The 288,358-nt window shown below is 38.0% G+C and overlaps 3 protein-coding genes, 2 long non-coding RNA genes and 1 pseudogene across 9 annotated transcripts in view; 4 read left to right on the forward strand and 2 right to left on the reverse strand.

Annotated features, from left to right (window-relative positions):
• Positions 1 to 1,376: 1,376 nt before the first annotated feature.
• Positions 1,377 to 8,839, forward strand: LOC122119857 (annotated as a pseudogene).
• A 15,283-nt stretch (positions 8,840 to 24,122) lies between these two features.
• Positions 24,123 to 31,490, forward strand: LOC122115731 (sodium-dependent glucose transporter 1C-like). The gene is made up of 4 exons (XM_042689252.1): positions 24,123 to 24,330; positions 26,512 to 26,680; positions 27,324 to 27,440; positions 28,685 to 31,490. The coding sequence occupies exons 1-4, from the start codon at positions 24,223 to 24,225 to the stop codon at positions 29,905 to 29,907; spliced, it is 1,617 nt and encodes a 538-aa protein (XP_042545186.1). The 5' UTR covers positions 24,123 to 24,222; the 3' UTR covers positions 29,908 to 31,490.
• A 2,996-nt stretch (positions 31,491 to 34,486) lies between these two features.
• Positions 34,487 to 186,066, reverse strand: Rev3l (REV3 like, DNA directed polymerase zeta catalytic subunit). 4 transcript variants are annotated; one of them, XM_042689028.1, is made up of 32 exons: positions 185,871 to 186,066; positions 143,894 to 144,083; positions 136,980 to 137,054; positions 130,219 to 130,379; positions 125,113 to 125,209; positions 118,037 to 118,131; positions 116,902 to 117,006; positions 115,858 to 115,942; positions 115,626 to 115,774; positions 111,292 to 111,411; positions 106,108 to 106,345; positions 103,862 to 104,004; positions 98,924 to 103,085; positions 94,216 to 95,120; positions 92,445 to 92,527; positions 91,180 to 91,305; positions 85,219 to 85,411; positions 83,901 to 84,012; positions 80,491 to 80,606; positions 75,520 to 75,638; positions 69,226 to 69,344; positions 63,958 to 64,099; positions 62,595 to 62,839; positions 61,539 to 61,647; positions 57,540 to 57,746; positions 56,543 to 56,652; positions 50,202 to 50,316; positions 48,667 to 48,804; positions 46,449 to 46,639; positions 45,795 to 46,041; positions 43,367 to 43,576; positions 34,487 to 35,646 (listed from the first exon to the last, which is right to left on the reverse strand). In XM_042689028.1, exons 1-32 carry the CDS (start codon positions 186,007 to 186,009, stop codon positions 35,506 to 35,508), a joined length of 9,387 nt encoding a protein of 3,128 aa, XP_042544962.1. In that variant the 5' UTR covers positions 186,010 to 186,066; the 3' UTR covers positions 34,487 to 35,505. The 4 variants fall into 4 exon arrangements, with proteins under 4 accessions (XP_042544962.1, XP_042544905.1, XP_042544980.1 ...); XM_042688971.1 differs by having other exon boundaries at positions 115,626 to 115,777; XM_042689046.1 differs by lacking the exon at positions 185,871 to 186,066 and adding an exon at positions 175,154 to 175,275 and having other exon boundaries at positions 115,626 to 115,777.
• Positions 186,067 to 206,013: 19,947 nt separating this feature from the next.
• On the forward strand, positions 206,014 to 272,508 carry LOC122123256. Its single transcript, XR_006150375.1, has 3 exons — positions 206,014 to 206,168; positions 269,968 to 270,144; positions 271,672 to 272,508. It is a non-coding gene; the product is annotated as an uncharacterized LOC122123256 (long non-coding RNA).
• The window catches only part of Traf3ip2 (TRAF3 interacting protein 2), a 43,070-nt gene continuing 4,797 nt past the window's right edge, over positions 250,086 to 288,358 (reverse strand). Inside the window, exons 2-9 of one of the 2 annotated variants that reach the window (XM_042697581.1) lie at positions 278,123 to 278,956; positions 268,258 to 268,444; positions 264,369 to 264,547; positions 262,254 to 262,342; positions 258,363 to 258,431; positions 257,040 to 257,156; positions 253,631 to 253,705; positions 250,086 to 250,638 (exon numbers count right to left, since the gene is read on the reverse strand). In XM_042697581.1, coding sequence (XP_042553515.1) covers positions 250,492 to 250,638; positions 253,631 to 253,705; positions 257,040 to 257,156; positions 258,363 to 258,431; positions 262,254 to 262,342; positions 264,369 to 264,547; positions 268,258 to 268,444; positions 278,123 to 278,948 — 1,689 coding nt within the window. In that variant the 5' untranslated portion in view covers positions 278,949 to 278,956 and the 3' untranslated portion in view covers positions 250,086 to 250,491. Of the gene's footprint in view, positions 250,639 to 253,630; positions 253,706 to 257,039; positions 257,157 to 258,362; positions 258,432 to 262,253; positions 262,343 to 264,368; positions 264,548 to 268,251; positions 268,445 to 278,122; positions 278,957 to 288,358 lie in introns of both variants that reach the window. The other variant, XM_042697520.1, reaches the window with a different exon arrangement.
• Positions 272,625 to 284,342, forward strand: LOC122123331. The gene is made up of 3 exons (XR_006150386.1): positions 272,625 to 272,653; positions 280,444 to 280,473; positions 283,774 to 284,342. It is a non-coding gene; the product is annotated as an uncharacterized LOC122123331 (long non-coding RNA).

Genomic DNA, 288,358 nt, shown 5'->3' on the forward strand with positions numbered 1-288,358 from the left:
TTCTGCCTCAGCCTTTGTAGTAGCTGGTACTACAGGTGTAGACCACTAAGTCCAGCTCCTGAATCTAATTTTTAAAGTCCTATTATCTGTCATGACTTTAATGTTTAAGAGGTTCCACTGAAATTGTCCAGTCTTAGACCCTGGAAATCCACCAGAAAGCTTCACAATAGTCTAAGCAAGAAATCAGGAGGACAAGAGCTAAGGTGGCAGGGATGGTGTGTTGGAAGCTGATTGAAGATATTTCTGCTGCAAACTGGGAAGGATTTAATTACCACAGAGATGAAGCTGGAGTCATGAGTTACAGGATGATGATGATGATGATGATGATAAAGTTTGTAAGGGAAGAAGGAGGGGAGGAGAGACAGAGATAGACCACACTAGAAATAGATAGATGATAGGTAGGTAGATAGGCAACAATTAGGTAAAAATGAACATTCAGATAGATAATAAGGAAACAATGCAAAGGATGGAAAGGGTGACATTGATCAGATGACACTGATCATAATCTGACTGATGGGATTGGAACCCATAACTACAACTACTGTATAACTACTTAATTTAAAAAAAAGAAACAAATCTACTCTAGAGGCTAGGCAGGAGAATTATGAGTTCAAATCCAGCTTGTTCTATATATGTAATTCCAGGCTAGCCTGGGCTACATAGCTAGACCCTGTCACAAACAAACAAAACAAAACAAACCAATGATCAAGGCCTCTTCTCACCTGGCATAACTTCACTGAGCAGTCCCACAAAGTCAAGCCTTGCCTGAATAATCTGTTGCAATTGTGGCAGCGGAGCCCAGGTTTGTTTCTTGAATTACTGTTACCTTATTGGTGTAAGGCCAGCAATTGGTTGACTGACTTGAGCCAAGTTGATACTTGCTCTGTGTACCTTCACCCTCCTGGTTGTGTTTGGAGGATATTAATTGAGATAGCACATGCCAGAGTTCATGAGTGAGATTCAGCAAATGTGTGGGCAGATGAACTTCAGTTGTGAAAGGCGCAACGTTTGTAAGGGCAAGGCCTGCCAAGCCGTCTCTGCACCCCAGGTGACCAATTTTCACTCTTGCAGTTCTGGGTCTCAGCTCCAGCTTGGCCACTGGGCTCCGTTCCAGGGGGCCTGCATGCATCAAGCTAGGTACGATCTGGAAGAGTGTACAGCACCTGCCGGATCCAAAGTCCGACTACCAGGGCCTAGTCTGGCTCTGGGAGATCCATGGGTGTGGGAAGTGGGGGGGGGGGCGCCCAAGGGGCGGCGCCTTTGGGGACAAGCAGGCCTCCAGGGACAGGGCAGGGCAGGGCAGGGTAGGACTCCGCTCCCCATATCTGACTTGATTGAAAAGATGACAGTGTCAAAGCCACTTGAGAGCCACCAAGATGGAGCTGGAACTGGAATTCCGAGGAGCCGGGGCTGGTGCCTGGCCTACTGGGAAGTGGCTCCTCGGGACCGAGGTCCCCACGGGGAATGAGGAGCAGGAGGAAGTGGAAGTCACCAAAGGGAAAGGCCAAGCCGGAAGCCTGCTGCGCTGGTTCTCCACCGTGATCCTGTATCTGGCCTTCCTCGGGCTGGTGAGAGCTGGGGCTGCGACCGCCCGAGCGCGGGGCGTCTTGTCAGGGAATGAGAAGCTCCAGCTTGGACTCTCCTATTTCACACCTACCTACACAGTGTGATCTTGGGCACTTTGCTTTCATCGTCTGCAAAATGGGCACACTTGTAATCGTGAAGGGTGACTGTCATGTGTGAAAGTTATTTTCCTGACATTTTCTGAGTGCCTGGGTGTGTTGAGGAGATCCAAGAAGACAGGCCGGGTTTGCAGATGCTTTTCTCCACACCCACCTGTTCAAGCTCTAAATGATAGCACAGAAAAGCTGCTGCTTGGGGATTTTTCTCTTCCTAGTGGCTTGACCATGTTCAGCTGAGCTTGGTAGATAGGACCCAGAGAGGCTGGGATCTGTTTCCAGATCATACAGCTAGCTGGTTAAGTGGTAGAGTCAGGAATATCTTCACCCTGCCATCACTCGATTGGAAATCACCCTGCCGATCTGCTAAGCAAAGTGCAGGGATAGAAACGCCCAACTTGATCATTTTTGACTCTGGAGTGTCTGGAGGGTGAGTCCTTCAAAGGCAATCATTTCTAATCAGTTAGCATCTTAGAGTGAACCACGCCTATTTATTAGAACCAAGTTGCTTTAATTTATTTTGAGATAAGAGTTTTGCTATGCAGATCAGGTTATCCTTGAACTGGCAATCTTCCTGCCTCTAACTCCCAAGTGTTGGCTTATACTGGGTGGGCCATATGCCACACCAGAATCTTTTCATGGGGGAGGCGATGAGAGAACTCACTGCAGATGCTTGCTGAGCCCTCTGTATACCAGGCCTTCTTGGGCCTTTGAAGACATGAAGCACTTTGAGTAGAGTCAGTTCTCAGCCTCTTTGTAACTGATGCTGGGGCTTTTGTATCTGATGTCAGTGGCTTTTCAGTCCTGGACTACTGGTGTTTGAATAGGAAATCCACTCTTCATTTGGAACTAAACAGTGTAATCAGAATCAAAGATTTTTGAAGTATGGATAATTTAAGTTTTCTTAAAGGGTTTTGCACATTTTCTAAAACTGAACTGTAATCCTCAGTTCTTGCTAACAAATTGTGCAAACAAAACCTTGTTAAAATCATTCTGCACATGTGTAAATCCTATTTGGAAATGCCATGAAGATGGTGCTCTTTCCTGATGCCTTTGGAATGTCACTGAAGATTAAGAAATATTCAGAGTGCTTATCTTCTGTTTGTTGGACATGTGTATTTGAGAGGTAGATCCCCATATATATCAGAAATTTTAATTTTAACTTATTTTTAAATTAAATAGAGTAAGTTTATTTGAAAGTGAAAGAAATGACAGAAAGTAACTCCATCTGGAGAGGAGTCTAAAGAGGAATCCCAGAAATTTCCATTTTAATGTAAAAAAACTAGGAATAAAAATTTTGATGTTTGAAAATTTCAAATTTTACCATCAATATTCCTCTGTTAGTCATGCAAATAGTAAGCATATTTTAAAAAAGAGAATTCTGAGAATAAATTTGTTTCATCTTTATAAGAATAAATGCAGATGGGCTGGGAAGGTGGCTCAGTGGTAGAGTGCTTGCCTTGCATGCCTGAGGCCCTGGGTTCGATTCCTCAGCACCACATAAGCAAAAAGAAAAAAGCCAGAAGTGGTGCTGTGGCTCAAGTGGTAGAGCACTAGCCTTGAGCTGAAGAGCTGAGGGACAGCGCCCAGGCCCAGAGTTCAGGCCCCACGACCAGATCCAAAAAGAACAAAACAAAACAAAAAAAAGAATAAATGCAGAACAGTGTTTTAAGGTATTGTTCAAAAACTAAACACAACTGCAACAGAAAACATTTTTTTTTAATTTATAATTTTAAGTAAAGGAAAAAAGCCATACCTTATAATAGCTCTACAGATAATAATGTTGTGCATTTTCTTAACTTGTTTGATTTGGTAATTCTTCTCATTCCACTGTAATCATCCTCCCACTTTTTTGTTGTTGGTGGTGGTGGTCATGGGGCCTGAACTCTGGGCCTGGCTACTGTCCCTCAACTCTTCAGCTCAAGGCTAGCACTCTACCACTTGAGCCACAATGCCACTTCCGGCTGTTTCTACTTATGTGGTGTTGAAGAATCAAACCCGGGGCCTCATGCTTGCAAGGCAAGCACTCTACCACTGAGCCACCTTCCCAGCCCCCCTTCAATTTTTTATCGTGGAAAAGGCTATTATTTAATAGCCATCAATTAATGTTCATTGTTAGCACAAAGCTTTTTGTCTTTTTCCATTTTAGGGACTGGGTGCTGGCATATTGGGACCCACATTTCAAGATCTGGCCACTAATGTGAACCGCAATATCAGCAGCCTTTCTCTAATATTTGTGAGCCGGGCCTCTGGATTTTTGTGTGGCTCCATGATTGGGGGAGTTCTTCTGGACCATGTAAATCATTTTGTACTTATGGGTAAGGAAGTACTGACTTTCACTTCTTTGAAATTGTCAGTGAGTTCACAAGCGTGTGAGAAATAACAGCCTGCTGATGGTGTTTCGGGGTCCTCTAGAGAAGCTGCGTCTCCAGGGCTCCTACTCTCACTCAGCAGCTACAGACTGGGCCACCTGGAATCTTGATTAGCCCTCAGGTGTGCTGATGGCAGTCATGAGCCTCCAACCTCCTGAGGCACCAGTCCATGTCACACACTTGTCCCAAAGCTCTGCATATCAGCTGTAGGACAGGTCTCTAGGGCCACCTGGAGCCAGATGAACTCTGGGAATGTGGCCAGGCTCTCTAGACTCTGGATTAGCAGTGTGGGACAGAGGATGGTGATGAACTGATCCAGGCTACACATTTGTCCCTGTTGCTGCCCCAGGTCAGTGATGAGCCCAGATGGCTCTGCAGCATTGGAGAGACATGGCTACGCGTTTAACATTCTGCTTTGGATTCACTAACATATTTAAAGAAAATTTGGATCAATGTGATGAAACTCTTTTGGAGGCAAGGAGAATGACTTATTGCTAATGAATAAGTAAAGAAAAAAAATCCCTCTTCCAAAATGGGTTAAAATAATGTTTTTCCTGACCTATTCCACAAACCAACTTATTTAGCAAAGTTTTATCACAAGCTGATATATTGATTACATTGTATTATTTCCCCTTTACTTTTTATATATATATATATATATATATATAAATTCCTTTAGATTTAATCACTGTTGTTAGATCTTATTTGCTGTGAAACTTTAAAGTTTTATTCACATTATAGCAAATTATATTTATAATCCATGAATACTATTAAGTCTTGGGTAAAATAATAACTTGTAGAAACTGCAACTCTTATCTCAAGATTACCTACCTTTCACTTGACCTTGTTTGCATCTTTGTAAAGTTTTTAGGATATGGACTTGCCCTATGATCCTTTGACTATTGGTACAGTTTTCATAGCTAGATTCTTCTTCTTTTTTTTTTAACCTTTCTGTTCAGGGATATCAATGCTGGTTACCACAGCTAGTCTTTACCTTACTCCTTTCTGCAAGACCGCAGAACTTCTGATTGGCATGATGCCTGTCTTTGGTGCTTCCATTGGCGTTCTTGATACAGGTCAGTTAGTCTTTCATTGTCTTCTTGGTGGGGAGTGGGACATGGCTGGTAGGAAAAGTAGAGCAGATGAAATACTAACATCATTTTCATTGCTCGTGAAATGACATGAACTCTGGGGACATCCTACCAAAACTACCTCCTAGCAACTACCCCTCTTGCTAGTCAAGTCACCATTTTTAACAACCTACTAGGAAGTGATCTTTGAGGGTTTTGGTTATGAGAGGTGTCGATTTACTATATCCCAACAAGGAAAAGACACCCAAACTAAAGCTAATCACAGTGCAGTTGAATGGGCTCACATTTTAGGATAGAATCTGGTAATTTTAGATCAAGAGGAAATGGCTTTGCCAGACTGCCAACAATGGACTACCACCACTGACACCAGGAACGGTGTACAGAGGTGGTATGGAAATTGTGGATGACAGCATTTTTGTCATCAGAAAGGTGAAAGGCCTTGCTCATACCCACAACGTGCTCACCCTGTTGGAGTCCTGGATAGCTATACCATTTACCTGTGGGATGGCTGTTAAAGAAAACATTTGTATTATTATTTTGTGTGCATGTGTGTGTGCACGGGGGGGCGGGGGGGGGGGGGGTCGTCGCACGAGTGCGCATGCGCACCAGTGCTGGGGCTTGAACTCAAGGCTTGAGCGCTGTCCCTGAGCTTTTTTACTCAAGGCTTCATGCTCTACCACTTGAGCCACAGCTCTGTTTCTGGCTTAAAAAAAAAAGTTAATTGGAGATAAGAGTTTCATGAACTTTGCTGCCCAGGCTGGCTTTGAACCTTCAGCCTTGGTCTCCTGAGTAGGTAGGAATACAGGTGTGAGCCACCAGTGCACAACTGTGAAAATATTTGAATACAAAAGAGACAACCAGATCTAAAGAAGCTAGATCTAAAATACAACTAGTTGTAATAACATATACAGGGTTCAAAGCATTTATAGACAAACAACAAACAGATCAAAGGAGAGGAGAAATACTTAGGATAGGAATCTAAAAGCTTAACTCCTCTGAACAACTAAAATACTGTTTACTAAAATGAATTCCATAGCTGGGCGCCAGTGGCTCATGCCTGTAATCCTAGCTACTCAGGAGGCTGAGATCTGAGGATCACAGTTCAAAGCCAGCCTGGATAGGAAAGTTTGTGAGACTCTCATCTCCAAATAAACCACCAGAAAACTGGAAGTGGTGTTGTGGCTCAGGTGGTAGAGCACTAGCCTTTAGCTGAAGAGCTGAAGGACAGCACCCAGGCCCAGAGTTCAAGCCCCACAATCCCCCCTCCCCGCCCTCCACCACACACACACACACAAAGAATTCCAGGAAATAAAAACATATTTTATTTTTAAATTTTGGAGGGACAATGGAAGAACAGGAATGGAGGGGGAAGGGTAAACAAATGTAGTCGTTGTATTTAATATACATTATGTAAAAACTCAACTATGTAACTGGTGAGGAGGGAGAAGAGGGGGAAATAAGGGAGAACAAGGAAAGGGGAGACATTGTAAAGAAGCATTATACTCGAACCTGACTGGAATTGTAACCTCTTTTGAACAATTCCTTAATAACAACTAAAAAAAAAAGAGAGTGACAGCCAAAGACACAGGTGGCTCACCACCTGCCTTAGCTATTCCAGAGATTGAGATCTGTTTTGGAACCAGGCCAGGCAGACATATCTCAGAGACTTCTGTCTCCAATAACAAGCAAAAAGCTGAAAGTGGGCTAGGTGCTGGTGGCTCACTCCTGTAATCCTAGCTACTCAGGAGGCTGAGATCTGAGGATTGCAATTCAAAGCCAGCCCAGGCAAGAAAGTCCATGAGAGTTCTCTCCAACTAACCATCAAAAACCTGAAATGGTGCTGTGATTCAAACTGGTAGAGTGCTAGCCTTGAGTAAAAGAGCTCAGGGACAGTGCCCAGGCCCCAAGCCCTACAACCAGAAAACAACAACAACAACAATAACCAACTTGGAAGTGGAGGTGTAGCTCAAGTGTAGGGTGACAGCTTTGAGTTGAAAAAGCCAAGTAAGAGCATGAAGCTTTGAATTCTAAATATAGTTAAGAAAAATAAAACAAACCAAAAAACCTAGATAGCCAAAGCCATGATGCTCTTGGCTATCAGCTTCCAGGTATTCAGACAGTGTAGGTTTACGTTAGGAAACGTGTTCTTGTCTTGTACTTTGGACATACTGGGATTTTGGAGCATTCAGGTCTTGAATGGGTATCTTGCCTCTAATTTATACACAAGTAAAATTTTCCTCAATTGCAATTGAGTACCAATTGCAAGTATGGAAGCCACAATCACAAGTATTTGGCCACAATCCGATAAAATTTTGTCTAGTCAGTGTGTGTATGTGTGTGTGTGTGTGTGTGTGTGTGTGTCTGCATATGTATATATGTATATATCTTTTGGAAATATATAGACATTTATGTACAATATATATCTTTTGTAAATATACATAAAATTAATAAATATATGTGTAATGTGTCTGCCCTGAGGTGGTAGTTGTTTTCAAGCATATGGAATTCCATGTATAACATTGAAACATTCTAGTAAGCTAGAATTTTTTACCTACACAATGGACTCAGGGCCAGTCTTTGATCATTTAGAACATGGCAAAGAGATTTCCATGTAATATTGAGTCATTCTCTTTCAGATGAAACTGAACCATGTTTTTCCTGTTATCCTGAATAATTTAATTTTCTCTGTGTCTCTTTGCTAGGTGGGAACGTGCTCATCTTGGCTCTTTGGGGGGACAAGAGCCCCCCCCACATGCAGGCCTTACACTTCAGTTTTGCCCTGGGCGCCTTCCTGGCTCCCCTGCTGGCTAAACTGGCGCTGGGCCCCACAGTGTCAGCTGACAACCACACAGAGCCCGACTTTCTCCCTGCAGCCCTCAATGCCTCTTCTGAAGCCGCCTCAGACCCTCTACTCGCAGCTCCCCATGACATGAACTTATTGTGGGCTTATGCTTCCATAGGCACCTACATTCTGATAGTTTCTCTCCTTTTCTTTGCTCTGTTCTTCATGAGAAGCTCAAGGCAGGGAAAAACAACAGCCTCTGCTCAGCAATCTCGAAGAGCTCAATACCACAAGGCCCTTCTCTGTCTGCTTTTTCTGTTCTTTTTCTTCTACGTGGGGGCTGAGGTGACATACGGCTCTTATATTTTCTCCTTTGCCACCACCCATGTTGGCATGGACGAGAGAGAGGCAGCTGGTTTGAACTCCATCTTCTGGGGGACCTTCGCAGCCTGCAGGGGCCTGGCAATCTTCTTTGCCGCGTGTTTACGTCCTGCCACCATGATTGTGTTGAGCAACATTGGCAGCCTGGTCTCCTCTTTGTTTCTGGTGCTTTTTGACAGGAGCCCTCTTTGTCTCTGGATAGCAACCTCCGTGTATGGGGCCTCCATGGCCACCACGTTTCCCAGTGGTGTTTCTTGGATTGAACAGTATACCACCATCAGTGGCAAATCTGCTGCATTTTTTGTGATTGGTGCTTCTTTGGGAGACATGGCTATTCCTGCAGTAATTGGAATTCTTCAAGGGCAATACCCAGATTTACCAGTACTTATGTATACCTGCTTGGGGTCAGCAATATTCACTGCTATTTTATTTCCTGTGATGTATAAAGTAGCAACTTGGCCTCTGAATCACCAGAGAAAATAAAACAGAAAGAACAAAGAACAGAAAGCTTTGCTACCTACTTTTGGGCAATGAAAAATAAAAGACTGGGCTTGGTGCAGAAAATGAACTGAATCATATTTTAAAATGGCTGAAATGAATGGAACAATGTCTTTATGTAATAGATAACATATAGAAACATTTTGATGGAGGCCATGGTTGAAATTTCCAACCAATTCCTCTCTAGTGCGTTGATGGTAAAAGGCTATCTTAGTTAATGCTGGAGATGCTGCCATGCAGCTGCAGGACAAAAGGGACCAACATAACATTCAGAACAGACGGATAATTCTTGGCTTCTTTGAAAAAAAAAACCACCACTTCTGAAGAGAACAGAGCACAGCATGGGCAGATTTTGAGCATGCTTGGGGATCAGAATTTCTAGGTCTACTTTGAACTCATGCTAAAATGGTTTGAAATGCTCTATGAGTCCCAGAGTCTTTCCTAACCTACCATATTTACATGCAATAGGATCTTGTTGAGACTTGTATTTAGCATGAGGCTGGGTAGGTCTGTTAGCATGCCCTCATCTCAGATCCTCAGCCCCTCCAACAAAACCAGTTGATATGGCCAGGCCTAACTGCAGCTGGCCTTCAGACCTACCCATTCCTCCCACTCCACATCCTGTCTGTACCTTTGAACAAAGGACAGGCACCATTTCTCCCTCCCAAGTTGGCTTTGTCAACCTCAGCTGGCAATACACTGCTTTTCCTGTCCATGACTCTGTCCATATGGTCTGTGTGGTCTTCTGGGATGGATGATTTCAAAGTCATCTTGTATGGTCTCCAGAATTTAGAGCATTGAATGAAGGCATTCATGTTTGAGAAACTGGGTGGTTATATTGGAAGAGAACCACAAAGCAGTGAAATCGATTTTCTAAATACATGATCAGGCACCTTTGTTCAGCCAGAGAACTGAGGAGAGCAGTTTCATGAAAAAGTTTCCTTGGAAGGGAACCAAAATTTTTAATTGCTTTGCCTTCACAAGGTAAAGCAAAGTTTGATTAAATGCTAAGGGGCCATATGGATTCTTAGTTTTATAAAAATGATTAGCAAGCTGGGTGCTGGTGACTCATGCTTGTAATCCTAGCTATGCAGGAGGCTGACATCTGAGGACCGCAGTTCAAAGCCAGCCTAGGCAGAAAAGTCCATGAGATGCCTGACTCCAGTTAATCACCAGGAAATCAGAATGGCACTGTGGCCCAAAGTGGTAGAGCTCTAACTAGTCCTGAGCAAAAGAGCTCAGGGATAGCACTCAGGCCCTGAGTTTAAGCCCCACAACCCCAAACAAACAAATAACAAGAAAACCAAAACTCTTAGCAGGGTCTAAGAGACCGCTTTTAAGATGGGACTCTTGTCTTTGGTTCTACACTGAGTCACTTAACAGGTTCTATCTCACTCATGTCCTGAGCTTTGATTCTGTGAGTTAAAATGAAATGATTTCCCAATTGATAAAGCTATATAGGTTTTAACAGGTTCTATCTCACTCATGTCCTGAGCTTTGATTCTGTGAGTTAAAATGAAATGATTTCCCAATTGATAAAGCTATATAGGTTTTAATGTTTTTTGAAGATGTCTTCCAGAACAATCTCTTCTCTATTTTAAACAGGTTCACAAATATACTACTGAGTTAGAAATATATTTCAATTTAAAATATTTAATGCTTATACTTACCTGGAGTAAGTATCTCTAGAATACAGTTTTATTGAGGCATTTTCTTTCTGCTTCTGTTCTCTTTTGAGACAGGGTGTTACTATGTAGCATAGCCCTTAAAGTTGGTCCTCTTAACTTAGTCTCCAACTTGTTGGGATTTCTGGTGGATGCCAACACATCAGGCTAGTGCCATGTTTGTTCCATCCATAGATACAAAAATTTCTATAATTTTTACAGACCTGAAACAAGATATTTCTTACAATTAATGATCATTTAACACTTTTGATAACTTTTATACTTTTTTCCATGCAAATATAAATATTGCATTTTATTTTATTTGCTGATTATGGAGTTTGAAGTCTGGGCTTGAGTGCTGGTCTCTGAGCTCTTTTGTTCAAGGCTACTGCTCTGCCACTTTGAGCCACCTTACCATTTCCAGTTTTATGGTGGCTAATTGGAGATAAGAGTTTCATGGACTTTCCTGCCCCGGCTGGCTTTGAACTGGGATCCTCAGATCTCAGCCTCCTGAGTAGCTAGGATTACAGGCATGAGCCACCAGTGCCCAGCCCTAATGTTGCATTTTATAATCAATGAAATATAGTGGAAATCAAGCCTGTACTTCCCTGTTATGGTTGATTTCTCCACTGAAATTATTGAAATACAATAATTCATTATGGAAATTATACTATTATAATAGGTATTAAACTATATTACACTATGTATATATTATATATAATAATTAGTGAAAACTAGTTAAATTAGTAAAATATAATAATTCATTATAGAGAGTCTACTATTTTTACAGACAATTTTAAGGTAAAAGTTACTAATTTTTCTAGGAAGGATTCATTATGTTTTCCAGGCTGACTTCAAATCCATAGTGATCCACTTTCTTTAGCATTCTTTATATATAAGACTCCATGCCAATACCACCACACCAGATGGAAAAGATATTTCCAAAAGATATTTCCTCCAGTTATGTTCAAATTTGGTGTTTGGAGACACTGTGGTCTAATTTTAGAGGCAATTAGAGTTGCTACATTAATAGCAGAACTGTAGTAACTGTAGTTGGGTCTTTTGAGGTTCTTGGAATTCAGTAACAGGCTGGGTCCCAGCTTTGTTTCAAGATTTGATCCTTCCTGTGATTGGGTGCCAATCACATTAAAAGCACTTTGAAACCAGGCTAACATTCCACACTGGAATGCCTGTGTCAGTCATTTAGGTTCTTCTTTCTTGAATTTGAAATACCAGAGACATAAAAATCTAGAGGAGAAAGTGGCCTCCAGGCCACATTCTAGGCCTCCACTTGGAGGCCTAGAAGTAAGAGATGAGTAAGAATGTTTCATATGACTGAACTGTTGTGGCCATCCTTAGATAAATGATCAGAACTGATGACAGATTTTATTTCTTTCCAAGTTTTATGCTGAATGACAATTGATTTCTACCAGCTTGCATTTTTTCTTATCTAATTCCTGTAAACTTGCTTGCTGGAAAAAAATTTGCCTTAGTTCCCCTTAAGTAAAACAGGGCACCTTTCTTCCTCCTCCTCCTCCTCCTCCTCCTCCTCCTCCCTCCGCTCCCCCCTCCCCCTCCCCCTCCTCCTTTCTTCTTTGTGCTGGTCCTGGGGTTTGAACTCCAGGTCTTAGCACTGTTCCCGAGCTTTACTGCTCAAGGCTAGAGCTCTACCACATTGAGTGAGCTCCACGTCCAGTTTTCTGGTGGTTATTCAGAGATAAGAGTCTAATGGACATTCTTACTTGGGCTGGTGTGATCCTCAGATCTCACCCTCCTGAGTAGCTAGGATTACAGGTGTGAGCTACCAGAACCTGTTGCACAGCATCTTTCTTGGTCACTAAAATTTACTTCATATGACAGCCACCTCATTGGTTCATGTGAGAAACCTGTTGACTTCAGAAAGAGCTGGGGGAGAATTGGCATTAAAGTCTGTGCTCTTTTTATACCTTTCCCCTACCTAGAGATTGCACACTACCTCTGCTCCATTTACTCCCTTCTTTCAGACATTGGGCCTAGGCAATAGCAGCAACTTGACCACTTGAAAGTTAATAAATGAGATTCTACCATCAGCATCTGCTTCTAGAGGGAATGGGAAGAGAGTCAGAGAGAACAGCATGATGCTAAACACATGGTATGCACTGAGAAATCCACATGAGAAAATTCTCAGATTCCACAAACTACTATGTAAGTGGCCATTACATCATGTTTGTAATAAATTTCTGGATGATGCAGTGTTGCTGATCCATAGGCCACATTTTGGCTAGGGAGTCCACTTTTGGAGACTGTAGGATATTTTGTGAGTGATACAGAATACTTCACTATGCATGGGAGTTCTCTTTTAACATTTTAAAATCTGACTCTAGCCAAATGAATTCCCAGAAATGAAAAAAATCTGACTCTCTTATATCCTTGGGCATCTGTAGTCCTTATGAAATTTCTTCAAACATACACATACATGAACATGCATGTGCACACATGCTCACACATACTCTATACAAAATACCATGAAGAAAGTGGTGTTGTAGCTCAAGTGGTAGAGCGCTCTCTTGAGCTGAAGAGTGTGGGGATAGTGCCCAAGCCCAGAGTTCAAGCCCCACGACTGACCAAAAAGAAATACCATGAAGAAACATGCTTCATGGCTATACAATAGTTATCTTTGTCCTCTCTAATTGTCCAACTCACTCAATGTGTCCTCTTTGGCAGTTTCTTGGAGGAGTCAAGCAGATGCTGCTGAAAAAAATCTGAGCGTTCCTTCTTCTATTTTCTACAATAGAATTTTCTGGAATGATGGATATATTCTACATCTATACTATCTAGTAGTGCTGCTGGCCATATTTAAGGTGAGAGTGGTCCAATGCATTTGAAAATAGATTTTGAAAGTAGTATCAGCCAGACACTGGTGGTTCATGCCTGTAATCCTAGCTACTCCAGGATTGTGAGATCTGAGGATTGTGATCAAAGCTAGCCCAGGCAGAAAGTCCATGAGACTCTTAAACTCCAATTAACCAACACAAAACTAGAAAAGGTGCTGTGGCTCAAAGTGGTAGAACATTAGCCTTGAACAAAAGAGCTCAGGGACAGCACCCAAGTTCAAACCCCATGACCACCACCACCACCACCACCACCACCACCAACAACAACAACAAAAAGTAATATCTTCCTTCCAAGTGTTTGCTATCTTACCAAGAACGTAGGCAGATCATTCTTGGATGAGGCTTATACATTCCAGTGATAATATCCTGTTTCAAATAAGATCTCTGTGTTTAAGCACTAGAACTAGTTTGTACCTGTGATATCTCACCCCAGTTTTCAAAAGTGTCTTTAAATAGTGTGTGAAAATCAAGCATTTCTCTCCAGTTGGCATAAAAAAGAAATATTTGTTTCTAAAACAAAACAGAAGATCTCACTTGGATGAAGTCTTAAACACAGATTACTTTCAAGTAAGATACTCAACTCTTGCTTAACTACAGATCAATAAATGGAAGCAGCCATGACAAAACTAGAAGGAAGATATTCAATATAACTTTTCTTTGAGTTCATTACCTCATTATGTGAGTGCCACTGAGGTAAATATAATGGACAAATAGACTGCCTTGAGCTTAAAGCAGTATAAGTTTTTCTAATATGTGTGTTCTACTTCCAAAAGCTAGATAAAATAGGACTAACCAAAATAATCAAGACAAATAATGAAAAAGGCTCAACTTTTTGCTGAAATGGGGGTGGGAGGAGTCTTGTTAACTTTTTGCCTGAGCTGGCCTCCAATCAAAATCCTTGTGGCTCCACTTCTGTAGTAAATGAGATCACAGGTATAAGCTACTCTGACCAGCCAGCTGCAGTGCTTTCTGTCATACTTTCTATGGAGTCCCAGTAAAGTAGATGAGCTCACAGTTGCTTGAGGTTTGTATTTGCAAATTGTCTGGTGTCAGACATCTATTGTAATTTTGCAAATATACGTAGCACAGTGCATGTGACGTTAAAAGAGCTAAAATCTGCTGGAGAAGACTCCAGAAAAGGAGATGGACACCAACATGGGTTAGTTCAGTACAACCATAGGTTGTACAACCTAATGGCTGATCTGGACCTTAAGTTTCAGCACCAAGCCCCTGGGGTAAGCAGATTCTTGGCTCTCAGGTCAGTCTCTTATCACTTATAGAAACTCTACCCTTACAGGACAGCTGTTCTCAGTCCACACACAGCCCTTGAGTTTTTACTTTGTTGAAGAATGGCTCAGATTAATCCTTTTTTTCTAGGAAACTTGATTTGCAAAGACAGCCAGAAAAGGCTTGGCTTGCTGAGTAAAATGTAAAAGTATTTAAAAAAACCACACACTGTTTGTTTTATTGTGCTCATGAGGAAAACCAGCAACTGTCTTCATGATTATGAGGTTCACAAAGGCCAGGAGAGCAAGAATCATGTACAGAACTACTCTTGGCAAAGAGTTCTGTTTATGGGAAGCTCTCACCGTTTTATTGTTTTTCTTCTTCTTCTTAGATTACAATTCTGAGAACCAGTGGGGAGGGAAGGCCCGCCCCATGTTGATGTCAGAACCCCATGGGCCCTGCTGCTGGAGGGGGGCGGGAAGTCCTGCCCGCACTGACATCACCATCGGGTCCCCCAACTAGGGTGGCAGGGTGTCAAAGGGTCAGGCAGTGGGAAGCTTAGGGACGGGACACTGGATATAGATAGGCTGGGGGTTATGAGGAAAGGGAGGAAGAGAGAGGAATATTCAGAGAAGGAAGCAGCAAGAGGCGCCTCCTGGAGTGGATCAGAGAGTCCTTCAAGACGCACACTAGCCTACAGAGAGGCCTGCAAGAGGCATGTGAGGTGTATGGAGAGGCCTACAAGGCCTGCCCATAGGCCTGTGGAGGGGTCCTTGAGAGGCCCAGGGAGAGGTACTCACCTCTGCGGAGAGGCCTGTGGTGGGGCCTGTCAGCGGCCTGTGAGAGGCACATGAGGCCCACAGAGAGGCCTGTGAGAGTTGGAGAGGCCTGCGGGGACTCCTGAGAGGCCTATGAGAGGAGAATGCCCAGAGGCCTGCAGAGAGGACTGTGGACAGACCTGCAGAGAGTGGACAGGCTTGTGGCCCATAGTGGAGAGGCCTACAGAGAGGCTGCAGAGAGGTGAGACCTGTGTAAAGGATAAAAGAAGGAAAGAAATGAAAAAACTCACCCCCTTGGAGGATGCAGCTGCTCCTGGTTCCAAGGTAACTCAGGACAGGGCAGTTGCAGACTGACTAATAAAACTCCTTTGTCACCTTTAACCATGCCTCTGTGGATTTTCTCACTCCCAGATCATTACATTTGGAGGCCCCAGTGAGATAATCCATCTGGTGGGGATTGGGCCTTGGCCCCCAGGAAACTCCCTAACAGGTGAGTGTCTTGGCCCTCAGGGGAGAGAGACTCCCTCGAGTGTCTGTTTCCTAAGGACCAATGTGGATAGAAATCATTTGGAAACCCTCCGGGAGTGACTCTGGGTAGGCTTGAATCTGGGGAGACTCAGTGGAAGGCTGGACACAGGGTTACTTCCTGAGTCTGAGGCTGGGACGAGACCATTGCCCATGCCTCCTGGGGGGTTCCTTGAGAAGCCATCTAGGGCTTCCTCAAGAGGCTGGTTGAGGCTTCCTTGAGAAGCCATCTGGGACCTCCTGGAGAGGTCATCTGGGACATGTGGGTTAAGTATCTGTGGCTACTTGTCTATGTTTATTTTTTACTAGTTCTGTTTGTGTCCTGTATACTCCTCCACTTTTCTCAGATGGGACAAGGAGCCTTTGTGTGTTCATGCCTGGCACGTATGATTAGTAACTTTTTTCTTTTAAACCAAAGGCTTACCAGCTTGTATATTCCTGTAATCCTTATCATCTTAAGACTCTCTGTGAATTAGAGTGGCCTTCTTTTGATGTTGGATGGCCATCTGAAGGAACTTTTGACCTCCCCACAGCATACAGGGCTCAGTGAGTCATCTTTGGAAATCCTGGACATCCTGATCAGGTTCCCTATATTATGGTGTGGATTGACTTGATAACTAACAAGCCTCCTTGGTAATGTCAGGTACCAACCTCTGATGGAGACTGTGGACAAACCCCCTTTCTAGTGTGTGTTTCCTTTACAACTAGAGACCTGTATAACTGGAAACAACAAAATCTATCTTTTTTGGAACAACTCCAGGGGCTCATGTCATTATTGGAGACAGTATTTTTCACACACCAGCCCACCTGGGATGATGGGCAGCAACTTCTACAGGTCTTTTTCATCTCAGAAGAAAGACAGTTCATCTGATGTGGTACCTTGAAGGCAGTCCTTGGACCAGATGCTTTCCCTACTGATGACCCAGTCCATTTGGAGTGAGTCTTTCCCCAACTCACCCAAGCTGGGACTACAACAGCAATCAAGGTAAGGAGATACTTACCAATTATTGCCAGACTCTGTTACCAGGGTATAGGCAGCAGCTAGGAAGTTCCTTGAGACTGGAATGGTTCTTGAAGGCCTATAGGACCTCTATGTCTATAGATCCTGAGGCCCCAGAGAAAGAGCCCTAAATATGCCTTCATTACCCAGTTGGCCCTAGATATTAGAAAAAGGCTTCAAAGATTAGAAGGTTTTGAGGGAAAGGTGTAATCTGAGCTGGTAGTGGTTGCTCAGAGGGTGTTTGGTAATAGAGATACCCTGGAAGAAAAAGTATTAAAAGGAAATTTGAGTCTTAGTAGTAGCACTAGGACAAGGATCAAGAATCAGCATAACTCATTTGCAAATGGCATTAGTGAACCTTTAGGACAAGACCAATGTGCTTATTGCAAGCAAAATGGGTATTGGGAAAAGGAATGTCCAAGGAGGAGAAAGATAGAAAATGACAGGTTGAGTAAGCTGTGTTCATATCTCCTGAGAAAAATGAAAAAGGAGCTTGAGGTTCTGAAATACAACCTTATTGAATTTAAAAATCAGCTCTCTGAATTTAACAAAAAATGACAAAGACCAAGAAAAAATTCACACACTTCTGTCTAAAAACACTGGCTTGAAAAAGACTCTGAATCTCCAGTATGTGCTAGTCAAAGCCTATGAAGAGGTTGAAAGTGCGTTGAACAGCATGCTGGAGAGAACTAAGAGAAAATTATCGGATGTGAAGAAGCCTCTTCCCCTTCACTCTCCTCTGAGCAGGATGTACCCCTTAGGTTAGAGGATTCACTCCCTTTGAAATAATGTATGGCAGACCACCTCCTTTGGTTCCTGAACTTGGAGAAGCTATATTAACAGACATGTCTAGCCACAATCTTGTACAATCACTGCAGGCTTTGCAACATGTTCTTTCATGTGCCTAGCCTTTGGTGGCCAACACCTACTAGCCTCCTGAGAAAAGCCCCATCTACTCTTTCTCACGTGGACAGCTGGTGCGGGTAAAAAGGCATCATGCTCCTGAACTGGAGCCCAAGTGGCAAGGGCCTTACTTGGTCGTGCTAACTATACCATTGGCTCTTAAAGTTTCAGGAAAACAGCATTGGATCCATCACTCTCAAGTGAGACTGGCAGTGGAACAATATCCAGAGATGGCTGCAAGATGGACTATTCAGAGATATTAAGAGATATTATTCAGAGATACTATTAAGACCTACCGAGTCTTAATGTGTTTAACAGGGACATGGTTCTTTGCTATGATTATACCTCCTTGTTCTTAATGTGTTACTATGGGGAGAACTTTTCTGCCCACACCTTTGTACAGGCGGCCTGTTATTATCTGTTGGATTTTCCACACTCTAAAGCCTGTTTGATGAGGGGCTAGGGGGGAATGTAGGATTCTGGCCAAAAAGAGGAGGTAAAAATCAATGATTTGATTGGAGATAAAAACTAACAGGGAATGTGAGAGCCAGCCGGAAGGCCCGCTCCATGCTGATGTCATTGCCCCGTGTGCCCAGCTGCTGGAGGGGGCGGCAAGTCCTGTCCCACACATTGATTTGGGGGAGCAGGGCATCAAAGGGGGTCAGGCAGTGGGTGGCTTGAGGGGAGGGCCACTGGATATAGATGGGCAGGGGGTTCTGAGGAGAGGGAGGGTAAGAGGGACTTGATCAAGGTGGGCAACACAACCCCCTCACTGAACATCCACCCACTGCAATCAGGCTTCAGCCCCCACCCATCTGTAGAACCGCCGTAACTCCAGTGAAACTGGCCATTAAGTGGTCATTTTTGTATCAATAATTAGAGTGACCTCCACACGGCAGGCCTTATATTTGGCTAATGGTATTCTTGGTGAGCTATTTTAAGAGCAAATAAGACATGTCTGACCTCATGATCTTAACATAACGATAACTCAGAACACAGTAGCCATCCAAAGGGGCCCAGTTTACCTGAGCAAGCACAGTAAGAAGTCTCTCTCTCTCACCGTACTCTGGGACTTGAACTCACAACTTCACAGGTGTTTATTATTTTTGTTAAATGCTCTACTACTTTATTCATATCTCCAGCTCTTCTTGCTTTCTTGTGTGTTGTCTAGGACTAGTCTCAGATGGTGATTGTCCTATATAGCGTCCTCCACAGCTCTTCCAGGCCTGGCCCAGGAAGCCTCCCTTTTAACCCCCCTCAGAAAAGTAACTTTTTCTTTTTGCTTACACTTTTTCAGGCTTTTCTGCATATACACCTAAGTGCTTCTGCTCACCTCACCCAAATACTCGTCTCACAGAGTAAGCCGGTGTCTAACCCTCGAATCATTAAAAATCGATTCAGTCTTCAGCCTAAATTTGTCATTTAGCCTTTTGACAAGGACAAGGCTCACGTTTCAAAATATCTACAGAAGTAATATCAGAAGTTGGTAGTAAAGTGAGTAGCTGACAGGAAGAACCATCAAGGCAGGGCCTCGGAGCTCCACACAGATGAGCTGGTGGTTCATGGCTGTAGCCTGGGCTAATGAGAGCTGGTTTTGATTTGTTACAATAGGATTATTGTAGTCAAACCCAATTGCTTTTATGGCATTGCAAGTTCTTTACCCCGAGGGCCTACCCATCCTCTCCCATATCATATTCCATTCTCTTTCATATGCATTTTATTTCAACCACTTCAAACTTTTCTCAAAGACACTTTCCTAGGTTACCTTTTCATGTCTGTGACAAAAATATCTGAGATAATGAAACTTACCAGAGGAAACATTTATTTTGTCCATAATTTCAGAAGTTCTTGTCCATGTTGCTAGGTCCCATAGGTCAGCAGACTCCATTCCTGGTGGTGGAACCATGCTGTTCACTGTAAGGTGAACAGGAAGCAAAGATATTGACTACTGGTTTCAAGGAAGCAAAAAGAATACGTTTTATAACATCCTCTACCAAGTTAATTAAACTATGAGCCCATAAATGGTGATTCTATTTGCAAAGTCAGAATCTTCATGAGTCTAGTACCTCCCAGAAGCCTTACTTCTGAACACTGCTGTACTGAAGACAAAGCCTTTAACACATAAGCTTTGCGGGGAGACATTGAACATCCAAACTATAACATCCCAGCCACAGATCCCTAGGGTTCACGGCTAGCTCATAATACATGATGCGTTCAGTCCATCTCTAAGAGTTTCGAAGTCTTCACAGCTCCAGTTACTCAAAAGTCCAAGTTCAAAGTCTACTGTGAGATTGAAAACAAATTGTTTGCTATTAGCCCCTATTTAAAAAAATTACATGCTTCCAAGAGACAATGGTATGGGCTAAACATGCTCATCTCCAAAGGGTGGAGAAGATAGTAAGTGAAACCAGGCTCACCAAGGTAAGCATTAAACACTGTAGCTCTGGATCTGGTTTTCTAGGCTTCACAAGTTTGGGGGCAGCCAAACCATGATGCCCTTATCAGATACAGCCCATGGGGCTTGTCTTGGGCTGGGAAAGGAACTCTGACCCGCCCCCCCCTGCTGTCTAGTCTCCTAGATTTTCCTTTATAATCTCAGTGGAAGGCTCATGGCCCCCATAAGTTTGTATTCTTCATGCATACAAATCCAGCATCATGGGAATCATACCAATGGCTAGCAAAGGAAAGGGTGGGGGTGGAATGGTGGGGATAAAAGGGAGTTTCCTGTGTGCGCAGTCCTGTGTGAGCAGACTGCAAGGAATTCACGCTTTTACACTCTTGAGAGTGTAGTGGCTGTTGCCATTTCCTGAGATACCCTCAAAGCATCTGTGCTATTCCTGGGCAAAGGTCTTCGCTTCCTCTAAAGGGTCCAAGGCTCTTTAACAACCTCATCCTCCTTAGCTGCAACTTAAAGCTGACTCTTTTTCTTGTCAAACTGGAAGCTTCTCAAGTGTGCTCATTTTGTTCCCAATTCTCACTGTAAATATAACTAAAAGCAGCCAGCAACACACAACATGCCTCTGTCTAAATGCTGTGTTATGAAATTTCCCCCACCAGATAGTCTCTCACCTTTAAACAGCCTCCTACAAAGTATCAGAGCAAGGACAAAATATAGACATGCTCTTTGCCAGAATGCAATATGAATGCTCCCCAGTGAAATTCCCAGCACTGCCCTCATTTCCATCTCGAACCTCATCTGCAGAGCCTTTACCTTCCACATTCTTGTAAGCATTCTGGTCTTCTGAGGTCCCATCAGAATCAGCTGATAAGCTCTATTTACAGCATTACAGGGCTTCCGTAGCCCACAGCTTTCCAATTTTCCAAATTCCCTCTGCATACCAATTTCAAAGGCTTCTGAGCCACATATTCAGATATTGTCACAGCTAAACCTATGGTACAACTGTTAGGAGGTGGCTTTATTTTGACTCACAATTGCAGAGGTTTTAGTCCCTGGTTGCTTGGCTCCATTGTTCCCTGCGCCCCTGTCCCCCCATACACACACACACACACATCATCATCATCATCATCATCATCATCATCATCATCATCATCATCATGGCAGGGTGCATAAGAGCATAAGAGCTGCTCACTTCATGGCAGCAGGGGAAGCTAGGAGGGAACTTGTTTTTCTAACTGAGTGGATCGGTCGCATCCATCCCAGGGGACCATGCAGAGGCAGGCAGGCACAGGAGAAAGATTGTTACAAGATGTATTAGAGGAGCCATATCACCCCCCCCCCCCCCCCCCCCCCCCCCCCCCCCCCCCCCCCCCCCCGCCCCGAGATAGCACATGGCGGCCTCCACTGTCTAGGTAGCAGCAGGGTCTGGGGGTAGGAAGTGAGGTAGATGGGAGCTCAGATGGGTCTGGGTGAAGAGAGGGAGGGAGCCCTGGAAACTCCAGGGCTGGGAGAAGCTCCTGGCTTGGTGGAGCTGAGGACCAAAGATGGGCATAATGCTTACACTAACAAAGCTTCTCACTGAGTGGATTTATCCATTCATAGTCATAACCTATATTATCCAATCACTTCTCAAAGGCACCACCTCTGTACATTGCTGTATTCTGCTTCAACACCATGAGCTTCAGAGGGACATTTAACATCCATAGCACTTTCCCATAAGTTCTTACATTGTACAATTGTTATACTATGTAACAATACATTTCAAAACAGTTTCCCATACTTATATATACTTTATGAAGGTAAGAACTATCTCTCATCTGTGTACACTGTTTTCTGGACAGTTGGCATAGCCTAACACTCCATATTCTTTGATCTCTCTGTACATTTGCATTAACAGTTGTTTTTTACTTCAGATACCCCTTTCCCAACAGCAAATTCCACTTCCCCTCTATGCAAGGTGTTCTCTGTGACAAATTCTATAACTCTAAGTGATATTAGTTCTTTCCTTGTGCATTACCCTATAACCATTTGTTCTTATTGTTTTTCTTCTAATGTTACACAAATGCTATAGCTAATAATACACTTACATGAAGCACACACCTACCATGAGTGAGGTGTTGAGTTCCATTCTCAGCAGTGCAAAAAATAACACATTTACAAATATTAGTTCAACTAAAATTAAAGATCTCATAGTACTAACTTCTGAGGATCCTGACTCTAATTTTTAAGGTTTTGTTTGTTGTTTGTAACATCTTAGTGAGACCTCTCTAAAATTTTGAGACACAAACACTTTGGAAATCAGCATAATAATCTTATAATAGTTTAAGCAGGCAATGAGGGCAAGAACTAAGGTAATTGGAATTGACAATTGGAAGCAGATATGGATGAAGCTGGAGAGCTGAAATATTTACACTAAGTTTTCTTTTTCCTTTATCTGTTGGTCATTTTGTTGTTGTTGTTGAACTCAAGGCCTGGGGTACTGTCCCTGAGCTTTTTTGTTCAAGGCTAAGCATTCTACCACTTTGAGTCACAGCACTTCTTCTGGTTTTCTGATGGTTAATTGGAGATAAGAGTTTCACAGACTTTCCTGCCCAGGCTGGGTTTGAACTGTGATCCTCAGATCTCAGCCACCTGAGTAGCTAGAATTATAAGTGTGAGCTACCAATGCCAGGATTAGACTAAATTTTGTATTCTGGCAGCCAGTGTGTGTGTGTGTGTGTGTAAGATAGAGAAGGGGGGGATGGTGGGAATGCTATCAAGAGCTAGCCCAGTGCCCAATCAAGTAAGAATGTTATTTCAATAGAAATAAGGAACATTTTCATCTCATTTTGAGACTTTTTCCATGTGGTAAAAGAGCAAAGGGAAACAAACTAAGGTTTCATAAAAATGTAGTCTTTCTCACCCTGCACAACTATTCTCAGCAATCCAGAAAATCTATGGGCTAATCTATTTCTGCACAAAGATTCTATTATCTGAGGAGTTCGGGCCAGTGAGGGCTTGTAACCCAGATTCTTTTCTCGAGCTAAAGTTACAGTGTTTTGGAAGGCCAGTGATCAGGACTGATCTTGGCGAGTTGTTACTTTCTATGTTTCATCTTCCTAACTGTAAGCAGAGCACAGAACTATGGTGGAAAATTGAGATATTACACTTAAGAGCTCACAATGCAATTAAATAAGTGGAGACATTTCATACGCAAAGAAAGTTTTTAAACATTTTATTTCTAAAAGTAGGTCTCTTGAGATCCCTCCCCCTCTCCCCCTCCCCCTTTCCCTCCCCCTCGCCCCTGCCGCCACAGCAAACCCGGGCGAGGTCTCATCTCGCAGTTTTAGGCCCAAGTGTCTTTTTTTTTTTTTGTCGGTCGTGGGGCTTGAACTCTGGGCCTGGGCGCTGTCCCTCTGCTCTTCAGCTCAAGGCGAGCGCTCTACCACTTGAGCTACAGCACCACTTCCGGTTTTCTGGTGGTTTATTGGAGACAGGAGTCTCACGGTCTCTCCTGCCCGGGCTGGCTTTGAACCGCGACCCTCAGATCTCAGCCTCCTGAGTAGCTAGGATTACAGGCGTGAGCCACCAGCGCCCGGCTCCAAGTGTCTTTATAGCTTCTGAGCTGCACCCGACCCTGAGATTCCATTCTGTTCCAAGGGTACAGCTCCAGGTCTGTCCGCCAAGGGGCGCCGTCCGCAGGCTCCCAGAACTCTGCTTAGAGTAAATACCCTGCAAAGGCAAAGTTCTAGTCCTTCAGAGAACCGCGTCAACTTCCGGTTTGAGGGTCACACCTGGTTGGCCAATGCACTTCTCCTTCCCTCCAACCCCAAAATGTGCGCGCAGGCGCACTGCACCGCGGAGGGCCGGCACCCGGGCCACGCTCCAAGCTGTAGCTGCGGAGGTGGTGGCTGGGGGCGCTGTGGGCGCGAGGCCGGAGCTCCGTTCCGAGCCCGAGGTTTGGTTGCATCGAGAACCCGCGTGTTCTCCGGGGCCGCCAGGCTGGAACTACAAGTGGACTTCCGTGGGCCCGGGGCTGCCGGGCAGCGGCTGCTCCTGGCCGAGGCCCCGATGGAGAATGAGCCGGAGACGGCGGCGGGCGCCCGGCGGAACGGCCGCGGCGAGCGCCTGCTGCTCTGGTTCTCCACCGTGACGCTGTACGCCGGCTTCCTGGGGCTGGTGAGAGCCGGGGCTGGGACCGCTTTCCCCGGGGGAGGCGCGTCCCGCCTCCCGGCCGCAGGTGTGGCCGTGGCTGCGTTAGCCGGCCTGGGCCTCGCTCTTGCCTTCGGGGACGTGGGCGCAGCAGCCACGGCTCCTTGTAACCGGGAAGCTAGCCGTCCGGATCATGGTGTCCAGCGCCGGCCGGGGTTAAGTCTCCTGGGTCCGAGGGAGAGAGAGCCGGGGCGTCGCGGCGCGGGCCGCAGCCCGCTCCCTCCAAGCCCTTACCTTAGCCATGGTTTACGCAGAAAAGCGGCTGTTGCTTTTCTCTTCCGAGTCACCTAACCATAGCCCCTGCTGACCCCTGGGGGGTCAGGGGGCGTGGGAAGTGACTTTCCAGAGTGCACGGCAGGTTCAGAGGTCGTCTCTTAACCATGCCTCCACGCGATTGAAATCCAGCCTGCAGATCCCGAGAGCCAAGGAACAGAAATGCTCGGTTGGATCATTGGGGACTCCGGAGTGTTGGGAGGGGGAGACGATCCCTTCGGAGCAGTTCACATCCCAGAGAGTGGGGTTTGTGGCCCAGAATCTTTTCACGGCCGAAGCGAGGCTAGAACTCGCGGCAGATGCCTGCTGAGGTCTCCGTGTACCGGCTTTTCTCTGGCCTTTGAAGACATGGAGTACTCCCAGTAGAGCAGTTCGCAGGCTCCTTGTCCCCGAGGCCGGCTGGGGCCTGTGCTCAGCAGGTCCTTCGTTTTGACTTGTTCCTGCTTGGATAGAAAGTCCATTCTTCACTTGGAGTAGAACAGTGCAATTAGAATCCTTGAAGGGTTTTGTGTGTGTGTGTGTGTGCGAGTTTTCTGAAATGAAAATCTCAGTTCTTGCTAATAAATAGTACAAATTTTTTGTTAAAATTCTATGCATGTATTTGTCCTATTTGCTGGGAAAGTCTTTCAGACCACTCCTTGACGATCATGGATTGTCATTGATGAACAATGTAGATTAGGAAGTATGCAAATGATTTCCTGCACGTTGGACATGTGTATTTCAGAGGAAGGAACCTCAAGTCGACCAGAAATTGCCATTTGATGTGTCATAATTTCAAACTTAGTTTTTACATTTTAAAATTGTTAATATTAAGGTGATGTACAGAGGAGTTTATGTTGCATAAGTCAGATAATGAGTACATTTCTTTTGGGGCACTGTCATGTAATTTCATGTAGTATTCAGAGTAAGAATGTATTTTAGGATTTTTTTTTTTTGCTACACCTTATTACTTATTAGTTAATAATGTAGTTAAGGCGTTGTCCAAACTAAAGGGAGTTGTAACAGAAGATTTACCTTTTTTGGGTGGGCATGGTGATATACATCTGTAATTCTAGTACTCAGGATCACGAGTTTAAAGCCAGCCTGGATTACATAGAAAGACTCTGCGAGAAAAAAAAATAAAACAGAATCCACTTTCTTAAAACTAAGAATCATGAGAAGAAAAATGTGGGAATTTATACCTCTACAAATAATAATACTAGCTGGGCACTGGTGGCTCACACCTGTAAACCTAGCTGAGGTCTGAGGATCATGGTTCAAAGCCAGCCTTGTCAAGAAACTCCATGAGACTCTTCTCCAATAAACCACTAGAAAACAGGACATTGTGCTGTGGCTCAAGCGGTAGAGTGCTCGCCTTGAGCTGAAGAGCGCAGGGACAGCACCCAAGCCCAGAGTTCAAGCCCCATAACCAAAAAAAACCCCAAAAAACTGTACATTTTTCCTGACTACGGAACTAAAGTCATTCCCTCCATTACATCAGTATCCTTCCTCCCAGTTTTTTTTGCAAGTCTTGGGGCTTGAACTCAGGACCTGGGTGTGTCCTTGAGCTTTTATGCTCAAGGCTGGTGCTCTACCACTTGAGACACAATTCCATTTCTTGCTTTTTTAGTGTTTAATTGGAGATAAGAATCTCATAGACGTTCCTGGCCTGGCTGGCTTCCAATCATGATTCTCAGATCTCAGCCTCCTGAGTAGCTAGGATTATAGGTGTGAATCACCCATCCCTGGCTTTTTCACAGTTGTAACTCTTCAGTTACACACACACACACACACACACACATACACACACACGTATGTCTCTATACACATAGACATATATGTATTAGATATACATAACTTTAATGATTATAATTAAAACCTCTTTTTAAATTTTAGGGATTGAGTATTGCTATCCTGGGACCTACATTTCAAGATCTGGCCACTAATGTGAACCGCAATATCAGCAGCCTTTCTCTGATTTTCGTGAGCCGTGCCTCTGGGTATTTGTGTGGCTCTATGATTGGAGGAGTTCTTTTTGACTGTATGAATCATTTTTTGCTTTTGGGTAAGTGAATAGTAATTTTTAATTCTTTGTGCCTGTCAGTGAATTTACAACTGGGTTCTAAGGATGAAAACTTGTTGGTAACTGAAATGAATAGTGTTTCAGGGTCCTCCACAGAAGCTAGGTCTCCATAGGTCTCACCTTGGCAGCCACAGGGCATCTGGGCTGGGCCACCCGGAGCCTTGATTAGCCTTCAGGTGTGCTGATGGCAGTCCTGAGCCTCCCGACCTCCACTGGAACTGAGGCAGCAGTTCATGTCACACACCTGTCCCAAAGCTCTGCCCATCAGCTAGGGCAGGTCTGTAGGTGTGTCTGGAGTCAGATGACCTCTGGGAATGTGACCAGGCTCTCTGGACTCTGGGTTGACAGTGCAGGGCAGGGGATGGTGATGGACTGACACAGGCTGCACATTTGTCCTTCTGTTGGTGATGAGCCCAGACTGGTGTGCTATAGCCTGGAGGTGACTGGCCACACTTTTAATGAGCTGTTGTTTTAATAGAATGACAGGTTTCATGAAAATTAAATGACATAAGGAAGGCCTTTGGAAAAAGGAGAAAAAGCTATTGGTAATGAATAAGTAAATAGTCCCTCTTATTTTCAGAGTGGAATGCATTTCTTATAGCTTACTTTAAACTTTTTTGTCCAGGAATATCAATGCTGGCTACCACAGTTGGTCTTTATCTTATCCCTTTCTGCAAGACTGCAGTACTGGTGATTGTCATGATGTCTGTTTTTGGAGCTTCAATTGGCATTCTGGATACAGGTCAGTAAAACCTTCAGTATCACCTCTGGGATCAGGACAGATGAAGTTACACTGTCATTCATAATACTCTTCACAGGACAGGGAGTACTGAATTGGTTTTAGTGACATTCAGAACTACTGTTCTATCTGCTACATTTCTGATAATTAGGGCCTCCATTTTTGCACATCATTTGTGACATAAATGATTGTAAAGCATTTTGTTCCATAAGAGATTATAGATTTACAGGATGAAATCGAAAGAATCCCGTAAGAGTAATTATAGTAAAGCAGGCTATCATTTTGTGATGGAATTTCATCATTTTACCATAAAAGAATGAATGCTTTCATGGATGGATGGGTTTAACCATAGTTTGGTGTCATTACTTGGTTGCAGAAGCAAAAAGCTATGTCCATTTTCAATGTCCCCCACATTTGGGGCAGAGAAGAGCCTGCATGCCGTACTGCCTTCCCATGTTCCTCTTCTGTTGTGCCTCTGCAGTTTCTGAAATAAATGTTCTCCGTGTGTCATCATGTGTTTGAAAACTGAAAAGCATGTGATACCCATCCCCCCCAGCTTCCAGTTTTCTATGCTTCTCTACCCAGTTTAACATTATTAGGTAGATGGTGGGAATATTTTATAACTCAGGCTTAGTTTGCTTGTAAAATGCAATCTGATTTAAAAACATCTGACTTTTTTTTTTTTTTTAAAGGACAGGCAGAGTGTTAGTATTCTTAACTTTCAGCTTGCAGGTGTTCAGACAGTATTGGTTCAGGTTAACAAATGGGCTTTTGTTTTCTCTAATGGGCACAGCAGGATGCTGGAGTTTTTAAGTCCCAAGTTGGTATTTTGAATCTATTTATATTTTGAATCTATTTATATATACATAAAACAATCTTCCTCAGAAAATCTTTCAATAGCAAGTATGGGACGTTTTGGTAACCAGGTCAGTATCGATGATCAACTTTTATCTGGTAAATATATATTGTAAACACTTGTAAATATGTATTAATAATTCATGAAGTTAATACTGTTTTATAACCATGGTGTATGAATAAAAGGTTGTAGTTCTCTAGTGATGGTGGCTTAGAGTTCTCAAATCACAGAATTGACTCAGAGCCTGTCTTTGAAGAATGTAGACCATTACAGTGCTTAACTGATGTAATACATTTTCATTTTTTACATAGTGGGGAGCAGGGTTTGGTGTTGTGTTTTTGAAACTAAGTTCTGTGGATAACTTAAAACTTTCTCTGTGTCTCTTTGCTAGGTGGGAACGTGCTCATCTTGGCTCTTTGGGGGAACAAGAGCCCCCCCCACATGCAGGCCTTACACTTCAGTTTTGCCCTGGGCGCCTTCCTGGCTCCCCTGCTGGCTAAACTGGCACTGGGCCCCACAGTGTCTGCTGACAACCACACAGAGCCCGACTTTCTCCCTGCAGCCCTCAATGCCTCTTCTGAAGCCGCCTCAGACCCTCTACTCGCAGCTCCCCATGACATGAACTTACTGTGGGCTTATGCTTCCACAGGCACTTACATTCTCATAGTTTCTCTCCTTTTCTTTGCTCAGTTCTTCATGAAAAGCTCAAGGCAGGGAAAATCAACAGCATCTGCTCAGCAATCTCGAAGAGCTCAATACCACAAGGCCCTTCTCTGTCTGCTTTTTCTGTTCTTCTTCTTCTACATTGGGGCTGAGGTGACATATGGCTCTTACATTGTCTCCTTTGCCACCACTCATGTTGGCATGGACGAGAGAGAAGCAGCTGGCTTGAACTCCATCTTCTGGGGGACCTTCGCAGCCTGCAGGGGCCTGGCAATCTTCTTTGCCGCGTGTTTACGTCCTGCCACCATGATTGTGTTGAGCAACATTGGCAGCCTGGTCTCCTCTTTGTTTCTGGTACTTTTTGACAGGAGCCCCCTTTGTCTCTGGATAGCATCCTCCGTGTATGGGGCCTCCATGGCCACCACATTTCCCAGTGGTGTTTCTTGGATTGAACAGTACACCACCATCAGTGGCAAATCTGCTGCATTTTTTGTGATTGGTGCTGCCTTGGGAGAAATGGCTATTCCTGCAGTAATTGGAATTCTTCAAGGAGAGTACCCAGATTTACCAGTAGTTCTGTACACCTGCTTGGGGTCAGCGATCTTCACTTCCATTTTATTTCCTATGATGTATAAATTAGCTACATTGCCTCTGAGTCATCATCGAGTAGGACACAGAAAAAGTGAGGATCAGAAAGCTTTGCTTTCTAGCAGTGAGCTAAACGACTATGAGGAAGAGAATGAAGGTGAGGATGCAGAAAAATGGAATGAAATGGATTTTGAAGTGGTTGAGATGAATGATACTGTGAGTCCTTGCACAATAGAGATGTCTAGAAATATTTTGATGGAGACCACAGCTGACTTTTCCAACCAGTTTCTCTCTAGTCCATTGCTAGTTGAGTCATCTGTCAATACTGGTGATTTCTTTGAAAAAACCACTTGCAACACATAAGTATAAAGGGCTAATTTTTACAGAATATGCATTACCACTGACATCATTGAATAATCGCCATGTCTAAAGAGGCTCTTGAGAGCAGAGCATTGGATTATCAGCATGCTTGGAAATCAGAATTTCTAGATCCATTTATAGCATCTGCTAAATGGTTTGAAATGCTCTGTGATTGTGAGTGACTTTGTATGGTATTATCTTGTTAGGAGACTTGTGCTTGGTTTGTGGCTGATTATAGTGGTGGTGTGTTATAGTCCCCACCTTGTAGAGAGAAGGAAGGGACATTTGTGTTTGAGAATTTGGATAGAGAAAAGTTGGGTACAAAATTGTAATAGAGAAAAACTACAGTGTAGGGAGTGGAATGGATTTGCTGAGCAAATAATCAGGCATCCTTGTTTTGTCAAGGTTGTTTTCTTCCTCCTACTGTCCTTTCTCCTTTTTCTCCCTTCCGTTCTGAGATTCTAGAAATAAGAAAGAGGACTTACATTTGTTCAGGATGTCTGCTAGGATAGTCTGTTCTTCATTTCAAAGGTAAAACAAAAATGATAGCTTTAAAAAAGTGCTGCTTTCTATGGTATGGATAGAGACAGGGAGATTGTGGTTTGAGAGTTTGGTCAAGTTTGTAAACCCTATCTCAAAAACCAACAGGACATGGTTGCACATGCCTGTGATCCTAGCTACTCAGGAGGTGTAGGTGGGAAAATTGCATTTGGCTAGTAGGGGAAAGATGAGCTCCAGACCCTGTCCAAAAAACAATCTAGAAATAAAAGGACTGTGGTTGTGGCTCAAGCAGAGGCCCTGGGTTCAATCCTCAGCCAAAAAGCCCCCTCAAACCCAAAAACCAGAAAAGAAATTACTGCTTATGACTTCTCACTGATTCTAAGGTACACCATTTTTAATGTAATAGAGTATGCATTGTACTCAATGATTGTTTAGTATTTGACATTTTAGTGAATTATGTATGTAGTCACATATATTTAGAATTTTGTTTTACAATCAATGTCTCAGATTCAGTGAAATGTCACAATTTGTTCAATTATGGAGAAGATACTATTTTTGCAGACATTCTACAGAGAAGTTATTTTTATATGCTTTCTAGTTGTGCTCAGATGGGATATGTTAGATGTCACTGAAATACTACTGTACTAGTAGAACTATAAATAGGCCTTTTGTGGTCCTTGGTCTACCTCAGGAACAGAGGCTGGGTCTGGTCCTTGCTGTTTTACAATTTGATTCTCATTAGCTATGGATGATAATCACTGATAAGTACTATATACCAGGCTAATAGCTTACGTTAAGGCACTGACTGTCAGGTATTGGGAAACCTATGTCACTCTTCCAGGAATTCTACTCTCTGAGTTTTGAAATACCTGGGAAATCAGGTGGTTTATTGGTATAGGAGACAGGGAAGGGACTTCAGATGACTTTTGATGTGAGTAGAATTGGTGACTCGTGTTTCTTATTTCTTCTCAAATTATGCTAAATGACATTGCATTTTTTTTTTTTTCTGGTCCTGAGGCGTGAACTAGAGTTTTGCCCAAGGTGAATGCTTTACCACTTGAGCCACAGAGCAACTTCCGTTTTGTTTGTTTGAGTTTATGGAGATAGGAGTCTCATGGAGTTTCCTGCCTGGCCTGGCTTTGACCTGTGATCCTCAGATCTCAGCCTCCTGAGTAGCTAGGATTACAGGTGTGAGCCACCAACACCTAGCTGACATTAAATTTTATCTGTTGTGATGTTTGCTTTCTCTTATCAAATTTCTATTACTTTGCTTTTGTAAAAAAAAAAAAAAGGTTTAAGTGAAATACAGTGTTTTTCTTAACCACTGCTTATTCATCTTATAGGCTGCTACATTAGTTCATGTTAGTAAGAACAACTTTTTTTTGAAGATTTTTAACCTGACAGAAAACACAAAAGAAAAACAACCTGTTGTTCTTTTTCTACTGTCTTTCTCTCAGGTAGGGACTGAATCTACCTCTGTACCGCTTACTGCTTTTTTCTAGGCACCTTTGGTATACCTCATCATGCCTCCATCATTGCCTGGCATCCTCACACTTAGTTCAAGTGTTTTCTAAGGGTCAGTTGTGTCTTGTGTGTTTGTGAACATAATGTGATCTCTTCAATTGAAGTAGAGGTGTACTGTGAGGTCTGAATTGTTTCTTAAGTCTTATATTTCAAAGATTTTCCTGAGAGTTTTCTAATAATGATGCTTTGGCTTTCTAGTTTTTATTTTGAGGTTCTTCCAAAAGGAGGTAAAATCTTTACTGCATCAGCTTGAGCCTGGGTGCTGTCCGTGAGCTTTTTTGCTCAATACTAGCACTCTGTAAGTTGAGGCACAGCTCCATTTCTAGCTTTGTGGTGGTTAACTGCAAATAATCTCATGGATTTTTCTGCCTGGGCTGGCTTCATACCATGATTCTTAGAACTCAGCCTCCTGAGTAGCTAGGATTACGGGTGTAAGCCACTGGCACCTGGCTTAAATATCTTAGTATCTGTGTACAAATGATCTTTTCAAAGGGCTGCATTTCTATTGAACATAGAGGCTCTTTATTTCTAATTATTATTTTCTGAAACCTGTGGTTCCTCCTTCCAGCAAAAGGCAGTACCATTAGTAAGACAGGCAATTAAGATGATTTTCCAGTTTTTTTTAAAAAAGCCTTTGTCTGCCTTCTGGGTATTCTCTTTGCCTAATACACAGAAACCTCATTGTGAGGATGTGACAATGCCTCTGCAGCAGTTTTGCTTTGCAAGCCACACTCTGCCACGTCTTCAAGGAAGCAATGGGTAAGGTGAGAAAATACGACAAGCAATGGATTAGGTGGTGTGTGTTGTCTTATGACTTCCTCCTTGGAACCCAAATGTTAGATGTAACTCCCAACTATTTTTCTATATAAAATTAAGAACTGTGGCATTACTGGTGCAGGATCTTACTTTTTATTATAAAACCCACATTGTTAAAGCTAACAATATTCATTGAATCAGGGAAAAAGAACAGGCATTATGTGGATAAAAACAAGTCAAGTGTGCATGCTGTCTTCCAAGATGTGAACAGGACTAAGAGAGATCTGAAATACCTAGCTTAAAAATAGCTACATATACAGTCACCTTGTCTTCCCCTTATCTCTGTTGATGGCAGAGCACTAATTGTTTATAGCTAGGTTTGTTTTATTCCATAGTTAAATACTTAAGGAATACTATTCTGCAATTAAGTTCAATTTAAAAGTTTAGTAGGCCTTAACAATATTCCTTTGCTTCAGCTGTTAGGAATGAAAATCACAGATGTTAAGATCAAAACCATACAGCTAGAAGACTTTACTATAGTTTATGGAGAGTTCAGGTCACCATGATAGTGCATCTGATGGCAGGTAACGTATGTCATCTCAGACTAACGTGTTATCAGCTGTGGACTATGGCAGTCAGTTGGGCTCTATAGTCCTCAGGATTTCCGGATGGTCAGCCCTAGCTCCAGATGACCTCCTAGGACCAATCTTCTCTAAAAATTCTTAACTGCTCACTATTCATATTTTTGTCAGATTCCAACTTTCCCAGGGAAGTTTGAAAACGGGATCCTCACTGACTGGCAGTTTTAAAAGGCTGAGGGCAGTTACAAAGGAGCTATTTCCTTGAGGAAGGGGCAACCAAATCAATGTGCTAAATACCTAAGACTAGGCAAGTTTAGGTGAGTCATGCTGAGTAAACCATTATGGAGTCAAAATTGTAAAGTGAATGAATATTGCTAAATTACATGTCTTTTTTAAAAAAACATGTCTTGATAAAAGGAAAACACACTAATGCTCTTTCTTTGTTCTTCCATGGGGGAAGTAATTCATAAAGTGGTTATTCTTTTGAAATACTGTGTTACTATGAGATGTTATGAGCTACAGTTCCTGACAGCAACTAAGTTAGAAGTGTGTCCACCCACAGAAAAACTAGTAAAACTCATATTCTCAGGACTAGTCCCAGCCTTTTCCCACAACTGCAAAAAGATGGCCAAAAGTAAGGACTATGTCAACAGGACTTACATTACATAAATAATAATGCATCCATTATATACAAATAGGATTATATATGTTTATGAACATATATATGTATATTAATATTTATAAAGATATAGTTTATATTTGATATTAACCATATAATTTTCATAAAATGATCTGCCAACTATTTGTGTGTGTGTGTAAACCTGGTGAATGGTCAGATCAGCAATATATGTATGGAAGCTTTTTAAAATATTGAAATTAATACATATATGAAAGACATTTAAACCTTTTTTTAAGTAGTAATGTACTTTTTGCTTTCCTTCTGGAAAGTCCTGGCCTCAAGATTAATTGTATCTACACAAAAACAATGAACATTGACAATATGCCAAAAAAAAGTATATTCTTCTCTAAAGGGATGAAGGCAAAATTTTTCTTAAAACTGTTTTTGTTGTTTTTTAATCCTAAACTTTGATAAGGGAAAGTTAATATGAGTCATGAAATAAGATGAGCTAAATTTAAGAAAGCAGAATAAGATGTAACCAAGGTTGGTTTAGAAAACAGATGAAGGTAATTATTGAGCAAGACTAAATGACATTGCCATATTTCATTTTTTATATTTCATATTTTATTCAATTTTAATATGGTTTTCATTATTAACTCTTAAAACAAAATGATTTCCAGTTTAAAAAACAATGCGCTGACCACATAATCCTTTTAAATTTTATACAGTTATACAAATATTCTAAACACACATTCTGTGTCCAAGATGGCGGCAAACGAGATTAACTGTACAATACATAACTGTACAATACTTAAGGAGAGAAAGTATTTTGAGCATATTTAGAAGCAATAGAAATGTCTATACAAAACAAGCAAAGATGGAATAAAATTTTTTATTTTTAAAGTATTGCAACAGGCCCACAGGTTTGTAACAAAAATGTCTTTGCACAGTTCCTCACAACGCCCCATTAATAGCTAATAAAGCAAGACAGCATTTTTTTGTTTTTGTTTTTTAGAAAATAATGTTTCAAAATGCTACACATGGTACTATTTGTTTCCACAGTCTGATCAAAATAACAAATCTACTTTTGAGTCAAGCAAAACCTAGAGGAAATATACCAAACAACTTGAAAATCATTTGTATAAAAATTCATTGCACATTATTTTACTCAGTTGTTTGAAAAGTAAAAAAGTATATTTACAAAATATTTTGCAGTCAAAATTATAAACTGAATGGATATTTCTAAGTAACACATCTTGATACAGAAGTTCAAGGAAAACACACAAATGGTATTTCTTTAAGAGGTTTTCAAAGTGTTCCTTCCACAGGGAAGTAAACATGATCTGTTCAAATGGATTTACAAGGTGGTACACATACTGGAGGCAAACCAACACCTGCTTTATAAAACAATGTGAAAGAATGAGGAATTTGTACATTGTAAGAAGTGAGTTACTCCGAGATCAATGAGTATAACTTCTAATTCAGTTAACATAAAAGTCTTCATAGTCTTCAGATAACAGACAATGAACATCCTTGATGAAAGTTGAGGAAGCACCATGCATGACAGCTTAGTGGTAAACACTGAACAAATAGCACCTGGAATTCTGAGATATTAATAATTTAAAACTGGTCTAGTAATTGCCGGAGATATGGTGCCTTGGATAATTCTCTATTTACTCGAGAGAGTTTGTAAAGTACTGGGCAGTTCAGAGAAACACATGGGATATGTCGGTCAAAGGAACTTGTACAGTTCTTGCATATCTGTAAGCATAAGAGAAATACATAAAACAACAGGAAAACTAGTATTTGTGTAAATAATGAAATTTTAAAATAATTCATCCTAACCTACTACAAGATTACTGGCAAACACACAACACAATGCATTAAAGAAAATTTCTTTAGTTTTTATCTTTCAGAAGCCTAGCCTACCCTATGGGCAAAACGTTGCTAAAGGATGTTATTTCACATAGCAGTACAAAATTTTCTAAAGAGCCATTTCATTTGAGAGATTAACTTTCATTTACAATAGAACTCTTTAAATTCACACAGAATGGTAACTTTCCAGCAAGATAATCACTAGAGATATCTGACACATTTTCCTTTCCACAAAGAATAAACAACAGTTCAATTAGAGTATCTGATGGGAGCACTGGTGTATGCTAGGGAAAGGGCAAAGAGGCTGAGCAACACGGAGATTCAAGAAGGCCTTATATAAAGAGAACAAAGCATCCTTCATTTTCTAAGTTGTCTTCCTAGTTGGAACCAGTTTAGATTTCTCACCATGGGAAAAAGTTTAAGGAGGCCCACAGAAACTCCCATAGTCCCTGACCCTAGTTCTGGGAGCTGCAGGGAGTTTACATGACTGCACTGTCTTAGAAAAGTTTATTTAGGCCATAATGGACCTGGGCTGATGCAGCACAGAAAGCAGCTCGGCAACCAGCCCCATAGATGTGTACAACTCCACTCAACTGGACCTGAATTAGAGACATGCCTCTGTGTGTTCTGAGGTTCCTTGAAACAGGCTTGCCCTGAGGCTACAGAACTGCCCAGCTAAGCCAGCATATCTGGGAAAGCTCTGGTCAAATGGGAGGCCCAGCCCCATAAAACCTGCTGCTTTAGCCACTGAGACACTCATTGCTGATACTGAGTATAGCTGAGGAAACTACAGAGAGGCTAGAATATTCAGAATCATGAATTAGGACACATCTCCAAGAGAAGGTCTTTCACTATGAAAAACATAAAACTGATAGAAATAACTTTTATCAGATGTTACTGTAAAGACAATAAAAGGCATAAAAACAGCAAGCATATGATTTCTTTAAGGGAATACATGAATTCTCTAACAGACCCTAAAGCAAAGTAAATCTATGAAAGGCCTGAAAAGGAATTTGAAGTATTATTTTAAGTTTAATTTTATTTTTTAAGTACTGAGGTTTTGAATCAGAGCTTCCCACTTGTTAGGCAGGACTTTACCACTTGAACATGTCGTCAATTCATTCTGTTTCTGTAATTTTGGACTAGGATCTTGACTGGACTGGTCTGAGCCAAGATTCTCCCTTTTATGCTTTCTGCTGGAATGACAGAAATGCACTAAATGGGGATGGCAGTTATGAACACATGACACTAATTTAAAGATTTCAAGTAAAACTTAAAGATGCAAATCAAGCAAAACAGATCAAGTCTAAAATTAGGAAAGGATAGTAAGGATCAGAGTGTAAGTAAATAAACTAGACACCAATAACAACAGCACCACAAAGATAACAAAGAGAAAAGCTTTTGTTTTTCTTTAATAATAAGGGTTTATAAGCTTTTAGCTGGACTTGTAAAAAGAAGATCCAAATAAACCCAAGAACAACAACAACAAAACATTTGTCACAGATAGCTCAGAAATACAAACACTAGGGAATACTATAAACAAATACCAACAAACTGGAAATTAGAAGAGATGTACAACCACAAAGACAAGGAAATCTGAATAATGCAGCAATAATAAAAAATAGAGAGGGATCTCAAAAAAAAAACTATAACACTACCTTATGGACCAGTAATTCTACTACTACTGGGTATATATTCAAAATAAATGAAATTGTTGTATCAAAGTAATACCTGTACCTCATGTTTATTGCAGCTGTAATGGGGAAAATAGGAAATAGGAATAGCCAAAATAGGTAATCAATAGATGAATGGAAAAAATGTGGTTTATATACAAAAAGCCTTATAAGAAGGAAATTCTACTATGGCAATATGAATGAGACTGGAGGACATTTGTGGTAAGGCACAGAAAGAAAAAAATACCACATGTTCTCACTCATCTGAGAAAGGTCAAAAAGTTGATCTCATATAAGTATAGAAGCCTTGTAAAAATTTTGGGATGGTAATGCACAGGGAGGAGGTAAAGAGAGGTTGGATAAAGGTACCAAAATGTGGTTAGATAGGAAGAATAAGTTCCAGTGTTCTTTAGCATATAACGGTGATGATAATCTACAAGTTTCAAAATAGCTAGAAGAGAGTCATCTGAAAGTTCCTAACACAAAGAAATACAAGTATTCTTTTGGTCATTACACACTATATATGAGTATTGAATTGTCACACTGTATGTATATATATATATATATATAAATATATATATATATAATTAATATGTATTGATTAGGGAAAAAAATCACATAATGTATTACCCAATTACCAGACTATTTCTTTTTTGGGGCAGCATTAGGGTTTGAACTCAGAGCCTTATACTTGTTCTGCTTGCTTGCTTGGCTGGTGCTATATCATTTGAGCCAAGCCTTTAGCTGTTTTATCTTGGTTAGTTTGGAGACAGTGTCTCACAGACTTTTCTGCCCAGGCTGGCTTAAACATAAGATCTTCTGGCTTCCAGTCTCCTGAGTAGCTAGAATTACAAACATAAGCCACTGATACCTGGCTCAAAGAATGTATCTTAACTATAAACACTATTTTTCAAATTACATATACTTGTCTTTTAAAAATGCCAATAGTGAGAAAATTATTTTCTTATTTCAGAAGAAAAATGCCAGTTTGAAAATTAAATCATGTTAATTGGACAGTAGTAGTCTAGAGCAGTAGTTTGCAGCTGGCTAACAATGAGCTTAAAAATAAATTAGTCTGAGCCTTATCCCATGCCAATGAATCAGAATCTCTGTGCATGAAAAGCTTAAGAATCTACAGTTTATAGAACTCCTAGGTCTTATGTACATTATGAACCAATAGAAAGAATAGTAGTGTGAGTCTAAGGACCAAGAAAATACAGTGTAACCAAGTTAAAAAAAAGAGAGAGAGAAACCTGGATGGGGGTGGGCATGTGCTGGTGGCTCACATCTATAATCCTAACTACTCACTCAGGAGGCTGAGATTTGAGGATAGAGGTTAGAAGCAAGCCCATGCAGGAAAGTCCATGACAAGTGGTAGAGCACTAGCCTTGAGCAAAAAAAGCTCAGGGACAGTGCCCAGGCCCTGAGTTCAAGCCCCAGGACCAGTACAACAGAGAGAGAGAGAGAGAGACAGACAGAGAGAGAGAGAGAACCTACAGTGGTATCAGTATTCTCATCTACCATGGAGGCTGAGGAAGGAGGAAAACCCAAACCTAGGAATTCTAGGTCCAAGTGGGAATAGTGAGTCAACTGCTTACAAACATATGCTTTAGTTTAATCAAGCATGCTGTTCTTTTAGAAAGCCTTTCAGTAATTATATCTTTGTCAAGAGACAAATCACTTCCCCACAACAGAATTTCTGTATTACAGCTGTATGTACTAAAGTTATACTCAAGTGCCAAGACAAACTGATAAATATTTAAGAACTCTGTGTGTCTGCTAAATAATCCACAATGGAGCTAGCTGACTTACTAAATTTAACTAAAAGGTTTAGTTTCAAGATCTTTTTACTGATTTATATCCTGAGTATTCTGCATTTAAAATTTTGAGCAACCCCAACTTGGAAACCTTTTTATTTCATAATGGGACATTTAAAAACAATCTCCTTTAATCTTTATGGATCCTTTCTTTTTGCTTTCTTTTTTTTTTTTTTTTTGGGTCCGGTCATGGGCCTGAACTCTGGGCCTGGGCACTGTCCCTCAGCTCTTCAGCTCAAGGCTAGTGCTCTACCACTTGAGCCACAGCGCCACTTCCGGCTTTTTTCTTTTTGCTTATGTGGTGCTGAGAATCGAACCCAGGGCCTCATGCATGCAAGGCAAGCACGCTACCACTGAGCCACCTTCCCAGCCCTCTTTTTGCTTTCTTATAAAAACTTCATTCAGATGTTTAATACATTTACTTTCATTCTTTTATGTTAAAGTCAGTGTTTAAGGTGATACTTTCTTTTCTGAGATTTGCTATAGCTAAGCTATAATCTCTTATGCAGTTTTTAAATTTTGTTTTAAGAGGAACTACTGAAGTTCACAAATGAAGGGATCATTTGGTTTCATGTTTTTAGAATTCATTATTACTTTATACCACTGTATTGATAAAAATGTCATTGGTGGGGCTGGGAATGTGGCTTAGTGGAAGAGTGCCTGCCTAGCATGCATGAAGCTCTGGGTTCCATTCCTCAGTACCACATACACAGAAGTGGTGCTGTGGCTCAAGTGGTAGAGTACTAGCCTTGAGCAGGAAGAAGCTCATGGACAGTGCCAGGTCCTGAGTTCAAGCCCCAGGACTGGCAAAAAAGAAAAAAGAAAAAAAAGTCATTGATAATATTTCCACTTTTTGAAATTTGTTGATTTTTACAAATTAAGATATGATCAAAATTTATTAACACTTAAGAAGTGTGTCATTTAATTTTGGATTACAGAAGTTGATACAGTCATAGGACTACTTTATGAGTTGTTTAAATATTCCATCACTTGATTGGTATTGGGTTAAGAAATGTATTAACATTACTTATTGAGAGAGAGAGAGAGAGAGAGAGGGAGAGTGTGTATGTGTGTGTGTGTGTGTGTCCTGAGGCATGAATTCAGGCCACAAGTGGCTAACTGGAGATTAAGGATCTTACAGATTCTCTGGCCCAGCTGGCTTTGGACTGAGATTCTCTTGAGTAACTAGGACTATAGATAGGCATGAATCACTGGGTCCTGGCTTACTATGTTCTTCTTACTTCCTGTTCTGTAATTCCTAATTTATGAAAGTTTTTACAATAAGAGGGAGCACAGAAATGAGGGGACAAAGGTGAACAAAAATGCAGCAGTGGTACTTGCTAGACACTATGTTGAAAATGAACTATATGGGCTGGGAAGGTGGTTCAGTGGTAGAGTGCTGCCTTGTATGTATGAGGCTCTGGATTTAATTTCTCAGTACCACATAAGCAGAAAAAGCCAGAAGTGTGCTGTGGCTCAAGTGGTAGAGTGCTAGCCTTGAGCTGAAGAGCTGAGAGGCAGCGCCCAGGCCCACAGTTCAGGCCCATGACCAACAGAAAAAAAAAAAAAAGAAAAAAGAAAAAAAAAAGAAAATGAACTATACAACTTGTGGGTGGAGATGGGAGGAAAAACAAGGGAAGAGGTGAAACTACCACCAAAGAAATGTCCTCATTACTTGACTTAAGAAACGGTAACCCCTCTGAACATCACCTTAACAATAACAATTAAAAAAAATTTCTACAGATTAGAATATGGAAAACATGTTTTAACCAAGTTTGAAAAAAACCCTGTAGTTTAAATATCTCTTGAAAGCTAAGTCTTTTAAACTTTCTTTTAAACTTTTATTTCTTTTAAAGTTTATTTATTTGAAAGTACATTCAAGCAAGAAGAAATGGAGCTTTTGCCAAGCAAAAGGGTTACTTAATCTATATTTTATAAAAAGGCCTATTGTCCCAAGAGAAGGTTGCCCAAGCTGCATTTCATAAAAGGCCTATTGTAAGAATGCCCATCAAGAAGGAAGGTGCTGGTTAAATTGATAGCACCAATTAGTATGGTATTTTGGTCACTGTGGGCAGAAGATAACAAAGGTCTCAGAAGAGACCACTCAGTGGCCTAAAGTTTCTGCTCCTGTCAGTATGCTATACTAGGGACCAACAAAAGAATTTTCTGTGAGTTGATGATTGTAATTGTGACACACCTATAGAATAAGACAAGCTAAGAGGGGCGGGGAAGGTGGCTCAGTGGTACAGCACTTGCCTTGCATGCATGAGGCCCTGGGTTTGATTCCTCAGCACCACATAAGCAAAAAGAAAAAAGCCGGAAGTGGTGCTGTGGTTCAAGTGGTAGAGCGCTAGCCTTGAGCTGAAGAGCTGAGGGACAGTGCCCAGACCGAGTTCAGGCCCCACGACCGGATGCCCCTCCCCACCAATAAAAGAATAAGACAAGCTAAGATACTCAGTAAGTTCAACGGTTATACTGATTAGGACCACAAAACTAATACAAAATGGCTGAAGGTTGGTTGGTAATATTCTAGCTAAGTATTGTTTCTTTAGTCATATATTGAGCAGGAAATCATTCATTCCTAAGTATTTACATACCACCACTGTGACTGGAATCTATGCTAAGTACAGCTGATAGAACAGGGAGAAGGGCAGCATGATTCTGCTTTCACCTGCTCACTTGATGTTATTGGTGAAGATACAAGAATAAGCAAAGGAAAGCAGAGGAGGTTATGGCAGGAGTTCACTCTAGAGAAAGCTTCATTATGTGTTTAATTGGTTCCTCGCAGATGATTAGATGGAGGTGAGGAAAGCATTCCTGATAGACAGAAAAGGGTGCTTAAAGATCAGAAGATGAAGAGTTTATAGTATGTGCACAGAAAAGTTCTGGATAGTAGTGTGGAGGGTAAAGTGAAGCAACAAAAAGGGCAAGAAAGCCGGGTGCAGGTGGCTCACGCCTGTCATCCTAGCTACTTAGGAGAGTGAGATCTGAGGATCACAGTTCAAAGTCAGCTTGGGCAGGAAAGTCCGTGAGACTCTTATCTCCAATAAACTGCTAGAAAACCGGAAGGTGGCGCTGTGGCTCAAGCGGTAGGACTCTCTCCTTGAGCTGAAGGGCGCAGGGATGGTGCCCAAGCAGAGTTCAAGCCACACGACCGACAAAAAGACAAAAAAAAAAAAAAGGAAAAAAAGGGCAAGAAATGATGACAAAAGTATAGCATTACAGTTTGAAAAAAACTTAAAAACCTTGTTAATGAGTGTGAACTTGGGAGGTGTTTTGTTTAGATTTCCTAACTTCAACAAATGTTGAAATAAACACAGCTGTTTATTTCTGCTGTAATTCCCACATTTGAAAAATTATCTTTGCCTTTATGTCTACATCACAGCTCAGTCACTTATTAGGAATATAATATGCAAACTGCTTAACTTCTATACTAGTTTATTTAGCTGAAAGAGTATCTAAAGAAGTCTCAATCATGTTAGACTCAAGCTGAGGGACAGCGCCCAGGCCCAGAGTTCAGGCCCCATGACTGGACCCCCCCCCCAAAAAAGTAACTGGAATGTTTCTTATTATTTAAAAAATGCTATTATAAAAGAAACTGAAGCTGGGCACTGATGGTGGTTCACATCTAAATCCTAGCTACTTAGGAGGCTGACATCTAAGGACTGAGATTTAAAGCCAGCCAGGGCAGGAAAGTCTTTAAAACTTATCTCCAATAAACTACTCAAAGAAAACTAGAAGTAGAGCTGTGGCTCAAATGGTAGTGTTAGCCTTGAGCAAAAAAGCTTAGGGACAGCCCCTAGGCCCAGTTTAAGCTTGCGAGTGTATCTGTATATACACACGCACACACACACAAAATTGAGAAGATGGCCATTCTATCTTTTAATATATACAATATATATTATTCCATAAGAACAAAAACTAAAGCATAAAAGAACTTAAACCATTTTTAATCCTTAAATTCAGTTACAATAATTTTAGCCTTTAGGAAGTTTGTTTAAATCTTCATTTTCCACATCAGTTTCACATCTCATACTATAATTCATCAAGAATTAACTGCACCTCTCTGAATAGTATGAGTACTTGGGATCCTGGGTCTACTGAACAAGGCCATACCTTTACAAGTTGCTCCTGTTTTCGTTCCAATTCTCGAATTTCTTGGTTGAGAATGATTGCAACATGTTGAGGCTGGCTCCGACATTTACTACAGATGCCATGCTGAGTCAGGTCATCGCATACAGGACAGTGTAAAGTAGTGAAATACTGTGAAATAGTGCCTTTTCGTCCTTCAGGTTCACTGTGAGAGGAGTTGGTAGTTTTCTGGATCTACAAAAACATCAATTCAGAAATGAATCTTAACCACACAGCAGACCCACTAATCTCATGCTAATTAGTCATTATCCTGCTTTCCTTACCTCTCCTTTCTCCTCCCCTTTTCTTCCTCCTTTCCATAGCTAACTATATGCCACATTTGATACTGGGTCTACAGAATGAACCAAATATTTGGTTTAACGGAGCCTACATCTGATAATATCATCAGATATAACAACTTCTTAGACAGTAGGGTGAAAAATTCCAGCAAAAGTAAATCTAGGAATTCTTCGAATTCTTCAGTTGAAATTAGTAAGGGCTTTCTTTTAGTAGTCTAGATTTTGGTAGTACTGGGGTTTGCCAGTACAAGTGCTATACTCTTAGCTCTTTGGGAATTATTTTTTTTACATTGAAATATTATTATTATATGCTTCAAATATTCTTCTGGTATCTCATAAATCACTGCCTGAAAGTTGTTTAGTTAGTCTCTTACAAATGCTATTGGTACTATGTGCCAGTGGCCCATATCTGTAACTCTAGGTCAGGAGGAAAATCATAGTTTAACACCCTGAGCAGAAAAGTCTAAAGACTATCTTCAATTAATCAACAAAATGCCAATTGGAGGCATATGTAGCTCAAGTAGTAGAGTACCAGCCATAAGGAAGAAAGCTGAATAAGAATATGAGGCTCTGATTTCAAGCCCAAGTACCAGCTTCTGAACAAACAACCAAAATGCCATTAGCTTAACATTCTTGCTGAAATGAAAAACAGTAACTTTACAACTTTGGTGGTGGTGGTGGGGGGGGGCGGGGCGGGGAGAATAAGGTGGGGAGGGTGAAAGGGAAGGGATGGGAAGGGGAAACAAAGGAGGAGGCTACAATGCTTGATAAGAAATGTACTCATTATCTTGCCCATGTTAATTGTAACCCCTCTGTACGATATTTTCACAATAAAAAATAAATAAAAATTAAAAAAAAGAAAAACAGTAACTAAATAAAAAATCTGAGTTTCCCAGCACGGATACAGCATTATAGGTGTCAATCAGTACAAATTCTCTAAAACATAACTAAGAATTCAAGCAAAGTTCCTTGTTTCCACACTCCATTTTTTTGGGGGGGAGGGATAGAGGGCTACCCAGGGCTTGAACTCATCTCCTCACATGTTCTGTCAGCTTGTTTGCTCATGGCTGGCATTCTATCACTTGAGCCATGCCTCCAGTTCTTTTTTCTTTGGTTATTTTTGTGATAGGCTCAAGCTTTTTAGTGTATGTGCCATTCCTGGGGCTGGAACTCAGGACTTGGGCGCTGTTCCTAAGCTTTTTTTTTTTGTTCAAGGCTCACTCTACCTACCTCTTGAGCCACAACTCCACTTCTGGCTTTCTGGTGGTTGACTCAAGGACTTTCCTGCCCATGGTGACTTTGAATGATCCACAGATCTCAGCATACTGAGTAGGTAGGATTAAAAGCATGAGCTATCAGTGCCTAGCTAGGGTTATGCTGTTATGCTTGGGCCATATAGTTTTCTTCCTGTTTGTTTACCAGGATGATGAGATGAGAAGTTCATGCCACTGTATCTAGCTTTTATTGGTTGAGACAAAGTCTCATATAGTTTTTGCCTGGGCTGGCTCAAATTTTTGATCTTGTTTGATACTTCCTAGGTACGTATGATTACACATATGAAGTCACCATACCTAGTTCTTTATATTTCCTAAACATCCACTTTGAAGAAATATTTGTTCTTCATTAATTTTCTAATAACTGGTTTACTCTGAATTATTTTCTGGCTATTTACCATGGAAATTCTTGTTTGTATTTTTGAAATTTGGGCAACCTAATAGAAGCTAAGAAGGTGTTTATAAAAAACAAAAACAACACTGTGTTGAAAATGAACTTTACAATGTCGGGGTGGGGTGGGGGTGGGAGGAGTTGGGGAGGTGGAGATGGAAGTGATGTTAGGGGGAAAACAGAGGAGGAGGTGACAATGCTCGCTATGAAATGTACTCATTACCCTACTCATGTAACTGTAACCCCTCTGTACAACATTTTTACAATAAATATATATATATATATAAAACAAATTTTTTTTAAGGAATCAGAGAAGGGTGGCATCTTTGTAAAGTTACAATAATAGAAGACCATTTTCCTGTCTCACAGCATAGAAATAATAATTTTTAGTTGTACTAGAAATCTTAAGTGAAACAGATACAAGCACAGGTACTGTTTAGTAAACTTACCCTCGGTAACTCATGATACCAGCTGAAGACATCAATACCAATAAGTGAGAAGACTCTTGCCAGGGGTGGGAGGATCTGCTTAGTGATATAGTAAGTGGCATTCAGCCTCAGAGTTGGATCCTGAAGAACTTCTGCTGGGCGCCTTACCAGCTGGATAAGTGGAACTCCAGGAGTTCCATAAATAATGACATATGGCACTCGTTCCCCAACACGAGGTTCAGAACGCCGGTCATAAGCAAGCATTTTCCTATGCAAACCCAGATAAAAATCACAATCAAAGACTGTTATAGATGGCACCTTTCCAATACATTTAAGTCAGAATTAACAAAACCATGAGAAATCTACTAGGATCTAAATTCTTGAATCAGTATTAGGGACTTCCTGGTTATTTTGATATAGGAGAAACAAATACATCAGAGGTCATAATTTCGCTGTTTTTGGTTTTCCAAGGAAAGCTAAGAGGAGGAATACCCACAAAGTATAAGGAACATTCATCTTTAGAAAGAGTTCATGTGGGCGAATGGGAGAAAAACAACTTTTGTAATGTCTATTGATGGTGGACTGGGTCTCTTTTTCATTTACCTAAAGTCTTTGCAGATTACTGGGACTACCCCATCTAGGTACTAAGGGCTGTGCTGTTGCCTACATCATTACCTTGTAAGTTCTAGAGCTGGAACACAAGCTCCAGGTTTGTAAGAAAAACTTCCTCTGTATTCCTTGGCAAAGATAAAATCTTGTATGCTGGCCTTTCCTTCTAGAAGTTTCATACATTGTCGCTGAACATACTGCTTAATTAGACTTATATCTCTCGTTTCAAACAGCAGCTTTAGAGAACGTTCAAGTATCTTAAAACAAAACAGATTTGCACATAGATAAAATATTTTGTGGCATCACTGTCTCAAGACATATACATGTAGGCATGCATACATACATACATGTACACATTCATATTGTAACTAGTAGATAATTTGCTGATCTATCTAAGCACTTGAAAGTATTTTTGAGACTATACAGCTTGGCATTTCTAAAGACAGATTATATAGTTTGAGAAAAAGCATGTTGGAATCATAGTCAGATAAACATTTGTTATAAAAAGCAATATAAAACATTAAGTTTTTCTCAGTCAAAGTGCTCTAGACATCAAAAATAAGATGTGATTTCATTCATTGTTTTTGGCAGTACTCAAGTTTGAACTCAGGGCCTTGTGCTTGGTAAGGCTATTGCTATACTGTTGAGAGATGCCTCCAGTTCTGTTTTCTGTTGACCTCTTTTCTTAGCATAGTGGTTTACTTCCTTCCCAAGTATATGCTGGAGGTGGGATCAGTCTACTTTTACGCTTCTAGTCATCTCTGGGATCATAGGCATATTCTACCAGGTCCAGCTTTCTTCTCCTTGGAGATGTAGTCTTATAGACTTCTCTGCTCTGGCTGGCCTCAAACTTCAATCCTCCTATTCCTCAGCTTTCCAAGTAATTAGGATTACAGGTAGGAGGCACCAGCACCCAGTGACTTTTTTTTTAATTAAAGGACCCAAGTCAGCTATAGAACCATAAAGCAGTTTAAATAACATGAGTCAAATGAAAAAATGACACTTTGCCTTTATTTAGTATTGATGAATAATTATGGCAGAATTTTGTTAGAAATAAATCTAGGAAATAAACATATAGTATATGTAGCAGCCTGAATTTAAATTAATTCTAGGTGAAAATTCTATATCTTATTTTGATAATGAAATTTATATATACTTATACATACACTTATTTATTTTTAGTTATAATTCTGGCCACAAGGGTAGAAGGTACTAGATATTCCTTCCAGAAACTACTACTGAATAATACTCCCAATTTATTTACTATATCCACAAAAATCAAATTATGTTTTTAAGTGTCCTCATAAAACTCAGTAGTACTATTTTCATTTATATCATATATTTTTGGTTTGTCTAAGTTTTAAAAAAAGAGAAATACTAAAGTGAAAATTACTAAGATGGGAAAAATTTAGGGGACTTATATACCAGTGTTCAGAAATTTTCCCAATTTGTATCTAAATGAAATTTTATTTCATTTAATTTGACTGTGTTACTTATGAAATTAGTTTGTGAATTTCTCTTCTTTATCCTTTCTATATTTTGGAAATAGTCTAGTATGTCCTATTTTAACCATCTAAGTGATAGAAAAACTCTTACCAGTTCATGTATACATTTTTAACACTTTTTTTTTTTACAACAAGCCAGAAACTAATGACTAAAATAAAATTGTTTTATTAGAAAAAAATTCTCAAAATTCATACAGTTCCACCTATATAGTTACCTGTAGGATATATTTCCTTCACCTAGATGTGTGGTTAAAGATAAGTTACATTTACACAAGATTCATTTTTGTATATGTGCTAGTACTAGGGCTTGAACTCAGGCCTGGGCACTGTCCCTATGGTTTTCTTTCTTAAGACTAATGCTCTGCATTAGTCAACTTCCGTTTTTGGGTGATTAGAGATAAAGAGTCTCATGGATTTTCTTGTTTGGGCTTGCTCTGAACCTTGATCCTCAGATCTCAGCTCAAGTAGCTAGGATTACAGGTGTGAGCCACTGGTGCCTGGTTATAAAAATTTTTTTTACTCACTTCTTATGCACAAAAGGTATATAGAGGGCTGGGAAGGTGGCTCAGTGGTAGAGCGCTTGCCTTGCATGCCTGAGGCCCTGGGTTCGATTCCCCAGCACCACATAAGCAAAAAGAAAAAAGCCGGAAGTGGCGCTGTGGCTCAAATGGTAGAGCGCTAGCCTTGAGCTGAAGAGCTGAGGGACAGCGCCCAGGCCCAGAGTTCAGGCCCCACGACCGGACCAAAAAAAAAAAAAAAAAAAGGTACATAGAACTTACCTTAGAAACAGCAGGGCAAGAATCTCTTCTAACAGTTTCTATTCCTTTTGCATCGAATACTGGTTCCTTTTGGTCCAGTGTTTCATACATATAACCCACATACCTCTTTTTTGTTTGTAACACACAGGGCAAATATACCTGTGGTAAAAGTAACATAAAGGCTCTCAACAGTCATTTCTCCCACATGACTACTTTGTCTTTTTTTAGTCTTTACTCAGATGATAATTATAAAAACATTCAAAATATGACTTAGGATACAATGAATGCACATCTCTACCTGGATATGAAAATGCACAAAATGATCTACTATCTTTACTTCTTTACCACTCACTACAAAATTTTCTGCACCTCAAATGATACTGTTGTCTCCCACCATCCACTTTCTTTTTTTGCATGCAATATTATTTTTTAATTCACCTTTATTGTCAAGGTGATGTACAGAGGGGTTACAGTTACATAGTAAAGTAGTGAATATGTTTCTTGTTGAACTTGTTACCCCATCCATCTTCATTTTTAGTTTTTTTTTTTTTTTTGCCAGATGCAGAGTTTGAACTCAGGACCTCATATACTTGGCTCAGCTTTTAACACAGCTGGCACTCTATTTCAGCAATTATGCCTGGGCTGGCTTTGAAACTGTGATCCCCCAGGTCTGATTTTCGTGAGTAGCTAGGATTACAAGTATGAGTAATTGGCTTCTTAATTTAGTTTACATCTAGATATGGCATAAAACTGAAATGTTATGAGAATATACACCAAGAAGTCCTTTAGTCTCTAGTTTCTCTCTCCTAGTGGCATCCTATTATTCATTTCCTGTATATTCTTTCAGAGATACTCTGATATATTTCAGAGATATTTTTCTCCTTATACAGCATCACTATACAGCATTTTGCACCATGAGTATTCAGTTAATATTTAATTGTAGAGAACATTCTATCCTATACAAAAACTCAGTTTGTTTTGTAGTTACATCACAGCCAATGTATGAAGATACCATAATTTATGTAGTCAGTACCTACTATGTGTTATTTAGGATCATTTTAATATTTAGGAATTGAAGTGTTTTAGTACACAATTGCATGTAGGATAAATTCCTTAAGATGGAATTCCTGGAGCAATGATTTTTGATAAATTCTTTTTAGGGGGATGTGGGGAGGGTGTGCAAGTCCTGAGGCTTAATTCAGGGCCTGGGCTCTGTCCCTGAGCTTTTTTTTTTTTGGTCATGGGGCTTGACCTCTAAGCCTGGGTGCTGTCCCTCAGCTCTTCAGCTCAAGGCTAGCACTCTACCACTTGAGCCACAGCACTACTTCCGGCTTTTTCTGTTTATGTGGTACTGAGGAATTAAACCCAGGGCCTCATGCATGCGAGGCAAGCACTCTACTGCTGGCTGAGCCACCTTCCCAGCCCTCCCTGAGCTTTTTTTGCTCAAGGCTTGCACTCTACCAACTTGAACCACAGCTCTACTACTGGCTAGTTTATTCGAGTTAAGTCCCATGGACTTTTCTGCTGGAGCTGGCTTCGAAACTCGATCCTCTTACCTTTTCAAACTTCAATTTCACTGGTTTAGGATTGGTAGCAGTTACAGCTTCAGCAATTTCTTGACCAATCTTAAAAGACTGCTCCTTAGTGGCTCCTTTCAGTAGCACGAACATACTAAAGTGGATTAAAAATATAGCATAGTAATGAGGAAGTCATTATAACAAAAAATTTCCTAATACTGTAAGCCATGAAAGTTAAGTTGCTTCTAACTTTCCTGGGTATCCATGGATATTACACTTTCCTTGGGTATTCATGGTATACATTATTATAGCTCTTTAAGATACCTAATATTTCTAGCTTAACTATAAGTAGCTTAGATATCACAGGAGCCAAAAAGGTCATGGATCATCCCTAGATATTTAAGGCTGTGTATTTGACATAGTTAAGTCCATCATAAAATAACAGAACCTGTGAAATAAAATGAAAATTTCACTTGTGATATAGGGGAAAAATTCTTTCCAGAACTACAAAAACAATAAAAAAGGCTTATATATTTTGTAAACTGTGTTCACTGAAGAGTAATTAGTAAGCACAAAAAGACACAAGAAATCCTACCAAAGACACTATAAGCATTTTATGTAAATGTTTAGATAGGTTTTCCTTTTTTCATTTATTATAATAGATTGTATTGTATAGTAACTTTCTTCCAGCATTTAATGATATATTGTGAGCACTTTCCCATGTCATCTAGTTCTTTTACACTATTTTTACCATTACAATGTGTTACTCTTTTTTACATTGGTTATTTTTGAGCTAGGATCTTGCTTTATGCCTCAGACACTGGGCTTCCCTATAGCTGGGATATCAGGCACAGGCCACCTGAATGAGACAGAATCTCACGAAGTTCTTTTTGCCTAGCCTGACCTTGACCCTTGATCTCTGCTTTCCAAGTAGCTAGGATTATATATATAAGCCATGGTACCCAGTCAGTTGCACTGTATTTAATGTATGGCTATATTATAATTTAAGCTTTTACTTTCAAACATTTGGTTTCACTGTTTTGGTTTTTGGCTAAGATTTCATATAATAATTGCCTGACACAATTCCATATCCTTATTAAAATTTTTTTAAATGGTACTATCAAACTGAATTCCAGAAAGATATTTCTGAGATGTATTTCCACAAACAACATAAGCAAGTCGGTAAAGGAAAATTTCTAATACAGATTTTAAAAATACCAATATAGAAAACACTTAAAAATAATTAATAGCTGGGTGCTGGTGGCTCATGCCTAACATCTTAGTTACTCAAAAGTCTTAACTCTGCAAGCGGAAAAGGTCAGATAATGTGATGTCAGGAAAATGAACCCTTAGATATGTATTTTAATGTTTTTTTCTTTCATGCATGTGTTTCTAACGCATTTATAAGATTATCTCTTTGTTGCTTTGTATGTCCCTCCCCCACAGTATAACCCCTGCTTTCACTATATTTGATGTCAGTATAACTTGTGGAGGAGATGGGGAAAAACCAGTTGTTTAAGGATACAGGTGGACCTGTTGCAACAATGAGAAGTACAAGTTGTCATGTCCAAAACGAGCTTTACAATGTCGGGGGGGGGGGGGGGGGGGGGAAGGGAGAAGGATTGGGATTGGGGGGGAGGGGGGAGGCTGGGAAGAGATGTGAAGGGTAAACCAAAGGAGGAGGCTGCAATGCTCGGTAAGAAATGTACGCATTATCCTGCCCATGTAATTGTAACCCCTCTGTACAGTATGTTCACAAATAAAATTAAATTAAATTAAAAAAAAAAGTCTTAACTCTGAAGATTGTAGTTCCAAGCCAGCTTGGTTAGAAAAGTCTCTGAGACTCTTAACTCCAAGCAGCAAAAAGCTGGAAATAGGGAAGTAGCTCAAGTGTTGAAGCACCACTTGAGAAAGAATGAGACCCTGGTTTCAAGCTCCAGTAATGGGGAAAAAAGAAAAAAAAAAAACCGATAAAACTGAAGTACAGTATTTTTTTTTCTGACTTAATTCAGTTAACTTCCCATTTTGGTATATACTACAATCTAAAAACCAACAGCACCAATAAAAGCTAAGCACACATTGACTAATAAATATTTGTTCAGCTGGGCACCAGTGGCTCACACTGGTGTGTGAGCTACTCAGGAGGCTAAGATCTGAAAATGGAAGTTCAAAGACAGCCTGGGCAGGGAAGTCTGTGTGACTCTTATCTCCAATAAACCACTCAGAAAACCTGAAGTGGCGCTGTGGTTCAAGTGGTAGAGCGCTAGCCTTGAGCTGAAAAGCTGAGGGACAGCATCCAAGCCCAGCATTCAAGCCCCATAACCGACAAAAAAATAAAAGTAATAATAAATAAATATTAGTTCACTTTTAGTGACTAAGATTCTTATTTCTAACCACAAAGAAGACAATCTTACATTTCTTCATTTTTTTTTTTTTAAAGATGTGTTGGACTGGACTTAAACTCCATGTGAAATATGAACCCCAAAAAGCATGAGGCCCCTGAATTCAAGCTTTCATACCGGCAAAACTCTTTCCCTGTCTATACTGGAGATAGTACTTTCTTTAGGGCTTAATATGAAAGTTTTAAAAAAGAAAAAGAAGTAATTTATTGTTTTACTTAAGGCTATTTATTTATTTATTTAGGGTGCTGATCCTGGGCTTGATCAGGGTTTGGGTGCTGTTCCTGAGCTTTTTTGCTCAAGTCTAGCACTCTACCACTTGAATCACAGCTCCATTTCCAGCTTTTTGGGTTAATTGGAGATAGATTGTCCTGAATTTTCCAACCTGTAGTCCTCAGATTTCATCCTCTTGAGTAGCTAGGACTACAAGTGTTAAGCTTCTGATACCCAGCTACTTAACTTTAAAACTTACTAAGGTAGGAAAAATAGCCTTAGATAGCTAAGTTATAAAATTAAATGGACCTGTGTGTGCAAACATTGTATATTCTCTCTCTCTCACCATGGTCTTCACTTTATCACATTGGAACAGGGCAATAGCATAACTCACATACTTCTAGAATTGTAGAATAGCACTCACATCTATATTCTCTAATCTTTCTTTACCAATTAGAATAATTACACACACTTACACACACACACACACACACAAACACTCACCCATGTATTGTATCTTAAAAAGTTATTACAAGGTACATATTTTGAGATTTTTTTAACCAATAGAAAATTTGTTTTTATTATTATCTTTAAGTAGTTGTACAAAGGGGTTGCCTTAACAAAGCAGTTTATAAATATATCTTGATCATTGTAACCCCTTCCATCATTCTTACTCCCTTACTCCCCCCAGCTTCCCTTCCTCTCCTTAATTTTGTAGAATTGGAATTGTCTGCACATTCTTCTTTTCCTCTTCATTTGTCTACCCCTTCCCCCTTAACTCCACCCTACCCATTTCCAGTATCAGCTTCCTGCTGTTAATTTGCTTTTCTAAAGAATTATAATATTTGAGTTCTTCCTTGAACCTACTGTATTTTAGTTCATACATTTGTATACACTTGCATACCACCCAGTGTATTTACTTATGAGTTTGTAAGTTAAATCCAGCTTTCACATATAAGGGAAAACATGCATCCTCTGTTTCTCTGTGCCTGACTTGTTTAATTAACAGTTTTCTTCCAAGTCTTTCCATTTCTTTACAAATGGTACAATTTTCTAACAGATGCTGGAGAGGTTGTAGCCAAAGGGGATCTTAGTACATGTTGATGGGACTTGTTTGACCATTCTGGAGAGCATTGTGGAGGGGCCTCAAAAAAATTAACCATAGAACTATCCTATGACCTGGCAATCCACATGTGTGATGATGAAATTTTAGATTTTATCCATTGTTAGTGAGTTTGTTTGCTAGTGCCTATGCTATTTTGACCAATTTGACTGGGAACTAAGCTTTAAAAGAACTGGCCAGGATTACCCTAAGTTTTTGATCACTTAACAGAAACATGGCTAGATCAAAAAGAATCTCTGAAAATGAATTTTTATTTTTCATTGGTGTTTTTAGTCCATTTTAAATAGCATTAACTTTTGGGTAAGAAGGTCAAATACCCATTTAAGAGCTTTGATTTTCATGTAGAAGGGCATGAGTGGGGATATGACAACTGCCTAGAAGGCTTTTTAAAATCTTTGCGTTAACATATATTTGTAATATAAGAGGGTTTCATTGAGCTTTTTTAACTATACTCAGGTGAATTTTCCCAAGCAATTTTGATTCTAGTTCCCTAGCTTCATAGTATGTATCTTGTCCAAGTCCTTTCCTATCTTGCCTGAGAGTCACTATAATAAAAGGTCCAATCACTGATCAAAATAGGTCATATCCCAATGGGTTGGATAAATATGACTGAAAACCACTACATATGAAATAACTATTTTGTACATAACAACACTCACAATATGTTTATTATACTTTGTAAATGGACAATACTGAGAAGAAAATCACTCTTCTGAGTTTTTTTTTTTTGGTCGGTCATGGGGCTTGAACTCTGGGCTTAGGAGCTTTCTCTGTGCTCTTCAGCTGAAGGTGAGCGCTTTACCATTGGAGCCACAGCGCCACCTCTGGTTTTCTGGTGGTTAGTTGGAGAAAAGAGTCTTATGGACTTTCCTGCCTGGGCTGGTTTTGAACCACGATCCTCAGATGCCAGCCTCCTGAGTAGTAAGGATTACAGGCATGAGCTACCAGCGTCCAGTTCTTCTGAGTTCTTTTGATGCTTAAGCAGCTGACTGCCCTTAAGCTAGGCCTTAAGATTTCTTTTTAATGAATCATGATTTTTTTTTTTTTGCCAGTATGGAAGGTTGAACTCAGGAGCCTCAAGCTTGTTGGAGGTGGTGGTGTTTCTATTGAGAATGCATGCTTAAATGAACTGCCTTTACATTGATTTCAGAATCATGGCAACTTCTGATTCTGTGTATTGATACCCTGATTTAAAAATTAACATTTTAAATGGTTAACTTTCTTCTCTTCTCCAAGTATTTCTGAAGAATTCTGCTAGCAAATACAAAGTTTTGCTTTACAGTCACACTCACTTTGTTAGAATACCTAGCCAGAAGTAGTTTTATTGAGCAGAGAAATAACAAAAGCCAAACTAATCAGAATATGAACAATTAAGAGTTAGGATAGTTTGAAACTATCCCCATCTGCTGGTAATAAAAAAAATGTTGTCTATTGTAACAAGTTTGTATTCAGCATTAATACGATAATGTTCATTGTACATTTTAAAGGACTGAAAGAGATGCAATGGTATTTCAAGATTTTATACAAGCTATTTTTATTTTTATTTTTTGTCGGTCGTGGGGCTTGAACTCTGGGCCTGGGCGCTTTCCCTGTGCTCTTCATCTCAAGGCGAGCGCTCTACCACTTGAGCTACAGCGCCACTTCCGGTTTTCTGGTGGTTTATTGGAGATAGGAGTCTCAGGGTCTCTCCTGCCTGGGCTGGCTTTGAACCGCGATCCTCAGATCTCAGCCTCCTAAGTAGCTAGGATTACAGGCGTGAGCCACCAGCGCCCGGCTACAAGCTATTTTTAATGATTAAGAAGTTATCTTTTATTGCTCTGCTGTACTGCAAAGTGAGTGATCAGAGGTTCCAAGACACACACTTTTGTCATGATTACACTGTTTAAACCCTCATCACGAAAATAAATTTCAGACTATAAGCAATATATGTAATATTTATATTTTAGAGGATTTTCAATTAAGTGATATAAGTAAAATATTCAGCCTGGCCCTGAAAAATATTAGAGGAAATAAGCAAGTAAGCAGTAATTTAGGATTTAAAAATCTGTACCTGTTCTATTCTTTGACAGTAACAATGGACAATGGACCACAGAAGTCTGCAGACTTTCTGGTATCAAATGGTGACCTGTACTTGCTTATGTGTACTTCCCTTAGAAAAAGACCAATAGATTCTAGGGCCCAATACAAGGCTAATGCTACACAGTTTGGGGTAACTTTTTCAAAAGTAATTTAATTGTTTGCACAGTTTGGGGTAACTTTTTCAAAAGTAATTTAATTGTTTGAAGAGACACTTAAATTCAGAGTTTTGGAGGAATTATTCACATTAAAAGCAGTTTCTCTAAATAAACTAGACTCCTAGTGCATATGGTTTGTTTACAGATCACTATATGCTTGGCTAAGAACTGTCTGGGGGGGAATGACATGGAAACTTTGACAGTCTGTGGTTCATACCATTTCTGTTTCTTAAAATCCTATCTTGTAAATCAGGCTTATGTTGTTAACTCTGCTCATAAGATCCTAAAGACCGGAAAACACTTAAGTAAAACTCTATTTTAGGAAGGAATGTCTTTAAGGCAGTCAAATGCTAAGAAGATCTCAAGAGATGCACATGAAGACAAGTACAAAAACCTAAGAGCATTCATTACCTGTCAGTATCACCATATACAACTCTAGCACCCCATTTCTTGGTATCATTCACCAGTTTAATTGCTCGTTCCAAAGTTTCTCTGGCTTTGTGAACAATACTGTCACCAATCTGTTGATAGAAATACATTGGAAATATTATCTTAGCGTACTTAGTATAAGTCAATATACTTAACATAGCTACTATAAACAAAACCGTATTATTGAAAGATTCAAGCTAACAGTATTATATTTTTCATTATACATGGTATTTTGCTGCTCTCAATATACATATGCCACAGACTGCCTTGAACAGGTTTGTGGAGTTTACTTTTCATATTATAAACTGCATAGGGACTTTATTCTTCCCTACTTTTCTCGTATTGAACTATACAAATTCAATATACTACCATGTCCTCTGGCCTTAATTTGGTATGAATAATTTATATAACAAGTCTATTCTGTTCTTTCCTCAGTCACTAATAAATTATTACAGCACTCTGTAGCACTGTGTTATATTCATGTCAAATAAGTACCTTCAGAAATCAGTCTTATGAATAGTGTTTTCTAATCGTCACTGATCCTGTACTGTGTATGGTCTTTGCTTTACTTATTTACTGGTACTTTAGCAAATAAGAAATGATTTTTATTTATACTGACATTTGGACAAACCAGCCTAATTATAATCACATCTCCAACAATAAATAAGAAGGAATTACTTAGCATTAAATTTGTTAACACAATATAAAATCAACCCTGAAATGTCATATTAACAGATATGTCAGATTATGTAGAAATAGGCTCATTTTTCCAATTATCACTGAAAGTCATCAAGTGTTGATACAGAAAATATTCTCTCCTGCAACCAAAACTTATGTTTATAGACCTAGTTTGAGAAAAACCTAACCTATGTTATGAAAATGAAACCATCTAAAGTTTCAAAACAATATGAAATATCTTAATGGACATTCAATGCTGTTTTAGTCTCTTCTGCAAAAACTACTGACAGGTATCACTCACCTCAATGCAAGGCATTCTTCCAGAAAAATTAGCAGATGTATAGCCAAATGTGACATTTGCTATCAGCTTTAGTCCTAGTTGACGTGCATTGAGCATTCGTGACAGGGCCCTGTCTTGCTTGTAAGCCTTCATTGACTGTTTCACCATGAATCTAGTCTTCAAAATTTCTTCAAGCATTCTTGGTAGGACACCCTTTCTTACTGAAGGCTATCATAAAGGGGGAAAAAAATCAATAATGTGTAAGATCCCTTTAAGAAAGAAGCACAAAGCATAATAATGGCTAACTGTCAAGAATTACAACATACTAGTAGTAGAATGGCCAGAAGACCAGTGGTTGTTAATACAAAATCATTACATTTTAGTTATTTGAAGAGGATTTTTCTCCTAAAACATTCCTATAACGTTTATAAAACAGCACTTCCATGTTAGCTCAGAGACCTCCAGGGAGGGGAATGTCAGCTACAACAAGATCAGAAGGAAATGCTGTTAAAAACTTTTGATCAAAACCCCCATCCTTCCAATAAAGACACATGGAATGTGTATCACTCATAACCAACCTCAGTTTTTAAAGATCTCATCCTAATGACCCCACACAGTAATCTGCATGGAACTCCATTTATCTACCTTGGAAGAATGATGAGCTGGGTTGATTCTGCTGACATTCAAACCTGCAGTTCCAGAGATTCTAGGTATTTCAAATCTGATGCTTAGATCACTAAGCCATCCCCTCCGGCCTATATTTATTAGCAATCTGGAAGAGGGGATGAATAGTGAAGTGATAAAATTTGTTGCCAAAAAAAAATCAATTGTATTAATAAAGACTAGGGGGAATTTATGAGAACTCCAGTAGGAATGAAAATGACAAAACAGTATTAACTTTGATGATTCACAGACACGTGCAAGATAATGCATGTTGAACTGAACAGTAGGTATGTGATACTCACACTCTTGAATATGGAAAAAAATCTTACTTTCAAATAAGCTTTACATATGGGGTCAAAATGTAGACGTAGTCTTTAAAATGAGACTTAGGAAGATAACAAAATAAGTGGCTGTATATGTGACAATGAGAATTCATTCTAACCTCTACTTCATTTGGCGTACTATAATTTTTACTTTTGTTCTACCATTTTCTTTTTTAAAACTGTAATTATTAATATACATTAGTTGTGCAAATGGTTTCACTGTGATTATTTCCACATGCATTTAGAACAATTAAAATTGTATAACTTCCTGTATTACCTTCTCTTATATTCTCCTTTCTTTTGTCTTTTCTAACAGTACCTGTTCTACTTTCACATTGTCTTTCTTTTGTTGTTCTTAGTTTCCACATATTCAAGGAAATATATAATACGTGCTGTGATTGGTTTATTTCATATAGGTGATTTTTAAATGACATGATTTTGTTCTTTATAGCCAAGTAATGCTCCATAATGTGTACATGTCACATGTTCTTTATTCTGTCATTTGTTGTTGGGCACTAAGGCCGATTCTATAATTTGGCTATTGTGAATAGGGACATAATAAACATGAATATACAGGTATCTCTCACATGTGTTGATTTCCTTTATTGAGTATTCAGGAGTGGGATAGCTACATTAAACATTAAGTTCTATTTTTTTTTTTTTTTTTTAGTTTTTGAGGACTAGCCATACTGTTTTCCATGGTGGTGGTATTAATTTATATTCTGAGCCACAATTTAATAGGGTTCTTTCCTCCCCCTATTTTTGTCAGCAATTGTTAATTTTGGTATTTTTGATAGCTATTCCATCAACTGGGGTAAAATGGAATCTCAATGTAGTTTGCATTTTGCTGACACCTTAAAAATATTTTCTTCCACTTGGAAAGTCATCTCTTCATTCTGCTCTGTAGAACCCATTTCAATTTTATGTAGTCCTATTTCTTATTTATTTACTTATTTTTATTTTTTATTTTTTTGATACCACTACTGGGGCTTGAACTCAGGGCCTGGGTGCTGTTCCTGAACTCTTATGCTCAAGACTAGCACTATACCACCTGAGCCACATCTCCTTTTCTGGCTTTTTGGTGGCTAGAGATAGAGTCTCATGGACTTTCAAGCCCAGGCTGGTTTCGAACTGCTCAGATCTCAGCCTCCTGAGTCTGTAGGCCAACAGGTGTGAACCACGAGCACCTGGCTCATTTTTCACTTCTTGCTCTTACCTCCTGAGCTACTATTGAAGTCTTGTTTAGGAAATGTTACCAGTGCCAATAATTTCCCCTGTGTTTTTCTCTAGTAGCTTCAAAGTTTTAGGTCTTACCTACTAAGGTCTTAAATCCATTTCAAACTCATTTTTACATAATGCATGAAACAGGGATCTAATTTCAATCTTCAGCATGGATATCAATTCAGTTTTGCTAGTACCACTTCTAGACTCCCTTCTCCATATATTTTTGGTACCTTTGCTGAGAATCAAACAGATGTAGAGGCTATCGATTTATTTCGGGAGTCTCCACTACATTCCATTAGTCTACATATATATGTATGTATGTAAATGTCAATAACATGCTGTTTTTGTTATTATGGCACTGTAGTTATTTTGAAACCAAGCACTGTGATATCTCTAGCATTATTCTCTTTGCTTAGGACTGCTTTGGCTATTCAGTGTCTTTTGTGACTTCATGTATATTTCAGGATTATATGAAGAATGTCATTGGTATTTTGATGGGTATTTAACAGAATCTATATATTACTTTCAGTAATATGGCCATTTCAACAATATTAATTCTCTCAATCATAGACATTGGAAGTCTATCTTCCAGTGTCTTCTTCAATTTCTTTCTTCAATGTTTTGTAATTTTCCTTGTAGGAATCTTTCACATCATTGGTTTTTCCCTAAGTACTTTTTAGGGGATTATTGTGAATGGAACTGTTTTCTTGATTTCTTTCTCAGTCAAAATAAAATTTAATGTAAGAAGAAAAATATGTAGATTAATATGTAGAAATGTGCATGATGTAAAAACTTATTATTTTTCTTTTTGGCTGGTCCTGGGGCTTGAACTCAGAGCCTGGCCCTAAGCCTCTTTATGCTCAAAGTTAGCACTCTACCACTTGAGACACAGTGCCACTTTTGGCTTTTTCTGAGTAGTTTATTTGAGATAAGAGTTTCATGGACTTTCCTACCTGGTCTGGCTTTGAATTGTGATCCTCAGTTCTCAACCTGAGTTGCTAAGAATTACAGGTGTGAACCACCAGTGCTGGCTTGATTTTTCTTTAAATCATGAACTCTGGCAAATTTTCCTCATATTTAAGTTGCTAATTATAGTTTAGCATTACCTCTTACTGGTAGAGAATGATACTTTTGATAAGTACACCAGAATGAATTTGAGGGCTGCTGGGGTCCATTCTACTATATGACTCTAGTACATACATGCTAAGGAATTAGAAAAGAAAAGAATGAAGTTGGCATATAAGAGGCAATATAATGTTCTAGATCTTGCCTGTTTCTTTGTATTGACTCATTACGCGGGTTTTCCTTAGTCTCTTTTTGAGGGGACATCAGGGAGAGAAAAGGGGACTTTACTATTAGTGTGGTTATTTAAAAAATACAATCAATAAACATTAGACTATAATTATGTTTAAGATGGTCTCAATTAAGTTTAAAATAATATATAAGAATAAATAGTGGAGTGTATGCATTAAAGCAATTTTCAATTTTGTAGGTTATTTTGTAACATATTTTGGTTATCAAATTGCTATTTATGTCTACAGATTCTAACACAGTAAGGCATTACACATGTACATTTATTTCTTTCAATATTGCACTAATTACAATTTAAGAATATGTTTAAACCTAAATTCAACCAACACAAAGATGATTATTCCCCTTAAGTGACTTCTTAAAAGATTTTTGTATCTTTCACTTTATTCAAGTAAACAAAATGTTTTCTCCCCCTTTTTAGTGCCAATATAACCTAAACCAGTATATCTCTCCAAAGTTAAGCTACAGTTGATTCCTTTCACTTACAAGAGATTATTACCTTGACAAAAGCTACTCCATTGGGGGATACTGTGATATCATGTCTAATTTGATAAAGTAAATCTGGAGGTACTTTTAGAGAGGTACAGCCAAATTTGAACTCATCATACCTGTTAAGAAAGAAAACAATAAGCAAATACTTTAAGACATAGACCACAGTTTGTAGGCAGTCTTATTAAGAATCTTCCTAATTTCACTAAGAAATTCATTTTAAAATATCAAACCACAAATTCATGTACTTAATGTTCACCTGTCTCATTAGCAAAAGCTATTCAAATTTATTAAAAGAAATGCTTCTTAAATGACATCATCCTAAAATGTATGGCTGAAGCTATATTGCAATAATAAATTTCAACTCCATATATGAACACTTTATATTAAGTTCCTTAAAGAAAAATTTAAAAAGTAGTAAATTACAAATTACTTTTTTACTTAAAAGGATTACAAATAGAATTTCTGTAAGTGCACACAATGAAAAAGTGTATCAGAGAATAAACAAAATATATTATATCAAATGTACAATTATCTTTGTAATGGAAGAATCAGAATTTCCTGCAATTCAAGAAGAAAGGTGTCCAATACCCTAAAAACTTAAAATGATAACTCTCATTCAGTTTATAAAATTCAGTTTATATGATTTAACAAACTTAACAGTTCATTTGTGTAAAAATCATAGCTTATTTCCGAGAAAATAAGAAGATGGTAGCTACAATTATAAATCATAATCCTCAATCTGTTTCGTAAAAGGTGACATATCAAGTTAAAAATTTTAAGAGAGATCATCAGCATTCACGGAGAAACAAAAAATTACAAAGTTCATCTATTTATTCAAGATCCTCTTCACTTGAGTCATCACTTATAAAATTAAATTAATATCATGATCTATGTTAATTAGTAAGAAAACTTATTCGTTGTAATGAGTTGCCCATGCCATACTTCAATTCATCTTATTCATAACAGTGTAAAGTACACAGACATGAAGAAAATCTGTGTAATGTTACTAAGAGATATAAATCATAACATTGTAACTGTAAATATAAAAAAAAAAAAACCTTACTTTCCCAAGTTTTCCACATGGCCAAGGCAAGTGGAAAAACAGTAGTTGTATGCAATCACAATAGAAGGATATAATGACTGAAAGTCCAAAACCAGAACAGAATTGCTATAGAAGCGAGATTCAGGCTCCATAATTAGGGGAACACACTGTGGGGCTCTCATTTGAGAACGCTGTTGAACACTGGGTGTCACAGGAATATAGTTCATTGGTTTAGCAATACGCAACATCATTGATTCCACACGGTACTGCAAAGAAGGGAGGGATAAGAAGAGATGCAATTTAAACATAAAAAATTCATCATTTGAATATATGATTGTTTATGGGATGTTTTTCTCTTTAGAATAAATTCAAGTGACTTTTTACCATTAGAATTATACCTTATAATTTAATCAGCTTTCAAGAGGATTGAGGTATAACTCTTCTGAACGTTTAAAATACTATCACTGAACTTTAAAATTCTTTTCCTATTCCTGTAAATCTCTAAGATTCTGAGGTTTAAACTTTGGGGTTTAAACTTTGGGGCTCTTACTTGCTAGATAGAAAGACAGTTGTATAGTTTGACAATTTCATTCAACTGGTCAATAATCCCTGAAAAATTTATTTGGACAAAATAGAGGAAAAAGAAGTTGCTAAGAGACCTGAGATAAATACTTTTCCAATTTTTCAAGGAGGCAACACAAACATTCCTGAACTGAAGTATAATCAGACTATTGGTTCCTAGCAATTACTGAGTTAAGTGATTATTGTTTCTAATAACCATTATTCACTAGATTGTTTGGGGTATTAATAAAAAAACTCAAAAGAACCAGCATAGATTCACTAAAATATTCTCAGGTGGACTTTTATTAAAAATCAGTTACCATTCCATTTTTGCTATGTTTATTGAATTAGTAGGTATATTAGAATAAGGATTTTATGAAATTAAGGAATCTTAGTAATTTAAAGTAGTCCTGTTAACAAGCTACAGGTCTTCAAATAAATATTGAAGTGAAAGTATATACTCATTTTCAGTAGGTTGTTTGGTAAAATCATTATGTCCTTTAGGAAATCAACTTCAAAGATGAATTAAATTACTTCTAAGATAATATTTTCCCTTAAACTTAAAAAGCTATGTAGGTCACCTGTATTTTCCAATCCTTCATATTTGTATTAAAATTATTGAAACTTGTAAGACACCACATTAGAAATGTAACCCAAAAGGAGGTAGTTTCTTATTGGTTCCTCAACAAAGGGCTTTGATTGATTATACAGCTATTGATTAGTTGGTATTAGACAGATTTTTTTAAATGAAATAATTTCAAACATCTGAAAACTAAGTATATCACTTATAAATTTAAAGTGTGCAAGAAAATAGATTTCCTACCTGTGAACCCCTTGTCAGTACATGTAAAAATTGAATGCCAAAAAGTCTAGCCAATTCACTGGTTTTCCCAATTAGGTCCAGTTGTTCTAACATTTGGAGATTTCCACGGACACGGCTAACATAATGATCAACCATTTTCCATCTATTAAAAAAGATTCCATGGTATGAATTTCAGAGAAAAAGATGGGAAGTTGAAATACAATAACAATTAATTCTCACTTCATTACATGAGGCAAAATGTTTAATGGATAGGGAAACTTCATGATAACCTAAACAGAGCTCTAGGAATTCATACACAAACAGATGAAAAGAGGTACCTACCCATAGGTGTAACTCCTCTGAACATTTAAAGTACTATTTTATTGAAATGAATTCCAGGGAATGGAAACATGTTTTTTTTGGTGGTGGTGGTGTTTTGCTTTTTTGTTCTTTTAAGGAAGCAAAAGGGGGCACAGAAAGGGAGGAAAGGTGAACAAATACAGTTGTACTATGCAGTACACAGTATGTGGAAAATGAACTATGTAACTTTTGGGCAGGGACAAGGAAGGTGTGACACTGTCCAATAAAAAAAATGTATTCATTACCTGCCCTAAGACATGGTAACTTCTCTGTATAACACCTTAATAATAATAAAATTGTATTTTAAAAAAATATATAAGGAAACTGAAGACTGCTAAGAGGTTAATTTGTCTAAGGTTACAAGCCTACCATATCAGAACCTAGCTGTTACCCAAATAAACTATGAGAAATAGATTAAGCAGAAGTAATATGATTGAAAACAAAATTATAGACTACAAATTATTGTCTTGTTGGATTTCTACTATTACAGCAAATTGTCTCATCACGCTAAGCAAACTTAATGTGTATTTATTTCACATGATAATATACATTCCATTCCACTGATTTGTAACTAGGTAATACAACCAAATTAAACAAAGTTTATCTTTCATAACTAAGGGTAAACTTTGCAAGTACATTTTAGCTTGTATAATTCATCTAGCAAAAACCAAATGTTTTTTCACCTAGACTTATATACAGGTTAAGTATGAATGTGCTAAACACTTTTACCTATCATTATTTTTGAAGTGATTTTTCTGAAATAAGATCTTTGCTGGCAAGTCACGCACGCGCACGCACACACACACACACACACACACACACACACACACACACACACACACACAACTAAGTTGAATTGTTACTTTTTATTTATCCTCCTAGCATTTTTCAAAGTGAACATATTAGGCAAATACAAGTTTTAATTCCGAGAACAGGAAGGAAAATATAAAGCATGATGTACTCAGGATACTATCGAAATGGCAATACTTAAAAGCATTTCAAAGGCACAGGGAATTTTTATTTATTTTTATTTTATTTTTTTGGATAGAGCATCTAGGAAGGTGACAAAGGAGACAGAAACATTTTAAATGGAAAACTCAGTTATTTTGAACTTTTTTGGGGGGTGGTGGGGGTGGTGGTTGGTTGTGGGGCTTGAGTGCTGTCCTTGAGCTCTTCAGTTCAAAGCAAGTGCTCTACCACTTGAGCAACAACGCCACTTCTGGTTCTCTGGAGATTATAGGAGATAAGAGTCTCGTGGACTTTCCTTGCCTGGGTGACTTTGAACTGTGATCCTCAGATCTCAGCCTTCTGAGTAGCTAGGATTACAGGTGTGAGCCACTGGCACCCGGTTTATTCTGCACTTTTTGTTGTTGTTGTTGTTCGTGGGGCCTGAACTCTGGACCTGGGCACGGTCCCTCAGGTCTTCAGTTCAAGGCTAGCGCTCTACCACTTGAGCCACAGTGCCACTTCTGGCTTTTTCTGCTTATGTGGTGCTGAGGAATCGAACTGAGGGCCTCATGCATGCAAGGAAAGCACTCTACCACTGAGCCTCCTTCCCAGCCCAATTCTGAACTTTTTAAGGAACAAATTATACACCTAGGAAATAGATAAGAAAATTTATATTGGAAGTGGTGCTGTGACTCAAGTGGTAGAGTGCTCACCTTGCGCACAAATTGGCTCAGGGACAGCACCCAGGTCATGAGTTCTAAGTCTTACAACCAACAAAAAAATTATTACATTATCTTCTTGAGCTATATGATCCTCAACTCCTATGACATTACTTCTAGCTCAGAAACTGGTATAGTAATTACTACCTAGTTCTTGGATGACAGATGAAATCACACTGGTATGAAGTTCTATAGTTCTCAGTAATATTAGGGATTACAAAAGGTATTATCGGCTGATTTTGGAATCCTAACACTTTTTTTTAAAGTGTTCTCAGTCCCCAGCAACAAAATTTTGGAAATATAACTCATGTCAGACCATTTGAGAAGATTGGGCTTACAAAATTAATAATTAGGGCACCTCTGTGGTTTATAAATGTATTTACTACAAGTAATCTGTGAAGAGCAACTTTTCATCTAAATCAACTTATTAGAAGTATTTTTAATTAAAAAATTACAGAAAAGCCGAGCGCCAGTGGCTCATGCCTGTAATCCTAGCTACTCAGGAGGCTGAGATCGGAGGATCGCAGTTCAAAGCCAGCCTGGACAGGAAAGTCTGTGAGACTTTTAACTCCAATTAACCACCAGAAAACCAGAAGTGGCTCTATGGCAAGCACTAACCTTGAACTGAAGTGCTCAGGGGCAGCACTCAAGCCCAGAGTTCAAGCCCACGACCGACAATAAATAAATAAATAACAGAAAATAAAATTCTTGAAAAAGTATGACATATTTTTTGGTAAAATTTCATTTATATTTAAAAATAAAATTCTTTGACCTCTTTATGAGTCTCCAAAATAAAAAACCTGTATAGTTTCTCCATATAAAATTCCCCATTTAACATAAATGGTCTAATACTTAGTCCAATTCCTTTATGTAGCATATAAGGTCCAATTTTCTTCATCACTTGAGAAAACAAAAATTACTTGATCTAGACAATACCAAGAAGTAGTAAAACATGCGTTTAGAGCTTCCTATGTCATACAAATAAACCCCTTAAGTTTAATATAAATGTTTTACTTCTTTATATATACCATTACTCTGAAGCTTCTATTTTTATATTTTTGTCTTTCTATATTGAGGACTGAACTAGTTTATACTAGTATCTTGTATACTAGTAGGTATACTCTACTACTAAGCTATATTCCCACCATTCTACAAGGTTTCCATCATAATCCTTATACTTACTAGGATTTCACTTCACGTTCCTCAGATTCCTCAAAAAAGAATGGACTAGTCATGCTCAGCAATGTATATTTACCTCTTTTAAATAGTATGCTTACCTGTTTGACAACTATTTTTTCCTGTCTTTACTACCACAAACCCTTATATTTCAATAAGCCAAAGTATACCCATTTTAAATATCAGTATCAGTATAATGTCAGTATAAGTATCAGTAATTTCTGGATTTTATTCTTCATATATCTATTTTATCAGCTTTCTTTTTTGTCTTTTCTTTTTTGGTATTGGGGATTGAATCTAGAATGTTGTTGCGCTTGCTAGGCAAGTGCTTTGCCACTAAGCTACATCCCAGCCCTATCAGCTTTTTATTGTCAATTTATCTTAAAGAGAAAAGAACTTTTGCTTTTAATTATGTTGGTGTAACTGGTCCTAGATTAGCTTTCCTAGCTGGGTAAGAGTCAGGGTAATTGTTTTGGGCAATAAACAAGAAGAAATATAAGACTGCTTTCTGAGAGAAGGGAAACTCATGAATCTGTTCAGTTGGGAGAAAATTTTCTAAACATAGTACAGTATGGTACAGTCTAAGCAGAACATGGTTGTCCATGTAAGCAAAATAGTCAGAACTTAAAGAGTTCAAGCAATCTCTAGCTAGGAACTGAGAGTTGGGGCACCAGAGATAAGAGAGGTATGCAAATGGCAAGAGTTGGGATAAAACAATTCAGATGAAGTTTTTTGTGAGTGATTGAGGTGAAAATAAGCCTGATGAAACAACACATTACTACAGAGTAGCTAGTTTGGAACTGAGTTTGGGAAGAAATTATCAGCTAGTACTGGAGGGTTGGAGGGTTACCAATACTAGATCTTCTTGTTAATATTGGCATCAAGCTAAAGAACCTCCCAAATCATGCATTAGGAGGTTTTTACTCTACAATTAGTCATACTTAAGACAAAACTAAACAACTAAAAAAAAGACAGTTTAGAGACTGAGTCCTGTCAAACTTGGGGGCTTTGGAAACAACTGGGGCCTGATACAGTCCCATTTCCAATCACAAATATTAAGTAACAAACAAGTGTCACCAGGAAAGGGCAGGAAGTCTTCCTGTCATAGATCCTAAACAAAGGAACACTGTTGCTGAGGAAGAACTAGAAGGCAAAACTTGTCTGCCTCAGGAAAATGGTTAGGAAACTTGCCTATGCCTAGACCTTGGCAGTAGTAATAAAGCAAAGATCGACTGAAATTTGTGAGAAGATCAGGAAATGCCCATTCCTGATCCCCAAGTGAACAACAAAGCAAACTTCCTTTGTCTTCACAGTCTTACAGAATAACCAATAGTAGTTACCTGCTCATAAAATCTTAGAAATGAAAATAAACTCTCTATACTGGAAAATTGAGTGTTGACTTCTCATTAGAAACAGTAGAGTCCAGAAGGAAATGAAATGATTTTTTTTTTTTTGTCAGTCATAGTGCTTGAACTCAGGGCCTGGGTGCTGTGTCCCTGAGTTCTTTTGTTCAAGGCTAGCATTCTACCACTAAGTGACAAAACTCCACTTCCCATTTTTTGGTGATTAATAGAAGATAAGAATCTCATAGACTTTCCTGGCCTGGCTAGCTTTGAACCTCGATTCTTAGATCTCAGCCTCCTGAGTAGCTAGGATTACAGGTATGAGCCACTAGTACCTGTCTGGGAATAAAATCTTTAGTGGTAAAAAACAAACAAAAAACCCCCAACCCCAGAATGAGATAAGACAGTAACAATATTATTCAAAATCAAGAATGAAATAAAGTTATGAATGAAATATGGATGGAATAAGGAAGCAAACACAAAGGGACAGATTGTTAACATTTCCATTTATATTAAGTTCTAGAACTGGCAAAAGTAATCTAATTATAGTACTTACCTGGATGGTTAGGTTATGGCAAGGCTAAAACTTTGTTCAAGTGGATTTTCTTTGTGTTAAGATATATTCCTTGTTACGATTATTGTAGTGGTTAAGAGAGTAAACACGTTTTTCAGTCATAAAACAATTTAAGTCTATACATTTTCACTGTAGAAAATATATACTTCCATGAATTGTAAAACATTACCTGTATAGATCTGTCTTGTTATCAAACCAATCTGACAAGACGCGAAAGGTAAATAGGGGAAAACGCTGGTGAAGAACATGAAAGCTCACATTTTCAAAGGTGTAGTTAGTTAGAGCCACCTTAAGAACAACAACAAAAAAGCAAGAGTAAGACACCATTATAATAATGTTTATATTTATGTAGAAAATTTGGTTTTAAAAGATTCAAATACCATTTAAAACATTTCATAGTAGATATGAAAGATTATTGTAAAGATTATTGTGTTACAACAGAATAATTAGTTTAAAACTATGTATAGCCTACGGGACAGAAATATTCACTACTTATTTTCCTTTTTCCTCACTCACATCCCTCCCTCCCTCCCTTACTGGAGATTAAAAGCACAGCCTCTCATTTGCTTTCAAGTTTGAGATACACTCTGAGTCCTTCAGATTTCTAAAGTTTGTTTTTCAGATAGTTTCAGGATAAACTTGTCCAGGTTGGCCTCAATTTTTCAATCTACCTCTGTTTCCTGAAAAACTAAGTTTACAGGTATGAGTCATGATGTTCTGCTTGGCATTCTAACGTCTTAGGCTTGGGCTGGAGTTAAGCTTCAGTCCTCCTGTCTTTCTCCCAAAAAGTTGGGTAAGATACCAGCTTTTATTACCTCTTTTTATACTTGTTGTCAATACAAATGGTGGTAGAGAAGCATTAATAGGCAAGTTAATTTTTTGTTTTGTGGTCCATTTTGTGGTGCTGGAGGTTCAAGTTTGGGTCTCATGCATATGAGGTAGGTAAGCATTATACCATTGGAGTTATGTTCCTAACTCCATGCACTTACTTTTTAATTCTTCATAATACACTGATGAATGGGACTGCAGATTCAAGGGTAAGTTATTACTTCGGAGAACTCATTGGAGGACTACAAACATTCATCTTTCTCTAAAAAAATCACATCAGTACTAGTGCATGGGCATTGTAGGGCCACTTAAATGAATTTAAAAAACAAAAGATTAAAAGATGATAAAAATGTCTCCCATCTCCAAAATACATAGGTTAAATAAAACCTGTTTTGATAAGAAAAATAAAAAGAGCCCAGGGTAATACAGTATACCTCAAGATTAGCTCATTTCTCAGAAATAACTGTAATTCAGATAATGACAGTTATTTCAATACAAAATGGAAATTAAGGAACTACTAGTCCCCATTTCTAGGTAACCTTGGTATTGTGAGGAATATATAAAACAGTACTTTACATTATAATTTTGAAATATTTATTTTTCTCAATCCAGGAAGATAGGAGTTGAAAATTAATCTTAGTGCAGTGACTCCCCCAATTGTTTTATCTATAATCTTTAATCTGTTAAATAACAAAACCTGTATTTTGTTGAAATGAAGCATATGCCACAATATATAAGTATTCACACATACACACATCTGTAAAAGGGTAGATAAGGCAACAAAATGAGGTAAAAAGTTAATATATTTTGATGAGGAAGAATTGTAAAATTACTAATAACTAATGAAAACAGTAAAGAACCACATAAGTGTTTTACTAAAAATCAAGTTAGTGATGAGCAGAATAAACCTCAATGGCTTTCTCAGGATGACAAGAGAAAAGACAGGAGAGGTAATACAAGGAAAAATGTACACAAAATAGAAAGGTAACCATTAATGTTTCTAAAGGAAATGGAAATATTTAAATAGTAAAATGGTGAAATCTAACCCTTTGTCACTTTCTACATCCATCTGTCAATCTGAACATAGATGGCAGGTACCACTTAATTTCCTGATACAAATCTTAAGTAGGCCTTTAATGCTGCCCAGCATTTGGACTTTTCCCCCTTAATTACTAATCTTAAATTCCCATAGACAACCATTTTACACTCTTCAAAAGGTCTTGCCATAACTCTCGTTCTCAGCTGATAGCAGTGATCCTTAATTTACTGAGAAAAGTGAATCAATTTTAAGAGAACTTCCACAGATTCGTATTGTCACATCTGTCCATCTACCAACTTATTTTTTATTTTTTTGGTGCTAGTACTGGGGATTAACTCAGGGCCTGGGTACTGTCCCTCGGCCTTTCTGCTCAAGGGTAGTGCTCTACTACTTGAGCTACAACTCTACTTCTGGCTTTTTGGTTCACCTACCAACCTTTTATATTATATAGTCTGTCTCCCAGCTTATTACAACAAAGAAACCAGCTATACTCCTATTTTATCTCAAACTAGGACCCCCATTTGTAGGCTAGAGATGGCATTCAATATTTGCTGAGTTGAGTCAAGGTGTCCAATCAACCTAGTAAATTCTTAAAATGCCTAGATTAAGTTCACCATCCAGAGGTCTCTGTTAGGTTCGCCCCAGAAAAATGTCCCCTTTCTTGTTCTTCCTCTGTGCACATGTAGCCCTTTCCCTAGAAGTCCCAGCCCAGCACCAGTAACCCAGGAAATGATGCACCTGGGGGACAGTGGGAGGTCTCCAGGCTCTGAGGTCATTGCTGTAGCCGTACACGCTTCCGCTGCCCTCTCCCTATATAGTCAATTTCCACTATTAATCCTGCCCCTTTCTCCTTCCTCCCCCTTTCCCTTCCTGGTATCCCTTGCACCCCCTGCACCCTCCATCTTGTACGGGCCAGCAGTATGCTCTACCCACAATAAACTTTTCTACCTGAACCATGTGGTCTCCTTTTGGTGAACCTTACAGTTTCTTTCTTTTTTTTAAAATTTTTTTATTTTGGGGTCCGGTCGTGGGGTCTGAACTCTGGGCCTGGGCGCTGTCCCTCAGTTCTTCAGCTCAAGGCTAGCGCTCTACCACTTGAGCCACAGCACCACTTTCGGCTTTTTTTCTTTTTGCTTATGTGGTGCTGGGGAATCGAACCCAGGGCCTCATGGATGCAAGGCAAGCGCTCTACCATTGAGTCACCTTCCCAGCCCACCTTACAGTTTCTATATGTACTTTTCTGGGAATGAGTCATATATTTATTTTTCAATTAAGTAGTTAATAAATAACTATTAAACATTACTAATTAAGAGGCAGTCTGGGGGCTGGAAAGGTGGCTTAGTGGTAGAATGCTTGCTTTGCATGCACGAGGCCCCGGGTTTAATTCCTCAGCACCACATAAGCGGAAAAAGCAGGAAGTGGTACTGTGGCTCAAATGGTAGAGCACCAGCATTGAGCTGAAGAACTGAGGGACGTGCCCAGGCCCAGAGTTCAGGTCCCACGACCGACCCACAAAAAAAAAAAAAAAAAAAGAGGCAGTCTGGTCGGGTGCTGATGGCTCACACCTATAATCCTAGCTACGTAGGAGGCTGAGATCTGAGAATTGCTGTTCAAAGCCAGCCTGTACAGGAACATCCTGAAACTCTTATCTCCAATTAAACACCAGAAAACCGGAAGTGGCGCTGTGGCTTAAGTGGTAGAGCACTTGCCTTGAGCTGAAGAGATCAGGGACAGCGCCCAGGCCCAGAGTTCAAGCCCCACGACCACAGATTTTAAAAAAAAAGGAGGCAGTCTGTCAATTATGATTAAAAGCAAGTCCAGTGGAAACAGTGAGAATTTTACTAGTGTATATAAATTAAACAAAAAGCCAAGCTTTATTTTATATACATATGTAACGTACATTGATCATATGTAGACCCCCCCCCCCCCCATTACCCTTTGTCTTTCCTTTTGGCTCCCTATGGTTTTCTTCCTTTCAAACAGTACCTCATCTACTTTCACATCTTAAAAACAAACTACTATATTCTAGATGAGAAAAAACACATAGTATTTGTCTGAATATGGCTTATTTTGCTTAATATGAGGATATCCACTTCTATCCATTTTCCTGAAAATGAAATAATTTCAATTATCTTTATGCCTAAGGGTCCATTTTGTGTGTGTGTGTGTGTGTGTGTGTGTAATTTGTCCATTGGTTGAATGGCAAAAATTTTATGGTGAACGTTAAGAAAGTGAAAACCAGTCTTTAAAAAATACACCTCAAACTAGGCACAGGAAAAAAAAAAAATAAAAGCTATCCTTCAAGTATATACTAGATCTGAGGAGTTCAACAGTGTCTTAGAAGGATTTCATTTCTATTTCCTTTTTGTGGGGGGAGAAAGAGGGCAGTACTGGGGATGAACTCAGGGCCTTATGCATGCTAGGCAGGTGCTATGCTTCTTGAGACATGGCCATAGCCCTTGTTTGTTATGGTTATCTTTCAAATTGGGTTTCATGCTTTTGCCTATGGACATGCTTTTAGCCTTGGACTGTGGTCGTTCTATGACTTTTTTTTTTTTTTTTGCCAGTCCTAGGGCTTGTTCTCATGGCCTGAGCACAGACTCTGGGTTTCTTTTTGCTCAAGGCTAACACTCATCACTTAAGCCACAGTGCCACTTCCCGCATTTTCTGTTTATGTGGTGCTGAGGAATCAAACCAGGGCTTTGTGCATGCTATGCAAGTACTCTACCACTAGGCCATATTTCCAGCCCCTAAAGTCTTAATAACTGTGATTTTAAGTTTGTCCACTATGTCAAGCTTGCTTTTGAGATTTGGATATCATATTTATTTATTTAGCCGGAGCAATCATCTTCTAAAGTATCTGAAATTCCCCTAAAGTTCATTCAAGATTTCATGGATTGTCAAATGGTAGGAATACTCATATTAGGCAAAATAACCCCAAGAGGATGTAATTTGGTCCAACTAGGCAGGAGGGTAAATTAGCCAATTTACAACTTTCTCAATTCTAATTTACAAGTAAACATCAGAAATGCTCAATAATCACACCAAAATGAGAGAAAATCTTTCACTTTGAACTGTCAATAAGAACTACAGAAGGTCCCAAACTTTGAAAAAAATACTAATTTGTTACTTTAAGTTCACAGCAGATTTGCTATTGCTAACTTTCAGATACTAAAGGATAAAAAGATCCCTGAAACTAATATTCAATAAATTATTTATATGTATATATTTGTTCATATACATATTTTATTTTGTTTTTTTTGTCGGTTGTGGGGGCTTGAACTCTGAGCCTGGGTGCTGTCCCTAAGTTCTTCAGCTCAAGGCAAGCACTCTACTACTTGAGCCACAGTGCCACTTCCTATATACATATTGACATACATACACTTGTGTTCATTTCAGACAATATCAGATTCCAGTTTGAAATATATAATGGAATATATATGCTAAATACATTATAATTTCTGTGTCTTCTATAGCCTTTGCTATAATTAGGAATATAATAGGAATATAATTAGGAATTATTTTGAAGTAATTGGGGACTTGTGATCTGAGAATACTTTAAGAACAATGCAAATAGTAAAAGTATCCTCAAGCAAATTTATATAGTGGACAGTTTCAAATGAGATAAAACATGAGCATAACTTTAGGCTCACTGTACAAGGAGGAAATAAAAATAAAAATGAGGACATATTTCCTTATCTATGTGATCATGTCCCTAAACAAATGTATAAGGGCATGCTTTTATAGTCAAATGTTTAAGAAAATTTTTAGAAAAATCATAGTGAATAATGACTGAGAAGTAGAAAGTATATAAGAAACTAGTTTGAGTAAGAAGTGCTTGAAGAATGAACTTTCTTCCAAATATAAACATTTTAATGGATATTATTCAGTCCTAAATCTAAACATAGACTAAATTCCAGTAGGTATCTTTTTATGTTTTACTCAGAAAAAGAAGATAACATATTTTATTTAAAAACCATTTCTCTAAGTGATTCAAAGTAACAGAATAGTAACAGAAATTATTTAGCCAAAAATCTTTATCTGGGCCCACATACCCTCAGATGCTCTTATTTTCGGTAACTAATCTGTCTTAGGTCCAGTATTTAAATGTACTTAGCATGAGAATATCCTTCCTTAGTCTAAATTTTTCCTATATAGCCAATCAAAAAAGGCTACGTAAAAATGCATCCAACTTTAAGTGCAGACATTGATAAAATTGTGTAATACTGGACACAAATATAACAATCATTTAATACTGCTATAGATTTTTTTTTTTTTTTGGTGAGATGGGTTCTATATCGATAAATAAAATCTCAGGATGGCGTTGAACTTGCAAGCACTCCTGATTCAGCCTACTAATTGTAGGGATTACAGGCATGAACTACATTACAACTTTTAGACACATGGGGAAAGTCATTAATAATATTAAAGTCAAATTTCTCCATAGTTTTCCATTGTAGAAAATGGTATTTTGCAATATAAGTATAACTAAAATAATTTACAAAAGATTAAGTTACACAATAAGCTATACATAATCTCTCTAATGATTAAATTATCATACCGAGTTACTCAATGATTTTAAATAAAATACCTTACCTCATTTCTCATGATTCTCCAAAGATTTAGTGTGATTCGACCAACAATATTTATTTCACTCATTGTATCTGATCCATAGTCATCTCTTTCAGCTGCAAATCTGTTCTCAATTTTGTCATCTATAGAAATGAATGTCGATTACACAAAGACTCACAGAAAACAAAATTTTTAGCAAATTATGCTAAGTGAGAAAGGCAAACATTAAAGATAAAGATTAAAAGTGAAATGCGTATTTTATGTTAGAATAAGAGTATACTCATTATTTTGACTAATAAAAGCATACAAAGTTTCTTTCTTAAATATGAAGGAACTCTGAAAACACACTCTCTCTTTTCCACTTTGTATATACTATATATTGTTGTCCTTTCGTATCTATAGGAGATTGGTTCCAGGATCTCCTGCAGACAAAACAGAACTCAAATCCCTTATGGAAATTGGCTTAATATTTGCACAAAATCTATGCATAGCCATAATTTCAAATATTTTTTAGATTACTTATAACACCAAATACATTACTAATAGTTGTTGTATTACTTAAAGTATTATAGAAAGAAGAGTTTGCACAAATTTATTTTTGAAAATATTTCAGATCCATAGTTGGCTGAATCCATGGATGCACACTTGATCAACACAGAGGAATAACTATATATTTAAGTAATAAACTCTTTTCTCTTTCAATTTGGCAAAGTCTGCTACTTTTATTAACATCCAACATGCTATCATTTCTTTGGTTTTAGCATGAAAATGTACATTGTTAAAATGGTCTTTTCTTGGAATGAACTGAGAGCCTGGGCACTGTCCCTGACATTTTGTGCTCAAAACTACACATTACCACTGGAGCCACAACTCCACTTCCAGCTAACCGAAGGTCAGAGTCTCATGGACTTTCCTGCCCATGGTGGCTCTGAACAATGATCCATAGTTCTTAGCCTCCTGAGTAGCTAGAATTATAAACATGAGCCACTAGCGGCTATCTAAGTGATACTTCTTAATCTAAACAATTCTATGAATATTTGTTGATGGAAAATACCTAGCTTTAAGAAATTTAGACCAGAATTCCTCATAACAGAGTTTCCTATAAGTGATTTAATATACAAATTAAAATGTTTCTTCTATATAACACTAGATACAGGTGAGTGTAGTTCATTAGAGACCGGAATAATAAAAATGTCATGTATTTTATATCTACTATATCCTAAAAACTTTTATCAAAATTATTTATTTTAACACATCAACAGAAAGTTTAATTTTATATTGTAGAAAATTCTACTAATAAATATGTTCTAGTCATCCCTTGCTATACTGTGGTTCACTTATTGTGGCTTCACTGTGCTGCAGATTAAAAAAATGTATTTCATTCTGTATTGCAGATTTTTGCTTTATTGTGAGATTTTTCAGTAGGTATTTATGTAATATTTATGATTTTAATTATTTTTGCTTAAAATTTTTTAAAGGCAGGCAAAAGCCACATGGTTGTAGGTCGCCATTACAGGATCAAAGAATCTACTGTTCACTACATAAAGACGAGAAGAATATTAGGTCTTTTAACAAGACTGGAAAAGGGGTGGTCACTTGCTGCATTAAGGCCATCGTGAGGATGGAGTATGCATTGGCCCTGTGACTGCAGGAAGAAGAGTATGTCACTGGATACCAACACCATCTGGTTGAAAGCCAAGAAACTTTATATGATAGTTTTGCAGAAAGTGCAGACGTTCATGATGGTAATAAGGATGATGACACGGAAGCAAACAAGGGCTTCTCCCACCAGACCAACCCCATTAAGTGCCAGCACAGGCTGGCTGGTTTGACAAATTTCAAAGATGCTTTGGACTCAAGAGCGTTTGTCTGTATGGAGAAGCTGCCTCTGTGGATAAAGTCAGAGCCAAAGAGCACGTGAAAGACATGTTCAAATCCATCATGATGGAGGAAGGAGGCTAAAAGCACAAGTTTTTAACATGGATGAGACAAAGTCAGCAAGAGAAGAAGAGAATAAGGAACAAGATGAACTACGAATTGGAGAAGAAGAGGCTAGCCTAACACTCGATTGTCTTGCAATTATGGCCAAAGAACTTAAGCGAATGGCTGATGAATGGGATCCCCAGATGCTTCATTCATTGCACTTCATAAATACAATTGAGAGCGGCATTATAAAAACTTCCCACTCAGAAGAAAAAGCAGTATCAGTAACTCCATGTAACTGTTGTCATCACTCAGACAAAGAAATCAGTTATGCCTATGCCTTTAGTGAAAATAGAAGTTATGGCCCAGGGTGAAGATATGCACGCACCACCTGATGGAACTGGTCCCTTTTTGAAAAGCTGTAATGTTCTTCTTGGTTGTGAAGTACAATCATCTCATTGTCATCACCTTCACTGCCATCAGTACTGCACATCTACATAATTCATGATCTTCATCATTCAAGTTGTAGTATACTTGACTGGTGAGTATGCATAGAGAATTTTCTATGTTGTTAAAATTATATAGGTTTAAGAGTGTAAAAAGCCAGGCGCCGGTGGTTCACACCTGTAATCCTAGCTACTCAGGAGGCTGATATCTGAGGATCACAGTTCAAAGCCAGCCTGGGCAGGAAAGTCCATGAGACTCTTATCTCCAATACACCACTAGAAAAATCAGAAGTGGCGCTGTCGCTCAAGTGGTAGAGTGCTTGCCTTGAGCTGAAGAGCTGAGGAATAGCACCCAAGCCCACGATCAACAACTACAACAAAAAGAGGGTAGAAAGTATTTAAAAGCATATGAATTGTTAAGTGTGGGAAAGGCTTGTAGGAGAGTGGGAAGGGTTTATAAAGCCCTAAAATATATAAATAATAAAATAAATATAATTCTGCTACTTTGTGAATTTTCACCTATTATGGATTGGTCTCTGGAACATAACTCCCAGATGAGGGGGATCATGTATTCTATTTTAAAGCAGGATTACTTTCCCTTGAAGACACTGTTACTAACACTACTCTCTTTATGTTAAAGACACAGTTTAAAAATTGACTTTTGTTCCTCCAAAACATAATGTTTTTAACAAAACAATATATAACGTTACTCTGTTCTCAGGCAGAGTTTTATAAACAGAGTTTATAAACAGAGTATATAAACGGAGGCATGGATCACTAACATAACTTGCTTGACATTACATAGGTATATAATGGCATAGCCAGAATTAGAACTCAGGAAGTACTGTACTTTATTCTTCATAAAAATGGTTTCAGCAGTGATTCTGAAACGATTTTGTTCATTTTTGCAGTACTAACAATCCTAACCAGGATCGTAAGAATGCCAAGCAAGTGCTGTATCACTGAACTACATCACAGACTACAATTTGAGCTTTAAATCACACTTTCAATCTAAGCCACCTGCCTTACCTGCTATAACTAAAGTAACAATTGAACCTGAACACTACTGTTGCCCTTTCTGAATATTCCTAAACCTATCTAAAAGTCATTTTAAAAAACTGTGATACTTCCTGTCACACAAAAAAAGACAGAAGCTACAAGATAAAAGTCAAACTTAAAAAACTATTTCTAGGGGTTGTGGAGGCATGGCTCAGTTGACAAAGCGCTAGCCAATGAACGAAAGTTTCAGGTACCAAGTTCAGTCCTGGTCTCAGACCTAAAAGAAAAAAAAAGAAAGAAAGAAAGAAAAAACTTTCTGCCTTTTTCTTTCAAGCTTCTGCAAAGCTCAAAGTATGTATTGTCCTTTGGATCTTCTAATTTCAACCTTTCCACTTAAATTTACAAACATTGAAGGCATTTTATTAATTATAACTTCTCAAAGGTTGTCTTTCTGATTAATTTTTTCAAATTTTCTTTCAGCCACCCAAAGTATGTTAACTTTGTTCTACACAGAACCTTTCCATTTAAATTTACTAACATTTAAGACATCATATTGAAGTCATAACGTCTCTAGGGTGGTCTTCTGATTTTTTTTTAAATTTTGTACTTTTCTTTCAGTCTCAAAGTATTCAGGCTTTCAAGAAAGCCTGTGAAACAAACTTATCAAGACTTTTGTAGTATACACTTAAAAATATAATTTTTGGGGTCAGACATAGTGGCATAAACCTGTAATCCCAGGTAGCAGGATCAAGGTTTGAAGCCAGCCATGGGCAAAAAGCATTAAGGCATTAAGGATTGGAGGCATCACTGAAGTGGTCAAGCACTTGCCTAGCCAAGTATAAGGCCCTGAGTTTAAATACCAGTTACTAAGAAAAAAGAATACATAATTTTTAAAAAGTGATTTATACACTGTAAGTAATTTTGGTATGCTGTTACCCCCTTTCAACCAGAATAAACCCTGTCAAAATACCCTTCAAAATTCAGATATTTTTTTTTTTTTGCCTAGTACTCAAAAATCAATAGTTTATTAGTGTTCTACCTTTCTTGTCCTTCCTTACTAATCAAATAGATAAAAATGGAGCCAGAGAAAAAGAGTAAAATTATGGTATGTGAAGTCAAATATTATTTCACAACTTTGTAATGATTATGAAGACTATCTTGTATGATCAGAAAATACTTATGATGAAGGAAGCATAATAAAAATGAAGTATGTAGTATGACTGAAGTTCTTTTAAAAAAGGCTTATATGTATCGCAAAGCTCATAGAACTCATAAATGTTATAGACCGTGATAGACAATTTGCTCCAGGAAAGTTAGAATGTGTTTGTGACTTTAACTGAGCATCACTACCCCACAATACTGTGAAATTTGGGAAATTATGTAATCACTTAATCACAATAAAAAAGGCTTATATGTGCAAAATGAATGAATATATAAATAGTATACATAGCAGTAAGATGAGAATTTTTCCTTTCCCTTTATATTTTTAAATTTTCCTGGAGTTATATATAGGACTTAACACAATTTAATATTAAAACTGAGATAGAGCAACAGTACTTATTAACAAATTGTCTTGACTTTATAATTTGTGTTGTCACTGAACCACAAAACTCTAGACTTTACATACCTGGTACTCGAGAGATCATCTGACATAAGTCAACACTTAAAGCAGCGGCTCTTTGTAAAAGGTAGCCCCAGGAATGCATTTGAATCTCATATCCTAAGAGAATATCAGGATCATACCTAAAGGAAAAAAAGAAATTAAATGTGGACTACACAACATTTGCAACCTTTAACTAGGGAGAACTGTTCATAATAGAGATGCTAAACTAAAATTCTATGCTCCATATTGGTTCTAAGAGGATGATATAATGGCTCCTACAGAATTTTTATATAAGCGCAGTTTCTTTTGTGAAATGAGCAGTTTTGCTAAGAATGTCTATTTGTTTGACCGGACTTAAGAAAGAGGCTTATGGGGGTAGTGAAATGTGAGGACATGTATAGTAATCCTTTAGGTCATTCGGTTGCCACTTCTCTATTAAATATACTTAATGCTGAGAAAGAATATTAAAACTTGCCTTCTCTCACTTAATTTTATTGATTTGGTTCTCACACAAAGTAGTGTCTAAGTAATGACAGACCTGTCTTTTCAACTTAAGTGGAAGGTGATTCTATTTAATGGGGATGAAAGTAGAGAAGGTAAACATCAAAACCTAGGAGAAAAATGTAATCATATGGTTACAGAGTTTCACTAGTAAAGTTGAACTGGCAAACTGCATTCAACTCAGGAGATATTTTGTGGCTCCTCTCAGGATAATCTTAAGTTTTGACTATCATGAACAAATGTTTGGTTCTGCTGTAAAGGAAAATAAAAAAACTGTATGGCTGGAGGAGAACTTGTAAGTTTGAGAGCTTGTACATTTAATATGTTTTGAGAACAAAAACTACATAAACACAATCAAGAATCAACCTCAAAATTACTGTGATTATTTTATTCTTTGGAATTATTCTTTTATATTGTTTTGAGACAGGGTCTCACTATGTAGTTAGTTTAGGCTGGCATTGATTTCATGATATACCTTAGCCTGCCTCTCAGGTGTTGGGATAACAAATGTGTGCCACCACACCTAGCTAATTATTGTATTCTTTATAAAAACCAAATAGCAAGGGTATAGTGTCTCACTGTAATCACAGCTACCTGGGAGATAGAGGCTGGGAGGACCATTGAAGACAGATCAGGCAAAGTTACTGAGATCTCATCAAAATCAAGCCTGTCACAGGTATTTGCTTGTGACCACAGGGAAATGGGTAGTTGTAGGTAGAAGGATTTCAGTCTAAAAATGCTTCTGGGTAAAAAAAATTACAAGTCCCTATCTAAAAAATATCTAAAGCAAAAAAAGCACTGGGAGTGTGGCTCAAATAGTAGAGTGCCTACCTAGCAAGCACAAGGTCCTGAGTTCAAACCATAGTACTTCAAAAAAGGGGAGGGGCAGAATGAATCAGAAACATTGAGCTGGCTTTTACATAATGACTTACAATGTTATTCTTAATTGAGGCTGTATGGCTTTTTCAAATATATCACTTAATACCCTAAATATCTCAGTCAGTATCTTGAGTATTGGAGTATTATATTAATTTACTGCTACAAACTATCTCTGGTATAAAAATGGATCATAAAGAGATCATTAAGCCTGTATTTAGAACCAGTGTGCCAATCTTTGATCATACTTCTACAAGTATTTTCTCTTTCTTTTTTGCCAGTCCTGAGGCTTGAACTCTGGGCCTGGGCACTGTCCCTGAACTCTTCAGCTCAAGGCAAGTGCTCTACCACTTGAGCCACAGCACCACTTCTGGTTTTCTGGTGGTTAAATAGAGATAAGAGTCTCAGGGATGTTCCTGCCTGGGCTGGCTTTGAACTGTAATTCTCAGATCTTAGCCTCCTGACTAGCTAGGATTATAGGCATGAGTCACTGGCACCCAGCTCAATTTTTTAAATATGAATTTTTTATTTTAAAGATAATGTACAGAGGGGTTACAGTTACATAAGTAAGGTCATGAGTACATTTCCTATTGAGCCTTGTTACCTCCTCCTTTGTTTTTCCCCTACCATCATTTTTAAACTTGGATACAGCCTAGTCTTAATAGAATAACATATGAGATTAGAGTAGTAGCAATGAGGAAAAAAAGGAAGAAACTTGAAATGGAGACAGTTATATTATTTTTAAATTAATATGGTTTAAAAATACCATTTTCCAAATCATATTCAATGAAGTAAGCCAGATGCAAAGAAACATAGGTCCCATGGTTTCCCTTATTTGCAATAATAAGTATACATCTAGGATAATCTTAGCAGAAAAGCAGAATAGCTCAATTGCTATGTACATATGACCACATAAGATGACGCTAAGCAAAATGAACTCCAAGACATGGACACAAGAGGTTTTTCTTTGTTACTGTTGTTTTTAATGTACTATGTGATTTTTTTTTTGTTTCTTTTGTATGTTCTTTCCCCTATGGTATATTTCATTATCATTGTATTTGATTCTGGTACCCTGGTATACATATTTATTTGAATTAGGGAAGGGAAGGAAACAACAGAATGGTGAGACAAAAGACAAAGGGGGAACCAATGCAACAGTGATGTTCACAAGACAATATGTTGGAAATTATCTGTACAACTTGAAGGAAATTGTAGGGGAGAGAGAAAGTAGGAGAAAAATGAAGGAAGGGGTAAGAAGTTTGACAAGAAATATACTTATTACCCTACTTATGTAACTGTAACCCCTCTAGATCACCTTGACAATAAAAAAATTTAAATACCATTTTCCAGTACCAAAGTTAAACATTCCATATGTTTTTTTTTTGCATTAATAAGTGTGAGCACTGAAAACATCTGACACATTGATGTAATCTCTGTGAGAAGATAAAAGGTAGAACTGACAATGGCAAGACAGACATCTTATCTAGTCACCAGTGTATAAATAGCAAAAATGATTTCTTTTTTCCTCTCTAGAATAAAGTACATTTCTCTCTTATAGAAATGAAAAGGAAACATTTATTTTATTTTAAAATTAATATAGATTAAAAACACCATTTTCATAAATTTTGTCAAGATTTCATTATCAACCAATATCAAATGGTCTCAAACAAAATACTCAAAATAGTACTGAATAGTAGCTGGCTCCAGGGTAGCAGTTTATTTAATAAGTTATACTATTTGATTTTCATACAGTTCTCTATTATTCCAGAACCATAGAAAAATCCAGCCTAATATGCACCTAAGAAATCAGAAGCTAAGCAAGCTTCTTCTCCTGCTCAATTGTGAAAATAGTTTTTCATATGAAAATTATTTTTCATATCCCTTATATATTGATGGTGGTCTGAGGTTGAGTGCATAAACTTTGCAGGGCTAATTCTCTACTTTCAAAGCTCACAGAGGATTCTCTTCCTCTTTCAAATATTTACCCATATATCTACAACAACATGAAAAGATTGAAGAAACAAAGACTAGAAAAATTAGAAAATACAAGTTAATACCTCTTCATTATATTTGCAATTTCTTGAAAGAGTGCCTTCTCATCAGCAGCATATGTAACTTCTAGTCCTGTAATTCCAGATCTGATAAGCAATGGGGTCTGATATCTGATATCTAAGAAATAAACAAGATGGGTATTGTTAATATTATTTTATGTAATTCTACATAAAATATTAGGACTTGCTTTAAGTGCACGACTAAAATATTTCAAATCAAGCATTCGTTAAGGTATAACAAACCCAACTTCTGGAAAAACTTCTAAACAATTCCTTCTTTAAGAAATAAAAAAGATCCCATTTGTAGTGCTTGCCTATTTCCATGACATGAAGACTTCTATGGCTCACTTAAAGTGATATGTTAGTTATTTATTTGTGGGGAAGGGGGATGAGATGCCATACTAGAGTTTCACCAAGAACCTTCATGAGCCAAGCCCCTAACTCTTTTTGCTAGGATGGATCTCAAACTTCAATTCTCCTATCTCACTTTGTGGAGCAGCTGTAAACCACCACACCTAGCTCAACATCAACTACACAGTAATTAACTCATGAACTGGTATGAGTCACCTCAAAGGCACAAATAATTAAACTTCAATGGTTATATGGTTTTGTTCTATATTAACACTTCCACAATGGACCAAATTCATTTTTATTATTATTTAAAATTGCAGAGAAATTTGTATTTTATAAAATCCTTCTATATTACTTGAGGAATCCATGCACTTTCAAAAATATAAGTATTTAGAAGATACAAATACCTTGAAAATTACTTATAAATCATTAACTTCTAAGGTAAATAGAAATTCTACGCTTGTAACAAAATACATCTATTTGTGGAAAATTATCTAGCCAATTATGGGTCTATGTATCCCAAGGTCTATTAGCTATGTATACCCATCTAGAGATACATAGTCATTTGGATTCTGTATGAACAAATTATAGATATCCTAATTAGAATTTTACTAAGATCTTTATGTTATGTTGCTTCTGATTGCCATCTCTTCCTTATATTGGTACTAAAATAAAATAGAAATCTAAGATAATAAAAATCTAAGATAAATCTGGGTCTTACATATTAGGCTAGTGCTCTAACACGAAGCCACAACCCTAGTCTACTTCTCATACTTGGAAATAATTCAAACAAAAATAATGAATGTAGGACAAAGTTCATACAACTTCCTATCCCCATTTCAGCAAACATTTTAGAAAGAAGTAATTGGCTTCCCTGGATTATATCTCCAACACAGAATTTCTCCTCAAATTCCCTGTTAAAAGACTCATCCTAAAACAGGCAGTTAATATCATTAATAAACATCAATATTACCTTGACCAAAGACTGTTTTGTCTTTATCAATCACTATTACACCAGTGAGTTCTGTTTTTTCTGTATCTGGGAGTGGACTGTCTGATGAAATACAGTAGAACAAGGCACAGATTGGATCAAACTCAGGATCTGGTTCCAAATCTCTTCTAGTTCGAGCATGTAACTCCACACTGATTAGGGTAAGATTTTGTGTCTATAAAAGGATTGAAAGATTGAAACATTGTTTTTCAGATATGCATTTTCAAAAAAATGTTTCACTAAGACTCTTAGGAAGTATGTGTGCATACTGAAAAGTGGCCATAAGTCAGAATACCACACAAATTTATTAAACTACAAAGTTTTACTTACAGGGTGCTATTAAATCAGATTATGTTTTATTCTATAAAATGAGCTATAATCCCTTAATGACAATACCTATATTTCTCTAAAATATATATAATACCTCTCAATTATCTTAATTTCTGTTTAGAAAGAAAATGAGTAGTCCAAGTGGTTATGTTCATGTAAGCTAGTCGGTCATTATTTACTCTTTATACAGTTAACTAAACTATAACTGTACTTGTCATTAAACCAAAAAGGTGATTTTTTAAAGTTTAATCTGTTACTATTTGAGGGGTAAATTTAAGACTTTTGTACACACTAGGGAAAAATTTTAAACTACAGTTTTTCCTATAACTACAAACTGCATAACCATATTTTACCAATGTAAATATTATGCCATTTAATAAAAAGCTTTTTATACTGCTAATAAAAACTTAACTATACTCAGTTCTTCCTAAAATCATGTACTTAAGACTCTAGTTATTCAGTAACCTGCAGTAGGATGATGGCTTGAATCCAGGAGTTTAAAGTCAAATGTGAGCAACAAAGCAAGATCCTGTCTATAAATAATTAATTAATTAATTTAAAAAATCAAAATATCAAAAACTCATGTTGGCCCTTAAGAACTCTGAGTAAGAAAAACAAAACACAGCCTGGCTTCATCAGCATATGGTATATTTACTACGTATATAAGCACCAATGGCTTATGCCTGTTGCAGGAGGTTGAGATCTAAGGATCACAGTTCAAAGCCAGCCTAGACAGGAAAATCTATGAGACTCTTATTTCCAACTAATCACCAAAAAGCTAGAAGTAGAGCTGTGGGCTCAAGTAGTAGAGGGCTAGCATTGAAAGAAAAAGCTTAGGGACAGAGTTCAGGCCTGAATTCAAGCCCCAGGGCTGGCACAAAACAAAAAAACAAAAACAAAACCCATATAAATGCTACTAGTATAATCTTGTTAATTAATCATATCATATAAGTGTACCAAAGGATTTGCATTTAGTATTTATCTTGCATGTAAACTAATGAAGAAAGGTAAATGATAGGTGTAGGATTTGGCAAATCTTTTTGAAGGACAATTTAGAAGTATCTATCATAATTGAAAATAGGGATATCCTTTGATCTAGAAATTTTATTCCTGAAAACTTATCTTATACTCTGAATGTAGTAAAAATATATGCATAAAGATGGTTATCCAAGGTTATATAATAGCAAAGGACTCAAAAAACCCTAAATAGGGCCAGATGTTGAGACTCACAGACATACTTCTGGTCACTCTGGAGACCGAGCTCTGAGAACTAAGGCTTTGAGCTAGGTGAGCAAAACAAACAAACAAAAATCCAAAAGACTGTTATTCCCAAGTATTAGCAAAAAGCCAGAAATGAAGGTATGGCTCAAGTGGTAGATAGAGCACCGAAGAAGCCAAGCAAGAGTTTAAGACACTAAGTTCAAATACCAGTACCGAAATATTAAATCTTTTCCCTCTCTGGTTATGAAATTTGCTTTTTAATTATGTAAGAATCATATTAGTCATAAGGGCTACATGTGATAGAATACACTGTAACCTTTACAATTTTCAAAAGAATGAGCCAGGTCTAAATGTCTTAATATGGAAATATCACTGTAATTCATTGGTAAATGAAGAATTGGGAATATAGTACAAAGTAAATACATAGAAAAGTTCTGTGGAGGCACAAAATGTAAAACTTATTGCCCTGACAGAAGAAAACTGGTGACCTGAAGCAAGATGAGGAAAGCTTACTTCTTGTTGTAAATTTTCTGTCCTCCTTTTTACCATATACATGTGCATATTAGTAAATTGGTTGAATGCTTTTTACGTTATTATATATGTCTATATATATATATATGGTTTTTTGTTGTTGTTTTTTGTCGGTCGTGGGGCTTGAACTCTAGGCTTGGGCACTGTCCCTGTGCTCTTCACCTCAAGACAAGTGCTATACCACTCGAGCACAGCGCCACTTCCAGTTTTCTAGTGGTTTATTGGAGATAAGAGTCTCATGGACCTCCTGCCTGGGCTGACTTTGAACCGTAATCCTCAGATCTCAGCCTCCTGAGTAGCTAGCATTACAGACATGAGCCACCGGTGCCCGGCTTACTTTATATATACTATATATATATACCTTACATTCACAGTTTTCCATTTATCAATGTATTATAGTGATATATCGATATTAAGACCATTCGCTTAATCTCTTCTTTCCTTCATTCATTCACTTATTCTACTGGTAGTGGCTTGAACTAACTTATTCTTTTAAGGCTGGCACTACCACTTGAGCCACACCTCCACTTCTGGCCTTGGGTAAGTCTCCAATTTATCTGTCTGCCTGAGCTGGCTTCAAACTAATCCTCAGGTCTCAGCCTCCTGAGTAGCTAGGATTACAGGTGTGAGCCACCAGTGTCAGGTCTGTAACTTTTACTTTTAAATATACATTGTATTATTAAGTTGTTATACAAAGGGTTAACATTCTATAAGTCACATCATGAGTACAATGTCACCCCTTCCTTCATTCTCCCCCACTTTCTCCTTCCAATCTCTACATTCAAGTTACATAGGTCATTTTTTAACATAATATACATTGAATGTAATGACATTTGTTCACTTTTTAAAACATTTTAAACATAAAACTTTTAAAAAACTCTTACGAAATTAGAAACCCACAATGGAAATAATAAAACAAATAATCACAAACCCAATACTTTCCCAAAATTGCCACTGTTGTTTCTATTTTAAAATTTTTTTAATTTAAGTAAGTACAATGGAGAGTGAAGGAAAAGAACTTTCACATATATGTATATATATATAAGAGGTATGCAGTGCTGTAGTTTGAACCTAGAACTCCACACATAGTAGGCAACTGCTCTGCTACTGAGTCATACCTAGATCCTAGGAATGTCCATTTATTCATTAACTCACTTATTCTGCTGGTACTGAGACTTGAATTAGATTATTCCCTTAAGGCTGGCACTACCACTTGAGCTACACCGCCACTTCCAGCTTTGGCTAAGTCTCAGATTTATTTGTCTGTCTGAGCTGGCTTCAAACTGTGATCCTCAGATTTCAGCATCCTGAGTAGCTAAGATTACAGGTATGAGTCACCAGTGCCTAGTCTAGTACTTTTACTTTTAAATGTAATTCTTCAGGATTTTAACTTGACAAGTAGAATGTACTAATTTAGTAAATGCCAAATTTTGACTGGAAAAAATCTCTTTCCCAGAGCCAAACAGAACAAGACAAACAGTTCAATTAGGAAATGATAATGATGTGGAAAAGAGTATAGAGAAGAGTCTTAAAGGTGGATTTCGTTAGTAGAATTTTATGTTCAAATGTTTTCTCTCTAGTCCCTGATATAAAAAATGGATACTATTCTTAGGGGCATTATTTCAAGCAAACATATAATGAGATGGCTAGAAAAGCTTAATAAATGTTGCTAAGCAAAAGGAGAACAAGGATTGCTCTTAGGCACTGAGTGCTGATAATGCAGAGAAAGTTAAGTCCAGAGTCATGGAAACAAGATATCAAGAGACACAGGTCCCTAGACAATGGGAGAGAATACTGTCATTTTAGGTTCACTTCCTCTTTTGACCACAAGGTGGCTATTAAGAATGTATACTGAGAAAACGAAGTCTTGTCAGTAATCAACCAGATATTTTCAGTGATTTTAACCTCAGAAGGACCATGATCCTGAAATTAGATTATGTAGAACAAATACATAGAAAATTATGTTTTTCAAATAATGCAAATGCAAACAACAGAATAAGTCTTTAAGGCATATATATTTTGCTTTAATAAATATTGGTATATTCCAAGTATTAATTTAACTAGGGTTTAGAGAGCTAGTACAGGGCCAGGTACAAAAATAGGAAGTACATAAATGCTGTTAAATAAAAAGTTTACAAATGAATAAATCAGTGAGTAAACTATGTCCTAACTGAATTCTAATAAAATTGAACTTAACTTTCAGGTGGTTACTAATTCTTTGCTACATATGCGAGAAGATATAGCAATGATAAAATTAATACTTTCCAAAAGAAATATAAACCAAAAATAATCTAAAATTTTCTAGTAGCAACATTTTAAAAAGTAAAAATAAAGTTAACTTAATCTTAAAACATTACAAAAATTTAATCCAATACAGCTTGAGAATTCCTTATCCAAAATACATGGATCCAGATGTCTGGACTTTGGGAAATTTACACATACATAATGAGATATCTCACGGATGGTACCTAAGTCAAAGCACAAAATTCATTTATTTTCGTGTGTGTGTGTGTGTGTCCTGGGGTTGGGGCTTGAGCCCAGGGGTGTGTGTGGGGGGAGGGGGGGGGGGAGAGGGTCCTGGGCTTGGGCTTGAGCCCAGGGCCCAGGTATATCCTTGAGCTTTTTGCTCAAGGATGGTATTCTACTACTTGAGCCACAGAGCCACTTCAGGCTTTTTTTTTTTTTCCTGGAGATAAGAGTTGCATGGCCTTTCTTGCCTGGGCTGCAACCCTCAGATTTCAGCCTGCTGGTAGTTAGGATTACAGGCATGAACCACAAGCAGCTAGCTGATTTACTATTCTTATGCAACTCATAAATTCAACTTGTAGGTAATTTTGTACAATATTTTGAGTGTATCTCTGCTTTGACTATAACTTGTCATGTGAGGTTAGACATGGAGTTTTCCATGTGTGGCATCATATCAGTACTCAAGAAGTTTTGGATCCTGGACTTTGGATTAAGAATGCTTAACCTGTACTTTTAAAATACCATACTTTCAACAAGTAACTAATATAAAAGTTACTGTTACATTCTTTAACTTATTGAATATTTGAAATCAATACGCCATTTTATATTTACAGTGGATCTCTGTGAATGCTAAATTTTCTATGGCAAAACTTCATCTATAGTTAGAGTTCATAGAATTTACAGTGGACACGGTTATATTACATACTTATGTTGTTCAAAGCATACTTTAAAGAAACTAATGTATAAGTTGAATATCAGTATTTAAACCCAAAATAATTACAATTAAATAAAATTTAAAATTTCATTCTTCAGCTGTCTACTCTGAATTTTAAGCTCTCAATTGTTAGTGGCTAACCAGAATAAAAGCACATACATAATGAAAATAATGGAAACTGATTTCCATTGTATTGCTAGCCAGTATGTTTTGAGATTTAAACATCTAAATTTATAGTGACTCATTTACAAATTTTTTCAATTCCATATTATGATATGTACTTTTTGGTAAGATAATGTCCTAGTATTTGGCATGTAAGTTGTACTGTGAAAATAAATAGCTATCAAGATTATGTGAATAAATTAATGTGTCCTCTTTTGTAGCAAGCTCTAACATTCTCAACCAAACAGAAAATGTAAATAGAAGTCACACTGAAGATGTGACATTTGATGTGATTAGTTATACATATTTTATCAATGTAATTCTAATATTTAAAATTATTTAACGTCTATAAACTAAACTTCAGTTACTAGATGTGAAAACTGTGAAACTAAACTGATCATGCTTTAAGTTTACTTTATATAAATGAAAATAACAAAGACAGAATTCACTGTATCCTTCCCTCACTGAATTATTTTCAAACTTGTTCTATAGAATAAATATAAACATTGCAATTTTACCTCATGTAAAGCTTTTGCCTCCTGTAAGTTTTGTATGCTGACTTTGAAACCGTAAGTATTGTTCAAAGATGGTCCATCAATCTGAGACGTTTCTTTCTTGGGGGAATTTACTGCTGCAAACTGATTCTATTAAAAAGACACATAGCCAGAAAAGATAAATGAATAATAATTTTCTTTTGTTTCCTTATCACCACTTAGAAAATATATTTTATGTGTTTAAACATATCATGTCTTTTAAAGTCCAAGAAAAAAATTCCATTCTAGTAACTGGATATATACACACATATCAGATACAACCTATAACCAAACCATATGCTGATCTTTGTTTTTGCTAGTCCCAAACACTACAAACAACATTGGTACAGAGCTGGCATTTATGTGACCTGGACCTTTATGCTGAGTATTTTTTTAGAAGACAAGCAGTAATTAATATATTATAAAGTTTTATAAATTGAATTTGTATTTTACCCTAGTATTACATGTACCTGAAAGACGAATTACAAAACTCAAATATTCAGATAAAAGGTCATTTTTTTTTTCTGCTTACAAATCCATTTACCATTCTCCTTAAAATGTTGATTTGTTTTATAACTCACTGGCAGTAGCTATTAATAAATAACAAACAATTTTATAAATAAAAGTCTAAAAAGAATAGGTATAAATACTGAAATATTTTATATAATATTCACAAGAAGCTGTCAATATGTGATTTCCAATTAATATTTTTCCAAGAATAGATGTGCAATGTTCTCCACATAACCATAAATATTTCTAAGTATTATATTTTAGTATCTAAATATTGTTACAAACTTCTCAGTTTCAGTAGTATAAAATGTTGCTTTCCTTCTCTACTTAGTGAAGTAAAATGAAAAAATTAATAGTTATATTTGAGAAAAAATAAACCAAGGAAAAGGATATATTTTTGGTGGGATCAAAAATCACTTACTTGAGCTCTGCTGTCATTGGATTGTTCTGATTTTGCCAGTAATCAGTTAATGTATTTGTATCCTCATAATCCACATTTTGGCTATCATATTCACTTTCTCTGTAATATTTGTATTTACATATAAGAATCTTTTAGATCCCAGCATTTTTAAAAAACTTAAAAAATAGGCAATTTGTTCTCTCAAAGATATGTAAATAATGATGAAAAATATAAGCAATGAAAAAATTTAATTGAGACACAGCTTTTATCAATTATCTAACTGAAATCTAACAGTAAGACTGGATCTTCCATTGACTGTAAATTTGTTTAGTGTAATTACCTTCGTCTGAGTTGTTAAGAGTACTCTTCTAAAAGTGTCAGTATTACTTCCTTTCTTATTACTCAACTTCTGTGTTTTTGGTTCTGTAAAAAGAAATTTTATTTTTACTCATACATCAAAATTACCTGCTTCTGTTTTAAAGAAAAATTCTGTTTTGACAAACAATTGTAAGTATTGTTCTAGAATTCCCCAAGTACTTCATAATGTTTAAGTAAAACTAATCCTTCCACATAGCTTGGTGGGCAGGTACATTTTACTGCACTCAATTTCTTTATGGTTGAGATAGAATTATAAATACCTAAATGGTCACATGCAGAAAAAAGATTTCCCATCCCTGATTGTATACCAATACCCTAAGTAGATACCTTAGCTATGAATAATATTGAACCCCATACATACATATTTTTACATATGCATACCTATGATCAAGTTCAACTTAGAAATTAGGTACAGTAAAAAGTAAAAAGAATAGCTAATAATAACAAACATACAATAACATACTGTAATGTAATAAGTTATGGAAACCAAAGAGTAGTTATTGAAGGATTCAGGTAGGTGTTAGAAAGAAAAGTGAAGGATGATTAGGTTTCTATGAGGGACACATATATGAGTATGTGTGTTTGAGAAGGCAGTAGTGAATGTGTGCAGATTGAGAATAAGTGTTAAAAAATACTGATCTTGTGGTCCCTTTGAGTAATCAAGTAGAAATGATAAACAGGCAGCATCATAAGCTGTTCTGAAAACAGAATACTGAACTAGAGACATAAATTTGTGTGACCTGTATTAATCTTAGGGAAAAAATATGAAGAAGGCCTTAATAAGCTCTAACATTCAGATAATTGAGAAGAGGGAGCTGTTTTAAGGGAAGACACTGAAGAATAAGGGTAACAGAAGAAAACTTAGAGTGGACTAAGAAAAAGGACTAAATAAATACAATGTTAAACTAGAGAAGTGTTTTTTAAAAAACTGGCTTTGAAGGGGAGGAGAAAGTAGATACAAGCTGGCTGGAGATAGAAAATCATAGGAAATTTTGGTTTTGTTTCTATTACATTTCTTTTTTTCTTTTTCAGCAGTACTACTAGGGTTTGAACTCAGGGCTCATACTTGCTAGAGAGTTGCTCTGTCACTTGAAACATACTTCAAGCCCTTTTGGCTCTAGTTATTGTTCAGATAGGGTTTCAAGCTAAATTTTGCTTGGGCTAGTTTCAGACTACAATCCTCCTACTTTTGCCTCCTGCATAGTTGGGATTACTAATATGATCCACCATCCTTAGTTTGTTGAGATAGGGTCTTGTAAATTTTTTGCCCTAGCTGGCCTCAAACAGTGAACCTCTCATCTCTACCTCCTGAGTAGTTAAGATTACAAGTGTGCACTACCACAAAGAGGGGTCAAGAGTATAGCTCAGTGGTCTAGTGTTTGTGTGAGGCCCTGGATTTGATCCCCAGAACCATGAAAGTAAATGGGTAAGTAGATAGGTAAATAAATGGATGATGGGAAACATTTGGCTATATGTAAAAAAGCCAATGGGGAAAATTAAGCTAAGAAAGTAAGGATTCTTTTTTTTTTAGAGGGTTGTTGTATTTTACCTAAAAGGTAGTAAGATAGGATGGAAATATTTTACAGCAGAAAGATTGTTTCCACATGTTGATTTTCTAAAACATAAAGTAGTAACTATCTCTCATTCCTTGGCTAAAATTTCATTTTAAAAGCTATGATTTTGCTACAGTCTGATGCCTTTACACTACAAGGGTATTTACCTTAAACACTTACCTGTTGATAAAGGGCTAAGGTCAGTTGCTTCAGGAAGCCTTTCCAGAAGTTTTCTCTGTATAATTGGTGTACTATGAAGGCAAAATGATTCACATTTCTCAGTTCTTGCCATAGCATTAATTGGAGAGATCATTAGTGGCTGCTGAGGCTCACTACAAGGGCTTTTGTGTATATCATCTTTTATTGGCTTTACGAAGTTCTCAACAGCCAGAGAACACAATTCCTCTACGGTTGATGAAGGTCTATCATCTCCACATAATGCTTTGAAATTTGGGGATGCTGCTTGTTGCCAAGGGGGAATTACTGGAGAATCAGGGGAGCTATCATTAACATAATAGCTACTGTCATCATCTTCTTTCTCAGGATTATCTGTAGGGGCAATTGGTAACAACATCTGACTTGCACTTAAAGTCTGACTGCATCCCGTGGTTGGTGCTACTAAAGCAATCTGAGAATGAGCAATAAGCTCCTTGGTATGTGATGCAGAGGGAAGTAAATGTGGGCTTACATCCATTTGTGGAAGCACTATAGGTTTCTCATCTGGATTAACTAATGAACTGAACTGCTCAGCAGATTTTACAATTGGCTCTGTCTTAGGGAATTTTTTATAATGTTCATATTCTTCTTTGGCTTGAAGCCATGCTTGAACCAGTTGTCGACTTGGGGCACATTTACAAGGCATAATCACAATTTTTTTATCTTCAACCATTTTATGGCTATTACTTGACCCTTTATTGACAATTGCTTGGCCATTACAAACAGGTGACCCTGGTCTGGGATTCTGAGTCATTGCTGAGAAGGCTGTTTTCCACAAACGAAGTCCTTCCAAGGAAAAGTCTCCTTCAAACTCTGCCAGATCATTTGGAAGTCGAGTTTCTACCATAAGGAGCCGTCCACCAATCTCCCTATAAACAAATTTAAGAACAAATGTTTTTTTTTTCTCAAAGAGCATTACAAAATTATTTCATTCCTTATCTAAACATATTTTAGGGTCTTTTTTGGAGTTTTAAATATACTCATCTCTTTCTTCTCATCCACCCCCATTTTAGATAGGAACACTATCAATATGCTTTTCCTCACAGGTATCTGACTGCCAAGTTAATTTCTGTTGGAAGGCATCAATGCAATAGGAAAGAAGCATTTCTTTTTTTAGTGCCCCATGAAACTCTTTCCCCCCCTTTTTTTTAAACCAAGAAGACACACAAATGCATCACATCCAACTTTTTAGTCCCACTAATCTTAAGTTTCCACTCTCATCATAAATGGGTAAAAATGAGGCAATTTATCATTTAGAGCTTATACTCTCGAATTTTATCTGTGTACTCTATATTCTCTACTGCACATAGTAATTTAGTAAAGCCAGTCAATTCAAACACATCTTCGTATTTCCCAAATTCCCTCAATCATAAAAACCTCACATGCTTACTAGTGACAATGGCAGTGCTCAGCCTCTAATACCAGCTACTCAGGGGGTGAAGACTGGGAGGATTGTGGTGTAAGCTCAGCCCAGGCAAAGAGTTAGCAAGACACCACCTTAATCAATAAGCTGGGGATGTTGTATGCATCTGTCATCCCAGCCATAAATGAGGACTGTGGTGTAGGCTACCCTAGGCAAAAACATGATATAATCTGAAAAATAACTGAAAGTAAAAAGTGCTGGAATGTGGCTGAAATGGTAGATTGTATGCCTAGCAAATATGAGGCCTTAAGCTCTAGTATCATCAAAAACAATGCAGAAAGCATGGTAAGTACAGGGCTGACACCAACATAAGAACTTAGGAGGGGGGCTGGGAAGGTGGCTCAGTGGTAGAGCTCTTGCCTTGCATGCATGAGGCCCTGGGTCCAATTCCTCAGCACCACATAAGCAAAAAGAAAAAAGCCAGAAGTGGCACTAGCCTTGAGCTAAAGAGCTGAGGGACAGCACCCAGGTCGAGTTCAGGCCCCACGACCGGACCCCCCCCCCCAAAAAAAAAGTTATGGATATATATAACGATTTAGGCTTTTTCTTTCTTTTTATCATTTTGTTGGTCATAGGGCTTGAAATCTGGGCCTGAGTGCTGTCCCTGAATCTCTTCAACTCAAGGTGAGGGCTCTAACACTTGAGCCACAGCACTACTTCTGGTTTTCTAGTGGTTTATTGGAGAATAGAGTCTCACAAACTTTTCTGTCCCGGCTGGCTTCGAACCGTGATCCAGAGATCTCAGCCTCCTGAGTAGCGAGGAAAAACTGATGCAGGATATGGAGTTTCTCCTTATTTCCCCTGTACTACCAAAATGCGTAGCCTCTCATATTAACACCATCTCCCACCACAAGTGTACTACTGATGAGTCTACACTGTTAAATTATTTCATTCAAACCCGTTTTTTAACCTGGGCTAAGAATAAATTGATTTTATCTTATTTTAGTGTGTAAGTTTTAAACGAGTATCAAGAACAACAGTTCTAATAGTCAGTGCATAAATACAATATGGCCTCTGGCTTAGTTGGGTCTTCCTAACTCCTTCCTTCATTTAAACTAAGCAGGGGCCCACAAGTTTTTTTTTCTGCTTCTGGCTGAAATAAACTACCTGTCACTATAAATGATCAAGTATATGGGATCACAGAGGCTAGGGCATGAACAAAACTATCAGTTACACCTCTTGGACTAAACCACGTTCTCCAATTCGTTCTTAGTAGATATACCCTAACTTGAAGTTGGTATAACTATTCCAGTACTGATAGAGCAGTACTGTGATTCCCACCTTGCTATTTGGTCTGTGTATTCATTACTTTCCTGAATGATAATTGGCATCAAAGGCTACATAAAATCTCTAATAACTAAACAATACTAAAAGACTGAAAATATTGAAGCCACATGAAAAGAAAGTGGTCTATAGTAGAAATGACCATTTTAAAGCCTCCATTAGAGGGCTGGGAATGTAGCTTAGTGGTAGAGTGCTTGCCTAGCATGCATGAAGCCCTGGGTTCCATTCCTCAGTGCCATATAAACAGAAAAAGCTGGAAGTGGCGCTGTGGCTGACATGGTAGAACACTAGCCTTGAGCACAGAGAAACTCAAGGACAGTGCCCAGGCCCTGAGTTCAAGCCCCAGGACCACCACCACCACCAACAACCAAAAAACCCCACAAAAAACCTCCATTAGTACTTGTAAGTGTATGTTCTTTGCCATGGTTTAGATCTTGAGTATGCTCCAAAGGCCCATGTGTTAAGGGACTCAGTCCCTAGCTTGACAATATCAGGAAGTGGTGAAAAACCTTGAGAGGTGAGGCCTACCAGAAGGTCTTTAGGACACTGGCGTGTGCCCTTGAATAGACTAAGGAACCTTGGTGTCATGATCTCTTTTCCATGATGTGCTGGCCTGTCAAAAACTCAAAGAAACGAGGTCAACAGATCATGGACTGGAACCTCTAAAACTGCGAGCCCAATTGACCTTTTCTCTTTATATTAGTTGATTAAGGATTTATTATAATTATAGACAGCTAGAATAATCATTTTAAACCCTTAAAAAAATAAAATTCTAAGGTCCTGAAGACTTTCTAGTAGACCCTACCTCTTAAGGTTTTCCACCACTTCCCAATATTGTCAAGCTAGGGACTTGTCAAAGGACTGAGTCCCTTAACACATGGGCCTTTGGAGCATACTCAAGATCTAAACCATAGCAAAGAACATACACTTACAATTACTAATGGAGGTTTGTTTGTGGGGTTTTTTTTGGTTGTTGTTGTTGTTGGTCCTGGGGCTTGAACTCAGGGCCTGGGCACTGTCCTTGAGCTTCTCTGTGCTCAAGGCTAGTGATCTACCATGTCAGCCACAGCGCCACTTCCAGCTTTTTCTGTTAATGTGGTACTGAGGTACGGAACTCAGGGCTTCATGCATGCTAGGCATGCACTCACCACTAAGCTACATTCCTATCCAACTAATGGAGGTTTTAAAATTATTTCTAGTACAGACTACTTTCTTTTTTTAAATGTTTTTTATTGTAAAAATACTGTACAGAGAGGTTACAGTTACATGAGTAAGGTAATGAGTACATTTCCTATCGAGCATTGTTACCTCCTCCTTTGTTTTTCCCCTACTATCCCCTACCTACCTCTCCCCCACCCCGACCCGAAGTTCTAAAGTATGTTTTCAACATAGTGTCTTATACATCTCATTGTTACAGTGGGTTAACCTGTATCCTTATTTCAGCATTTTGTTATTTCCCTTCCCCTCCTCAAATTAGAAAATTGTATAGATGCAGGGCACCAGTACTTTCTTTTCATGTTGTTTCAATATCTTCAATCTTTTAGTATAAAAATTTAACATAAAAAAACACCATTGTGCAATATAGTTCAGTGATACAATACTAGTCTAGCACGGTATGAGACTTTGGGTTTGATCCTAGCTACACATATACACCAAAAAAAAAATCATCTTATACTTTATAGTACTATACCATTCTTTTTAATTTGGCACTATGTTACTGTAGGCCTCTAATTCTCTAATCCTGAAAGGAGATATGGTGTTAAATAATAGTGACTGAAATCCAATACTCATTAACTTAAACACATTTGTCTAGAGTAATCATCAGGTTGTAGATTCTCTTAGTAAACCTATAATTTTTTCTTAACAATACTTACAATAGCACATGCAAAATAAGAAATCATGTATCAAATGTTATATACAAAATAATTATTCAGTCACCCAAAGGAAAAAACTTATTCTGATTACCTGGGTTTTTCTGGTACATCAGAAGGATTACTGCAAAATGGTTCCTGGTATATAGTCTCAGAAAGGTCATGATCCAACAAAGTTGCTACAATTTCTTCTCTACTTGGTGGTGACATAAGTGGTTTCAGAATATGAGCAGTGCGAGAGGTGAAACTGCCATTTTTAGATTGTAAGGGAGAACTGGTAGACCTTGGTGAACTATCAGGACTTGGTGTCAATATATCATTGTTTCTTGAAACATACAATTCTAAATCTTCAGAGGCTGCATCCACAAGCTCACCATCAGGGGAGGAAAGTATTGTAGTAAAAGAGGTATTAACTGAGTCAAGAGACTGCCTCAATTCTTTCCTATTATGAACTTGAAGCCAGTCTGAATTGCTTGGTTGTGGGAGGTTAAGAAACACTTCTTTGCTCACTGTACTCCTATTTAATCTGGATTTTTCATTGAGACAGTCCTCTGCTTGCTGGACACAGAAAGAATCCATTATTGAATTAGATCGAGTTGTTAGAGGATGAAAGCTATTTTTCCATTGGTTGTGGCGATGACTCTCATTGCAATCTATGGACGATTTCTCAAAAAGTTCAGGACTTAAATTTCCAGATCTAATCCATGAGGCTGAGTCAGAAGCATGATGCTTCTCTTCATCACACTTCTGGTTGTCATGACTTAAAAATTCATTTTTTTCTTTAGCTTGTCCTGGGAAGAGATCCTGAACAGCATCACTTAGAAACTTTTGAGGCAAATTGGGATCAGCTGGAACAAACTGACTGCCAGAATACAAGCTACAAAATCCAGTTTGACCTATTGTGTTAATATCAAAATTATAATTATGTTCAGGAGACAAACTATCTTCAAGAGAATAACAACTTTCAAAACCTGGATCTGAAAAAAAGATGGGACTATCATCTGACAATGAATTATCTAACTGGCCAGAGTTTTGTAAATTTAGAGACTCTACTTTTAGATGTTTGGCAGTTTTTTCTTTAGGTTTTGTACTTCTGGGAGTACGAGGTTTTCTTGGAGATGTTACTGATCGTGTCCGTTTATTTGCTTTATTATGTTCGAGGGAACCAGAAATATTTCTGTTTGGTTGCTGTTTATTAGATAATTGTTCTTGTGTAATATTTGCATTTTGTGCTTTCAACTGTCTTTTTTGTAGCAATTCTTTTAGAACTGCTAGTCCAGACTGTCCTTCACCAAAAGATGAAGCTGTTGACATATTTTGAGTTTTACAATGAGAATGTGTTTTAGTTGGTGAAATTGCTTCCGACAATGACCTCTGTTTTACTTTGTCAGGTTTAAAATTTGACATATCTAAAATAAAGCCCCTTTGTTTCTGCTCCCATGCCATTTGTTTGACTGGACTTTTTAAGGAAGTTACAATGCAATTATTAGGCATTTGGCCTTCTTCAGAAGCTACATTTCGGGGAGAACTAGCTTCACTATGTTTTGATTGTTCTGTCATGCACACAATCTGCTGCTGACTATCTTTGCAATGCAAAAAATTAGGAGCATAGATCTGGTCTGATTTTGATTCTAGGGTATTATGATACTCATTTAACTTCCCAATAGATGGCATACAATTTTTCTTTGTATTTGTATTCTCTTCTATCTTTGGAGACATTACACTTGAAGACATCTGTGAACTTTGTGCAACCTGAGACAAATGGTTGGAAAGGTCAAATATATTTTTTTGAATCAAGGTTGATTCCTTTAGAGTAAACATAGCACTTTGATTATGAGACCTCTGAATATTAATTTTTGAGATTCCAGGTGCTATAGATCCACAAACAACTGATGAATGAAACTCATCTAGTGAACTCGGGAATGTCTGCAAATCTATAGACCTTTTGCTTTCTAAAAATGAAGAAAAGCATCCAGATAACTTCTGTTGTGCATTGATTCCCATAGGCTGTGGAGCAGTAAGGGGATGATCTGTAAAAGAGCTTGTTAGGCACACCTCTTTCTGCTTAAGAAGTACTTGAGAGCTAGAACTATTTGTGAGCTCAGAAATATTCTGATGCTTTAGCACAAACTTAACTTCAGTACCAGACTGAGGTTTTATTTTCTCATCCCTAAGCATTATGTGTTTTCTTGATGTACTTTTCTCATTTGTTTTTTGTTTCTGTTTGGCTCTTGGCTTCTTTTTTCCATCATCTACTAGTTTATGTGTCTGTTTCCGTTTGTTTCTCTTCTTAGTAACTACAGAGGAATTAACAAGCTTTGTTTTTGATTTCTTAGCTTGCGCTCTCGGCCGACTATTTTTTCCTACACGAGAATTAGCTGTCTTACAATTTAATGCAGTAGGACTCTTAAAAAGCATTGTTTCTTTTTCTGCAGCAGCTATAATTTCTTCAGCTCTTGGATCTGTGGGAGACCAGCAGCGAGGTGGAGAAGAATTGATAGGGCTTGTGCTTCTCTCAGAAAGAAAACCTAGTTTAGACATAACATCACTATAAGTTAAGTCACAGTCTTCGGTTTCAGCATTATAAGATGGTGAAGGAGGAGAAAGAACAGCATGGGATCGCTTTTTCCTGAAAGATAAAGTTCTTTTAATATTTTCACTATTTGTCCTTTGTTGTTTACCATTTTTTTTCTTAGCAGACTTATGTTTTGATTTTCTTCTGTGACTTTTCTTTGGCGTTAGTGGATAAATGGGATATTTGGTTGCAGGGGAATCAGGAACTTTTGGCCAAAAATCCTTCAAAGGTGCAAGTTTTTTATATAGCTCCATTTTTTCCTCTGTTAATATTACTTGTTTTTCTTTAGAGTCTACTTTTCCTAGCTTCACAAGCATATTTTTCCTCCCTCTAAATCTATTAATAATAATATACTTAATAATGACAGGGGGAAGCTTTTTAGACATTTTTCTTCGTTTTCGAGATTTGAGAGTTCCATCTAAACTTTCACTGATTTCCATGGCATGAGGTAGGCTAATTTTTGTGTTATGTGTTCCAAAACTTGACTCACTATCTTCAGTTTCATAATTTACCTTGCGTTTGGCCCGAAGTGTGTATTTATTTCCATACAGTCCAAAGGACTGTTCAGTTTCTAAGGTTCCATCTCCAAAGTGACAGTCTAAAAAATTGTCTGTAGATGTTTTGTTTTCAAAAGTTCCACAAGTGGCTTTAATTACATCACTGGCCAAAACATTATTTTTCTCAGGATTGCTATTATATGGATTATTTTGCACACAACTATTTTTTGTAGTTTCAGTCTCATTACTTTTGGTAGAAATCTCCTGATGACCCACAAGTTTCCTTTTATTCAATTTTAGCCGGGATGCTTTACTGCCAGCTTGTAGTTTATATGTGACAGGAGAAAGTTTTTGTGGTCTAGTGAGACAATTAGAAAGAACAACACTGGGAAAAAACATATAATGTGCTGCTTGCTGGCTGAGACTTGGCTTTTCTGGTTTATGTTCTTGAAATTCTTCATATCTGATTTTAAGTTTATTTAGTCCACTCTCATCAGCAATGTTATCAAGAGAATGTGCCACAGTTCTATTCTCCCCTGAGCATGATAGTGAGTCACAATTTTCACTTAATGATGAGGAAAATAAACTATTCAGAGATGTGCTGCTTCCTTTTCCATTTCCTTCAGGGGATGATTTATTTTTTGAGTGATTTAAATCAGAAAAACTGAAAGAGTTTTTACCCAATGTATTCTCGCTTGTGTGACGGTTTATGTGTATAAAAGGAGCATCCTTTTCAATCTTTCTAACATTTGAATACTTTCTACTTGGTACTTGTCTTGTAACAGATGGAATATCTTCTTCATAGTCAAAAATATTACGTTCACACGAAGATATTGGAAGGATATCTTTCTTACAAATCTCTTTATGAGAGTTTTCTGAGTGTACACCACTGCTTAAAGATCCATATTTCATAGAGTAAGTGCTTTCATTTGCAAAAGAAGAGATTGAATTATCTATAACTTTTTCTACATTGTTTGACTGTGAAAGGTCTTCAATTAAGTCTTCCTTGTTCAAAACGTGGGAAGAAAGGGCACTTGTGTGTTTACACTGAAATGTAATCTTAGCAGAAGACGGAGGTTCTAATGTAGCAGCATCTTTGTGAAAGATGGAAGGCTTAACTGATAGCTTGCTTGTTGCAATCACAGAAGAATGGGTTCTAGAACTTTCATTATTCAGTGGATTGTCTGGATAGAAGAAAAACAATTTTTTAATTTATATTATTAATTTTTAGAAGTACTTCCTCATATCAAACTACTCTTACCATAAAATAAATTATATGAAATTGTTTGTACATTTAAAATGGCTATCTGAATAAAATGCTTTTCTTATGAAGATATCTCAATCAAATTATTAGATATCTCAATCAAATTAATATCTTAAGCCCTTTTTTAAATCAGAAAAAATTTTATTAGCATTCACTATCTTTTGGATAAAAAGGGAGAATCAGTGACACATTTTAATTTTTCCATAAAATAAGGCTTATTTGCATTTTCACTTAAGGTAACTTTCTTACAATAATTGAATGTTAATACTCTAAAATGCTTGAAGTTTACAAAACTGAGAATTACTAATTAGCAAATGTTATGTCCTGTAGATTTTTTTTTCAAAAGCCAAAGTCCTGATAAAAGAAACATAATAGCATAATGAAGTCAATTATATAGGAAATGTGAGAACCGTTTCAAAATAAGATACAACTGGGGCTGGGAAGGTGGCTCAGTGGTAGAGAGCTTGCCTTACATGCATGAGGCCCTGGGCTCCATTCCTCAGCACCACATAAGCAGAAAAAGCCGGAAGTGGCGCTGTGGCTCAAGAGGTAGAGTGCTTGCCTTGAGCTGAAGAGCTGAGGGACAGCGCCCAGGCCCAGAGTTCAGGCCCCACGACCGACCAAAAAAAAAAAAAAAAAAAAAGATACAATTGTTAACACCTAAATAAAAGGTTGTCAGTAGAATGACTTACTTACCACTGTTTTCATCTGCAGTTCCATCTAACTGAGGTATAGAAAGATTGGCAAGAAGCAAACTGTTATCACTCCATTCCATTTCATCTTCTGAAGATGAATCATCATCTTCGGTTGAACTTCTGTGGGCGTTTCTGCACAGTGAACTAGAGAATGTTAAAATTCACCAATAAGACAGAAAATAGAACTTTAAATGTAAATAATTCATCTAATATGACTAGAATAGCAAAACAATGAAAGATGTGGAAATAATGTTAACTTTAAAAAAGGAAAGCCAATTTATTTTATGAACATGCTCTATAATGGGTGAAGGCAAAAATTATTGTAAACTAACTTTATAATCTCCTTCACATGGAAGAGGATATGAGGATCTCAGTTCCAGGCCAGCATGGACAAAAACTAGTGAGATTTTATTTTCTAAAACAAAAAGTCTATAGGTATATAGCTCAAGTGGTTGGGCCTGAGTTCAATCCCTAGGACTGGAATTAAAAAAACAAAAAAAAAACTGAAAGAAATATCAGACATTATTTAATACAGATCAGATTTCTAGTCTGTGTGGCTAAATATAAATACTCTATTTTCAACTAATTTTTTTTTTTTGCTGGTCATGGGGTTTGAACTCTGGGTCTGGGCGCTGTCCCTCAGCTCTTCAGCTCAAGGCAAGCACTCTACCATTTAAGCCACAGTGCCACTTCCAGTTTTATAAGGTGGTTATTGGAGATAAGAGTCTAATGAACTTTCTTGCCCCAGCTGGCTTTGAACTGCGATCCTTAGATCTCAGCATCCTGAGTAGGTAGGATTAATACATGCATGAGCCACTGGCATCAGCTATTTTCAACAAATTTTATATAATCTGTGCTTTTCCATTTGTTAGGGATTTACTACCTCAAGTAAATTTTCATCATTACTGACCCTTTTGATATTGAGCAAAATCTTTTATATTTCTTGTTACTAGGTATTAAATCCATGTCCTCAAGTATACTATTATTTGAACTACATCCCTAGATCTTTTGTAGAGACTTACGTTGGAAAATATAGTATCATATTTGGAGGCTTCATAGGCCAACTTGTAAGCATAAAAATACTTATGTTATACACAAATAAACACTGAATTTGTGGATTAACTTCTTTCCCCTTTCACAAAGGCTTTCACATTGAAAAATTTCAAACACAGACTTTGGAAGTTCAAAAGAAAAACATATTTATTCAGTCTTTCAAGTTCAGAAGCTGAATTTTTTTTCTCCAAATATATCATACAACTCAGGGCTAGATTCAAATCAAATAAAACTCACAGAGACTAATTAAGAAAACTGCAATGTGAGAAAACTGCAATGTGTTCTTACTGATTTATCTTCCTCTTCCTTACATGCTACACAAGTGTTCTACCACTAAACTTGATTTTCTGAGACACAGTCTCACTATATAGCACAAGCTGGTCTCTAACTCATGATCCTCTTGTCTCAGCTTCTCAAGTGATGAGATTACAGAGTTCTATCAAGAGGCCCAGCTTATTGGATTTATTCTGAGAAACAACCAGAATAAGTGTTTGCTTTATTTATCTATCTTTATTACTTAATTCATTCAGGTTAATCAGACCTGAAAGCCACTCCTTGTCTTCAAGCTGACTTCAGACATTATTACTTAGATCCCAAACAGCTTAACTATTAGAGGGCATTTTTTTTTAAAGTAAGATAAATGGTAGCTTTAATTTTGCCTCATTTTCCCCTTTCATATATTAATACTGTACATAAAAGCAGAGGATGATTTCTAATCATCCTTAATCATTTCTTAATCTTTGTGGAGGTAGAAAGTTCTTATTTTTCTTCAAATATTAATATATGCTACATGAAAAACAAAAGCCACTAGTTAAAAGGGTTTTAAAAAATTTGGCATCAGTGGTTCACACTTTTAATCCTAGCTACTCAGGAGGTTGAGATTTGAGGATTGTGGCTCAAAGCCAGACCAGGCAGGAAAGTCCATGAGTCTCTTATCTCCAATTATCTACACAAAAAAGCCAGAAGTGGAGCTGTGGCTCAAGTGGTAGAGTGCTACCCTTGAGAAAAAAAAGCTCAGGGACAGTGACCAGGCCCTGAGTTCAAGCCTCAGGATTGGCACACACAAACAAAAAGTTAATTTAATTCACAAAGTATTTTATATTATGAATAACAGCATGAAATAACTTCTGATTAAAGAATGGTGATGATTACAAAAGCAAGCTATTAAAATAACAGAAATAACTAATAAATTACCTCTTTTGGGCACAATGTTCTTCAATATTGTTATCCCATCTCTGGGACATCACCAAACTAAGCTCCATTTCCTCTTTTTCAATCTGTGGTTCATTTTCTTCATCATCACTATTTTGGGGATTTTTCGTATGACCAAAGGGGCGACATGGTGATGACAGCCTATTTCTTCCCTCTTGATATCCATCACTTTCCAAGCCAGCAAGAAGATGTACCAGAGACTCATCAGGACTACTGCCTACTATTGAAAAAAATAAAAGTTAAGCAATCACTATCCAATAACTTGAGTTTCTAAATAATCCAACAATTGAGATTAGTTACAAAATAACATCATAGACACTAAAAAGTACTAACAGAACATAGCTGATGCAAAGGTTCAGGTGTTGGCAGTTCTATCACCAAAATGTGATATTTATACTACCTGCATTAGAATAATTTTGTGACCTTAATTTAAAACACCATTCTCAGACCCATCCCATATCTACTGAATCAGAATTTATAGAGTAGAACCCAGGAATCTATATTTTGACAAACTGTTCAAGCCTTTACAAACAAGTATTCAAAATAAAACATACAATAAATATATGCCCTAAATTACCCATTTAAACATGTTATCCTTTTCTTAACTGTGTGTGTGTGTGTGTGTGTGTGTGTGTGTGCGCGCGCGCGCGCATGCATTTTTTGTTAGTTAATTGGAGATAGAGTCTCATAGTTTTTCTGCCCAGGCTAACTTTGAAACATGACTCTCAGATCTCTCCTGAGTAGTTAGGATTATAGATGTGAATCACTAGGGCCTGGCCACTTAATCTTTATATACTTCATGGGATATTCAAATGAAATCTGCAGCTGAAAAATTACAAGGGAGCTTAAAATAAGTTATTAGTATTACTTATAAAACTATATCAGATATACTAGAAGTTAAAATTAAAAACATGTGCTGGAAATGCTATGAAGAGATTAGAATCCTTGTAATGCAGGTCAAACTAAAATGGTACAGCAACAGACAGTTCTTTAAACTGTTAAACCTAAATTTACCCTTTGTGACTCATTGAAATATGTGTTTTATCTTTTTGTATATTAATGAGCTCACTAATGGCCAGTGGCACTATGTAGCTTCAGGATAGAGGCACAGAAACCACAGAAACCAAAGCAGGTTTAGAGCTGAGAATCTAAGTTCCATGACCCAGCCTTCATGATATACAGAAGAGCTGAAGGTTGAATTATTCACTATTGGCTAACGGTTTATCTATCATGTCTACATAGTACTAAAGGACTGAATTTTTTATTTCTGGATAGTCAAACACACACTAGTTCTTGAAGGTTAATGTGTAATGGGAGGACTTGGGAGCTCCTGCTGTATTCATCTCATCTGGTATTCACCCATAGCCTTTGCAATATCCTCAATAATAGGCCAATAGATCTGTTTTCCTGAATTCTGGGAGTTCTCAGGATTCTTTGGAACTACTCCATCAAACTAATGGAATCTAAGGAGAGAGTTAGAGAAACCCCAGTTAGAGTAGGTAAAACAACCTAAGGCCTGTGACTGGCAATTTTTTTGGTGGGGAGAGGTAGAGAAAGGTAGGGTAGGGAAGGGTGAGGGTACTAGTTGGTAGTACTATTTACTGGAGGGAGGGGATGCAAGTGTTGATCTGAGTCTTGTACTGACTAGGCAGGCACTCCACCACTTGAATCATGCCCCTCTTTTGTTTATGTTGTTGTTTGCTCTCTGTTAGTTCTAAGATAGTGTCTTACATTTTTTTGAACAGGATTGGATACAGAGCTAATCCTTCTATCTATGCCTAACATATAGCTGGGATTACAGAACTGTACCACATAATGCAACTTATTAGTTGAGATGGGACTTTGCTAAATTTTGCCCAGAAGGCTTAAGAATGGAAATCCTCCTGATATCTATTCCCTAGCAGGTTGGGATTACAGATGCACACCAATACTGTGGATAGCTTTTGGCAATATAGTCACTTTCATATTTAATTCTGCCAATCCTTGAACATGAGGTCTTTCCACCTTCTGGTATCTTCTTGAATTAATTTCTTCAAGGTTTTGTAAGTCTTCCATTTCCTTAGTAAATTATTCCTGGGTATTTTATTATTTTTTAAAGCTATGGGGAATAGAACTGTTTTCCTGATTTCTTTGATAGCCTGCTCAGTGTTGAAGCTACTCATCTTTTTAAGGTGACTTTATATCCTCTGTGCTACTAAAACGTTTACTAAATCAGTTTTTATGGAATCTTCAAGTTCTTTTAAGTATTGAATCGTATCATCTGAAAATAGAGACAATTTGACTCTGTTCTCTATTTGATATCTTTCTCTTTTTTTTCTCTTATCCCATTTCTCTGGAGATGATTTCCAGTGCTATCTCAAGTAACAGTGAACACCATGTCTCATTTGTAACTTGAAAGAAAATGATTTCAGATTTTCCCCAGTTAATATGATGTTAGATATGTTTGTCAGACAAAGGCTGTCAGACAAAGGTTTTACTATGTTGAGGGACATTCCTTCTCCTCCTTCCTTTCCTGCTTTAATCATGAAGGGATATTGAATGTTGTCAAAGAGTTTTTCTGCATCTATTAAGCTGATCATGTGATTTTTGTCCTTGACCTTCATGTGTTATATCATATTTATTGAATTGCATATACTGAAACATACTCAAGGTTTTGTAGGTCTTCCATTTCCTTAGTAAGTTTATCCCTGGGTATTTTAGTATTTTTTAAAGCTATGGGGAATAGAACTGTTTTCCTGATTTCTTTGTTAGCCTGCTCAGTGTTGAAGCTACTCATCTTTTTATGGTGATTTTATATCCTCTGTGCTACTAAAACTGTTTACTAAATCAGTTTTTATGGAATCTTCAAGTTCTTTTAAGTATTGAATCATATCATCTGAAAATAGAGACAATTTGACTCTGTTTTCTATTTGGTATCTTTCATTTTTTTCTCTTATCTCATTTCTCTGGAGATGATTTCCAGTGCTATCTCAAGTAACAGTGAACACCATGTCTCATTCGTAACTTGAAAGAAAATGAGTTCAGATTTTCCCCAGTTAATATGATGTTAAATACGTTTCTCAGACAAAGGTTTTACTATGTTGAGGGACATTCCTTCTCCTCCTTCCTTTTCTGCTTTAATCATGAAGGGATATTGAATGTTGTCAAAGACTTTTTCTGTAGCTATTAAGCTGATCATGTGATTTTTGTCCTTGACCTTCATGTGTTATATCACATTTATTGATATGCATATACTGAAACATACTTGCCTCCCTACAATGAAACCAACTTGTTCATAATGTATGATCTTTAATGTATTGCTGAATTCTTTTTGCAAGTATTTTATAGAGAATTTTTGTATCTATTTTACCTAGGAAAAATGGTCTATAGTTTTCTATTTTTGATGTACCCTTGTCCATCTTGTTATCAGAATAGTACTACCTTCAGCAGAGTTTTCTATTTCATGGACTAGCTGAGAACCAATTATGTTAGTTCTTACTTAGAGGTCATCAGTGAATATGATGGGTCCTTGGCTTATAGTTGCTGGGAACTCTTTATTGTTTCATTCTTACTGCTCATTATAGATAGTTTAAGTGGTTGATATCCTATTGGTTCAATTTTGTAGATCATATTCACCTAGAAATTTATTGACTTTTTAGATATTCCAGTTTACTAGAATATAAATTTTCAAAGTACTCTCTAATCATCTTCTAGATATCGTTGTTATTTACTGCAATATCCTCTTTTGCATCTCTAATTTTACCAATTTGGGTCTTTTTCTCCTTCTGGTAAAGGGTTCCAAACGTATTCATCTTTTCAAAGAGCTTTTTCTTTGACTGATTTTTGACATTTGATTCATTTATTATGTATCATTCCAATGAAATTCATTTCATTCATTTTCCATTTCACTAATTTTTTTCCTAAACTTCATTATTTCTTTCTACCTGCTAATTTGAGGTTTGACTACTGAGGTTTGGTTCTTGTTTTTTCTAGAAACTTGAGGTAAATAATTCATTAAGCTACTTATATAAAGTTTTTAACACAGACATTCACAAACTTTCCTTTTGACACTGCCTATTCTGTAGTTCAAAAGTTCTGGTAAGTTGTGCTTTCATATTTGGTAGAAACTAAGAAATTTTTTTTTAAAAATCCTCTTATTTTTCCAATATAAGTAATTCAATAATGTATTCCACGTATTTGAATATTTTCTGTAGTTTTCTCTGTAGTTAATTTCTATTTTTCTTTCATTATGGTCTCATATAATACAGAATGTTATTTCAACTTTTTGTATGTTAAAACTTGCTTTTTGTCCTAAAATATAATCTATTTTTAAAAAAGTTCAAGCTGCTGAGAAAAATGTGGAGCATATCGCTTCTGGGTACAATATTTTGTAGAGGTCTGTTAATTCCATTTATTGATTAATTCTACAGTTTGTGTAAATGACCTACCTACTGGTGAGAATAACTAGTAGTCCATCTGTAGTTTTAAGTCTAGTAATGTTTAATGCAGTTCAGTACACCAACATTTAGTGGAGGCTACTGAAGTCTCCCACAATTTTTGTGTTGTCTATCTGTGCCTGTAAGTCCAGTACTATTTAATAAAATTAGGTATGGTAACATTTCTTTTTGGGATAGTCGTAGTGCTTGAATTCATGTTCTTGAAATCAAAACCCACTCTCATTTGGCTTTTTCAGCCACACCTCTACTTCTATCATTTCTTTGTTGGTTAATTAAAGAGTTTCATCCACTTTTCTATCTGGGCTGGCTTTCAACCTTGATCCTCAGATCTCTGAACAGCTAGGATTATAGGCATGATAACTCAATGCTTGGCGTGGGCATGCCAACCTTTTGTATGCATATGTTAACAATTTACTATATCTTCTTGATGGACTATTACTTTCATTAATATAAAGTCTTTGTTTCTCTATCCTAATTTTGGTTGAATGTCTGTTTGATCAGATATTGATATAGCTGTTCTTGCCTGCTTTTAGGATACATTGGCTTAAAAGAGGTTTTTCCACACTTTTAAAAACAAAAGCAATTTGCTTGAATGTAATATTTCATTTTTAAACTCAGTAATTACTAAATCCAAAAACTTAATCCCTTCAAATAAAGAAAAAAAATTCTCCATACAAAACTTACTTTCTCCGATTTAAAATAGAGTATTTATAGTAGCATTGTTACTTACTGAAAACAGGTGACTCACTCAGTCTTTGTGTCAAAGGTTGAAAAGTCTGACTATTTTCCATGAGATTCAAAATTGCTTCTTCATTAATAAGTGCATTTTCCACTTTATGTCTAGTATGATCTTAAATGAAAAAAGAATAAAACACATGAAAACAAGAGACATAACTATAATCATCATTTGGAATATGGGTTAGGAAGAAATACTTTCTAAGACTATTTAAAATTTTGAACTGTTAGTAAACTAACCAACCATTCATATGTATTAATAAGCAACGAAACAGAATTAGCCCCTGAATCTATGAACGATAAAATATTTACAATCTCTTCAGTCTTATTGATTCTACCTAGAAAGTTTAGAAAATTATGTTACTCTAATATAAATAACTATTAAAATGAACAGTAGGAAGTATCTTATTTGGTTTACTCACTCTAATTTTACCTTAAGTGTATATTTTAGAAAACCTCCCTATTATTTAAAAATAGTTAATAGAGTGTAACGTACATATGGATTCAATGATTTTAAAGGTAAAATGAATTCAGTATTATAATCTTTTGAAGAGAGAGACAAAATAGAAAGCATGTATTTGCCAGATGAAAAATGACAGCACACCAAAAATATGCTATTAGGAAACAGTTTTGTTTTCCTGCTTCAGATATCCAAACAAATTTGAAACTAAGTGCTACTGAGATTTTTTGAGTAAAAATCTTAAGGAAGAAATATGTTTTAGTGAAAACATGATAGAAGAGAGGTAGGCTAATTAAAACAAATATACAAATAAAAAAACTGAAAAGCAACTAATTCTAAAACAAAGTGCATTTAAGTGGATTAATAAAAACAAAACCTTAACAACAGATGCTGGAGGTGATGTGGACAGAAGGGAACCTTACTGCATTGTTGGTGGGAGTGTAAACTTGTTCAACCACTTTGGAACACAGTATGGAGGTTCCTCAAAAGATTCCACATAGAGCTCCCCTATGACCCAGCAATCCCACTTTTGGGCATTTACCCAAATGTTCACAAACAAGAACACACTAAAGCTACCAGCAAGACTATGTTTACTGCAGCATTATTTACCATAGCTAAGATATGGAACCAACCCAGATGCCCCTCAGTAGATGAATGGATCAAAAAAATGTGGTATATATACACAATGGAATTCTATGCCTCCATCAGAAAGAATGACATTGCCCCATTTGTTAGGAAATGGGAAGACTTGGAAAAAATTATATTAAGTAAGCCAGGACCAAAGAAACATAGGTCCCATGGTTTTCCTTATTTGCAATAACTAGTATATCTCTGGGACAAGCAGAAAAGGTCAGATAAGTTGATGTTAGGGAAATGAACCCTAAGATATGTATTCAAATATTCTTTTCTTTCATGAGATTGTTTCTAACACATTTATAAGATTATTTCTTTGTTGCTTTGTATGTCCCTTCCCCACAGTATAACCCCTGCTTTCACTGTATTTGATGTCGGTATAATTTGTGGAGGGGAAGGCAAAAAACAAATAGTTTAAATAGGGATACAGGTGGACCCATTGCAACAATGAGATGTACAAGTTGTTATGTCAAAAATGAACTTTACAACTTTGGTGGGGGGGAGAGGAGGATTGAGTGGGGTGGAGGGGGGAGGATGGGAAGGGATGGGAAGGGGAAACAAAGGAGGAGGCTACAATGCTTGATAAGAAATGTACTCATTATCTTGCCCATGTAATTGTAACCCTTCTGTACAGTATTTTCACAATTAAAAAAAAAGTTAAAAAAAAATCTGATTTTCTGAAACTAACAATAGCATAGATAAGACTAGAAAAAAAGGTCAAAACAAATTAGGATAAAGATTTAAGTAAGTTATATTAGGAATAAAAGGCATACAGAAAATGCTGAACATATCGATATTGTGAACAACTCTGTACCAAAAATGGAAAAACTAGATAAATGTATAATTTCTCAGAAAAAAAAATGATCTGAAGTCAGCCCAGGCATGGGGAGAATGGCTCAAGTGGGTGGTTCTGATTACAAACCCCAATATCAATAAAGAGAGAGAGAAAAAAAATGACAGCTACAGAAAGGTCAATGAAGCTTACTAATCTCAGCAATAAATCAATATAATTTGTGAAAAATAAAAACAATTATAGGACATCCAGAACATACAAATTAAAAACAGAACAATTTTATGAAAACTTATTAATCTAAGCATAATAAGCCAGACCCAAAGAATCAGGCTGCATGGTTTCCCTCATTTATAATAACTAGAATGTGCCTATAAATTTACAAGTAAACCCAATGGACAGTAAAAGACAAATACTTACACCTGGGCATGATTAAAGAAACAGCAATCTAAACATTCCCACAGTGAGAACAAAGGAGGATATTTTTAGGAGAGGATAGCAAGGGCTCAATAGATATGTGCGTAAGATTATATAAAATGAGGCTTATCGAAATGAACTCCAAGAAATGGAAGTAAGAGGTTTTTTTAATGTACTATTTGCAGTTCTTTTTTGTTTTGTTCTTTCCTCTTTTTTTTTTGGTTTATTTCCCTTCTGTCGCTGTTGTTAATTTTTGTATCCTTTGTCTTAAATGTAAGTTTATCTGATTTGGGGAGAAGGGGAAGCACAGAAACAGTGAGACAAAGGGTGAACCAATTCAGCAGTAAAACTCACTAAACACTATGTTGGAAATGAACTATACAACTTCAGGGGTAGGGAAGTCAGGTGGAGAAAAACTGGGAGAGAATGAGGGGGGGAGTAATATTGTTCAAAAGGAAATATACTCATTACCTGAATCATGTAACTGTAAGCCCTCTGTGCATCATCTTTACAAAAAAACTATGTAGTTTAACATTAAAGGATAGAACTTAACTTTAATGTAACATACACATTAACCAAGTAAAAAGAAAAAAGATAATTTCAATAAATACAGAAGACATTGATAAAAATTTAATATTCATTCATAACTTAAAATACAATAAACTTGTAGATGGGTACCGGTGGCTCATGCCTGTAACCTCAGCTACTCAGGAGATTAAGATCTGATGATCACAATTCAGAGCAGCTCAGGTAGGAAAGTCTGCGAGATTCTTGCCTTCAATTAACTGCCAAAAAAGCAAGGAAGTAGAGCTCTGGCTCAAGTGGTAGAGCTCTAGCCTTGAGATAAAATGCTCAGGGCCAGCAACCAGGCATTGAGTTCAAGACCCAGGACTATACATATACACAAAAAAGATAAACTTCTAAGCAAATAAGACTTAGGAGGGGTATTAACCAGATTAAAGTATATTTACTGATAATGTAATTTACTGATAAAGTATATTTACTGGTAAGTATGAGATTTATACAAGACATGGAAGGTGCATGGCTATAACCTCAGCTACAGGGGAGATGCAGTGAGGAGAATTATAGTCTAAGGCTAGCTCAGGAAAAAACATGAGACCAAGCAGACACTGGTTCTCAGGCCTACGAATCCTAGCTACTCAGGAGGCTACAATCTGAGGATCATGGTTTGAAGCCAACTAGGTAGAATAGTTTATCAGATTCTTACCATCACTTAACCTGTAAAAAGTTGGAAGTCGATGTGTGGCTCAAATGGTAGAATGACAGCCCTGAGCAAAAAAGTCAAGCAAGATACTGAGGCTCTGAGTTCAAGCCTTAGTATTGGCATAAACAACAATAACAACAACAACAAAAAGATACACACACACACACACACACACACACAATAACCTACAAGTCTATATCTGAAAAGCAATAACCTACAAGTCCATATCTGAAAAGCAAAAAGGGCTGAGACACAATGAATAAAAAAGTAAGTTGCTTAATTGATACTAAACAGGAAAACCATTTATACAAAACCACTTATATAAAATTTAAAATGTAAATCAATAGCATACATTGTGGACATATTGTTCTTATTTTTTCAGCGGTAGAAAGGATAAGTGAATGGGGAAAAAGATTTTTGCTCTATCCGACTTAATTTCTTTCTTTCTTTCTTTCTTTCTTTTGGTTGTTGGTCATGGGGCTTGAACTCTGGGTCTGAGTGCTATCCCTCCACTCTTTAGTTCCAGGCTAGCGCTCTACCACTTGAGCCATAGTGCCACTTCCTGTTTTCTGATGCTTAATTAGAGATAAGAGTTTCACAGCTTTTCCTGGCTTTGAACTGCAATCCTCAGATCTCAGCCTCCTGAGTAGCTAGGATTACAGGCGTAAGCCACTGGCCCCAGTCTATCAGACTTAATTTCTTAGAGAGCAAAAAAGCTAGAAAACTCAAATAAGTATTATCTCAGTGCTAGATACACAGAAGTCTCTTAGTAGTATTATTTGAATACGTAAAAGACAATCTCACCTTTGTTCAACTCTGTGTCCTTGTGAACTTCTATCATATTGGCTGGAGTACACTGTAGCATTTCAGGAGTGAGAATGTCAGAGTGTAATGTTAACTCAGCAGAAAATTCTTGGGATCCATCGCTGTTGTCCATAGATCCTGATAATGTTCTGCTTAATTAAAATATATCTTTTATAATAAACTACATAATAAAGCAATAAAATTAGTTTTGTGATCTATAATAATTACTCACAAAGAAAAGTCATTTTGCTTGAGAATTTCTTGAAGTCTCTTCTGAAATTTTTTTTCACTTTCTGTTGATGGCATCAACCTGCGATCTTTGAATTTTAAAAGTACATTTAAAAAGTAAATAAATGAATGACTTATTTTCCCATTTCCTAAAACTGCTTGAAAAATGGCAGCAATTTCCCATCTTTCTTTTGGCACATATAAATGTAGTCCTAGATAGAATCAAACTAGAGAGAAATAGCTGTTACTGAAACTGTATGAAGCACTAACTGAAAAGAAACATATAGTTCATGACTAAGTTTTCTAAACATAAACTAACAGAAAAGCACTACTCTCTTACCTCTAAAAATATCATATACACTGAAATTGGAAATTTCCCACTTATAAAATATAACATTTCTCTTCTAAAAGTGAATGAAAACATTGGGTGCTTTAAATATTATAAAACAATTTTAAATTTTTAATTGGACTCATTATAGGCTTACTACCATATTTTAAAAACTTTTGGTCTGTTAATTGTATATATTTACCTTTACCTATAAAATTTTGTTGTATCTATGGTACTGGTTTGAGCCCACTCAAATTCTTCCTGGACATAGCAACATTTAATAATGAATATTTTTTTCTCTGGAGTGGTACATGAGAACACTCACAGTTCATTTAATAACCCCAGAAAATAATTTGGAGGCAATATTTCACTGGTCAAAATATAATGATGTAAACATTATTTCTAAATCATAATTTTTAACATCTCCTTGAAAATATAGGAAGGTAGAAGTATTACAGAATAAAAAAGTAACAAAAAAGTGAAGCAAGTAAACAAAATGCACTGAAGACCAAAAATAGTTGACAAGAAGATGTTAACTTCTTAGAGAAAGATTAGATGACAAGAAAAAATGACTCTGCAGACAAAATTCTTGGTTATACAGCCATACAATAGAAAATTATGTAACAAATTTAACAAATACAACATCAAATATTGTCAAGAGGGAAAATGACTATATTTTCCACTGAAATAGTAATCATTAGAGCATTATTAAATTTATACCTTGTGATTCAGGTTGGCTAATTTGAGAAATTTCATTTCTGTTTCTTCGCCGTTGCTTTTCATCTTCCCATATGGCTTGGAGACCGGGGTTTCCACCAATTTGAGCTGTAATCACAACAATACTTCAATACTACAAGGAACAAAGTAAAAATATTTTTGCTTAAAAAAATACTCAATCTTTTTCTTTTTCCTTTTAAGAAAAATAGTTTGTACATTAAAATAAACTATCCCAACTTACATTTATTATGTTACTCCTTTTTTTAGTTTTCTTTCTAATGATTACCTAAAACCCAGGAAGTAAATCTGAAGATAAAACAATTAAAAAGCAGAGTATATTGTTTCACACTGGCTAAGTTTTATTAGTGTCACACGCAGTTCCGTGTTTACGCAAACACAGCCACATGAACAGAACTACAAAGGAAAAAAATAATGACTATCTGTTGTAGCCTGGAGATGAAATATCTTCCAAGAACTCATGTGATGAAGGCTTGGTTTCAGGGTGATGGTGTTAATGAGAAATGATTAGATCGTTGGGATGCTAATTTCATCGATGGATTAGTCTACAGATAAACAGAATACTAAGATAGGGGAGTTAGCTGGAGTAAATATTTACCTAGTAGGTGTGCAGGTTTCTTTCTCTCTGACTTTCTTTGCTTCCAAAATATTGTACAGTGAATGGTTTGGATCCACCATAGCATTCTGCTAATACATTCTACCTCATTATAGGTTCAGAAATAATGGGTGAACTATGGCCTGAAGCCTCTTAAATTGTGAGCAAAAGTGAATCTTTCCTCCTCTATTTTCTCAAGTGTTTTGTCACAGTGATAGAAACTAGCTCACATCATATCTTGTTAGAAATACAAAAGAAATTTTTAAAGCATTTTTCTATCATCCACCTATATCAAGTTCCTTTGCATTGGTTCCATTATACGTTGGACACTGTCAACCAAAAAAAAACAAAACAAACAAACAAACAACAACATATATTAAGGGGCTAGAATTAATGTGAGGCTGGAGGTATGGCTAAAGTGGAAAAAGAGTGTCTTATATGATAGAAACCCTGCTTAGCAAATGTTAGGCCCTGAATTCAAATCGCAATATTTCCATAAATAAAAAACAATAACTGTGTGTGTACCCTCAATATCCAACCGATTTAAGATGTCAGCTGCTACCGCATCCACTTCTAATTCACATGTACTCTGTGGTTCAACTCCTTCTAGTAATAAAGAGCTGTAATGAAAAGATATCAAGACACAGTGACTATGCTAGAACGAACTTCATAAGATTTTTCTTACTTATATAAGAACACATGTAACAGTTAATAATCAGAAAACATTAATTTATATACACAATGATTCTGTGTGTACATGTAAATGAGTAATAACATAATAAAATATAAAATCTAATTACAATCCTATTTGAAGTATCTTGTATATTTTGGTGCCAATTTTGTATGTTCAGTGTTAATATGTTGTCATGCACAAGGCAGAATGAGAGAGAGAGTAACAGAAGAACAATAGAAGGATGCATTCAAAACTACATAAAAACTACTTGGCTAGGGGCATATGTTTTAGCAATCACAAATGATTTCCAGTAGAGAATGTGTAACAAGATAATGGAAGGTGAGCATTCTGAGAAATGAGCAAATATTCTTACTGTTCTTCATAACAACTGCTGGGCAAGGGTATGCTTTAAAACTCTTTACAACATCAAACTGATAAATCACATGAATGCTCAACAGTGGGATCATGACTAGCAGAAGTGATGACACCAAAAGGTAATTCATTTTTATAGGGACCACAGAGGGTTGTTTCCTACTAATCTCCTTAGACTAGAAAGTATTCTTTCCTCATCCTCTCTCAGAGGCACTACAGGGAAGATTAGTAAGGTATTACATAATTTTCCATGCTGGCTAGAATCGATGAACATGTAGCATGGGTCCCAAGTTACTCATTCAAAAGCTTAGATTTTCTAAATGAATACCAAATGTAAGAGGAAGATCTATGATTCTACTTGAAAGAAAGTAATGGTATGTTACATTAATTTTCAATTTTAAACATTTTTAATATTTTAAGACATACCTATTAGGAAGATCACAGCTCTATTATCTATCCCTAAAGAAATTATGATTCAAAGCTAGAAATAAAATGTTTTAAAGTATGGTGCGTAGCTCCGTAGTACAGTACTAGCCTAGCATGTGAGAAGCTATACATTTGATCCACAGACCCCAAAATAATGATAACAATAATAAACATTAAATGACAAAATTTTTACAATTCAAGTAAATATATATGTACAAATGTGTATGTATACACACAGCCATACACAGCCACACACGCATGTGCACACACACACATCATTAGTAGAGCTGATAGAGAGATAAGAGGTGTTAGAAAACTTATCACAATACACCCTTTTAAATAATAAAAAAAAAATTATAGGTCCCTTAGTCACATAATTTAACAGAATCTACTTTGCCATGCCAGGCATTGAAGTTCTAGATAAAATAGTTTATGGTCAACTTTCTTCATTATACTACAAAAAGTTATCATCTGGAAGAATTACATTGCAATTATCAAGAATAAATATTCCAAGAGTAGTTCTTTTGTGACAAAGGATGAATAGGAGCATTAAAACAAGTTAATTGTACAGTAAGAATTTTATTTGTTTGAGACAGTCTCATTAAGTAGACCAAGCTTGCCTTGAACTTGAGATCCTTCTGACTCAATAACCTGAGTGCCAGGATTATGGTGTTCACTACCATGTCAGATCAGGACAAAAGTGTTCTCAGAGAAAGAAAATAAGTTTTCAGAACTAAAAATTTGTTTCTAATAGATGTGAGTAAAAAAATTTGAATTGTCGGGAATAACAATGCTCTATAGGAAATGTACTCATTACCTTACTCATGTAACTGTAATACCATTCTATGGTATCTTTACAATAAAAATATATATTAAAAATAAAATTAAAAAAATTTGAATCGTCAAATGTACGTAAACCATTCACTTTAGTCATTAAAGGGAGATAAACGGTACAATGGGAATTATACAATTACACCTGTCTTAACATTTTATAGCTTAACATGTTCAAAATGAACATAAGAGACCTACTAATCATCGGAATTCAGACAGCTACAATTTTAATAATTTCTCCATATCATTCTCAAGCATAGCCAACGTTGAGAATATTACAGTTAGATTCCTGACTTTTATAGATTTAACAGTTTGACAAGTAACTCCAAAAGCCATGATATATAATTTCCACTGTGTTAAAAAGTAAGTTGAGGAGAGCTGCTGACTTAATAATCTCATCTCATTACAATGGAGTAGTTATTTGTTTTGGACATTATAATAATATTGGCAAAGGGATATAAAGAAAAATAATTCTGGGGGGTATGATTGGGTGGGGGGGAGGGGGGAGGCTGGGAAGGGAGGTGAAGGGTAAACAAAGGAGGAGGCTGCAATGCTTGGTAAGAAATGTATGCATTATCTTGCCCATGTAATTGTAACCCCTCTGTACAGTATGTTCACAAATAAAATAAAATTAAAAAAAAAAGAAAAATAATTCTTTAATGCTAAATAAAACACAATTAGATGGAGGTGCCCGCACTGAGGACAGAAATGAAACTAAGAAACGAGAATACTGATTTATGGTAAAATCCTGACATCATCTCTTATTTATATATAAGAAAAGCTGAATGTTTGCATATACATGTATATCTTCTTATACTTATTAATTCTGAGTAACTTGTCTAGTTTTTCTAGTTTTCCTACTCATATAAACAAAGATATGAGTAGGAAAACTAGAATGGTGCTTTGGTTCAAGTGGTAGAGTGCTCCCCTTCAGCTGAGGAGCTAAGGACAGCACCCAGACTGAGTTTAAGCCCATGACCACCACCACCACCACCACCACCAACAACAACAATAACAATAATAATCAGATGGTTCCCATAAAGCAAGGTAAGTTATGGTAAAACTCTCAAGCTAAAAATGACGAATCTGTTAATTTAATTAAATCCTGAGCATAATTGCTTTTTCCTCAACAGCAATCTCTTCGATATCAAGACTCTACTGCATGATTACAAAAACAATTCCACTACATATGGGAAGAAACTTAGTATGTGTGAATGTTTATCAAAAAGTCCTGACCCTTGTTAATAAGCAGAATCAAGAGTCACTATCCATATTATTTGAAGTCTTTAAGTATTAATATTCAGTCATGAAACAATGTATTTCTATTGTTAATGAGATCCTTCCTTAACTTCAGGCATAATAAAACTCCAAGAAATTTCATATCATGGAAATCCTGTCAAATACATACCAGAGATTTGAAACTACATAAGCTAAGCTCTAAACAAATTTGCTTTGCTTATTTTTTTGAGATAGGGTTTCCCTATGGAACTCAAGCCTGCTTCTAAGTCTTGAACTTCCTGCCTCAGCCTCCTTGAGTACTGGGATTATTTGTATGACTCACCATATTAATATTTTTATGATAGTTTATGTTCAACTGACAATAAATGAGTCTTTTCTTACTATAAAATTAAAAAGTCAAACAAAAAATAGTAATTTAACTAAACACTCCTGTATCCTTGCATTTTTCATTAAAAATACTGAACAAAAAGTATTTAATGACATATATAGTGAAAAGAAGAAAATCATCCTATGTCCATTAGCCATTCTTATTCAGAGAAGTTTCTCTTTAGCCCACTTATTTATTAGGCAATTGCTTCTTTGAGGATTTGTTGTTGAGGGATTTAATTTTTTGAGTTCCAGGTATATTTTAGATATGAGACCCTTATCCGTTGTATGACTAGTGAAGATCTTGTCACCAATCCGTGGGCTTTCTATTGATCTTGCTAGCTATGTCCTTGGCCAGGCAGAAGCTCTGCAGCTTCATGCAATCCCATTTGTCCAACCTTTCTTCAATTTGTTGTGTTTCTGAGTCTCTATTAAGAAAACTTCAGCCTGTGTCAAGAAGACCTAGGGTTTCTCCTATTCCATCTTGTAATGTTTTCAGGGTATCTGCTTTGACTTCGAGGTCTTTGATCCATTTGGAGTTGATTCTGATACAGGGTGATATAGAAGGATCTACCTTTAATTTTACAGGTATTTAACCAATTTTGCCAGCACCATTTATTGAAGAGGCTGTCTTTCTTCCATTCTATTTTTTTAGCTCCCTTATCAGAGATTAGGTGGGTATAGGTCTGTGGGTTCATTTTTGGGTTTTCAATTCTATTCCATTGGTCCTCAGGTCTATTCTAGTGCCATTACCAAGCTGTTTTGATTATTATGGCTTTGTAGTAGAGTTTGAAATTTGTTATTGATATTCCTCCAGCACTGTTCTTTCTGTTGAGGATCGTTTTAGCTATTCGGGGTCTTTTATTGTTCCATATGAATTTTTGGATTACATCTTCTATTTCCTTGAAGAATGAGGTTGGAATATTGATAGGTTATCACACTGAATTTGTAGATGGCCTTGGGATGTATTGCCATTTTTACAAGTTGATCCTTCCAATCCAGGAGCATGGGAGGTTTTTTCACTTCTTAAGTTTTGTTTTGATTTCCATTTTCAGGTTTTTAAAGTTTTCATCATAGAGGTCCTTCACTTCTTTAATTAATTCCTAGGTATTTTATTTTTTGTGGGGCTATTACAAAGGGAGTTGCTTTCCTGATTTCAGCCACGCTCTTCTCATTATTGGCATACAGAAAAGCCATTGATTTTTGAGGGTTAATTTTATACCCTGCTACTTTGTCAAAGTTTCAAATAAGCTCAAGTAATTTGGGAGTGGAATCCCTGGGAGTCTTTAAATACAAGATCATGTCATCTACAAACAGGGAGAGTTTTACCTCATCTTTCCCTATTTGGATCCCCCTTGTGTTTGCATCTTGACTTATTGCTGTAGCTAGGCATTCTAATACTGAATTGAAGAGAAGTGGAGAGAGTGGACATCCTTGTCTTATTCCTGAATTTAGAGGAAATGGCTTTAGTTTTTCGCCATTAAGTATAATGCTTGCTGTAGGTCTGTCATATACACCCTTTATTATATTGAGGAATGTTCCATGGATTCCTAGTTTTTCCAGAGCCTTCATCATAAAGGAGTGTTGGATCTTGTCAAGTGTTTTTTCTGCATCTATTGAGATAACCATGTGGTTCTTATCCTTGCTCTTGTTGATGTGATGAATTATATTATGAAATGCTCAACCTCTCTAGCCATAAAGGAAATGCAAATCAAAACAACATTGAGTTAGAATGGCTATAATAAAGAAAACTCTAATAACAACAGATGCTGGAGGGGATGTGGACAGAAGGGAACCCTACTGCATTCTTGGTGGGAGTGTAAACTTGTTCAACCACTTTGGAAAGTAGTATAGAGGTTCCTCAAAAGGCTCCACATAGAGCTCCCCTATGACCAGCAATCCCACTTTTGGGCATTTACCCAAATGTTCACAAACAAGAACACACTAAAGCTACCAGCAAGACTATGTTTATTGCAGCATTATTTACCATAGCTAAGATATGGAACCAACCCAGATGCCCCTCAGTAGATGAATAGATCAAGAAAATGTGAGATTATACACACACACACACACACACACACACACACACACACACACACACACACACACACACACACGGAATTTAAGCCTCCATCAGAAAGAATAACATCACCCCATTTGTTAAGAAATGGAAAGACTTGGAAAAAATTGTATTAAATGAAGTAAGCCAGACCCAGAGAAACACAGGTCCTATGGTTTCCCTTATTTGCAATAACTAGTATATGTCTGGGACAAGCAGAAAAGGTAAAAAGCTATGTACATATGACCATATGATGATGTTAAGTGAAATGAACCCCAAGACAGGGACACAAGTGGTTTCTTATTTCTTACTATTTTTTTTATAATGTACTATGTGATTTTTTGTTTGTTTCTTTGCATGTTCCTTCCCCACGGTATAACCCGTTTTCTCGGTATTTGATGTCGGTGCTCTGCATCTTGTATCTATACTTCTCTAACTTGGGGAGGGGAAAGGAAAAAACAAAATGTTTAAATAGGGATACAGGTTCACCCATTGTAACAATGATATGTACAAGACACTATGTTGAAAACTGAACTTTACAATTTAGGTGGGGGGGAAGGGGGAGAAGGAGGAGTGTAGTTATGGAGGTGGGAGGGAAGGGAGGAAAGGGATGGTAGGGGAAAAACAAAGGAGGAGGTAACAATGTTTGATAGGAAATGTACTCATTACCTTGCTCATGTAACTGTAACCCCTCTGTGCAGTATTTTTACAATAAAAATGTATTTTTAAAAAAGCCATTTCATATATATATATATATATATATATATATATATGTATATATATGAAAGAAAAAGAAAACCATCCTACCAGTATTCAACTAACACAAGAAAGCTTAGGTAATATTATGTGGTTCAGAGCATAAATTTTACAAAGATAAAGCTACTGATGGATAATTTTAATAGGTGCTGATTGCTGATTACATGTCTGCTGCATAGCAGGAAAATTTAAACATTTGGAATATTTTATCTCCAACAAAAAGTATAAGCAATAAAAATCAAAAGAAAGTACAATTTATATTACTCATAATCAGCAGGTCAATGCACTTGTTTCCATAGATACTTAATATTAAAAATTGGGGGGTTTGTTTATATTAAAAGTAGGTGCTATTTCTCTTTTAAACTGCTATTATGGTAATTTCTTAACTTGGCTGGGAATGTGGCTTAGGGGTAGACTGCTTACCTAGCATGCATGAGGCCCTGGGTTCAATTCCTTAGTGCCACATACACAGAAAAAGCTGGAAGTGGCACTGTGGCTCAAGTGGAAGAGTGCTAGCCTCAAGCAAAAGAAGTTCAATATCCAGGTCCCGAGTTCAAGCCCCAGGACTGGCCAAAAAAAAAATCTTAACTTGAAAAGTTGTAAGATTTCCATTTTATAAGTTGTATCATCTTTACAATCTTATCTTTAGAATAAGATGAAAATCACTGCTAAGAAAAAGTCTATCCCTGATTCCTTCTGTATATTTTTATGGTCTGTTTTAAATTTGTGGTTTCTTGTAATATACGAAACATTGAGATTTGTTTAAATAATCTTATAAGATTAGAACTCAATAAAAGATCATACTTTAATTATTCTACTGATTTCAATCACAACTAACGTATATATAAAATGTTCATTTCTTTGACATCATTAACTAACCTTGGTATTTCTTCTTCCTTCCATTGAAATAAAGTACTAGCTGGAGAATTTCCTGATGACTGATCTTTGCATGATCCAGTTGCATTGGATACACCATCTAGAAATATAAAGGTAAATTTAAATATATCCTCTTTAATTTGTATAATTACCACTTAAGTAAAATAATTTACAACTTATGTGGCTAGTTCTAAAATTATGTCTTAAAAATTCACACACACAGACTCACACAGAAGAAAACATATACATAGCTAAGAATAATGTTCTTAAACTAAAAGGAAAAACAAGTTTTGGCAATACATGGGTATAAAGGAAAAGTTATTACAACTTTTCATAGTACAATAAAAGTATGATACATTTAAATGTTCTATTGTGATAAGTATGCATAGAATCTTACTTGAAATATAAAGCATTATAAATTTTAAGACTTTAAATTCCTAGGGTACTCTGTATGGGTGACAACTGAAACTCTAATGGAAATTTCATGAGATTCAAAATATACTTTAATGCATTCCAGAAATAATGGCAGTATCAGGGAGGAAATCTTGGGGCAAATTCAAATATAATCTGATTTGCATTTGTAGAGGAGACAATACTATACTTTGGAAGTAGTCTATAAATTTCTCTGATCTCTTATGGAAATTTAAATTTTCTAGTGAGAGAAAGCTGAGTGAGTGGGAAAAAAAATCCTCTCAAAAGATCTTAAATTCTGGAAGTGGTGCTGTGGCTCAAGTGGTAGAGCACTCGCCTTGAGCTGAAGAGTGCAAGGACAGCACCCAAGCCCAGAGTTCAAGCCCCATGACCCACCAAAAAAAAAAAAAAAAAAATCTTAAATTCACAATCCTCCCCAGATAAAATTTAGTACTTGGAGCTACACTCAGTCCTTTTGTATTTTGTTTTTGTGAAATGGTCTTGCCAACTTCTCGTGGACTAGCTTCAAATTCACACTCTCGGCCCAGCTGGCTCAAAAGTTGTGGCTATCCTTTCTGTACCTCCAAGTAGTTGGGCTACCACACTTAGCACAGCATTTCATTTACTTTAAAAAAAATCATATGTTGAATTAAGGTGTAAACCTTAATCTAATTAAGATGCAAATCTGTATTTCATCATATTCTTAATTTCCTTCTTTTAAATTTTCCTAATTAAGTTTCACATGATTCTATCGTAAAATCTTTTCATGTTTTTTGGGGAAAAAAGTTCTTATAATTTCCACTCCAGTACTTAACTTTTGTAAATAAATGGTTTATGTATATTTTATTAATTCCAAATTTTCTCATGTTGGAAGTGGCGCTGTAGCTCAAGTGGTAGAGCGCTAGCCTCGAGCTGAAGAGCTAAGGGACAGTGCTCAGGCCCAGAGTTCAAGCCCCATGATAAAAAAAAAAAAAAAAAAAACCACCTTCAAATTTCTCATGCTTTTTCATTACTGGAAAAACTTTACCTGTGAAAACTATCTCCTCTTCCTACTCTACATACTCTGCAAATCCTTCTTTAGTCTTCCTTCAGTTCTCAGATATTGACATTTGACAGCCATTGACAGCTACCTTGTTATTCTTTTTATCCCCATAACCTTTTTTAACTATTTCATTTTTACTTTTAGAATCTTTAGGTTTACAGAAAAGATACAAGAATAGTACAGAAAGCTCCACATACTACTCCATCTAGTTTCCCGTATTTTTTTAGCATTTTGTATTACTGTGGTAAATAAAGACACTGATACTGGAAGATTGCTATTAAACTACAAACTTCCTTTGAATTTCAAGTTTGGCCACTAAAGCTCTCTGTTCCAAGCTCCAATCAAGGGTATCAAGTTGCACTGGGTTGTCACATCTTCCTAGTCTTTTTCAGGTCTATTTCTCTGGTTTTTCTTATTTTTTTCACCATCTTGACAGACGGTGAGGTGGTATTATGTGAAATAGCCTCTAGTCTGAATTTGTAAAGTGTTCTCCTCATGATAAGACTGGAATATTTGGAAAGCATACCAGAGATGACTTACTCATATCATAAAAGAAGATACAAAATATGAACAAATTACTGGTGAAATCTAACCTAATCATGTGCCTTTAGTATAATGGAAGTGAAGTTCTATGGGTTTGAAGAGTGTTTTTGAACATCCTAGATCACACGGAATATAACTTTTTTTTTTTTTAATCCAAAATGTTAGGTGATACGACAAAACTAACAGGACTTAAGAAACAAAGAACTCCCACTCATCTGGTTGAACCACTACTAAATATCCCCATGCTGCTGATCACATATATGGTATATAACATGTGAACACCGTTATATGTTACAGACTGTGATAGACAATTTGCTCCAGGAAAGTTAGAATGAACTTGTGACTTTAAATGAGCATCATTATTCCACAATACTGTGAAATTCCGGAAATTATGTAATCACTTAATCACAATAAAAAAAAAAGAACCTCGGGGAAGGGAGGGAGGGAGGGGATGGTAGGGGGAAAACAATGGTGGGGGTAACAATGTTCAAGAGGAAGTGTACTCATTACCTCACTCATGTAACTGTAACCCTCTGTATAGTATTTTTACAATAAAAAAAAAAGTACCCCTGCACATTCTCTTTGCAGTTAACACTCTTTCTTTTGTAATATGTAGCACCAATAATCTGTTTTCTACTTCTATAGTTTTATTTTCCAGAATGTTCTATAAATGAAATCATGTATCTTGTTGTTTCTAGTCTGGCTTCTTTGACGTATTAAACGCTTTAAATGTTCCTGTTATGGTGTAAGTCAATAGTTTATCACTAAGTAGTATTACAGTGTATGCATTCCATTGCTCAGTGGTCAATATATGTTTTCAGGACTTATCAATAAAGTTCCTAGAAATATTTTTATTCAGGTTGGATAAGACCCACATTTTAAATAATTTGGATAAACATCTAAGATGAGATCTGCTGGGTTATATCATTGTTTTCAGAACTGTGAAACTGTCTTCCAAAATGAAACTTCACTTTGCTTTTCACTAGCACTGAATGGGAATTACATACTGGTCAGGATCTGTTGTTCTTAGTCTTGAATTTTAGCCATTTGTAGTAAGTGTGTAGAGATAGCTTTTGTGGTTTAAATTCATATTTCTCTAATAACAGATAATGATGAGTGTCATCTTTTTATGTATTTGCCATTCTTGCAGCTTCTTCTTTGATGGAATGTTTGAGACAACCTTCTGGCCATTTTTAATAGTGTTGTTTACTTTCTTATTGTTAGTTTTTCATAATTCGCTATATAGTTAGGATATAATTCTTTATTACATACATAATTTACATATATTTCTACTTTTGGCTTACCTTTTTGATCTTTTTCTATTCGTAGTAGTAGAGACTAAACTGAGGATCTTGCATAAAGTCCCCTTAGTCTTATTGCTTTTAGTTTTTCAGATAGAAACTTACTTCAGGAATTATCAAGGCCAACTCAAAATGGCCTTGGATCTACCTTTAACTATAGATTCTGTTGTTATCACATGAGTGTAGCTGGAATTGCAAGAATAGGCACTTATGTCCAGCTCTTCACTCATTTAACAGTGATTTCAAAGAGCAAACATTTTCAATTTTGACAAAATCCAACTCAACAATTTTTCTTTCATAGATTATGCTTCAGGTATTTCTGTATTTAAACTTGTTTTTTAAACTCCAAGTTGGGCAGATTTTTTCCCTACTTTTCTTCTAAAAATCTAGTAGTTTACATTTTACAATTAAGTCTATAACTCATTTTAAGTTAATTTTTAAAATGTATAAAGTATACATCTCAGCTCTTCTATTTTTAACTTCTGGAAAATGGATGTCCAATTATACCAGCACTATTTGTTGATGGGACTTTTCTTTCTCCAATCAATTACCACTGTATCTTTGCCAAAGTTACTATGTGAGCCAATTAGGAGCTATTTCAAGTATCAACATATTTCAGACTCGAGTCTGCTCTATCAGTATATCTTCCCTTTCCTTTTATAGCATGCTGCTTTCATTATTACAGCTTTATTAAGTCTTGAAATATAGCTCCTTCAACTTTTACTCTTAAAATCCCTATACTGGCTAGGCACCAGTGTCTCATGCATATAATACTAGTTACTCAGAAGGCTGAGATCTGAAGATGATGGCTCAAAGTCAGCCTGAGCAGGAACGCCCATGAGATTCTTATCTCTAATTAGCCACCAAAAAGCTGGAAAAGGAGCTGTGGCTCAAGTGGTAGAGTGCTAGCCTTGAACAGAACAGTTAAAGAGATAGCTTCCAGGCCCTGAGTTCAAGCCCTAATGCTAGCACCAAAAAAAAAAAAAAATTCTCTCCACTGTAAAATACCATCCTCATACAAAGATGGAGACATGAAGAATGGAGGGATACCTAAAGGACTATCATTGCCAAAAAGAAGATATGCAATGAATAGTCATTTCTCTTGCTTTTTTCTTTTTGTGTGTGTGTGTTGCTTATGGTGCTTGAATTCAGGGCCTGAGTGCTGTCTCAGCTTTTTTGTGCTCAAGGCTAGGGCTCTATCACTTGAGCCACAGCTCTAATTCTGGCTTTTTACTTTTTTGTTGTTAAGTGGGGATAAGAATCTCATCTCATGTACTTTCTTGTCCATGCTGGCTTTACCATGATTCTCAGATCTTAGCCTCCTGAGCAGTTAGGATTACAGGCCTGAGCCACTGATTGAATCCCGTGTTCTTTTTTTTTTTTTTTTTTTTTTGTCGTTTTTTGCTATTCTTACATCCATCTTCCTTCTCTTTTCAGTTCTTTCCCTATAGAGAAAGCCAAGCCTATCACATCCTACTTTAGATTATTTCTTTCATCAAGAGTCTAAAGACAAAGAGAGAGCAATTCATTTAGTAGTATAAGTTTTTGGTGATGATTGTACAACTATGAATAATCTGAAAAACTTTACATTATCTTCTTTGAATGAATGAATTGTATGATTCAGCCATTGAGATTGGTATCTCAATAAAGTTATCACAAAAAAAATTCTTTTGAGATGGTTTTTCTGATAACTTTAAATCCCATTTTTGTGCATTTCTTTTTATTCTTTATCCACTCAGCAGGTATTTTTTAAGAATATATTATTAAGTCATTAATTATATAACACTTGTTTCAACTGAAAATTAATCTTACTTTTCCTTCTTGCTTTTCGGAACTTGACAGCAGCCAGGTTTATTAAATTCATTCCATAAAGATTGTAGTCAATGAAGAGTTGTAGGAGGTAGGGAATATGCGCTTCATGGGGCTGGTAAAATTTATTCATTATGGCTCCACTTTGCAAAAGTTCACATATCCTAAATTTTAAAAAAAAGTATGATTATGTTCTCTAAAATGATAAATGAAACTACTATGTAAATATAGAGAATAAATATCTATTAGAACACAAAATTTTCATTTCAAGTTTATATAAACTTGTATTTTGTTAAAAACTTATTTAACCCAAAGTTTTAAAGTAAGCAGCATGTACTCAATTACAAAAAATTTAAGGGTCAAGAACATTTTTATTTAAACCCAGTTAATAACAACTGTATTTAAAAGTGTCAAAACCTCAAAATATATGTGGAATACACTTGTAAGTTTTCTCATGAGGCTGAGGCAGACTAGTCTTGAGTTCAAGGTCAGTCTTGGTAACAAACTGCAAATCTGACTTTATAGCGGGGAAGGGTATTAAAATATTTTATTTTAATTATAAAACTTTGCAAATACTATATAAGATTTCCAAAACAGAAGAAATATTACTCGTAATCCTATCATTCACAAGTGTTACTATTTAATGTCTTTCTTCCCTGAGTTTTTTTTTTCCTTCATGAAAGGGGACTATAACAAATAGGCAAATATAAATAGACAAGTACTCTGCAGGGTAAGTATAGGAAACTTAGAAGGAATGCCAAGTCAGATAGGAGTGAAAAGAAAAGATAGTGTTGCTGCAAAGCCTCCTTCTTCCTCTTCCTCTTCTTCCTCTCCCCTCCCACTCCCTCCTCCTCCTTCTGCTCAAATACTCTGCAAGGTAAGTATAGGAAACTTAGAAGGAATGCCAAGTCAGATAGGAGTGAAAAGAAAAGATAGTGTTGCTGCAAAGCCTCCTTCTTCCTCTTCCTCCTCCTCTCTCTCTTGCCATCTCCCCCCCCCCCCTTCCTCCTCCTCCTTCTTCTTCCTTTTGTGCTAGTCTGGATCTCAGGGTCTGGGAGCTGTCCCTGAGCTTTTTTGTTGTTGTTCAAGGCTAACACTCAACCACTTGAGCCAGAGCTCTACTTCTGGCTTTTTTGCTGATTTCTTAGAGTTAAGAGTCTTGACATTTCCTGCCTAGGCTGGCTTTGAACCGTGATCCTCAGATTTCAGCTTCCTGAGTAGCTAAGATATAGGAGTGCGCCAATGGCTCATAGCTACTTTAAATGCCTTCTTGGAAAGAAGGCTAAGTAGGATATTAAATGAAGCAGATATTCATCTGTTTCTGAACAGAAGGGAGAGTATTTCATGTAAATAAAACTGCACAAGGATTACAAGAAGACATGGCATGTTCAGAAAGAGAAAACATAAAGACTATAACCTAGTGTGTCAACAGCTGAAGAGGTTACAAAAATAATAGAAGCCAGATTCTACAGAGCCTATAAGACATTTCAAAAGGTAGTGGCATTGATCTGAGAAGTAAACTCTAAGAAAGTGAAATGGTCACATTAGCTAGAGAATTCACAAAAGTGGAGAAGCAAGTCAAGAGGCCACTGTGAAAAAATTAAGATGGTAACTGAAAGAGGATCATGACAATATACTGATTCTTGAAACCTGTACGTTTATGATGGTCAGGCCCTGATGACTTAACCAGATGTTGAAGATGAGTAAGAAAAGGAATGGAGGAAAACAGATTTTTGTCCTTAGCAACAGTGGGTTGTACTATGATTATTTAAATAGTGAGAAATTAAAGAAAAAAATACTGTTTTGATTTAGTTAGTATGTTTTGGGAGAAAATAAGAATAAACATTTTTAGAAGTAGAAATACTGGGATTTAGTATAGTGATGTGAACAAAGATTATGATAAAAATAATTTTATTAATACTAAGTAAGACACTAACATTTTGGGGCAGAATATACTGGACACTATACAAAGTTCTTTAAATGCTTAATCTCAGTTCCTCACTACAAACCTTTGAGACTATTATCCCCATTTTAAAAATAAAAATATAAATTATACATTTTAATTGTCATTTTAAAAATCACACAAATAAGAAAGAGAAGAACTGAAGCTCAAATCAAACCTTTTTCCTTTTTTTTGGGGTGGGGGAGGAAGGGAGGGTCCGGTCATGGGGCCTGAACTCTGGGCCTGGGTGCTGTCCCTCAGCTCTTCAGTTCAAGGCTAACACTCTATCATTTGAGCCACAGCGACACTGCTTTTTTCTTTTTTCTTATGGGTGCTGAGGAATCGAACCCAGAGCGTCATGCATGCAAGGCAAGCGCTCTACCTCTGAGCCACCTTCCCAGCCCCTAAATCAAACTTTTTCTTACTTGGATGCCCTCATTCTTTATTTTTTGCACCCAGAAATACACATTAATACTGTCATAAAAACATTTTGACTGTAAAAAGTCGAATCTTCAGTGATTTCCAGAATCACTGTGCTAAAATGGTGGCTATTTTTACTATAAAGTACAGGGAAAGGTCTTGATAGAGGTTTAATGTTTGAGTAAAGAGAATAAAAAATGAAAAATGGGAAAGAGATTATTAACAATAAAAAGGTAGAAAAAAGCAGGGTAAGGAAGGATCTAGAAATTGAAGATCATGACAAAAATCTAATTTTTTTCTCTTGCAGAAACTACAGTTTATCTGTGGGACAATAAACAAATAGATTATAATTGGTGATTTCAGCTAGCAGATGAAAGTGAGAAGATACAGAAGACAGAAAGGAAAATGAAGGACTCTACAAAATGAGATAGAAGTAGTGGGGACAAAGAAGTTAAAGCCATAAAACAGGCAGAACAAAGTAACTCAGGGACAGAGACCAAGAAAAAAATAAATAAAGCAAACAAACAAAGCCAGGCTAGGTGCCAATGGCTCACACCTGTAATCCCAGCTACTCAGGTAAGCTGAGAGCTGAGGATTGGGGTTTAAAGTCAGCCTGTGAAGGAAAGTCCATGAGACACTTCTCTCCAGTTAACTCCTAGAAAACTAGAAGTGGTAGTGTGGCTCAAAGTAGTAGAGCACTAGCCTTGAGAGAATATGCTCAGAGAAAATACCCAGGCCCTGAGTTCAAGCACCATGACTGACCAAAAAAAAAAGAAAGAAGCAATGATAGGTATATAACACAGTAAATTTTACTAAAATATTCAGATTTTTATATACTCAAACTGTGCATATCTCCAAAGAAAATTTTAGGAACTAGAAGAGTGACTCAAGAGATGAGTGCCATCCATGAATAAAAAAGCTGAACACAGGCATAAGATCCTGAATTCTAGTCCCAGTACTAGCACCAAAAAGGAAGGAAGGATGGAAGGAAGGAAGGAATGGAGGAAGGGAGGGAGGGAGGGAGGGAGGGAGGGAGGGAGGGAGGGAGGGAGGGAGGGAGGGAGGGCAAAGAAGAAAATCTTAGTCAGAAAAGAAATTCAAATCTCACAGTTTAGACAAGTTCCTTAGTGTGATGAAAAGAGTACAGTTCAGGAAGAAGGGAAGTAATGATCCTAACAAATGACCAAGCATAATCAGTCCCCCATATTTGGAGATTTTGCATATACAAACTCAACCAATATAAGTAAAAAACTCTAAAAGGGAAAAATTGCATCTGCCCTGAACATGTACTTTTCCCCCTCTTATTAACTATTTGCATAGTTACATTGTACAAGTAATCTAGACATGATTTAAAGTGTAAAGGAGGATGTATAGCAAACTTAAATGTGACCACTTTTAGGGAAAGGACTTAGGAGAATGAGATTTAAGTCATACTTCTAATATATTACATGTAAGATATAGCTAACACTTATAGATATCTAGCTGTCTATCTACCTCTATCCATCCATCCCTCTAGGCCTTTACTATGTAGTCCAGGCTGGCCTCAAACCCCAGATCCTCCTTACTGCTGGATTAATTACAGGCATGTTTCACCACATGCAGCTTACAAAGCTTTTATAATGTGTCCAGTACTATTCTGAGTGATTTACAGATATTAATACATGGAATCATCAGAACAATGTCTACTGACATCAATCCTACTTAGATAAGGAAGGAAATGTATAAAGGTTAAGTATCTTGCTAGATTTTAAATACATGCAATCTAGTTTGGGAGTCTGGACCTTTACTAGATATTAAATATTCTAATTCAAATGACTAATATACATATTAAATATATATAAGTAATCAAACTGTAGAAAGTGTTTTCTTTTATTAGCGCCCCATGCTTCATAGCATGTGTCATTTTTTTATTGCACCACTGAGGTTTAGTTTATTCTGACTTCCCTGTTTGCTTTAACTTCCTAGAGGGCAGGAACCAAAACTCTGCTTATTACTTTACCCAGGAGTATCTATGATGCATCAGATAATGTGTTCTTCATAAATATTTGTAAAAAATAAATAAATCAGTAAATCCATCAATAAATCAGGTGGGCTCAGACCAACACAGTGACCAACTATATATTTTAAAACAAACTTACTGGGAATAGTTTACAAAGTATTTAATTTCTACAGCTGCAAGCAAACTACAAAAAAATTTAAAAATACCTAAGACATTTCAATTAAACCTCTTCTACATTCATACTTAAAGAATTACAGTAGGCTATTTGTATCTTTTTTTTGTTTGTTTTTGTTTTTTTTTGTCGGTCGTGGGGCTTGAACTCTGGGCCTGGGCGCTGTCCCTCAGCTCTTCAGCTCAAGGCGAGCGCTCTACCACTTGAGCTACAGCGCCACTTCCGGTTTTCTGGTGGTTTATTGGAGATAGGAGTCTCACGGTCTCTCCTGCCCGGGCTGGCTTTGAACCGCGATCCTCAGATCTCAGCCTCCTGAGTAGCTAGGATTACAGGCGTGAGCCACCAGCGCCCGGCTAGTAGCCTATTTGTAAAAGACATCCAAATTTTATTCATGATTCATACTCTAACATACTTTGTGATGTTGTAGATAAAAAGGGGAAAGACAATATATACTTCTTATTCTGCTTTTAGTGAACTAGGTTTTGAACTTAGGGCCTTATGCTTGCTAGACAAGTGCTCTAGCACTGAGCCTCTGTGTGTGTGTGTGTGTGTGTGTGTGTGTGTGTGTGTGTGTGTGTGTGCACACATGTGTATGCTCTACCACTGAGCTATGACTTCATTCCTTTATATATGTGTGCTGTTTATTTATTTTTGGTGGGGGGGGGGCTTGAACTTAGGGTTTGGGTGCTGTCCCTGGGCTAGGGTAGAACTCTACCACTTTGAGCCACAGCTCCATTTCCAGTTTTTAAGTAGTTAATTGGAGATAAGAGTCTGATAGGGACTTTTCTCCCCAGCTGGTTTTGAACCATGTATCCTTAGATCCCAGCCTCCTGAGTAGCTAGGATTATAGGTGTGAGCCACCAGCACCTGCTGCAGATTGTTTTTGAGAAAGAGTCTTTCTTCCTTGCCCAGGCTCAAACAGGAAGCTTAAACCACAAATCTACCTATTTTTTAGGTTACCCATCCTAGCTTAATGAGAAGTGTGCACTAACACACCCAGCTTCTTTCCAATGAATGGAGTCTCACGGATTTTCTACCCAGGCTGGCCTTGAACCACAGTTCTCCTGCTCTCAATCTCTACAGTAGCTAGCACTATAGTTATAAGTCACTGGTGCCCAGGTGAGGTTTACTTCTTACCATTGTTGTATGAGATGGTTAAGAAAACGTAAGGATTGACTTCAAGTATTCTATTAAGTATTCTAACTCCCCAAATGTAATGTGTATCAGACTCTAATTAGAAAGTTAAAAATTTTTGTACCCTCTATGGAATATGCTATTTTGGGGAAGGTTGGGTAAACTGTAGGAAAACCAGATTTTACATGTTTTACACAGAGGAAAACCATCATTGGGCTATAATTCCAAATACTTAACTGGTTTAATCTAAATTAAGTCTCATGTGATTGGTAGATTTGACTCTCATAAGTCTTTAATATACTCTAGGAAAATATATGGTTTGTGTTTTACTGTTTAGCTCAATTTTCAAACCCAGTATCTACTGAAAAGTAAATATTCTAAAAAGAGCAATATTCAGCACTCCTCCAAGGCTGATTTTACATTGGTTTTTCACCACAGAGGGGGAAAAAAATCTGTGAATCTGCTCTCAGTAATCTAATGTAATTGAAATAAACTAGAGGAATAGAATGATTAAGGGGAAGAAAAAAAAGCCAACCACACCAACAACATCAAAAATCTAAGATATAGGGGCTGGGAAGGTGGCTCAGTGGTAGAGCGCTTGCCTTGCATGCCTGAGGCCCTGGCTTCGATTCCTCAGCACCACATAAGCAAAAAGAAAAAAGCGGAAGTGGCGCTGTGGCTCAAGTGGTAGAGCGCTAGCCTTGAGTTGAAGAGCTGAGGGACAGCGCCCAGGCCCAGAGTTCAGGCCCCACGACCGGACCCCTTCCCCCCCCAAAAAAATCTAAGATATAAAATTTCATTAACATCTAGTAGTCTCAATTTTATAAATTTCTCATTATTAAATAAGTTTGTTTTTTGTACTGAGCATTTCTTCTGGCTAAGGCAGTAACATAATAATGACTATATTACATACTTGTATAAACTCTCCACATTCTAAGACAGGAAATAAGTAGCTGGGAATCATAACATCTTTCTAACTTTAAAATAGCATCTTTAGAATCCAAGACATGGCAAGACATGGCTTCTTTCTCTACACATATATGAACATTCCATGATATATTTAAGTGATAGTTATTTGCTTTTATTTATCTTTGTACCTTTTCACCATTGCAGGATTATAAAGATAGATCTTCACAAAGTGTCTTTCCTTCTGATGATACCCATAAAAAGGCCTGGAAAATAAGAAACGGAAATTTTAAAATGATTTCCATCATTCAAAGATAAAATAATCCAACTTATTGTCCTACTTAAGCTCAGCTAGTATAACTCATTGTATTTAATATACCAAAAGTAAGTTTAAAATACCCAAGACTTTTCCATTAAACTTTCCAAAGGTTAACATGTGAAATACTTAAGTACTTTTTAGAGATTTAGAAATATCATTTTGGGATGCTGAAATCTGAGGATCATGGTTCAAAGCCAGCCCAGGCAGGAAAGCCTGTGAAAAGCCTATCTCCAATTAACTATTTTTGGTAGTTATTTTTGAGAGCTGGAAATGGATCAAGTGATAAAGAGTGCTAGCTTTGAGTAAAAAAATCTCAGGACCAGTGCCCAAGCCATAGTTCAAGCCTTAGGACTGGGCACAAATACCATATAATTCTGGCTCTAGCAATTAAAAGATCCTGCCTAGCAAGCAAGTATAAAGCCCCAAGTTCAAACCTCAGAGCCAGTAAAACAAAACAAAACAAACAATACAAGGAGGCACTATCACCTTGACAAGCACAAGAACAAACAAACCATTTCTATCTTAATCACAGTCATCATGACTCTAATCAAGAGTTGTTTTTACTCACCCATTCACTCAGAAACAAGCATCTTGTCCTGAGTGATTCTCCCACTGAGGCCTCTTAGGAGCAAACACATTCTCAATGAACCTTATGTGTCTACAAGAAGTACTGTTGTCCAACAGCTCATTTAGCCATACTCTCTATACTAGGAAATACTGTGTTTCTTGGTAACCTGCTGTCTCAAAGAGAACAGGATAAATCTCTAGCTACAGTACAAAGAAAAGGAAATGAACTGCCTGATAATGAAGTCACAAGAATAATCTTTTAAGAAAAACCTAATGAGATATAAAAGAAAATAGGCAATTCAATGAAATTAGGAGAGAGTTCAAGTTACAAATGAGAAATTAAGCATATATAGAGCTGTTAAAAAAGAACTTAACCATCTAGGTTAAAAACATAATAAATGAAAATTTAAAAATATGGCTGAGATCCTCAACAGAAGAGCTGAGCATGCAGAAGAATTTCTGAGCTTGAAAGTAAGCCTTTTGAAATAAATTAGGTGGAATTTTTTTAGTAAAAGGAAAGAATTCTTTGAAAACTCTAAGATACCATTATACAAGCAAGCGTCATCTTATTAATAATTAATATGAAAAGAGAAAAAGCATAGAAAACTAAGTCAACAAAACTGCTTAAAACCTTATGATTTATAACAAAATGTAGAAGTTGTAAGAAAAAAAGGGATATAGGTCTACTCAAATGACCATTAATATATTTGATGAATATAAGAGTTCCTCTGTGGGCTATTATAGTCAATCTGTTTAAACTCAGAGAAAATTCTAAAACAGTAAAAGTAGTAGTCATATATAAGAGAATCTTCATTAGAACAAGAGCAGACTTTTCAGCAGAAATTGAAGCCAGTAAAGAATGGGATATGTTTAATATCCTGAAAGAAAAAACTGCCAGCAAGACTATTTTTGTCAGTGAAGAAGAAACACTTTTCAAAGCAAGCAAAAATGGGGAACTCTTTACCACTAGCTACTACAATACATGGTGAAAGTCTAAACTAAAAATGAAAGGATAAGAGCTGGGAAGGTCACTCAGTGGTAGAGTGCTTGCCTTGCAAGTTTGAAGCCCTGGGTTTGATTCCTCAGCACCACAAACACAGAAAAAGCTAGAAGTGGTGTTGTGGCTCAAGTGGTAGAGCACTAGCCTTGAGCTGAAGAGCCAAGGGACAGCGCCCAGGCCTACAACCAAAAAAAAAAAAAAAAAAAGGATAACCGGTACTATCATGAATACCCACAAACATACAAAACTCAGCAGCAGGGAAGAGACACAAGAAAGAAGAGAATCAAATGTAACCAATACAACAAACACTAAATCACAAGATAAATAATGAGAAAAATAAAGGAACAAAGAAACACAAAACAACCAGAAAAACAGTAAGAGAAAAAAGGAATATGCCCAGGTTACAAATAGTAACATATAACATAAGCCAATTAAATTTCCTAATTAAAAGATATAGACTAGCATAGATAAAGCAACAATAAATCTGCTTTCTAGTAGAAACTCCCTTCACAAGTAAAGACAAACAGACTAAAAGGAAAAATATGAAAAAAGAGATGCCATACAAATGAAAGCAAAAGCAAGCAGATATTAGCTCTTAAGTTAAAGGAGACAAGGCAACAGTAATAAAAAAGAGATCATTTTTGAAAGAGAAAATAATAATTTAAATATATATGTACACAATGCTAGATCATCCACCTATAAAAAGTAAACATAAATAGATTTAAAAGGAGAGATAGTCTAATAATAGTTGGGGACTTACACCAACTGACTTTTATCAATGGATAAATTTTCTATCCCATCTAACATACCAAAAATAAATACTGTCCTATATTGTAGACCAAATGGACTGAATAGACATTTATATAATATTTCATCCAACATTTCATGCAGAATGCACATTCATGATCCAGGTATTGTTAGGTCACAAAACAACTATGTTAGATGATATGTTAGGCTATACAATAAGTCTCAACTAGTTTGAAAAATCAAAACCATACATATCTTACCTGACCACAACAGACTAAAAGTAGAAACTGATAGAAAGTGTGCAAACATATTTACGTATGTAATGTGCTATTCAAAATAATCAAAATGAAAATTTAAACATTTCTTAAAACAATGCAAATGTAAACATACTAAAAATTGTTTGATACAGCAAAAGCAATAGTATGAGGGAAGCTGATAGTAGTGATTACTTTAAAAAATATTTCAAACTAACAACTTAATTTTGTAACTCACAAAGCCAGAAAAAAAAAATCAAATCCAAAGTTAGTGAAATAACAAGAAATAAATAGGCTTTAAAAAAATTAACCAAATGAAGAGTTGTGTATGTGTGTGTGTGCCCATGCGCACATACATGTGCTGGTCCTGAGGCTTGAATTTAGGGCCTGGGCCTTTTCTGCTTGAGCCTAGTGCGCTACCACTTGATCCACAGTTTCACTTCCAACCTTTTGGTGGTTAATAGGAGATAAGAAGTCTCATGGACTTTCCTGCCCCGGCTGGTTTCAAACCACAATCCTCAGATATCTCAAAGTAGCTAGGATTTTAGGCATGAGCCACTGGTGCCTGACCTAAAGAGTTGAACTTTTGAAGAGAAAAACAATATCAGAGATGAAAAGAAAACATTATTAATATCACAGAAATCCAAAGACCAGTAGTGACTAATCTGAGTAACAACATGCCAACATACTGGAAAAGTAAAAGGAATGGGTAAATTTCTAGATACATATAACCTATCAAAATTAAACTATGAGGACATAGAAAATCTCAACATATCATAACCATATAATGAAATTTACCAACGAAGAGAAAAACTATGGCTGGATGAATGGCTTCACTGCTTAATTTTTAAATTTTTTTTAAAGAATTTCAATTCTTGTCAAAGTTCTCCAAAGTACTAAAATGGAAGCCATCCTTCCACAATCATTCTACAGAACTTATCCCATGCCAAAACTAAAACAAAACAAGCTACAGACCAATAATCTCTGATAAACAAAAATTCTCATAAATTAAATACAAAGCACGTAAAAAAGATTACGCATTATAATTACGATTTAGCTAAGGGATGCAAGGATGGTTCAATGTACATAAATTAATATATCACATCAAGAGGATGAACTATATAAATTATATAATCCTCTCAATAGGGAAAAAGCACTTAAGACTTAACCTCCATTATGATAAAATGGAATGTGGAAGTGGAGCTGCGACTGAAGTGGTAGACTGCTAGCCTTGTGGAGGGCGGGGGGCAGAAGGGAGCAGGGTTGTAGGAAAGGAAATAGAAGAATGTACAGTAGGGGTCATGTACAGAAGGGTCATATATGATTAGCTCACTGCTTACATAATACAGAATGGAAAAAGCTGAAATCATCTTACTAAACAAGACGAAGATGTCTATTTTTACCTATTTTATTCAATATAGAACTGGCAGTGTTACCCAAACAATAAGACAGGAGGAAAGAATTCAAAAGGAGGTCAAATTACTACTGATGAAATGATGTTTTTTTTCCTGTGTGTGCCAGTTTTGCAGCTTGAACTCAAGACCCTGGGCAGTGTCCTTTAGCTTTTTCACTCAAGACTGGTATCCTAGCCCTTGAACCACAGTTCCACTTCTGGCTTTTGGTGGTTAATCAGAGATAAGAGTTTCAGACTTTCCTGCCTGGCTAGATTTGAGCCATGATCAGCCTCTTGAGTAGCTAGGTTTGCAGGTGTAAGCCACCAGCACCTGGCTGAAATGATTTGATATGTAGAAAAATCTAAGAGTCTGAAAAAAAAAATCAGAAAAGACTAGGTTAGGTTTAGAATATGATTAGCATATAAAATCACTATTATATACCAAATAGTGGAATTACTGAGAATGAATGTGAAAACAATTCTATTCACCCATAGCTACAAAAAAAAAACCCTAGAAATAAAATCTAACCTATATGAATGATCTCTTCAATGAAAATTACAAAACACTGATGAAAGAAATTAAAACACATATACAAAGAGAGATAGGAAGAAAGAGAAGACAAAGAGGAGGTCATGGAGGAGGGAACAGAAGGAGAGAGGAAAGTAAGGGGAGAGAAAAGAAAGGAAGGAATAAAAGATAGGCCATCCCTATGGATTAGAAAAATTAGTATTTTTAAGTGCCTATACTACACAAAGTGATATGCAGATTTGATGCAATATCTAACCCCATACCAAAAACACTGTTCACAGAAAGAGAAAATAATCCTAAAATTTGTAGGGAACAAAAGTTCCTAAATCATCAAAGAAACCTTGAGCAAAAGAGCAAAGCTGAAGGCATCGCAATATCTAACTTTAAAACCTACAACAAAGCTATAGTAACCAAAGCAGAATGGCTCTGGAATAAAAATAATCATACAGATAAATTGAGTAGAACAAAAGAACTTAACAAGTAAACCCATATATTTACAACCAACTGAATTTTCACAAAAGCAGCAAGAACAGACACTAGAGAAAGGCTATATCTTCAATAAATGGTGCTGGCAAAACAAGGTATCTTTTATAGGAGAAAGGAATTAGATGCCTATCTCTCATTATATACAAATAATAAGTCATAATGTATCAAAAACATAAATGCAAAACTAAAAGCTATAAAACTAAGGGAAATATAATAGAAACCCTTTAGAGAATTAGTTTCAGCATCCATTAGTTTGCCATACTAGGTAGCAAAAGCAAATGATGACTAAGAGAAGCACATCAAAGTAAAAGGAAATGAAGGAATCAACAGGGAAGAGATTACCTATAGAATGAGAAAAATGTTTGACAGTTACTCATCTGAAGGAACTAATATTCAAAATATATAAGGAACTCTAACAACAAAACAACCAAAATAGCTCACTTAAAGTAAGTGATCTGAATGGATATTTCTCAAGAGATATACAAATGACAAATGCATGAAAAAATATTCAAGGTCAATAATCACCAGGGAAATGCAAATTAAAACTATAATGAAAAATCACTTCACTGATTCCACTGATTCCACTGAGAATCAGTGGAAAACAAGTAAAAATATATAGCAGTGGGGCTCATCAACTTCATTGGACATTGATGTAAGCGAACCAAGCAACTTGTGGAGAAGATGGAAAGAAAGGAAAGAGAGAGAATGAGGGAACAGATGATACTAAGGAAAAGGAAAGAAAGGTACTTATCACCTGACATATGTAAAGGTAATCTCACTGTATATCACCTCTAAAACATCAATAAAGTATTTTTTTATTGTGAAAATACTGTACAGAGGGGTTACAATTACATGGTCAAGATTATGAGTACATTTCTTATCAAGCATTGTAGCCGCCTCCTTTGTTTCCCCTTCCCATCCCCTCCCATCCTCTCCCCGCCCAAAAACATCAATAAAGTAATTTTTTAAAGCTTTAAAAAAAATCACTTCACCCCAGCTAAAATGGCTGTCATCAAAAGACAAAAAATCTGGGTGCCAGTGGCTCACACCTGTAATCCTAGCAAATCAGGAGGTTGAGATCTAAGGATCATGGTTCAAAGCCAGACTGGGTAGGATAGTCTGTGAGACTCTGATCTCCAAAAAAAGACCGAAGTGGAACTGTGTCTCAAGTCGTAAAGCAGTTTGCCTTGAGCACAAAAAAGTTCAGGGACAGTGACAGGTCCTGAGTTCAACCCTCAGGATAGTAGACATAGACACACACAAAAGTAACATTCTCTCTGAATATTAGAACTGAGAAGTGGAGGATCAAGAAGAAGATAGGGCAATAAGGTTTTCTCAGTGAAGTAGTTTTACTATATTTTACATGCTTTTGCAGTTATGTACTGTCTCACCAAAGCAACAGAGCCAACTAATCATGGACTGGAACTTATGAAACTATGAACTAAAATAAATCTTTCTCTTTGTATGCCAATTATCTCATATACTGGTTACAATGTTGACTACTACATCAAGTTTCTAGAAAAATGCCTGATACACATAAACCAGTCAAAAAGATAGCAGGAATGAATCCCATGAATTTCTACAGTTTCAGGAAAAATTAATAGAAAGGTTAAAACAAATTACCACTATTATCCATTTATCTTTCATTGCAATAATTTTAAAAGTTTTAGAAAGAAATTTACCATTGTTTTGTTAGAATAGAGGTTTTAAAAGAGTGCAATATATATTTCAAATGAAAAGTTTCTTCTAGTTAGAACAGCAAAAGAAATACAGACAAAAAGAAATGTTAAAAAGATTATCATATACTTACATTCCTGATACTAATGACACTTTGAACACATGCTGAGCAGTGGAAGATGGATTGCCTAAAGCCACATTAAGTGCTCTGTCGATACTGAATGCCATCTGAGAAAGATAGCTTTCTGGCTGTTGTCCATAACCATCGTATGGCACATAGAGGTAAGGAAAGATGCCATGTAGATGAAGACATGTCTTCTGACCTAAAATGTAACATATTATAAGGTTTAGGCTTGAGACACACTTTAACAACCAACACAAGACTCACAATGCAAGTCAATTAAATATTCTAATGACAATAGAACTTATCTAAGATAAGATTAGAAAAGCATTCCATTAACTATTTTGCCACAGAACATTAGAAAGTAATTTGTAAACCTAAGTATTACAGTACATGATTAAAATATTGTATACTTTGGGTAAAAATATCTTTACCTACATTATTTCTAGAATATTTTATGTATCTCAATCACCTCCACCATCCATAGCACAGTTCCTAACAGAATGCCTAGAAGCTTACAAAATTCAATGGGAAGTTTATTAAATAACTAACTAAAAGATCTTTCCATTTATGTTTTCATTAGGACAGAGAAAGCTCTAGATGAAGGAGGGCAAAGGAGCTCAAGTATATGAAATTTTGCTTGGGGCTAGAGGATAGTAAAAATAAAATTTTGCTATTAGAAAAATTTAGCAAAACCAAATCTAGACTAAACCACTATAGATCAATTGTCAGAAAGAATTTCTGAATATCTAAATTTCCTATTTGGTGGAAGGGATAGGGAAGACATAATGTGTATTGTCTGGGAAGGGGGTTGGTACACAAAACAAGCATGCATACTTTCTAGAAACAGTACAGTGCTGACCTGTCAACATACATCCCAGCACAGCTAACATAAAGCAAGTGATATGAGTGAGAATCTACAAAAAAAGTATCACAGAAACAGTAATGTAACTGTGAAAAGGTTAAATAACAATAGCAGCAGATAACAAATAGCAATAACAACAAAATAATAACAAAAAGCAGAGGTTCATTACACTCTATCTGGAAGGACTATGTGGTAGTAGTTCCTGTCCCAGGAGCACTGTCCCTTGGGCACATACTATTTGTCTAATTGAAATAGGGAGAACAGCAGTGATGGGAAAATATACCCATTGTTCTTCCAAAGCTGTTCATTACCATTAGCCTACTCCTCCTCCCAGCATAATCCTCAGTCAGATTCTTCCAGGACCTTGTCCCTCCTCCCTGTGCCACTAGGCCTTTCTTTGGTAGGAAAGTAGCTGATTGACTACTGTTTCCCACTTATGATTTATATACTGCATATAGAAAAATTTCATATTCTGTTGATATTCCACATTTATACTTCTTAAATAGAGTAACATTAACCTTATTTTAAGGTATACTTGTAAATCAAATTGGCAAATAAATCTGGAGCTATTATTAGATCAAATACAGTAAAACTGGAATGATCAGTTACATAATGGCATAAGATTTGTAACCTCTAGATTGCACTATTCTGTAAACAAGTTTTAATTTACTATTGTGGTGCCTGCCATAAAGCCTAGGCCTTCACATGTGCCAGGCAAGCCTTCTACCAATGAGCTGTGCATAGATTGTAACATTCTGATTTGAACTACCAACTCTTATTTTTGAAGAATTACAAAGTGTTGTTGCTACACTAATTGCAAACACCATACCACTTTAGCTATGGTCTCAGCTCTCAATATCTATTTTTATAATCAGTTATTGTATTTAACTTCAACAGAAAATATTATCAGTTGAAAGCAAATGTGGGGGGCTGGGAAGGTGGCTCAGTGATAGAGTGCTTGCCTTGCATACATGAGGCCCTGGGTTTGATTCCCCAGCACCACATAAGCAAAAAGGAAAAAAAGCCGGAAGTGACGCTGTGGCTCAAGTGGTAGAGCACTGGCCTTGAGCTGAAGAGCTGAAGGACAGCGCCCAGGCCCAGAGTTCAGGACCCACAACCAGACCACCACCACCACCCCGCCAAAAAAAAAAAGAAAGAAAGAAAAAAAAGAAAGCAAATGTGGAAGCTATTTTACTTCTAAATAAAATAAAAAGTGTTATTTTCTAAAACTTGCAGTTTCAAATTTTTAAACATGGAAAAATCTAATTATATTTCTTGATGATTAGAAAATATATTTGATCAATTTACTGAGGATTTGCTTAAGTGCTTTCTAAAAATCTCACATATAAAGGTTATAAATATTACCCTGCTACACACAAACCCTCATTTGATTAGGAGCAGCCAGCATGTTAAACTAGAGAGCAAGGGATGTAGAGACAGATTACATATACAGATGTGTGTGTGTGTGTGTGTGTGTGTGGGCGCGCGCGTGTGCGCGTGCACAAGAGAAAGAGAGAGAGAGAGCATACACAGAAGTAAGATTACATGCACTCACTGGGGTTTGAACTCTGGGCCCTGGGCACTCATAGCCAGTCCTCTTAACACTTGAGCCATGCCTCTATTCCTCTATTTGTGGGTTAACTGAAAAGAAGAGTCTCATGCAACTGTCTGCTGGAGATGTCTCTGAACCACAATTCTCATATTTCATCCTCCTGAGTAACTAGGATTATAGGCATGAGTTATCAGCACCTGACATATTTTACAAAGAAAACAATTATAAAAATTTATTTCTACCATTATGAAAATTCACAAATAATTTTAAAATGATTGTATACCCACATTTCACATTTCCAGAGAAGTAAGAATCAGAGAAATTTATCTTTCTAATCATAAGCTTTGGAATTACAAAAATTTGGAGATGTTTGATACAGGAAAAGGGAAGGAAATATTCATGTAGCAGCAATAAGACTAAGTGCTTTACATCTATTTATTCCTAAAACTTAAAACACTTTTGCAAGTATCAGAGGTTAATTTATACAGTGATATGGCTGAATTAGTTCCTGAACTAGGATTTGAAAGCCAATCATTAAAATTTAAAAGCAGTGCTCTCATTAACTGAATATTCAATCCATTTTTAAAAGTTGATGTTGGCTTTTTTTTTTGTCGGTTATGGGGCCTGAACTCTGGGCCTGGGCGCTGTCCCTCAGCTCTTCAGCTCAAGGCTAGTGCTCTACCACTTGAGCCACAATGCGACTTCAAGCTTTTTATGCTTATGTGGTGCTGAGGAATTGAACCCAGGGCCTCATGTATGCAAGGCAAGCACGCTACCACTGAGCCACCTTCCCAGCCCTTAATTCTTAATTTCTCATTTGGTATTTGTAAATTAATTGCCAGTTTCCTTATCTAACTCTTTCATTTGATGGTAAATTCATTGGGAACTGATACTCTCATGTTTGCACAAACAAACAACTCATATCTCTAAGACTGTAAAAAATACATTGCATGTGTTTAATAAATATTATTCTCAAATAGAACTGCTTGAAGAGAAAGCGATGAAGTGAAAGCTTCTGAATATGTAAAGAAATAAATCCATAAAAATAGACTCAAATACAGTAGGCCATGGCTTACTGCACTTTCTTATTCAAAGTTGTGGTGACTATAACACAGAACTACCTCTATCTAGTTTTTCTACAGCTAGGGGTGGCTCAATGCCTTCACATTCTTTCCTCAAGAACTATCTTCTGACGAACAATCAACATGAATTTCAGACATACTACTACCAGCTCTAATATCATACAAAAGAAAATGATGAGAAGAAAAAGGAAAACAGAAATATATAAAAGGGAAATGTATTTTTAAAAAATCTCAATTTCTTTTGGGCAATAGTATATCTTAACTGTAAATATTTTAAATTCTATAATAGCCCTGCTTTATTTTAACAAAATACTCACCATTTCTATTTCCCTCCAACAGCTCTCTGCCATATAAATATGTGGGACCATATAGCTATTAAATTCCTTTAGAGATAAAATAGTCTGCTCCAACCCTGTCAATTAGGGCTGGGTTCTAAAATTTGTAGCTTCTCCCGTAAAATCTGAGAGGGTAGAGACTTGGCTGTTTCAACATCTAGTTGTGGCCTCCATAGACCTTTGGATTGGGAGCAAGGCTTCAAGTGGTGGAGCACCTAGTACCTAGCAAGCTTGAAGCCCTACATTCAAACCCCAGTACTGCCAAAATCATTTGACTTCAGTTCAGAGTCTTTTGGTCTATATTCCAAGAAGCTATATATACACATTCTTTCAGGAATGTTTTCATGAAATAGTATTTTGAAATGGCCTAGTAAAATTTAAGTTTATGTGGATTTAAAAAACAATCTCATTTTTCTCTACCTCAGCAACTTTATTCAGGTATAATTTTTATATAGGCAATATACACATATATGCAATATACTAAAATATGTGTGCTACACATTAATTAGACTGATGTGTGTGTGTGTGTGTGTGTGTGTGTGTGTGTGTGTGTAACCCCTCATACTTATGGGTCTTGTTCTTTTTTATGAGAATATTTAAGATTTAAACTCCTTAGAAATAAAATCAAATTTCTTAGCATATTTTAAGTATAGAATACATTACAAACCATAGTTACCATATGGTAAATAGATCTCTAGAATTATTCAAGCTGTCATTTTGTATCCTTTAACCAGTATCTCATTCTCAGACCACTCCCCTAAATCTTTTTTCTTATGGTTGTCAAACTGAATTCAGGCAATAACCCCAGTAGAAATAAAGACATTCAAGAGAATAAACTCATGCACATGGCTTTCATTTTTTTTTTTTTTAGTTTGAATTTTCCACTTTGATGTGGATTATGAAGCTACAACAAAGTTGTTTCAGGAAATTCCTCCACCAAAACTTGTCACACAGGTAACAACTTGTTGGTTTTTATTTTTATTTTTTGCTGGTCCTGAGGCTTGAACTCAAGGCCTGAGCAATGTTCCTGAGTCTCATTGTGCTCAACTCTAACTCTCAACCATTTGAGCCACACCACTTCCAGATGTTTCTGAGTAGTTTATTGTAGATAAGAGTTTCATGGACTTTCCTGCCTGGGCTGACTTCAAACTGTGATCCTCAGATCTCAGTTTCCTGAGTAATTAGGAGCACAGGCATGAGCCACCAGCACTTGCCTTAAGTGGTTGTTTTTAAAGACATTATGGCAAAAACCTTTATGAAGTCTGCTACTTCTCAGCTTGTTAAGTAGGTCTTACAAGGAAAGCAGGTATTACTTTAGCAGCAAGTGCTCTGAATATTATCTTTCATGGAACCCAGAATTATACTAAATATTAGGTCCTCTGTATACTAACATTTCTTATGCTACTTTCTAAAATTCTGTTCTATATTTTTAGTCCTTGGAGCTGGTCTGTCTCAAGTCGCTAAAATCTTGTTTGCCCATTTATCACAAAACTACTTGTAATTTTGAAGATAACATTTTCAATAAATTGACTACATGTATTGCTTCTGTTTTCTGATCAAGGTTGGTGCCCTACCACCGAAGGCTCTCCACTTCCTAAATGTACCTTTAAAAAAAATTCAAGGGTCTGAAAATTTTTTCAGTCAGAAATAATGTCCCTGATAACATTTATTCTGCCAAAAGACTGAGTTAGCATGGGCATCTCTCTTTCAAATCTTTCTACTCCTACCCAATATTCTAAAACTTTTGCAAGTCTACTTAGGACTACGTTAGTTACATATAATAATGGTTGGTAAAATGGAGGTCAGAGTCAGGCAAAAGTCCAAACTTTTAGGCAGAAAAATATCTGAACTAGCTGAAAGTGCAAACCAGAAGCAATATCTTTAAAGTATTAAACTTCTAAAATCTAAGACATTACCCAAATTTTGCAATATACATTAACAACTAATCTGCATTCTCTTTCAAATGTTATTATACTGCTTCACTGGTAGTATAGCCCCTATTACAATACTCCAAATTCCCCTTTTCCATCCCTTCTAAACACTGATGACATTCATTTCACTTCAATAAGCTAAAATTATTCCATACATCATTGCCATTATTAGTTTAACAGTTACCCATCAATTAAAAGTAAGGAAGTAAAGGATTTTTTTTTTTTAACCTCTGGTGCTGGATCTAACTTAGGGCCTTGTGCACACTTGGTGCAAGTTCTACTGCTTGCTGAGCTATATACCTCCAGGTATGAAAAGGTTTTAATTTACCTTTCTTGTAAGATTTTAATTTACCTTTCTTGTAAGACAAGTAATATTTCTTACTGACCACAGATTTTTTTTTTTAATCTGAGAAAGAATATCTCATTCACTTTTTTTTTGGTCAGTTGTGGGGCCTGAACTCTGGGCCTGGGCTCTGTCCCTCAGCTCTTCAGTTTAAGACTAGCTCTCTAACACTTGAGCCACAGTACCACTTCTGGCTTTTTCTGCTTATGTGGTGCTGAGGAACCAAACCCAGGGCCTCATGCATGCAAGGCAAGCACTCTACCACTGAGTCACCTTCCTAGCCCCTCTCATTCACTTTTGAAAGATACTTTTAATACATATGGAATTTGAGTTAGTGGTTTCTTCCTACAGTTTATAAACAGTTTATTCCACCTTCTTGTTTCTAAGAAGTCCAGTTTAATTCTCATCCCTATTCCTATATAAGGATTAAGGTAAGTTGTCCTCTCCCTGTTTTCCTTCAGGGTTTTCTTTGTGCTTTCTTGAACTTGATTATGAATACATCAACCTTTTTGCTTTAATCTTTTGTTGTTCTCCTTATGATAAGCCTAGCAAAGGTTATTCTTTGTGGTAGTACTGCTTTTGATTTCTACCATTTCTTGATTCTTTGTTAGAATTTTAATCTCTATGCTGACATGACCCATTCTAGTGTCTTTTAAAATTACAGAGCTTATTATATTATTCATAACTACTGCAACAATCTCACAAAACCTAACTCTCTGCATTATCCAGTTAGGAGTTAAATACCTATGTTTATTGTTTGCTAGAGCTACAGATATTTGTTATTAAAATTTCCTCTAATGTCCTTGTTTTTGTCTCTTACTATCTCTGCAAACTCTTGAAGTCAGAGTAAGCCTGTAGTTCTTTCTGTTATACAGGAAGAGCTTGTTGATGGAGTAGGGAAGAGAGGAAGTATCCTGTAATTAATTTGTCTTTAAATGTGCCCTCTCAACAACCCACCTACTTTACTCAAAACAGACAAGCTAGAGTTGGGTATTTTACCAAGTTGCTTAGGCTCTGATAGTTGTTTTTGTTGTTAAGTGGAGAAAAGACTGCTCTGGTACATTTCAAATTGGTTAATATTCCCATCTCCCTGCTGGATGCTCAAAAGTATTAATTTTTCTAGTCTTCACTACAAGAACCTGAAGGAGGCTCCCCTAATATAGGTCTGTAGAAATTTTCTGTACTCTAGTCATCTAGTTGGTTTTCCTATCACTTCCTGGCTCCACGGGCTTTTTCTCTTGTAAGTTGTGATTTTCTGAATCTGTCTGTCCTCTCTAGTTTGAAGGGCACTTATGTAACCCCAAACTCATCTGACATGAATTTTCTGCTGGAAATAAGGAGCTGTTCATTTTTAGTTTAGTTTCTTTCTTGTGATGAGGATTAAACTAACAATTTTCCCTCCCTCTTTCTTTTTGAAGTATGTCTAGCTATATAGCTCAATATGACCATTAACTGGCAATCCTTTCAAATGCTGGGAGTATAGGAGTAGAGCTGTGGATCAAGTGGTAGAGCACTACTAGTTTTGAGCAAAAAAGCTGGTTTTGTTGCTATAGTTATTGAATTGTTCTTGTTTAAAATGGTATTTGTAATAGTGAAAGCAAGAGCAGAGAAAGAAGAACTTTGGGATCATCTAGTCTTGACTCTCACCAGTTAATTGTATGATTTTAGGTACTGTAAATCTCCTCTCTTACCTATCATATAGGTTATTGGGAAAGTTAAGCATTTATTGAGCACATTTCTAACTATAAATTACAGGGTTTTTTTCTACTGCATCCACATTTCCTCCATTAAGATGAAATCTTTCAGACTTTCTGACTGGGCTGGCCTAGAACTTTGATCTTCCCAGTCTCAGCCTTCCACATCACTTAGGATGATAGGCATGTGCCACTGCACCAGCTATGGGTTGAGAAGAGGTCTCTTGAACTTTTCTGCTGGGGTTGGCTTTTAACTAAAGTCTTCTTAAGTTCAGCTGCCCGAATAGGTGGCTCACTCTTATAAATCTATCATCCTCTTATCTCTATCAAGTTCCCCTGAGCACAATCTGAATGGCCTTCCCTGAATTGAGCTCCCATTGCAAATCAAGATAATCTTAGATAATCTACCACATGCATTGCGATCTAAGAACTCAAGTCTGTAACACAAATAAAGTAGATAAGACCATCTGATTTATCCTATTTCATTTATAGGTCATAATCTTAGTCACATAGTTTAAATTATATTATTATTATTATTCTGAGTGAATAAAAACCTTGGAAAGATCTAAGATAACATGCCTAAAATAACCACTCACAAACTTCCCTTTCTCTAAGTTTAGTAAAATCACACTTACTTCAAAGAAAAATAGGTGCCAAATCTGCAATACCATCTGGTCATTTTTCTTTTTTGCTACAAGAAATGTTTACAAACTAGGGTAATATGTAGGGTAGGAATTATTCATTTGGCAAAAAGATGATCCCAAAACTCTTCTTAGTCTGCTATTACTTTCACTGTAACAAATGGGAATTCTATCTGATTTCTTCCCCCATAATAGTGGCCAGAGAGGGACTTATGAAAGTCACTGATTTAACCTAGAAAACTTGCTAGCTAGTCAAGCACCTAATTATCATTTTTTTCAAGAATTAACTAAAGATGGCAATCAGAAAAAGAAAATATTAGAACATGGAAAATTACTTTGGAAAGGAAAGAAAACAGAAACTTTAGGGCTAGGACAAAGTATATGAACAATTTGTACCAGAATAAAGGAAAAATTTAAAAATTAAAGGTATTAAATTTAGAATCAGCATATTAAAGTTACCCTAACAAAGCTTACAGAGAAAATGTTTTAATTATTTTATTCATACATTAGTTGTATGGGGGCGGAAGGTTCAGTTTCAGTGCAACATTTCCATACATACATACAATGTATACCATCACCCTCCCCTCCTCTTATTACTCTTCTTTAACTCCTTTAAATAAAGTATGTTTGAAATATATTTCCTAACCTAATAACTCCAAAGAAATTAGGGAGTCAAGAATTCACTATACACTTTTATTGAACCCTAAATATAGAAAAGACTTTAAAAAATGAACGAGCTAGGCTGGGAAGGTAGCTCAATGGTAGAGTGCTTGCCTTGCATGCATGAGGCCCTGGTTTCAATTCCTCAGCACAAGATAGGCAGAAAAAGCTGGAAGTGGCTCTGTGGTTCAAGTGGTAGAGCGCTAGCCTTGAGCTGAAGAGCTGAGGGACAGTGCCCAGGCCTAGAGTTCAGGCCTCATTACTGACAAAAAATAAAAGTTTAAAAAAAATTAAATTAAATTTTAAAAATGAACGAGCTTGGCACTGGTGGCTCAGGCCTATAATCCTAATTACTCAGAAGATCTGAGGATCACAGTTCAAAGCCAGCCTGGCAGGAAAGTCCATGAGACTCCTATCCAAGTAACAACTAAAATTGGAAGTGAAGCTATGGCTCAAATGGTAGGGAGCAAAAAGCTTGAAACAGTGCCCAGGTCTAGAGTTCAAGCCCCAGGACCAGCACATAGACACATACGCGCGCGTGTGCGTACGCGCGCGCGCACGCACACACACACACACACACACACACACACACACACACACACAAATGAAATTCAGTTTGCATTCACAGAACTGAGAATAGAGTTGGGCACCAAGTTATGCTGCAAAACATAACAAGGACAGAAACCAAAATTTTTGGGTAACAGAGAAGAGAGAATAATTGAAATTGAAGAAAGGCTTCGTGAATGCCTAGGCATTTGTATAGCCCTAAGTTTGATCACTGACACTATAAAACAAATATATACACATACATACATACATAATAAATGAATGAATGAAAAATGAATGAATGGATGGATGAATAAAAATGAGGAAGATAGGGAGGGAAGGAGGAAAGGAAGAATGGAAAAAAAACAAGAAAAGAATGACAGAGGGTGGGAGAGAAGAAAAAACAAGAAAGGAACATGGAAAGGAATGAAAAGAAGGAAAGGAGAGAGGGAAAGAGGGCATATGGCTCAAGTGGTAGAGTGCTTGACTAGCAAGGGCAAAGCCTTGCTTGACTTCAAATCCCAGTACCACCAAAAAATAAATAAAATAAAAAGAATATACTCTTTACTGCATACTATAGGAGAAACATGAAGGCTGAATAACTTCAGGAAAATCTGTATGAAAACTCTTTAAAAAATAATAACCATAAAATTAGAGGGACTGATTATTAAGTTCATAAGCACTTTTAGACTCAGGAAATATACTTTCTGAGTGTCTGTGATTAACTTTACTTCTCCAAAGCATATTATTCCTTGTGTTAACATATTGGGGGGAGGGAAGGGAACCAACCTATATTTATAGCTATATTACTAAACAATACTACACAGTTTGCAAAACACTTACACTTGGCCTTAGCCTCTAGCCAAATACCAAACAACCATGCCTGAATCAACAGTAAACCCAAATACCCTTGTATAAGAAACTTCAAGCTGAACTTTCAAATGCTTGGTATTAGAAAGCCCTTATAGAGAAAAAAACAAATTCACTGACACTAACCAGAAGTTAATTAAAAGACAAAACATTTCTATGGACTTGGAGAATGAAACCAAAACTTCTAATATAAAATCACAACTTTGCAGCCAGATGCTGGTGGATCACAATTGCAATCCTAAGCAGACAAATTGGAGAGACTCATATCTCCAACTAACTGGCAAAAAGTCAAAAGTGGAGTTGTGACTAAGTGGTTGAGTGATAGCCTTGAGTGAAAAAGTTGAAAGAGAGCACAAGATCCTGAACTCAAACCCCCAGTAACTTTGGGTTAGTTAGATTTTGGAAAAGTAATTATTAGATCTTTTTTTCTTTGTTGAAAGGAAGGATAGTAGTACTGGGATCTCAAGATTGCTAGGTAGGTGTTCCATCACTTGAGACACACTCCCAACCCTTTTTGCTTTCCTTATTTTTTAGATGAGGTCTTGGGCTTTTTAAACCAGGCTAGCTTTGGACTACAATCAGCCAGATCTGCACCTGTTAGTAGGTGAGATTACAAACATGATCACTGTGTCTAGACTTTCTATCAACTGTGATCAGACTTTTAGATCAATTAAAGAACTTTTTTAAAAAAAAATTATTAGCTGGGCGCCGATGGCTCATGCCTGTAATCCTAGCTACTCAGGAGGCTGAGATCTGAGAATCCCGGTTCAAAGCCAGCCCAGGCAGGAAAGACCATGAGATTCCTATCTCCAATAAACTACTAGAAAACCGGAAGTGGCGCTGTAGCTCAAGTGGTAGAGCGCTCGCCTTGAGCTGAAGAGCTGAGGGACAGCGCCCAGGCCCAGAGTTCAAGCCCCATGACCGACAAAAAAAAAAAAAAATTATTATATTTAAGTAGTTATACAAAAGGACTACAATTCAGTATGTCAGCTTGAGTATTGTGTATCTTGATCAATGTTACCCCTTTCATATTCTCCCCATTCCTTCCAATCCCTCAATTTCCCTAATTTCATAGGATATACATCAAATATTGTGACTACATTCCCCCTTCTTATTGTCATTCATTTTGACACTGCAAAAAGAAACTGAACTTCTATATTAAAAAAAAAAAAACTCACCCTATGTCAGAGGCTGGCAAACAGGAAAAACAATCAAGTATTTTAGGCATCGTGGGTTAGTCTCTGTTATAACTAACTTACTTGCCTAGAGAGGCAAGAAAGCAGACATAATTAATAATATAATGATGGGAAGGGTGGCGCTATGATCCAATAAATATTTAGTAACAAAAACAGAGGTGGAGTACAGTTTAGTGGTAGTAAGATCCTAGATTTGCCTACTGTTCTTCTAGAATGTAAGTTACATATACTTAGTCAATTCCCACTATAAAATATATTTTTAAAAAATTCTCTAAAGGTCATCCTTAGTCAATTGTCAGTATAAAATACATGTTCTGTAAATGTTTGTAGATTATTTAATATTATTCAAAGAACTTAGTAAAGAAATTTATCGAGCAAAGATAAAGTGAATTATCTACTGATTTCTAAGATGCTTACTGCTAAGATTTATAGTTGCTTCCTTTTAAAATTTTAAATTAAAAAGCTACTTTAAAATACTAATTTATTTTAATCATAATGCATCATCATGACATGATATTTTAATCAAAAAGCATCATCATGTCAGCACTAAACTCTTTATCTGGGAATAATACTAATTTTCTGGATTTCTGGAGCTATTTAAATAAATTAGCAATCTACTTGATGTAAAGGATATAGATTATAACTCCACAAAAACAAGTTAAAGGAAAATAAAAAGAGTAATAAGTAGATCTACCCTTCATCTTATTTGTCACCCATCAGAGGATATATCAACACACAATAGACAATGAATGGCAACAGGTAGAAAGACTAAAGATATATAGCTGGCTAAGAGCTGATGGGAATAACATAGTCAAAGGGAAAACAATAATAAGCTATTGCTATTATATTTTATTCAATCCAGGATTGAGAATAATCTGATTCTAAAGACTATGGTCAGTCCAACGTATCATTGCTTTCATTAAAACAGTATTCCTTATAGATTTTCAGGGGTACAAAAATCAAGTATCAACATATTTCTAGGCAACATCCATCCACATCTACTTCATCTGACACCCTAGGTAAAAAATTTCTGAACATACCTTTTAAATTATTCTCAAAGGGAGAAAAGGTTGTGCAAATATAGCTGAGAATCAGTAGTGCACGTTTTTATTTCCTAGCTATTTGCAAGTCAGAGGTTTGAGGTCAGCTAGGGCAGAATAGTTCATGAAACCCTTTGTCAGCCTACAATGAAACCCTTTCTCAGCCTACAATGAGGCAGGAACACTGGTACACACCTGTCACTGAAGCTACATGGGGAGCTGAGACCGGGAGGACTATAGTGCCAAGGTCAGCCCAAATAGGACATGAGACTCTATGGAAGCACAGATAGACCCAATGGCTCAAACCTGTAATCTCAGCAGTGATAGGAAGTCTAAAAATAGGCTCTGGTGGCCACTTTGGAGGGAACTGAGAACTTTTCTTAATAACTAGTGAAAAACTGGAGGTGTGCCTCAGCAGTATCATATTCTTAACTTAGTACTGCAAAAGCCTTGAGTTTAAACCCCAATACAGCCAAACAAGAAAAATGTACCTATGCACACACACGCGTTCGCACACACACACACACACACACACACACACACACACACACACACACACATCTATACCAACTGAGTCTGCAAAGGCCCCAAGTCAGCAGTATTTATTTATAGTTTCACTTTGTGAACTTTCAGTTAGCTACAGCCCCATCATGGTCTAAAAATATTAATTAAAAATTTTTAATTGCGAGTTTTAAATTACATGCTATCTTATGTATAAGGATCAAATTTTACATCATTTATTCTGGCCTACAAATCATTCCTTTGTCCAGGGATCTACACTGAATACTCCCACCCACTAATCACTTAGTAGTCACCTTAGAAATACTACTATAGTGCTTGTATTTTATATATTAATGTCCCAAAGCACTAGAGTAGTAACATAGCAATTTATAAAGTAAAAGTCTTTAACCTTACAGTGGGAAGTCCCACAACTATACTAAGTATACAAGCTAGCAGTGAGTGACAACCATTTCAATTATTAATTATAATTACAATTTATAATTTCACAAGAATATTTCCTTTATATGCTCTAGGCTGCTTTTTCATTTACTATGTGAATTGTTGGTCTGTTACAGAATTTCTGGTGGACTTACTATGCACATTCTTTGTAAATCAAGAATTATTCTATACATACAAGACACTATGTTGAAACGAACTTTACAACTTTGGTGGGAGAGGGAGGAGTTGGGGAGGTGGGAAGAGAAGGGAAAGTAGGGGAAAAATAAAGGAGGGTAACAATGCTGGATAGGAAATGTACTCATTACCTTACTCACGTAACTGTAACCCCTCTGTACAGTATCTTTACAATAAAAAATATTTTTGAAAAATAATCACAATGTAGTAAAAAAATTTTAAATAAACCAACAGTATTAGAAACTGTAGAGAACAAAATGAAGTGAAATAAGTGAATGTTCTGTCTTTAGGAAATTTGTATTCTTAAAAACTGTAGTAAAATATATTTAACACAAAATTTAACATTTTACCTTTTTTTTTTAAGGATATTCAGCGGCATTTCGTGTACTCACATTGTTTTAACATCATCAACACCATTCAATCCAGAATCTGTCCATTATCCCAAATTGAGACTATACCCATTAAATAGAAATTTCAATTCCCTTCCTCCCAACTTCAGGTAAACATTATTTTGGTGTATGAAACTGATTCTTCTTTTTTTCTTCTTTTTTGCTGGTCCTGAGACTTGAACTCTGTGTCTGGGCACTGTCCTTGAGTTCCTTTTTCTCAAGGCTAGCATTCTACCAACTGAACCACAACACCACTTCCTGCTTTTTCTGGGATTAATTAATTGGTGATAAGTCTTACAGATTTTTCTGACCTGGCTGACTTCAAACAGCAAATCCCCAGATCTCAGCCTCCTAAGTAGCTATGATTTCTTCATGTTTTTCCTAATTTTATTACTGCACATCTAGACAACAAGCACTAAGAACATAAAAGACTAGCAGCATACGAATGTGTTCTGAAGAAACTAACACTGTAACAGGAAAGCCAAGAAAAACATGCGGTAACTTCTCTAGCAGAGATGTAAAATACAATTGTAGCAACAAAGCTCTAGTTGACTGAGAAAGTCAAGACAGGCTTCACAATGGAGGCAATAATTTCTCAGAACAGTCTCAAAGGTAAAGAAACCACCAAATGGACAGTCATTCCATTCATAGAAACAACATTCATATATTCAAGCATTTAAAAGATATGATACTGCTAGATATTCTGAATGCCTAAGACAGCCAAGGCCCTTGCTTTTTTTAAATCACCAGTATATGTAATATCTTGAGAATGTCATTTGAGAAAATAAATACAAACAGTTCTAATCAAAGACCCAAGTGAACGAGTCCAGATAATGAGGTATAGAAAGTAGCCTGGTAGGGGCTGGGAAGGTGGCTCAGTGGTAGAGCGCTTGCCTTGCATGCACAAGGCCCTGGCTTCGATTCCTCAGCACCACATAAGCAAAAAGAAAAAGCCGAAAGTGGCACTGTGGCTCAAGTGGTAGAGCACTAGCCTTGAGCTGAAGAGCTGAGGGACAGTGCCCAGGCCCAGAGTTCAGGCCCCATGACCGGACCCAAAAAAAATCAAAAATCAAAAGAAAGTAGCCAGGTGCCAGATCATAAAAAATACTATGCGGTTATTATGGCTGGTTAACTTGAAAACTTTAGCATACCTAAGATTTTTCAGAGGTGCTTGTAAAAATACATTCTAGCTGGGTACTCATGGCTCACATCTATAAAAAGCTACTAAGGAAGATGAAAACTAGAGAAAAATCACAGTTTGAAGCCAGTCCAGACAGCAAACTCCATGAGACTTAATCTCCATGTAATCAGATAAAAAAGCAGGCTGGAGGTGTGGCTCAGGTGGCAGAGTGCCAGCAGAGACTAAGTAAGCCAGGTAAGAGTGTGAGGCCTTGAGTTCAAACTCCAGGATCAACCAAAAGGAAATGAAAAAGGAATACATTACTAGGATAACTCCAAATACTTATATTTCCTATACCTGTGGGGAGGCATGGTTCTAGAAATATTATATGTGTGTGTGTGTGTGTGTGTGTGTGTGTAAATAATATACTGTATACTATATATGTAATATATACAACATATGTATGTGTGTTTATGTGTATTGTACTGGTACTGGGGCTTGAACTTAGGGCTTAGGTAGTTCCTTAGCTTCAAGGGTAGTGCTCTACCACAGCTCCATTTCTGGCTTTTTGCTTGGTTAACTGGAAATAAGTCTCATGGATTTGTCTGACTAGGATAGCTTTGAGCCATGATTCTCAGATCTCAGCCTCCTTAGTAGCTAGGATTACAGGTGTGAGTCATCAGTGGCTGGCTAAGGAATCTATATACTCAATGAAAACTGTGACTTTAGTAAGGTATATATGTAGTCTACATTTTGACAAATACCTCTAAAATATAAGGAGCTAATGAAAGATTGAAGCAGGAATATAATGCTTAGTAACATTAGTAACTAAGATTTTATATCTTAGTAATATTGTCCTTAATTATTAGATAATAAATGCTCTTATTTAAAAACAAAAAAGGAAAATATCACTGACATCTACAATCTAGAGATGAGTATTTCATTTTGTGGTGGGGGGGGTTCCCATATATTTATAGTATAAAGAATTATACTGTATAAACTATTCTGAAGGTTATTGTTCACTTCATCATTAAAGAAAATTTTAGGCTATTGGCAATTGTGAAAATACAACAATAAACCTTGTTATTAAAATATCATAGATTATATGTAAAATATTATAATGATCCAACCAAAATAATTAGATCTTGGGCTAGCTTGGGATATAGATCAGCGGTACAGCACTTGCCTAGCATACATAAGGATAAGAGGCCTTGAGTTCCATGCCCAAGTACCACAAAAACAAACAAGCAAATGAATAAATATGATCTCAAGCTGGGCTCACACCTGTAATCCTAAATATCAGAAAAGCTAGAACAGGAGGATTACCGTTTAAGGTCAGACTGAGCAGAAACACTCAAGAGACCCCTTCTCAACCTATGGCTGGACTCAATGACAAGAATCTGTCAGCCCAGCTATAATGGGCTAACTAAAATAGGTAGATCATGGTTCAGGCTCTGGCAGAGACTCTATCTTAAAAATAACCCTCTCAAAAAAGGGTTTGAGACATGACTCAGCAGTAAAGCACTTGCCTATAAAGCACAGTCCTGAGTTCAAGGCTAATATCATCAAAATAATTAAGTAAACCAATAAACACTATCTTAAAGTAACAGAAAAGGGCATAGAATGGATTTTTAAGTCTACAACCTACACATAGGGATTGTTATTTGCTAAAGATTATAGACAAAGGTATTTACTCACTCTAATAAATATTCATGAAAATCCTAGAAAGTATCAAAGAATAACTAGACAGAAGAATATATTAGGATAAAACACTATTAGCATTTCCACTTTTCTTTTTTTTGGGTCGGGTCGTGGGGCCTGAACTCTGGGCCTGAGCGCTGTCCTTCAGCTCTTCAGCTCAAGGCTAGCACTCTACCACTTGAGCCACAGCGCCACTTCCAGCTTTTTTCATTTTGCTTATATGGTGCTGAGGAATCGAACCCAGGGCCTCATGCATGCAAGGCAAGCGCTCTATCACTGAGCCACCTTCCCAGCCCCCCACTTTTCTTATATATATATGCATATATATATATATATATACATATATATATATATGTATGTATGTATGTATGTATAGGGGTAAGATCAGGATTACAACTACATTTAGAGTTCCCTCCTTCCATCCTTTTTCTTTTTAAAATTTTTAGGCATGGAGAATTAAACCCAGGATCTCATATATGTTATACAAGCATTCTGCCATCAAGATAGTCCAAGTCTCTTCCTTTTATCAGAGAAAAATCTATTCCCTATTCTATTTTACAACTGCAAAAGCTTAGAGCCAAAAGGAATCACACCTGTCAAAAGGCACTTGATTCTCTGTTTTCAATTTTGTTGTAGGGATGTAGTCAAATGAATAATAAGTCATAATCAAGTTTATTTCATGTTTTTAAAAACAAAAAATCTATATACTGGTTCATGCACCTGGCTTCTTGTTATTTATGTGACTCTTCTCCAACATCAACCTAAAGCCATTCTAAATCCATATTTCAGCTATGAAATATGGCTCAAACAAAATATTTTTTCCTTTGAAAGAGCATAATGTATCATGACAATAAAATCTTACTAAAGTTGAGGTCATATAAAAATGCTTATAATGAGCAAGGTACTGGTGTCACACTCTTGTAGTCCTACTCAAAAGGCTGAAATCTGAGGATCACTGTTTAAAGCCAGCCCTGTAAGGAAATTCCATTTGACTCATCTCTAATTAACCACCAAAAAGCCCCAAGTAGAACTGTGGTCCAAGTGGTAGGTAGTCAGAAGGTTAGCCTTGAACAAAAAAGCTTAGGAACAGCACCTAGACCCTGAGTTCATGCCTCAGGAACAGCACAAAATAACAGTAACAATAATAACAATAACAATAATGCTTATAATAAGCTGGTTCTCTCAACTATTTTCCCCAGGTACAAATACCCATTCTATGATGCTAACTTTCAGACTTCAAGTATGGTATTTTTTGTAACTTTTTGTTGTTGTTGTTCCGGTCGTGGGGCCTGAACTCTGGGCCTGGGCGCTGTCCCTCAACTCTTCAGCTCAAGGCTAGCGCTCTACCACTTGAGCCACAGCACCACTTCCGGCTTTTTTCTTTTTGCTTATGTGGTGCTGAGGAATCGAACCCAGGGCCTCATGCATGCAAGGCAAGCGCTCTACCACTGAGCCACCTTCCCAGCCCATGTAACTAAACTTTTAAATACTTGAATCTAATAGATCCAAAGATTCTTAACTAGTGGATCTGACACAGCTTACTTGGTGTACATTTAAAAAATTAAATGGCATCTTGTTTACAGTTAGAAATATTACTTCTTGACTACTATATACAAGTTGAGCATCCCTAACTAGAAAACCTGAAATCTAAAGCTTCTGAGCATACACATGATGCTTAAGATTTTGTAGTACTTTAATATTTAGTTTACATTTCCCCAGTTCTTCCTTATTAAATGTTCAATAAAGTACACAGAAAAAAAAATCTCATGTCTATTGCTAGAATCTATGGAATTCACAGGCAGCTAACTATGATTGTTGACATGAAATACCATATAAATACTTTCAAATGAAAACAAAGCATTTACATTACAGATAAAAACCTAAGAACAAGGAATATTCTCTTGCTAACAAGGAATAAAAATATTTCATCAAGACAATACTAAATTGAAAATATATATAGACCTAAATACTCCAATATATGATGGAAAAAAAACCCTAACAGAAGAGAAACAGATAAATCTGTGAACTGACGACTTCAACACTCCGTGTATTGGTATTTGGAAGAACAAATATGTGATAAACACACAAAGAACTTCAATGTCATAGTAAAAGAAAAATATGTACAAACTTATAAGATCTGTTTTAAATTAAGAATTTAAAATATAAAGCCTGACGACTCTACATGTTGATGAAGATGTGGAATATCTGAAACTGACAAATGGCTAGTAGGAATATAGCTAGTACTATACATTTGGAAAACAATTTGGTATTACTTAATCAAGTAAGTATGTGCACATAGTTATAATAAAAGTCTTATATAAAAATAATACAGATTGGGGCTGAGAAGGTGGCTCAGTGGTAGAGTGCTTGCCTTGCATGCATAAGGCCCTGGGTTCGATTCCTCAGCACCACATAAGCAAAAAGAAAAAAGCCGGAAGTGGCATTGTGGCTCAAGTGGTAGAGCGCTAGCCTTGAGCTGAAAAGCTGAGGGACAGCACCCAGGCCCACAGTTCAGGCTCCATGACTGGACCAAAAAAAAATAATAATAATACAGATTCTATGGCACTGGTGGCTCCTACCTGTAATCCTCTCTACTCAGGAGACTAAGATCTGAGGATCATGGTTCCAAGTCAAACTGATCAGGAAAGTATGTGACTCTTATAAAATACCAAACAGTCAGAAGTAAAACTGTGGTTCAAATGCCTTGAGCACAAAAGCTCAGGGACAGCTAGCTCCCAGGTCCTGAGTTCAAGTTCTAGCGTCAGGATCATGATCATCATCATCATAATAATAATAATACAGATTCAGATTAACATCCAAATATTAAAAACAAAATCATGAAGTACAGGTTAAGACCAAAGAAACAGACTCACACAACTCAAAACAGGACAGCACACATTGATTATACTCTTGGTAAGAAATTTAATCTTCTTCTTAAGATAAAACATGAAACAACATGTTAGCAGGATGATACTATTCAGAGGTCCTCATAGCAACCCATTGACTATTTTCTTCTGCCTCCTCAGGTACAGATCAAATTTAAGAGAATGAGAGCAAGATTGGTACTGTATCTATTCTAGCTTAGAAATGCCAAATAATAGCCAGTTGTCTCTAATGCACCTACACACCTACCTAAGCCTATTAAGCAATAGACTTGCTTAATCACATGAGGTACCACATCCATGATAGCCTAAAGCCCACTCACTCCCACAATATTTACAGTTAAACCATATTTTTCCTACTCTTTGTGTAACTTACTAATTATGAGGTTTTTTATTCTTTACCATAAACAGTAGTGTTTGGTTATACAATTGACATTCTACTTTATCAGGTCTCCAAATTAATGAAGCCAGAAAATAACTAAAATTTTTCAGAGAAAAGAAAGGCTTGTTTGTTAACTCTTTATTTACAACAGAAGTGATTAAATTACGGCTCACTGAATCTAAATAGCCAATGACTGTAAAACATCATTATTTGTGGCTCACTGAATCTAAATAGCCAATGACTGGAAAACATCATTATTTTGTACTACTGAGAAAAAGAGTAGGGGACTAAGAATGTTGCTTAGTGGTAGAGTGCAGTCTCTGAGTTTTTCTGCTCAAGACTAGTCCTTTACCACTTTGAGCCACAGAGCCACTTCTGGTTTTCTGGTGGTTAAATTGGCTATAAGAATCTCACAGATTGGGGCTGGAATTGGGGCTTAGTGGTAGAGTGCTTGCTTAGCATGTATGAAGCCCTGGGTTCAATTCCTCAGTACCACATAAACAGAAAAGGCCAGAAATGGTACTGTGGCTCAAGTGGTAGAGTGTTAGCCTTGAACAAAAGAAGTCAAGAATAGTGCCCAGGCCGAGTCCAAGCCCCAGGACTAAATAAATAAATAAATAAATAAATAAAGCAAGAAAATTAAGAATGAAAAAGAAAAAAAGTTAGATACCACCTCGTAATACCGGCACTAGGAAGGCAGAGGAAAGGAAACTTGGGAGTTTGAGGCCAGCCCAAACTACATAGCAAGAGCCTAAGTCAAACAAACTAACAAACAAACAAACAAAAAAATCAATAGTTCCTAAAGAACAAATAATGTCAATGAAATACAGTTATATTGCTAATAACATGAATTCTAATTAGTGGGATGTTAAAAATGGAGAAAAACATACATTTTAGAATGCATAGAACAGAATAACACTTCTCTCAATTTTTCACTAAAATATTTAAGATATAACACGTGGTCTATTCTAACGAAAACCAGACTCCTACTAAGAATCTTTCAAGCTGTCCAGGTTGTTTTTATCATTCAGTATGTCTATTCTAGAAACACAACACATACTATCAACATCATCAATGGAGCACACATAATCCTCTCTATCCTGTGATGTTAGATTAGCTTTCATAAAAACAAAGTAAGATTCCATTACTAATTACATCACCAAAAGTCCTAAGGACCTTTACAGATTGGAAGTTTTCATGATACACTCTTCATTTTTTAAGACAATAAGAACCTTATCTCAGGTTTCCAGGAATATGTCAGTTTCTACATGTCAAAGAACTATACAGTGGGATCAGAGAGAAAATTTCAACCCAGAAGAGACACTAGATGAATGTTTTCAGCTGAGTGGGATGTACATAATCATCTGTTTTTTACTAGGGAAGATACTTTTACCCATTTACTGTGGAAAATGACAAAAGTGGACTTAGCATATCTTAAATATAAACATTAAGCATCTTGTTCATAGATATTTAAGCCTAAAATGAGACCTTTACAACTAAGAACATACACAAATCTTAAAAAGGCCAAAGAAGCTAGACCCAAAGGCTCATGCTTGTAATCATAGCTGAGATACAATTCAAGAGAACTGGTTCAAAACCAGCCTAGGCCAAAAGTTTGTGAGTCCTCTCATAAAAAGCTGAGTATAGTAGTGGGCACCTATTATCCTTGCTACACAGGAAATTTATAGATAAGAGTATCACAGTGGTCCAGGCCAGCTTGGGCAAAATGTGAGACCCTATCTAGAAAACAAGGAAAGCAAAAAAACTGGGAATGTGGCTCAAATGATACAGCATCTGCCTGTCAAGTCTAAGGCTCAGAATTTAATTTCCAGTACTGTCCCACCCACCCACCTCAAAAAAAGAAAAAGAAAGTATCTGCCATATATTCTCAATAAGATATAAAAAGTTAATATTTCTGAGACATATCTGTCATAAGACAAGTTGAAAAGACCAGGAAGGAATAAAAGGACTATAGAGATTTAATGAAACTCTAAAACAGGATGAAAACAAGAATTAAAATCTACCCTGAAAATGAAAAAGAACAGAATCATATTGTCAAAAACTAGTATCAAAACATAAAGATGTTCATTGAGAATACAAAAATACAAAGTTAACAGTAAGTTAAAGCAAATATTTTTAAAATGTGTTTAATATACAAGCAATAAGTATTACTCATAAAAAATTATACCAAAAAACTTACACCAAATGGAATAGTCAAAGATAAACTGAAGAATTACACCAAACTAAAAAACAACTACATTTCGACATCAAAAGCACTTCCTTATATCCCAGACAAATAAAAAGACAATTCAGTATTCTTCAAGAGAATTTTGAAGGAAAAAGCCAGAGAGAAAAGAATACTGTAAGGAGTCATGTTGTCAATAACATACATATTCAAATAAGGCATTTTCAAATATTCAAGTGTTCAGAAAAATCTCACATTTGAAACCACTTTAACAACCAAAGGGATCAGCAAAGTTTCAACCCAAAGTCTGCAATAGTTGTGTATAGCTGTAATCTCAAGCATTCACAAGGCAAAGCCTGAGGATTGAGAGCCTGAGGCTACAGTGGGCTGTATACAGTAAGCCCTCATCAAAAAAGGAAAAAAACCCTCAGTTTATAAACAGTATTCAGTATGATATATATGTACATATATATGTATATATGCATGTATACTTTAGTGTTGGTACTTCAAAATTGTTAATATGTAGAGTTACAAATGTGTTGTATTTTGTTGTTGTTGTTGTTATACTGAGAATTAAATTTAGGATAAAACCATAATCTGAGCCATGCCTCCAGCCCTTTTGCACTTTGACTGGTAGTTCAAACAGGTAAGAGGCTCAAGCTTTTTGCTGGGCTCTCTCATCTCTGCCTCCCATATACCTGGAATACAGGCTTGAGAGGCACCACCTCACCCAACTGTGTTTTATTTTCAATTGGTACATAAAGTAGCACTTTTGGAAAAGAGAACACATATAGCCAATAGCACCCTTACAGATTTGAGTGGGAAACTAACCTAAGCTAAATTTCTTGTACAGATTAAACATCCCTATTCTGAACTTCTGAAACTGAAATGCTCCAAAACTTAAAACTTTTGAGGCACTGACATGACAATGCCCCAATTCTCCACACTTCCCCTTATGTGATATGTCATAGTCAAAACACAGGTACACTTTCCTTTCAGATATACATTTAAGATGCATATGAAACACTGATGAACAACATCATGGGTTTTATCCTTAAGGAAAACTATTGTGTTCATGGCAAATACTCCAAAATTCTTTGGGGGGGAAAAAAACCCTGAAATATTTTGGATAATCCCAAGTAGTTTGGAAAAGGGATATTAAGCTTGTATTACAATAATATTGTAATACAGTATTTTTTAATTGTTCTTGAATTATATAATTACAACTACATTTCAGTATGTGCTTTTTAAAATGTTGTCTGTATCTAATGTGGTGTGTGTGTGTGTGTGTGTGTGTGTGTGTGTGTGTGTGTGTGTGTGTGTGTGTGTGTGTGTGTGTGTGTGTGTGTGTGTGTGTGTGTGTGTGTGTGTGTGTGTGTGTGTGTGTGTGTGTGTGTGTGTTGGGGCTTGAACTCAGGGCCTGAACCACAGCACCGCTTGACTTTTTGGTGGCTAGCTTGAGAGAAGGATCTCACAGACACACCTGCCCAGGCTAGCTTTGAACAATGATTCTCCGATCTCAGCCTCCTGAGCAGCAAGGATTACAGGCATGAGCTGTTAATGTGGCTTGTATCTAATGTTTTTGTGAGGTTTTTTTTTTTAAAGAAAAGCATAAAATAGTTTATGTCACAAAAGCCAAAAACTAAAGGAAAGAAAAAATAAGTATCATAAAAGAATAAAATTACAAGAGTAAGAAAACAAAACAACAATTACGACAAGAAAGGGGAGTAACATAGAAGGATTAAGTATAGTGACAGGTAATGGTTTATATCAGATATGCCCAAGGGTAAGAAACTTTTTTTTACCAAGGGCCATTTGGATATTATTAATATTGCAAGCCATACAAAACTATCAACATAAGCAGTCAGGCTGCAGGCAGCTCCTTGTGAGAAGCATACATGTCTATCCTGTCATATTTTAAATAATTTCAAGGATCTTATATGGCCCAACAGGGTAGGGAGCCTGAAACAATCTTAAAGGAAACAAAATAATTGTGATTCAAAAAGAAATGAATTAAAACATCACTTTAGATTGATATAAAAAAGTACCTGCAATGCTTTCAAGTGTGGTCTATTAAATACAAGTATAAAACCTAAAAGTTAGCATTTAGAAACTTACAGCAATCTGACAGTGTAAGCCTGTAATTGTTAAATACAATTTTTAAAATAATTTTGTTGTACTATTAATGTGTTGTACAGAGGGGCTACCATTTCGTAAGTCAGATAATGAGTATACTTCATTCAATGTCCCCCTCCTTCCTTTACTTCCTTCTCCATCCTGTTCCTGCCCACAAGTTACATAGATCATTTTCCACATAGTGTATGCTGACTAACTTGATTGCATTTGTTCACCCATCCTCCCACCCTTTCTGCACCCCCTTGTAACTCTCCCCAGAGGGGAAAAAAAAAAACAAAGCAAAAAAAAAATACCACCACCACCAATACCAACAACACCAACAGAAAAAACAAAAAAACAACAACAAAAACACGTTTCCATTTTCTGAAGTTTGTTTCAATAGATAACATTTTAAGTGTTCAGACAAGTGACACTGCCCTAAGGTCTTGCATAGATTATTATATACAGTTATATTTTAACTCTAGCTTCTACAAATGAGAGAAAACATGCACCATTTGTCTCTCAAATATAATTTTTGAATGGAGCTTGTATTTTGCTTCTCTTTTTTTCTTCCTGTTTTTAGCAATTCATTTTCAAACAGTGAAAAAAGTAAAAATTCTTCACCATAGATATGCTGTAAAAGTCATCAGTCTTTATGTGCTAAATAACACATCATCAAATACAAAGACAAAATGATTAAGATATAGGGCAAAAAAGAACTAACTAGAAGTTGAAACAAACTCATTCCAAAACAGACTAAATAAAATAAAAGAAATGGCGCTGTGACTCAAGTAGTAGAGCACTTGCCTTGAGCTGAAGAGCTCAGGGAACAGCACCCAGACCAAGTTCAAGCCCCACAACCGACAAAAATTGTAAAAAATCATCAAAGAATCAATTAAGAAATGTTAGCATATTAAGAAGTGTTCTCCTTAGATTTCTCATCAGTTTAATATCAGCATTCAAGAGGAATAGTTACTGTATTAAATGTTCTCACTGCGTTAAATATTACAATGTGAAAAATACTTAATATTTTAAAAAATGAGACAAATCAAGGTAATAATAATGTATCAACTATTAGGCACCAAATAAAAAACTTCGATTCAAATTTCAGTGCAATATTTGTAAAGGTATTACTAAGAATACCTTAGTAATGCTGAAAATTAAGAACTATTACCAGGAGCTGGAAAAGCTCATACCTGTAACACTAGCTACTCAGGAGGCTGAGACTTGGAGGGCTGTGGTTCAAAGCCAGCCTAGGAAGAAAAGATTGTGAGACTCTATCTCCAATTAACTAGCAAAATGTTAAACTAGAGGTTTTGCTTAAGTGGTAAAGCGCTAGCTGTGAGCAAGAAAGTCAAGCGAAAACTCAAAGCCTAGAGTTCAAGCCCAGGTACTGGCATGTATACACGTTTGCACATACACATGTGCACATACACACAAAACTAGCTTTTAATCATGCCCCATCATATCGCTTACAGATTTCTATTTGTTTTCAGCTACTGGGTAAAAGTACGTACAAAGAAGGGTTTAGCAACTTTAAAAACTGGTTTAAAAACTTTATTAAATTACTGAAAACACATTAATTTGCCCAGTCTTACGGTTTTGAATCTCATTTTATATAGAACTTATGACAGAGACAATTGTTTCATAGTCAGATGCTGCATAAGGTAACTGATTATATCTAACGCCTTCTTCCTTGCTCTGTGCAATCTTACAAAAAATGAGATATTGTTTGGATAGTGGTAGAACTATTGCAAAAAGGCTACACTTTATTTCTTTTTTTAATGTGATCTCCAGGCTGATTTGTATATGTGTGTGTGTGTGTGTATATGTGTGTATATATACATCTGGTGTATATATACATATATATACATACACACACATATACATATATGTGTTTTATGTGTGTTGTTGATTAATAAAGAGCTGGTTGAAAGACAAAGGATTAAAGTATAGAACACTGTTTAAACTACTACCATATATTTATGTGTTAAGCACATCAATCACATATAAAGTGAAATATGTAAGATTCAAAATAGCATTAAACACTTATTCTAATTGATTCGAAGTATTTTCTAATTTCCACCCATGTTGTACAACCTCACCATCTAAAATTAGCCCTCCAAAGGATGGTTCACTTCTCAGATTACACTATGAAAAGGAGCAATCTCAAGGGTACAAACAAATCTAAAAGTAGAAAAAGAAAATGAAACAGAATTCTTTAGAAACTTTCTATTCTAAATTACAGTCTTAAAAGATAAGCTCTCTAATACAAAATGATGACATCAGGATCTTTTCCTTCCATGTTCTATGCCTAGCACCTTTTTTGGGGGGGGGAGGAGGGGGCAGGAGTCAGTTGTAGGGCTTCAACTCTGGGCCTGGACACTGTCCTTGAGCTCTCCAGCTCAAGGCGAGCGCTCTACCACTTGAGCCACAGCTCCACTTCCAGTTTTCTGGTGGTTAACAAGGGATAAGAGTCTCATGGACTTTCTTACCCGGGCTGGCTTTGAAGCAAGGATCCTTAGATCTCAGCCTCCTTAGTAGCTAGGATTACAAGCATGAGCCACCAGCACCCGGCATTAGCACTTTTTTTAACTTGGAAATACTGGAGCACTTGAGCCATACTCAGCCTGTTTCTTAATTAAAATTTTTTTCAGTTTTTTTTTTTTATTGTGAAAATACCATACAGAGGGGTTACAATTACATCGGCAAGGTAATGAGTACAATTCTTATCAAGCATTGTTACCTCCTCCTTTGTTTCCCTTCCTATCCCTTCCCATATCCCCTTCTCCCCCTTAATTAAATTTTAATTTTGTTTTTTAATTAAATTTTACAGTGTTTCACAGTTGGACCTTTGACTGAGACCCTCTTATTTATACTTCCATGTAGCTAGAATAATAGGCTTAAGTATATAAATCTGGGCCCTAAACTTTAACATAACTTCATCCAAATGTTCCTGAAAAGCTTCATTTAAGATGTAACTTTTTTATAAAATGAAGAAACACTATTTAAATAAAATGTATTTGCCATAAAGAGAAATTGAGAAGAACATATTCAACTCAAGTCAAAGACAGAGACCAGTTTATATAAAAGCATGAAGAACACCTCAGAATCAATAAGCAAATATTAAGATTCTCAGTAGGAAAACAGGTAAAAGATGAATAGTATATTTTAAAAGAAATAGAAATGTCTCTAAAATAGACAATCTTACTAAAAGAAATGCAAACTAAAACTACACAGAGGGCCATGTTTTATCCACTGAATAGGTTAAGATCAAAGTATTTGAGAACATAATTATGCACACATGGGAAAAGCATATTTCTGTTAGGAATAGACTAAAACCTCTGTATTGCAATTTTTAATATTTAAAGAATTCCTTGTAAGATAAATCTAGATAAATCTAGCACACATTATTCAACCTAGTGTGAGCTGTTGGTTATTTTCAACTAGTTGTTATTTGCTTTTATAGAATTATGTTCACATGAAGCAGACAGATAGGCAAATACATAAAGCTTGGCTGATACAATATTTCTGCTACATCTGTTGTTCATTTTATGATACCTTATTGAGTATGTCCTATAAATATCTGTTAGGTGAACAATATTGGGGAAGAATGAGAATGGAATAAAAACAAAAGGGACTAATCTGAATCATCAAATATATTTACACAAACACTATTGACTGGTGTTATAGCTCAGTGGCAGAGTGCTTGTTTAGCATGTGCTAGCTTTAGTCTCCAATATCATAAAAGCAAAACAACAAACAAACAAACAAAATCATTACACCATTAAACTGCCAAATGTGTCCTGAAAAATAAGTCAGCCAGCAATTGTAGTATAATGGATTACAATGACTCCCTAACTTCCATCCATTGAGAAATTCTTACCAGATCAACTCTGGATTTGGCCATGTGATTTGTGTTGGCTAATGAAACAACAGAAAATAGTGGGGTTTGCCTTCTCTTGCTGCTCCTATAAATCTTAGTATTGCCTTTAGATAACAGAGTCATGACCAGTCTACTGGAGACATGTATTATAGATACACAGAGCTATCCTTCAACACCGTGGCCACCAACTGGGACTAAATTCCAGATCTACATGTAAAACAACCCTAGACCAACCACCTCCCAGGTGACCTATCAGCTAACTGCAGTCATAGAAGTGAGCCTAGAAATAATAGCAGAAATGCTTAATTCAGCCCAGTCCAGAACTGTAGTCTATCAAATGCCTACTGCTTTGCAATACTTAGTTTGGGGAACATTTCTGTTACACAGCAAAAGCTGATGGTGGGGGAGGGAGGGTACAGCAGACTGATGCTGAAAGAAAAATTCTGCTTTATTTGTTCTGTTTTTAAAATTTTATAATGAAAATACAGCTATTCTTTGATATCTCCTAAGGAATGGTTCCAGGATCCCTTCACAGATGTTCAAGTTCCTAATATAAAGTGACACAGTATTTTCATATAAACATATACACTGCTTCCTATGTACTTTAAATCACTTGTGTTACTTAAATATCTAATATAATATAAATGATATAGTTGTTATATCCTATTTTCCAAGGAATAAAAAGAAAATACGAGTCTATATATTCAGCACACATACTGTTCCCCTAAATATTTTTCATCCTATGTTGGTTGACTCTCTAGATACAGAGCCTATGAAAGTGAAGGGATGACCATATTTGTTTCATTACACTAAAATTTACAAAAATATATTAGATTGGTATTAAAGTCCTACCATTATCTATAAATACATATACCTAAAACAATCAATCCAAATGAGCACATTTGAAAGGAGAAAATATTGACTAAGAAAAAATAGAAGACTAGGATACTATCACACACAAAAAAAGGGTGAATGATAATATTCTTATGATCACTGTGGTGTCTCAATAATGGCTACTGTATTCTGAAATGTAAGGAGACATCTCAGATTTTGCTTCTCTATTTCTCCTGATCAGATGGGTTACAGCCTAATACCTGTTTTCTCATTTAACTCTCACATGCTATGAGGTAAAAATTAGCCAATATTAGTTACAAAAAAGTTCATTAACCCCTGTATGCCACAAGTGTGAATGGGAATAACAGTACTCATTTTATAAAATTGTTGTCAAGATTAAATCACTTAGAACACAACAGACAGTAAGGAAAGGCTCAATAAATGGTCCACCACCTGTTAATAAAATGATATAAAATTAAAGTATTTAACTAATAAATGATTTCTATTTCAAAACCCTAACTATCATCAGCCAATAGTACATTAAAATTTAACTTGAAAATATTTGTGATTTCATGAAAAAAATAAGAGGTTATAAGAAGCAAAGTCTAGAAATATATAGAAAAGATACATACAGACAATTGAAGTTCTAAGCAACAATGAATCATTTGGCCTACATTCTACAATCCTCCATAGGTCTAAAAACCAAAGGATCCATTTTTCCCAAAAGGCAAAAACAGGAGCAATAAAGCCCTACTGACATGTTACCTTTACTGTAACATCTGGTATATACAATTTGAACATGTTTTACCATCATTAGAAGAAAAACAGTAATGGCTTGTGAAAATAAAGCTCTTCTCAAAAGAAACACATTCAATCTAACCTGTGGCATGAAGGAACTATAGCATTACTCCATGATTAATGACTTAACACTCCCCCTTCTCCACTTCCCTATCAACAGCTTAAAAGAAGAAAAAAAAATCAGGCCTACTCAGAACTCTTTTGTATGTGTATGTCTCAGTACTGCAGTTGGATCCCAAGGCCTCAGGATTGTTTGGCTTTTGATCTACTATCTGAGCCACACTTCCAGTCTGTTTAAGTGGAGATAGAATCTCAAGACTTTTATGCCCAGAATACCTGCAAACCATGATCCTCCAGATTTCAGCTACCTGAGTAACTAGAATTACAAGTGTGAGCTAGCCAGCACATGGTTAAAGCCAATTTTTTGGAGTGTTTTACACAGGTGACTATGTAGTCTATATATGTGTCACAGCCCCTTATAAAAAGTCTTACCCTACAATGTGTAAGTTTTTCACTTTACACTTGTAAGGAATGTATAAATGCTGAAAACTCAACTTTTCTTTTCCAATCTACTCAAACATTTTAAAGAGTGCTTAGTATATTAAGATAATGTGGTAGATTCTGGAGATAGAAGGGTAAATAACATTTGTTATTATAAATGCCAGATATTTGCTGGTTATCTTATTCAATCATTAAAATCCTGTAGGATAGAAATAATTATAATTCATTTTACAGAGAAGGAAATTAAGGCACAGAGAAGTAAAATTAACTTGTTCAGGGTCTTTCAGCATGGAAGACAGTGAAATTAAATTAAGTATTGGGGAAGGGAGATATATAAGGGTAAGTGTTATGTGACTAGTGCTACAAACAATACTCAATGTATTAAGTCCTTCAATAGCCATATGGAAGGGGGTTAAAGACTTGGAAAACCAAGGAGACGATCTTTTAGAGAGGGCAAAGGAATCACAGAGGCTTTGAAGAGGTGGGTATTTGAGTAATTACTTTAAGGATGATAGGATTTATCGCTTTCAATGCCAAGGATCACCCCACTCCCCTCACCCCCAATATATTAACCAAAACAAATTACTTACTTGAAATTGAGAAAAACAATTTTGAGAGTAATCTTCCTCAGATATATTATTCCATAGTTTTAAAACAAATAATATGATGACAGTTTAATTTTTAGGTTGCTTTTATGTGGCTTGTCTTGGTTTTTATTCTGAAATGAAATTTAGATTAGTCATTTTCTTGTTCTGAGAAACTAAGAGTATGCCAACATGGTTCAACTTTACATTCTTTCACATATTAACATGTATGCTTACAAAGTTTTCATTTCGCATCTCAAACAAAACCTAACATATAAATTACTTTGAAGTGGAAATGTTTGTATATTAAAAATATTTCTTTTAATTCTTGTTATACTTCTTTTATAATTTTAAGAGGTGGATGAAAAATAGAAAACTTCTTAACTGTTATATTATTAGACAATGCATTTTTTTAAGTAACACATTTTCTTTTATTGGAGTTGTTTATATAGTAAAATGCACTCAGAACCCAAAGAGAATTAAATAGCTGCCCCCAAGGTAATTGCCCTCAGAGTCTTAGTATTTCCAAAACCACTGCCTAAAAAAAAAAAAAAAAAAAAAAATTGGTCAAAATATATATGTATATAAAATTTTCAATGACAATTACTACACATTTTTCTCAGAGTTCATTTTGCTAGGCATACATTCAATTTCTGCTGCAGAAAACAGTCCAGTTTACTAATACTAATTAAGCAACAAAGGAGTTTTCATTCAAAAGCTAAAGTATTTAAAAATCTGCAGAAAACTAGAACAAACACAGAAGATTATCTGGAAAACTTAAAAAGAATAGAAACAAAAATTAAGGTACTATGACAATATTATAAAGTTTTTTGTTCTCTAAAATGTATCCAACATAATGTTTGGTCAATGGACTTTTTTCTCGTTGCCTAACATAGCCATTCCAGTTTACTTATATTGACGTGGAAATCTCAAGTTAACCTAATTTCATCCAAAGTTCATTGTTCCTTAATTCATATTGACTTTTTTTTTTTTTTGTCAGTCGTGGGACTTGAACTCTGGGCTTGGGCGCTGTCCTTGGGCTCTTCAGCTCAAGGCAAGCACTCTACCACTTGAGCCACATGCCACTTCCAGCTTTTTTTTTGTACCATTCTTGGATCTTGAACTCAGGGCCAGGGTGCTGTCCTGAGCATTTCTGTTCAAGGCTAGAGCTCTACCATTAGAGCTACAGCTCCACCTCCGGCTTTTTGGTGGTTAACTGGAGATAGAGTCTCACAGATTTTCCTTTAGAGGCTGGTTTCAATCATGAGCCTCACATCTCAGAATCCTGAGTAGCTAGAGTTACAGGCATAAACTACTGGGGCCCTTAGCTAGGAATACAGGCTGAGCCACTGACACTAGCCCCACTGATTCTTAGTTTGTATCACTGTAGTGTTAAAACAACAAGGAGGTATCAAAGTGACATCATCTATAGCATATCCCATATTTTACTCAGTAAATTTTTTTACTCAGTAAATTTTTAGGTATTAGTTTGAAGTATCTAGGACCAATAGCAACTACTCTACTTAAAACCCAATATATTTGAGCCCTAATTATATTTCATTTGATTGTTTTAATTGAATTCTACTCCAATAAAAGGTAAGAAAAACATAATTATAAAGCCAGGCATAGTGGCACACACTTGTAATCCTAGTGGAATCGGAAGGATCAAAGTTTTGAGGCCAGCTTGGGGAAAATTAGGAAGATCCTATCTCAAGAACAAACTCAAGTGGCTAGCAGTATTTGCCTAGCAAATGGGAGGCACTACCTTTAATTGCCAATACTACAAAATAAAGAGGGAGGGAGAGAGGGATAGGAGAAAAGGCTGGGAGGGAAGGAAAGAATAAGGAAAAACAATACAAGTATAGCATGGAAGAATCTCAACGGTCTAAAAATATTTTGGAAAACTTACAATTTGGGCATCAATTTTTGCTTAGATCTGTTCTAGAATTTCTCTTACAATATCTAAGTTTTACTTTTTATTATTTGTGCCAGTCCTGGGGCTTGAACTTAGGGCCTTGGGCACTGTCCCTGAGCTTTTTTGCTCAAAGCTGCACTCTAACACTTGAGCCACAGCATCTTTGGTAATTAATTTCAGATCAGAGTGTCATGGGCTTTCCTGAGTGGGCTGGCTTCAAACCACAAACATGAGATCTCAGCCTCCTCTGTAGCTAAGATTACAGGAATGAGCCACCAGCCCCTGATCTTATTATTCTTAACACATATACTTCACAAAATGAATCTTACTATAATCTATTCTACAAGAGTCTAATCACTGATAGACAACAGGCCTTTAAAATTTTCTAAATTAGTATATGAGGTTCTTTTCATGAATGGTCCAATTCTGTGATTTTTTTTCTTTTAATTATCATCAATTACTTCCTTCAATATAAGTTTGGGGGTCAGTATGAAGCAATGAAGGTTAGATTGAGACCTACCATTAGGTTAGATTACGACCTAACCTTCATTTCATTTTCAAACCCAGCCAGATACCAACCAACCATTAGATATGGGAAAAACCCTGCATCTGCTTATCTACAATTTTTTTCCATATATATAATGACAAAATTTGACTAGAATGGTGTTTCCCAATTCTTTTCATATTGTAATTAATATATGTTCAGCACAGGAAGACATCTGGAGGCATCTATCTGGTATATACATAAAAAGTCTATTTTCATACAATTAAAGAAAAGGTAGGTATTTGACATATGTAATGCTAAAATTCATAACATAAATTTTAAATTCAAACCTTCTCACATCAAGAATAATACTTCAACAATATATATATATATATGTTCCATATGTATGTAAATACACACATACATATAATATGTATGCATTATGGAGCATATAGAGTATCAGGAAGTTATCATGCAGCAAGCTAAATAAGAGCATCAAATACACTGCAAGAAGGATCCAGTAGGTGGGAACATAGATTCAGGCCTAGAGCTTGCTGCCTCCCATCTCCCTCACCCCTGGTCACTCTCTCTGCTTTTGTATTTGCTGCACCTTGCACTAGAAGGTATGTTCCTCAGGCCCCCTGAATACAAACTCCAAGAGCAGTTCCACAATCCCTTTTCCACAAGAGGCAGCTGCACTCCCTGTGGCTGGCTGCTGAAGTAAATTCCAATTAGTAAAACATCTCCTTTAATGCAAATATCATCACAAGTATTAACTGTTGGTTACCACTTATGGTGTTTATAAAAATCCCAAAGAAGCCTTCTTTTAGACCCATTCTACTAGAACCACCCTTCAGTGAGCCATGTAGCATCAGTTGAAAGCACTCAATTACAAGACGTCTTATAAACCTAAAAATAAACAATATTGCAGCAATCATTTTGCTACTGTTTACAACTATTATGGCCTTATTTTTGTTTTTCCTTTAAAATTCGTGAAAGTACAACATTCTTAAAAATACTCACTTTGAACAGATGTTACATAGACATGGTAAATATATATATATATATATACATTTATGTTCAAAAATGATCAGTTTGGTGTACTACCGGGGAAAAAAAAGTCTACTTTTGTACTCTAATTAACAATTCATTCACTGGAAGCAGTCACTGTTACCAAATTCTCATATATTTTTCCAGAGATGATAAATACACATCACGTTCTTTATCTCTAAACCACACAAAAAACAGCAATCTACTTTCATCTGGCTTTTTTTCTTTTATGTTTTATGTAGACATGGCACCACAGTAGTATGTTGCCTCACAACTTTTAAGAATTGTCTAATATCTCATTAAATAGACACAGCAATTCACTCACTTAACCAATTCCACATTGATTTATGTTCAGGTTGTTTCCTCTGTAACAATTACAGATAATGCTTCAAACATGTAATTCTTACATGTTTACCTGAGACATATACAAAAATCTTCCATGGGATAAAATCTTAGAATTGAACTACTAGTTTAAAATAAATGTGAAAATAAAATAAAAGTGAACTTTTAATTAGAAAACTATTTCCAAATTATTTTCCATACAACATGAATATTTTATATTCCTATCAGTCCATTCCCTTTCCCTATTCCCAATTCAAGGTATACTCTGTAGCCAATCTTTGCCAATAGGAGGTGATAAATATCACTTTGCCTCTTTAGTTTACATCTTCATCATAAATAAAATGTGTAATCTTATGTGAATTCTCTTTGCTATTTTTCTACTGGATTACTATAGGAGCTGTATGAGTATTAGGATGAAATTAGTATTTTGTCAAAGGTACACTAATAAATTTCTGTTTACCTTTTAAATTCACAACTTCTTTCCCCATATAGAATTTTACATTATGTCATAAAATTCAGCAATCTAGCCTTAGTTGTTTTTTTCATACTCTGAAAGATCTTGCCCATTCCTGGATTACATCAAAAAGAACTATCCTGTTTTTTTATTTCAAATTTAAATCTTGGCTCCTCAAAGAAGTCAAATTTAAAAATTTACCTAGAATAGTAGCTGGCTATTCCAACAATGTTTATAAAAATAACTGTTTTGGGTTTTTTTGTGCCAGTACTGGGTCTTGAACTCAGGGCCTCATATTCTTGCTTAGATTTTTCCCTCCAGTCTAATGCTCTACCACTTGAGCTACCTGTCACTTTCAGCATATTGTTGGTAAATGGAGAAGAGTCCCTAGGATTTCTTTGCCTCAACTGGCTTTGGAACAGAGATCCTGAAGTGTCAGCCTCTTGAGTAGCTAAATTACAGGAGTGAGTCACAGGCAACCTGCTTAAATAATTGTTCTTTTCCCTACTGATAAGTAAAAAACATTCAATTACTTTTCACAAGTTTCCTTTATGTTTTTAAGTTCATTTCTGGCCTTTCCTGTTTCATTGCTGCCATATGTTAAAACCATGCTACTTTTTAAAACTAAAATAGCCATACACATAAACATATGTAATAAAACTAGAAATTATTAGTTTGCTTTAACACAAAATTGCTTTTGCAAACTCCTAAATGGAAGTTATATAATCAAGATCAGTTACTATCATCATGCAATCATGCTTTTTGGTTAGTATTTATTTTAAAGACCATATGAACTTCTTATATTTTTATTGTTTATGAACCACATCTAGAAAATTGATTATTCCTAAATTTGTATATGGATAAGTTTTTGTTTTACAAATTATGAAATCAATACATATACTCTTCAAAGTCTGAGCAATATAAAACATCTTCTAGAAGGAAGCAATTTTTTTACTTTGGTGTATTTTAGCTAAGTACTATTTTGTAAACTGACTTTTATGAAATAAATTGGCACCATTTTCTCACATTATTTTCTCACTATTTGAAAACAAGGTTTTAATGATATATAATATTCTACTACAGGAATACATCCAATTTATGCAACCTGTTGGATATCTGAGATTGTTCACTATAATAAAAAATTATCTACTGATTAATTATTACAATTAGTGCTTAAGTTTCAGCACTGTGGTAAGCATAAACTTTGTAATGGTGAGCAAAAGGAAATGTATTACCAATATTTCTGGAGGTTACCATCTACTGAGAAAAAACAGGTGTTAACCCCCCCCCAAAAAACAGATGTTATTCTCCAACATACAACTACAGCAAGTACTATGGAGAGCTTTAAGGGTCTATGATAGGGAAGGTTTCCTTGAAGAAGGATATGTTGGGAGTTTAGGTGAAAGAAAGAAAAAATTCCTGACAGAAGGAACAAAAATTACAAAACCCTCCCTCCTATGGGAGTATGGCAAGAATATGGGACTGAAATAATACCAATATGGCGGGAACACAAAGAGCAGGGCAAGAAGAATATGGCTCTAGCCATGAATAGACAGAAAGGGGGGGGGGGTCATGTTATGCAAGGCCTTGTGAGACAGATAGATGTCATCACATAAGACATGGAGTTGGGTCTGTATTCTAGGTATAATGGAAAACTACTGAAGCATATCACATATAGAGTGATATAATCAGGTGTGCATTTTGAAAAAATCTGATTATAGTGCAGAAATCAGATTAGAACAGGACAGAATGAATTGGGATAAACCAAGATTAGGAATTACTGTACTCAAAAATGCTAGCAGCTTATCCTAGGGTGGTGATGAATAATGAAAAGTAGGATTCCAAAGACTTTCTGAAAGATTTATGTTCAGATTAAAATCCCTAAGGCTAGTATTTGGGGTCAAAAGGAACATTTCAAGAATTTTGATACATTCTGCCAAGAGCCCTGCATTCAGAAAGCAGGTAATTACTTTCTATCTGTTCCTCTATTAGAATTTTCTTGGGGGTAGAGGAGGCTGGTCCTGGGACTTGAACTCAGGGCGTGGGTACTGTCCCTGAACTTTTTCACTCAAGGCTGGCTCTCTACCATTTGGGCCATACCTTCACTTCTGGCTGGCTTTGGGGAAGTTTAACTGGAGTCATGGATTCTCCTACCCGGACTGGCTTTCAAATTCTAATTCCACAGTCCTGTGTAGGTAAATTTATAGACATGAACCAACAGTGCCTGGCTGAAATTTTTTAAAAATTTATTTAAGATGACTTAAGGTGCACTTCCTTCAATGAAGCCTTCCCTTATACCTTCTAAGTGATCATTGAACATGTCCTACTTTGAGTTCTTAGAATTTCTTACATAAATTTCTATTATAGACTATTCTATATTTCAATTATGTTTAAATTTCTATCAGCTCTACTGCAATGTACGTTTCTGGGGGAAATAAAGTTGTTTTAAACAAAGATAACTAAAATAACTTGACAAAGTAAGTTCTCTGTAAGTGTTCATTGACAGAACTGAATCACAACTGCCTGATTCTTCTGTTCGCAGATTTAAGAGGCCCCTGCTTGAAGCTTCTAATTCACTGATTATGGTTTTAATCAAACATAATACAGAAAGCTTAAAAAAAAATGCTAGAACTTCAAATGCTAATGTGACCAATTCTGCCTGCAATGAGGCATCACTAAATCTCTGCACTGCTCTTGAACATATCTAATCATTATAACCAAATAGATTTATCTGATCTTAAAATATTTTGTCTGGAAAAAAACAAAAATCTATTTTTAATGTGTAGTAAATAAAGTATAAAGAAACGAAGACTTTCATTACAGAAATTTTTGTTATCTGAGTTTTGACAAACATTATAGCTTTCAAAATTATACTCAAATTAAATGTATTAATCTACCAACTTACTAAAATATTCAGGTCATTATGGTAGTTTATTCCAGTTGTTTATTAAATATAAAGAATACATATTTTAAATAAACATCTACACATATATGTAACATTTCAGAACTCCCAGTTTTTTATATTTAAAATTTTACTTATTTAACAGCATCTACAATAGTCTTCCAAAACGTTCAGAGTTGAAGGGAAATTAAAGAAAAGAATGTAATATTGTTCCTTACAGTAATACTAAAGACAAGCAGCTCCCTCTATAGTCTGTTAGGTCTACCTTTTTTAATTACCTGCTTTGTGAATATCTCACATTCTTCTATTTACTCCTACTCTGCATCTCAGTAGGGAAGCTCTTTGAAAGGATAATTATGTTTAACCTGGTGCAGAGAAAACTGAGAGAACTGTCTAAGCTCGGCATGGATTTGAGTTATATCTAACAACTAAGCAAGAGTTGAAATGTGGAAACTGGACAGCATCCAGTTCTTCACCTGATTCAGGTCTTAGAATGAAGCCTTAGAATTTTATGTGAAATAAATTCCCTAAACATGAACAACCTATTCATATAAAAGAAAGAAAAAAAAATGCCCAACACTTCTCTCATTAAAACGAATCGTTAAAATGTCAAGAAATGAAGAAAATCACTTTTTCTACAATAGACACTGCTCAAGACATAGTCAAAACAATGTTTAGGACTTTTTTTAAAATGAATTAAAGGAAAGCAGATTTGTATTTTAAAAAATAGTAATTCTCTCACATAAAAATAAGTGATTCAGAAATCATCTTCAGTCAGAAAGTGATTTAGTCAGAATTTATTCTAGTTTGAACTTAAGATATCTTTTCAAATTTCAGAACTCAAAATATAGCAGCTTTTTAATTTAAGACATTTATTTTTACTTTCTCAAAATATGTCCCCCAAGCATAGGACAAGACATCAACTGGACTGTTGGCTAAAGCAGTAACAGAAAAACTGAATAAATAAAAAATGTATTAACCCAAACAATTCAGAATTTATCATTTTAAAGTACTCTTTTAAGAGAAAATTTCTTCTGTTGCTATTTTCAAAGATCTCCTTTGTAAAGCAAATTCACTTCAAAAACATCTTTTTGCCAGACCAAAGAATTAAGGACTTCAAAATTAAATCCTATATAAAGACAATTTGTAGCACTTTATGTGGCATCGGTTTATTTACCACGTTAGACTTGTTCTAACTTAAAAAAACGTAAGTATTATAATAAAACTTCATTAAAAATTGTAGTATTCAGATTTTTACTAAGCTCTCTTTGCCTACTGTTTTCTAGTTTTATTTTACTAGATGGCCTGAACTAGTTTTCTTTGGGAAGAAAATCCAGAAGCAGATTATCCTGCACTTTGGGTTTCCATTCAATTAATACTAATTTCACTGAGTTTCTTGTATTTTAAATATGCTGACTTGATTTAAGAAAACTATAAGCTCAAAATATATGTCAAGGCTTCATTTGAGAAAACACTATTTTTTTAATTATGTAAGGAATCACTTCGTTTTTTTTCTTGATATTTTGACATCTTGATATCATTTCATGACATCTCCTAAGTAAATCTCCTAAGTTATTAATGCATATTAGTATAAATGAACAGATTTTACCTTAACATTTCCATATATGTATACATCACATGCTTGAAGCAAAAAAAAGATTGCTTAAAACTATTGCAGATTCAATTTGAAAATTCTTAGATTTTAGATTTCTCTGTACCAAGTTTTGTCTTTCAATGTATGTACAAATGCCTTATTTTTATTCATTTATCCTAGACATTTTGAGGTACATGATGTAAAAAATAATTTTTAGGAGAAGCTAGTAATTTATTGTAAGATTCCAGGAAGGGAAAAATGTTACTAAAACTTTTCTATAAACCAGTTTGAAAATCTCAAGGGATACATATTTAATGACTTGTGTGGAGATGAAAAAAGTATGCATACAAAAGGAACCCAAACCATGCAAACAGTAATACACAGCAATGTAACAACAACAAAAAAAGCTATTAGCATGTTGCTTTGCCATTTGGAAATCTGGCCACACCGAGCTCTATCAAATTCACTGCATCCTTCATCTGAAGCTGCAATGAGAACAAGCGGTATATTACACTTAACTTGCAATTTGAAACAAAGACAGTATCACTGCATTTAAAAGGGCAGAACATCCTTCAAAACACTTTACTGATTCAACCTTCCACCCTTCAAAGCTTTAAGTTCCCGTTGATAACAGGACTGTACTCCAATTCCCCACCTTTCAAGGTTCATGGCATCAAAATTTCCTCCACCATTTTTAAAGGGAATATTTTACTAAATCTCACTCACAGCACTGACATTTTAAACAAAGAGAATTTTTAAATTCGAAGATAACTGCTCTACTGCGTGGAAAAGGAGGCAAGAGGTATTATCTTGGTAGATCACAGAAGCTGACTGTAGTAACAAGATGAATGGTGATGGAGAGCAAGGAGCATCAAGTGGGAAATGCTATGTAAAATCCCATAGGGCAATCCACAGCTAGAGGTAAGAGCATCTTTTTCCAAAGTGCAGATTCATTATTTCATGAAAACAGTTCAAAGTATTTTAAGGGGGGAGGGGGGAATCTAAAATCACCTGTAAATTTGGACAATATCCCATTTCTATGATCACAAGCCCTCAAAAGCTCTTCCGGACGTGACTTCGGCCAGTACTGCCTCCACTGCACGTCTTCTTCAAAATAGTATTTTTTCTCAGTATCTGTATACGACATGCATTCCCACAACACCGCCCCAGAGACACTTGGAACGGCCCCTGCTGCCGAGACTGACAGGGGCTCCTCCAGCCTTCAATCCACCGAGCGTAGCGTTTTACGCCGCGCGACATTAAACGCCTACTTCCTACTCGCGCGGTCACACAGTTCTCAAGAGCAAAGGCACCTGAGGACGCTGCCCCGGCCCCAGACGCGGAGACACTGAACCCTAAGGCGTCACGACGGCCACGCACAGCAGAGCCACAGGGTCACCTCCATGAGAGCGACGATCTGGCCCCGGGCGCCCGTCTCCCCAGCCCGCTCGCCTCCCCGGCAGGGGCCCGGGCGAGCCAGGGTGAGAACCCGCGACGGGGAGAACTGACAACGACGCTTCCCGCCGCCCTCAAACCCTTTCCCAAAACGGGGAACTTAGACGGCGCAAGGGGGTACCTGGGGACCCCCAAAGCCTTGCCACCCACCCCACCCCACCCCCAGCGGTTGAACCCATCCCCGGACGCGGCCCGGGCCCACAGCGGTCCGTCCTCGCGCGGCGCTCGCTCCCCGCGCCCGCCACCCAGAGCGCGGCTCCAGTTCCCCTCGCCGCCGCACACGGAGAAAATCCTCAACGCCGGGCGCCTTCCCGCCCGGGGCCCCGGAAGGGGTCGCCGCGCTCCCGCGGACCCACATTTCTGTGCCTCTTGTCACGCGCGGGAGAAAGGGGGGCGGAGATGGGAAGACGCGACAGCGACCCACCGAGAGGGCCGGCGGCGTGCGCGCGTGTGCGCGGCGAGGAGGGCGTCCCCGGCGCCCCGCCGGCTCCCGCGCCCGCTCCCGCCCGCGCCCCGCGCCCGCTTACCTGCCGGGGTCGCTCCGAAGACTCGCACCACCGGCACCTTCGTGACAGGGACCTGGGTGAGGGGGGATTGGCAGATATCCAGGCCCCGCAGCGGGCTGGCCATGTAGTAGTCGGCAGTCACTATCCTCACTGAAAACATGTTCGTCGTCGCCGCCGCCCGCCTCCCTTTCACTGGCGACCCGGCCGCGGCAGCGGCTGCGGCGGCCGTGGCTTCCCTCCGCCGCGGCGCCCCCTCCCCTCCGCGGCGCGGCGCGGCCCCCTCCCCGCACACACAGACACCGGCGAGCGGCGGCGCGCGACGCGGGGACGGCGGCGCGGCTGCTGCGGCCCGCCGCCTCCTCACAGGCACCTGGCGACAGGCAGCCGGAGAGAAGCCCGCGCGCGTCCGTCGGTGCTGGTGTTGCCGCCGCTGCTGCCGCTGCCGCCGCCGCCGGGAATCACACGAGCGCCTCGGTCCCAGGCTGCAGCTCTTGTTGCCATGATGATGATGTCACGGACGCAACCACCGGGGGAGGGGAGAGGGGTGCGAGCGCGTGCGGCGGGGGGAGGGCTGGGAGGAGTTGGGGGAGGGGGCGCGGCGGGAAAAGGAGGGAGGAAGTGCGGGAGGGAGCACCTGGGAGGGACACCGAGGCGGGGAGGGCCAGGTGTTTTCCTCCCCAGCTCTGGGCACGCAGGGAGTTGAAGAGGCTGGCGGAAAGCCGGGCTAGTGCCCGGGAATCGATGATTCGGCCGGTGATCACGGTCACCTGGACTCGAGTCAGCGGCGCGGCGGGGCGGGGGGGGGGGGGGGGGGGAGCACCGATCACATGGATGGACTCCGCGGGGCTAGCCGGAGGGGGGGCTAACCAGTGTCCAGGGCCTTTTGGAGGCGGCGGGGGCGGGGGTGGGGGTGGGGGGGGGAGGCTAGACAGGATTGGCGAGAGCTGCGATCCTCGCGCTCGCCGCACCGACCGCCATTTCACTTTCGGTAAACGGGGGGCGGGCGCTGCTGATAGATGATTTTTCCCAAGGTAAGAGATCTGCTCGCGGGGGAAAGAGGCGCGGCGCCGATCTCGAGCCGCGGCGGCCTCGCGGGAAGGCGGGAAGGCGGGCGGCGGAGTGGGCGGGGCCTAGCGCGGCCGCGCGGGTTCTCCTCAGGTGTCGCCGCCGCTCATCACCCGGCCGGCGCAGGGAGGGAGGGGGGGTGGCCGGGGGAGAGGGAGGAGAAGGCGCGAGGGGCGGGAGAGCGCGCGGGCCCCGGCTTCGGCCTATAAAAGGGCGGCCCTGGCGCCGCCGCGCTCCCTCCGCGCCCCTCCTCCTCCGCTCTGCTGCAGTGTCTGCGCCCGGCCACTTAATGAGATTTATGCTCTCAAGGCTCGGCCCGGCTTGGCCAGGGCCTGGCAGATCCGGCGCGCAGGGATTTCCCACCATCCCTCCCTCACCCTTCTCTCGCCCGGGGTCTGTCCACCCTCGGGTTCCTCCGCGGCCGCGCCGGCTGCGGCCCTGGCGCGCGCAAGTACTTGTAAGGACTTGTCCGCTCCGGGTGACCTCCCTCCGCTCCTCCCCCGCGGAAGCGGCTGGAGAGCCTTTCAGAGAAAATTCTGGCCACAGAGAAAGGCCCGTGAAAGTCACCGCGTTTGACGTGGACTCCCAGCGTCATTCATTAGCACGTTGTGAGGGGTTTTACTACCCGGTGGCATCAAAGCCGAAGGGGAGGCGGGTAGAACCGCTAGACAAAACAAGTTTATTCCGAACTCGGGAGGGGGTGGAGCGGGGCCTGGACTGAAACGCAGGGGTGGGGCGGCAACTGAGGCAGCTGGGAACCCAGGGTTTTGTCTGGCTCGGTCACTGGTACTGGGCGTGACCTTGGGCCAATCATTTGAGGGGGGAAGGGTCTGCCCACGTAACCCTAGAGGGTTTCAAGGGTTTCTTCCGAACAAAAAGAGTTAAACGATAGGAAGCAGACACTGGCTTCAAGTTCACAATTTGGTACCGAATTAGGACTCTGGAGGAGTCATTTTCAATCTAACCTACCGAGGAATTTTTTTTGCACACGTACAGGTGCATTCTACTGGTTATTTCGTTGCCTCGTATTTGAAGTGGTGGGAGATCTCATTTGAAACCATTGTGGGTGTTCAAATAGGAAAATCAAAAGGCTTAAAAGATCTGCAAGATGTGCAAGAATTCAACACCGTAAATCCTGAAGAACTTAACGCTTAACCCGGCGCTGGTTGCTGAGGTCTGTAATCCTAGCTACTTAGGAGGCTGAGATATGAGGATCACGGTTCAAAGCCAGCCTGGTCAGAAAAGTGTCCTTGAGACTTGTCGCCAATTAACCACTCAAAACCGGAAGTGGAGCTGTGGCTGAAAGTAGTAGCAGCTCCCAGGCCCTGAGTTCAAGCCCCACGACTGACCAAAAAAAAAAAATATGCTTGAAGGGATTTGAGACTGTATATCACAGTAAATTAGCCTGCAGTTCTTAACCTCGGAGCATCATTATAAATATTGGTGGCACGATTTGTAATTTGAACTTGCCTAGTAACAGCCTTAAGAGGTAGAATTATCTTAAATTGTTTTGAGGTGTTAGAAGTCTTGTAAAGCGATTCTAAAATATTACTACCATATGCAAGGTCCTAGGTTCATCCCTCAAGCAATACACACATGTATTTAGGTATGTATTTATGTATGTATATATATATAGATAGATACACACACACACACACACACATACAAATGCACAATACTCGTAATTTTCATGGTATTCCATCACACTGAAGGTGTTTAAACTTTAATATTTTGACTCTTAACTGAATTCTATTTTGGAGATTGGAGTCTGGACATCTGTATGGCAGCATTTCCACTATCCCCATGTTTCTCATGCAAGATAAGATAAAAAATTCCTGTATTGCATTATAAAATCCAATCTGTTCATAATTCTTAAACTAGACTCCCTAATTGAAAAAAATAACAGGTTCAAATTAGTCATTTCTAGGAGATTCTGTCCCCTTACCACACTTTTAGGAAAAGTCTGTTAAAACCGAACACTCTTGGAATTTTTAAAATATTCACTCTTGAAAAATATTTGCAATATGAATATTGTTTCATTGCATGTGATTTAGTCTGTTGATGCTCAAATTGAAAACCTAAGTAGGCCTCTAGCAACTATCAAATGTGGTGGGAGTTTTTGTTTTTTGTTTTTTATAAACTCATCCTGAAGTCAAGTTCCTAGAATTTTGATTCAGAGAATAAGAGCTTTAAATCAACTTTATTAGGTAAGTAGGTTTGTCAGATCACTTTTCCAGCCTATTTGTCAACTATGAAGTGGATATTAGTGTTTTAATTTATCAGCAATGTAATGTTAGTAATAGCTTGGGATTTGGGAGTGTCATGGAATAAAGACACCAACTCAAAAAGAACTTCTGCAGAAAGGTGCACTATGAGCCAAAAATCTGTCAAGCAAGCACACAGAGCAGGCAAGCTGCTCCTTTTTCTTATCCCTAACCCATCAGACCCTGCCCCTCTCCTCACATTGGTTGAGCTCAGGTTCATATTCTGTAAAAGGACAACAATTTTCACAAGATTAACAGGAAGGAAGCAAATTACTTTGATAGAAAAGATGTTTTTCTCCCAATGCTAAGGCTCAAGGTTCAAATTTAACAATTTGGGAGAAACTCCTCATCTGAAAATAGTAAAAAACACCTTGACATGCCTTATCTATATACAAAACGGAAAATGCAGAAATTGAACTCTATACTTAATATTCTTAAAGCACCCTGTTTGGTTTCTTGTTTTGAATAGCTACCACTTCTAGGTGATTCAAGATAAGGTAAGAGGCATACATGGTCCCTGTCCTAGAGTTTATAGTCTATCATAAAACATATTTTATAAATGTACAAGGGACTATATTGATCTAATCATGTCAGTTAGCATTTTGTCATCTCTGAGCAGTACTCATCTTTATGCCTTTACTAAAAGCCTACCTAACAACCAATCTTCTGTACCACTGTTTTTCAATATCAGTTAATATTTGCTCCATTAGCAATTTATTATCTACAATAGAAAGAAACAGCTACCATAGTTTTGTGGTAAATACTATATTATGGCTTCTTCATCATATCTCCCTTTCCCTTTTGCTTTTTTTGGCTTAAAAGCTCAAAATAGGAAGTGACGCCGTAGCTCAAGTAGTAGAGTGCTAGCCTTGAACTGAAGAGCTTGGGGACAGCACCTAGGCCCAAAGTTCAAACCCCACAACCAACAAAAAAAATTAAAAAAAAAAAAAAAAAAACAACTCGGAATAAAAAACTGTTTCCAGACTCTCTTGCAGCTAGATGTTGGCAAGAAATTAGTGATATGCTGGCAGGAAATTAGTGGTATGCTGGTAACTTAAAAAAAAAAAAAAAAAAACTGGAGGAGGAAAGACCTGATATGTCCTGATATTCATGGTACTCATCAAAGTGACTTCAAGTGAATGTGAATTAATTGGAAAGGGTGTGATCAATCATGAGCTAGCTTCAGTGAGGGATCTAGTTTCCAATAAGCAGATGTACACAATGTCTTGAGACTTCAGCTGCACTCAGAAAAACTGGGCTCTTCTAACAAACACCAGGATAAAGATATCTGGTCCTTCCATGGAGTCAGGAAGGAGTCATAACTGAAATCATAGACACTAACTAGCAGATGGTACTGTGTATGTTTCTTATAGACTAGTCCTGATGTAGCATGTATATTGGTCCTGTTCTGTTTTTTCCTGAATGTTATTTCTACTTATGGGTTATCTAAACCTGGTTCTCTGGCTCTCTGAGCAATCTGTAATCTAAATACTCCTCATTAATCTCTAGCTACTTAAACTAGCCCAGTCATGTCTGCTACATAATTTGTGGGTCTCAGAGCAAAATGAAAATTTAGGATCTTTGTTCAAAATGTAGGAAAATGAAGATATAGCCTCATATTTGGAATATCCTTTTTGTCTTTGCACAGTGCCAGATATATGGCACTGCAGAAATAATTTTTCCTGCCCTCTTCATTGTACCATTTGGTGAGCAACTGGTGTTCATCTAGTTACTTTTGTATGAGTTGTATGAAACTGTCTGAGACAGACAGTAATATTCTGAAGCCATCAGTAGCATCCATTTTCACTTTGTTGACAATGAAAGTTCTTTGTGTAAAGGCCAATGCATCAGGAAATATTTCATCACCTTGGTATTTTCAACTTTTCTTCTAAATCATTGTATATCTGTGTTTTCACACTTAAAAGAGAAGTGGGAAACTACCCTAGTGGTCTTGCCAGATATTTTCAAATCAGAACTGGAGGAACTGAGTTTAAATTTATTTTCACTCAAATTAGGAGATCAAGAGCTGTGATTTTTTTTTCTTACCTAAATTAGAAAGTAATTTCATTCTCCATTTATATTTAGCAGAGAACCAGAGGTTCTTGCCAGATCTACAAAGTAGAACAAAGATTAGTTTTATGAATGAAGGGTAACATTACTCACTTTTGTTAAGCTGCTACTTGCTTCTGCATTTATGTGTGTTTTGTTTTATTTTCTAATACTGGGGATTGAACTCAAGGCTTAAGTATACCACCAACTAGACCACATCTCCAATCCTTTTGTTTTAATTTATTCTTCAATTAGCTTTGTTCAGCTAGTTTGAACTTTTATCCTCCATTACCTGAGTAACTGGAACTACAAGTGTTTTATACCACAGATAAACCTGCATTTGCTTATAGAATGAGGAGAAAGATCCTAGACTTCAAAGACAATTTATTAAAGACTTTGCCACTTGGCTGGGTGCTGGTGGCTCACATCTATAATCCTAGTTGCTCAGGAGGCTGAGATCTAGAGGATAACAGTTGGAGGTCATGCCAGGTGGAAAAGTTCACTAGACACCCCCCCCCCCCCATCTCCAACTAAGCAACATAAAACAAGGCTGGAGATGGCTCAAGTAGAGTGCCAGTCTAGCAAGCACATGGTCTTCAGTTCAAATGCCAGTACTGGAAAAACAAAACAAAACCACTGGGTCTTGGCTTACAGCCTTCCTTCTTCACCTTAACTATCCTGAGTGAATAAATAATCTTAGTAGACAGCCCATCTACTATATCCATGGTGTACATTAGTCTCTATCATCTGAACCTTATATACTATGTGCCAAGATAATAGTTTTATAAATTATTCTTTGCATACTCAAAATTAACAGCTCATTGCTGCTCATGCTTTTAATCCTAGCTGCTCAGGAGGCTGTGATCTGAAGATCATGGTTGGAAGTCAGCCCTGGCATGAAAGTCCACGAGACTCTTACCTCCAGTTAACCTCTAGAATACCAGAAGTAGAACTGTGCCTCAAAGTGGTAGAGCACTAGCCTTGAGTGAGAAAGCTTGGGGTCAGTGCCCAATCCCTGAGTTCAATCCCTGTGATCAATTAAAAAAAAAAGTTAGCAGCTCCTTGTCATGAAATCTCTGCTTTCAGTCACTTATTTCTGTTACTGCACCCTGGATGTTGTACATCCAGTCTGTTATACTTGTAACTTCATAAATGCAGTCTTCATATTCTATAGCCAAACCTCCATCCCAACTTTCTGAATTAGTGAAACTTTTAGTCCCTGACATCTCATCTCTCATTCTCATCAGTCTGTCACTCTTCATTGATTTCTCTGACTTGGGACCTCAGTCTACAGACTTCTTTTTTCCTCTTGTTCTATTTTCACTTCCTATCTTCTCTTGCTGCCTTCTATATTAAATTATATTTATACTTTGTTTTTGCCAGAAGCCACAAGTCTCTTTGCCTGTTCTGCTATCACACTTACCTAACAAAACACTAGCTCCAACTAAGTGTTGGCACTTACACTGCTGAGTGCGCCCAGAGAGAAAAATACTGCAGTGCAGATTGGCATTTTAGCACTGCAAATTTAGGACCACAGACTTCAATTAAATCCTTCTCTAGCCATGCTCCTGGGAAGAGAAGATTATATCTTATAATGTATTAATCTGTACCATCCCAGCTTTGTCCCCTATGTTCCTAAGTAGTGTTATGAAATTTTATAGTAATAGGCTGAATTGTTTCAATTATCATTATTTTCCCCCTCCCCCTCTCTTTCTCTCTCTTTCCTCTCCCCCACCTCTCTCTCTCTCTCTCTCTCTCTCTCTCTCTCTCTCTCTCTCTCTCTCTCTCTCTCTCTCTCGTGCTTACTTTCCTGTTTTAGTCTACAATTGGAGATCTAGATCATCTGGTAAGATACATTTCTAATATTTTAAATTAATATTTGATCAGTTAAAAAGAGCATGTCTCAGACATTCTAAAATGAAATAATAACTGAAGGAAAATTATTAAGGATAGAATCTCTACTTAGATTTTTATAAATCCAAGCAGTCCTTCTTGTACTTTAGAACTAGGGGCCTTATTCTCATATATTTTGAGGCATTTCATTCTTGTCTTTTCCAACTTCTAAAAACACACTTTTTTCCTTTTTTTTCTTCTCCTTTTTTCTCATTTCTTTTCTTCCTTTTCTTTTCTTTTTAACCCAAAGTAACAGGTGGATGTTGGTTGTACATATGGGTCATTTATTGAATGGCAATAGAGCATACTGGTTACAGGTGAGGCTCTGCAGGCCAGTTTCCCTATTTAGCTGTTTTGTGGTTTTGGATAAGTTGCTTTCTGTGCCTCATTTGCCCTAACTGTGTAATATTAAGATAATAACCCTAGGACTTACCTTACAACATTGCAAGAATCCAGGTTTTATGTCTGTATGTGTATACATATATGTATTTTATATGTATGTATATACAGTTGTTAAATTAGTTAATACTTTAGTAAGTACTCAACTGTAAGCTATTATTCATAATTTAGAGGCAGTTTCCCACTTCCTAAAATATACTTATTCATGAACAAGGAGAGTGTAATGATGAAAGCTAGGAGCTATTAAAATTCCATTGATTGGATGTAAAAGGTAGACTCTTAGAATTGCAAAAGATCCAAGTAATTATTTAGCTCATTAGGTCTTAATCAACTATATGCACCAGAATTACTTACATAGTGTTGTAAAGATAAAGGTTACCCAGGTCCTTCTCACATCTACCAATTCAAAATGGCAAGTCCATTGTGGTCTGTCTGTCAAGAATCACTGAAATAATTCAAGTCAATGTTTTTAAGCTGAGGAAATTGAGACTTAGAGATTGTGAATGACTTGCTCAAAACGCTATAGGATGAGACTGCTTTGTGGATCTAAATTACTTCTTTGTCAGTGATCTTCTTTTATGTTGTTTGCCCAATATAGTCGCTTTTTAGAGGAGCTAATGAAGGAGTTTGTCTTCTTAGTGGTTTTAGAAAGAATAATAAATGCTCTTAAACTGTACTTTATCCAGGATTTAGCTCAAAAACACAAAATTTACTTTATAATTCATGCTGAAGACTATTGTATATTTACAATAGGATTTAAAGTAAGTTTTGAGGTGTTCTTCATGTGGACATTAGTCTTCGATACTAATGCCGGCTGCTAATTAGTACAAAAAAACACTGTGTGTGACTAAGAGCTACTCTATCCCACCTCACAGACTGAGAGACAACAAATGTTTTACAGAGTTGTAGCCATTTCATAACATTCAAATTTTCAAAAAATAAATATGCACTTTTTCTTCTTCTTTTTATTTTTTTGGGTAGTTCTGGGGCTTGAACTCAGGACCTGAGCACTGTCCTTGAGTTTTTGTGCTCAAGGCTAGCATTCTAACACTTGAGCCACAGCTCTGCTTCTGGCTTTTTGGTGTTTCAATTGCAGATAAGCATCTCAAGGATTTTACTGCCTGGTCTGGCTTCAAACCACAATCCTTAAATCTCAGCTTTCTGTGTAGCGAGGATTACAAGCATGAGCCACTGATGCCCAGGAAATATATACTTCTTTTAACTAAGTAGGGATTTTTTTGCATAGTTTCAAATGTTTTGTTTTTAACCTTTATAAAATATTCTCAGAATTTTCCAGTCTGTGAATAGTTGTTGTATAAAAAAAAATCAGTGGTCATTAGGTATAGCATTCTTATTGCAGCTTTACTGATTGGTAGATTATAAAACTAAAAACTAAAAGAAAAGGTTTTCATATGTGGCAGTCTAATGTAACTCTAAAATATATTTTTGTATATCTAACAAAAATACATTAAAATTTGTATGCACAGTTCTACAAAATGTGTGAAACAATTAGATGACAGGGAAGAACTAGAAAAATAAAGTTCAAATTAAGTCCACCTCTTAAAGCAGATTTTATTGAATTTCTCTATACTTGGTATTATAATTATTTTCATGTGTTTCTTTGTTAGAGATGATAAATTACTGTGCTTTAGCTTTTAATTCCTCAGACACTTCCATTTTATTCACCTTGTTTGGTAAATTCCATTTTATTCACCTTGTTTTGGTAAAATGTTTGGTACAGTCCTCCCCAAAAGTTCATCATCTCAGATTTCCATCAACATGTTACTACTCTTGCTTCTCCTGTGTTTCTACTTTATACTTCACCTCAGATTCACTTGAAGCTTGGATATTTTCATTTGAAGCTTGTATTTGGCTTCATGGCATTGGATCTCTGCTCAACTTGAATGCTTTGGTTTAGACTCACTATCTAATTCCAATATCTTCTGATTCCTGGCACAGCTACAGGGAGGTTAGCTCATAGGATCCACCTTACACACAAACTCTCTCTATATATCTATTCATCTATTAAACAGATTTTACTTATCATTTACTATGTGTTGGCACTATGTATAGCTACAGAATTCTCCCATAAGCTATTATTATTATTATTATTATTATTATTAAGGTGATGTACAGAAAGTTTACACCTAATCTAAGTCAGATAATGAGTACATTTCTTTTTGGACAATGCCACCCCTTTCCTCGCTCTCTCCCAGTCTTTCCCTTTCATCTCCCCACCCACAAGTTGTATAGTTAATTTTCAACATAGTATTTAGTGAGTACCACTGCTGCATTTGTTCGCCCTTTGTCCCTTCATTTCTGTGCCCCTCCACCTTCCCAAAGACAGATAAACGAACAAGGCAAAAAGAAAAGAAAACAAAACTCGTTTCCACTTCCTGGAGTTCATTTCGATAAATAATCTTTAAGGCTCTTAAAATCTGAACATGCATAATGCTAATTTAAGATAGTATATGCTCAGCTAATATCAAGTTGTACATAAAAACTGGACAATAATTAACAAATACAGAAAGATACTTATCAGGGAGTTAAGTAATGACCAATAGTCAATGGGTCATTACCAACAAGAACCAGGAATAATGAGTCATACATTTTTTAAAAATTGAGAACTGTTCATTTCATTAAGTGCCTGATATGTGTAAGGCACTGTACTAGGTACTGGGGATAAAAAGAGGACTTGATCTCTGCAGGCCGAAGGAAAGGTTAATCTTTTCATGTCTTTCAGAGGGGTATCTTATGTAAAATGTCAGTACTCCATTTCTGACCTTGGCCACCTTAGAACCTTTGCCTGGTCACCACAGGATTAAGGCCTTGTTTTACAAGGAATATATGAATTCCTTATCCTCTAAAAGTACTTTTGCATTTTTTGACTTGGCTAAGGAAAATGTATCTCAACCATAAATAAGAGCAATTTCATTACTTAAAACTAAGAGAATAAAACTACATCAGATAACCAAAGAAGACAATTAGATGTTTCAAGATACTGAAGGTGATGTGGAAAATGGATTAGAAGTGATATTAGGAGCAAGAAACTGGTTTAGAGACTGTTGGAGTAATCTAACCTGCTTGGTTATGAGAGTTTAAGCTAAGAAAGATGAAAATAGAGTCCTTCCGGCTACCACAACCATAATCTTTCCATTCACTCAGCTGTGCAACTCAAAACTGGATAGGTGATTCTAGTTTAGAATTGACTCAAACAGAAGGTCTCAAAAACATAAATGCTCAGTTTACTTTTTTAGACTTAAAAAGCAGTAGTCTTACTGTCAAGTAGTCCCAGTTCCTTTCTTACTTGAAGCATGCATGGTTCTAACAGTCTTCACCTTAATTCATTGTACTCCCTTGAAAAGGTTTTGTTTTATTTAGCCCTAATTGGTTCCTAGGGCTTACAATCAAAAAGCTCTAGCCAGTCATGGTAGTGCACACCTATAATTCCAACATTCATGAGAGAGAGGCAAAAATATCACAAGTCTGAGTCCAGCCTGGGCTGGTCTCAAAAACAAGCAAACAAAAACAATCCACGAGAACAACAACAACAACACCCTAATGAATGCTGTGATACATACATGTGAGACACCTGTGGATAACCACATAGAGACTGTTGGAAATGTGGAGTAGAAGTATGGATCTCAAAGTCACTGGCAATGACTTGGGTCACTGATGCGTTAGCAACATTACCTGAGAACTTGTTAGAAATACAGATTCTCAGATTTACTAATTATGAATCTGTGAGAATGAAGCACAAACACTCTGCATATTCACAAGCTCTCTAAGTGATTCTGATATGCAATATACTTCAAGAACCAACTTAACTTGTGTTTAAGGGGAGATTAGGGATAGAGATAAAACCATATCAGATATATGATGCTCATTGTTAGAAGAATGAATAAAATACCAGAAAAATAGAAGAGAAGCCCCTGAAGTAGATGGAATATACAAAGAAATAAAGAATAGTGCATACAGAAAAGGAAGAAGAAATTTAAAAGTAAGTGTGAAATAGTAAGTGCCAAAGCTATAGGACTATTAGGAGGTTTTGGTGTTAGGTAATAGGGAATCGATAACAAACCAAACACAGGGACATGTGCCTATAGACCCTGGTACTCAAGACACTGAGGCAGGAGAATGGCTTGCGCACAGAGTTCCAGGCCAAAATAGCAAGTTCCTGGACAAAATAGCAAGACACTGTGTTAAAACGACAGGGAGCAAATAGAATAGATACAGATAATAAATGGCAAGGAAATTAGGCAAAAAATAAAGGATACTTTTTTTTTTTTTTTTGGGTCCGGTCATGGGGCCTGAACTTTGAGCCTGGGTGCTGTCCCTCAGCTCTTTAGCTCAGGCTAGCGCTCTACCACTTGAGCCACAGCACCACTTCCGGCTTTTTTCTTTTTGCTTATGTGGTGCTGAGGAATCGAACCCAGGGCCTCATGCATGCAAGGCAAGAGCTCTACCACTGAGCCACCTTCCCAGCCCTAAAGGATACTTTTTGTGGCAGTTTGAGAGTACAGCAAGTAATTAATAATAAGGATAATATTTTTTTTTATTTTTTATTTTTGTCCTGGGGCTTGAACTCTGGGCCTGGGCACTGTCCCTCTGCTCTTCAGCTCAAGGCAAGCACTCTACCAATTAAGCCACAGTGTCACTTCCTATTTTCTGGTACTTTATTGGAGATAAGAATCTCATAGACTTTCCTGCCCCGGCTGGCTCTGAACCATGATCCTCAAATCTCAGCCTCCTGAGTAGCTAGGATTACAGGCGTGAACCACCAGCACCAGGCCAGGATAAGATTTTTTTTTTCTGGATATGTTTTAGCCTTTGATCTGTAACGTAAGTCCTAAACAAAGTAGCTTAAGATACTAATTGCTATTGTAGCTCACATGTCTGAGGATTGCCTGACATCAGCTGAGCATGTTTGCAGCCCTTAAAGATCTATTGGGATCTTTGCTCTAAACTGGACTATGTTTCACTTACCTGTCATTCTCCTCCTAGAGAATTGCTCTAGCTTGCTTAGGTATGTCTTCCTCATGGCAATGGGAGACATGTTTAAGAGGACCAACAGAAACACACAGACCTCTTGAGGTCTACAGTCCAAACTGATGCACCAACAATTATGTCTCCATCTTTTGGCCAAAGTAGTTTGTGTGGCCACAAATATATTGAAGGGTGTAGAGAAATAGAATTCACCTTTTTTTTTAGGAAAATTGCAAAATGATATGTCAAAGGGTATAGGGTCGTGGAGAGATCAACATACAGATTGAAGAAGAAAGGAAGTAAGAGGCAAATCAATAAAAAAAAAAGTGCTTTGATTTGAAAATCAGGGTTCCCTAAAGGCATATCTGTTAAAGGCTTGATTCCCACGGTGGCTCCATTAAAGTGGTAGAACCTTTAAAGAGTAGGGCGTTAGTGGAAAGTATGTGGGTCATTAGGGGCATGCCCTTGAAGGAAATTTTTGGACCCTAGTCTATCTTTCTCTTTCTGTTTCCTGACCCATGATATCACTGGTTTGTTCTTCTATGTACTTCTGCCATGATATGCCACCTTTATCAAAGGAACAAGACTGGGGCCACCTAGTCTTCAAATAGAACCTCCATAGCATAGGTCAAAATAAACCTTTTCTCCTTACAAGTTAATTGCCTCTGGTATGGTCATTATAGTGATGGAAGCTGACTAACAGGTCACAGTAGGGCAGAACCTTTGAAAAAGGAGGGACACTAGGCAAGGGAAGAAGGGAATTTGGTTGGATTTAACTTAGCAAATTACAGTCATGGCTACCCAGTTAAATATGAATTTCACAAATAAACTCGAAAGTATAGCATTAGATATTTGGTTCTGTATAATAATGGGGTTAAAAATCTAATTTAATATTACAGAACTGGAGCTAGATTAGAAGCATGAGCTCTGGGACAGGGAACCTGATTGTGTGATGTTTATCAAGTATGCTAACTTGCCTGTTCATAAGCTCATTATTTGTAAAATAGGAATAATAATAGTTCTTAACTCACAGGTTTGTTGCAGAGTATGTTAAACTATTATGTTATGTCAAACACCTAGTAAATCCTCAAATATTTTTTTCTTATTTTTTTCTAGTGCCTAGAAATGTTCTTTTTTATGAATTATGAAAATAATGTACAAAGGGGTTACAATTACATGAGCAAGGAAATGAGTACATTTCTTTTTTTTTTTTTTTTTGTCGGTCGTGGGGCTTGAACTCTGGGCCTGGGCGCTGTCCCTCAGCTCTTCAGCTCAAGGCGAGCGCTCTACCACTTGAGCTACAGCGCCACTTCCGGTTTTCTGGTGGTTTATTGGAGATAGGAGTCTCACGGTCTTTCCTGCCCGGGCTGGCTTTGAACCGCGATCCTCAGATCTCAGCCTCCTGAGTAGCTAGGATTACAGGCGTGAGCCACCAGCGCCCGGCATGAGTACATTTCTTATCAAACATTGTTTCTTAGTATTTTAAATACCACTTCCATGTATCTACCACTAATAAATAGGAATGCCTTAGAAAGTACTATTTTTAAAAATGACAAGTATACATTTATTGTGCATTTTCTTCCTTGGCTAGTAAATGCATACACAATTATCTAACTATTGAAGTGAAGCTCATACAACCTTAATCATTTAAGGTTGTTTGCCTTACTGTTATTACCAGAAAATAATTATGCTCAAATCATATCTGTCTCATTTTCCCTAGGTGACCACACTTTGGGATTTTCATAGTGTGAGTAATTCCTATGGGCTCTACCACCCAGCAAGTTAAGGAAGACAGGATTCCTCCCAGGGGGCTGTATTCTGGGAATGTAAGCAGCTTGTTTTCATGAAATCTGTAACTTGCTTGCTCTGGCCTCCTGTTAGAAGCTGTGGTAGTTGTGGTAGTGTTATTTTTAGTTGTTCTTTCTTCCATCTTACACAAATTTTGTAAATTATTTGCATATAAAGATTTTGAAAAATGACTCTTTTATGGTAACATTTTGCTTATACGAAGAAAAAACTTTTTAAGTAATTACTGCTGGGGTCTCTTTTTCTCTTTTAAAATAAATGAAAATATTAATTGATATTGTTATCTATGAATAAAATGAAGACCAGAAAATGCCTTTGCTTTTAATTTTTAAAGTAAGGTAATATTATTCTCTGTTTGGATGGGGCTTTCTAAGGAATTACCACAGTCTCATACACAATTGACTTAAATACATTCCTTATCTTTAAAAGGAAAAGGAATAGGGTCATTGAGTAAATCACATGTGTTCACAGTCTTGTCTGGTGTAATAATATACTACACAAACACATTATTCTGTAGTCAGAAGGGTAAGGGGACATTTGAAGCAGGAATTGCCCTTGAGGAGACCTTTTTCTGTTTAAAGAATAATGCAGTGAAAGACCACACAGTAGAAGATAACAGAAAATATCTTCTGTGCCTTCCCCCACCTTTTACTTTCACCTTCTCTTTTGTTCTCTAAGGACATCTGTTGTAATCATTATTCTGTGCAATTCATAGGTGCATAGCAGGAGGTATATCGTATTTCATTTATTATTTTGTCTACTATAATTATTGCTCTCTTTTCTATCTTGCCATTGTGGGTTTTAAAATATTTTATTAAAGATATGAAAGTATGTTATAGAAAATGTATTAGGGACTGTAGGTAGTATATTTTTTAATTCTTAACTATCAAACTGATTCAATAAAATTCCTTTGGGAGCCTAATGAGCTTTTATTGAGTTTTAAAGAGAAAACATACTAAAAAGAAATGGCTTTTTGTTTTGTTTTTGGTGCTGGTCCTAGTGCTTGAACTCAAGGCCTGGTCACTATCCCTAAGGTTTTCTACTCAAGGCTAGTACTCTACTACTTGAGCCACAACTTCACTTCCAGCTTTTTAGTTAGTCAATTGGAGATAAGAGACTTACAGATTTTTCTGTGGTTTTGAACCATGATCCTTAGAACTCAGCCTCCTGAGTAGCTGGGTTTACAGGCATGAGTCAATAGTTCCACTAAAAAGAAGTGATTTTTAAAAATGAACTTTAAATTTTATTCTTAGTGTTAATCACAATGGACTTTTAGGTAATTTCAAATAAAATTGAGTACTGAGACATTTTACTTGAAAAATTAATGAGCTCACAGCTCCCCTTCCATCTTTTGTGGCGGTTAATTGGAGATAAGAGTCTCACAGATTTTCCTGCCCAGGTTGCCTTCAAACCACAGTTTTCAGATCTCAGCCTCCCGAGTAGCTATATAAGCATAAGCCACTGGCATCAGGCCTTTAAGAAATTCTTAATTGTGAGCAAGAATTATGTGAGAAATCCAAAATTGATGCATCATTTTAAATATTTTCAGTAGTTTGATTTTTTTTGTCATGGATGTAACTCAAAATTCAAATTTTTACTATTATTAGAGGTTCCTAAATTGCCATCCAATTTTATCCTCGGTTTATCTTTTAGGTTTTTTTTGAAATTTATGTTTAAGGATTTTTAAAACTTTTTTGTTATAAAAAATTTCAAACATATCTGAAAGTAAAGCAAACACTATAATGAAATCACCCAAGTTATGTTTGAGCTTTTAGTGATATATAATCCCAGATATTATGATTGTTTATATTCAATAGATAAACAGGAACTAAAGAAATGCTATTGTTTAATACACACTTAAAGAATTTATGTAGCTGGGCGCTTGTGGCTCAGGCCTATAATCCTAGGTATTCAGGAGGCTGAGATCTGAGGATCACGGTTCAAAGCCAGCCCGGGCAGGAAAGTCCGTGAGACTCTTAGCTCCAATAAACCATTAGAAAACCAGAAGTGGCGCTGTGGCTCAAGCGGTACAGTACTTGCCTTGAGCTGAAGAGCACAGGGACAGCACCCAAGCCCAGAGATCAAGCCCCACGACCGACCAAAATAAAAAAAAAGAAGAATTTATGTAAATCAAAATTTTAATAACATACAATTATTTTTCAGCCTATGACAAGTCTTAGTCCAAAAGCTTGTTGGTGGTCAGCATATTTTTTTTCTCTTAATATTTTTATTGTTACTGTCAAGATGATGTACAAAGGGTTACAGTTATATAAGTCAGGTAATGAGTACATTTCTTTTTGAAGGTCACCTCTTCCTCATTTTCTCCCAGTTTCCCTCTGGCTCCTTTACCCCATAAGTTGTATAGTCCACTTTCAATGTAGTGTCTAGTGAGGAGCCTATATTTTTCTCATAGAAATAACAAATACAAAATGCCTTTTAGCTTTTAAGCTAATTCTCATTAATTCCTCATAGTTAATGAAAATCTACCCACTACTTTTTACATTATTTCAATGAGAAAATGCCTCCTTTGCAACTTACATACTGAGGAACATCACCATCTATCTTTCCTTCTACTAAGAATGGGAACTTAAGCTCTCCTGCAATATGGATCATGTCTGTCATGATGAGTCCTTAAGATTTCTCAACAGAACTAGCAGAAACTCACAGAAGACAATGAGGAGAAAGATTGTGTTCTTTACATTCTCTTCTGAAGTTGTTCCTATGCTGGGGGTTGAGGAGGTTAGAGAGTCAAGATCTCCTGTAATAGGGATTATGCATCTGATTGTTCCTACCTCTCAACAAAAGTAGCAGGGACTTGAACAGTAGAGGAATCGGGGTGAGGAAGAGATGAGAGTACATTCTATCCATATCATTCTGAAATTATAATTTTTTCTGCTAGTAGATTTTGTTTCTGTACTTTAAAAGAAGTTCTTAAGTATAAAAGAAGAAAAATGAAACCCTTCTTTATAAAGCTTATAATACAGACTTTTAAAAATTGTCTTATTTTTTAAGTTTCTGATAGAAAAAAATCACATTTATTGGCTAAGGCATGCCTAAGACAACAACAAAAGATTCCTGTGTGTTAAAATAATAGATTATAAGTATAGTTACTAAACTGCCAGTAAGCTAAAACTAGGTTGTTGGAATAATGCTAATAATGAAACTTTAGAGTATGTGAGGATAACAGATGGAAACAGATAAGCTACACTGCTACTGTCTGCTAGTCTATACTTGCACCCTCTCAATTTGACTTTAAATTCTTACTCTTTCAAGGACTTTCTTCTCTAAGCCAGTCCTTAGAGGAACAGCACTCTGCTAATTAATTTCTCCTCATCTTAGATATATATGTAAAAAAACAAAGTGCTATAAATATGCAAATACTTTATGGGTATAGCAAAAGGAGCAAAATTCAGAAAAAGTGGAGTAAATGAAAATAAGCCTTTCAGAATTAGGAATCCTATATATTATAGTGTTCTGTGACCTGAGAAAGTCACTTAAAACCTTCCTGGATGATCTATAAAATGAATTTAGCTGACATAAATTAGCCTTGTTCCTTCTAGCTCTGAAAAAAAAAAATCCATACTGCAAATAGTCATTCTAGAATCTGGAAGTCTTCATATGTGGCAGTAGTGTAGCAGGTAGATTTCCTGTCAGCTCATACAGGCTCCAATCTCACATGCCCTCCAGAGAATGCAAATGCTTGTAAGTGACTTAACAGACTCCCAAAGCTAACTACCTCCTTTCACAGAGGGAGAAATGTCAGTAATCCTTATATTCAAAGAGAACCAGACACACTTTGTGCATTGACTAAACTTAATGCAGCATGGTGTACAACAGCTTCCCCGCAGGCTAGATTGAGATTTGGCCTACTATGTGTCAAGGAACACACAAACTACGGCTTTATACAGGCTATCGTGCTTGTCCTCACAATAACCCTGAGAGATGGGAGCGCTGTCCTCATGTTATAGATGACGATACTAAGAACTAGTTGATGGAGATAATCATTGGTGTAACTGGATTCAAACCTGCTGTGAGAATGAAGTCTTGGTTTCCTACATTGTACTTACTCACAAAGTAGTTACTGGATTTGGGGGTTACAGAGCCTTAATTGCCATCAGTTTCACACCTACCAGCTACTCAAAGCAACTCTGGCTCCTCTGTGGAATCTGAACCCTACAACAATAAGAAAGGGCTAGCCCGTGTCTCTGAAACGGTTTACCCCTAACCCAAGGAAAACATGTTCCACGTCCCCAGCCCAGCTCTTCTGAAGTCTCAAAAGCCTGCCCTGAAAACCTCATATTACTGCAGCCGGGAAACTCAGAATGTCAATTAGCTTTTGTTAACTTATGACCTCCAGAGCGCAAGATGCTCCACTGAGGCAAGGACAGTGAAAGGTGGACAGAAGAAAGGGGTCTTGAGCCCACCCTGTCCTGGGCTGGATGCCAGAACCAAGAGCAGCCTCAGCCACCAAACCTCCAGCCTCCAGCCCTGACCCCCGGCCTCCAACCCCAGACCTCCGAAGCTCCAAACCCCCAAAGGGGAAGGCTTTCCCCTTCTTCCCGTCCTCCTCCTCTGCAGGCCTCTCGCTCTCCCCAGGCCTGCCCTGCCCGCCGGAGGCGCCTCTCCACAGGCCTCTCTAGAGGGAGGCCCGGAATGACCTCCGGAGGAGGTCCCAAATGGCCTCTTGAGGCTTGCCCTGTCCTCCATAGGCCTGCCCTGCTCCGGCAAGCTTTCCCGGCCTGCCGCCTCTCCCTCCACTCCTACTACTCTCCTTCCTCTGCACTCCCTAACTCCATACTAAGGGTTTTTTCCTAACAGTTTTCCCCAAACCGTTTTCCAACTGCCATTTATGCTCCTCCCCCAAGCTGCCCACTGACCAATCACTTCCTGACAGCTCACCATGTGGGGCTCGACGAGCTCCACCCCTCCAGTAGCATCCCCGCCCCTTTCAGTGCCACGCCCCACTCCTTCGGCAGCACGCGGGGAGGTGACGTCAGCCTCTCAAAGCCCTGCTCTGTCAGGTGGCCTGGGCTGTGGAGTGGTGAGGCTCGCCTCTTGATGCCACGCCCCCTCCAGTAGGCCGGGCCACGGGGCCATGCTATTGGGCCCTGCTGATTATCAGGACTCCACGGGTTATCACAGTTACTGTAATAAATACCTAAGACGATCAACTTCAAAAGAGATCATGGAGGCTGGGAAAGTGGCTCAGTGGTAGAGCGCTTGCCTTGCAATGCATGAGGCCCTGGGTTCGATTCCTCAGCACTACATAAGCAGAAAAAGCCGGAAGTGGTGCTATGGCTCCAGTGGTAGAGCTCTAGCCTTGAGCTGAAGAGCTGAGGGACAGCGCCCAGGCCAGAGTTCAGGCCCCACGGCTGACAAAATAAAACTAAAAAAGAAAGAGATCGTGGTCATTTGGCTCCATTACCTTTAGGTACCCATTACGTAGAAAGCACATGATAGAACCATCTGTTCACATCATGGCAGTTAAGGAAGCTGAAGACTAGTATCCCACAATCCCCTTTGAGGACATGACCCCACTTCCTAAAGGTGCCTAGAGACCAAGCCTTAAACACATGAGCATTTGGGGAACTTTCAAGATCCAAACTGTAGCACCCAGACACTTTTGATCTACAGAGGCAACTTTCAAACGTGATGTTTCTAGCAGGACTTCATTTCCTGTTACTTGTAGTGTTGTGAGTGCCAGAGGACAAGTTTCCAGTGGACTCAGAGAAGAACTTGTCTCAAGATGGGAACTTAAGAAAAATGAAAATAGAGTCTTGAAGAACTGCAGTTGTCAGGTGATTCTACAGAGAGTTGTTCACCTGCAAGACCTTATTCTGCACCAGAAACATCAAAGGTTAGTAGTTCTAAATCTCTAAATTCCTAACAGCAGATGAAAGGCTATCCAAATTTAAGACATTAAGCTCAGAAATTCCCAGAAATAGCTTAAGGCACTTCTTTACATACATTCCTAAGACCTACAGCTTTAACTCACCTGGGAATTTATTAAAAATACAAATTCTTAGGCCCCATGATAGTCCTACGGGATCAGAAGTGGGGTCTAGAAATATGTGGTCTTAAAAATTTTATAATTAAGTAGTCGTGCAGAGAGGTAACCATTCCATAAGTCAGTATAATGCATGCGTACAATACATCTTGATCAGTGCTACTACCCTTTCTATCAGTTATACTTATTTATTCATATATTTACGTATTTATTATATACTTATTTATACATTTATATTTATACTTATTTATACATTTATATTTATACCAGAAGCATTGTGCCTAGAATATGTTGTTACATTTCCATTCTGTAGAAGAATGAAAAGCAATTTGGGATAAATAATAAAAACATGCTAATTATAAACATTCTTACTAATTTAAGCAGTTGAATGGGCTAACAATACAGACATTTTTTAACTTTTTTAGTTAAAAATCTAGATTGTCCCATGTTTCATTTGTTGATAATATATTAGTCAAGGTATCCAGGTTTCTTTGGTATGTATTCTTTTTTTTTATTGTGAAAATACTATACAGAGGGGTTACAATTACATGGGCAAGATAATGAGTACATTTCTTATCAAGCATTGTAGCCTCCTCTTTTGTTTCCCCTTCCCATCCCTTCCCATCCACTCCCCACCCCCCCAACCCAATACTCCTCCCCCCCCAACACCAAAGTTGTAAAGTTCATTTTCAACATAAGGACTTGTACGTCTCATTGTTGCAATGGGTGGTATGTATTCTTAACAAGTAGAAACTTTTTTTTTTCAGAGAATAATCCTCCCTCATTATATGCACTAACTTCTAGGCCTTGTAATCATGGGTTAAACCTAATTTGAACATTTTGCATTGTTTCAGCAAATATTTTTCAAATTATCTATATCTGACAAAAGTCATACCTGCCTACATATGGCTACATGGACTTTGCCTAAAAGTGAAAAGTGTCCAGATGCCAGTGGCTCATGCCTATGATCTTATCTACTCAGAAAGTGAGATCTAAAGATCAAAGTTTAAAGCCAGCTAGGCAGACAAATCCTAGCACACAAATTTAACCCCGGTACCAGAACCTCCCTCCACTTCCAAAAAAAAAAAAATTGTGAAAAGTTGCATAGATGTATTTAAAGACAAAACTTGAACTGAGCAGAATAAACAGTTCCACCTAAGAATTATAACTATGTTTCTCTGCCTTTAAATGTAAATCAGAATAGCATCATGACTCTTAAATGTGTCTCAGGAACCTATCAAGTTAGTTTGGTTCATTTTGCTTCATTCATATTAAATGTTAGGTTGATTGTGAATAGTGAATAGTGGTTATTTTGTAACATTTCATTACCACACATGAATGGTAATTACTAATAAGATTTGGCCTAATTTTTTGTAAAGGGGGAAGAGAGGAGGGAAGGAGGGTGGGAAAGAAATAGCACATTACCTTATTGTTAAAAAGAATATGCTATGTAGTGATAACTGGTCTTTGAATCACCATATTAGGAGTGGGAGAGATTTCAGTCTTGAAGCTCCTGTCTAAAGATTCCATAATAGAAATTTGGTGTAGTGAGACAATTACAGAGATTTAGACTCAAAATACATATGCATGTGAATGTAATTGAATAATATTATAATTTAGGTATGAGCCCCCTCTTCTCCAATAGAAAGTTTTAAGAAAATAAAGTATTTTTAGAGAATCAACACACTGTTCATGTCTTGTAAAATACCAAGATTACTATTCTGTTTTCCTGAGTTTCATCAACAAACAAAACACAAAAGGATAGTCTCTTTATTACCTCATCAGATATTTTACAAAGTTTAATGTATATTTATGGTATAATTTACACCTTTATTTACTTGAAATTATTTTGATATAAAAGATACCTGTAGCTTATGAAAAAAATACTTTTCCAGCTTCTTATGTGAGATGGACATTAGAAATCTTCATAGTCCTTTTGAAACATTTTTAATATTCCAGCCTCTTACAATAAGCATTTTTCCCTCTATGACATTAATTTCCTCCTTAAGGTTTTCATTTCAGCAGTAATCTTATGGCAAATGGGAAATACACATAATAAGCTTATTTAAATTTATAATGCATTGACTCTTTTTTGAAGGTAGTCTTGTAATAGGGAATTCTAAACAGAGAATCTCAGTTTTGCAAATGTACAAGGAAGCTACAAACCTACCAACATTACATTCACTTAGCTATACATTTCTGAAGCACATCTGCCCTTACTAGAGGGCAAGATTTGTTCTCTCCTCAGAGTTGCATATGCATAATAAAGATGGGTAGATATTGATAATTACTTCTGCATGTACATAGATTTAGGTACAAAAACACTAGAGAACTGTTTCAAGTGTGTCTTGGGTTAAAGTGACCAACCATGGCAAACCTATTTATTCCTGTTCTCCTAATCTATTGCTTCATACCGTCTCTTCCTCAAGCCACCAGGACTTTTCTCCACCTTCCTTTTTAGCCCTTGTCCCTCCTCCTCTTCTTCCTTCTCCTCCTCCACTTCACCCATGTGACTGAAACTCAGGATCTGGTGCGGTCCCTGAGCTTTTCTGCTCAAGCCTAGTACTTTACCACTTGAGCCATAGCATTACTTCCAGCCTTTTCTGAGTAGTATGTTGGAGATCAGAGTCTCACAGACTTTTCTGCCCTCGCTGGCTTTGAGCTGCCATCCTCAGATCTCAGCCTCTTGAGTAGCTGGGATTACAGGTGTAAGCCACCAGTGCCCAGCCCTTTGAAATTTTTTGAAATTTGCTCCATGGTCCAGTAGATGGTCTTTCTTGGTGAATATTCCATATGTATTTTTTTTTTTTTTGTCATGGGGCTTGAACTCTGGGCCTGGGCACTGTCCCTCAGCTCTTCAACATAAGGCTAGTGTTCTACCACTAGAGCCACAGTACCACTTCCGGTTTTCTGGTGGTTCATTGGAGATAAGAGTCTCACAGACTTTCCTGCCCAGGCTGGCTTTGGACTGTGATCCCCAGATCTAAGCTTCCTGAGTAGTTAAGATTACAGGCATGAGCCACTGGCGCCCAGCTCCATATGCACGTTTTATATCTGGCAGTTACAGAATAAAGTGTTCTATAATGCAATTAGGCTAAGTTGGTTGATAGTATTACTAATGTCTTCTGTCTTTTGTTGATTTTCTTTCTAGGTGTCCTATCAATTACTTTTTTTCAATTATACTAATAGAGCTTAATTCTCTATTATTGTGAATTTGCCTATATCTCATTTCAGTTGTATTAATTTTTACCTTTTGTATTTCTAAGTTCTATTAAGGTATTACATTTTTAGAATTGTTTTATCTTCCTGATAGTTGACCCTCATACCATATGAAATGTTCCTCTTTTTTTGGTAATATTCTTTGACCTGAAATCAGCTTTGTCTAACATTATAATTAGCCATTTTGGTTTTCTTATCATCAGTGTTTACATTTTATAGGATAAAGAAGGATAATAAAGATAGGAAAATATTTCTTATTTTTTATTTATAGTTAGGCCTTTCTCTGTTGCCCACTCTGACATCGCTGCTTCTTAACTGATGTGCTTAGTCCATTTAAAGCTAATGTAATCATTGTTATGATTCAATTTGTTTACTATCTTACTGTTTCTTTTCCGTGTCTTTTTGGCTACTCTGGGCTTTCTGGAATGTGTCTTTGACTTACCAGTCTACCTTCAGTATTATGGCTTAATTAGTATACTGTTCTATCTCTGCCCTCTTATCTTTTGTGTTACTGCTGTTAGCTATCCAGATACAAATTACACATCCACAGTATTTTAAAAGTATGTTGTATTTCGAAGAAGTTAAAAAATGGTAAAAGATACTTTCTATTTACCCACATAGATACCATATCCAATATTTATTCCTTTGTGCATATTTGATTTTTCGTTTTTTATTTTCTTCAACCTGAAGAATTTACATGATAATCCCTTGTAGCCCAGGTCTGCTTGCTGTCAAATTCTCTCTCTCCTCTCTCTCTCTCTCTCTCTCTCTCTCTATCCCCCCCTCTCTCTTTCTGTCTCTCTCTCTCTCCTTTTGGTCAGTCATGGGGCTTGAACTCTAGACCTGGGCACTGTCCCTCAGCTCTTCAGCTCAAGGCTAGTGCTCTACTACTTGAGCCACAGTGCCACTTTCCGGTTTTTCTGGTTTATTGGAAATAAGTGTTTCACAGACTTTCCTGCCGGGGCTGACTTTGAACCACGATCCTTAGATCTCAGCCTCCTGAGTAGTTAGGATTATAGGCGTAAGTCACCAGCACCTGGCTAACAAATTCTCTTAACTGTTGTTTTTAAAATGTATTTATTGAAACCGACCCAGATGCCCCTCAGTAGATGAATGGATCAGAAAATGTGGTATATATATATATATATATATATATATATATATATATATATATATATACACACACACACACACACACACACACACACAGTGGAATTCTATACCTCTATCAGAAAGAATGACATTGCTCCATTTGTTAGGAAATGGAAAGACTTGGAAAAAATTATATTAAGTGAAGTAAGCCAAGCCAAAAGAAAGATAGGTCCCATGGTTTCTCTTATTTGCAATAACTAGTATATGTCTGGGACAAGCAGAAAAGGTCAGATAAGATGATGTTAAGCGAAATGAACCTCAACATAGGGACACAAGTGGCTTTTTCTTTCTTGCTATTGTTTCTAACTTATTTATAAGGTACCATGTGATTTTTTTTTTGTTGCTTTGTATGTCCCTCCCCCACGGTATAACCCGTTTTCACTGTATTTGATGTTGGTATAATTTGGGGAGGGGAAGGGAAAAAACAATTTCTTTAAATAGGATACAGGTGGACCCATTGCAACAATGAGATGTACAAGATGCTATGTGGAAAAATGAACTTTACAATTTAGGCAGGGTGGGGGGAGATGTAGTTGAGGTGGGAGGGCAGGGATGGTAGGGGAAAAACAAAGGAGGCGGCAACAATGCTTGATAAGAAATGTACTCATTACCTTGCTCATGTAACTGTAACTCCTCTGTACAGTATTTTCACAATAACAAACTTATTTTTAAAAAAAAGTATGTGGGAAATAGAAAAAAATAAAATGTATTTATTGTTGGGGGGAGAGAAAATGGGAGAAAAATGAGGGAGAGGCTAATAATGTTCCACAAGAAATGTACTTATTACTCTTGGTGTGTAACTGTAACCCCTCTGTATATCACCTTCACAGGGAGGCTTGGAGCCTCCCAAGTGCTAGGATTATACTTGTATTATAACGTCTGGAATTATTTTTTTAAGTGTCTTCTTTTTTCCTTTTTTTTTTTTTTTGTTGGTCTGAACTCTGGGCCTGCGCGCTGACCCTCAGATCTTCAGCTCAAGGCTAACACTCTACCACTTGAGCCACAGTGCTACTTCTGGCTTTTTCTGCTTAAGTGATGCTGAGGAATGGAACCCAGGGCCTCATGCAAGCAAGGCAAGCACTCTACCACTGAGCCACCTCTCAGTCCTTTTCCTTTTTTATTTTTATTTATTTTTTTGTTTTTTTCATAGTTACTAGTCTTTGGGGGCTGGGAAGGTGGCTTGGTGGTAGAGCGCTTGTCTTGCATTCATGAGGCCCTGGGTTCCATTCCTCAGCACTACATAAGCAGAAAAGGCCAGAAGTGGCGCTGTGGCTCAAGTGGTAAAGTGCTAGTCTTGAGCTGAAGAGCTGAGGGACAGCGCCAAGGCCCAGAGTTCAGTCCCCACGACTGGGCCCCCACTCCCCCCCTAAAAAAAAGCCCGTAGTTTCTAGACTCTGAACTCAGGGTCTTGCTCTTGCTACATAGGTGCTGTACTGCTTTACTCAGCCTTTTATTCATTGAGATGGTGTCATGAACTTTTTTTGCCTGGGCTAGTTTTTAACCACAATCTTCCTGATCTCTAGCTTCCAAGAAACTAGTATTATAGACATGAGCCACCGTGCCCAGCCTTAGCAGTTTGTTTATTTTATTTTATTGTACAGATGATGTACAGAGGGGTCACAGTTACATAAGTAGGGTAATGAGTACATTTCTTGTCCAACAGTGTTACACCCTCTTAGCAATTTGATTATATGCCTTAGTGTTGTTCTATGTTGATCTCACTCAGGGATCATTGAGTAGTAGTCATTAGTTATTAGCTTTCTTCAATTTTGTGAGCATTTAAGCCAATATTTCTTCTCCCTCTGCCTTTCCTGAGTTTCACACTATATAGTTCAGGCCACAGCCTACCAAGTGCTAGGAGTATAGTAATGCACTATCACACCTAGGTCTTCAAATACTTTTTTTCCCCTATTCTTTCTCATGTCTCCTTTTGAATTGCTCATTTTTGAACTTGAAGTGGTTCCGCAAGTCCCTGGGATTCTATTGTGTGCTTCAGGTTATATAATTTCCATTACCCATTTTCCAGGCTTACTGATCTATAGTACCTAATCTGTTGTTGTTAAACACATGCAGTGAAATTTTTATTTCATGTAATATGTTTTTTAGCTCTAAATTGTAATTCTATTTGTTGTTGTGTTGTTAATCATTGTTTTTAAATTATTGCCTGGTTTTCTTATATCCTAAACATATTTGTCTTAAAAGTCTTTTTCTATTTATTCTACCATGTCTATCAACTCTGAGTATGTAGTAGTGGATTTTATCATGGCTGTGAGGTTGTTTGGTAGCTGGTTCATATGGCTAAATTTTTTATGTCTATGTCTATATTTTTATTGGTGCTGGACATTGTGATTACCATACTGTTGTATGTCTAAATTTTTTTATCTTCCTCCCAAACATATTCTGTTTTAGCAGGCAGTGAATTTACTTAAGATCAGCCTGAACCTTTCAACCTTAGTTTTATGCTTTGTTAAGATAGTTCTACAGCAGAAGATGACAAAGTTTTTCTTTAAAGAGCCAGATAGTAAATATTTTGGGTACTACAGGCACCATAGCTTCTTTTACATATTTGTCCTTCTTCCTTATTTAACAACCCTTTAAAAATATAAAAATATAAATGGCATACTTTGTAAGCTATGAATTTATAAACCATACTGTGGGTTGGATTTGGCCTATGCAATGAACTTGCCTACAATTCTTCTAAAGAATTCTGTAGGGTTACTTAGCCACATTTTTTGTAATATAACCTTTCTGAGAACCCATTATATGCTCCTATGTCAATTCAGGAATGTTCCATGATCTGAGATTTTACACTGTGTGAAAGCCAGCAAGTGAACTCGCCAATTTCACAGATGCTTACAGAAGGCATGAGACTCTTAGTTAAGAAGCAAATGGCCTTATTTACACCATTGCAGATAACATGGGCTTCATCTTCTCATTAAGGTTTCCCTTTATTCAAGCCCTGTGGGAGTACTGTAGGTGGTTGAATATTTTATATATATTGGGGGCTCCATCACATTTAAGGATCTCTGAGCTTAGCACACCTCTAATTTTGTAAGTTGCTAGAAGGTCCTCTCAACTTCACCCCTGAAAGCCACCAGTTTTATTATTCTTATCAAGAAACAAATGTTCTCTCTGGTCTGGCAGGTGACACTGTACTTTCCCAAGGCTGCTGGCTATATGAACATCTTTGGAAAGCTACTCTACGAAAAGGGTATCATTATATGTTATGGAAGATTGTCTCTTAGTGTTCACACGTTCAAGAGCTTTTCCATTGCTTGTAACTCAAATGTTTGCCATCCTGTGAAAATGTTGCTCAGATTGTAGTTTTTTTGTCTTACATTGTTCTCCCCGTAGTTTTTCCCTGGCCCTATGGAGTTCCATTTTACACATATTTGTTTTAGTATTCAAGATTCACGATGACTCTATGTAGATTTCTTGTGCTCTATCTCTTCACAGTGTTCTCTTCTTTGGTTCTCTGTTTCTCAGATTACAATCACTTAGTTTTTAGTTTCAGTCTATTATATTCAGCAAAACCATTCTGTTACTGGGAGCTGGTGGCTCAAGCCTGCAATCCTAGCCACAGGAGGCTGAGATCTGAGAATCACAGTTCAAACCATGACGCAGATTTCAGCTTCATGCATAGCTAGGATAATAAAAATTTGAGCCACTAACACCCAAGGCCCCTTCAACTTTTTGTTTTTTGTGGGTTATTTGGTGATAAAAGTCTCATGTTTTTTTCTGCCCCATCTGGCTATGAACCACAATTCTCAGATCACAGGCTCCTGAGTAGTTAAGATTATAGGCATGAGCCACCAGCAACTGGTTTCAAATTTTTTTCTTTGCAGTTGGACATTTTCTTGGTTTTGGAAATAAATTAACCATTTTTATTTTAAAAAAATCTCGCCTTCCCATTCATTTTGAGGATCCAAATCACAGAAATTATATAGAAACTGGGGCTGGGAAAGTGGCTCAGTGGTAAAGCGCTTGCCTTGCATGCATGAGGCCCTGGGTTCGATTCCTCAGCACCACATAAGCAAAAAGAAAAAAGCTGGAAGTGGCACTGTGGCTCAAGTGGTAGAGCGCTAGCCTTGAGCTGAAGAGCTGAGGGACAGTGCCCAGGCCCAGAGTTCAGGCCCCACAACCAGACCCCCCCCAAAAAATTATATAGAAACTTACTATAATGAAGTCATATTTTAAATATTGTAGTTGCATTCTTTCTGTGAAGGTTTAATAAATCATCATTTGGATACTGGAGAAATAGTATACTAGTTTTACTCTGTTCCATATCTGCTTGTTGATGAAAATGGTTACAGAAATTTGCCATCTTCCCTACCTCCACTTCTGGCTCCCCTCTTTTGCTCATCCTAATCCTTCCTAAAAAGGAAGAATGAGCAAAGTGAATGGACAATTCCATCCTGTGTCATTTTGGCAATTCTGTCTGTTTTGGGAGAATATCTGAGAACCTTAACTTGGGGCACTTTCAAAAGAGTAATGGTTCCTGAACTTGGACAAGAAGAAAAGATAAGCCTTCTACCTATGTTGTCTTTTAGATGTGAAGACTTTTTTAGACAACTTTTTGCTGTTGTTTTCTTATATCCATTGCCAATAGCAGTCAAGTATTGCAGACATGAATCGTGATTTACAGAAATAGTTTAAGTAGTTCTAGAATGGTTGTATATAGGAACTTATAGGAGTTTTTGTGTTGTTTTGTTCCTTTTTTGCCAGTATTGAAGTTTGAGTTCAGGCCCTTACACTTGCTTGCCTTCCTGGCTATACTTGAACCATCTCTCCAGCTTTACTTTGGGCTGGTTAATTGGAGGTGGAGTTTCTAGGGGCTTTCTACTGCTCTGGCGTTGAACTTTGATTCTCTAAATCTCTGCCTTCTGAACAGCTAGTATTAGCTTGGTGCCCAGCTAATACAGGAGATTTCACATTTAAAACCTAAATATCTCAATGTCATGCAAAACAAGTTCCTGTCATAGTACAAAACTGATCTAAGTAACCAATATGTTTGCAACAGCGAAATATTGCTCTAAGTATTGTTCACACTAGCCATTTTAGTTTTACTTAGATACATTGCCATCATTCAGCTTTGGTTTTCTGTTCCATAATAAAGGTCAAATTATTAAGAAATAACTTCCTTATTAGTTTGTTTTGTTAAAAGTATCTTTAAATAACTCCATAGGTAGCTGTTTGTTACTTGGTGTGTGGAAGAGTAACAAAATGAAACGAGAGAGCTATCATTTAACAATTGAGAACATACTTTACTCATTTCACTAGGATTAAATACCGCAGGAGAAAGTTATGTGCTAAAATTAGACATTGAGATTTGTCTAATAGCTGTACAAGTTATAATCCTGTAGAAACTCAAGTCTGTTGGTTCAAATTAGGACACTGAAATGTGAGAATATAAATCACTTATGCCACATTCTTACAAGCCCATTATACTATGGTCTCCTTTGCAGATCCATAAAATTACCAAAGCTAGAGTTTCCTCTACATAATGTTTGAACTCTGTTTGTTTCTCTTTCATATATGAGAAGACTCTTTAAAAATACTTGTTTTAAAATACTAGAAAGCTGGTACTTAAAGTGTATAGTGGGGAGACAAGGAGAGGGAGAGAAATGAATGAAGAGATGAAGCAAGGGAGAGGGAATGTAATTACAATATTCAATGTATATTCTATGAAACTAGGAAAATTGAGGGGACAGGTGGAGTTGGGAGGGATGGGGGAGAATGAGGAAAAGGAAGATATTGATCAAGAAGCACTGTACTCATATAATGACATTTTGAATTATATCCCCTTTGTACAACTAAAGATAATAAAAAGTATAATTTGGAACTAAAAAAAATATTTGTTTTGAATGGCCTGGTCCCCATGACCCCTCATCCATAAAATGCATGTATGTTTTAGGAAGTGAGTCCTGTGAACAGCATACTAGCAGTAGCTATAGTTTTGGAAATTTTATGGGAAAAGTAATGTAATACAGGAGAGAGAAAAATGAGTCTTAGAGTCAGACTGAATCCTAACTCTACTGCATATAGTCTTTGAATAACCTTGGTAAAATTACTTAGTTTATCTGAGTCTTAGCTTTCTTAACTGGTTAAAATAGAAAAACAAGCAGAAAATATTATATGATGAGAAAGTGTTACTCTCCCTGCCCCTTCAGAAGACATTTAGATATGCCACTAGACAGACTTTATTAACTAAATTTTATTAGGCTCCCAGGCATTGTGCTGTATATTCTCATTTAGTCATAACACACAGGACGCGCTGAAGTTTATAAAATCCTTGTAAACATCTGTAGGCTTTACTTACCTAAAGTTACATAGCTAGGAGAAAGCAGAACCAAACTAGAGCAAAGTGTTCTTAAATGCCACGATTTTATCAAGAAATTAAAATCTTTGGAGATATTCTTGCCAGTTTAATGCTGTCAGAATTAATTTTACACCTTTTGCCATATTTAATTTTAATTCATATATTAGTTTGCTAATGATATAAGTACTGTCATAACAAGTACCACGGACTAGGTGGCTTAAAAAATGGAAAAATTTCTTGCAATTCTGGAGACTGGAAATTCAAGATCACAGTGTTGACTGCTTTCAGACCTCTTTTCATGGCTTGAACATAGCCACTGCTATGGCCTAAATGTTTCTGTCCCCCCAAATTCATTAATTGATAGTCTAACCTTAAGGTGTTGGTATTAGGTCATGTGGCCTTTGGAAGGTGGGTATGTCTAAGGGAGAATCCCTCAGGAATGAGATTAATTCCCTCATAAAAGAGACTCCATACAGACCCCTCTTTACCTCATGAGTACACTGCAATGCTGAAGGTCACTTGTAAGAAAGTGGGCGCTTAGCAGACACCAAATCTGCCAGTGCCTTGGATCTTAGATTCTCTAAAACTGTGAAGAAGAAGTATTTGTTTATAAGCTTCACTGTTGTTAGTATTTTGTTATAATAGCCTGAATAGACAAGACAGCAGCATTTTATTGTTGTTACTATTAATAATTATTTTGGCTTGGATTTTTTAAAGACAGTCTTGTTATGTAGCCCAAGATAGCTTTAAGCTTGTGATCCTCTTACTTGCTCCTTCCCCAAGTTTTGAGATTTGTAAGCAAATGTCATTATGCCCAGTCTATCAGTTGTCTTTGTGCTATGACTTCACATGGTTGTATTTCTGTCCTGTGTCCTAATCTCTTCTTATCTGGACATAGTCCCATTAGATTAAGAGCCATCCTCATTTTAACTGAATTACTTCTTTAAAAGCAAATAGATTAATGAGCTGAAGTCGTAGTATTAGGGCTTCAACATATGAATAGAGGTGGCAAAGGAGTACAATTCAGCTTGTAATGATACATTCATAGCATAAAGCATATGATACCAAGTAAAAAGAGAAACTATACGTATAGAGTTATTATGTGTGAGACACATTGAAAATACTGTATATATATCTATATCTAGATACAGATATAGATATATATACATTTATAAGAGGTGGATGTTATTCTCTCCTGATTTGTTTTAAGATGGGCCTTGAAAGATGGAATAGGGTTTGCTGGACCGAGAAATAAAGGCATTTTATGATTTTTTTAACCATATAGGTTTTTGAGCTAGAATCTCACTATGTAACCCAAGCTAACCTCAAACTTTCAATCTCCCTGTCTTTGCCTCCTCAGTGCTAGGATTGCAGATATGTACCACCAAGCCCAGCTGTGAAGTATTTTATAGAAATACTTAGTCTGGGGCGAGAATGAGAGATTCATATGCATATAGCGAGAGCCATCATTAGAGAAGTAATGGTATATACTTTTTACAATGAATAAGGTCAGACTATAAATAAAAGTATGACTTCATGCTGAGGGCCATAATTTATTGTTCTGTTAATTGCTCAGTCTCAATTCTCTATACATGCTGTAAGGTAAACATGTCAACAAAACGAAATGTTTTGCATGTAGTAAGATGCTTGTTATCTTTAAGGTTGCTCAGACCACAACATGTTTTGTGGATCTGCAGAGGTGTGGTCTGTCTAATTGATGTGGGACATCAGGCAGCAGTTACCCCTAGGCCTTCACTTAGGCCTGGCCAAAGCCAAAAAGAAAACTTAAGGCTTCTAAGTGGCTGACTAGAATCCTCAAGAAACTGCCACTGCGCTGTGAGGGCATACCACTCAAGAAACTTTTACTGAATGAATGAAATATACATGTTTGGCTGCATTTTATAAACCTAAAGAGGGAAGAACTTTTAAAATTTGGAGACCCCCCATACCATCTTGTAGTAGTAGAAAGCAACTTTGGACTCTTAACAGACCTTTATTTTGAATCCTTGATATGAACATCCTGTGTGACTTGAAAATAATTACTAAATGTTTGTGAGCTTGATTTTTACTTTGTAACCTGTGAAACTGCTCAGAAACCATACTGTCACTTTTAACTTTCTTCCTTTCCTTTTGCATCTCTTCTCAGTCCCTGATAAACAAACAAACAACCCTTTTCTTCTGATTACAATTGTTGTTTGCTCCTAAAGAGCTGAATATACCTCTGTTTAGGATGCCCACAGATCCTGAAGAAAATAAGGGGAGAGAACTGACCCTGTTTTTTGATTCACCTCATTTATATATTTGTTTATTCTTTGTATTCAGGTTTCATTGTGACATTTCAAACTCACTCCCACTATGACTCTCCCTTATTCCACTTAAAACAATTCAGCGTTGCATTTTTCTATTTTCGTACACAAACTACTTTCATCATACTTACTCTCATTCACTCTCTGTTAGCTCTACTCCCACACTAATGCCTACCCTCACAACATAATCTGTTTCTTACTTTTATGTCATCTATTTTTAAACTGTGTATTAATTGTACTGAGGGGTTTTACGATAGTATTTCAGATGTGCATATATTATTGCATTATGTTCAGAATTTTCTCGATTGCTTTCTCTTTTCACACCTTCCAGTCCCCTATTAATGAAAGCTTTCAGATATTTCTTATGCCATCTTCACACATAGTTACAATATATTTCAAAATCATTTACCCTCCATCTTTTCCCTGTCCTCTCCTTTCATCCTCTTGAAGAATCCTGTAATTAGGATCATGTTTGAGTATGTGTGTGCACACACCTACATACATACATGTTGTAAGAAATGAGAGGCCAGCAACAGATACAGACTTAAGGCTTTATTGGGGGACAGACCTGTTGGGCTGCTCCAAGGGCAGGAATGGAGGCGGCATCAGTGGACAGGTATGGGTGGAATTTAAATTTAAATTTTAGGAGGCAGTCACATGGGTCACATTGTGTGGACCATTGGAATTCTGGGGGAGAGTCAGTTCTAAGAAGGAGGTGTTACATGGGAATTGGGGAGAGAGGCTCTTTCAGAGAAGGACTGTAATGTACACCACACTGGGAAAACAGTATAACATCAGGGAAATGAAACATAACAGATTTTTGTAAACAGTAGGGACACAGGGCAGGGACTTAATCAGCAAGCTGACTCCAAGACCTTAGTTTTGCATATAAGTATATACATTTCCATGAATATGTAGGTCGTTTAGGCCTAGCTTTCACATATGAGTGAAAACATACAATATTGGGTTTTTGAGCTTGGTTCAACAAGATGTTCTCCAATTCCATCTATTTTTCTTTTTACTTGTTTTTGAATCCTAAAAATAACTACTTGATGAAAACAAGGTGATTTTGTGAAGGTTGTATTCCAGTTGGTTAGAAACTTCCTGGTACATTGTTCTTATCTCCTTTTGCCAAACACATTTGCCCCCTCTCTGAAGCAAAGGAGACATTGGAACAGCTGCAACAAGCAGCTGTAGCATTTTCCATGTCATCTGCTCCCCTGCTTTCCAGACTGTCCCCACCTTCTGCTCCCAGTTGTCCCATTCTTCAAAATGGCCCTCTGCTCCCTTCTGCTTAGTGCCCTGCCTCAGTTTCTGGTCTGTGCCTGCATTGATTTCAGCAGCTTTTGCCTTGTATCCCTTGTTTTTTCCCATTATTATGGTGAAAATATCGTTAGTGAAAACATTTATATCTATGGATTAAAAAAATAGATGGAAGAAAGAAGTTTATCAAGTGATACACAGTGACTTGCTGCCCTACTGGTTTCTGCTTGGTTTTGGTGGCACTATCTTACACATCAGTACAATTTTACATTTATATGCAGAGGGCAGATGATTATGACTCTTTGAGGGGAAGCCCTTCACAAGATTACTCTAAAATAAATGACTTATTCATCCTATGCACAATTTGCAACTATCCCACCAGCAGTCTATAGCTTCCTAGAGTACTTAGGGACTGGCGTAGCCAGTCTCAACATTCCTGTCAGTACATAATTAAACTATCAGAACCTGTAATTAGAGGATTCTTTTTTTTTAAGTGTATAGTTAATGTAGATTTTTTTCTAAGGTAGAAATATAGTAGATGGTGGGCAGATAAGTTCCTTTGCACAGTAGATTAAAGAAATTTATATTTCATGTCTTTTAGGGGAAGAGCCAGCTCACTTCACTTCTTTTAATGTTGCGGATTTTTGTAAGTCTATCTCTTTTATTAAGAAGCTATTATGTTCTTTTAAACCATACATATGATCCAAATAGTAATTTAAAGTCAAATATTATTTAATATATTTATTTATAACATATGTACCAAGCACAGAAAACAGGTAAAAACAAATGATATGTTCTCTTTTATTGTGCTGGCAACAGAGTAGTCTGTCTTCCAAAACAATATAAATCATCTTTTACCACTACTCTCTAGAAATAATTTGGAGTTTACAGAACCTAAATTGCACTTGACAGAACTGCCAATAATATCTTCCAATAATGAAAATCACTGACTGTACTCTCCCTGCACTTTCTGTATTTTAGAAAAATGGAACTGATATTTCAGCAACAACAGATTCCACAATAAATAAGTGAGAGAAAGGATAGGAAGAAGCTTATTAAATTTCTTTGGGATATATGAGAGAATAAACATTAACACATAAGCCAAAGTAAATAGACTGAAATAAAGGAATATGCATAATCCAAAGTATATTGTGGGTATGGTTTATATAATGCTCACCTGTTTATTTTCTCACATAAGTACTTCAAGTTACCCAACCTAGTGATAAATATGTCATTTATTATGTGAAAAGAAGGCCCACTATTTTTGTTTTGTTTGTTTTTGTTTTGTTTTGTTTTTGTTTTGTTTTGTTTTTGTTTTTGTTTTTTGGTCATGGGGCTTGAACTCTGGGCCTGGACACTGTCCCTGAGCTATTCAGCTCAAAGTGAGTTCTCTACCACTTGAGCCACAGTGCCACTTTTGGTTTTCTGGTGGCTAATTGGAGATAAGAGTCTCATGGTCTTTCCTGCCCAGGCTGACTTTGAACCATGATCTTCAGATCTCAGCCTTTTGAGTAGTAGGATTACAGGCATGAGCCACCAGCATCTGGTATCTTTTGCTTTCTTAATATCACAATATATAAGTATGTTCATACTTAGAAATGTAAACATAATGTGCTTGAAACACTAAGTAGAACATCTTTATGAGGAACAGACAAAAAAATTAGAATAATTAGACTTCAATTGGTCTGGGCCATGTGAAAATAAAAAATCACAAAAGCTCTACAATCCATGTCTTGTTTGATGCACAAATCCCATTCGCAGCCTCCCAATTAAATTGTTGTTCTGACATTGTTTTAAATACTTATGGTTTAGGTATACTCAGTACTTATCAATACAACTTACCTCAATACAACTTATGTAGGGAAAATTTATTTCATTAGAATTTACTTCATTAGAAAAAATGTTTTATGATTGGATGCTGGTGGCTCGTGCCTGTAATTGTAGCTGAGATCTGAGAATTGTGTTCAAAACCAGCCCTGACAGGAAAGGCCTTGAGACTCTTATCTCCAATTAACCACCAGAAGACTGGAAGTAACACTGTGGGTCAAGTGGTAGAGCACTAGCCTTGAACAGAATAAGTCAGGGACAGCGTTCAGGCCTTGAGTTCAAGCCCCATGACCAAAAAACAAAAACAAAAAAACAAAAAAAACAGAACAAAACAAAAAACCGAACTTGTTTCATTGGTAAGGAAATTGAGGCACAATGAGATTTAGTTATCTGTCCAAACTCTCCTACCAAGTTAATAGGAAAAATTGTCTGGTTCCTGAACTAGGATAGCTGGTGTCCAATCTTGGTGGTTTTTTTTTTTTTTTGGAAAGAGCTTCTGTAAACTTGGCTACAAATGGAAATGACATGTTTCCCATCTTATGTGAAGACTACATCAATCTACAACTTTCTTGCTATAAATCGAACTTTAGAATATTTATCTCTACTTCTAGACAAATTAATAACAATTAATCCTATTTTTCTCCCAGAAATGTCAGAGGGTGATACAGTGCTACATGAGGTGACTCCTCCAAGTTGTTTGCTAGATAGAATTACAGTCATATGAATTGCTATTAGCCAGGCAGAGTATCTAGACGCAATGTCTGGTCACAAGCCATAGGGTAGTGCTTCCATGAGACAAGCTTCTTGGCAAGTAGCCCTGAGGTGCAGCTGTAAGGTGACCCAGTACAGGCCTGAGGCCAGGGCCCAGTGCTCAGTGCCAGAAACCTGATCCAAACATTGGCACTAGTCCCCAGGGTACTGAAATTTGTCTCATTTAAAATTTTAGATGGAAAAAAGTTATTTTCCTAAGAACCACTTCAGTTTATAAGCTCCTAGGAAGAGTAACTATTTGGAATGCTTTTCAGTGGCACAACCTTTAAAAAAAAATAGCTGGGTACCAGTGGCTCACACCTGTAATCCTAGCTACTCAGGAGGCTGAGATCTGAGGATGGCAGTTTGAAATCAACCTGTGCAGAAAAGACTCTTATCTTCAATTAATCACAGAAAAAGCCAGAAATGGCACTGTGGTTCAAGTGGTTTACTGATAGCCTTGAGCAAACGAAGCTCAAGGAAGTACCCAGGCCCTTGGTTCAAGCCTCAGGACCATCACACAAAAAAATGAAAAAAAATAAAAAGACATATGCCATATGCTCAGAATGATAGCATAAAGTTGTAATCTCAGCTACTCTGGAGGCCAAATCAAAAGGATGAAGAATTTGAAGCCAGCCCAAGCAAAGATAGCAAGACTCTTTCTGAAAAACAAAATACAAGCAAAAGAATTGAAGGCACGAATCAAGTGCCTAGTACATGAGAGGCCTTGGGTTCAATCCCTAGTACTTAAAAAAAAAGTTATGAGTATTTCTTCTCTTTTTTCGATTTCTCCTCTCTTTTCTTTTCTGCTGTGTGTGTGTGTGTGTGTGTGTGTGTGTGTACACACATGCTCATGCATGGATTCTCATGCACCCTGTGCTGCACTTTGCCAGCCCTGGAGCTTGTCCTCAGGGCCTGAGTGCTGTCCCTGTGGGTTTTTTTTTTTTTTTTTTTTTTGCTCAAAGCTAGTGCTCTACAACTTGAGCCACAGCTCCACTTCTGGATTTTTTGGCAGTTAATTGTAGGTAAGAGTCTCAGGGACTTTCTTGTCTGGGTTGACTTTGAACTGTGCTACTCAGATCTCAGCTTCCTAAGTAGCTAGGATTACATGCATGAGTCGCCGATGCTTGGCCAAAATATTTCTTAAAAGCAACAGTTTACATAAGGTATACTGGCTAGAAGATATTAATTTATCTGTGTTCTTGAAAGCTCCTTCACAAGTAAGTTGGTATTAGAGTCTTAATGGTGGAAGTAGTGGTCAAGGTGGTAGTCATGACCCAACCAAACTTTAGATTCACACAGATTTGAATGTGGAGCCCAGATTTACTAGTTAGTAGCTGTTGACCTTGAGTTATGTGCTTCAAGGAAATTATTTATATATTGAACTAGTTCTTGCTTGGCAGTGGTAGAATCACTTGGATGCCTCTAAGAAGTATATCCACACTAATTAAATCAGAATTTCTGAAGGAGGGACTCAAGCATGAATATATTTTTAGCACTTTCTCAATGAGTCTTATATTCAGGACTAATAGCATAGAGATTAAAACTGTTGCTCTGGAATCAAGTTGACTAAACTCAAACTCCAGATATTTCATGGTAGTTGACTAAAGGCATAAACTTAACTTTTCTGAGTATTTACATCTGTACAATGGAATTATAAGTTTAGAGTTGGGATGTTAAAGAGTGAGTAAGTAAATCATATTAGAAACTTGGAGTGATAGAGGGCAAATAATGTAATATACTTGTACTGAATTTTAGTTGAAGACTATCTTTTATTTCCAACTGCATTGTTTCTGTTAATCCTATTTTTAACCTCTTTTACCCAGACTCTAAGTGTGAGCAAAATCACCTTTAGTATTTGTTGAGTACTTAATCTCCACAACAACAGTATAAAGGAATACTATTCTATCTGAAGAAATTGAAGTTTAGCAAGTTTAAGATAGAAACAGGAATCATTGTCCATTTTTGTTCCCTGATATAGCCAAAGCATTTAGAAAAATGCTTGGTTCATACTTATTTTCAATAAATGTTTACTGAATGAATGGAAGGCCATACAGCAAGCATGGGAAATAGGATTTGAAAACAAATCTATTTTAACTACTTTACCATATTACCCCTATTGTTATCCCAAACCAATTCTAAATCCTGTCAAGTTCATATAATATTTTGTGCCTTTGATCCTTTGTTACCCATTTCTTCAGCTACCAACCTCATAATAATTATTATTATCCTAGCTCATCTATACCCATCATTGTCTCCCAGTGTTTCCTACACAGCTTCTTCTAGATGGTTTGTAAATTTTTTTTCTGAAAGCACATTCAGTACACATAGTTCTGTCCGGAAAGGTAATATGGAATAATGAAGAATGAAGGAAGGAAGAACGTCAGGGTTCTTGTCCAAGTTATGTAACAGTGGACAAGTTATATATCCCTCCTGGACTTTAGGCCTCATTTGTAACTTTGGAAAGTTGAACTGGGTGATTTCTGGTTGTCTGGTGGTTTCAGCAGAGTAAGGTAGAGGGGAAATTATCTTTCCAGGAGATTTAGAATAAAATGAATGCATGGTTTTTAATCAAGTAAAGCAGAGCAGTTTAAGTGCCATCAAAGAAGTAAAAGAACCTCTGCGTGGTAGCATATACCTATAATCTCAGTATTTGATGCTGAGGCAGGAAGTTCACTCTACCTGGGCTACAGATCAAGATCTGTCTCAGAAACAACAAGGGCTGGGGATGTAGGTCAGTAATAGAGCATTTGCCTAGCATGGACAAAGTTCTGGGTTTTACCCCCAGCATTACAAAGCAAATAAACAGTAGTACAAGAGTCATTAGGAGAGGACAATATCACATCTGCTTACTAGTTGGGATATAAACAGAATGCCAATGCTGTTCTTCCTTAAATGCCAGCCCATCCCTAGTGTGCAGATCCTCTCACAGGTAAGGATCTGAGATCCCAAAGCTGTGGAGGTCTGAACAGCTTTAAGCTGGGTTAAGTGTGAGGAAATCTATCATGAACACTAAATCTCTAATTCAGTTGTTGACTCAAGACATACAGATTGGTCTAAGGTTTGGTAAACTGCTTATGGGGTAAAAAGAAAAGATAAAATGAAAATGGTTGCCATGCCCTTGATAAATACTCTATGTCTGGGCCTGTCATTTATTTTAGTCAAGTGACTTTGGGCTCAAAACTTATCTTCCAAGAACTTTCACTTCAATTCCTCATCTAGAGATTGGTGACAATATCCACCTGCTGGAGCTCTGTGAGGAATAAATTAGATGACCAATGAAAGCCCCTAGGGTAATTCCTTGAGCACCATAGACATGGAAATGTTTTCTTCCATCTACGTCTCAAATTTCAAAACATGTCCATGTTTCCATGAACTTTTACACACCGCTAAGGAAAGGGGCAGGTTTCAGCTTCACAGTGATAACTGAGGATATTGTAAACACTTTATCCTTTTTTTCAGAGTTTAGAAATTTTCTGCCATACTTCTTTAAGATGCTTCCCCACTCCCCTGTTACTATTAGAAGGATAGGTAGAAAGAGAAAATCAGATGGTGTTTCTGGTTTATCTGAAGCTGATGAAGGAACTACAAGTGTAGTTATTTCTTCCTTCAGATGAATTGAAAAGCCTTAAAAGGATCAGCCTGGGGTTGGGGGTAGGGTCGGATGGGGGTATCTAACCTTTTCCCTTCACTTTGAGTGTGTAATAAGCAGGACTTTAAGGAATAATTTTTGCTATAGACATGTTTTGGCAATCATCAGAGCAGCCAAGAGAAATTTTTGTGGCCAAAACCTTCACATTTCATTACATTTTAGACTTAGGGAATATACATGTATGATATAATCATTAATTTTTAAATTAAAAGCCATCCATTCTTTCAGCCCTAAAAAATTTATTGGCCACTGATGTAGTGACAGTTTGCAAACACAGAGAATACAACAGTGACTGAAACAATAACAATACTTTCGTGGGAGATGTAGAAAACAGCCAAAGTAAATTAGTAAAATACATATATTTATTTATTTTTATTTTATTTTTTTCCAGTCCTAGAACTTGAACTCAGTGCCTGGGCACTGTCACTGAGCTTCTTTTGCTCAAGGCTAGCACTCTACCACGTGAGCCACAGTGCCAGGGTTTCATGCATACTAGGCAAGCATTCTACCAATAAGTCACATTCCCAGCCCTATAATACATATTATATTGAAGGAATTACTACTGAAGCAAAGTAACACATGAAAAGAGACTAAAATATATTAGTAGGAATGAAGTGTTAACATGTTAGAATGTCCAAGCAAAATCACATTGACAAAGTGCCTCTGAAGTAAGACTTGAAGGCCATGAAACTGTGGGGAAGGAGAAGCAAACTGTACCATACAGGTGTTGAGGTGAGGGGTGCTCAGGATGTCTGAAGAATAGCCAGGAGGGAAGCCAGGGTACCAGAGTAGAGTGGGGACAGGCAGGGGGCAGGAGGAGGGGAGTGACAGGAGATCTGATCATAGAATAACCAAAGGTTGGTTGTGTGGAGCATTACAGACTCTAAAGTAAGAAAAGAAATAGCAGAGACTAACAAAATATACCCACTTTGTTGAGCTTGCTAAATTCTACTTCTAGTGCTTTATTTATAGTTTTCACAATAACTTAATAAGGTAAGAATTGCTATATTTCCCCTGTTACAGTTGAAACATGAGCTAAAAGAGTTTGACTAATTTTCACAAGATCAAAAAGATAGACTATAATTAGAATTCAGCCCCAGCTGAACTGTTAGCCATGTCCTGTCTTGCTTCTTCAGTTCTTCAGAAATAAAAACCAAGTGTTATTGTAGTTGATTTTCTTTCTTTTTTGGTATCTGTATTTCTAGAGCATATTTTAAAATAAATTACCTCATTCTCATTCTCATTCTTTACTCAAACTAATAAAGTTTTTCAAGTATTTTGCCTTATGATTTCAAGTTTAATAAAAAGTCTCCAATTAGGCATATTAAGAAGTATGTTGATGTCTCCATTTAGTTATGCAAACAGTTATTCCTTCTTTGCTTCTAATGTAGAGGTTGATTGGGAATTTTTTTTTTATTGGTTACACTCTTACCTTGTGGTATCTACATCATTACTGCAGAATTTGGCATCTATAATTTATCATTTCCCTCTGTTACTAGATGAGAAATGTCCTTTAAAGAATTCCACTGCAAGGTGAACACAGTCAAGCTTGAAAAGTTTTAGATAAAATAATTGCAAAGAGTCATTAAAGAATAATGAAAGTTGATTTATATGGCATGCAGTATAAGGGCTGCCCAGTTAACAGATATAATTATTCCAAGTCATTTTCAGATGGCTTTAAACTTCAGCACCTAATTTTCATCATCTTTGAAGGAATATCATTTATGTAAAGACTCTAAAAGCAAAATCATTAATTCATTTCATTAATGCTAAGGCTGAAACAACAGACATTTCAAAATTTAGGAAACCCAGATTCATTTTCTATCAATGTTACTATGTCTTTAACATTCTACTACTGTAACCAAGATTTCTTGACTTCTGGGACTCTGAGAAAGTCCCTCAGGAATGATTACTTTTGAGTGGTCTCTACCATGACTTCAGTTCCTACAGAGTTTGGGAATAAAAACAGTGAGAGAAAACCTCTCCTAGAAGAATCATTAACTCAGTCTAAGTTTAGGTTTCCAACAGACCATTTTCTTCAGCTATGTGCAAGCATACATCTTCTAGGTGTTTATTCTTGAAGGACTATGACCCAGACTTAAAAACGAATTTATATTATAAAATTTCTATCAAATAGTTGATGTGTAGGAATGTGTATACATATATAACATACAAACAGCATACCTGTGTGACCACATTCAAGTATTCATGGAATTCAGACTACAGAAGATGGCCCAAAAGGATTTCTATTTTTATTTCTCTTTTTTTCTTCCAATCCCTCACAACCCAAGGGACAAATGATTACAAGTTCAAGACCTCAGTAATCATGTTATTTAGGTATGTAAAGTAAAAATAAATTTTTTGGTATTAAGTTTTAGGTGGAAGATGTTTCGTTACTAAAATAACTGCACTCAACCTAACAAAGGTCTTTTGAGAGGAAATTGTTAAAAGGGCACATCTTGTGGCTGGGAAAACCACAGCAAAGTGTCCCAATTAGGAATAAATTAGAGAGTGCTATGTTTTCCTGGAGGGGTCAAGAAGTCAAGTACTTGGCATTGAGCTGCCTTTCACCTCCACCCCTACCGACCCTGTGAACAAGTAATCCCTCTCTGTGTGAACTCAACAATTACTGCCAGACCTTGCCATACTTCCACAGAAGAGAGCCAGGGATGCTAGCCAGAATCAGAATCAGGAAGAGGTAGCTAGGGATCCAAGGGTTTTCTGTAGAGGCCTAGTGCCAGCTTTCTGTCCACAAGGAAAATTCTCTAAATTCGCAAATACCAAATTCACATATTTTAGGTGTCCAAAGAAGTTTCAGAACCTCGTTATTACTTCTGTTTTGTTACTATTGGAAGATTAAGCTCTTATTGCCCAGATTCTATTTTCCTTACAGCAGTATTACTTAATCCATAATAATTACTGGTATATAAGACAAACTAGTTCTACCATCTTTGTAATAAATTTAAAGCTTAAAGCTGTGATATCTAGGTATTTTATGTTGTGGTGAATTGCCAGTTACCAACATCTGATGATTTTTTTTTTTTTAATGTGACTTGTGTGGCTGAAATGTGTGGATAGTTGGGAAATAGGGCTATGATATGAGTAATTCCAAACAGCTGAATTCAATCAAGATGTCATGACTTCTTGACCTATTTAATAGAGCATTTTGCTTTTTTGACAAAATCTAAAACCTACCTGTGCCTCCCTCCCCCTTCCCAAAGCTTTCCCTAACAACTTAGGGTCATGCTGAGATCTTCCTTCCATCTATTGTCTGTAAGCTATTATAGCATTTGGTTATGCGGTCACAAGTGTCATTTATTTTCTAGCTTTCCATGTCAAGGATCATGTGCCTAGCATAGTACACAACACATATCAAGGCTATATACAGAAATGAGTTTAATCAACTTACAGACTTTTCATTATCACACAATTATCATATGTAAGACTACAGTTATTTATTAGATTTTTTTGCTGTGACAAAATTACTTGAGAGAACAATTTAAGGAAGGATATATATTTTTTAGCTTATAGTTTTAGAGATTTCAGTGGATAATCCTTGACACTGGTGAGGCAGAACCCCATGCTGGCATAAGCATGTAGAGGAGGAAACTGTTCACCTTATGGCAGACAGGATGCAGAAGATGAGGAAATTACTGGAGACCTGTTATATAAACCTCAGAAGGCATACTCCTAGTGGTCTTTTCCCTCCAACTAGGTCTTAGTTCCTAAACTTTCCAGAACCTCCCAATATTGAGCCACCAGGTGGGGTCCGAGTGTTCTATCCTTAGTGGGGGACATTTCATATTCAAATTTATATTCATGACAGATTGACTTTATTTCTCCATCCATTATTTGTTTCTTAGTGATACAGAAAAGTAGGCAGCAAGTTGAAACACTCCTGGAATAGGTATGTTGACTGTCTTGGCTTGAACCTCACCATTTTATATTATCCATGGACAATAGGAGACAGATTAATCCCTTATGATTGCCTTTATTAGGAAAATACTAATGAGTATATAAAAGGGGAAAAAGAAAAAATTTATAGGAAAAAGTGAGAGACAAGAATGAGGAAAAACCAAAACATCCATCTGATGTAATATATCTTCCTTTTTGATAAAAACATCATCTCTTGCAAGTGCATTTAATGGAGGTTTACTTGGGCATGTTAATAGTGTTTGCTCTCTAGAGAATTGTAAGGAGGAATAACTACCTTCCTAGTTTGAGTTAGGAACAAACTAGAAAGGCAGCTGCTTTGAGGGGAAAGTAGTAAATGCAAAAGCCTAGTAACAGTGGTGCATTGTTTGCAGCAGTGAGAAATGACAACTCAAACTGAGGCTTGCTTCTCTCTTATGTGATCATGCCCTCAGTGATTCCATGAGATTTCGAGTTTTATAGGCTGTGCTTCCCACTGGCAGCAACTGAAACAGTTTATTATGCACATGTGTCACGTGATCTACTTCATCAACCAAATGGAACTGGGAGAATAAGTCACCCTAACAAGATCCTTATAGTACACTCTTAAAAACTACTTACAGATGTACTCTTCCTCTGTGGGGACACAATGAGCTTCCTTGTACTGTGCCACATGATACAGGAAATGCATTATCCCCATCCAAATTCAGGCATACCAGTAGGAAGCATGTGAAAAGAAAGCAGTGCACAAAAGCACACACAGATTTTGCAAAAGCCTTTAGAGGGGCTCACACACCAATTTATGATAAAGGCAGATAAAACCCTCTGCATCTCAGTTCATTTCAAATGCTAATGTCCACACAGGGAAAGGAAGCCACATCAGCATTCAGTGTGGACACAAACACTGCTAATGCTTTTTATTTATGATTGTCACTGAGTCCCCTCAGCAACGTGCCAGATTTCCATTTGTGTTGTAACTTTGGCTCTTTATGTGCTTTCACCCATAGGCAATTTGTGCTTTCAAATTGCATCTTCTGATCTTGAATCAGGAATTATGTTCACATTCAGATCAGGTAAAGTGAATATATTTGAGGATGAGTCTAGGATTAGGTTCACCTGCCATTGTTAAATCTTCTACTTCAGTTGGTGTGATCAATTTATCATTCATTAGGTCAAGCAACAAATACTAAACACCTACCACATGCTCAGGCACTGGAGGTAAAGCAGTAAACAATGACCTGTTACTGCAGAGATAATAATATAGAGATGGGTAAGGGACACAGGAATCAGATACATACAAATATGCAACTATGTCAGAGAGCATGTCAGTCAGGGTAGGTTAAGTTGTGTCTGATAACCCAGTAAATAACCCAGTTTCTTGATAACAGTTTAAAACAGCAAAGTTTCTCACTTGTATTGCATGTTCACTAAAGGGCAGCTGGGTCTCTACTGTGTGTCACTTTAGACTGGAACCTAGGCTGCCCACAAAATTACCATGGACTTTGGCTGGTCTTTGTGGGAGAGAGAAAAGATAGAGGAGTGAATTGTACACTGACTTTTGAAGCTTACTCCTGAAAGTGACACAAGGCACATCTAGTCACATTTCTTTGACTAAAGCAAGTCATACAGCCACATCCAACTCCAAAAGGTAGGAAAGTACAATCACACTATGTGTTCAGGAAAGATTCACTTGGTAGGCAGAACTGCCTCTCATGATGATGAAGATGGTGAAGAAATAGGCAAGGTCAAGGAGATGGTATCTCAGTGGGCAATTTCTATTTGATATACATAACCAGAAAAATTATTTCTGAGCCAGATGCTGATGGCACATGCCAATATTCCTAGCTACTTAGGAGCTGAGATGTGAGGATTGCAGTTCAAAGCCAGCTTGAGCAGGAGAGGCAGGGAGATTCTTATCTCCTGTTAATCACCAAAAGGCCAGAAGTGACACTATGGCTTAAGTGGTAGAGTTCCAGCCTTGGTGATAAAGCTAAGGGACAGAGCCCAGGCCCTGAGTTCAAGCCCCAGTACCAACACACACACACACACACACACACACACACACACACACACACACACACACACACTTCTGATGAGGTGACATTTGAAGATAGAGATAGAGAAGGGGCCATTACGATGTTGGTGAGGGCAACTTACTCCAAGTGAAAGCATGAGAGTAAAGTATGGCATATTTGAGGTGAAGAACAAGGAAGTATTGATAGAGTGAAGTAAGCCATAGGAAAGCTGAAGAAAACTAAGAGTCATGGGACACAAAGTAGGGCCTTATTGTAAGGGCTATAGCCCTTTTGGCTTGTTTTCTTTTTGAGACATTTCTTCTCTGTGTAGCTAAGGCTGGCCTTGAGCTTTCTATTTAGCCCAAATTGGTCTTGAACTCATATTTCTCCTGCCTCCACCTCCCAAGTGCTGTGATTACAGACATGGACCACCACACTCTGCTACCATTGTGTGAGTGAGTGTGTACGTGCCAATCCATGGTCTAGGCATTGTCCCTGAGGTTTTTTGCTCCTCCATGTCTGGTTTTTTGATGGTTAATTGGAGATCAGAGTCTAATGGACTTTCCTGCCTCAATAGCTTTTAATCATGATCTTCAGACCTCAGCCTCCCAAATAGCTAGAATTACAGGCAAGAGCCACCAGCACCTGGCTGCTACCCTTTTTTTTTAAAGTTATACAGTTTATTAGTGTTAAATATGTTTTCATTGTTCTGCAACAGATCTCCATAACTTTTTCCTTTTGTGTTAGTTTTCAATGAGCTACAACTATAAAGCTTTTATATTTAATTACATATTTGTATGTATTTAAGGAAAAACATAATGAAAGTTATTTAAGTCAATATGGGAGGGAACTTTGTTCCTGAAACAAAATAAAAGAGCTTTGAGATAGCTTTGAGATATACTAATCATATGTTTGCTCAACTAGTGCTCTTGGCATTTCTCATAGTTAGCTTATCTAGCAGCTTGTGTCCAATATAACAGTGAGACCTCATTTCTGTGAATCTTCCATGGTCTGTCTCAGAGCAATCACAGCATCTGGAAACAGCCTTTTTTTTTTTTTTTGGTCAGTTGTGGGGCCTGAACTCTGGGCCAGGGTACTGTCCATCAGAGTTTCAGCTCAAGGCTAGCGCTCTACCACTTGAGCCACAGCAGCACTTCTGGCTTTTTCTGCTTATGTGGTGCTGAAGAATTGAACCCAGGGCCTCATGCATGCAAGTTAAGCACTCTACCACTGAGCTACCTTCCCAGCCCCTGGAGGCAGCCTTCTTAATATTTTGTTAAGGAGCAGGGCTCTAGGCAGCAATGGCTAGAATGATTAAAAGTATACATATAAAAATTTTGCAATAATACCTGACTTTAGAGATTGATAATCGGGCATCAAAAATAAGATTGGAGAAGTTGAGCAATGGTGGCTCATGTCATGTCTGTAGTCCTAGCTATTCAGGAGCTGAGGTCTGAAGATCACAGTTTGAAGCCATCTGGGTCTAGAACTGGAATGTCCATGAGCCTCTTATCTCCAATTGGCCACCAAAAAACCAGAAGTGGAGGTGCAGCTCAAGTGGTAGAATGCTATCCGTGAGCAAAAAGCTCAGAGACTGCACCCAGGCCTGGATTTGAAAGTATTCCGAAAAGTAACTTGAAACCCAGTATTGTGTTTGCATTATACCTATTGTTATAAAAGGAAATTTTGTATTCAAGTTGGAAACCCTGTAATGTTCTCCTCTGGTATGCTATTCCAAGAAATAAAAGGACAGGAAAGAAATATTGCTCCATTTTTGAATGTTTACTATATGCCAGGTACTATAGAAACTTTCTAGCCTTCCTCTTCCTTTATTCTGATGACCTCTCTGGGGTGGGTTCGATTGTCCTAATTTTATTGGCTGAGACTTTTAGAATAAAGTAACTTGTTTAAGATCACATACCTTATAAGTTGAATCTGTAATTCAAACCCAGGTATGCCTGATTAAAAGCTACACCAGCTGGGCACTGGTGGCTCACACCTGTAATTCTAGCTACGCAGAAGGTGGAGATATGAGGATCATGGTTCAAAGGTGGCCTGAACAGGAAAGTCTGTGAGATTCTTATCTCCAATAAACTGCTCAGAAAAAGCTAGAAGAGGCATTGTGGCTCAAGTAGTAGAATGGTAACCTTGAGCACAAAGAGGCTCAGGGACAACACCCAGGCCCTGAGTCCAAGCTGCAGGACTTGGGGAGGGGTGGGGGGAAAAGCTGTATCATATGAGTGAGAAAAAAATAATCCATCACAGTCTTAGCTTGGTCAGTGTTTTCTGTTCCAAATTTTGTTTGAGGAACTTGAACAATGCCAATGTTCATTCAGAGATTTTCTTTGCCTGCACCAACAAATTATCATTTTCTGCTTTCTTGCCCTGTTGTTTGAATGTTTAACTGGCAGGCTCAACTTCAGACATTTCCCACATCATACTAAGCTCAGTGCAAAAATCCATTTGCTCTGTCCCACCTGATCCCAGCACTAGCCAACCTTGTGCCTTTCCAGCTGTGAAGGTTGTGATGTAAGAGCACATCTTCACCTTCCTGCCTGCTACATTGTTACCTGGCTCTTCTCCAGTCATGGATCTAGGATGCTCTTTAGAGAGGTGTAATAGATACCCTGTAGGCTGCATTGTCATTTATTGGTTTAATATGCACATTCTGCAGTGCTTTTACATACTTGCTCATTTCTTAAATTCTGTCTCTTAATCCTCTGATCTCATTTACATGGTGATTTATAGGAACTTTGAATATAATAATCTGAAAGGTACATATGAGGAAAGGTACATATGAGAATGAGATGTGAGTGGATCTTCTGTTTATTAGGAAAAATCTGTAGTCACCTGCTGTTTTTGAAGATCTGACCTTAAAATTGATATCAATTTTTGGTCTCAGTGAGGTGCAGAGAAAAGATACCAGCTATCTCATTGCTATAAAACAATGGCCATTTCCTATGCTGATGTCATATCTCCCCAGTTAGATTTTAAATAATTGTAGAGCAAGCATGTGTCATTTCTTTATGCCATTTATAGTTCTTTGTACATAGTAGGCAGTTATGAGTTGAAGATCTAGTACTTATCTGTTCATTGCAGTGGGTACTGCTGATTTCTCTTATGGATGTCAATATCATTAGAAATTGTATCATCATAGAGCCAGACCTCCCATGTTCACACTGCATTGTGCAGCAGTTCTGCTTCACGTATCCTTTCAAAGAATAAGGATATTATATATAATACGCATATATATGTATATATTCAAAGACTGCGTTTAGAATACTGAATTTTTTATTTATTTATTTTTTTTGGTCATGGGGCTTGAACTCGGCTTAGGCGCTGTCCCTGCGCTCTTCAGCTCAAAGCGAGTGCTCTACCGTTTGAGCCACAGCAGCACTTCTGTTTTTCTAGTGGTTTATTGGAGATAAGAGTCTCATGGACTAGGATTACAGCTAGGATTACAGGCATGAACCACCGGTGCCCGGCAGAATCTTGAATTTTGAGAACCTGAACATGGGAAGGCCTTGACCATGTACTTTGGAATGCCACCCTCCCTGCTCACTTCATAGCATCTCCCAAAGTGCTCACGTGGAGTTAGAAGGGGATTAGGCAATCACTAGACATGATATGAAGTGCCCTAAATACTCCTCTGCTGAATGTATTCTGGTGCCTGGAAACTGTCAATCTTGGGCTTTTCCTTTGGATTGAGACCTTGACAATGTTCTCTATGGCCAGCTGAGTCTTACCTGGCTTGGGGTATTGGGATGGGGCTTGTTATCCATTCAATGATTTCACATTGGGGAGCTTTTATACATGAGATACACCATGACCTTCTGGAAACAGAGAAAACAAATAAAACCTTTTCCAGATGACTGAGACATTACTTTTAAGACCAGTCAGTTGTTTTGAGAGCTGTGATATTATTGGAAACTTCTGAGATTTGTTTATTGTTACAGTATGTAACTGAAGTTATGGCTATTTTGGTTTGACCTGAGTGAAAATCAGACAAGATTACTTTTGCAAATATTCCATGGGTACTTACTTTAAAAGTTGAATATTTAATGGTTTGTTTTCTGCTTCAAAATATTTTCATCACCAAACAATCTGCCTTTTCCATTGGGATTCAGTCTCTAACTTTCTTTCATGCTCTTGTCCTCAATTTGTAACTTTTAAATGAGTAACAGACTCCTGTAATTGTAGGATCTGTGTATAAAGCAAGTGTGAATGTGAGCTGATGGGTATGTTAAAATAAGAGCAAGAATAAAGTTTAGCACCTAAATCTGGTACCATTTTGTTTGAGAGGATTAGTACATAAAACTCTTTTTTTTACCGTGGATATCTTAACTCTTCATTAGTTCTTCAGGTAGCCACTTTTTTTTCTTTTACCAGGGTCAAAGGTCAAGGTATGTGTGATAGGGAGGATATGGCTAGAGGGGGGTGAGGTGCGAGGGTTGAGAACGCTGAGCATCTTGTTAGAAGATAGCACGCACCCAGACAGAAGGAGGGAGGGGTCAGAGCTGCTGATCATCAACTGCTGCTTGACAGTTTTGCCTTGAGCTGGCTGGCTCCAGCTGCCCAAGCTGTTTTGTCACAATGTATTTAGAAACTGTTGTCTAGGAGCTTGTTGAGAATGAGCACCTGGTTTGAAAGGCAATTTGAAGCTAGAGTGCCAAAAGTTTCTTTATAGTCATATATGAGAGCAATGAGATCTGCTGGTTTTACTTGATCATGTTTTAGGCCCTGTAAAAATTCAAAAAAACTTCTTTTTCTTTTTTAGTTTGGGAGGATTTCATTCAAAAAAAGATCTCCACATTTCATGTACATTTCTGACATGAGAATCTACTACCCAGGACCCATTTGGGAGGAACTTCAAGGAAACAGAAGTTCTCTTAAGTTTCTGAGTACCTGGACTTTGTAGATAACAAGGTAGAAAAAGTCAGGTAACCCTGCACTCAGGTAACCCTTGGGCCATATTCTAAATAATACAAATGTTAAAAATTGGTCAGGGCCCTGATTCACCTACACACATCTCTCCTTCCCTCAGAAAAACATAGCCTTGACCACTGCCAGTGTGAAAGTCGACCTTCACTGCCATGCCTTGATGAACACAAGAACAAGCATCTTTCTGTGCAGGGCATTGCCTAGAAGGTGACAAAGGTGGCAGTCAGGTACCAGCAGCCCAGCTGCCACTCAGTGATGAGTCTGACAGCCAAGCCTAATGCCAGCCTTTTTCCAAAAAGCAGCCCTTTTGAAAACACTGATTACATTTCCCTCACTAGAGCCTGGGAATGATTGAGCAACAGCCAACTTCTCTGGGTAACAAAGAGGAGGAGAAAGTAATCCAAACACAGGTTTTATTATAAAAACCAGGGAGCGAGAGAAGTATGTTTATTCTGTTAGATAACACACCTGCTCAGTGCCCGGGAGGCTCATTTCCATCAGTTGCCATGGCAAACTCGTTATACTTCAAGGCCATGTGGCTTTGTTTCCTTCTGAGATCTGGTCCTTGTCCTACCTTTCCTAACAACGCCAATACAATGACATGGAGGCCTGCGACAGGATAATTGATTTCTTCTTCTCTCTATCAGTGGTTCACATTTGTTCAGCACAGGACTGAGTCTGCCTTCTCCTTTGAACTCCTTGCTAACCATGCAGGCATGCTTCAGAGCGCCATCCTCATTAACATTCCAGGTCCCTTTTCCCTGTCAGCAATAAACAAGCCGGCATCAATAGCCTCCATCCTTCCAGTTTTACAAATGAGTGGCTTAGTTCCATGTTTTGCTGCCGATCCAGGTACCCAGGCGTACAACTCAGGGCCAAAAAGCACACAGGAGGAACTAAAAATAGAACAGCAGTTTTGGACGCATACCAGAGCAGCTACTTCATCTCAACTTGCTTTGCACACTAAGCCTAATGGGATCCATCAGGCAGGTGTCCTCTCGAGTTTGCTTTCTCCCTCCTTCCTTTCTCCCCAGCTGCCTTCTACAGGCAGTGCCTTCCCAGTGAAGGGAGCAGAGGGAGGTCAAGCATGAGACAAGAAATGTGTGCCCTTATGGTTTTAGTTTACAAGCCCTGGGAGAGCTGGGGGCTGTAATTACTTTTTCATATAAGACTTTCTAGAAACAAGCAAGCAGGCCCCTACTGTATCCTCCACTTTTGCCCAGGTACACTTTGAACCAAAGTCATTGTGTTTTAGCAAAGGCTTAAATAGCACTTCCTAATCATCTGAATAAACATAACCTACACCCATGGTCCTGGGCTCCCTGAAAAGCTCATCAGAAAATTCAACTTCTGACTGACTCTTATAGGTCCCACCTGCTTATCTTGAGGCTAAGAACTTAAGAGCAAAGCTAGTCATAGATGATGGGGACTGCGGCTCCTATAGAATAGGCTGAAAGCCACCCACTTCCCACTAACTATACTGTGATTCTAATTGAAAACATTTTCCAGTAGAAATGGGAACAAGTCAGTATGACGTTAGGAACGTGTTACTCTGCTTGGACATATGGCCTCTAAGAAAGCCAACTGACTGCCTGAACGAGGTTGTTTTGTGCTATTGATAGGCCTTCTGATAAAGGGTATCCTGCCTGGTGCCTCACCCCACCCAAAAGAGAGTTAGCATGATCTGTACATTTCCCATTTCTCCAGCTGAATACTAATGCACATGTTGTAAAAGGCTTCTTACTGTTCCAACAAGTGCCACCTTTGTAGTCAGAAATGGGAGAGAAAGATGAATATCATAGCATTTAAAACTAAAAAAAAAAAATCCTTTTCACTGTTGATGTGTTTGAAATTGGCCAGATAAAACTAAAAGAAATTGATCTAAGTTGTACTAGATTTTATCTGTAAGTTTCAGGAAAGCATCAGGATCTTTTAAGGAGTGCCTTGGTTTCACATAATACCAGTACAAAATAAATAGGCCAAACCAATTCAAGAAAAGCCATACTCCATATAATCACAGTAATAATTAATTCCCAGAAGAACTGTTCACAGAACAAGTTTGCAACATGATCATTTAATCCTCCAGCCACCAGAGGACAAGGTACATCTTCCCTTAGGCCTCCCACATTTACCAGGCTCCATTTACCTCAGAGAGATATTGGGTCATTTATGGAGCAAAGCTCCCATCAAAACTCAGAAAGCTTTTTAGGCTCACTAGTCAATATCTGCAATCTGGGAAGATTACCCAGATTCTGGCCCTGGAGCAACCTTTGATAAACCATGTTTTTCTGGGCTCTGCATAATACAACACTGTGTCATTTCTAGGGTTGCTTCCAGACTGGAAGTTCCATCACAGATATAAATCTTCTAAGAGTTTGTTTTGGTACTTTCTTTCTTCCTTCTTATTTCTGTTGTTGTTTAGTTAGTGTTCTTATAAAAATTGTTTTGAAAAAGAGTTCATCAATCTCTGGGATGACAGGCCTTTTTTTCTTTGTGGGATTTTTTCCCCCTCTACATTGCAACAGCGTTTTCTTTTCATTTACTACTAGGATGTGGGTCCCACTGATTCTTCTTGATTAATTAAGAAGAAGCAGAAAGTCAGTGAGTTTTAAGCAACTCTCTCTGGCTCATTTCCCAGTGGTCACAGGATTTGCAATCCATTTGGCAAAGGTGATGGTGACAATGGAATGTTTGGCAAAGTGGATAGGATGGTTGACCAAGTAGCTGGGGTTAAAGAAAAATGTTTTTGGGTTGGGCATGATGGTGCATGCCTATAATCCCAGCACTAGGGAGGCTGAGACAGGAGGATCAAATTATTCAAGGCCAACTTGGGCTATACAGTGAAACCTGTCTCAAAAATAGAAAAAAAGAAGAGAGGGAGAAAATGCTCTTGGAAAGACATCATAAAACAAGGATGGAATGTTCCAGATAGAGAGCTTTCACCCCTTGCTGAGATGACTCTGAGAGAAACTCAGTTTTTAAAGAGATTTATTTAATAAGAAACAAAATGGGAGAGTTCTCAAGATGGCGACGGGGCAGTAGGGAAACGCCACAGCTCTCTCCAACCAAAAAGAGAGTTCGAGTTCCAACCTTTAATCTCCCCAAGAGACCGACAACAACAAAAAGACGAACACTCAGAGAAAAACCAGAGGTGGAAAATAACAAAAAAAGAAAGAGAGGAAAAGAAGAATTTCAGAACAGAGAAGAGCGAAGACCCCTCCCCCAACCTTTACTGGCCGCGCGGCAGTGCGCCAAGCCGCCGGCCAGCCGGCCCGGCGGGGGCTGCCGGAGCCACAGAGACACAGGGGGCTGCTTGCAGATCACCAGGTACCGGATTGCAGAACAGCGGATCGCCAGGAACAGAGAAACCTACCAGCCGGGAGTCTTCAGGAGGATCCCACCCCACCCATCACTCTCCACCGGAGCAGAGAGGCTCCATCCCGCCAAAGCCGCCCGGCACCAGCAGCGCCACAAAGGGACCTGACGCGATCGCAACGACCCGGCGGGGGGCCGCCCAACCCAGCCCGCAACCACCCCAACTGAACTCGGACTGCAACAACAACTGACGGACTGCAACAACAACTGACGACCTACAGGGTGAGTACCCATCAGGGGACAGGGAATCCATCAAGGGAGACCAGAGCTGGAGGGAATCCCCAGACCCTGACCTAGACTCCCTACCCCCCCAACACCCGGACCACAGGACCCACTAAAACTGGGAACTGTTCGAGAGCCCCACCAGCCGGTGGAGCACACTCTGCTGGCCAGGCCAGAGCAAGAGCGCCCCGGGAAGGGAGCTTAAATGCTCAAGCCAGGAACAGTGCCCCTGGGTCAAGACTACCAACAGTAGAAGAAATTTGAACTGTGTCCTCCAGGCTGCATAACCAAGGTGGTATACACATTAGCACAGGCCTAACGAGCGCGCTCCAGGCTGGGGCCGGAACCAGGCCAGGGGACCGGCGCCTGAACAAAGCAAAAAGGGTCAGAAGTGGGGCTGTGGCTCAAATGGTAGGGTGCCAGCCCTGAGCTGAAGAGCTGAGGGACAGCACCCAAACCTAGAGTTCAAGCCCACAACCAGCCCAAAACAAACAAAAACACATCAGGAGCCCATAGCAGACTCCAGTATTTGGGAGAGTGCATCCAGAGCATCTGATCTTCCCAAGAGCACCCGCAGGAGCAAACACAAGCAGTCTAGGCTGCTCAACCCTTCCAAAGGCGGGAATTGCTACAGCAGAGAGCTGAGAATCCTAAGTGAATAGCAGCTGGAAATAGGCTCCCAACAGAATCCAGATCAGACACAGACTCTCTCTACCAATAGAGAATCAGCAACCAAGCAAAGACAGACACACCAAAACAAGATTGAAGAGCAGTCTCCTGAACCCCCATGCGAAAATCACAGAGAAAAATCACAAGGTTTACCACTACCCAGGACAGCAAGCTCACCTCAAAAGCCAGCAGCCACGCAGGGGAGAGCCCCAGTGGGAGCAAAGCAGGAATGGAAGACAAAAACTACATCCAAGGGTTGCTGGAGGCAATGACTCAAGAAATAAAGCGAGAAATGGATCAGAAATTGAAAGAGCACAAGGATGAACTATCAAAAGATATACAGGATATCAAACAAAAATTGGATGCAAAAATAGAAGCTGCACAAACCTCAGTAAGAAGTGAGATAAACGCCAAATTAGAGGTAATGCATACTGATATCACCTCATTGAGAGGTGAGATCAGTACTCTGAGAACCAACATTGAATCCATAAAGGGATCCATTTCCACCATGCAAACCACAATAGAAGCCACGGTCAACAGAGTGAATGAAATGGAAGGTAGAGTGTCAGATACAGAAGACAGAATACACCAACTGGACCAAAAAGTGACAGATATGGAAAAATCACTCAAATTAAATCAAAGGGAAATTCAAGAGCAAGCAGATAATGCTAAAAAATTTAACCTTCGCATAATCGGAGTGGACGAAGGTGAGGAATTCCAGAGCAAGGGAATGCAACACCTATTCAACAAGATAGTCAATGAAAATTTTCCCCACCTCAAAAACGACCATCTTAACTACATCACAAAAGCTTATCGAACACCCAACAAGCAAGATCCCAGGAGAAACACTTCTAGGCACATAATAGTAACAATGATGGATCTGAATAATAAGGAAACAATCCTGCATGCAGCAAAAATGAAGAAGGAGCTACACTACAACGGGAAAAAAATTAGAATCACTGCAGATCTCTCCACACAAACAATGAATGCAAGAAAAGCCTGGGAAAGCACCATACGAGCCCTGAGAGCCAATAACTGCCAACCCAGACTGATATACCCGGCAAAGCTAGCATTCACATTCGATGGAGAACTGAAAACTTTTAATAGCAAAGAAAAACTAAATGAATACATAAACATTAAGCCAGCATTACAAAGAATTCTAAGAGGGGGGACACAACCTGAAGAAAGCAACCAGGAACTGGGACCTGCCCCAAACAGGCATTACTCAAAGTCTAACTGAGCAAGCACAGGAGGAAAGGAAAGAAGAAAAACTTAGGAAAACGGAATGGCAGGGACAACAATGCATCTCTCTATACTTTCTCTTAATATAAATGGGCTGAATTCGCCAATTAAAAGAAAACGAACTGAGGACTGGATCAGAAAACAAGACCCATCCATCTGTTGCCTTCAGGAGACCCACCTCTCAGCCAAACATACAAACAAACTCAGAGTGAAGGGGTGGAAAAGGATCTACCAATCAAATTCCCCCAATAAGAAAGCAGGTGTAGCTATCCTGATATCTGACAAAATAAACTTTTCATTAAAATCAGTACAGAAAGACAAGGACGGACATTACATATTAATAAAGGGAACAATCCAAGAGGAGGATATAACCATCATCAACTTATATGCCCCAAATATCGGTGCACCCAGATATGTTAAACAAATGCTCTCAAACTTACAGAATAAAATAGATCCCAATACGATAATACTAGGAGACTTTAACACGCCACTCTCACCAAAGGACAGGTCTACCAACCAGAGGATTGGCAAAGAAGCTACCGAATTAAGTGAGGCCATACTTCAAGCGGAATTAACTGACATCTACCGAGTATTTCACCCTAAAACAACACAGTACACATTCTTCTCAGCAGCTCATGGAACTTTCTCCAAAATAGACCATATCATAGTTCATTCAAGGAACTTAAGCAAATACAAAGGGATCGACATAATCCCCTGTATCCTATCTGACCACAGTGGAATCAAGCTAGCTCTCAATAACAAAGCATACCGCAGAAATTTCTCTAATACATGGAAATTGAACAGCACACTCCTTAACAAGGCCTGGGTAACAGAAGAGATCAGAGAAGAAATAAAGCATTTCCTAGAACTCAATGAAAATGAAAACACCTCACAAAGAAACTTGTGGGACACAGCAAAAGCAGTCCTGAGGGGCAAATTTATTGCCCTCAGTGCCCACATCAAGAGAATGGAGACAGACCAAGTAAATAATCTCATGTTGCAACTAAAACAGCTAGAAAAACAAGAAAAAATGGGACCTAAAGCTACTAGACGAAGCCAGATAACCAAATTGAGAGCAGAGATTAACCAATTAGAAAATCAGAAAACCATAACCAAAATAAACCAAACAAAAAGCTGGTTCTTTGAAAAAATAAACAAAATTGATGGCCCGTTGGCAAGATTAATTAAAAAAAGAAGAGAGGAAACCCATATTAATAGGATTAGGGATGCCACGGGAAACATCACAACACGTACCCAAGATATCCAAACAATTCTAACAGACTACTTTCAAAAGCTATACTCTCTAAAGGAAGAAAATCTGGCGGAAATGGATGCATTTTTAGAGAAATACAAGTTACCCAAACTGAGCAAAGAAGAAGTTAACCAATTAAATAAGCCAATATCCTATAATGAGATACAGGAAGCTATCAAAAGTCTTCCAACAAAAAAAAGCCCAGGACCAGATGGATTCACAGCAGAATTCTATAAGACCTTTAAAGAAGAACTAATACCCATACTCCTCAAGCTCTTCAGAGAAACAGAGAAGGAGGGAGCTATCCCAAACTCATTCTACGAAGCCAATATCACACTCATCCCCAAACCAGGCAAAGACCCAACCAAAAAGGAGAATTACAGGCCAATCTCCTTGATGAACACAGATGCAAAGATCCTTAACAAGATTCTAGCTAACAGAATCCAGAAACACATAAAAAAAATAATACACTATGATCAGGTAGGCTTCATCCCAGAGACACAGGGATGGTTTAACATACGTAAGTCAATAAATGTAATCCAGCATATCAACAGAGCCAAGGTCAAGAATCACATGATTATCGCCACAGATGCAGAAAAGGCCTTTGATAAAATTCAACATTCATTCATGCTAAAAGCTCTGGAGAAAATAGGAATAGAAGGAACATTTCTAAAAACAATAAAAGCCATTTATGACAGACCAATAGCCAATATTATACTTAATGGGGAAAAGCTACAACCAATCCTCCTAAAAACAGGAACAAGGCAAGGATGTCCACTGTCTCCACTCCTCTTCAACATAGTCCTAGAACCCTTAGCCAGGGCAATAAGGCAAGAAAAAGACATTAAAGGGATCCGCATAGGGAAAGAAGAAGTGAAACTATCCCTTTTTGCAGACGACATGATACTATACCTCCACGATCCCAAAAACTCCATCCCCAAACTTTTAGAAATCATAAGTCACTTCGGCAAAATAGCAGGATACAAAATAAACCCACAAAAATCAGTTGCCTTCCTATACACTGATAACGCACAGGAAGAGAGGGAAATAAAGGGAGCAACCCCATTCACAATAACCTCCCAAAAAATAAAATATTTAGGAATTAACCTAACCAAAGATGTAAAAGAACTATTTAATGAGAACTATAAAAAGTTAAAGAAAGAAATTGCAGAAGACACTAGGAAATGGAAAGACCTCCCATGCTCCTGGATAGGCCGACTTAATATAGTAAAGATGGTGATACTTCCAAAATTAATATACAAATTCAATGCAATTCCTATTAAAATCCCAATGACGTACATCACTGAAATACAGAAAACAGTCCAAAAATTTATATGGAACAACAAAAGACCTAGAATAGCCAAAACAATTCTAGGGGATAAAGACAATATGGGAGGGCTATCCATGCCGAACTTCAAACTCTACTACAGAGCTATAATCACAAAGACAGCATGGTACTGGCACAAAAACAGACCCGAAGACCAATGGAACAGAATAGAAGATCCAGATATAAATCCACAGGCCTACAGCCAGCTGATATTCGACAAAGGAGCCAAAGACATACAATGGAAGAAACACAGCCTCTTCAACCGCTGGTGCTGGGAAAACTGGGCAGCCACATGCAGAAAACTAAAAGTGGACCCCAGCCTATCACCATGCACCAACATCAACTCAAAATGGATTAAAGACCTTAACATTAAACCTGAATCTCTGAAACTACTGCAGGACAGAGTAGGAGAGACACTTGAACTAATAGGCACAGGAAGGAACTTCCTGAACAGAGTCCCAGGGTCACAACAAGTTGGAGAGAGACTCGACAAATGGGACTACCTTAAAATAAAAAGCTTCTGCACAGCTAAATCTATCGCAACTAAGCTAGAAAGACAACCAACTAATTGGGAAAAAATATTTACCAGCAATATATCAGACAAGGGGTTAACATCCTGTATATACAGGGAACTCAAGAAACTAATCCCTCCCAAACCTAACAAACCAATTACTAAATGGGCAAGGGAACTAAAGAGGGACTTCTCAAATGAAGAAATAAAAATGGCAAAGAAACACATGAGGAAATGTTCATCATCCCTGGTGGTGAAGGAAATGCAAATAAAGACAACCCTGAGATACCACCTTACCCCAGTCAGAATGTCCCACATCCACAAATCAGCCAACGACAAATGCTGGAGGGGATGTGGAGAAAGAGGAACCCTATTACACTGCTGGTGGGAATGTACACTTATACAACCACTTTGGAAAGCAGTCTGGAGGGTCCTTAGAAAGCTAAAGATTGACCTCCCTTACGACCCATTCATACCACTTCTAGGCATCTACCCTGAACAACAGGAACCAATATACAAGGACACGTGCACCTCCATGTTTATTGCAGCACTGTTCGCAATAGCTAGGATATGGAAACAACCTAGGTGCCCCACCACAGATGAATGGATCCAAAAATTGTGGTATCTATACACAATGGAATATTATGCAGCCATTAGAAATGACAAAATAATGGCATTTGCAGGGAAATGGATGGAGCTAGAAGGAATCATGTTGAGCGAGGTAAGCCAAGAACGAAGAGACAAACGGTACATGGTCTCCCTCATAAGTGGATGCTAAATCCAAAAGGTTAGTGATACGACAAAACTAACAGGACTTAAGAAACAAAGAACTCCCGCTCATCTGGTTGAACCACTACTAAATATCCTCATGCTGCTGATCACAAATATGGTATATAACATGTGAACACTGTTATATATTACAGACTGTGGTAGACAATTTGCTCCAGGGAAGTTAGAATGAACTTGTGACTTTGAAATTATGTAATCATTTAATCACAATCAAAAAAAAAAAAAAAAAAAAAAAAAAAGAACCTCGGGGAAGGGAGGGAGGGAGGGGATGGTAGGGGGAAAACAATGGAGGGGGTAACAATGTTCAAGAGGAAGTGTACTCATAACCTCACTCATGTAACTGTGACCCTCTGTATAGTAGCTTTACAATAAAAATAAAAAAAAAAAAAAAAAAAAAAAAAGAAACAAAATGGCACAAACAGCATTTTTTTCTGAGTGCTATGCTGAGAAATAGGATAATATTTTGAATATAGCCATGTATGGAGATGTCTTTGAAAAACAGAAGTTAAACCAGACAAGCAAGTATTTCTAAACTAACTACTAAAATTAAAAAAATTACATTTAAAACTTGAAATCAGCAACTAAATATTAAATAAGAATCTAAACTTTGCATTCCTCATACCCAGCCCCAGAAATAAGTTCAAGTATAGTAAAGCCTAAGGGTGAAAATACAAAGTCATTTTTTACTGTCAGTCCTCCTTCACTTCATCCCCAAAATATCTACAGCTGAATACATGAGGGCCAGGATAATGTCTAAATAAACCAAGTGTTAATCTGTCAGTGCTCTAAAATAGTTGTTAAAAATCTCTTTGATGTTGGTGGTCATCAGGTTTCCTTGAAACTTCAGGGAACAAACTGTCATCAGTTAGTCAGGTGGCTCTATGTGTGTGTGTGTGTGTGTGTGTGTGTGTGTGTGTGTGTGTGTGTGTGTGTGTGTGTGTGTGTGTGTGTCTGTGTGTGTGTGTGTGTGTGTGTGTGTTTTGTTTTTGCTTCCAGTGACACCACCTGTAGGACTGTAATGACATTTTGTGGAACACTAGGCACCTGGGATAGGAAGAGTAGAAAGAACTAGTGGATGGTAGTTTAGGACCAGTCTCTAAAGGGGGTAGTAAGAACATCACATTGCAAACTAGAAACAGTTAAGAATAATAATTGCTGATGTCATCTTATTTCTATAATTGGATAGAATCCTTAGTAATGTTGTCAATGCAGTCCAAAACAAAAAATTAAAACAAGATAAAGAAGACCTGAAATTTGTGTTAGGGATATTTTCTGTGAATTTTGAGTTGACCAAACTAGATTATGAATTCTATCACAGCTTGACTGCTACAGAAATAAAGGTTCTTTTCATAAAATCTTACAAATGAATACTTAGGTTATGCTACTTTTTGTTTTCTTTTATTTATTTATTCATTCATTCACTTATACCACACAGGGATTTGAACTCAGGATTTCACACTTGCTAGGAAGGTACGTTACCACATGAGCTAGGTTCCCAACCCATCTTCCCCATTTATTTGTTTGTCAGTCGTAGTGCTTAAACTCTGGGTCTGGGCACTGTCCCTCAGCTCTTCAGCTCAAGGCTAATGCTCTATCACTTGAGCCACAGTGCCAATTCTAGTTTTCTGAGTGGTTTATTGGATATAAGAGTCTCACAGACTTTTCCTGCCCAGGCTGGCTTTAATCCATGATCCTCAGATCTCAGCCTCCCGAGAAGCTAGGATTACAGGTGTGAGACACTGGTACCCAGCTAATCTTTCCCTTTTATAGAAATCAGATATTTACTAAGTGGATGTCTACATTATAAAGTGAATGGAACTAGTATTCTTTGTAATTCATTAGCAATTTTTCTTATTTATACTTGAAAAATATGTGTCCTTTCCTGTGATGGCACAAGGGTTGAGCTATCTGTAGCAAAGCTGAGACTTGCTTAAGAAGCTAGGTAGATGAACAAGAGGAAGCAGTAGCTCTTATCTACATAAAGTCCTCATATTGATCTATTCTCATGAGCTACAAAGCTATCTACCTCGCTTTACAATTTGTTTATATTTTTATATACATGTATACATATTTTAGATGTGGAAATCAGATGTGCCAAATTTTTATTAGCTTACGGGTATTATTGGGGTTTTTTTTTGTTTTTGTTTTTTTGCTTATGTGGTGCTGAGGAATTGAACCCAGGGCCCCATGCATGCAAGGCAAGCGCTCTACCACTGAGCCACCTTCCCAGCTCTCTTATGGGTATTATTAAAGATACTTTAAAGGAGAAAGAAAATGTCTCTCAAGAAAATATAGTCATTAAATATATAATTTATGTTTTATGCATTACTAAAAAAGAAACTTTAAAACATTTTTTAAAGAAACTATAAATTTATATCTTAGGAGATATGATTATGAAAATGAAAACTCAGTCCTTAAAAGAGTATTTGGAATTTAGATGCCGGACCTAAAATGTTTTAGGATCATTCAAGACACTTTACCCATGTCATTGGAGTTTGCAGATACTAGGAAATGTAAAAGAGACTTAGTAACAGTAAACAGGAGTTAGGGATAGAAGCAAGACTAGAAAACAGGACTTCTAAACTATAGCTTTTGCCTGTATTATATATCTGTCACTTCATACACATACTCAAATACTTTACATACACAGACCCCAAGATCCATAATTACAGGGTTTTGTTTTTCTTACAGTGCTGGGGCTTAAACCCAGTAACCCCCAAATGCTAGGAAAAACTCTACTACTGAGCTTCATGCCTCCCCCCAGCCCAGTCACGATGTTTAGAATCCTGGTCATGTGTTATACAAAACCATTTTGTTAAAAACATCAACTGTGCGAATAAAGCTTTCATAATCATTATGTCAAAGATGTTGTTTACTCTCTCACTTTAATTCTTTCTTGGCGGAGGTCTTACATTTATCTAATATTATATCTAAGCAACTTTGTAGATGGCCCAAAAAACAACTGCCTGTCTCATTATGAATTAATATATGACTGATCGCCAGAGAGATAAGTAAAGCACACTCTTACAAAAGAGTAAACATTTTATTATTTGAACAAGAATCAGTATGGTCTGATGACCACACCCCGCCCCCCAGCATATGGCCTGCTCATAAAAGTATCGCGAGAGAGTAGAGTATGGCACATTTGCTGCCACTTCACTTTCATTTTCTAAGCACTGTGAGGCCCAGAACGGATCCATCAGGCAGGGAGATGTTGGTCACAGGCACCTTGTAGGTTTTTTAGAAAGCAGAGAATGCAGAGCAGCTAGTCAGTCGTCTCCAGAGGCAGAGTACGCTGCAGAACAAGTTGTTTTTTTTTTCTCTGAGACCCAAGGAGGGACTGAGAAACTGAGTGCCACCAACCAGCCTCAGCTACAAGAATGCTCTCACAGCTCTCGCCATGGCCCCAGTGATGTGGGAATAGCTAGTGTCACAGTGGTACCACCTGAAGAGTGGGCAGAGGCCCCCTGGGAGGAGCCACATACTCCTCCTCTCTGAGCAGACGCAGCAGGATGTTTTTCTTATTCTTGGGCCAACTGTAAACATGAGTGTTCTGAAGCCAAGTGGGCACATGCTCCTGTGGGAGAGAGAATGACAGGAGCAAAGGTCATTGGAGGAAAAACCTGGTTTCCAGATCCCAGGCTCATTCCCAAAGCTCTCTAGCTTTCCCTTCATAGATGTTTCCTACCAAGCTGTCTTGGGAGCTGTGCTGTTCTGCTTTTGGAGGGATTTAACATGTGAAATGCTCTTGGCTTTGGGTATGAGCTGTGGATCTCATTATGGAAACCACATGTGCATCGCATTTTCTGTCAGTCTCCCAGGCTACCTGCCCTGTGCATTTCAACATGCTTTTCACCACCCTCACATAAAAGGGGTAGGACAGGGGTCACAGAGAGTGATGTGAATTCCCCCGTGACTTCAGGAGAACGATGCCAAGGCTATGGGCTTAATCTAATTCATTATCCTCTCAGTCCAGCCCCAGATCTGGCCTGCAGTAGAAGGCGCTGATCAGATCTCAGTTATCAAACAAAAGCAGACTCAGTAATTGTGGGGTTCTGTGTGGGGAGTGAATGGGGGGGGATGCAGTTTCTGATTTAGGACCTTAAGTCAGTGTAGACCTTCTTGTGAGAAGAGGCAGATAATAATTATGGAAAATGGGTAGTGTGTTCAATAGTAATAGGTGCTGTGGAGTAAAATTAAACAGAGAAAGGGCCTTGGGAGCACTAGGGGAAGGGTAAAAGAAGAGCCAGTGCAAAGAGCCTGTGGTAGGAGTATGTGCCAGAGTCTGTTTAGAGGCAACAAGGTAGAAGGGGTGGAATGAGGGCTGGGAAGGTAGCTCATTGGTAGAGCATTTGCCTTGCATGCCTGAGGCCCTGGGTTTGATTCCTCAGCACCACATAAGCAGAAAAAAAAAGCCAAAGTAGTGCTGTGGCTCAAGTGGAAGAGTACTAGCCTTGAGCTGAAGAGCTGAGGGACAGCGCCCAGGCCCAGAGTTCAGGCCCCACGAATGGACCCCCAAAATAAAAATAATAAAAGAAGGGGATGGAATGACGGAACACTTCCCTATCAAGCATGATGTCCTGAGTTCAAATCAAAGTACCAAAAAAGAAGGAAAGGAAAGAAAGAAAGAAAGAAAGAAAGAAAGAAGGAAGGAAGGAAGGAAGGAAGGAAGGAAGGAAGGAAGGAAGGAAGGATAGTGTTTCTAGAGCCGAGTGAGTGGGTGAGAAAGGCTGGGAGTGGAAGGGATGTATCCCATAGAGCCTTTAGTATATTCTAAGGCCTTCGGTCTTGACTTTGAGCTGGACCCCTTTGGAAATTATAGGATAAGTTTAGAATCAGCACCTGGTATAAGTCAGGCATACTGTTGTGCACTGAGGCTACCCATTGAGAAAGACACAGTAACTGACTTAAGGTCCTCAAAATCTCTAATGGAAGCAAAACATACATAACCTATTTTCTAGGCAGAAGCAGTCTGTCTTGAGCTCAGGCAATTAGACAATTGTCTGAAGGGGATTTAAGAACAATAATAAAACCAACTAGAGATTGGTCTGTTTTTTATATCACCATGCTCCAGTAATTCTAAACAATTATTTTCTGCACTACCAACCACATACCATTGATTCAAAGTACTATGTAATTAAGTGCTCTCACAAGAGGGATGATGAAATATATCGGCATGGGGCTAGAGAGGTCTCAAGGGAGGCTGGAGAGATTGGAGGAAGGTAAGGATAAGTGAGAGTCACTAGACTGACAGTTTAGAGAACAGAACTGGCAAAGGCACAGATACATGGGAAAACATAGCACATATGAGGGACTGTTGAAGTGGCCCATTACTGTCAAAGCAGAACACAGGATGATAGGAAAGAAGACTGAGCAAATGGGTACAGGCCTTTTCTGGGAGGCCTTAAAGGTTAGCCTAAGAAAGGTAGATATATAGTCAATGGGAAAAAGGCACAACATTTAAAATTTTTAAATCTAGAGACAGATTTGACCTACATTTTTTTTCTCAGTCATGGGGCTTGAACTCAGAGCCTGGGCACTGTCCCTGAGCTTTTGTGCTCAAGGCTAGTGCTCTACCACTTTGAGCCATAGCTCCACTTACAGTTTTTTAGTGGTTGATTGGAGATAGGAGTCTCATAGACTTTCCTGCCCAGGCTGGCTTTGAGCCATAATCCTCAGATCTGAGGATCTGCTGAGTAGCTAGGATAACAGACATGAGCCATCAATGTCAAGCTCAACACCTACATTTTTGGACGTTCCTCTTTGGTGTTAGAGCAGAGAATGGTTAGGACAAGGCCAAAATGGAAAGGGAGACCTGTATGGACATCACCAGTAAATGAGAGCATTGACTCTCAGGCATGAAAGGGACAGGCAGGATGAGAAACTGTCATCACAGAGTTGCACGTTATAAACGCTAGTTGTTCCATTCACATAAAATCGACCCTCCCTCACTCAGTGCAGTGGTCACAGTGCAGTTCTGATGTCTATAGTCCTTAGGATGAAATCACATCTGGGCTTAGGGTGCTGTGGTTGGATTCTCAAGATGTTTGCTTCACCACTGCTGTTCCTTTGCTAGTCCCAGAACATGTCCTCTGATGGTTTTTCCCATATTCTCTCAACATGGTAGCATGCCCTTCTGGTACAAAAATCCTCACATAACACACAGCAGTGTTCACATAGAGAACTGCGTGAACTTAATTCCTCTATTACATAGCTTTGAGAGGTGAATTATGTTCAACCCAAACTATTTGAATGAAACAGGCAGCAAAATGGTCAACATCTTGACTCCTGTGTTTAAGAGATAAGAAGTATTAGATGAACAGTCAGTCTCTTTTTCTCCTAATTCTTTGTATGTAATGACCATTTGAACAATTTGGACAACCAAGATCCTATGGAATAACACTTTACAACTTTTCTGACTCATACTACTGAACTGAGTAATGCAACTTGTTGATCTTTCTGGTAACACTGCTGTGTCTAAGGATTGACAAAGAGTTGACAAGGTTTTCCAGTTAAAATCTCAGGTGGCAAACAAACTGAAGATTAATTGAGGCTTTTTCTTTATTTACCTTCTTGGCATTTGGGAAGAGCACAGGGATGAATCTGAAATTCATACTTCCTTGTTTTATGAATTCAATCTGCATCTGAAACCAAACAAACGTGAAAGCTTTAATTTTAGGATGAGGATGGGTTCAATGGTACCCACAGTAACACAGACCCACACAGCAACTTTATTCTGGGTTGCTTATTTGAGTGCCACATAAAATTGTAAGCTTGCCCCATTATACATTGTATCATATACTCATTTGTCAAGCATTTATTGAAGACATTAAATAGACCCAGACTTCGGGTTTTCAGGATGGGGATACACTGAAGCTGGCTTACAATAGTTCCCCAGAGCCAATTGTGTTCTTCTTTTACCAATTCTATGTCCAGTGACTTTATTATGAGAGTATATATACCATGGAAATGAGTAAGTTCTACACATCAATTTCTTGTTTTGTTTTGGAGAAGCTATATGGCACAACACTACTGGTAACAATTCCCAACCTCTGAAGGCCAGAAGTCTAGTAACCAGATAAACTACCAACCAGAGTGCCATGGAAAAAGTTTGAATTGCTGTGGAAGCCCAAAATGGGGGCTGTTTTGCATTAAAGATTTTGAAGGACATTTACAAGGATGGGTCATTTGGCTTTGGCAAGAAAAGATATGGACCAGGTGGGGAAAAGAGCAGAGAGTGGAAGTACATTCTGAGCATACACAAGTGTCTGGAGGTGTGGAAGTGTGATCATGTGGTCCAAAGCAGCTAGCAAAGCATAGTGGCTGGAGCATAGTGTGATCTTGGCAGAAAGCAGGGAGTCAACACTGGGAGGTCAACAGCAAAGAGACCAGTCAGCCAGCCCTGAGATTCTCACACGGCTTCACTCCGTCCTCACACAGTGGTGGCCCAAGCTGACTTCACTGCCAATGAGTCTATCAGAATCAGAATTTCCAGTATCAGGGGAGTGAAAAGTCTTCCAAATCCTGGGAGTAACACAAAGCCCTCAATCATCTGATGGCAGGGAGATGAGGAATTATGTGTTCCAACTGTCTCATCTTCCAATTGATTTTTGCAACTGAGAAATCAGGTGTTTTCTCAGATGTGCCTCTTCAAAATCCAGAGGAAAAAAAAACAAAAACAGACACCAAAAGCATACCTTTAAACAGCTCAGTGCAACTAGAAATACCAACCACATGAGGGATCACCTGTAGGCAAGTTGTAGGGGCTGTAAGTTAAAAGTGAAGAGCTGGGCTCCATTGCTCACTTCTAGGACTCCATATACTGTAAAAATTTGGTTTGTCCACTCGGCACTCTAGGGTGTTGACTAGCCAGTGACCACATGTTTTTCTTTTCTCCAATACCCATTATTGGTTTTCTGTAAAGTTGTTTCATCTACGCTACAATTACTCATGGACGCCTCTTCACTTCTGTCATGTGAAGTTCTTATTGTGCTAGGTCTTCAGCTCCCTGGAAGGGATCAGTCAGTCGGGTAGATGAGAAGATGCTTCTATATCTGTCCTTTTCAACCTTTTCTGTAACGAGGAAGGGACTAAGATATGAATGCCCAAGGAACCCATATTTTAGAACTAATTTGTTTGGAGATAGTGTGGTTTCAGCTGGCACAGTGAGCCATGCTCTGAGGTTGATCTGTATATTTCTGTCTGGTTTTACACATGGCAACAGAACTAGACAGGTTTGCCCAGGAATTGGCAGGGACTTGGAACCCTTCCCAAGCATCAGCTGTAGGTTCCAGGGGCTGGCAGGTTCTTAAAGATGCAGACAGGACATTGGGTGTTCTGGGAACATGTAGACAGCCAATGGATAGAAGCACCCAGAGCCAACCATAACCTTGTAGATCAGTTTACTTCAGAAGTAGCACTTCTTCAGAGTCCTGTGTATGGACCATCAGAAGGCAGCTTGACTCTTGAATCTAGGCCTTACTTTTGAACCCCAACACCTTAACTCAGCTTTTGCTTTGTGTTGATTTTAGTTCAATGAATGATCCACACTTGGTGGAAGAGGAGGCACAGAGCTCTGAAGACTTGGATGATGGGGAAGTTCACCCATTCATCCCGTCCACCCACATTTTCTATGCATCTGACTATTAGGGCTGATGTGATTTACCTTCACTTTCCCTACAGTAAAGCTGCCTGATGTTTCCTACACTAGCCTGCTCACTTATTCCATCTGAGCCATTTCTGCCTTCTACCTTATCTGCCTGTCTCAGTGGACCTTATACCTACCCACATGCTCCTTGCTTGTACAGAATGAGAGCTCAAATGGGGCTTATGAGTTCTAGAACAGAGATTTTTCCATCTGTAATTCTCAAATTCTTTGATTCAGAAGCCTGAGAAATAACTAGTTGTAGCTGAGGTAGAAGTGGGAGGTCTAGAGCCTGCCCCATCCCCTGAGTCATATGGCTACCTGCTGGGGATTCCATAGGATAGTTTGAAAGTCACAAGCCAAGTCTGGTTTCCTGGTTGAGCAGAAATGGTCTTTGTAATGTATCTATATTCACATAGAACAGGATTGCTAAGCCATAAAAAGAGCGTAAGAACCAAAGCTGGCCGATATTGTCATTCAGAATGTTTTCTCAGATGCTGTATAAGTCTAATTTCCTCTTAACTTCTCCCATGATTTCAGTTTGACTGGGCCCCATAGTGTACCTATGAAGTGATATATTCTTCACTTATTGTGAGCTAAGAACAATCCTTATGATTATGTAGCTGATACATGTCAGATACTTCACAAAAATACTTTGTTTGATCTTTAGAACACTACATATTAGTGACCTGTTTTTTTTTTTCTTTGTTTGTTTTGGTGATGGTGGTGGTGGTGGTGGTGGTGGTGGTGGTGGTGGTGGTGTGTGTATGTGTGCTGGCCCTGGGGCTTGAACTCAGGGCTTGAGCACAAACTGAAATCCTCAGATCTCAGCCTCCTAAGTAGCTATGATCACAGGTATGACTTCGTGACTTGTTTTATAAACAGGGACCCAGAGGCACAAAATTTAAGCAGTTAGGCTCTGAGCACACAGCTTGTACATTAGGAAGCAAATGTGAACCAACAGCTTGTATCCATCCCACTCCCTCTGAAAAGACAGGGGATAGAATACAACACAGCTGTAGGAGCCCACCCTCCTAGCACCTTAGATTTTGGGAGGTAAACAGGCAAACCAATAGAGCACTGATTTCCAGAATCTTGGCTCTCAGGGATCACAGATGGACCTCTCCTTGTTACGGACAGAGTCCTGTCAGAGGTGTGGTGACTTGCTGAAGGTTTCAAAGGTAAACAGAGCTGGGGCCTAACATGGGAGGCTGGGGATTCTTTACCCTGTGTCATGTTGCCTTCATTTAGTCCATAATGGAAAAACCAGCCTCCCTGAAGAGGGTGCACATCTCAAGGGGTAGCAGGGCCCTTGTGGTCCCCCCATCACTCACCATCCGATGAATATACTTAGTATGTAAGCCATGCTCATCCTCATCCAGCTGCGACTCAGCGCCTTCCACATCCTGTTTGTATTTGGGGCTGATTGCTACGATTATCATCACTGTCTTCTGTTAATTAGAAGGAGAAAGCATGCTTATGGAAGTGGGAGGTGTCATCCATTTGGTAAAGGCTGCCTGGAAGCTGGCCAGTAGAATCGTGTAAATTGTTCCCTGACCTGCTGGCCCCAGACGGGGGGTACCCTTCTCCATTGAAAGTGAAAGGCAGGCATATTCCAGTCTCCACTCCCCACCTGCCAGCCTCCCTGCCCAGGACCCCTCAAACATGCAGAGCAAATGTCACAGAGAGGAGCTCTCCTGAGCAGATGTGCTTTTGCCCACCATTTTCTACAACCATCTCTCACAGATGTCTAATGAAAGCCTGAATCACTGGATGAGTCTGTATCATAGCAATAAATAAATAAATAATAAATAAATAAACCCAACCACCACCAACAACCATCCCCCCTCCCCCACAGTACAACCAGAGAATTAAAAGCATTTTCCCCTCCCTACAGCTGGATGTAGCTGTCAGGTTCTGCACTGCCCTGCTTTCCCTGTGCATATTAGCAGTCTGTAGGAACAGACCCTTCAGCATAAAGCAAACATGGCTGCAGACAAAAGGAAAAAACTAAAATATTCCAATATTCTAGCCTGCCAGGATTCTTGCTTGTCTGCTCTCCCTCTCACCCCCCAGCTCAACCTCCCCCCCCCCCCGCCCAAAAAAAAAAACACTTCTGTCCAGAGAAACGCCCTGACATGGACACACTGGCAGCAATCAATTTCTATCTTGTTAAAGCACAAAGTGCCCCAGTGGCTGGTATAGATTCTGTCAGTGGAAAACAAATCATGGAGCTGCAAGTGGGCGTCTCAGGGGTGGCATGCTGCATAGCCTGCAAGGCTGCCCAGGAAACCTCTTCAGCCCAGTCCTACAAAACACTAGGGGTGGCCTCAGATTCAATTGAATTCTGCCACTCCCTCCCCACACTCCGCCCTCATTTCCTCCTTTCCTATTTTGGTCTAGAAATTGTTTGCTCTGATTGTTATCAACCACCTGTGTCTGGTTTGACTGTTATTTCCTGCCTGTACATGTCCAGGAGAGCCACCCCATCCCTCCTCTCCAAGCCTCTGCACTGTGCCTCCAACAAGAGACGCTTTGTCCCACTTTCCTAGCCTCAGACTTGGGTGAATATGCCAGGGCTTCTTTCATAAAATAACTTAACAAGCTCATTGTCTTTCTTACCAGCCACCCCCCTTCGAATTTTAGAATGTACTTACATCCCGAAGGTAGCGCTCCATCCATTTAATGATATCAATGCCTCGGATTCTATCCTCAAATATGTCTATCTACAAGAAAAGAATGAGAAGGTGCTTTGAATGAAAAGGTTTCTATGGATGCAGAGCCTGAGAAAACACAAGGGGCTACAAACATTTATCATCAAAAACATAATCATGCTTTTTGCAAGGAGGAGCATATAAATCCAAAAAAGCAAAACACGATATTCATAAAATTTTCAACATAATTTCAACATTTGTAAATATGTAAGTATTTAATATCCATAATAAGGATATAGTGGTTTACATTGGAATGTATCTGTGGCTACATAATTACATGACATTTTTAAAAATCTGAGGGACACACTATACCACTAAGTAGGCTTACAAGCAAGTAGGGTACATGTATTGTGTGTGTGTGTGTGTGTGTGTGTGTGTGTGTGTGTAACTGGAAAATTTGGAACTTTAATGGATATGAAGCTTTCAAATACTAAGCTACAACTGTGTTATTTGACTTGCATTATTCAGGTCATTATTGTGGTATTATGCCCAGTTTTGATCTACACATTTCAAAGGGTTTGTATGAAACTTGGAGGAGATCCAAAGAACAGTCACAAAGGCAGTTACTGAGATGGTAGCAAGAAAGCTTATGATAAAAGTCAAGAAGTAGAACTCTTAGGCATTTGGTAAGATTGGTAACACACATGTTGATCATGTAAGTTAGAATATGATCCTTTACTGATTGAACAGAAAAAAATGAAATGGCACAAATTCCTCTGGTTCGCTATATAGCTTGATATGTATGTATTTATATATTATACATATACCATATATATATGCATAAAGTGGCGCTGTAGCTCAAGTGGTAGAGCGCTCGCCTTGAGTTGAAGAGCTGAGGGACAACGCCCAGGCCCAGAGTTCAAGCCCCACGACCGACAAAAAAAAAAAAAAAACTATATAGAGCATATATATATGTATATTAACCTGGGCTACAAAGATCCTATCTCAAAACTAGATAGATAGATAGATAGATAGATACAGGCATATAGTTACTGGCTATTGACTGTATCAGGTGATCAAGAGGGCTTTTGTAGCTGTTTGTGACTGTGTCAGTAACCTATTTTTATTGTAGGAGAGAGAAACTGATATCTCGGGGTTGAGAAGGGCTGAGTAACTGGGGTTCTGCTCTTGGCTCTGGCACTTCCATCTGAATGACTTTGTGGAAATGTTACTGGAGCTCTCCTGGTTCCATGATCTTTATTTGTAGAATATGATTAAACCTACTTCTTGTGATTGTAAAGATCAAAATGAGTTCACATGGACAAAACATATCAAAATCCCAGGCATGAAATGAATACTCAGTAAAAGGTAATTATTATTATTTTCCCAGCATCTAAGTTACTCCCAGTTACTGCCATAGACATTCTGGGAGGTGTGAGACACTAAGAGTTTTCCGTTTGACTTTTCAGATTTCTACCAAAGCCCACAGCACGTGCTCATGACAATTTCTGTAGCTAAATTTACCTAGTACCTCAGAATGTTGCTTTATTTGGAAATAGGACCTTCAAGAAGGTAATTAAGGTGAAATGAGATCATATAGGTGAGCCCTAATCCTAAGGGACAGCCTGGAAGGAGATTATGACACAGAGGGGTGTGTACACACAGGTTGAACCATGTTAGGACAGAGAGAAAAGGTACTGGATTTGACTTGGACTTCCAACCTTCAGAACTATAAGGAAATGAATTTCTGTCACTTGAGCCAGACCATGTGTGCTTTTTCATGGTACACCCAAGCAAACTCATGCATCCATCCTCTTCAGGCTCCAGACACTGTTTCTCATTTGCCTCTTTAGATGCAGTTAACTCCTCTGCTTTTGTCAGTGCCATGGTATTGCACAACCATCAGAAGCTTTTAGTATAGCAATAATAACTTAGCTGCTCTGTGATTCTACCACAGACCTTCATAGGATGAGGTTCAAGGACAGATTTAAATTCTCCTTTAACAGCCCCTGTTTAGGGGATGAAACCAGGCATCAATGACCAAACCTGAAATCCCAGCTACCTGGGAAGATAAAAACCAGAGAATCAAGGTTCAGGCCAACCATGCAGAGAAGTTCAGGAGATCTCTTCAAAACAGATAGCTGGGAACAGTAGCATGTGCCTATCATCCCAGGCTTTATGAAAGGCTGATACTGGAAGGACCTTAGTGCCAGGCCAACCCAGGCAGAAAAACCAATGAGACTCCATCTCTACCAAGGGAAGCTGGGTACAGTGTTGCATAGTTGTGATCCCAGCAACTATGGGAATCCTATAATAGGTGACTATGACTCAGGGTAAAGCCTGTGTAGAAAATAAGACCCTGTCCTAAAAATAATCAATCAAAGAGTGGGGCTGGAGGTATGGCTCAGTACTCTCTCACCAGCCTGACAAACATGAGGCCTTGAGTTCAAACCTCTGGTAACCACCCACCCTCCCAAAAAAAAAAGAGAGAAAGAAAAGAAAAGAAAAGAAAGACAAGAAAAGAAAGAAAAAAAAAGGAAAACCTAGGTGTTCTCCAGGGGTAATCAGTATCTTGGAAAAGATGAAATGTAAGATCTCTTCTGCAGTGTTGACTTTACATCTTGTAATTTTATTTTTTAGGTCACAGTTTCCATAGTGTTTTCTTATTCTAGATGAGAACATGAAATGTTGAAATCTACATAATTGTGAAGTTGGATTGTATAAATTGTGGACATTTTTTTTTAGCTTTTAAGTACTCCTAATGAAAAAAATAATCATGGAATAAAAAATTTCAAATAAAAGCTGTTAAAAATGCTAAGTAACCTCTCTAGCCTTTGATTTTTAAGTATCCCTCTTTACTGTTCAGCATCTTTATTCTTCCACCACTTGTTTTTGTTTTTAACCACTGTCTCTAAATACCATGAGATGCCTCTGGAGGGAAAAGAAATGATCTCAGTGAAGAAAGCCAGTTCCCTAAGTAGCATCCTGAGGTACTTATTTATCTTAAGAAAAAACGTGCATAGCTTTGAGCTGTACTGTTTCAGGCTATGGCAGAGGATAGGAAGTACTTGAAATTCTTCAGGCCAAAATTGGAGCAGGGCTGGATTAGGTCTGTCTCCCCTAAAACTAGAAGAGCAGCCAAAAGCCCAGCCATGTCTTCCCTGTCCAGAAGCTTTGCTGCTACATCAGGTATGGAAGAGCCGCTGTGTGCAGCAGGGGACCCAGGTTGCCAGAATTCTACTTTTGTAGAATCTTGTACTCAATAATAACCTTGCTTGGTAAGCAACTGACCATAGTGAATCCTACAGCTTCCTGTACCACAGGAAGCACACCAAAGTGGGCATGACTAGCAAAGGGACAAAGGGACAAAGCACAGCAAGAAGTTGGCCATTCCTTCATCAGGACCAGCTACATACATGGGGAGGCATTGGTACCATCCTTGCTGTTTGGAGGCATTCTGGATCATTCAAGAAGCATATAGGTGAAAGCACCAGAGACTGGATAGTTTAAAAATCTAGAAACTAAATCAGCGAGCATTGATTTTTGAAAACCACATAAATAAACTGTTTAAAACACCAACAACTGGGCTGGGAAGGTGGCTCAGTGGTACAGTGCTTGCCTTGCACGCATGAGGTCCTGGGTTCGATTCCTCAGCACCACATAAGCAAAAAAAGCTGGAAGTGGTGCTATAGCTCAAGTGGTAGAGCGCTAGCCTTGAGCTGAAAAGCTGAGGGACAGCGCCTAGGTCCAGAGTTCAGGCCCCATGACCGGAAAAAAAAAAAAGCTGCTGAACTTATATATCTAAAACACCAACAACTATTCATACATTTTCTTTTGTTTTCCTGATTGTCTTCACTTTGACACTTCAATTTTCTCTTTGGATAAAATACTTACTGCAGTTTGGAAGCCATTTACCAGCAAAAAGTTCACAAATTTCACCACTTCCATGGCGGTGTCCATAGAATAAGTGATAAAGACTTTCCCTAGAAGAAATGTTTCATATTTGTTAGAAACTAGTCAGATTATCTTTTTCTGTAGTACACTTCCAAACTGTCTACAATGTCTTTTTCCTTTTAAAATAATAGGAAAACCTGGGACTGAGGGCGGTCTAAGGGTTTATGCTTGCAGTAGCTCCTCAGAACCAGGGACTCGGGCCTGTCTGGGGGCATACGTGCTGATCGGGGTGAAGGGAAGTTGAAGGGAGAGTGGAGAGCAATAGGGAGCTGAGTCTCAAAGAGATCTTCTGAAAAATCACATGAGGCAATAAAGAAAAACAAAACAACACAGCAATCTACCTCCCAGAACCCATGGGTCCTTATGCTGAAGCCACTGCCTGATTTCCTAGAGATTCTTGGCACTGTGCCCCAAAGAAAACACAGCAGGCCAAGAAGCTAAAGCTTGCTAAGGGGGACCGCCAGCAGTGTCCTCTTTTGATCTCACCAACCAGCCTTACGCCAGCAAGTGAAGCAAGTTGGGGGAAAGTGAGAAAGTATTTCCTTGCCATCTCTTCCCTCTCAACCCATCAACTCACTTTTGGAGAAAAGCCAGGAAGCTAGAACTGACTAATATACAGCTCAGAAATGTTAGTAAACCTTCAGCAGGTTGAAGGAGAGACATTGCTTCAGGGCAGTCCAACATCACAGGCTTTCTCTTTCTCTTAGGAAGCAGCAGACAGTATTACTCAGACAAGTTTACCCCAGCCAGGATGAGAACCCATGGTTTCTCAGGCTAAAGTCTTGGGGTAATTACCTGACTAGCCTTTCAGTGTGAGAGATGAGTAATTCCTGTTTGGCTTTTAGTTCGGAATGAACTGTAAGTCTAAGAATTCTTCTCCTACTTTGGGCCAAGAGTGTCGAAGAGGGGGCTTAAGAGAAAAATGTGAATCTGTATATATTCTTTTGTGCATAGACTCTCAGTTTTTTTTGAAACACATCTCTCAGATGGTAGTATGCATAACAGTCATATAAACCCATTTCAACAGCCAGCCATGTTGATTCATTGTCTCCTTCATACCTAGTATGCACTCAGTTTCTATGAAAGCAATTTTAGGACTCACTTTCTAGATTATAAGATAGATGTAATTTATATGCTGACATTGGAACTATAGCCCATGCAGGGCAGGATCTGTTCACTCCAAAAATGCTCAAAATTAAAAATGTGTAAAACTATAAGACTTCCAGAAATGAACTTTTTTTTGAATGAAAACAACAATGTATCATTTTCATAGAAATGTTTCAGAGTTGTAAATGATTGAAGAATGCAGATCCCCCAAAGGAAATTAGCGAATGTAAAAGGCTTCAAGCTTAGTTCACTCTCCCAGAACTGGAAAGAGCATATTAGAATTACCTGAGCCTCTCTAGCAAGCACAACAGGCAATAATTTCACAAGTAATGGCTGTCTTAAGATTTTGGGAACTATTCTGACTGACCTTACTCTGAGAACATTTTGGTGATATTTCAACATTTCTGGTTCTGGCAGCAAAATGTGGAAAAAGAATCGTCACCTGATACTTAGTCCAATGTTTCTTTAAATAAAAGGCTTAGTTTGCATTTGGTTGTGAAACAGTGTGGAGAATGTGAGACCATTTTTTTTCCAAACAAGATTGTTCATTCCTACAGGAAATGACCTCGTTGATGGCTGCTGCTTAATTTATGGTGCAACACTAGGTCTCTGTCCAATGCCACATGGACATCCAATCAATTTACCCAGGGACAAGTCTGCTCAAGAGCATCATTTAAAAGAGGAAAAAGTGTTGAGGTTATTTGTTGTTGGATTATGTGTTGAGGAAAAGCTCCTGGTAAGCAGTTTGTGAGCATTACTTGTCGTGTCAGAATCACTAAAAACATTCACATGAAATGCTGGTTACTTTTCCAGCAATAAGCAAAACATCAATAAAATTTATTTCACTGAGTATAGTAGGAGTATCTGAGATTATTGAAGAGTGACCAAGAAATCTTCTCAAAGCACAGACCTGACAAGAAGGAGGAGACCACATTGTGAACAACTTACGTAATTCTTCTGGCAAGTTGCTTGTTTTCAGAGTTCCTCTGATTGGAGGGCTACTAGGGGGTCTAGGCACAGCAACCGGGGAAGGAGCCGGTGGATCGCTGGGTCTCAGCTCTACAGGACATGCCAAGGACTCCTGAGGAGCTTCAGTTCCACTGGGTGCCAAGTGATAGAACTGGTCCCTGGGAAGGAATGCATCTATAGTCAATTTTATTTAGCTTCTTCTTCTTCTTCTTTTTTTTTTTTTTTTTTTTTTTTTACAAAGGCAAACCTGGAAGGACAGAAAGTCTTTAAGAACTGGAAAGAAATCAGTGTACTCTCTCTCCCCCGTCTACCTTTATTTCTTATCTGAGACAGAGAAGAGAAGAGCTGGGTAGTGTTTCCATCAATACGTACTTCAGCTGGTTGCCATATGTAAGACCTGTGCTAGGGGTTGAAAGGGAAACAGGATTTGATTTCTCTGTTTAAAGACTGTCTGATTGGGAAAGTAAGTCCTATATACAGAGCAGACAATGCCATCCACCAAACAAAAGGGTAATGATGGGTGACAAAGGAACTTGGTGTAAAAGGCATTTATCCAAATTAAAAAGACATGGCTTTTGACTCATTATAGGTATTGAATTATGCAGCAAAAGATTTTAAAAACGTGCAAGTTTAAAAGTGTTTATGTTGTTAATATATGAATGAAGATCTTATTTGAAGAACCATGAAGGCTGCTTTTACCACACTGTGATGAGGAATAATATGGTATGGCATCTTTGTAAGCATTTTGTTTGCCAGATCGTCCCAGGAGCATTTTGCTGGGGTGGATAATCAGATGCACTCACATAGATCTGGAAGGCAGAAGGAAATGGAGATCCAGTTCCTTCCATGTCTGTGATTTCTATGGCAAGTAGTCACGAGGTGTTGACCTTTCCTCAGAAGCCCCTCAGTGTCCCATGACTAGCTTCCCATATGTCAAGGGCAGGGATGGACAGCTGCCTTTGCCAGCAGATCAGGCAGGCACAGAATGGATCTACCAGCTGCATCAACCACTGCAAGTGGGGTCGGGCTTTCTGATTCTCACATTCCTGAGTGCCAGAGGAGGCAAGCTCCTCCAGGGGTCCTATTCTGTGGGGATGCTCCCAGATTATTCCCTGAAGCCCCGCCACAAGTTAGCTTCTGCAGTTTCTTCACAATTCTGTAAACATCCAATTCCCTATTTGAAATCTTTTCTGTTTAAAATAGCTAGCACTGTGTTCTGTGACACTCCTACATGGTAAAGAGGCTAAAACTGTACCTATTTTTTTCTTAATGGAAGTAAATGTGACAATAGGTGAACATGAAATTGGAGTAGTAGGAACAAAAATGTGTGTTGTATGTTTGAAATTATTATTATTATTATTATTATCATTATTTTTTGTCGGTTGTGAGGCTTGAGCTGTGGACCTGGGTGCTGTCCCTCAGCTCTTCAGCTCAAGGCTAGTGCTCTACCACTAGAGCCACAGCGCCATTTCTGGTTTTCCGAGTGATTTATTGGAGATAAGAGTCTCTCAGACTTTTCCTGCCTGGGCAGGCTTTGAACCGTGATCCCCACGTCTCAGCCTCCTGAGTAGCTAGGATTACAGGCGTGAGCCATGGGCTCCCGGCTTGAAATTAGTTTGTATTATAAAAATTTTTAATGTTTTGATTACAAACCTGTGGGTCTAGGCCTGATTTTTGTAAAATATTATGGAAATGATGGTGAGGTAAACTTTCTGTATTTAGGTTCTGTTCCAAATTTACTTCTTTACCCCAACTCAGTTTTCATTATCCTAAAATGATAAAACAAATCAAGGATACCACAACAGGCTTAAATTGATGTTAACAAAAAGCAATTGTTCTGTACTAATTCTTCTGTAAATATTAAATTATTTCAAAATAAAAGCTCATTTAAAACATTGATTCCTGTAACACCAGACTTATTTCATTTGTTTTATTGTTTTCTTAGAATTTTAGTATTTTTTTCCACAAGAGTCATTATCCTGTTAGAAATTCACATTTTACTTAATCCCACTATTTAGACTGTGTTTTCCTTCTAGAAAATGAGGGTTCTGTGTAGAAAGAAAAAAAAAGAGTTGGCGGATTTTCCATAAATGGGAGATCAGGCATGCCCCTTATTTATCATTGTTGATAAAATGGTCTTTTTTTAAAAAATAAAATTTTTGAGCGAATTGACAATTTCTATATTTCTGAAAAATCCACTTTAATTGGTTCTTTGTACTTCATTCTGTTTTATAAGAACAGAATATAGTTTTGAATGGCATATGAAAGTTGTACTTGAGCAAGAGTGAATAACTCATCTACTTTCTTTCCAATTTTGTCATTACTTAGAAAGCCCCATTTACACCAGCCCTGTGGATTTTAGGCCCGTAAATAAAGAGAAAAGAAAACTTGAAATGCGTCAAAACAGGGCAGTAAGGCAAACATGCCTGAGGGGTATACTTTGGGCCCATCCCCTAAAGGTTGCTCTGTTGGGTCTGCAGTATTGTGATGTGAAGTGCTGTGGAACCTTTGAGGAGTTCATGGAGAGTGCTGTCCTGGTAAGGATCATGGGACTCTAGTTGACTCAGATGAGAAAGTTGTTATAAAAGAGCAAGACTAAATGCTGTTGAGGAGGCAAAGGCAACAGAGAGGGTTAGTCTTGAGTAAAATATATGCATGGCTAGAATGCTGTGGTGAAATCCTTTGGTGTAATAAATACACACTTAAAAAAAGAATGACCAGAAAATCAAACAGTCTTGGTTTGGGGAAGCACCAACAGGAAAGGGTTGGGCTAAAAAAAAAAGAATAAAGGTGAATGAGGATGAATAGGTTGAAAGTTGTTCGCATGTATTATGACAGAGCAATGAAACCTGTTGAAAATTGTTTCTAAGAAGTGAAAAGGGGTATAAGGGAGAATGATATAGAGGACAGGCTTGATCAAGATATAGTATATGTATGTGTGAAACTTCCCCCTTGTGAAACTAATATGTACAAGCTAATATATTTTTTAAAAAGAACAAGTTTCCAGTCTTCATGAAAGGTGAATTATAACTAAAGGAAGCTTTCTGTCAGCAAAAAAGAACAAGTCTAAAAAACTGGATAAGATGTACATGGCTATAATCCTCCTGAATCAGGAGAATTGTGAGTTCAAGACCAGCCAGGGCAACATAGCAAAACAGAAATAAAAATAAAATGCAAAAGCAAGCCTAGCTCCTCCTTGTTTTTTTCTGTGGCTTGCTACATAGTCTTTCCTCTCTCTCACTCAAACTGTGATTCCACCCACCATAATGCCATACAGCCAAGGGGTCTCACCAGAGACTAAACAGAACCGTGAGCTGAATAAATGCACACAGCTCCAGATATTTTGTTGTAGCAAATTACAATAATACAGAGAATTAGATAGCTAATGTCACAAAAAAAACAGAAATACTTTTCAAGGATAAACACCCACCATGTGTGAATGTTTTTATTTAAAAAAAACCAACCAGCTTATTTTTAAGTTCTGTTGGGAATTAAAGGAAGAACTAGGTTTGAACAAGAATGCAAATTTGGAATATGAAAAATAATTCACTAAAATTGGGAATTGGTCATAGTCAAAATCTATTTTTGGAGTAAAAGTTCAGTTGATCTGAAAGTCAAAGAAGGGGATGTAACTTAGAGAAAATTTTGAGAACTTTTCTTTGAAAACAATTTGACTAGTTATGTCAGACTTAATAAACAGATCCTTGTCAGCCATCTTCCATTTCATCTGAGCTGAAACATTTATGCTGGGTATTCCACAGTGTGACTGCCATTGACCTAGGAAGCAAACCTTTAGGGAATTTTAATATACCTTAGTGGCACTGCATAATTCTTTCTCAGAAATATGTGAAGTCACACTTACTGGTACCTTGGGAGTCTTGGAAAGGAGCAGTCTCTTTGTGCAGGCCTCTCTTCATCGTCCTGGAGGTTGGGATAATTGAGGATGACCTTCTGCACAGGGTGCAAGCCCCTCACAATTGCTCCAGGTAGGGGCTGCCCAGGCACAACTGGCTGGATCACCTGCTGGTGGGCTGCCCAAGGGTAGTGGTGGCCATCTGTAGGTAAAGACAACAAGGAGAACAGGGACAATGGATTCCAGCTCGTTTGTGTGAAAGGAAAAGTAGTAAGCTCAGTGAAATTTTTGTCTTGATGGTAACTGAGGCAACTTCATGATATGTGCTGTACTACTAGTGTGCATGAAACTGAGCGACTTCATGATATATGCTGTACTACTAGTGTGCATGAAACTGACTCACTTTGTTTTCTAAACAAAAGCCGCAGAAAGAATGAGCTTGGTATTCTAATTAGAAATGTCAAAAAGCTTTCAAAAACTTGATTTTTTTTTTTGGGGTCCGGTTGTGGGGCCTGAACTCTGGGCCTGGGTGCTGTCCCTCAGCTCTTCAGCTCAAGGGTGTTTTGTGGTATTAGAGTTTGAAGTTAGAGCTTCATCTTAGTACTCTACAATTTGGAGCACTCTATTCGTTTTATATGTATATATACATATATATATATATATACTTTTTTTTTTTTTTTGTCGGCCGTCGGGCTTGAACTCTGGGCCTGGGCGCTGTCCCTCAGCTCTTCAGCTCAAGGCGAGCGCTCTACCACTTGAGCTACAGCGCCACTTCCGGTTTTCTGATGGTTTTATTGGAGATAGGAGTCTCACGGTCTCTCTGCCCGGGCTGGCTTTGAACCATGATCCTCAAATCTCAGCCTCCTGAGCAGCTAGGATTACAGGCGTGAGCCACCAGCGCCCGGCTTATATATACTTATAAACATATTATACATAATAGATATTATATGTTACAGTATATTATATAATATACAATATTATACCTATTCTACATAACATTATATCTATTATATTTATTATATTATACATAATATGTATTGCTTTTTTTTTTTTTTGCTAGTCTTGGGGCTTGAACTCTAGGCCTGGGTGCTGTCCCTGAGCTTTTGTGCTCAAGCCTACCACTTGAGCCACAGCTCTACTTTGGCTTTTTGTGGTTAATCTCACAGATTTTCCTGTATGGACTGGCTTTGAACTACTCAGCCTATTGAGTAGCTAGGATTATAGGCCTCAGTCATTGGTGTCCTAGCTGTAATTAGATTGCTTTTTTCTTTGCCTGGGCCAACCTGGACCACAGTCCTCCTATTTATATCTTCCAAGCATCTAGGATCACAGGCTTGTATCACCATGCCTGTATTTTGTTGTTATTAAAGTGGGGGACTTACTATTTTTTGGTCCAAATTGGCCTTAAACTATCTTCTCCATCTCCTTTTCTGAGTAGCTAGGATTACAAGCATGAACCACCATACTCAGCCCCCTGTTTTAATAGGATACTTAGGATAATCCAACCGTGAAACATCCAACCAGTTGGCAACACTCTCAACTTCCCTGGTGTCTTGCTAAAGCCTATGTGTACTTGGAATCGTGGCAATTTGAAGAAGGCAGGAATTGGAGTAAAGCCAAGGCTGGCAAGGACTGATGTGAATCTGTAACCTGGGAGTGAGTTGGCCCCAGCCAGGCCTGGGAGGAGCAGGGTCACAAGGTAACAAGGGCACCTTGACTGTTCAGGTGAGAGAACTGAAGAGAAGTTCAGAGGAGGAACACAGAGAGCATGATACAGGTGAGAGGAGGGCCTAGAGGAACTTACCTAGGCCCAAAGGAGACCGGAGATAGCCAACTGCATGGACCTACACAACGGACCTTAAGCCTTTCCTTGTGACTCCAAGCACGGCCACCTGTACCCAGGTAAGAGGTACGATAACCCAGGGATAAGGGTAAGAAGGAGCTTTGGGGTTCTTTTTTTGATGTGGTTGTGGATTTGTTTTTTGTTTTTGTGTTCCTCATTCTTTCAAGACTGCCTGTCATGGAAGTAGGCTATGTAAATAGGACTCATGCAGAGATGCACCATGAAATAAAGAAAAAAGGGAGCAAGGAAACAATAGATAGAGTGGGTAGGAAACAGAAGGGGATGGTGAAAATGTGGCTAAGAATGTGACTTTGAAAGGAAAATTCAGAGGAGTGACATCTTCCAGTGTAGAGCCGAAGACTAATAATGCACATGCTCACTGGTGTTGTGGTCTCAGGTGCCCACACTATGCATACAGGGAAACTCAGTTGGATGGCCCTGGCAATAAGCCTCAGCCAATCTCTCATGCCTATTCCCTGAAGTCAGCCTGTTGTCTCTTTTGACCCTGGCATTAGCTGGGTCCTTCCTTGCCAGGCTTTTTCTGACAAAAGTAACCCTGTCCTTCTAATCCAAGTTGTCTCCTGGCTCTGACCTGGCATGTTATTGCTTAGGCCTGGGTTGTGGCAAGTGGGAGGAGTTTAAGGAGAGGGAGGAAGAGAGAGATTTGCCCAGGCTTATCCCAGAGGTGCTGGGATATAGCCAAGTAGGCTGTCAAGGAAACCAGGACTTGCAGGGTAGCTCTAAAATTGGTGAGCCTGGCAGGAGACAGACTGTCAGTGGGAGGGTCATGCAATAGGACCAGTCCGGATAGCTAGAGTGCCACTATATCAATCACCAGATAAGAGGCCTGCCCGGTTACCAGTTCAGTCTTTCATGAGTGGGCCACACTGTAGCTACAACTCCATCTTGTAGGAGCAAGGTCCTTCCCCTTGATCTCATCTCCTAGACACACTCGGTGGCTCACCAAGCCTAGTGTTCATTTGAACATCTGGTCCTCACCTCTGGGACCCTAGTTTACCATCTTTTCAGAATGTTTTTGCCTTACATCCTAACAGACCGATTTCTAATCATTCACGGCTCTCCTAGATGTCACTTGTTCAAAGAATCCTACCTCTTCATCCAGCCACATTCTTTTATCTTTTTATTTTCTGTGTTACTCTTAGGATGTAATTTAGGTTTCAGCTTCTTGTCCACTTTCCATAGTAGAATGTAAGCTCTGCAAAAGTAGGGACCATATCTGTTTGCCATGATGTCATCAACTATATTATGGTCACACTGGCAAAATGAATGAAGTCTGAGTGGCTACAAAGCTGACTTATACGCAGAGCAGAAGCCATTTCCAATGACATAGTATGCTTGTTAGGTTTCACGTCTCCTAGACTGTCTACGTCTCACTTGCTATCCTTTCCCTCGCTCCTTCCTTTGTTCTTTCCTTCCTTCCTTCCTTCGTGTCTTTCGTGTCTTTCATTTCTTCCTTCCTTCCTTCCTTCCTAACTTCCCTCTTTCTCTTCCTCTCCCTCTTTCTCATTCTCACTTCTTTCTTTCTTCCTTTTCTTTTTTTTTTAATCAGTATTTTTCTCCAAAAGCAGGAAGAAGGCAATGTCCAAGAAGAGAAACTGCCAGTAGCCCTGAAAGCTTTTCCAAGAGTGGGATTCCAAGTGAACTCAAGTGGAGTTTTTAATCTTTGGAGCCATTTCTGCTTCCATATCCATTTTGAGTGACTAATAACATTTTATTTGCTTTAAAAGGACTACCAAGGTCTAATCATAAGGTTTGTTTCTTTTCCAGAAAACGGATGTTAGTGCTGTTAATCAAAAGCCTTTGAATCAAGGTCATATGATTTCCAACAGATTATTTCCCGCACAACATGTTTTTGTCTCATAGCAACAAATCATGCCATTAAAATCACTAAGGCATGTGGGCTAAGTGTTTGATTAGCTGTAACTTTCATTTCTAAAATGGCCAACTGTGGTACAAAAAAGTTATACCAGTTTATATGGGCAGATGAAAATGATCTGCTTCATTGATTTTTAAAATTAGGACCTGGCAACAAAGTCTTCTATGATGTCCTTTTATTGCTTCAAACAAAGAAATACTTGATATCAGAGATTCAACCAAACCATGAGCTCTCCCATTTATGAATGAAACAACTGGTTTTACATGGAAATTTGGCTATTGTATTGGGAAAGTTGCTTGATTAAAAAGTATGCTTATTAGATGAATGACTATATTTTTATTGCTCAAGTTTTAATCATTGTGTTGCACTATCATGAGCAAGCCCTTATTGTTTAAATTGATACTATGTTTAATAATGGTAACATTTATTGGTTCCTTGCTACCTGACAGGTGATGTTTTAAGTTCCTCAATGAGGATGATAGAGTTTGATTCTCTTGTTTTTTGTTTGCTTGTTTTTGTTTTGTTTTGCCAGTAATGGGGCCTGAACTCTGGGCCTGGGTGCTGTCCCGCAGCTCTTCAGCTCAAGGCTAGTGCTCTACCACTTGAGCCGCAGAAAAAGCCATATCTTATGTGGTGCTGAGGAATCGATCCCAGGGCCTCATGCATGCGAGGTAATCACTCTACCAATGAGCCACCTTCCCAGCCCCTCTCTTGTTTTCTTAAAATGGTCTTACTGGAATGAAATGCAAATTGCTCAACATGGCCCTTGCATCCTTCATCTTCTGGCATATCATCTGACTCTGCCCTACTGTCTTGCTTTTGATACCTTAACATTGTCTGCCATCTTGCTCCCTTGATTGGCTCATCCTTTAGGTTCAGCTCAACAATATGTAAAGAGGCCATCTTGGCCAGCTTGCCTATTGATGATCATTCCAAGACCCAAGTATTTCCATTACAGCATGTATAATTTCTTTGTGGGGGGGGGGGGGGGGGATTGGTCATGGACCTTGAACTCAGGGCCTGGGTGCTGATCTCTTTTGCTCAAGGCTAGCACTCTACCAGTTTTCTGGTGGTTAATTGGACATAAAAGTTTCACAGACTTTCTTGCCCAGGCTGATTGAGAACTGCAGTCCTCAGATCTCAGTCTCCTGAGTAGCTCAGATTACAGGTGTGAGCCACCGGCACCTGGTTATCATGGGCCAGTTTCTATCTCTTTCTTGTCTCAATAGACTGTAAGCTCTACAACCATAAATGCTGAATTCATCACTTACACTCAGTGCCTAGCATAGAACTCACAAATATTTCTGCGTAAATTGATAAATGAACAGACATGTTCTGATTCTAAATTCATTTTCCTCTCATCTTTCCTTCTCTACTAGACAATTAAAAGATAGCTTTCTCAAGGCAAGACAGCACAAAGACTCTTCCCATTGCTAAGAATTTTCTTCCTTTCCCCAGGAAGGAAAGAACAGCTTTCTTTTTATTTATTCAATAAATCCTCCTAGAACCTTTATTACTTAGCACTTGGTGAACAAAGATAAAGAGGATACAGTTTCTTTGGGCAGCTCAAAATATGGAAAGAGGGGGGAAAACAGAAAAACCTGTGTGTCTGTGGGTGTCTGTATTTAAACACAAGCCCACACTAGTTAGTGTGTTAAGAAGGGAAAGCAAAGAAGTTGGCAGCCACTTCCCTGAGAATCACTGCTTAAAACTCCCCTGCCACAGGGGATGGAAGGTGGGTGAAGTGATAGACAAAGGATTCCTTAGCATAACTCCTCAGTTCACACAACAAAAATGGACGTCTGGTGCAATCCTAAGTAAGTGCCTGGTGCTGCTTGTGATTTGTCGGTCCTATGATACTCTTGGCCTGCATGCACTGTCTTCATGTTACTGGGCTTTTACCACTTGGAATTTGTAAACCAAATCCTAAATGAGGCTTCCCATTTATTGGTGAAAACCTTCAACATTTTTCTTCCTTATTAAGAATGGTATTAAAAAAAGCGATGAGAAAGAAAATAAAATCTGATTTTTAAGTTGTCAGAAAAACAGCATGAGAAAACACAATCAGGTTAGCCAGGAAGCAAAATGGCCAACATAAACTGTTTACAGGCACTTGACAGCTGTAAGCAGCTGAGCTCCAGCCACACATATCTTATCCTCATCTCCTACTCCTTCTATTTGCATCTGGTTTATTTCCTCTTTACTTCAATTGTATATGCATTCCAGCATGCAAATGGTCACTTTTTTTTTTCTGGTTCTTTTTAGACTGTAGGAGCAATTGTAGGTCTGTACCCACTACTTTCTTTCTTTTTTATTCCCTCTGCTTAGTAGAGAGAACAAGATTTTACAATACAATAGCTGCTCACTAGACTTCCTTTCTTCTTTTTACCCAGGATATTTGCATTGGGGCTTCATTTGATTGCACAGCCATGAACTCTGTTCTAGTGACCTTCATTGGGAGAGTTCTGAAGCCACAGAGGCAGATTTCTTTCCAGGCGTGGTGTAAGGAGCCTATTCCATTTCTCATTTTCATCTACTTTGAAAACTGTCAGGGTTTTTTTTTTTTTTTTTCATGAAAAGGATGACCAGTAACCGTTTGTGCTTTAACTTTCAAGAAGCTAACATATGCCATTTGCATGGTGATCATTTTTTATTTATATATTCGTTAACTGGCAAAGAAGTAATACTCTTCTAAGGCCAAATAGAATCACGTAGCCATGGTTTCCAACTGCACAAGCATCCCTCAGGTGAACAGCTCTTTTGAAGTGGTTTTGTTGGCAATTAAGTGCAGTTATAGCCCTGACATGAAACTAAGCATTTGAACACCTGCCCTGAATGCTTAAAATCTGTGCCAGCAAGAGGGAGCTGGAAACTGACACCCACTCTGTAGGATCCATTTAAAAATAACAATAATAACTAAAAGTATCGAAGGCTTACTAGCATCCAGCCTTTTTCTGAGTAGCTTTAATACATTACCTTATTTCGTCCTGAGAACAGCCTTCCTAAGAGTCCTTGCTTCTAGGTGTCTCATTAATATTCTGGAATTTCAGTGCCCTACAAAAAGCTGTAAGTGCTGGGCCACCTTAACATCTTCCCAGCGATGATATAAAATGCCCTTGGAGGCCAGGCTTAAGGCACATGCAAGGTGAATGAGGGCAATCTCACCTTGTATGTGTTCTTGTTTTCTTTTCAACTTTTATTTTTTTGAAGCATAGAACTAATTAATGTTTGCTATAAAAATTTAACAGAAGTATAGTTAGAGGGAATTTGTAATTCCTTCTTTCAGCTCTCATCATTGTTAACATTTGGTGCAACCCTTCTAAACTTTTTAAGGTCCCAAATCTTGAATTCAGGGCTTCATGTTCAATGAGCTCATTTGCTTGTTTACTCAGGGCTGGTGCTATCCCACTTGAACCATCATGCCTCCTGCTTGACTTTTTGCTGGTTAATTGGAGATGGAGTCCCAAATACTTTCTGCCCAACCTGGCTTCAAACTGCAGTCCTCCAGACTTCAGACTTCTCTCAGTATCTAGGATTTGTAGGCACAAGCTACCCATCACCTGGATTTTTTTTCTTTTTAAATTTTTTCCTTCCTTCCTTCTTTCCTTTTTTTATTTATTTGGCAGAATTGGGGTTTGAACTGACAACTTTGTGCTTGCATAAAATACTCTACAATTGGAGCCATACCTCTCTAGTCCTGCTTTTATTTTTCTAATAGGGTCTCACATTTTACCTTGGCTGTCCCGGACCACAATTCTACTTATGATTCCCATGAAGCCAGGATGAAAAATACATGACACTTCCCTGAGAGTTTTACTGAGTGAATTCTTGAAAACTTTTTTGCCAGACTGGCCTCCAAGCTCAATCCTTCTGATCTCTTCCTCCTAAGCACCTAGGATTACAGGCCTGAGCTATAGTGCCCAGCTCAGTATATAGGTTTTTTTTGGTTTGTTTTTGCTTTTTGTTTTCAACATGTATAACACCAACATCTTTCTTTTCAACTTAATCCTTTTTATGTCAGAATGTATATATTATTTTATGGCATGCAACAGGGACCTAGCAGACAATTGTATAAATAAATCATAAATTATAAGTGTTTCTCAGCTTACAATGGGGCTACATCACAATAAAGCCTACTGCAATTGAAAATATGAAGTGGAAAATGCATTTAATGCATCTGACCTATGCAACATCATTACCTTAGCAACAGTGCACTAGAGGGTGTGGATTGCTTATCATCCTGATCCTATATGGCTGACTGGGGGATTGGGCTCACATTCCATTGAATACCTATTGATTTTATACTATCTTAAAGGCAAAAAGTCCTAAGGGACCATCTACACTTACTATCTCCTTTACTGATGAGCAGTGTAGTTGTTTGTGCTTTTACTTTACTATAACAATGCTTTAGTAAACATTCTTATTCATGTATTTTATGGGTTTAATATTTCTATAGGATAGATTATAGGCAAGACTGCTGGCCAGAGAGGGAGTACACATAAAATTTTGATAAATAGTTAAAATTGCCTTCCAGAAAGTACTGATTCACTCTCCTGCCAACAATGAATCCTCACGACTCTGGAGGCTGAGGGTTAAGGATCAAGATTCAAAGCCAGCTTTAGTGGACAAATTGCAGAGACTCTTAGCTCCAATAACCACTAAAAGATACAACTCAACTTAAGTAATAGAGTGCCAGCCTTGAGCAAATAAAGCCGAGCAAGAGACTGAGGTCCTGAGTTCAATCCCCGGTACCAGCACCCGTCCTTCACACACACACAATGTATGAGAAGTGTTTGTTGTCCTAATACCCCATCAATACCACGTATTGCCTGAGGTCTTTATTTTTGCACCCCTAATTATGGGAAATGTATCTTTAAGTTTTGTGCATTTCTTAAACTAGTGATGTTGAGCTTGGTTTCATATGTATCTTGGCTGTTCGTACATCTTCTGCAAATTATTCCCATCTCTTATCCAAGTTCTCTCCTGTCTGCCTTTTATTACCTGTCCTAGGATCCTAAACAGCCCCCTTCCAACCCTACATAGAGGCCATGATAAGAGGGCAAGGGGAAGGTGAGCTGCTAAAAGAAAGAAAGCAGGTCCTGAAGTATTAATGCAGAAAATATTTTCAGCTGTGAGTGTCTTTCTCTTAAGGGAGCCTTCCTGTGGAGCTATGCTTATTTCTAAAGACTAGATTTCAACAGGACAACTACTTTCCCTATAGTAAGATTTTTCTGGGACCCTCCCTCTGTCATTATTATATTGATGCCTGTTTCATCTTTCATGATGGGGCTTGATTCTGCCTGTTTTGTCCATCATAGTGAAGCTTTCTCCTGCCAGGAGATAAAGGTAACTCCTGGGGACTTAGTCTCACAGAACCTTTGACTAAATATTTGCACTTCTGCATATTTACTCAGGGAGTTCAAAACATAGATAAAACCCATGTGCACAATGTTTGTCATGAGCATTACATATTGGATCAGGAAACTAGAAATAGTTCGAAATGTCCAAAAATAGAGATTGGGTTAATAACAACTTAGTAAATCTCTCTAAAGAGATATAATGTAGCATTTGGCATATTTCAACTGAGCGGGGAAGGTAACTAAATATACATGCAGCTAGTACAATAATAAAAAGTGCTTTATGGTGTTAAATTCACAAATGATTCCCCTTTAACTTGGGAATCACTGAGAAACAAATGCAGCTCTGACCTTAACCAAGGTTCAGTTCTCAGTGATTCATACTTATGGGAATCTGCCACCACACCCATCCTGTGATTGGGCATTCACCATGCAGTGGCATCTATGGCCCCATTTTCTCCACCAAGTCTAAGATGGAGAGGAAGCATAAAGAGAAGGAAGAACCCAGAAGCCCACGAATTAGGGCAACAAATAAATTGACTTGATACCAGACAGCAGAATCTGTTTTGTCCTTAAAGGTTTGTCCCCCAAGTAAGACAGACTTAGGGCTAAGAAAGAAGTGTTCTCTAAAGGTCTCTTGTACATACAGACACCCATAAAAAGCCCTGTAAGAAACAGAACTTGCTCTCTGTGTTCTGACATGATGGCTGGTCCCCTGATGAGGGGTGTTTGTTTCATCCGTCACCCATCCCAGATTGTCCAGAGGCAGTAACCATCACTTACATGGCAATTGGTGATCCGGTCTTCCGGGACAGTGGTACTGATAGTGCCACGGAGCCTGTGGGGAGGGGTTGGGCAGCAACATCTGTGCACGTGCTAGATATCTCTGAGGTTCAAACGGAGGGAACTCCCTGGACCTCAGAGGACCGGGGAGGTCTTGGGGGTAACATGTGGACGTGAGGGGCAGGGGTCTCTCCAGATTTTTGATGCCCAAGACATCCTGGGGCTGAGAATCATACCCCGTGTCTGCCGTGGGCAGATCTGGATCTGCTGGGTTTCTGTGGGGCTGAGGCCGTGGCACCATCCCTCGGCTGTGGCCCGAGGAGTCCGCCAAAGCATTAGGTAAACTTTGGTCTGATTTTTCTGAGTCATGGCCAGTGTCAGGAGAAGCTGCTGAAAGCTGAGATCCCAGCCATCGATGATGTTTTTCCATAAACGAAAACTGATGCTCTGCAGGAAGGGCTCCAAGCACAGACTCGGCCTCAGGCCGGCTGGCTACAGAGGAGCCCACGGACAAACCTCTCCCTGGGTCTGGGTGCCTTCTGAAGAAACTGTCTTCACTCTCCTCCAGGACTTTAGTGCGCAGGCAGGTGACCTGCTGCGACACCGGCCACTGGTGGCTTGCAAGTTTCAGAGGGTGAGCCTGAGAAAAGTCTCCTGAAACATAGTGCAGGGCTTGGGGTGCAGGCAGGCTGGTGGGTGGTGTGTTCTTTGCATTTGGAGCAGGTGGTTCCGATTCCTCTTTGAGGGAATATTCTGGGATTGGTTTCAGCAACTGACTTGGGTATGGTTCTGATTCATCAACCTCCACAGGAATACTTCGGTTCATTCTAGTTGCTGGAACAAGGAAAAAAAAATCACCAAAAACAACATAGCCTCAGAAGACAGATCAATGCTTGGAGTCCCCACTTTATGACCTTAAGGGACCTCACTCAGGATGTGGTTTAAATTAACACCACTGTGCTTGCAGGCCCCAATCACATAAAGTTGTTTACTTATCCTCCAGGCAAAAAGCACTAATGCTTATTAAGATTTTTTTTATCTGGGAGGCAGTTCAAAGAATCTGACTAGAAGTCACTCACCAGCAAGAGAAAAATGGATGAAAATCAACTGCCAAGTCTTGACGAAAGAGAAATTATCATAATGTGGGTTGCTTTGTGTGTGTTTGGAATACATGATGAAGTAAATCTCACTACGTGAAATGGAATGATCTCCAAGACATATTGTTAGGCGTCAAAAAAAAAAAGCAATGAGCAGAACAATATGTACACTCCTCTGCTGTTTTGTGTAGCAAAAGTGAAGAGGGGGTTGAGTGTCCTTGTGCATATGCATGCACACATATATGTGCGTAGGCTGCTGTGGGCATATCTGCTTCTACATGTGCAAATCATGTGCAGGGCACATAGATACTGCCACACTGCTTTCCTCTAGGATCTACTAGGCTGGGAAGAGAAGTGGGAGGGAGAGTTTTCCCTTTTGAACTTTAGAAATTTTGTTCCATGTGGCTATTGCTTAATTAAGAAATAAAAGAAGTCCTTTTAGATAAAGAAAACACAAGTTTAGAACACAAGCAGAGAGGTCAGAATGATATTTTTTCCACTTAACAACTTTAGGCCACTTCAAGGACTTCATTCCCTCTGAGCCCTAAGCCTGCATCAAAAGTAGCTGCAACCAAAAGCTCACTGAAGTTGCCCATACCTCCCTGGGCAGAGCCCACAGTCCAAGCTATTGCTTTTATGTGGGAGAATAGAACTCATCAACCTCCCAGAAGGAGAAAGAAATCCTCCCTCTCTCCCTTTATCTTCAACTGGTTGAAATGATGCCCTATCCTAGGAGAAGTAGGGGCTGGTTAGGATAGAGGAGGTAAGGACACTAGAGGTTTGCAGAAGGCTACTAAGCAGACATAGCAAAAGAGCAAGAAAGTTCGAGGAAAAAAAATCCCAGATTGTGTGCACATCAGGCATGAGGCCCAGAGTTAAAAAAAAAAAAATCCCAGAGGTTTACTCTAGGCAAGGCCTTTGTACATAGCACACTTCAAATACTAGAGAGAAAAAGGATTGTGTGTGGATTTTTAAATTCCTGCTTTGGATCCATGCAGCATTTCAACCACAAACGTTTACTGAAGGCTTACTGTGCCTGCAGTCACAGAGTACATAAATTATTGTTCTAAGACAGCTTTTGAAGAGCATGAATTCACTTTCTTTTATGCCCTGTACTCAATCCAATAGGAACAAAACCACATACATTTTGAAATACATCACCTTCAACCAGATGGGGACATCATTTATTATTATTATCAACTATCTCTTTTCTTTTTCCTGCAGTGCTGGATAGAAGCCATGGCCTCACACATAGTAGGTATACACTGTATAATTGGGTCCACCCCCATATGATATTCTTAACTGCTTATAGGAAGCTGGGTATGATGGTATACACTTGAAGTCCCAGCAACTTGGGAGCATGAGGCAAGAGGATCACTTGAGGCATTCAAGACCAGCCTGGACAATATAGTAAGATGCAAAACAGAACAAAAAAGAATTCACTGCCTATAAAAGCAACCTAACCACTCCCTCTCTAACACTTCCCACACTCCACACACCCACCTACTGCCCAGCATCCTTTACAGTGTTTCCAGGCACCACAGAAAACTTCAGCTTCTATTTCCTAACTAGCTTACCCTCACCCTTCTGTCTTTCCCTTCCCATCTGTCTCTTTTCTAGGCTATGTGTTGCTTTTGTCCCTTGGCTCTGCAGACTCACTACCTAAATTGGTTAGAACTAAAAAAAAAATGCCTTTTAATGACTAAGAACCTACCAAAAAATAGAGATTTTGACTTTGCTATTCAAAACTGTTCACCATTGTTTTCCTTTCTTCCTCACGATTTGTCTACAGCTATGAAATTAGATATGCCCTACAAAATGCTCTACGGTTGGTCAGGAAGCCAAAGTGTTTTCTCGGGGGTGGATGAGTGTTGTGCAATCTCCTGCATGCAGGAGCCCAGGGCCAAGTGTGGAGGACCAAGACAGGCAGACAGTGAGCCAGCTAACAAGAGGACTCGATTCTTTCAATAATTGCTTGTCATGTGATTCAGCCTCAGTGCTCCAAACTGAGGAGCTCAGGTAGAAATCGTCCCATTTTCCTACCAATAGAAAAAGAAAAAACTCAACTCAGAAATTTGACTTCTCTTGTTAAGGGGTCTTTAAAGGGCTCCCCAGAACCTAATAAGAAAAGTGACAAGTACGGTAATCTCATATGAAACTTGAGGCCCATCCTGTGGGTACTTAAAATTGGTCTGAAAAGGAAGATATGGGCCCTCAGATGACAATAAGCAGATCTTTCGCTTAAGGCTAGCCCTCTACTACTTGAGCCACAGCTCCACTTCTGGCTTTTTGGCAGTTTATTGGAGATAAGAGGCTCACAGTCTTTCCTGCTCAGACTGGCTTTGAACCATCGTCCTCAGATCTCTGCCTTCTGAGTAGGTAGGATTACAGGCATGAGCCACTGGTACATAGCTTTGAATGGCTTTTTAATAGAAGGATCTGCAGGATTAGTAATCACCTCAAAAACAAACTGGACTGTGTTTACCTACTTATTTCTTATTGTCCAGATTTTTTATTTTACTTTACTTTTTGTAAAGGTGATGTACAGGTAATGAGTATATTTCTTGTTGAACAGTGTCACCTCTTCCCTCATTATATTCCTGTTTTTTCCCTCCTGACCTTCCTCTCCCACAAATTGCATAGTTCATTTTCAACATAGTGTCTAGTGAGTCTCATTGCTGAATGAGTTTGTCTTTTGTCCCATCATTTCTGTCTCCCCTTCCACTCCCCAAATCAGATAAACTTACATACAAGGCAAAAGCTGCAGAAATAAAAAACAATGATGTAAAGTGAGGGAGGGGGTAACAAGTTCAACAAGAAATATATTCGCTACCTTATGTAATTGTAACCCTATATACATTACCTTGACAATAAAATTAAAATTAAATAAGCACAAAGAGTAAGATAAAAACCTTGTTTTCATTTCTTGGAGTTCATTTCAGTAACATCATTTTATATGATCATCTGCATGTAGCTACTGAGCCTTTCTGATCCTCTTCTAAGGATATTTTCCCTTATCAATATTAACTTCATAGAAAATGACTAATGACTGATTCCTACTATGTGTTCCACTCCATGGTGCACATACCTCTTCTGGAACATACATTCAATTTAAATTGTTTTACCTTTAAAATACCTACAAGTGATACAAAATTCAAAAGGTACCAAAAGCTATCTAGTGAAAAGGGATCAAAATTATTTCTTTTTTTTTTTATTTTATTTTATTTGAGAACATACTGTACAGAGGGGTTACAATTACATGGGCAGGATAATGCATACATTTCTTACCAAGTATTGCAGCCTCCTCCTTTGTTCAAAATTATTTCTAAAGATAAATAAAACACTATTGCTACCTCTAAGTCTCTTGTGATACAGTTCAAGAGAGAAAACAGACATACAGAAATGCCTACCTCAGGTCCTTTGTACTTATTTCTTCCTCTCCTTAGAATCCTCTTCCCCCTGTATGGAATCCTGCCTTCTTCCTTCAGGTCTTTCTTCAGCTATTACCTCTAAGAAGTATATGCTCTTCCCTTTTCCCCTCTCCCTTCCCTCCTTCACCTCCTCAGCAATTATCACCATCCTCCAAGATCCTCCAAGACCTTTCAAATAGACATTAGAAGTGCAGATAGTTAACAGATTCCTTGTGTATTGCCCCTTCTATTTTTCCAGGATATAAATCTCATGAAGGCCTGATTTCTGACTGCTATATATCCCAGTGCTGAGAACTGTAACTGGCAGTAGTAGGTGTTCATAAAGATAAATGATGGGTATCCAGGTCAGAGCAGAACAGATCTGTGTAGCTGGAGCATTACCCCCAGAATATCAGGCTCCAAGGGGCTAACAGGGAACATCTGGTGGTCTCAGAATTCTTCTCAGAATTCTTAAAATTGTGCTTCATAATCTGGATGCTAGTGGCTCATACCTATAATCCCTGTTATTCAGAAGGCTGAGGTCTGAGGATGTCAGTTCAAACCCAACCCCATGCAAACAAATCCATGAGTCTCTTAATTAACTAGCAAAAAGCCAGATTGGAGGCATGGTTCAAGTGGTAGAGTGCCAGCTGTGAGTGAGAAAGCTGAGTGAGAGTGAAAGGCTCTGAGTTCAAATCCTAGTACCAGCACCAAAAAAAAAAAGCACCACATGAGTGACCTTCACCCATCCTCTCATCCTTATTTTTCCTAAATATTTATTCAATACCCACCAAGTGTCAAACCACCAAGTAGGCCTAAGCCATTTCTAGATCCATCCTGCCTATGTGTAGGGTGGACTAGGGCCTTCGCCTCTAGAATGCAAGCTCTACGCAGGGAGAGCAGGGAAGACGCAGACATCGGCTCTGGCAGCTCCAGCCAGAACTGGTAGAAATGGTCAACCCCGACAGGGCATCCACAGAACACACAGACACAATGACGCACTGTGCACATTAGGGATTGGGGCACATTAGTGGGATTTTTGTCAGAGATGCAGTCTTATCTGTTCTGTCTTTATTAAAATACTATAGAAACGTTTAACTGAAAACTCATCACTGGGCATCTCTATTTTTCTGGTTTCTTCCAGGGCAACTCCAGATGCTATTCACGTGATTGTGGCCTGTGCTACAGTCCCTGACTTTTGTCACAGCGGCAGGATTGACGCAAAGGAGCCCCATTTTCAAGCCCTGACTCCAGAGGGGACAGAAAAGCCCTGGAGCCCCAGTCGCTATTGTATGGAGACAATCCTGGACTTGTGTGAGCCTCAGAAAGCCTAGAGAACAATGGCTCTGACAGGAGAGCTGGCCCAGAGTCAACCTTCTTAGGTCCCCAGTGAAGACACCAGGCCACACACTTCAGAGACCATGAGGACTTCCATGGAGGTCCTTTCCTGCTGTGCCAAGGAGAGTGACATCTCCACAACTCAGCAATAACTACGAGAAGTCTGAGCTTAGGTCCCTTCACTGCTAAGAATTTCCTCTACAGCATATGTGCACATTGTCTGATGTGAAGAGACTCATGGAGATAGGCCACACAGTAATGTTTACAAGTAGCAAAGGCTGGAAATAGCCCCTATACCCAGAGACATTCTGAGTTTTGTTTTGTTTTGTTTTGTTTTTTTGGTGAGTCATGGGGCTTGAACTCTGGGCTTGGGCGCTGTCCCTGCGCTCTTCAGCTCAAGGCAAGCGCTCTACTGCTTGAGCCACAGCACCACTTCCGGTTTTCTAGTGGTTTATTGGAGATAAGAGTCTCACAGACTTTCCTGCCTGGGCTGGCTTTGAACCGTGATCCCCAGATCTCAGCCTCCTGAGTAGCTAGGATTACAGGCGTGAGCCACCGGCATGCGGCCATTCTGAGTTTTTAGAACTGTTATATATATCTGGACAATGAACAATGAAAACTCTGTTTCAAAAAATAAAAGACTGAGAAAGTGCTATGTGAATTGGAGTAGATATAACTTCAAGATTTACTGTTTAGAAATTATATCAGGTGTGGTAGTACAGGTCTATAATTCCAGATAGTTGGGCAGTGAAGACAGAAGGATGATAGAGGTCTAAGACCAGCCCAGGCAAAACCGAAAGACCTTATCTGAAAAACAAACTAAAAGCAAAAGGGACTAGGGACATGGCTTGCTTAGCAAGTGCAGACCCTGAGTTCAAATCCTATTACTGCAAAAATGGAAGGAAGGAAGGAGGGAAGGAAGGAAGGAAGGAAGGAAGGGAAAGAGAGAGAGGGAAGGAGGGAAAGAGAGAGAGGGAGGGAGGGATAGCAGCATATAAAGTGATGTAAGATCCCTGTGACCTCTCTCAGAAATTAAGAAATGGTAGATGTCCTTCAGAAGGGAACTGGATGACCAGGAAGGGGGCAGGAGAGAGGTTTACGTTTTAGTAGAGTTTATACTTTTAAGCTTTGTACAAAGGACATTGCTGTATCAATTAGAAATGGAAAGGGATCCCCCAACCCCCACCAACTGATGTGGATGCTCACAAAGATTAAGAACCAGTATGAGGAACCCGTGAGATCCCCACCTTTCCCCCTCCCCCCGCCGCTCCCAGGGAGGAAGTGAACGTGTCCCTTAGGATGCAGACACCAGCGGGCAGAGTTACCTACAGAGGCCAGCTGCAGGGACACACAAATGACTGCCACAGCTGAAAAGTGAGCCTTCACTCCTTCCCATCCGACTACAGAGACCGCAGCAGCTTCTCTTCACTGGGAGCTCATCACCCTTTGGGCTGGAGGTGGAGAGCTAGCTCTCTGATTCAGCTGGTGTCTGTCTCCTACCTCTTTGAGTTTCTCTCTCCCTCTCTCCCCACAGTTTCTAGCTCTGGTGTTCTTTTATCTTCGCTGGCCTGAGCCCTTTTTTCACTATTCTATCCCACCCATAGCAGCCTTGCAGAGAACATCTTAACCAGAAGAAGTCAGCAGCTTGACATCTGTGTGACAATGCACGCTGGTGTCCCATTCACAGAATTCTCCTTTTTGTTTCTGTACACAGCTCAGTCAACCTCCTTCAGCTGCCTCCAACTCCTGCCCAGGTCTCTTCCCAGAAGTCCTTTTCCTCCTCTAGCACAGTCTGCCTTGTTACTATTGCTCTTCAGATGCTACCTTTCTGATTCTTTGCCTTCCACCAAGCCAACTTTGCTTTGCCAGCCCATCTGGCCCATCCCTGGTCCTGACCTGTGTGGCAAGCAAGTCTCTCTTAGAGCACACATAATAGACTGTATACCCATGTTTTGCTCCCATCTGTTACTAGAACATGAGAAGGTAAGTGCTATTCTTACGCACATGCAGTGCTTTCAGACTCCCTGGGTTTACATTCTTTCTCTGCTGGCTATATAGCTAATGTGTGATCTTGACAAAATTACTAAACTTGTCTGGGCCTCATTTTTCTCATCTGCAAAATGGAGAAAATAGCAATACTTGCGGCATAGGAATATTATATGGATAATAAAAGGTATGAAATGTTGAATGTAGAGCTTGACCCATAGCAAGCTCTAAAAACTATTTGTTGTTGTTGTTATTGATATTATTATTATTGTAATAAGTGATTTGGTTTTGGAACTCTTTCTAGACAAGAATCTAATGTAGGGTGACTGTATCTATTTAAGCAATGTGTGAATATGGAGTCATTTCTGGTACAGGCAATTCCCATCATCTCATTTGGTCCTTAAGTCTAGGCCAGAGGTAGAGTGAAAGGTGCTATTTTGTTCCTAACTATTTTACAAAGGCTGAGAGTCTAAGTAGGTTTTCCAAAGTCAGATGACAAATGATTGGTGATGGCAAACGTAGCCTATAGTCTCCTAGGTCTTTCCACTAAACCATATAGGTCAGGTGTTGGAAAATGTCCTGCAAAGGCCAAATAACAGATAGCTTGTGCTTTACTGTTTACATGCTCTGTCTCACATTCTGCTTCTGTTTTCTGTTGGGTGGTGCTGGGCTTTGAATTCAGGGCCTGGAACTTGCTAAGCAGTCCTCTACTGATGGAGCCTTGCCTCCACCCCTTTCGTTACTTCAGTTGTTTTTCAGGTAGGGTCTTGAGCTTTTGCCCAGAGCAGGCCTCATACCTCCTATGCCTCCCATGTAACTGGAATGACAGACGTGAGACACTTCATCCAGCTTATTGGTTGAGATGGAGTCTCACATTTTGCTTGAGCTGGCTTCAAACCACAATTGTCCCAATCTGCCTCCTGGGTGACGGGGATTATAGGCATGAATTCTAGCACTTGGCTCTTCTTTTTCCTTTCTTTTAAAGAAACCTTAAAGTTGTAAAAATAGGTTAGTTCAAAAAGAGCTCATGTGTTATGTAGGCCTATAGTTTACCAACTGCTAATAAAAATTATGCTAATGTATCCAAATATGAACCTAAAGAAATGTATCTACTTAAGAAATCTTACCTTTCTACTTATTAACAATTACTGAAATATTTCTGTGTGAGAAATATTGTTCAAGTATTGCTTAACTAATTCATCACTCACTGTGACCCTAGTTGATAGGCCCTATTGTTGGTACCATTTTATGGAAGGGCAAATGGAAGCAAATGGAGGCACAGGGAGGCTAAGACACCTTCTCAAGGTCACAGACCAGTAAGAAGCAGCGCTAGGATTCAAATCCAAGCAGTTCAACCTCAGAGCCTGGGGCTCTAATGCACTGATTGGCATAGCTCTTTGGGAGAAAGATAGGGAGGAGGTGGGGAGCCACAGAACTCCCAAGAAGCTTCTGGAGTGTTTCATACCAATTCACCTTGACACTCGGGCACAGACACACACCACCTGTGTTCCGCAAAGCATCACCAGGCTGGAAACCTACAGTGCCTTTTGCTCATGCCGTTACAATAGATGGCACGATGAGACGACACCGGCATCTTGATGGAGAAAAGCGCTTGATTGGATCTCATTAAATTTTAATCATAAACGGAATTCAAAATAAATTGAAAACTGGCTGACAGAGCACAAACAAAGGGTGATGATAAATGGCGATGCATCTAAAGAGGGGGTATCTTCCAGGGGATGTCTCTGAGGCAAGGACGGATGGGATTTAATGAAGGTGCTGTGTCTCTGGAAGAAGACAAATAACAGCAAGGGATAGAGGAAGGGCAGGAGCGAGCAGTCTGAGTAATTAATAAACCACATTAAGCAGCTCCTAAGCGATCAACTGCTTGGATTTCTTTCTTCTTTTTTCCTCTTTAGCATTCTTTTGGGTCAACAATAGAGTGAAGAGTCCTAGGGACACATGAATATTTCAGGTGGACAGAAGAAACACACACACACACACACACACACACACACACACACACATACACAGGTAGAGGATCCAATTGGATCAAATACTTTCCAGCCGGGCGCTGGTGGCTCACGCCTGTAATCCTAGCTACTCAGGAGGCTGAGATCTGAGGATCGCAGTTCAAAGCCAGCCCAGGCAGGAGAGACCGTGAGACTCCTATCTCCAATAAACCACCAGAAAACCGGAAGTGGCGCTGTAGCTCAAGTGGTAGAGCGCTCGCCTTGAGCTGAAGAGCTGAGGGACAGCGCCCAGGCCCAGAGTTCAAGCCCCACGACCGACAAAAAAAATAAAAAATAAAAAAAATAAAAAAATACTTTCCATGATCAATTATCCATTCTTAGTTTTTCATTCTCCAGAAAATATTTTTCTATGTGTGCATGCCAGTCCTAGGG

Source organism: Dipodomys spectabilis, unplaced genomic scaffold (assembly GCF_019054845.1).
Source record: "Dipodomys spectabilis isolate Male_0828 unplaced genomic scaffold, ASM1905484v1 ptg000001l, whole genome shotgun sequence".
Classification (NCBI taxonomy): Eukaryota; Metazoa; Chordata; class Mammalia; order Rodentia; family Heteromyidae; genus Dipodomys; species Dipodomys spectabilis.

Bases quoted from the DNA above. Each gene is read 5' to 3' on its own strand.
- LOC122115731 (XM_042689252.1), top strand. From the start codon at position 24,223: ATGGAGAATGAGCCGGAGACGGCGGCGGGCGCCCGGCGGAACGGCCGC. The intron at 24,331-26,511 runs GTGAGAGCCGGG...TTTAAATTTTAG, and splicing joins ACGCCGGCTTCCTGGGGCTG to GGATTGAGTATTGCTATCCT. The intron at 27,441-28,684 runs GTCAGTAAAACC...TCTCTTTGCTAG, and splicing joins AATTGGCATTCTGGATACAG to GTGGGAACGTGCTCATCTTG.
- Rev3l (XM_042688971.1), bottom strand. From the start codon at position 186,009: ATGTTTTCAGTGAGGATAGTGACTGCCGACTACTACATGGCCAGCCCG. The intron at 111,412-115,625 runs GTGAGATTGTCT...TTTTCATTTAAG, and splicing joins GGACACAGAGTTGAACAAAG to ATCATACTAGACATAAAGTG. The intron at 62,840-63,957 runs GTAGGAAATCTA...CCTTCTTTGCAG, and splicing joins TACTGACAAGGGGTTCACAG to TACCGTGTGGAATCAATGAT.